General features: G+C 43.6%; 2 protein-coding genes across 2 annotated transcripts; one reads left to right on the top strand and one right to left on the bottom strand.

The window, feature by feature from the left end:
- Window positions 1–14682: 14682 nt before the first annotated feature.
- On the bottom strand, window positions 14683–203002 carry LOC117347455 (potassium voltage-gated channel subfamily H member 4-like). Its single transcript, XM_033918434.1, has 16 exons — window positions 202915–203002; window positions 101405–101638; window positions 94297–94428; window positions 87068–87195; window positions 81015–81258; window positions 77891–78048; window positions 58396–58603; window positions 50343–50537; window positions 42381–42580; window positions 38699–38948; window positions 35157–35371; window positions 33302–33340; window positions 25792–26159; window positions 22232–22341; window positions 18901–18977; window positions 14683–16236 (listed from the first exon to the last, which is right to left on the bottom strand). Exons 1-16 carry the CDS (start codon window positions 202988–202990, stop codon window positions 15640–15642), a joined length of 3231 nt encoding a protein of 1076 aa, XP_033774325.1. The 5' UTR covers window positions 202991–203002; the 3' UTR covers window positions 14683–15639.
- Window positions 203003–234736: 31734 nt separating this feature from the next.
- On the top strand, window positions 234737–261654 carry LOC117347601 (homeobox protein DLX-3-like). Its single transcript, XM_033918727.1, has 3 exons — window positions 234737–235178; window positions 240243–240433; window positions 258860–261654. Exons 1-3 carry the CDS (start codon window positions 234836–234838, stop codon window positions 259175–259177), a joined length of 852 nt encoding a protein of 283 aa, XP_033774618.1. The 5' UTR covers window positions 234737–234835; the 3' UTR covers window positions 259178–261654.
- Window positions 261655–288358: the final 26704 nt, after the last annotated feature.

Here is a 288358-nt window from a genome sequence, read left to right on the forward strand (position 1 = left end):
ACTGAGGATGCCATCTCTCCCCAATCCCAAGTCCTAAAGTCTAAGACAGTAGCGCAAACTAATGCTGCCAGATTCAGGAAAAAAATTTTTGATTCGATTCAGCCTATTGAATTGGTTTTTCAATTCGATTTTCCTGTCCAGTTGGGTGATTTTTTTTCAAAACTCCTGGTGGGTTTTATAGCTTTTTCACCCCCTTTGGCTTCTCTTAACCACATTGGCGCTGTGATGTAAATAAAATAAAGAAACAAAAAGGACTTTTCCTCTCTCTATTAAATCCTAGCTCACATTTGCAGTCCAACACCAGCTCTGGCAGGATACACATTTCAAATCTGACATATTATAATCACAAAACAGAAAATAAAATTAATTTTTCTACCTTTTGTTGTCTGGTTATATTTCAAATCTTGTTGGTCCAAGGCTCTGGTTTTCTTCTGATAACTTGCTTGCCAGGGTCTCCTTCTTTCTTCTTTCTGCATGCTAACCATCCATCTGCCAACTCTGTCCGCCCTTTCCATTTCCCTTCCTTCCCCAGGAAGTCTAGTATCTTTCCTTTTTTTCATCTCCCTCCACAGATCCACCTTTTCTTAACTACCCTTTCATCTGGCATCTTTCCCTCCTTTCCCACCACCCCAGAGTTCACCATCTCTCCCTTTCTTTTCCCAATTACCCTCCTATCCAGTATCTCTATCCCTCCTCCACACCATCCCTTGTGTCCAATTTCTCTCCCTTTCTGTTTCTTCCCTCCCTAAATCCCATGGTCCATCATCTCACTCCCTCTCCTCTATTTTCAGACCCATTATTTCTTTCCCCCCCACAAAGTTTGGCATATGCACGTCTCTTTGAACACCCCCTTCCCTCCGTGTACTTCTAAACCAGGGACCCCCCAAAGGCCTGTCCCCCCTTAAAGGTCTGCCTGTCCCCCCTTGAAGGCCTGTCCCACCCCCTTGTAGGCCTGTACCCCCCTTGTAGGCCTGTCCCCCCTTGAAGGCCTGCCTGCCTGCCTGTCCCCCCCTTGAAGGCCTGCACCCCCTTGAAGGCCTTGCGATCCTGCTGCGGGCTGCTTCACAGGTGGTGCAGGAAGGTCAGTGGGGTGAGCGGTCCTTCGGGGGTGGGGGGGGGACTGAACGGCAAGGCCCGGAGCACCCCCTCATGGCTGGCACCCGGGGCGGACCTCCCCTCCCGCCCCCCCCTTGGTACGCCACTTGTTGATATCTAAACATGCCTGCGTAAACTGGGCTACGATAATCTAAGCAGATTATCACAAAAGCATGAATACATGAGTGCAAAGCAGAAAATTCCTGAAAAACCATTATGCAAATAGTGACGTTTTCTTAACCAGCGCTGGCTTGGGAGTGCAAAAGTTAAAGCTGACTCCTTAGGTATCTAAAACAACACATTGGTTCACTAAAAAGACCAAAAAGAGATAGCTTAAGATTTGGTGGAGAGAGTAAGCCTCTGATCCTTCAGGCCATGGCTTTGCTTGGGTTCAGCATCAACTTATGATGGGGGATCCAATGTGCTAAACTCTGTAAGCAATACTGCAGTGGCTACAGCTTAATATTTAATGGAGCTGTAGAAAAAAATAATTAAGTACCTGGCAGAATGCCAAAGAATCAATATAGACCCATTGGGCAAATGGATGGTTAGCAAGCAATCAACTCTTAATACAAAATATTGTAATACCTAATTGGAATTAATTGCTACATCACAATACCATACTTAGTGCATATTGTATATAGCTCATTCGTTCAATATTCAAAAGGACTCTCACTCAACAAAATTGAATCTAGGAGGCGGGTATATCTTAAGGCCGGGGTGTCAAAGACCCTTCTCGAGGGCCGCAATCCAGTCTAGTTTTCAAGATTTCCCCAATGAATATGCATGAGATCTATTAGCATACAATGAAAGCAGTGTGTGCAAATAGATCTCATGCATATTCATTGGGAAATCCTGAAAACCCGACTGGATTGCAGCTCTCGAGGAGGGACTTTGAGATCCCTGTTATAAGAGGTCCTGATTTTTAATGGCCTTAAGACAGGGGTGTCAAAGTCCCTCCTCGAGGGCCGCAATCCAGTTGGGTTTTCAGGATTTCCCCAATGAATATGCATGAGATCTATTTGCATGCATTGCTTTCATTGTATGCGAATAGATCTCATGGGGGAAATCCTGAAAACCTGACTGGATTGCGGCCCTCAAGGAGGGACTTTGAGGCACCTGTCTTATAACGTATATGTTATTTTAAGTCCACATACTGGGACCATAGCTTTAATCATGTATGCACACCTCCTTCCCTTCCCTTACATTCACCACAAAATGCTGACAATTGTCAACTATTACAACTGCTCAACAACTACTGATACTTTGTTATCTCAGGGTTTCCGCAGCTGGCATTGTGCTTGTTGTGCAGAAAGACCCGGAAACTCGCAACAAGTACTGATACTTTGTTACATCTTCTCAACACTCAACATAGCATCAATAAATACTGTATATCTTAATCACAGTGTTAGTGTTGTTCTGGAATGCCATAGAATGGCAAGATTCCACGTTTCTGATCCCAGGGCTTCCTTCATGTCTATCTTAATAATAGATTATGGACTTTCCCTCCAGGAACATCTCCAAACCTTTTTTAAACCTAGACATATTAACATCTATTACCACATCTTCCAGCAACAAAAATATTTCCTCCTCTTGATTTTAAAAGTATTACCGTTTAACTTCAATGAATGTCGCCTAGTCTTTGTAATTTTTGAAAGAGCATAAAATTGATTCACCTTTACCCATTCTGCACCACTCAGGATTTTGTAGACCTCTGTCATATCCACCCTTAGCTGTCACTTTTCCAAGCTATAGAGCCCTAACCTCTTCAGCCTTCCCTTATATGAGATGGCATCCATCCCTTTAATATTTTGGATGTTTTCTTTGAACCTTTTCTAATTCTGCTAATGTATATCTTGTTTTTGTTTGTTTGGTTAAGAACATAACAATAGCCATACTGGGTCAGACTAATGGTCCATCTAGTGCAGTAGCCTTTCCGCATGGTGGCCAATCTAAGGTCACTAGTACCTGGCAAAAACCCACAGAGTAGCAACATTCCATGCTATAGATCCAGGACAAGCATTGGCTTCCCAATAACAGACTATGGACTTTTCCTCCAGGAATTTGCCCAAACCTTTCTTAAAACTAGCTAAGCTATCCACTCTTACCACAACCTCTGGAAAACGTGTTCCAGAGCTTAACTATTCTCTGAGTGAAAAAAATAGTTCCTCTTATTGGTTTTAAAAGCATTTCCCTGTAACTTCATCAAGTGTCCCCTAGTCTTTGTAACTTTTGACGGAGTAAAAAAATCAATCCACTTGTACCCAGGTCCGGATGGAATCCATCCAAGGGTTCTGAAGGAACTAAAGGAGGAAATAGCGGAGCTACTACAGCAAATTTGCAACCTATCTCTGAAAACAGGTGTGATCCCGGAGGATTGGAAGATAGCCCACATTACGCCCATCTTTAAAAAGGGATCAAGAGGTGACCCGGGGAACTATAGACCGGTGAGTCTGACCTCGGTTCCGGGGAAAATGGCAGAAGCACTGATAAAAGAAAACATCGATGAACATTTTGAAAAAAACGAACTTCTGATATCCAGCCAACATGGTTTCTGCAGGGGAAGATCATGCCTGACTAACTTATTGCACTTCTTCGAGGGAATTAACAAACAGATGGACAGAGGAGACCCCATAGACATCATATACCTAGATTTCCAGAAAGCCTTTGACAAGGTGCCTCATGAACGTCTACTCCGGAAACTGAAGAACCATGGGGTGGACGGAGACGTGCATAGATGGATCAGAAACTGGTTAGAGGGAAGGAAACAGAGGGTAGGAGTGAAGGGCCATTACTCGGACTGGAGGAAGGTCACGAGTGGTGTTCCGCAGGGCTCGGTGCTCGGGCCGCTGCTTTTTAATATATTCATAAATGATCTAGAAACAGGAACGAAGTGTGAGATAATAAAATTTGCGGACGACACCAAACTATTTAATGCAGCTCGGACGAAGGAGGAATGCGAAGAATTGCAAAGGGACTTGGACAAACTAGGGGATTGGGCTGAGAGATGGCAGATGAAGTTCAATGTTGAGAAGTGTAAGGTATTGCATGTGGGAAACAGAAACCCGAGGCACAATTATACGATGGGAGGGATGTTATTGACTGAGAGTACCCAGGAAAGGGACTTGGGGGTAATGGTGGACATGACAATGAAGCCGACGGCACAGTGTGCAGCGGCTGCTAAGAGAGCGAATAGAATGCTAGATATAATCAAGAAGGGTATTACAACCAGAACGAAAGAAGTTATCCTGCCGCTGTACCGGGCAATGGTGCGTCCGCATCTTGAGTACTGCGTCCAGTATTGGTCGCCATACCTTAAGAAGGATATGGCGTTACTCGAGAGAGTTCAGAGGAGAGCGACACGACTGATTAAGGGGATGGAAAACCTTTCATACGCTGAGAGATTGGAGAACCTGGGTCTCTTTTCCCTGGAGAAGAGGAGACTTAGAGGGGATATGATAGAGACTTACAAGATTATGAAAGGCATAGAGAGAGTAGAGAGGGACAGATTCTTCAAACTTTCAGAAAATAAAAAAACAAGAGGGCATTCGGAAAAGTTGAAAGGGGACAGATTCAAAACGAATGCTAGGAAGTTCTTCTTTACCCAACGTGTGGTCGACACCTGGAACGCGCTTCCAGAGGACGTTATAGGGCAGGGAACAGTTTCGGGGTTTAAGAAAGGATTGGACAATTTCCTGCTGGAAAAGGGGATAGAAGGGTATAGATAGAGGTTTACTACACAGGTCCTGGACCTGTTGGGCCGCCGCGTGAGCGGACTGCTGGGCGCAATGGACCTCAGGTCTGACCCAGCAGAGGCATTGCTTATGTTCTTATGTACCCATTCTACACTGCTCAGGATTTTGTAGAGTATGACTTTGGGTTTCAAAAAGGGACTGAACGAGTTCCTGAAGGAAAAGGGGATCCAGGGGTACAATTAGAGGGTTACTATACAGCACAAAATGCTTTAGAGTACTAGATCACTACAGGTCATTGAACTGGGGGGCCGCCGGCGGAGCGGACTGTTGGAAATGATGGACCTATGGTCTGACTCGGCAGAGGCAATGCTTATGTGCTCCCCTCAGCCATCTCTTTTCCAGGCTAAAGAGTCCTAACCTTTTTAGTCTTTCCTCATACGAGAAGAGTTCCATCCACTTTATCATCTTGGTCACTCTTCTTTGAACCTTTTCTAGTTCCGCTATATTTTTCTTGAGATAAGGTGACCAGAATTTGACGCAATACTCAAGGTGAGGTCGCATCATGGAATGACACAGAGGCATTATAACATTCTTAGGGCCTCTTTTACAAAGCCGTTTAGCGCGGGCCGCTGCAGTAACAGCCCCATAGCCCATAGAGATTTAAAGGGCTTCGGGGCTGTTGCCTTACGGCAGCCACTAGCACAGCTTTGTAAAAAAAGGGGTTAGTTTTATCCATCCCTTTTTAAATAATTCCTAGCATCGTGTTTGCTTTTTGGCCACTGTTGCACATTGTGCAAAAGGTTTCATCAGATTGTCTACAATGACACCCAGATCTTTTCTTGGGCGCTAACCCCCTAGGTGGACCTAGCATCTAGTAACTATGATTTGAGATATTCTTCCCAATGTGCATCACTTTATTTGTCCACATTAAATTTCCAACTGCCACTTGGATGCCCAGTCTTCCAATTTCCTAAGGTCCGCCTGCAATTTTTCAGAATCTGCATGTGTTTTAACAACTTTGAACAGTTTAGTGTCATCTGCAAATTTAATCATCTCATTCGTCGTTCCAATTTCATGACCATTTATAAATAAGTTAAATAGCACCAGTCCCAGTATAGATCCATGTGGCACTCCACTATTTACTCTCCTCTGAGAAAAATGGCCATTTTACCTTACCCTCTGTTTTCTATCCGATAACCAATTCCTAATCCACAACTGAACTTTGCCTCCTATCCCATGACTCTCATGGGGAACTTTGTCAAAAGCTTTCTGGAAATCTTGCTACACTAAATCAACTCACCTTTTTATCCACATCTTTATTACACCTTCAAAGAAGTCAAGCAAATTGGTGAGGCAAGATCTCCCTTGGCTGAACCCATGCTGACTCTGTCCCATTAAATCATGTTTGTCTACATGTTCCACAATTTTATTTTTGTAAATAATTGTTTCCACTCTTTTGCCCGGCACTGAAGTCAGGCTTACTGGTCTGCAATTTCCCAGATCTCCCCTGGAACCCTTTTTAATAATCAGAGTAATATTGACCACCAGTCCACTAACTCATAGAATTCCTAAGAGCATTGAAGCAGCGTCTGAGCATTTAGTGCTCTGGGCTGCGGTAGAAACCTCTACCATGGGTTAGTAAAAGAGGGCCACAACTAGAGACCAAATGCATAAAGTTTGTACCTCGTGGGTTGTTCTTCGGTTGAACTGATGAAAACTGCTTTTGATAGTAGCCAAAATCAATTCAGATTACCTGAACAATGTTATTGTTTAATTTCATATGTATTAAAAAAAAAAAACACCCCAAATAAATAAAGCTCACACCTGAGATATAAAAATAAATCTTTATTTGCATTGCATATTTGCAGCATAACCTTTGTGTTAAAGATCCACATTTTCTTGGAACAATGAGCTGATATTGTGAACAGAGCATGCTGTGGAAGATATGCACAGATGTTATGAGATTATTTCTTTTCATTCAGCAAAGGACACTTGGAAAAAAAAAATCAAAGAAGAAAATTAAGACAGGCAACTTGGAAGAGAGAGAAATATGGCTCAATGGGGCTGAAAATTCTTGTTTGACCCTTATGTCTATTAATGGAATTCTTATACACGATTCATTGTGAGAAAATCAGGATGCAACACTTATTAGTGGACTGGGTATTACAGCAAAATACTGACTGATGCCCTTGGCATGGCTGTCCTTTGTCATAACCTCAATCACATCTAGCTGCATTTCATGATGTCCCACAATTCCTGGGGGTTTGCTTGTGCACTCTGCTCCCTCCACTTTTGCACAGTAAATAGCATGGGACGGTGTTATTACAAAGTGATATCATTTGATGCACACGGATAAAGCAAGAAACACATGAAATTTACAGCCATTGAGATTGATAATTCCACTATAGTGTCAGCTCAGATACGTGTCCCCCTCCCCTTACAAAGCTGCACTAGTGGCTACCACGTGGCAAAAGCCCCAAATCCCTATGGGCTTCGGGGCAGTTACCGCAGTGACAGCCAATAGCGCAGTTTTATAAAAGCGGAGGTTAGAAAATTGATTCAAAAATGACCTTATCTTAGACTGAATAAAAGCATGCTTAGCTACCAGAGTCCCCAGGCACTCATGGTCCAGTAGTGAAACTCTATTTTAATCTGCTTTAGGTTTCACCGATAGCTGACTCCTGCCATCTGCGGCTTGTTTGATGTTTGTGCAAAATCCATGCTATGCTTTGAAGACCAAATTTGAGAAAGGTAGGTTGAGTGCGTAGTTGCCAAGGAATACCAACTGGCTTGATGTCATAAGAAAAACAAAATTTGAAGTCCATGTGTGCAATTGAGTTAAACCAGGAATGGAATTGGATCTTCCTTGTGACATGAAGCCAGGAAGTACTGCAGCCCTTCACAAGGATAGATTAATTTTCTGAAATGCAAACTGCAAAAGAAGTTAGATTTCATTGCACCCAAGAAGCAGGAACAGGGCTCAGGAATTGAGCCTACTACTCCTGCATGGTATGAAGTAGAGAATGACATGGGGACAAATTTTTCCCTGTACCCGCAGGAACTCAATTTCCGCATCCCGGCCTTTCCTGCAAGCTCTTCCTTAACTGCACAAGCCTCGAATACTTATGATTTTAAAGTGTTTGAGGCTTGTGCAGATGAGGACGGAGCTTAGGCATTGGTAGAATGAGACATTATAACATCACAATCGGAAGTCTAGAATGTTGCTACTTATGATTCTAAAGTGTTTGAGGCTTGTGCAGGTGAGGACGGAACTTGCAGGAATGGGGCAGGAAAAGAACTTCCGGGGACGGGACAGGACGGGAAAATGAGTTCCTGTGCGGATGGGAAAAAATTTGTCCCCATGTCATTCTCTAGTATGAAGCCATTAGGTTGACCCCAAAATATGCTCGGCAGAAGTGAAACCAATTGCAAAAAAGCAATATATTAACTCAAGAAACAAACAAGTTTAAAATCATGTTTTGTATATTTATTTGGATTTACTATTAGCCGCTTTTATGGGTGAATCTTTTCATAAAAGCAGTTAAAAATAAATCAAAATAAATATACAAAACATGATTTTAAACTTGTTTGTTTCTTGAGTTAATATATTGCTTTTTTTGGATTTGGTTTCACTTGTGCCGAGCATATTTTTGGGGTCAGCCTAATGACTTCAGAGACAAGAAGACTTCGTTTAAGGAATGGAAAAGGTCAAAAACAGACAAAAACTGGAAAAAGCTGAAACAACATCAAAGCAGGTGTCATAAGGCGGTAAGAGGGGCCAAAAGAGACTATGAGGAAAAAAATAGCCAAGAAGGCAAAAAACTTCAAGTCGTTCTTTTGATATATTAAGGGGAAATGACCCGCAAATGAAGCGGTGGGGCCATTGGATGACCATGGAATAAAGGGAGTGCTAAAGGAGGACAAAGCCATCGTTGACAAACTGAACACATTTTTTGCGTCTGTATTTACCGAAGAGGATATACACAACATGCCGGAAGCCAACAGACTATATGCAGGAAATGAAGACGGGAAACTGACAGGGTTGACGGTCAGTCTGGAAGAGGTATGCAGGCAGATTGGTAGGCTTAAAAACGACAAATCCCCGGGACCGGTTGGCATCATCCAAGGGTAATCAAGGAACTGAAAGGGGTTACATCTGAACTGCTCCAACTAATAGCCAATCTGTCGATCAAATCAGGAAGGATTCCGGAAGACTGGAAAGTGGAGAATGTTACGCCGATCTTCAAGAAAGGTTCGAGGGGAGACCTGGGAAACTATAGACCGGTGAGTCTGACCTCGGTACCAGGAAAGATGGTAGAGGACCACATCATTGATTACCTTGATGGACACAATCTGATGGGGACCAGCCAGCACGGCTTCAGCAAAGGAAGATCTTGCTTGACAAACTTGCTGCACTTCTTCGAGGGAGTAAACAGGCAGATAGACAAGGGTGACCCGGTCGACATTGTATATTTGGATTTTCAGAAGGCGTTCGACAAGGTCCCACATGAACGAATACTTCGACAAATTATGAGCCATGGAACTGAGGGTGAAATACTCATGTGGATTAAAAACTGGTTGGCGGATAGGAAACAGAGAGTGGGGGTAAATAGACAATACTCGGACTGGAAAAGCATCACAAGTGGAGTGCCGCAGGGTTCGGTTCTTGGAGTCGTGCTCTTCAACATATTTATAAACGACCTGGAAATTGGAACGATGAGCAAGGTGATTAAATTTGCAGATAATACAAAGTTATTCAGAGTAGTGAAGACACAGAAGAAGTGCAAAGACCTGCAACGTGACATATACACGCTCGAGAAATGGGCCGTGACATGGCAAATGAGGTTTAACGTGGATAAGTGTAAGGTGATGCATGTTGGTAACAAAAATCTTATACACAAATACAGGATGTCGGAGAGACACCCCCCCCAGGAAAGAGACTTGGGAGTACTGGCCAAGTCAATGAAGCCGTCCGCGCAATGTGTGGTGGTGGCAAAAAGGGCAAACAGAATGCTAGGAATGATTAAGAAGGGGATCACAAACACATCGGAGAAGGTTATCATGCCGCTGTATTGAACCATGGTACGCTCCAACCTGGAATACTGCGTCCAGCACTGGTCGCCATACATGAAGAAGGACACAGTACTACTCGAAAGGGTCCAAAGAAGAGCGACTTAAATGGTTAAGGGGCTGGAGGAGTTGCCGTATAGTGAGAGATTAAAAAAACTGGGCCTCTTCTCCCTTGAAAAGAGGAGACAGAGGGGACATGATCAAAACATTCAAGATAATGAAGGAAATAGACTTAGTAGATAAAGACAGGTTCACCCTCTCCAAGGTAGAGAGAACGATAGGGCACTCTCTAAAGTTAAAAGGGGATAGATTCCATACAAACGTAAGGAAGTTCTTCTTCACCCAGAGAGTGGTAGAAAACTGGAACGCTCTTCCAGAGGCTGTTATAGGGGAATTCAAGATAAAGTTAGACAAGTTCCTGCTGAACCAGAACATACGCAGTTAAGGCTAGACTCAGTTAGGGCACTGGTCTTTGACCTAAGGGCCTCCGCAGGAGCGGACTGCTGGGCATGCCATGCAGAAGAACTAGGCTCAATTCCTGAGCCCTATTTCTGCTTCTTGGGCCCACTAGGGCTGGAGATCCTGCTAAGGCTAAGTTCACAAAGCCTGAGGGGGTGGGCGTCTCAGCCATCACTGAACAATGACACCTAGTGGCCAGACATAAGGTGCGCTTTGCATAGCACCTGAATATCACAATGATTTAGACAGTGCCACCAGCACACCGCGTATTCCGATGTTATTATTCAGAGGCTGCCACTGAATATACAGATTGTTGCTGCTACAGGCTCAATAAGGGGAAGGGGCTATTTATAAAGAATGCTGTAGGAATATTACTGGCGGGAATACAGACTATTTATTGGTTTAATTCATGTGGCTGAGATCCACTCCATTGGAGTCTACCCCTGTAGAAGGGTTATAGGAGTGTATAGGTGGATAGAGTGTACAAGATTTGCTATAGCACCCTTGGGAGTTAGATGCCATGTTGTTTCCTATATTTATGAGGTATAAGTGCTAGAAAGGAATGGATTTTTGACTTGAGTTTTGTAGCTGCAGGAGCTCTTCTCTCATGCTCCATTAAATGTTTTGTTGCAGACGGAAAGTACAAATTTGGCCTGAGTGTAGGGAGTTGGGGGGAAGAGCTCCCTCCCAGATTTCTTAGCCAGTGGCTGCTGCCTGCTACAGCATCACCTTCCCAGGATGCACTATGCATGGCAGAGTGCCACCATTTTGCAGATGACAGCACCAGAGGCAGGCTTGAGTGAACATTGCTCCTGGTTGTTTTGGTACAGGGGGTTGGGTGGGGCTAACAAAAGGGGTTTAGGGGTGGGTGGGTGGATGCCGCTAGACACCAGGGAATGGCTTTTTTATTTTTCAATCGGGGCAGGCAGATCAGGATGGGGGAAAGGAGGAAGCCCAGTAATTTAGAAGATACCTTGCTGCTAGATTACCAATGATGACCTTGATAGGGTTGTCTTGCAAATTATTAGGATACAGTTTATCAGGACCATCTTAAAAAATTAACTCTATTTAAGTGATTTTCTATTTCTATAACAGCATTCACATGCAGAGATCTCTTCAACATGCTAAAATGCTATATCATACACTAGCAATCAACTACAGGGAACTGTTTGAAAGATCTTTGCTGGCCACAACCTTCAGATTGTAAAATCCAGGGATGGTCTCTTCTCCTGCTCTCTCAGTCTCACTAACTGCTGATCCCTCATGCAGGGCGAACGTGGAGAAATAAGAAATACAGAACTATAGATACATGCCCTCAAGCAGACTAATCTTATGACATCAACAGACTCGGTGAGAGCACAGGTGTGTAGCTGTATGAGCTGTTCCACGGGATGGCGCGAGCTGTGAAGGCAGATGCTTAGAGAAGAGAAAGGGACCAAGTAAAACCAAGGGGTGGAGAAATTCATGGACCATGCCTCTCTGTTAGCAGACTGTCGCTATGATAGCTGGGCTGAATGCAAAGAGAATAAAATGAGGAACCCCCCGATTTGCTGTGAATAAAATGCCATTGCGTTGATAGGATAAGTTCAGCTTAACCAGGCAGCCCAAAGGAACGGCACAAAACCACTGGGCAAAAACTAAATTGCTGGCAGGAAACCACTCGGAGGACTGGCCCCCCCTTATGACGCCACTGCCAAAGAGTGTACACTATTTATGATATAGAGGAAATCCCCCAAATTTTGGGGTCTTCCCTGTCATTCCGAGCAAAAAAAAGACATGAAATTAGGGTTACCATATGGCTCCAGAAAATGGAGGATGGATGGAGACATATGGGTTCCTTCAGCTCCATTGAAAGCAATGGAAGTAAAACCCAGCTGTGTTAATCTGTCCTCTTTAACGGAAGTAAAGCCCAATTGTCTCCATCCGTCCTTTTTCTAGAGCCATGTGGTAACCCTTACAAGTTTCACACTGCTTTCATTTCAACCTTTTAGTGCATTAGCAATTATTAAACTTAAATATGGCAAGAATAAACAAAGGGCCTCTTCTATCAAACTGCTCTAGCAGTTTTTAGCGCAGAGAGCCGCGCTGAATGGCCCGCGCTGCTCCCGATGCTCATAGGAAAATTGTCATCCTCTATACTAAAATCCTAAGCGCACATGCACTTAGGACGGTGTGTTCCCTGACAGCATGCTGTCTCTCCGTGCCGAATTCCATTTTCGAACAAGGAGGCAGGAAACACGCTGGCGACTCCTCCCTCCTGCCCTCACTCACTGTAAGGCCTGCTGGGAGAGCACGTGGGCCTCTCTGCTCTCCAGCTCCTCCAGGCATCGTCTTCCACCGAAGCGCCAGACTTCTCCACAGCAATCAGGGAGCACTGTAAAGCCCACTGCCACCGCTGCTGCTCTTCTATTTGCCCTCCTCTTCAGAGCAGCCTGCTGAGGATCGCGGCCGGCTGTAGCGAACCTCACAGGTCGCTCTGCATCTCAGTAGCACGTTCCCTCTGACGCATGGGATCGCATCAGAGGGAACGTGCTACCGACGTGGAGAGCAGCCTGTGAGGTTTGCTACAGCCGGCCGTGATCCTCAGCAGGCTGCTTTGAAGAGGAGGGCAGATGCGAACGACCAGGAAGCCGGATGCTGGACAGGGGGAGCAGGGAAAAGGTGTTGCTGGATAAGGGGGGAGGTAACAGGAAGGGAGGCCTACTGCTGGACAGGGGGAGTAGGGAAGTGATGCTGTTAGACAGGGGGGGGAGGAGGTAAAAAGAAGGGAGAAGGCCTACTGCTGGACAGGGGGAGCATGGAAGAGGGGCTGTTAGATGGGGGGAGGTAAAAGGAAGGGAGAAGGCCTACTGCTGGACAGGGGAAGCAGGGAAAAGGTGCTATTAGACAGGGGGTAGGTCAAAGGAAGGGAAAAGGCCTACTGCTGGACAGGGGGAGCAGGGAAGAGGTGCTGTTAGACGGGGGGGGGGAGTGGAAGTAAAAGGAAGGGAGAAGCCTTATGCTGGACAGAGGGAGGTAAAACAAAGGGAGAAGGGTTGCTGCTGGACAGGGGGAGCAGTGAAAGGGTGCTGCTGGACATGGTGGTGGACAGCCAAGGAAAGAGAGAGACAGACAGAAAGAAAGAAAGACAGACAGACAGAAAGCGGCTGAGGAGAGATAAAGAGAAAGAAAGAAAGACAGACACACATCTATTCTAGCACCCATTAATGTAACAGGCTTAAAGATTAGTTTCTTTAATAAGACATTAACTATTTTTTTCTGAGGCCCTCCAAGTACCTACAAATCCAAAATGCGGCCCTGCAAAGGGTTTGAGTTTGAGACCACTGGTATATATCTTAACTTTTCACCTGCTAAGCATCTGCCTCGGATTTTCAACGTGTTTGCCTTTCAAAAATGCTGCTTGTCCTTCGAATGAGATGTGTGTTGCATGCTGGGAGCCACAGAGAGAGAAACTGCTTTTGTTTCCAGTGTCTGCCCAAGACATTCGCTCTGGGAAATCTACTGACTCATTAAAAGCCTTTTAGTACCATGCAAATGCCTGTTAGGAATCAATGAAATTATTACATCTAGTCTATTGAGTCCAGACATGCTGACTCTCTCCTACAACAGTAAAACCTTCAACCAGGTCACATGAGCCCGTTAGCACCAATAGCGTTTAAGTACATTATTTGTCCAGTATTCAAAACGTTTAAATTGCTTGCCCGAGACTAACCGCTGATATTAACCGGCAGTTAACTGGTTTGCATCACTGAACCATCATGGTTACTACCTACATCGATGCCAGCTAACTTGTGGGTATTCTAGGGCAGAGTAGCCATCTATGCGGTTGAGTGCCCATAACCACAGAAGATAACTGCTTAATATGGGCCGCCTAAATGGCAGGCCTTAGTGGTTCAGCTTACGCAGTCAAGGGCTGAAAATTGTACTTAACCACATACCGTCTAATATTCAGCTGGCCAGGAATGACTCTCGGCCCGCTAACCATTAATATTCAGCAGGAGATAGCCGGCTAGGTCAATGTTCAGCACGGACCAGCTAAGTTTATAGCGGCCACAGATAGGACCTCTGTTTATGTGGTTGCCAAACTTAGTTGCCAGTTATCACGCAATGCAGCAGCTTAACGTTTGCCTGCCGACTGCAAATATTCAGCGGAGATAACGAGTTATCTCACACTGAATATTTGCATTTTACCAGTCAGCGTCATTTCCGGCTGGTTAAATGGCACTGACTCTTGACCAGCAATTGTCCACCTTACATGCCGGTAAAAGTTAATGCCGATTGCTTTTTGATTTGGTGTGGCCCGCAGAATCTGTTGGTTGGCTTTACCTGCAGCTGCCTAGTCTGTAATAAACCAGATAAACCATAACCACACACTATTTACAGCAGGATAGAAAACTAAAGAGATAAATACTTCCTTTAGGAAATCGAATAATACAGGGACCCAGGAAATTCCTCCTCCTCTAGATAGGTGAGCAAAGGATGCAAAGAGTCGGGGAAAATCTCTCATTGCAGGAGAATGTGGAAACCCGGGAGACTCTTCACTACTCATTGTGAAAACAGAGGATACAGAACCCCTGGCAATGAGTCTCCTTCCCAGTTGGAGTGCAGAAGACGCAGGGACCCAGGGGAATCTCTTCCGAGCTTGTCTTTCATTTATTACATTTGGAATTAGCTCATGCCTTTTCTTTGCTACTTTAAGGCAAGTTACATTCAGATTCAGTAAGGGTGTTAGATTTCAGTGAAGCTAAACCAGACCAGACAAAATATTTGGACGGCAGATAAGAAGAAAAAAATGTGGTCACTTCCTTAACTAAAAAATGGATTTAACTTCACTGTGATCTACATAACAGGATGCACCAGGACAGATGCCTTAATAGACACAAGCTTAGTACTGCCAGTTAAGTCTTCAGTAGAGGCCTCATGCTAAGAAATTGATTTGATCACAGTCTTGCAGCCACGGAGTGCAGACACGGCTAGAAAGCCCATATTTGCAGAGTTCTTACATCACGGCAGCGTGCAGCAAGAAAAATGGAAGGAAATGCTCAGAAAGAGTAGAGAGATTGATGCCTTCACGCAAGGCCAAAAGATGGCCAACGCTTCTGCTCCCTCTTCTATTAATTTCCCCTTTCAAAACCGAAATGCATGGAGAACCTTTCTTATGGACCCTCGATCATATCCTTGCTCAACAGACAACTCCAAGTGAGCTTCTGAGAGGAGGGGGGCAAAGGTTATCAGAAGTGTGCTGGAAACTGAAACATTCATACTGTCCGTGTGGATGATAAAGCTTGCTCTGAGTGCAGAAGATGATTCAAGCATTGAGTTAGTGGAAATTTTCAGAATTATATTGGGAATGGAACTGTAAAGGCACGGTATTTTGACCAGAAGGGCAGTGAGGGACGGACTGGAGGGAACCCCTGGACGGTGAGGTGTGAGATGGAGAACACAACACTGTAGACCCTGAGATGGAGCAACTTGAGTTTGAAGGCTGTGCAAGATATTGAGAGGCTTCCGTGCCATGCTGTAAGCATTCCCTCTCTATGTGGTGGCATCTTGGGCTACAGGAAAGGTGATAGCAGTCTCTGACTGAGTTCAAGTTATCTGATTCGTCTGCTCTCGGGCAGGGCATGGGAGAGCTCCCAGTGCTGTGCACTTCAGTGGAAGCAGCGTCACAATTCAAGGACATAGAGCCCCCGGGCGCTAGGTTCTTGGTCTGTGCTCCAACAGCCTCTGGGGCCAAAGGCACGGCACAAGAGCCCCTCAGCTGCTGCTCATTCCTGCTGTTGGTTGCCATAGGAACACCATAGGGGCAGGTTAAGGTGGAAATAAACCGCTGGGCCGTTAAGTGAGTCTGCAGTAAATTCATCATGTACTGAAGTTCCTTGCTGAGCTGAGAAACTTCTCGATTTAGATTATTTATCTGTACGGAACAAGAAACAAAAATAAATTAGAGATAAATACAGAGGAACAAAAGGCTATAATCAGACTAGACTGTCTGGAAAGACCAAATTACCGTTAAAGATTGCAATATGCTCATTTTTCTCCGGAATACGACTTGATTGTATATTTATTTTGTTTAAATATCTAAATTTGAAAAATGTTTCAGCGATCAATTCAATAACAGAATACAAAGCCCACAATTACAAGAAACCCTCTCATTAAACCGTCAACATAGCCCAGTCGATATTCAGCGTTATTAAGCCAGCCAGAAATGAAGTTGACCGGTTAAATAGGGCTTAGCCCGCTAAGGCAAACATTCAGGGCTCCTTTTAAAAAGGAGGAGTGTGTGGCGCGGTGGTTGGCTCTACAGCCTCAGCACTCTGGGTTGTGGGTTCAATCCCCGCACTGGGCAAGTCACTTACTCCTCCATAGCCCCAGGGACGTTAGATAGATTGGGAGGAGTGTGTGGCGCAGTGGTTGAAGCTACAGCCTCAGCACCCTGGGGTTGTGGGTTCAAACCCCGCACTGGGCAAGTCACTTACTCCTCCATAGCCCCAGGGACGTTAGATAGATTGGGAGGAGTGTGTGGCGCAGTGGTTGAAGCTACAGCCTCAGCACCCTGGGGTTGTGGGTTCAAACCCCGCACTGGGCAAGTCACTTAGTCCTCCATAGCCCCAGGGACGTTAGATAGATTGTGAGCCCACCGGGACAGAGAGGGAAAATGCTTGAGTACCTGATTGTAAAAACCGCTTAGAAAACCTTGATAGGCGGTATATAAAATCCTAATAAAACTTGAAACTTGATGTGCCAGATTAGCGCGCGCTGTAACACGTGGTAGCCGAAAATCTACTGCCTGCTCAAGAGGAGGCGGTAGCGGCTAGCACGCGCGGCATTTTAGCCTGCGCTATTCCGTGTGTTAAAGCCCTAACGCACCTTTGTGAAAGGAGCCCTCAGTGCGAGACAACCAGTTACCTCCGCTGAATATTTCCCGGTTAGCGGCTACATGTTAAGTAGCTATATCGCGTAATAACCTGCAATTTTCAGGGCTGACCGTCCAAATGTAGCGGCCAAATCGGGCCGCGCAAGTAGCAGTCTCATTTTGGGCTGCTATAAACGTGAAAACATCCAGCGGCCGATTATTGACTTAGCTGGTTAAGTTTACGTCAATCAAAGAAACAAGACAGATATTCAACAGAAGTCACTGGAAATGGCATGGCATTAAATGTTGAAACTATTCGGGTTTTTGCTACGTGCTAGTGACCTGGATTGGCCACCGTGAAGATGGGGTGCTCGGCTAGACGGGCCATTGGTCGCCCAGTAAGGCGATTCTTATATTCTTATCTGCGGTCACCACCGACCATGGGAGTTAACCACCCTGCCTCCCACAATCTGAATATTGGCCAGATAGTTACCTATATCTCTACAGACTATCCAGGTTGTTATCTGTCTTCATTGTTACTAGGGTGCTCAGTTTCAAAGTATTTGGTCTTATCAAAAGACTGAAATGGACATTTCAGCGTCTGGGGAAGGTAGGTGGAGAGGGAGATCGTGCCACAGGATCCTGCTGGGGCTAGGGCGGAACCTTTGGACCCCTCCCAAAAGAGAAAGCGTTCCACTGCCTGTGAAGTAACTATGATTTGGATTATTCTTCCCAAGTTGCAACACTTTGCATTTGTCCACATTAAATTTCAACCACCATTTAGATGCTCAGTCTTCAAATCTCCTAAGGCAGGGCTGCCCAAGTCCAGTCCTCGAGATCTACTGGCATGCCAGGTTTTCAGGATATTCCCAGTGAATATGCATGAGAGAGATTGGCCTGCACTGCCTTCTTGGTATGCAAATCTCTCTCATGAATGTTCATTAGAGATAGCCTGAAAGCCTGGCCTGCCAGTAGATTTTGAGGACCAGACTTGGGCAGCCCTGTCCTAAGGTCCTCCTGCTGTGTCTCACAGGTCACATGCAATTTAACAACTTTAAATATTCTGATGAGACAAAGCTATTCAATCACCTCACTCATCAATCCAATTCCCAGATATATAGATAGATTCAAAACTACTGATCCCGGTACATATTGTAACATCTGAGCCCGACCCGCTCCTTTCCTGTGTGCTCGTCACCAGCGCACATCTTCAGTAGAGCTGACAACTCCCTTCACTTCCTCTTCAATTATTCCTGGACTGGGACCACTGCCAGCCCTGCCACTAGAGGACAGAATATACAAAGACTCAGGAGTGACAGCAGAGAGCTGTGCGCCTTCTCATCACACTGATAAAGGAGCGTGACAAAAGTGTGCTCCTTTGTGTGGACTTTGGATGAATTGAGGGCCACGGAGTAAAGGTATCCTTTTTCTTTCCTTTATCTTTGTTCTCTTGATATTTGTACATTTTCTGAGGGTTGGTTTTGGGTTTTTTTTTGTATTTATAGAAGACTACAATATGAAAGTGCGAATTAAATCCAAATTGAGAAATAAAATAGTAAATGAGCTCTATGTTTAACACATAAGGCAGTGAAGGGTGACGTACCTTGCAAAGGTTCTCAGTCGGTTCTTTGGGGGGTTAGTTCTTCATTTCTAAGCCATGCATAACCGGCAGCTGAGTGCGGCACGCATGCAGCCCGCTCGCTGCCTGCTGCACTTCCTACCTACCTCTTGGTTTAACCTGCTAATGTTTTGCTTGATTGCTTCTGCCTCTGCAGCTAAGGCTGGCGTCGCCTGTTGAGTTCCTAGAAAGAGAAGCAACAGCATTAGAGGGGAGAGCTTGCAAAGGAAGATTCAATGAATGGCTCAGCTCCAATCTGTTAGGTTCTAGTTCACGCTCGCTGTCTTAACACCAGCTCTGGCAGGATACACATTTCAAATCTGACATATTTGAACACAACACAGAAAATAAAATAATTTTTTCTACCTTTTGTTGTCTGGTCATTTTATTATTCAAATCATGTTGGTCCCGGGCTCTGGTTTCTGTTTGTCTTCTGTTAACTCGCTCACCAGGGTCTCCTGCTCATTTGATGTTTTCTTCTTAGATTCAAATGGTTTTATTGATGCAAACGTTTTCTTCTTACTTAGTGTTCACCATTCATCTTTCATCTCTGTACCTTCCCTGCCACTTCCATAGCCAACATTTCTGTTTCTTTCCCACTGTCTACCATCTCTCTCTGCCTTATTCCCTGGGTCAAACCTCTCTATTGCCCTCTATGCAGTCTCTCTCTCTCTTTCTCTCCTCCATTATCATGTGCAGCATTTCTTTCTCTCTCCCTTTGCACCATCTCTCCCCCCTGTCCTTCACCCTATGTCCAACATTTTTCTCTCTCTCTTCTCCATGCATGCCTCTTTCCCCTCCACCATATGCAAGATTTATCCATCTCACCCCTTCTACCTCTTTGTTGCATCTCTCCCTTCATCTCTTCCACCCCATGTCCAACAATTCTTCCTTTCTCCTTTCTCCCCCATGTGCAGAAGCTTTCCATCCCTCCTATCCCCCTGTACAGCAGCTTTCCATCTTTCCCCCCATCCCCCTGTGTAGTTTTCCATCCCTCCCTCCCATCCCCATATGCAGCAGCCTTTCATCCCTCCTATTCCCTTCTGTAGCACTTACCGATCGACACCCCTTCAATGCGAGACCTCATCTTTCGGGCCTCCCAAAGCAGCAGCAGCAGTTAACAGGCCTGTCCGCCAGGGCTTTCCTCTGCTGCGTCATCAGTGACGCGACAGAGGGAAGACCCCGGCAGGGCAGGCCAGGAGCAGCCTGTTCAGAGTGCTGCCTCTGCCTGCTGGACACTACCAGCCCTCGTGATGTCCCGGCACCGGGAACCAACCAACCCTCCCCCCCAACCCTCTGCAGCAGCGATAATGGCAAGAGGGATGTCTTAAAAATGTGACAGATATTTTGCATGTGTTACACATCTGTGCCATTGAAAAAAAAAAATGACACCCCCCCCCCAGTTACTGGCAGGTCTAGCTAGACTTGTTGTTTTTTTTCCGATCGCTAAAACCCCTAGGTTTTCTTTTTTTTGCATAGCCAAGCGATATTAGTGCATCAATCGATCAATCACTTGGCTACTTTGCATGGGGTTTTAGCTAATTTGCTTGACCGGATCGGAAAATGGGTGATCGAGAGGAAAAACAACAAGGTGAGCCGTTTTGTGAATTGGGTCAGTAAAAGCAATCATCGCTAAAGCTGTCGAAACAGGTTTAGCGACAATTGCTGACTTTAATGCATCTAGCAGAAAGTCTGGAATTGACAGTGGAGGAGAAGGGTACAGCTAAGAGCAGCTGATCTGAGGAACGGAGTTCTCTGGGAGGTGTATAAAGAGAGAGATGAGAGGAGAGACATTGAGGGGCAGCAGAATGAACACACTTGTAGGTCAGCAATAGGAACTTGAACTGTATATAGAAAAAAATAAACTGATGAGAACAAGCCAGCATGGTTTCTGTAAAGGAAGATCATGCTAAATGAACCTACTGCACTTCTTTGAGGGGATAAGCAAACAATTGGACAAGGTGACCCCATAGACATCATATACCTGGACTTCCCAAAAGCCTTCGACAAGGTACCCCATGAGCGCCTACTAAGGAAACTGTGGAGCCATGGGGTAGAAGGGGACGTGCACAGGTGGATCAAAAATTGGCTGGCGGATAGGAAACAGAGGGTAAGAGTAAAGGGACACTACTCTGACTGGAAAGGGGTCACGAGTGGTGTCCCACAGGGGTCAGTGCTGGGACCGCTGCTGCTCAATATATTCATTAATGACCTGGAATCAGGGACGAAATGCGAAGTTATAAAATTCGCGGACGACACAAAACTCTCCAGTAGGGTTAGAACTGTTGAGGAATGTAAAGAACTACAAAGAGACCTGAACAAACTGAGTGAGTGGGCATAAAAATGGCAGATGAGCTTCAATGTAGAGAAATGTAAAGTCTTGCACATAGGGAAAGGGAACCCAATGTATAACTATACGATGGGAGGGATAGTACTGGGGGAAGGCAACCTAGAAAAGGACTTGGGGGTATTGGTGGATAAAACACAATGCGCAGCGGCCTCAAAGAAGGTGAACAGGATGTTGGGCATTATTAAAAAAGGTATCAATACCAGAACGAAGGAAGTTATCCTGCCACTGTATCGGGTGATGGTGCACCTGCATCTGGAGTACTGAATCCAGTACTGGTCACCGTTCCTAAAGAATGATATGGAGATGCTCGAGAGGGTCCAGAAAAGAGCAACAAGGATGATAAAGGGCATGGAAAACCTTTCATATGCTGAAAGGCTAGAGAAGCTGGGGCTCTTTTCCCTAGAAAAGCAGAGACTTAGAGGGGACATGATAGAGACTTATAAGATCATGAAAGGCATAGAGAAGGTGGCGAGGGACAGATTCTTCAGACTAGCGGGGACAACAAAAACAAGAGGGCATTCGGAAAAATTGAAAGGAGACAGATTCAGAATGAATACTAGGAAGTTCTTCTTCACTCAGAGGGTGGTAGACACCTGGAATGCGCTTCCAGAAGGGATGATAGGACAGAGTACGTTATTGGGCTTCAAAAAGGGATTGGATGATTTCCTGAAGGAGAAGGGGATTGAAGGGTATAGATAGAGGGTTATTATACAGGATAATAAATGATTAGGGAATAAGAGGTTTAGGTAAAGGAACACTTATAGGTCTTGGACCTGGGGTGCTGCCGCGGGAGTGGACTGCTGGGCATGATGGACCCCTGGTCTGACCCGGCAGAGGCAATGCTTATGTTCTTATGTATGCGAAGGTGGATAGGGAGCCAGTGAAGTGATTTAAAGAGAGGGGTAACATAAGTGCAGCGAGGTTGGTAGTAGATGAGTTGTACAGCAGGATTTTGCACAGATTATACAGGGGAGAGGTGGCACAGTGAGAGACCAGTTAGAAGTAGACTGCAGTATTCTAAGCATGAGGTTATGAGAGTGTGGACAAATTGCTGCTTTTCTTATGGGGTCAGCATGTAACTTGGTTACCTGAGACTGGAGACTCTCTGATGGGAGCTTTTAGATTCTGAGGATCCACACTGAAATGAAATGTTTGCATTTCCAAAGTGCTCCCATCATCTTCAATACCATCAACGACCCTGTGCATAAAGGAAAGAGGAAATAAACAGATGTGCCTACAAAACAGCCAGGAGAAACCAAACAAAGTTGTTGGTTAGACTGGGTCACATCAACAATGGATTTTTGGTGTCTGCTTTAAGCATTCTTTTCTCCTTTTTTTTTTTTTTTTTTTGCATTAAGCATTATTTTCTAACCTTTTTTTCTCTATAGGAAAACAAAACTAAACATCCAACAATGCTCTGTGACAGCTAGAGTTGCCATTTTTCAGGGCCCAAAAATTCAGACACATGGCTAAGCCCTGTTCTTCCTCCAGCCCTGCCCTATTTAACCTGGCTCCGCCCAGTTCTGTCTTTGGTTCTGCCCTAGCCCCTCCCAGTTCAGCTTCCAGCCCCGCCCCCACAAACGTCCTCTCTCCTTCCCCGACAGGCCGTGTCTGGAGGGCCTGGAGCATGCGCGCTTGTGTGTGATGTCATGTGTGCATGCTCGGATATCCTCCAGATACAGCCGGAGCTTGTTGGTGCTTTACAAAACCTGGACAAACTGCTGGGTTTTGGAAAATCTGTCCAGGACCCCGGACAGTCCTCTAAAAAGAGGACATGTCTGGGTTTTTGTAGACTTCTGGTAACCCTACAGCTAAAAAGATTAGAAATGTCAGTAAGAAGCTAAATGGAAGAGCTGAGAAAGCAGACCAGAAAAAAAAAAAAAAAGCAGAAGATGAAAATACTGGAGGAAAGCCTCACAAAATGCAGAGAATGTGGAGATTGAAAATACCAGAAGAAACTCCCAAAAAGCTTTTGATTAAACTGCACAGAAAGAAGTTACAAACCAAACAGTAGAGATATGATTGTACTGGGCTTTCAAAGAAGGCATAGAGCAGGGCTGCCTAAGTCCGGTCCTCGAGATCTACTGGCAGGCCAGGTTTCCAGGATAGCCACAATGAATATGCATGAGAGAGATTTGCATACCAAGATGGCAGTTGCAGGCAAATCTCTCTCATGCATATTCATTGTGGATATCCTGAAAACCTGGCCTGCCAGTAGATCTCGAGGACCGGACTTGGGCAGCCCTGGCATAGAGGGACCAATATTCAGATTGCGGAAGTTAGCCGGCATCAAACCCGGAAATTCAATGCTGAGCCATATCTGGCAACCAGCATTGAATTTCCAGTCTATTTTTAGCCGCTTTTAACATAGCCGGTTAAGCCGATATTCATCAATTGACTGGCTAAGTTATACTGGCCAAAGATAGACCTGCTATATATGTGGGTCTCTCTGGCCACTCAATTTAGCTGGTCAGTCAATGAATACTGGTGCTAACAAGCTGTGTCGCTTGACATAGCCGGTGACAGGGCTAGCTGCTAAGTCCTAATATTCAGTAGCAATCTCACGCTGAATATTAGCGCTTGGCTGACTAAATGCTATTTAACCAGCTGTGAACCTTTCCTGGCCAGTTAATTAGCACAATCAGGTGGAGAGTGATTGGGGAGAACCCCTAAACATCAATGACCTGCACATTGGATGAATTATTAGAAAACTAATGTTTAAGCCCGTTACATTAATGGGTGCTAGAATATATGTCTGTCTATCTTTCTTTCTTTCGGTGTCTCTCTCTTCTCCTGTCTCTTTCTTCCTTTCTTTTTGTCTCTCTTCCTCCCGCTGTCTCTCTTTCTTTCTATCTCTCTCCCTCCTGCTGTCTGTCTGTCTTTCTTTCTGTCTGTCTCTCTCCCTGGCCCCCTTTCTCTGTCTGTCTTTCTTTCTGTCTGAAGGGGGATGCTAGTGGTAGTAGGTATACCCTGAGTAGTGGCGCTGGCTGGCTGGTGGGGGACGCTATAATGCTGCAATGGAACGGATAGTGTTCAGGACATGTTGGTGGAGTATTTTGTAGATTTTTCTACACATAACACCTGCTTTATGTGTGGTTCTGGGTAAATCTAGTTAGAAGCACATGTGAAACTTAAGGCCACACCCCATAGAAACGTACAAAAAGTTGGTGCATAAATACAAAAATAAAAATCTAAATAGGTCGAAGTCTGGTGGACTCATATCTGGACTGTAGGGAGCATGAGGTAACACCTCCCAGCCGTATTTGCGTAGTTTTCCAATGAAGAGTGGAGAGCTCCATCTTCTCCACAACCAAAAAAATTTCGACGAGCTCAATCAAAAGTCAAAAAAATGATGATCTTTGCTTATGATCATGAAGGTGCAGAAAAATACACAAAACTCGACCACAGTTGCTCTTGGCTGGGCCACTCATTCTTCACAACAATGCTCGCCCGTACATAGGGAATGTCTTCATTGAAAAACTACGCAAATACAACTGGGAGCTGTTACCTCATGCTCCCTACAGTCCAGACATGAGTCCACCAGACTTTGACCTTTTTCCAAAGTTGAAACAATCTATGCGTGGACATCGTTTTGCATCTCTGGAAGAGCTTTCTTCTGCCACTACCCGAGCCATTCGTTAACTGAACAAAAACGGTGTCTTGGATGGAATAACGAAGCTTCCCAGATGTGGATATAGGCTCATGTCAAGGCTTCTAGTAACTTCTGGAATTAGACCCAATTAGAAGCAGGGAGACTATATTGAAGGATTATATTTGAAAAAAAAACAAAACATGTAAATTAAAAAAATTAGTGTCCATTATAGATATATATATTTATATATATATTTTTTTGCATGCCATCCACATTGTGAAATAAGGTTATACTGCAAAAATAAACCTGCAGCTATCAATTCATTTTTAATCCAGATTTTAGTACACAGAGTTTCTCCTCATCTAATTGTTTTGGGGGTTCCTGCACTTACTATCAGAGTTGCAAGGGTTAAAGTCTCCAGGGATATTAGCACAATGCAGCATGTGGGCTATAAATACTGGAGAACGGAGAGTCCTGGAAGGTGAAGAAAAGCGCATGAGAGAGGATTTGGACTCGCCTCTCAGTACAGGACATATTACAGTTGAAATCGGCAACCGACAAATCCGCGCAAGACAATTGCGCGCATGATAATTACACCTCATCAATTGCGCCCCCTGAAATATGAACACCAATCTGAATTTGCCATACGTGGATATGTGGAAGGCCCTGATTTGCTCAGACTCCTCAAGCCCCGCCCCTTGGGAGGGGACCTGAGGAGTCTGAGCAAATCAAGGCCTTCCACATATCCACATATGTAAACGGTTCCCATAATCATCATGTAAACCTTACCCTAACACTAGATAGGAAGTGAATGTTTTAAGTGTAGTGGCGGGGGGGGGGGGGGTTTCCCAGCCGCAAAAAGACAAAATAGTATCCACTGTGGATTGTGATTGGGACAGTATGGAGCACAATTGTCGGGGTGCATTTGATGGGTCACCTCCCATTCAGTGCGTGCATTTGGCGGGCACGCAATTGTCGGGGCACATTTGTCGGGGGTGCAATTGTGCGTGTATTTGATGGTGAAATTTCTCCCTGATGAGGTGGCGGCGGCATTACCTGGGGCTCAAGTCAGGCGGCCCAAATGTGTTCAGCACTGGGATGCAAAGCTTTGAGAGCTTCTGGCCGTTGCCTGAATCAGCATTTGAATTCTTTCCTTCCTTCCTGCTCTGGGGCGAGGGGCTCCTACCCTTGCTGCACCTGGCCGGGGAGCGACATGTGCGCCTCAGAGCCGAGAACTGGCGAAGGTCATCCCCCAATAGGCTGCTGAGAGAGCCACGCCGCACTGGGCTGTTCAAGTTCGGCAGAAGCAGCTTCCTGCGTGTGATGGTGGCAGGCGAGTGGCGAAAGAAATTATCCGCTTCTCCGTCGTCCTCCAAAATGGACGGCAGATTCTTTTCAGGTGTCGGGCAACTCTCTGGGCGAGGCTGCATGGGGAAACAAGAGCCTGTCAGAAAAGCCAACAATCACTAAAATCTTCCTTTTATGATTTAATTTAATTCTTGGTGCCACCTTTCCAATCAAGGCCGTCCAAAGTTATTTAAAGATCAACTATCAGCACATACACGTGGTAATCAATAATAATAAAAGGCTAAGCGCGCATGCGCTTTTCAAAGATCTTGATTCCTGGCGGCGTGAGGTGTGCTTCTGTGTCACACCTCACGGCGCCTGCGCTAGCTGGAGGCGCGTGTTCCAGGGACTCCTCCCTCCCGCTGCCGCTGCTCTTCAAAACGGCCTGCTGAGGGAGAGAGAGGGCGGGTCAGAGGGCGGAGTAACTCAGGGCCCGGGCTGCTGCTACTGGTGCTCCAGTCTCCCTGGTAACCGTCTCCAGGGGCAGTAAGCAGAGTGAGAGAAAGATCCCGGAGTGCTGCTGCTCAGGTACCGGGGAGGGGGCAGAGAGGGGGGGTCGCAATAACCACCGAAGCCCGGGATCAGCTGAACCGGGCAGCTGCAGGGTGCGGTCGGGGCTTGGTCTGTCTCGCTGGCGGAGCTTCAGACCCTTCCCGTTGCAATGTAAGAAACAAAAAAGAAAAAAAAGCAAATCCAGGTAGGCGAAGGCAGGACGGAGGCTGCGATCGGCAGTGGCTGCTGCTACTCTTCCAGCCGCCTAGCTCCTCTCCGCCGGCCCCGGCCAGCAGCCCCCTCCACCCCGTCCTCTCTGCTCTGGTGGCCCGCACAGGAGAAGGAGCGGATGAAGCATGATCACAAGGGAGACCGTGCAAAGGGAAATGCAAGGGGGTTGAAAAAGCGAAAGGTGGGACGGGAAGGGAAAAGGGAGGGGGGAGGAAGCCTAAAATGAAAAAAAAAACAAAAACCCAACTTTATACAGGAAGAGGAGTCTCTAGCACCCGTTAATGTAACGGGCTTAAAGACTAGTATATAATATAACATTCAGATGCAAACACAGAATGAACACTACATACATTAGAAAATGTAAAAACATTAAGATCATTATATATTACCACACCCAAGTCTTGCTCCTCTTTCATGCATACGTTCCCTTAGGTTTTTGCATTTCTGAGCGTCAAATCTTAGCTGCCAAATTTCAGGTCCTTCCTCATGTCATTCACACCATCAGGAGTGTCTACGTTGTTGCAGATTTTGATATCACCCACAAAGAGGCAAATCTTACCTGACAGCATGTTTGCAATATCGCTTACAAAAATGTTAAAAAGAACAGGCCCAAGAACCGAACCTTGAGGCACACCACTGGTAACCACCCTTTCCTCAGAGAGATCTCCATTGACCACTACCCTCTGTCACCTTCCACTCAACCAGTTCCTAACCCAGTCACTTTGAAGCTCAGAGGAACATCAACTTTCCATATACAAAGTAAAATGACCACCCAAAGCACTTTGAAAGTATTTAGTATAGAAACAAAATTTAAGCAAGTGGAGGTCTATGAAGTACCACTATGTTTTTCCATTTGATTTGAAAATGTAGCTTTCACAACTTATCCAAATACTACCCTTGGCCTAGTATTCAAAAATATTAAATTAGGTCTTGCCTGCTAATTTTCTTTCCTTGAGTCCCTCCAGAACAATCCAGATGCTTATCTGCCAGCAAATGGAGACTGAGAACTACTGAATTTTGACATCACTCCTCATAGCAACAGACAACATTTTCTTAACAAAGCAGTAAATCTAACTCTTCATAAACACAAGGAGAAACCCAAGGACAGACATATTCTAAGCATTTGAAGCATGAATTAACAGAACTACAAATGGCGTAATAGGTGACAGAAGTGAACAGGGTCAAAACATCACTTAAGTTTCCAAGTTTTATTTAAAATTTGATTAAACGCTTATACAAGTTTCTAAGCGATTTACAATTAAAACCAGGGTAGAACGCGTAGGACATATAGGACTAAAACAAGACTATCACTGATAGGAACAAAAGAGGGCAATGTTGCAATTGTAATAGGAAAGAAACAATAAAAGGGAAAAAACAAAAGGAAGGATATAATAGCCTAAAAAAGGCTAAGTTGTCACTGTGGAGAAGTTAATTATTTGAGAACAGACCCAATGTTTACCACTAGCTTCAGTTCTCAAACGCATCATTAAACAGGAAACTTTTAAGAGAACCTTTAAATTGATCTAATTGTGATTAAAGAAGGCAGGTTATTCCAGGTTTGTGGTGCAGTTACCGAGAAAATTTCTGTTCTTCTTGTATCGATTATTTTTAGAGAAGCGATTGGCAGAAGTTTCAAGTTTTATTCAAATTTTGATGTATCACAATATCATTAATTCAAAGCAATTTAAAATTAAAAAGAGGGTCTTAATTATTAACTACAACAGACACACACAAACATGACGTACCGATACATAAGGGAAGTAGGGAGAACTACAATAAGAATAGTAAAGGACAAAAGGAGGGTAAAAAATTTTTAAAATACTGATCAAAATTGAAAAGAAAATTAAGAACTTTTTTTTAAAATTCAATTTCTTGGAGCCTAAGACAGAGGACATGTAGAGAATGGGATCAAAAGAGACTCCGATGATTAGGTTTTGATCAGCCGATCTGAGAGATCTTGGAGGTGTATAAGGAATGAGAAGCCTATCTAGGAAGAATGGTGGTTTTGCTTGGCGGATTTTGAACGTTAATAGTGTCAGTTTGAAAGTAATTCTATGCCGTATCGGTAGCCAGTGTGCATTTTTCAGAAGAGGGGAGACATGATCAAATGTTTTTCAGTTCGTGATGATTTTTATTGCTGTCTTTTGTATTATTTTTGCAGCAGATTTATGTAGAGAGCATTACAGTAGTCAAGTTTAGTGATAATCAATGAATGAATCAGTATATTTAAGGCCGGTGGGTCTAGTACCTTAGTTAGAGATCTAATCATTCTTAGCTTGAAAAAGCAGTTTTTTTAACGACTGAACTGATTTGGTCGTGGTACGATAATTTTTGATCCAGTATCACTCCTAAGATTTTGACAGGAGTAATTGATTGAAGAATGATGTTGTTTATCTGGATTGGGGATTTTACTGCAAGACCTTCCTTCCATGGGATCAACATTGTTTTTGTTTTATTAATATTAAGTGCAAGCATACTGTCTCCTAACCAACGGCTAATTTGTCCAAGTTTGAAGTTCAAATCAGAAATCTCATTAGGGTTCTCGGTGTCTAATGGATACAGAATTTGTATGTCGTAAGCATGTTTGTATAATGACAGATCGATGGACTGACCAAGCCTTATCAGAAGAGAGAGAAAAATATTAAACAGGAGTGGGGAGAGTGTTGATCCTTGTGGAATGCCGAAAGTATTTGGCAAGTAGTTTGAAGATGAATTATTAAAGTTCACTTTCGACTTGTGGTCTGTGAAATAAGATTGAAACCAGTTCAAAACCTGATCTGAGACTTCGATTGAAGCAAGTCTTTCAAGTAATAATGAGTGGTCTACTGTATCCAAAGTAGCTGAGATATCTAGGGAAATATGCATGACAGATTTATGATGGTCCAAGAAGTACAGTATATTTGATGTCAAGCCTATCATTGAATGTTCAGTTGAATGATTGGTTCTGAATCCTGTTTGGTTAGGGTGTAATACTTGAGTTTTTTCAATGAAATCTGACATGTGATTAAATACTACCTTTTCCGTTATCTTAGTGAGATTGGCTATGGGCCGGTAATTTGATTTGTCGTTAAGAGGAGCAGCATGATCTTTCACGATTGGATGGATTGTAGGTTTTTTCCATTGTTTTGGAATTGTCCCTGTGGTCAGACTAGTAGTTATTATTTTATGAATTACTGGCCCGAAGACTGATAAAAAACATTTTAGAATTGTTGGGGATAGCAAATCTTGTTGAGAACCTTTGGTATTTACATATATCTGCATAATTATTGACAGATGAGACACTAGGCTGATTCTGAACTGGTCTAGAGGGACCCAAGGAAGGATAATTAGCAGGTATGCTCAAATTTAACCTTTCTTATTGTCCCTCCAGATCAGACCAGATGCTTCAGATATACCAGAGCAGTATTCTTGAAGGTCAGAAACTAATGCCATCTGACAGCAACACAGAGGCTCCAAAAGCAGCATCTTGCCTTACCTGCACATCCAGTCTATAATGTTTGACAAAGGAATGCAATGATGAAGCAGCTGCCTCGCAAATCTCTTGAAATGGAATTAATCTATATTAATCTATATTCTATATAATCACCAATCAAATGAGTCTGAGCATCAAGCAAACTGCTTTGCCTGACATAATGGGTACCGACGCAATCATCTCCTTTGAGACCACTTCACCCTTTCTGGGTCTACCAAAGAGCACAGAAAAGTATACCTGACTTCCTAAATTAGCTGGTTCATGACATATAACAGCAGAGCATCCATCCAACTTATAGTGGCTTAGCGAGGGAGGTTGGCGACAGGGCAATGGCGCCCAGCATAGTCACGCCATGGTTTATGGTTATGGTTTATTAATCTTGTTATACCCCTTGTTCATTTTACTGGTTCAAGTGATTTAGAAAATACAATCAAATATAAAAAATGAAATAAAAATATAATAGAGAACTTCATTGTTAAATAGGATAGACCTAATCCATATAAGCAGCATGCATACAAGAAAACATTCACTCCTAAATAAAATAATAATATCCTTAAGATTTAAGATTTCACAGGACTGCTGACTGAAGATCCAAAACATTTAGAAGATGTGAGTAATATCAGATTGATTCAAATCTTGTCCGAAAACTTCTTTTTTTAAAAAACTGTTTTTAAAAATTTTTAAAGATTTAAAATTTGCCTCTAATCTTAACTCTCCTGGTAAATGATTCCACTGCTTGAGAGCCTCCCGCCCCCTGTGTACCTCTTGAAATGTTCACGAGTGCGAGCGGCGCTTTCCATCTGCTGTTCACGCCGGCCTCAGTTCCCAGTGGAGGCTGGTGTGAGCCGCAAGTGGAAGATGCTGAACATTTAAAGAGGTAAGCAGGAGGTCAGAGAGGAGGAGAGGCACTGGTGCCCCCCTGAAGAAGGCACCCAGGGTGGTCCGCTCCCCCTTAATACGCCACTGCCCACATCTGACTTATGACAACAATCATTCAGGTATGGGGGAGGTGGAAGGGATTAGAAAAGGGGTCGGAAAATTAGACACCAGGGAGGTTTTTTTCACTATAACCAGGGATAGGTGGGTTGGACAACAGGCTCACTAGATCACCAGGGATTTTTATGTTTTGATGTGAGGGGAGGGGAAGGATCAGATCAGGGGTAGGCCAACCACCACCAGGTATTTTTTACATTTTAATATTAGGGACAGGGAGGTTAGGATCTTGTTGAATTGGGTCGTGTGAGGAAGAGAGACTGCTAGGTTACCACGGATAAGGGCCGATATAGAAAGCACTACAGGGCAGGGTGGTCAGGCTGGAATGAGATAGGAGGTGCAGCAAGACACCCACTCTTCTCAAACAACCCTTCTATGCAACACTAGACCTGGTGACAAGTTGTGAACAGGAAATACTTTTTTTTTTAATTTCATGGCTGCAGAATCTATAATGACCATACTGTATTACCATGCATTTTAAATCAATTTGCAGTAAGGGTTTCTGCACAAGATAACACCCACACTGAAACCCTTCCTGCATAACTCAGCCAGCAAAACCCATGATTTCACCACATTAAATCAGCGCCTAAAGATTTTTTTTTTTTTTTTTTTAATGTCTGCCAGTGGGACTCTTACCAAAAGGGCACTGAAGTGCCCTCTTCCAAAACCAGGGAGAGGGATCAAGGCGCAACAGCTCACCCCTCCAGAAAAAAAATGAGTATAGGGAGGGAAGACAAGGGGAGAGACCTGGGAATTCTGGTCCCTATTTATTTATTTTATTGTTTTAAAACATCCTCACAAGTTAAAAAAAAAAAAAAGTTTTATCTCAGCCTGACTGACCAGAAAGTACAGAATCTCTCACTTACCACCTGCTGGAGACTGAAAACATACTGGCAGTTGCTGGGTTACACACAATGCTATGGGACTTATAATAAAATAAAAAAGTGTCTAAAAACTGTCCTACATTGGTACTTTAGACGATCTAAAAAACAAGTCGTCCAAGTGCCGATAATCGAAACGGGTTTAGACGTACCTAAAAACGACTTAGGCCTTTTTAGTGCTGCTGAACGACCACAGCTAAAAGGGGCGTTTTAGGAGAAGTGGTGAGGGTGGGATTTGGGCGGGACGTGGGCTGATCTAAACTTAGTCGTACTGCAAGTATAACCGAAAGTTTAACAAGGCTGCCTGGACGTTGTGACTTAGGCGATTGAAAACTAGGTCTAAGTGGCAAAAAGGTATCCAAAGTGACCACAGAAGCACTGCAAATACAAATACAGACCCCCCCACGCTCTCCCAGTGATCATTGACGCCCCCCCCGGCAATAAAAATCAGAATAAACACTTTACATATCTGCCTCCAGAATATTAGCACCTGGCATTGGAAAGCCTAGTAGAGCTGCAGAGAGGTGGCTTAAGTAGTCTATTGGGGTTGTAGACAGGTGAGTCTAATAGGTTTAGGGGGTATTTGGGGGGGGGGGGCTTACCATGACCTTATAGGAGTTATGGTGAGATGTTTATGAGGCACCCTTTTTGTGAAGTTAGCAGCAGTGCCCTGTAAGGTGCCCCACTACTGTGTTGTCCTGTCTGGGTGTCCAATCCATCACTTTGCTGGCCCTTCCCATGCCCAAAAGTACTTGTTCTAGGTGTTTTTGACTTCGACAAGTTTTTGAACGAGAATGGGGTTTAAAGAGAGATGACTTAGCGTTCTGGACAATCAAAATGGCTGGACATACAGTTAGATGATTCTCAAAAAAAATTTATTTTGGATGTATTTTTTGAGAATGGACTTTACACACTGCCGACTTTGGGCAACTAGCAACTTAGGCGCAAAACGGACTTAGCCGTTTCTTTCGATTATACCCATAATTCAGTAGTTCTCAGTGTCCATCTGCTAACAGGAGGGCATATACCCAGACATCTGGACTGGTCTGGAGGGACAATAAGGAATAACAGATATTCTAATGTGTTTCAGTACCATAATGAATACCTTCCCCTATTCTTTCACGCCAAAGATAAAGATGCTCAGATTTACCTGGGATAATCGTGGAGACCTGGAGAACCTGAACACACCCTGAAATGAAGGAAAATATTGGTTATTTTCTATTATAGCTTTATGTATATTATTTAAATAAATTTATGCCAGCTTATCGTCAACACTCTTAAGCAGTTCACAGTAAAACACACATAACATCAAATAAATCATAAAACATTAAATAAAGGGTAAAGGGGATCGGACTTGATATACCACTTTTTCTGTGTGGTTACAATCAAAGTGGTTTACATATTTTAGAGAGGTACTTATTTTGTACCTGGGGCCATAGGCGGAGAACACTGTTTGGTTTATGGGGGCCCAGGAGCTCCGCCCTAAGCCCAGCAGAATCCTGCGGCAGGGCCGTCACCAGCTCCCGACTCCACCTCCTCCCTCCTCCCAGCGTTGTACTTTAAGGGCTCCTTTTACGAAGGTGCGCTACCGGTTTTAGCGCACGCAGAAGATTAGTGCGCGCTATCCAGAAATCTACCACCTGCTTAAAAGGAGGCGGTAGCAGCTAGCACGTAAGGCAATTTAGCACACGCTATTCCGCGCGTTAAGGCCCTAACGCACCTTCGTAAAAGGAGCCCTAAATCTTCGGGGCAAGCTGCCACGCAGCGTCAACGAGCAGGCCTACCCCTGGAAGTAGAATAAAGGGTTCCAAGGCAGGCCTGCTCGTTGACACTGCCCGAAGATATAAAGTACATCAGGAAATGGGTGGGAGGGCAGGCATCAACCATCAACCGCCAATTTTTGGGGAGGCCATGGCTCCTGTGGCCTCCCCTGTTCCAACGCCTATGCCTGGGGCAATGTACTTGCCCAGAGTCACAAGGAACACTAAGGGGGGGGGGAATTCATCAAAGGATGCTAAGGGCATTAGTGCGCGTAAACCCATTAGCTTGCGCTAACAACTAAAGACGCCCATAGGAATGGGCATCTTCAGAGGTCAGTGTGTGGTAATGCGCTTAGTGCCCTTTGATGAATTCCCCTCTAAATAACAGTGAGAAATCCATGACAAATAAATAAGGCTTCATTAATTTACAAAAACTCAAGAAATCATACCCCCCCACCCCCGACATTCAGAAATATTTAACTGTCTAGGAATGGTTCCTGGCCAGTTAAATAGCATACTGGCACCTAATTATGGATATTCAACCAGCAGCAGTCAGTATTAGGGAAAGGATGAGCGCCATCAACTGAATATTATTCCCTTGCGTTGTACGACCTCTGAGGACAGGAAAATACCTCCTCACCTGAAAGTAGTTTACCTTGAACTGCTACTGGAAGGTCATGAGCTAAATATTAAGGGATATCATCAGTGGCGTAGCGAGGGTGAGAGGCTCCAGGGGCGGAGGTGTTCCTCCCCGCCCTCATCTCCGCTCTCCGCTCCTTCCTCGATCCCCCCTGCCACGCTCGTGACCCCTTTCCCTTCCCCCATAGCTCTAGTCGTTCACCGCCGTAACAACTTCAACAGTTTCCTCGTGACCCCAGAAGCTCTCCCTCTTCCAATGCGTGGCACCCGGAAGTGACTTCAGCGGGAAAGCTGACGCGGTCACGCGGAAAACATTGAAGTTGTTGCTCAGAGCTGAACTAGAGGTACGGGGAAGAGAAGGGGGGAGTGCGCACGTGGAGAGGGGAGGAGAGGGAAGAGGCGGAGGGGGCAGAGAGGAGGAGGGGTCCTGGTGCCCAGGGCAGACCGCCCCCCTCGCCCCCGCACCTTACTACACCACTGAACATTATATTCAAACTGTTCATAACCTTGACTTCCACACATGAGGCTTGGAGGCCTGCAGACATTTTCTCTGTCATGAAATCCAGCCTTTACCATTTCTGGAATAAATATATGAAATATACGCACCTCTGTCTCACTACCCTCCCGAAGGTTAAAGGTCAGATCCCTGTGAATATCAGCAATAAACTTGCTGGAGTATTCTGGGTACAGTTCCAGGACATCAAACAGACCCCGTAGGCTGATGTGCTGCAAATCACAATAGGTCAAGGCCTTTACGTCCGCGTTGGTTTTGATCACCTGATCTTTGTTTGGGAGGTCTGCACCAATCAAATCCCCTTTCCCTGTGAGCACAAAACATAATGTTAGATGGGCAAGGTCCTTGTTGTTTCTTTTGTGGTCTCATGGACTTGGGGAAACCCACTGCTCATTTCTAGGATAAGCAGCATAAAATCGGTTTTACTCTTTTGGGATTTTGCCAGGTACTTGTGACCTGGATCAGCTACTACTGGAAATGGGATACTGGGCTTGATGGACCTTCAGTCTGTCCCACTATAGCAATCACTAGGAGGCGGACCACCGCGGGTGCCAGCACTTCTTCTCCTCTCCGTCCCTTCCCACTCCTCCCCCACCACGCCTTCATTGCCTCCCTCACCATACTTCTGTCTCTTCACTGGCGTGAGCAGCAGCTCTAACCTGCTGCCGGCGCTCCCCTCTGACATTACTTCCAGGTCCCTCAACTAAGAAGTGACATCAGAGGGAGAGCTGATGCCGGCAGGGGCAAGTTGGAGATACTGCTCAAACCAGGGAAACTAAACAGGTACGGGGGAAGGGAAGGGGCATGTGCATAGCAGAGGGGGGGGGAGGAGCGTGGGGGGGGGGGAGAAAAGGGCACGTGGGATCCCTACGAGGGTTAAGATAAGGAAATTGGGTCATTAGGGCATAGACAGGGGGTGGGTAAGCAGAGTGGGCAGACTTGATGGGCTGTAGCCCTTTTCTGCCGTCATCTTCTATGTTTCTATGGGGTGCCATTGCCCCAGGCGCCTCTCACCCTCACTAAGCCAGTGATAGCAACTGATATGTTCTTATGTTTCCTATTGTGATAACCAGTATGGAAATAGCTGCCAGAAACTGATGGATCAAAACCTGCAAAAAAAGGTGTCAAACTCAGATGCCAGGCCATTCTTCAGGAGTGGGGGTAATCACTGAGGGATCCACCCCACAGTAGCCAGGCTAGGGTTACCAGACTTCCGGATCTCCTTTTGAGGACATGTCTGGGGGTCCAGATGGCTTTCCAAAACACGGCACTTTTTCCGGGTTTTGAAAAGCCTCCTCTAAATCGTGTCGGGCATAAGGAAATCCACGCATGCGTGGAGTTCCTCCTGCCTGACGAGAGCAGGCAGCGGGGGGGGGGGGGGGGGGGTTGGGAGTGGACGGGGCTAGGGTGGGATTGGAGGCGGGACTGTGGCGGTAATGGGGCAGGGCTGGGTGGAACTGGGCGGGTGGGTCCAGATTTTACTATAGCGAAATCTGGCAACCCTAAGCCAGTCCCCCTGCAACCAGTGAAAGAATCCACGAAAAGGCAGCATTTGAGCTCTTTTATTCATAGGTGGGGACCATGGGTCATTTTTTTCTTTTATCAAGCAATGGAAAAGGTAAGAACATAAGAAGTTGCCTCCACTGGGTAAGACCGGAGGTCCATTTCGCCCAGCGGCCCGCTTCCGCGGTGGCCCACCAGGTCCTTGACCTGTGAAGTGAATTCTTGACCTTTATAATCTACCTCTACTTCTATAACCTACCTCTGCTGCTATCTGTACCCCTCAATCCCTTTATCCTTTAGGTACCTATCCAAACCTTCCTTAAACCCCATTACTGTGCTCTCGCCTACCACAACCTCCGGAAGAGCATTCCATGTGTCCACCACCCTCTGGGTAAAAAAGAACTTCCTAGCATTGGTTCTAAACCTGTCCCCTTTCAATTTCTCCGAGTGACCCCTGGTGCTTGTGGTTCCTCGCAGTTCGAAGAATCTGTCCTTATCCACTTTCTCTATGCCCTTCAGGATCTTGAAGGTTTCTATCATGTCTCCTCTAAGTCTCCTTTTCTCCAGGGAGAACAGCCCCAGCATTTTCAACCTGTCGGCGTATGTAAAGTTTTCCATACCTCTTATCAGCTTAGTCGCTCTTCTCTGGACTCCTTCGAGTAGTATCTCTGAGTACCCCCTCAGAAAAGGGCCCTGAACAAAACTGACTATAGGGAGAAGGAACCCGATGTTCACTTACAAAATGGGGGGATCAATGCTAGGGGTCAGTAATCTGGAAAGAGACTTGGGAGTGATGGTAGACACGACATTGAAGGCGTCGGCACAATGCGCCACAGCCTCGAGGAAAGCAAACCAAATGTTAGGTATCATTAAGAAGGGTATCTCGACCAGAACGAAGGAAGTCATCCTGCCACTGTACCGGGCTATGGTGCGCCCGCATCTGGAATACTGTGTACAGTACTGGTCACCGTACCTCAAAAAGGACATGGCAATGCTTGAGGGAGTCCAGAGAAGAGCAACTAAACTGATTAAGGGTATGGAAAACCTTACATACACTGACAGATTGAAGAAGCTGGGGCTGTTCTCCCTGGAAAAGCGGAGACTCAGAGGAGATATGATAGAGACCTTCAAGATCCTGAGGGGCATCAAAAAGGTTGAAAAAGACAGATTTTTCAATTTGAAAGAAACCACAAGAACAAGGGGTCACTCGATGAAATTGAAGGGGGACAGGTTTAAAACAAACGCAAGGAAGTTCTTTTTTACACAGAGGGTGGTGGACACATGGAACACCCTTCCGGAGGCCGTGATAAGAAATAGCACAGTACAGGGTTTCAAGGATGACCTGGATAGGTTCCTGGAAGACAAAGGGATTGAGGGGTACAGATAAGAGCAGTGGAAGGTTTAGAGATAAGTGTAGAGGTAGGCATAAAATTAGTCAGGGACCGCTGACCAGGCAATATGCCTGATGGGCCGCTGCGTGAGCGGACCGCTGGGCTGGATGGACCTCTGGTCTGCCCCGGCGGAGGCGACTACTTATGTACTTATGACTATGAAAGGGGTTCAAATGGCTTTGGAGTTTCTAAAGACTATTTTGGCAGCTATTTAGAGCAATTTACGCAGCCAGGAGAGGGTTGGGTTGAAGTGCCTTTTGGAAAGAATAAAAGCTACATTTTGAAAATAAATTGTATTCTTCCAAAGGATTTTGTACAAACCGCAAAAACAAGGCATAACAATAAAAATATAAAAGGTCTGCGTGAGAGATGATACAGCAGCTGCAAGAAATCTAGTTGGCACGGAGTGCACGGAGGTCGTTATGGTGGTTATTTTAGAAGCTCTGTTCTTGTTTTAGATGTCTAAAAGCTGGCATTTACACGTCAATATTGCATGGACACCCAAATATTAATTATCCTCTCCTTTACAAAGCCGCCCTAGCATTTTGGGCGCCAGCCGTGGCGGTAGCAGCTTGGACGCTCTATGAGCTTTGAAGCTGTTACCGCAGCGGCAGGCATTAAAAAATGCTCGCGCTGCTTTGTAAAGGAGGGGGTATATAAAGTCAGAGGCAAAGTGTGTGGGGGGGGTCATCTGGTCTGTTTTGGGAGGGACCAGGGGAGAACCTTGTAGCTCTTCTCACCCAAGATGGCCAGAACCATGTTGTTTTTCAGAACTTCAAGAGAGCCCGAGCACACAAAGTAGTTAGCTTGGAGGGCATCTCCCTGTCGGAGAAGATATTCTCCCGGTGCGCAGAATGAGGTCTTGATATGCAGAGAGAGTGCTCTTAGGCAACCACGACTTGCTGATTCAAACAGCGGCAGCTGCAAGATATTCTTGTTCAGGTGCATTGCGATGTCTGCACGCAGCTCGTCTGGGAAGTCTCTCAGCAGCTGTCAAAGGACAGATGTGACAATTAATAAAACAGGAGGGGCGGCCATCATCTTATTAAAATGGCCATTGAGGTAGGCCCGTTGCATAGGGAGAAAGGAGAGGCCATTTATGTAACAGCTGTTAAGAGACAGATGTTATTAGGATGGCCACTGGATCCCCAGAATACAGGATATTCATTATAAACATTAATGGCTTTAAAAGGCCAACAGTTCTTCACTTTCTCCTCTCCATGGATGTCTGATCAATGGCAGTGATGACAGACTGGCAGCTTAGGAACACAGTATGGGGCCAGGCTGATAACAGCTCCAATACTGGACCAAAAATAGGGAACAGAAACCCCACGTAAAGTCAAGCAACAGAAGAACAAGTGGGGAGTGGAATAGACCACGTCAGCCTTGGGGTAGACAATCTGTACTTGTACAAATCAACTTACAATTATAATACACATAAATTCACATAAGAAAGTTCAAATGTATAGAAAGTCCTGTTTTGGAATATTGTAATCAACGACCCCAGAACATTATTCCAAAAGAGGACTTTATATACATTTGGACTTTATGTGAATTTATGTGTATTATAATTGTAAGTTGATTTGTACATATAAAGATTGTCTACCCCAAGGTTGACATGGTCTATCCCATTCCCCACTTGTTCTTCTGTTGATAACAGCTCCATCTAGCCCCGCCTAGACCTTTACCAAGCTCCCGCCACACCCCAATGGCAGCCCACAGCACCAAAAGTCATTTCCTCTTCCAGTAGTAGCATGAGATATGTTAATAAAATGTCATCGCCTGCTGTGGTGGGACCAGTCTCCCAGTTCTTATTGTGAGACTAGTCCCATGATTAAGGTGTTTCCTGCTGCCACTGGAAGGGAAAGCTGCTCAATGGGAGATCCCGGTTCCTGAGTGGGAGTGCAGGAAATGACCCGCAAAAGTGGGAGTCTGTTGCTTAGGGGTTACCACATTTTTCTCCCGGAAACCCCAGACACATGACCCAGCCCCGTTCTGCTTCCAGCCCCGCTCAGTTCTATCTCTCAAGTTTCAAGTTTATTCGAAATTTGATGAATCGCTTATACATAAAATACTAAGCGATGTACATTAAAATCCAAATTTGGATGTACAATAAAATACAAAATAATGATAACAAATAAAACACTAAGCGAATTACTATAAAATCCAAATTTGAACATACGTTAAGATACAAGGTAATAATAATAACAATAAATCTCTGGCCCCTCACAGTTCTACCTCCAGCCCCACCCAGGTCTGCCCCAAGCCCTGCCCCCACAAAACTTCCTCTCTTCTCCGGGACGAGCTCCAGTCGTGTCTGGAGGGCCTGGAGCACGCGCGGATGTGTGCGACGTCATCCGCGCACGCTCAGAGGCCCTGCAGATGTGGCTAGAGCTCGTCGGGGCTTTCCAAAACCCAGACAAGTGTCAGGTGCAACTCTGGGAAAAACCGAACAGGAAAAGGACCTGGGCGTATTAATCAATAGGACCCTGAAGCTGTTGGCACAATGTGCGGCGGCAGCGAAGAACGCAAATAGAATTCTAGGCATGATAAAGAAGGGAATCACGAGTAGATCAGAGAAAGTAATAATGCCGCTTTATAGAGCGATGGTCAGACCACACTTGGAATACTGTGTCCAACATTGGTCTCCATACCTAAAGAAGGATATAAAAACACTCGAGAGGGTGCAGAGACGAGCAACGAAGCTAATAAAGGGTATGGAGAACTTGGAATACGAGGAATGATTTAAGAGACTGGGATTGTTCTCCCTTGAGAAGAGGAGACTGCGAGGGGATAGGATCGAGACTTTCAAAATACTGAAAGGAATCGACCAAATAGAGCAGGAAAAAAAATGATTTACAATGTCCAATGTGACACGGACAAGAAGATATGGACTGAAGCTAAGGGGGGACAAGTTCAGGACAAATATCAGGAAGTTCTGCTTCACGCAACGAGTGGTGGACACCTGGAATGCTCTCCCAGAAGAGGTAATTGCGGAATCCACCGTTCTAGGATTTAAGGGTAAGTTAGATGTGCATCTCCTTATGAGTGGCATAAAGTGACATGGGTAAGCTTAGAGTGATATGGGGACTAAAACTATGCCAGGGTACACCTGGCGGGGCCTCTGCATGTGCAGATCGCCAGACTTGATGGACCTAGGGTCTGTTTCGGAGATGGCACTTCTTATGTTCTTATGTTGTCCAGAGGATCTTAAAGATCTGTTAGATTCATAAGGTAGAAGATTTTTGTCGAGGAAAGCCAGTTCTTTAGTTTTGAGGGTTTTGAAGCTGTGCCTTAGTACCTACGGAGAGGATCAGGGAAGCAGTGTGGTTCTAGGATCGTCAAGGTAGGACAGAACTTGGAAGGTACATGTTTGATGTATATCCAGAGGGAACTCTAGAACAGTGGTTCCCAACCCTGTCCTGGAGGACCACCAGGCCAATCGGGTTTTCAGGACAGCCCTAATGAATATGCATGGAGCAGATTTGCATGTCTCTCACTTCCATTATATGCAAATCTCTCTCATGCATATTCATTAGGGCTAGCCTAAAAAACCCGATTGGCTGATGGTCCTCCAGGACAGGATTGGGAACCATTGCTCTAGAAGGTGTTGGGCTAAGCTGGGAACCAGTCCTGGAAAGAGAGTGTTAAGTGCTAAGGAAATGCTGTGTTTGGTAGATCATCTGTTTGAAGTGATCTGGGAGGATGGATCATGAATATGGGGAACTCTGCAAGCCCCTGTCGGTGTCATAGGATCCCAATGTTGTCTTTACCCAGCTGATGAAAGCTCCCTTTGCACCACTTGTCACCTGAAGTACCCGACCTAAAAGGCCTTACTTTTGCTGGCAGTCACTTCAGCACACAAAGTGAGTGAACTCCAGGCCTTAGTACCATTAAACAATACTTCAATTTCTTTTCCTTTCGATTGCTGGTTCAATCCTTGATCTTAAGTACCTTAGACTACTGCAATATTATATACTTGGGATCTCTCAAGAAAACCATCAAATCCGTTTTTGGAATGATATATCACCAATGGCCATAGATTTATATTTGTTGCCTACTGCAGCCCTGAAGGCTTCTCTCTGCTGCCTCCTGCCTTGCTGACATCATTTCCTCTTTCCTTCCTGGCTGGATGTGACAGAGAGAAGTGTGCGGAGCCACAGCAGAAAGAAAGACAGACAGCGGGAGGAAAGGAGACAGAAAGAAAAGAAGAAAGACACAGGGGCAGGGAGAGACACAGAAAGACAGACAGACAAAGGGGGCCAGGGAGAGAGACAGACAGAAAGAAAGACAGCGGGAGGGAGAGAGAGACAGAAATAAAGACAGACAGACATATATTCTAGCACCCGTTAATGTAACGGGCTAAAATACTAGTTTTTTAATAAACTTGAAACTTGAGAACTTGAATTGATGGTCTCTTACCTCATTGGCGTCAATGCCATTGTTCACTGACCACGTAGTCTGAAAGTACTCTAACATTCTCTGTTTTAGCTGCTGCGGGAGGCGATGGACACGAATAAAATCCTTCAGGTCCTTCATCCTGGTGTGATACAAGGAACGACGGGAGTACATGCGCTGGATGATAGCTGTCACATTCCCAAATACCACAGCATGCATCAGGGCTGCAAGATCAAGCCAGCAGGGAGATCACACAGTCATATAAACTCATCCCCAGCCCTGCTCTTTGAACAGAAAGTCATAACACAATATTTAGACTATTTTTATTGACAACAGATCTTTGAAAACAGTCCCAGGCCCTACGACAAATGCATTTGCATCCTTGGAAAACACTGATCCCTTACACATCAGCCAAACCCGGAGACCACCACATTTTCTGCAAACCCTCAATTTTAGACTAAGTTTCACCAGCAAATTAACAAGTTCACTATTTTCTTTACTGAAATCTAAACTCAGACTTAGGCCAGCATAGGTGCGCTAGCGTTTTTAGCGCATGCACTGGATTAGCGTGCGTTATAGTGGTTAGTGCGCACGGCATTTTAGTGCACGCTATTCTGCGCATTAAGGCCCTAACGCGCCTTTGTAACAGGAGCTCGTAGTTGTCAGAAGGAAAAGCCAGAAGAGGCATTTCAGACTCAGGTGACACTTTTATTAATATCTAGGCAAGGTCTAATCAATGACCTGTATGGTGATGTTTTTTTTTCTACTGATTATGCCTCTTCTTTCACCTTAGTAACCCTCCATCTTGTCTGGTCATACTGTTTCACTATCTTGAAATTATCTAGATATCTAAAATGGAAAGCTTTGATTCTCTCGTTATTTGCTTTCAGATTTGATCATCGAAACCTCATTTATGCATGCTGATCATGTCCACCTTATAAAAAGGCAAAGACTTTAAAATACGGCAATGATGCTCCTCCGCAAGGCGGGTTGATCTGATCATATAAAGCATTTGCTGGAAATGCACTTCTGGTTGCTGGTAAAACAAAGAATCATTTATAAGGTTGTAATGTTGACATTCAAAGCCTTCGGTTGGGTTTACCAGATTATCGTGCAAGCCTTACAATCCGGTATTTATTTATTTAACTCGTTTTCTATTCTGTCCTCCTCAAAGAGCTCAGGACGGGTTACATAATATATAATTAACAGGTTAAATTTGTCACAGTTACACTACAAGAATTTCCAATACAAGTTTTTGTCCTAATGCAACGCATACCGAGGATCTTGTGTCAATATAATGTAATCTATCGGTCATGGGAGTTAGGTGAAGAGGTCTGTTTTTATTGCTTTCCTGAAGTTGAGGAGTCCTTCAAGGGATCTTAACCGCGAGGGTAGTCAATTCCAGTGGGTTGGTATGAAGTGGGCGTAGGAACGTCATTTGGCGGTTTGCAGTTGAAGGGCACCACCAGGGGTGGGGGGGGGGGGCGTTTTGAGGCATATTTCATCCTGGGAATAGAAAGACCTGCTTGGAATATCCCCTAGTTGGGTTTTACATTCCATAAATGAGAAGCATCTAGTGCTCCCGAGAGCTAAATCAGCGCAACTGGAATCTACTAGCCATAGAGCGTTCTGTTTCTTAGCACCAGGCTCCTGGAACGGTCTCCTATTAGTCATATGTACATAGTAACTTTTCTTTTAAGAATTTCAAAGCTGAAGTAAAGAAATGGCTCTTTACCCAGGCCTACAATAGCTAAACTGAGAACGAATTCACTGTGTCAGCATGCTTCTGCTTCCTAAATCCCCCTTAATTTCCCTGATCTTGCACAATTTTCTCTGTCCTTTTCCCTTTTCTGCAATTGGTACTAAGAGAGCTACATTGTTAAAATACGACTCTAGATTGGAAAAAAACCCCACCCAAAGGCAATCTCTTATAATGCCATGTTACAGATGGGATACTTTTCCATTTGAAATTTCCTTGCAAATGTGTTGTGCATTATCATTCAGACCTTTTATTGGGAACCTTCTCATTTGACTCCATTTCTGCCAGTAAAGGGCCCTTTCAATGATTCTGTTAATGCTGTATAAGATGTAATTGTTTCCTCGCTATTCTTCTGTGGCTTTATTTATCCTTTATATTTGGTTACCTATGGTATATGGGATAATTTTTATATATTGCACCTAAAAATCAGTGCTGAAATAAAGCCACCAAATTGCTGTTCTATAAAGTTTGCATTGGGAGTCAAGTCTAACTTTAGGCCCCATCATTTGCACCAAAGAAAACATGCTTATTCCTAGGATAAGCAGCATAAAATCTGTTGTACTTTTTGGGATCTTGCTAGGTACTTGGCTCCCTCCAGACCTCTTAAACAGGATTATTTTATCCAAAGTACAGCTTGGCCTACCTTAGCTGACTTCTCATGACTTCCATACACACAAACAAGAGGAACCCAACTCCAGGGCTACTTACTTTCTTCCAGAGCCTCTGCCTCAGGCTCTCTCCTAGAAACCTCTTGCCTCAGGCCTCTCTCCAGGAACCCTCTTCCTTCGGGGCCTCCCTAAATGACTCCACTCTAGGGCATATTAGGGTTACCTGATGTCCGGGAAAACCTGGACATGTCCTCTTTCCAAAACCCAGCTTGTAAGCTCTTACCTCTTAATTATTACCATGTACCATCCCGACTTGCTCTTAGTTCAAAGATGGTCGCGGTGTTTAACTAATTGTTTAAATACCCTCTGCAACTGAAACTATAAGATGAGGTCAGCCAATGAGGAGCTCAGATCAGCGATATCCATTCAATCTCCATATTTCATCCCCACTGCGTGACAGTCTTTAACACAAAAATCCAGCGCTAAGCCTTGAAGTTCGATATCTTCTCATGATTACTTTATTTTATTACTTATTACTTTAAAGCAATAAAGTTTTTCAAGATTATTGGACTGAATCTTCATCTATTTGCTTTGTTCTTCACTGCAGGGGGCTGACCTTGACAAAGCTTAATAGCGAAACATGTTGACTAGTCCTTTCCCGGCGCAGACAAGCAATTAAAGAACAGTAAAAGGCCGGCAGTCTAGCGGCTTAAAAGCTAAGGGCTCCTTTAACTAAGGTGCGTTAGGGCCTAATGCGCTAAATTGCCACATGCACTAGACCTTAACGCCAGCATTGAGCGGGGTCTTTGCTAGCGGGGGGGGGGGGGGGGAACGTATCAAAGCGAGTTTCCATTATTTCCTATGGGGAAACTCGCTTTGATAAATGAGCATTTTGGATTATGAGCATGCTCGTAATCCAAGGTACCACTGTACATTATATTCATTGTATGCAAAGTTGTGTTTATGGGAATATTTGTGGGGAAGGGAGTCCAAAGCTTTCATCAGATTCTTAAAGGGGTCCGTGACTCCAAAAAGGTTAAGAATCACTACTTTAGTGTGTAAATGCCACGGTGCATTCATGTAGGATGAAGCGCCCACTTACATGTGTAACTTACAGGCAATACTTTGATTTATGCACTGAGGGCCTGATTCTAAAAACGGTGTCCGATTGTAGACAGCAGTAGGCATCCTACTGCCGTCTAAAAGACCAATTGGGACACATGTTATTCAAAAAAAATCAATGCAGTGAATGATGCCTACAATGTAGGCATCGTTCACGCAAGTATGGAGGTGTCTAGGCCCGCCTATGGTCGTCCAAGGCCGGCGTAGGCGTGACTTACACTGGAAGTGGCCTTAGGCATTCCGTAGGTATGAGTCAGATGCCTTGCCTACATTTAACTAAGGTGCTAGTTGATCTGTCGTTCAATTTCCCCTTTCTTGGCCATTTTTGTGTGAGTTTGCCTACATTTAAGGCATCTGTACTAAAAATAGATGCGATTCTGGACGTAGCACCTACCGGTGATTGGCACAAGGCAGGCACCCATTTTGCAGGCGCCTACCAAAGCGGCCGCCAGTTCCAGAATCAGGCCCTAAGGTGCCACATTTTGGCATGTGCATTTCATGCCTGCTATTGACATGGCATAGTTGGGAGCATCCAAATATAGGCAAACAAATGTAAATTTACACTAACATTCTATAATGGAATCTGGGTGCCCAGATGCTGCTATACAGAATTCTCGTTCTGTGCACTGCATTTAAGGTACCCAACTTTGCTGCCAGTTACAGAATTACCCCTAAATAGAGAAAAGGAAATGGAATTCCATCAAAAAGACAGGAAAGCAAAAAAAACAAACAAAAGAAAACATGACCAGAATAGCCTAGACTCAGTGGCGTAGTAAGGGGGTGGAACGAGGTGGGTGGGCTGCCCTGGGTGCCATCTTCCTAAGGACATGGCACCCCTCCTCCTCTCCACCCCACCCCGTTCCTCTCAATGCCATGCGTGCGTGCCCCTCACCTTCCCTTGTACCTTTTTTACTTCTACGGCGTGAGGTTGCTGCCTGTGTTGGCATTGGCGCTCTCTCTGATGCAGTGGCGTACCTAGCATATGTGACACCTGGGGCCCATCATTTTGTGACACCCCCCCAATCTGTATGAAAAACATGATTTTTAGTAACAAGCGACATGTCACACATGAGTACCTAGTAAAAGGCAGCATCAATACACCCACTGTAAAACTAAACAAGCCACTCTGAACGGTGAGACCTTAACTAGAACTGTTACAGAACGGGACCTGGGAGTTATCATTAGTGAAGATATGAAGGCTGCCAATCAAGTGGAGAAAGCTTCATCCAAGGCTGAGTTGCATCCGGAGAAGTTTCATCAGCCGAAAGCCCGAAGGTCCATGGTGAGACCACATCTGGAATACTGTGTTCAATTTTGGAGGCCACATTATCAAAAGGATGTGCTGAGAATAGAGTCAGTTCAGAGATTGGCCACTAGGATGGTCTCAGGACTCAAGGATCTCCCATATGAAGAACGTCTAGGTAGGTTGCAGCTATACTCTCTCGAGCAACGCAGAGAGAGGGGAGACATGATAGAGACATTCAGATATGTTACTGGCCGTATGGAGATGAAAGAAGACATCTTTTACCTTACAGAACCTACGGCGACAAGAGGGCATCTGCTAAAAATCAGTGGTGGGAGATTTCATGGTGACATTAGAAAGCATTTCTTCACCGAAAGGGTGGTTGATCGTTGGAATGATCTTCCACTTCAGGTAGTAGAGGCCAACAACGTGCTCGATTTTAAGAATAAATGGGATAAACTTGTGGGTTCACTTCGAGGAAGTGCTTAGGGGGGTGGGTTATTCGAGTGGGCAGACTGTTGGGCCGTCGGCCCTTTTCTGCCATCATACTCTATGTTTCTATGACTAGTACAGATCAATCCTACACAGTCAATCCTAACAGAAAATTATGTCTTTCGAACACAGAAAACACCTTCACCTAGTATGGAATATGTAATCACAAACCAACCCCTCCCCCTTTTACAAAACTGTAGTACGGTTTTTAACCAAGTGGTAACAGCTCAGACACTCATAGAATTATGAACATCAGAGCGGTTTCCACCACGGCCAGCACTAAAAAATGCTCTACAGTTTTGTAAAAGGGGAGATAAAATAGAAATACGTAGACAAAGGTTAAGCTGATCTACCAAGAAGCTGGACTCTGCATACAATGCAACACCACAGAAACAGCGATGCATCTCCCCTAAAGCAAAAAATAAAAAAGCGGCTTTTGAGAATTGCACATGAGTGTCTTATATAGAATTGCATCTGTCCTCATGGACAGACGCCTAAGCCCGCCTGATACCACAATTCTCTAACTGGCATCCATGTCACAGGCACCGGTTAGAGAAATGGGTTGCCGCTGAACTGATCATGGCAAGGGAATCTCCCTGCTATGATCAGTTTAGCGGCTGTGGCAGGGATCCTCCCCACCGCGAAGACTACCGGCAGGAGGGATGCCAGTTCCTGCTACTGCTACCCCTGAAGCTACCTCTACCTCCTACTGAACCCCTGAAGCTACCCCTCATAAATGTCCGCGGCAGGAGTGCCCAATTCCTCCTGCCACCAGCCTCCAGTCCCTCCTTTCAGAACCCTCCCTCCAAAAGATCATCGGCAGGAGGTATGTCCAGTCCCTCCTGCCAGAACCCCCCTTCACAAATAACCCCCGGAACCCTCTCCCAAAGAACATCGGCAGGAGGGATGCCCAGTCCCTCCTGCCAGAACCCCGCTCCCCCCAAGCCCACCTGGACCCCAATGGTTGTGCTTCAGATCAAGTAGACATGTCTGATGCACAATCTTGACATCATTGTGACATTATCAATATGCACCTAGATGGCAGACTGTCACTAAAAAATAATAGGAACCCCTGTCTAAACAAAAACTTATGTGGTTTAATGGTTAAAGGCACTGTTTCCATCTTCTACAGGTCATGGGTACAACTCCCCCCCCCTCCCAGTATCTTAACAGCTTCTTTTTGGTCTCATAAGAGAGTATGGATTGTGGACTATGTCGTTTACATTTGCACTCTGCCCTTTTCAGGGTCCAGAGAGAAACTTATTTTTACCCTGAGATGGGCTATGATGTCCTACGATATCATCTCACATGGCAGAAACCCATACCTAAAAGAAAGTGCCTGTGGCTCAGTGGTTAAAGGCACTGTTTCCATCTTCTAAAGGTTATGAGTTCAAATCTCAAGTATGGTCAGTTTCCCTAGCACATATTCCTATTTTTTATTGGCATTTTGCCATCTAGGTGTATAATGATGATGTCACAATAATGTCATGATTGTGCATCAGACACATCCACTTCCTCTGAAGCACAGCCATTGTGAGTAGCGCTTCTCTTTTTCTTTTCTTAACCTTTTGGAAATGAGGTTTAGTATGCAATATATATATATTTTTTCATGTGCTTTGCTTGAGTAATGCATTATTAAACATAAAAAATAGAAGCCCCGTTCACCTATATGAGGACGCCCCAAGCACGTCTAAGTGATGCCAGTGACATGTGAGATAGGGCCTGTATTGATGTGGATGTTGTACATGGTGGGTGATGGGTGAGTTTCAAAAGTGGGGATAAATGGACAAAAATAGAGCTGCTTTTGCAAGCAGTCCTCTTACTAAAAAATAGAGGATTTATATATATTTTTTCATGTACTTTGAGGAACATAGAGGTCAAAAGAGGAATTGGACAAGTGTTGAAGATACATGTTTGATATTTATCCTAGAGAAATGACTGCTTGTAAATCAAGAGGATATAAGCTTGGCTTTGGAATTGACATGCAGTTTACTATCGGAAGTTGTTTGGTGCAATGGTTAAAGCTACAGCCTTAGCATCCTGACATTGTTGGTTTGAATCCCACTCTGCTCCCTGTGACAGAAGCAAAATAATAATAAAAAAGGATTAAAATATAATAGTAGTGCCAGCATTTCGCTCCATACAATTTTAATGAAAAACAGCATAAAATCGCCATTCTAATGATGTCATAATAATGAGACGCGATAACATTATAGACGTTGTGAAGACATCTATGTGACGCCTAAAAGGCGATTCTTTAAAGGACGTCTAACTATTTAGATGCATCTAGACTTGCTGAGCAGTGCTGAGCGCAATTCCCTATAGTAAGTCTATGCATTATAAAATTGCGCTCAGCATTTTCCCGCTGGACATCTACACGACGCCTAGCTTTCAAATGGCTTTTACAGAATTTGGCCCTTAGTGTTGTTTCTTTCAAAACCAAGTCTAAAGTAAGTTTTCTAAAGATGCAGAAACATTCCCTAGCTAGTTTTGGAATTATAATCCAGCGTCCCATGAAGAAGCAGGCACCTGTTGAGCTGGGGAGGGGTGTTGGGGGGGGGGGGAGAGGAGGAAGAAGCTACCAAGTTAAAAAAAAAGAAAAAGAAAAAAGATTGAACCTTAAGGATTGCTTTTCACTGAGAAAACATTACCAGCAAAACTGTCTCCACTGTTCACAGTACAATCAAAAGGTTGCCAGCACTGAATCCTGAAAAAGAATAAATCATTGGTTGTCCATCAATTTCTCAATTTCAGAGACTCACCCCCAATCAGCATCGTACAGATGGAAAAGATCTTCTCAGCATCGGTATTGGCACAGACGTTGCCAAACCCCACGCTGGTAAGGCTGCTAAGGGTGAAGTAGAGCGAGGCAATGTAGGAACTGCGGAGGGAGGGCCCCCCCAGAGAGTTGTTGATGTAAGGGGCTTCCAGTCTTTTCCCCAGCTCATGAAGCCAACCTGGAAAATAATAGAAGCCAACGACAAATTACTTTAAAAGAAAATACTTGCAAAAATAGACACCCCCTCCCCCCCGGAAACAATATTAAAAAAAAAGAAAACAGCATCAGATATAAGGGCAGATAAATGGTTTGCAAAGATTTCCACAAAATTTCAAATAGATAAGGCTGGAACTGTATCTCAGTGGCTATGGATTTTATTATCAAGCTTGGCTTCTGCTCCTCTTGAAGCAAGGCAGATTTCACAGCCTTCGTGGGTGCAACACCTAGAAGTCATGCTCACTGAGCCATTCTCTGTGGTTCCTAGCCAAGGGATGTTGCAGTGATGGCTAATCAAGGCTGGATGAGCTGGGGGAACCAACGGAAACCAAAGAAGAAAACTGAAAAACAGATGTACTTGATGCAGCCACTTTATTCAATCAAACAGTCCATTGCTTAAAAATCATAATATCCCCGTTAGTTCACAAGAAACCGGGACCCAACACGGTCCATGTTTCGATTAAAACATCTTCCTCAGGGGTCCTAATGAGAAATTGAAAATAAGGAGTAGTTGCATGTTGAATGAATGTGGTTACATCGAGCCAGGCGTGCTGTGTGCTGACAGTGACATGAGAGATAAGGCCTGTATTGATGTGGATGTTGTACATGATGGATGATGGGTGAGTTTCAAAAGTGATAAAAGGCGCCAACTAAGGGGCCAGTAATAAGGAATTTAAAAAGAGAAACTTTAGAAAGAGACATAGCGTGATTGGCCAAGATTGACGGCCGAGTGACACAAAATTGCATTAGAAAATGATATTAGTGCACATAAAGAATATATGCAATGTCAGAGGTGATGTGTACTCCAAAGAAGCTGGTGATGGTGTGGCATGCTACATGGTAATACTGGTGTAATAAAACAAATAAAGGGTTACATACCAAGGATACCTTTGCAAGAATGTGGTGGATCAAAACAATATACTAAAAACCTTTGGGGGAAAAAAATCATATGAAAAATGAAATATGTGTACAAGAACCAGATACAGTGTTCAATTCTGGTCTCCTTATCTCAAGCAAAGTTATAATAATGGCGCTAGAGAAGGTTCAAAGAAGAGCAACCAAAATGATAAAGGGATTGGATCTCTTCTCATATGAGGAAAGACTAAAACGGTTAGGGCTCTTCAGCTTGGAAAAGAGACGGCTGAGGGAGAGATATGATGGAAGTCTACAAAATCCTCAGTGGAGTAGAACGGGTACAAGTGGATCGATTTTTCACTCCATCATAAATTACAAAGACTAGGGGACACTCGATAAAGTTACAGGGAAATACTTTTAAAACCAATAGGAAGAAATATTTCTTCATTCAGAGAATAGATAACATAAGAAGTTGCCTCCACTGGGTCAGACCAGAGGTCCATCCCGCCCAGCGGTCCGCTCCTGCGGTGGCTCACCAGGTCCTTTGACCTGTGAAGTGATTTGACCATTTTTATATCCTACCTCTGCTTCTATCTGTACCCCTCAATCCCTTTATCCTTTAGGAACCTATCCAAACCTTCCTTGAACCCCTGTACTGTGGTCTGGCCTATCACAACCTCTGGAAGAGCGTTCCATGCGTCTACCACTCTCTGGGTAAAAAAGAACTTCCTAGCATTTGTTCTAAACCTGTCCCCTTTCAATTTCTCCGAGTGACCCCTAGTGCTTGTGGTTCCCCACAGTTTGAAGAATCTGTCCTTATCCACTTTCTCTATGCCCTTCAGGATTTTGAAGGTTTCTATCATGTCCCCTCTAAGTCTCCTCTTCTCCAGGGAGAACATTTTTAACCTGTCAGCGTATGAAAAATTTTCCATACCTCTTATCAGTTTAGTCGCTCTTCTCTGGACTCCCTTGAGTACTGCCATGTCTTTCTTGAGGTACAGTGACCAGCAGTGTTCCCGCTAAGCTGCGTTGGCCTGCGCTCACGCACAAAATATTACATCGCAGCGCAAAGTTTCTCTTCACAGCGCACACACGCGTCGGTAAGGTAAGGGGACGCATTGGGGGGATTGCACTTCCCCACAATTGCCATGCTTCGGTTCCTCTTCTTCCTTCCTTCCTCCCCCCCCCCCCGCGGGACCCTGCGGCACCATCAACTCTTACTCCCTCTAATGTCGGCCCTGCAGCTCCAGACTTCCTCGCACCTTCTCCCCTCCCCCTTTGGATTGCTATTATTTTAAATGTTATAGCCGCGGAGCTGTATCCATCAGTGGAGATGTCTAACCTCGGCCTGCCCCGGAACTCTTACTGCAGCAGCCGCCCGTCTAGGCAGGAACAGGAAGTCACTGTTGCAGTAAGAGTTCCGGGGCAGGCCGAGGTTAGACATCTCCACTGATGGATACAGCTCCGCGGCTATAACATTTAAAATAATAGCGATCCAAAGGGGGAGGGGAGAAGGTGCGAGGAAGTCTGGAGCTGCAGGGCCGACATTAGAGGGAGTAAGAGTTGATGGTGCCGCAGGGTCCCGCGGGGGGGGGGGGGGGAGGAAGGAAGGAAGAAGAGGAACCGAAGCATGGCAATTGTGGGGAAGTGCAGAGCTGCAGGGAAGAGTGTTGCGGTACCCAGCTGGAGGGAGAAGGAAGATGAGGGAGGGAATTAAAGGAGATGCCAGGGCTTGGAGCGTAGGAGGAAGGTATGCCAGTCTAAGGGAAAAGGAAGGGGGAGATGTGAGAGCATGGAGGGGGAGCGAAAGATGGAAGAAAAGGAAAGGAGAGAGATGCCAGAGAATCAGGGAAGGGGAGATACCAGACTATGAGGAGAGGTGTGGGAGAGGGAAGGCGAGGAGAGAGATGCCAGACCAATGGGGTGAAAGGAGAGATGGAAGGGGGAGGCATACAGTTTCTGGAAGGGGCATAGAAGGAGAGAAGATGCCATATAGGGGAAGAGAGACGGCAGACAGTGGATGGAAGGAAGAGAGTTACAAGAAGATGAGGAAAGGAGAAACCACAGAAGACAAAGGTAGAAAAAAATTTCTATTTATTTATTGCTTTAGGAGACATGTGTCACTGTTTCTGTGAAGCATTGTATGCAGAGTCCAGCTTCTTGCTGGTTCAATTTAACCTTTGTCTATGTATTTTTATTTTATCCCCCCTTTTACAAAACTGTGAAGCGTTTTTAGCACCAGCCTTGGTGGTAGCAGCTCTGATGCTCAGAATTTTATGAGCATCAGAGCTGTTACCTCCGTAGCTAAAATCCACACTACAGTTTTGTAAAAGAGGGAGGGGTTAGTTTGTGATTACATATTCCTTACTAGGCGAAGGTGTTTTCTGTGTTCTGTGTGTTCGAAAGACATGGTTTTCTGTTAGGATTGACGGTGTAGGATTGATCTGTGCTGGTCTGGCTTGTTTAGTTTTACAATGGGTGTATTGATGTACTGCTCACTGCAATATGTAAGATGCTGCCTTTTCCTAGGTACTCATGTGTGACGTGTGGTTTGTTACTAAAAATCATGTTTTTCTTAAAGATGGGGGGGGGGGTGCCAAAAAATGATGGGCCCCGGATGTTACATATGCTAGGTACGCCACTGTATGTAAAGATACCAGAAAGCTGGCGTAGCAAAAACTTCTAAGTTTTGAGTATTTAACCCTCCCACAATCTCACGGGCACTCGTTTCAAGTTTATTGAGATTTTGATTTAAACGCAATATCAAATATTTTCAATGCGTATAACAAAAATAAATTTGGGGAAATAAATAAAACCATTTGAACCAGTGTTCCCGCTAAGCTGCGCTGGCGTGCGCTGGTGCACAAAATATTACATCGCAGCGCACACGTTTCTCGTCACAGCGCATGATCGGAAGAGGCGTACGGCAGATGGCAGGGCGGCGAGAGGAGAATCGGGCGAGTTGGCTCATAACTTGCTGGCGCCCGATATTTTTGGCTCACGGTGAAAAAAGTTTGCTCACAACACCCGCCCGCTTAGAGGGAACACTGGTGACCAGTACTGGACACAGTACTCCAGGTGCAGGCGCACCATTGCACGATACAGCGGCATGATGACTTATTTCGTCCTGGTTGTGATACCCTTTTTGATGATGCCCAGTATTCTGTTTGCTTTCTTTGAGGCTGTCGCACACTGCGCCGATGGTTTCAATGTTGTGTCCACCATCACCTCCAGGTCTCTTTCAAGGTTTCTCACCCCTAGCAATATTCCCCCCATTTTGTAGCTGAACATCGGGTTCTTTTTCCCTACATGCATGACCTTGCATTTATCTATGTTGAAACTCATTTGCCACTTTTTTGCCCACTCCTCTAGTCTCGTCAGGTCCCTCTGCAGGTCTTCACAAACCTCCTTGGTTTTGACCCTGCTACAGAGTTTGGTGTCATCAGCAAATTTAATGACCTCACATTTCGTCCCCGTCTCCAGGTCGTTGATAAATATATTGAACAGGAGTGGTCCCAACACCAATCCCTGAGGAACTCCGCTCGTGACCCATTGCCAGTCTGAGTAATGCCCTTTTACTCCAACCCTCTGTTTTCTGCCCGCCAGCCAGTGTCTGATCCATCGGTGTACATCCCCTTGTACCCCGTGATTCCACAGCTTCTTAAGAACCTTTCGTGAGGTACCTTGTCGAAGGCTTTTTGGAAGTCAAGGTAAATGATGTCTATGGATTCCCCCTTGTCCATCTGGCTGTTTATTCCCTCAAAGAAGTACAGTAAGTTCGTGAGGCACAACCTACCCTTGCAGAAGCCGTGCTGGCTCGCCTTCAGTTGTCCATTTTTTTCTATGTGCTCGCAGATTGTGTCCTTGACCAGTGCTTCCATCATCTTTCTCAGGACCGATGTCAAGCTCACCGGCCTGTAGTTTCCTGGATCTCCCCTTGATCCCTTCTTAAAGATGGGCGTGACATTTGCTATTTTCTAGTCCTCTGGGATCTCCCCAGTTTTCAAGGATAGGGCAGAGGGAAGGAGAATGGCAGCTGCCTAGCCATTGCTCTTTTGAGTTCCTCCCCCTTTTACCAGGTCTATTTGTGCCGAGCATCATCCGATAAGGAAACATCGCACCCACTGCAGAATTTTTTTTACCGTGGTGTTGGAGAGTTGTGCATCGGGGTCTCAGATTTTCATGATCAGGGGTGCACTTTTAGTGAGCTGCCACTAGATGGGAGTACTGGGGCAGATTATGTTAACTGAGGTTGCTAAGGCATGTACCAATGTGACTGACAGTGAAATGCCTGAACAACCTTCTACCCCATTTTTGAGGGGGGAAATGCTGAGTTTAGGACATAACAGCAAACTAACAGCATCAGGAGACAGTAATTTGTTAAATGTTATTGTACCATGTTACACTGACATTTTCCTTTGTCTGAAACCACAGAAATAATGAAGTGACTGGTAATTATCCCCTTGACAGTTAATGTGTGATAAAATGTGCATTGTGTCAATATGATGGGATCGGATAATTATGTATCAGTTGGGGTTAAATGTTTTAGACCTGATGGAAAGATTATTTTGTTAAACAGATTAACTAGTTCCTCTCCTTATGAGAGATTACTAATTGTCAATAGGTCGCTAACCTGTGAAGGACCTGGCCTATCATCAGTCACCGGGGGTGGGGTGGGGGGGAACACATACAAGGAGCTCATTTATTGGCCAAGGTTGTACCAGATCATCTATGCCAATGCTTCCCAGCTCTGACCTTCAACTGAAGAAACAAGGAACTTTCTTGTTTTCCGCTGAGGCCCTGAGATCAAATGTTGACCACTCCCAGCGTTTCACAATACAGTTGAATGCTCTCTGGGACAAGGACCATTCCCCCGGATCCAGAGTCTGGCGGCTGAGATAACTGGCCCGGACATTGTCCACTCCAGCTACATGAGCTGCCATAATGGCCTGCAGAAACAGTAATTGAACCTCCAACTGCAGCAAAGTGTAAGTGTCTCCTTATGAGAGAGAGTGTGTGTGTGTGCAGAGTATTCAGTTCCTTGGTTTCAATCTATAGCTAGTAATGCATTTCTTTTTAAAATGTTCATTACATTACTGTGAGAAATCTCTTTCAGTGGGGGAGAGATATAGAAGGATACCAAAATGTAGGGTTACCAGAAGTCTGGATTTCCCCAGACATGTCCTCTTTTTGATGACATGTCCGGGGGTTTGGACAGCTTTTGAAAACCCAGCACTTTGTCCGGGTTTTTAAAAGCTGTGTCGGACAGGGAGGAAGTCCGTGCATGCGCGGCTGTCACGCGATAATGTTACGTGTGCGCATGACATCATCACGTAGCGTACATGTATGCGCGGACTGCCTCCCTGCCCGATAAGAGCAGGCAGTGTGGGGGAGGGGGGCAAGGGCGGGATGGGCATAACTAGGCGGGCCTGGGGACAGGGCTAGGGGTCCGGATTTTCCAAAAGGAAAATAACCTAACATCGTACTTATAAACCGCATAACCGTAAGTTCAATGCGGTACACAAAAGATTAAAAATAACATAACCTAAGGATGATTTAAATTAGTTCGCTAAATAGTTTGAAAAAAGATGAGTTTTCAATTGAGTTCTAAAGTGTTTGTAAGAGCAAGCACTACGCAACAGTGGCCTAAATTCCCTGTCATCGAAAGCAGCCTGAAATGCTAGTGTATGTTCCAAGGATTTCTTGCTCTTACAACCTTGAGCAGACGGAAAATTAAACAATGCATGCGATTCTCTCCTATGTTTATGAAATGCTATGAGAAATCTATCGGTCATATAGGTTGGAGCAATACCTTACACAACTTTGTAACAAAGACAACCCATCTTAAACAAAACACGCACCTCCACCGGAAGCCAATGCAATTCACGGTAGAAAGGAGTCACATGATCATATTTCTTTAGACCATAAATTAATTTGACCCCCGTATTTTGATTCAGTCTAAGCCTAGCCATCTCTTCCTTGGTACATGTCAAATAGACACTGTTACAATAGTCGAGAAGACTTAGAAGTAACGACTGAACTAAAAGTTTAAAGGCAGGAAACTCAAACTATGATTTTATGGTACGCAGTTTCCACAATATGTAATAACCCTTTTGCACCACAGCATCTACTTGCTTTTTCATGGTCAAGTGTTGATCTATAACAACTACCAATATTTTAATTGTTGAATTGATCTTATAGAGTGTTGAGTCTACAGTAATTGATGGTTCATGTAAAATTCTAGGTGGAAACGCAACAAAGAATTTGGTCTTATCATGATGTAATTTGAATTTAAATTCTTGCATCCATGATTCCATCAGTTTCAGTATAGACTCAATTATTTGGGTAATATGAGATATAGCTATATTAGAAGGAATGATGATCGTAATGTTATTGGCATATTGACACCGTTCTCCAGACTTAGAAGTAATCTAAGCTGTATTTGATTTTCACAATTGAAGGGTGAAAAACCTGGTGGGAGAACACCACTCTCAGGCTCTCACTCTGACATGTGCTTAGCAAATATGGCCACTGCTCTCCTCTGACTGAAGAAAGAGGCGGGCCCATGCTCTATGGAAGCAGCCCAGACTACTGGAAGCAAAACTCTCTGGGTAGTTGAGTCCACAGAACACCCATAACTACTATACATTTAAACAAACATTAACTGAGCAAATGCCTGCATAACATGGGGGCATAACACTCCCCGTCTGGTATTACTAGATACCACTATTACTACTACATATCAATACCACACAGTTTTTTCAAAGTCCATTAATCATTGACTAGAATCATAAAAGCATATTAATCTACAATAAATTTTGCATAAAAATGAGTTTATAACAATTTTCTGGCAAATTAATGCAACTGCAAATCAGGGTTCTAAACATCTCAGGATAAGAGGCCCAACTTGATAGAATGCAATGCTTACGCCTACAGTAGGTGACTGCTCATGCCCAGTAACTCACCAATGTCCCAAGTGACTGGATCATTGCTCTCCATTTCCTTCCGACCAATCACGTACCAGATGCAGGCCATCCAGTGAGCGAGGAGGGCAAACATAGACATGAGCAGGGTAAGCACCATAGCGCTGTACTGGGAATAGCGGTCCAGCTTTTGCAGGAGCCTCAGTAGTCTCAGGAGCCTCACCGTTTTCAGAAGGTGCACGAGAGAAGTCTGGGGAAAAGGAGGAAGAGCTCAATGGAATGCTAAAGTACTGGGCATAGAGATCACTTCAGCGAGCTAGAAATATGGAGGAGCCTCAAGCAGTTTTACCCTTCCGCATGCAGAGATTTTCAGATTTTCTGGATAATATTTGGCACTATATAACCAGCCAAGATGGCTGCTGAATATTAGCGGCTAGCAGTTAGCCGTGAAGTTTAAAGCATTAGCCGGCTAGGTATAGCAGCCAAATCGGGCTGTTCAGATAGTTAGTTTATCTTTTGCTGCTATAATATCAATTTAGTACAGGTATGAGCTTTAACTAGGAGGGTGTTTGTGACACTGAGAACATTAAGATAAATTCATCACAGCTTTGATAGCGAACACTTTCAGCTATTGATTTAATCACTTGTATTGCAACATAGTAACAAATGACGGCAAATAAAGACCCGAACGGTCCATCCAGTCTGCCCATTAGTTATACCCATTAAAAATACATGATTAAATGAACTTGTCTCTTCTTTGATATTTCTGGGTCATAGACTGTAAAGTCCACCTGGTATTGTCCTAGGTTCCAAATGCTGAAATTGCCATCCAAGCCTACTCCAGCCTATCTAGCCATTCTGTTTGCAGGATATCTACCATATAGTCTGGCCAGTAACATCCTCATTTTCCAATTTAGTGGAGTTCCCATTGATGTCCTCCCCTGCCCAATCCTACACCATCACTAATATACCTAAAACAAATGTCTTGTTCCCCCATTTTACCATGGTGGCTATTTTTTTTCTCCAATAACACTACTGGGTAAGATTTAAACAAAAAATGTCCCCAAAGGCCTTAAGCAAACAAAACAAAACAGAGGGACAATGAGCAAAATATCCTTTTTAACCGAGAAGGTGCTCAGAACCAGTAGATGGTAAGAAAATCACAAAACTGGGGACAAACCCCTGTAAGTGTTTTCAAGAGTCTATCATCGCACCATCTTCAATTGGTAGAAAGGTTTAAATAGTGTTTGAATGAATATATTATTTTAAAGTGTCCATTTCTTTATAAAACTGCTAACTCCAATAAATTAAAGTGCAAATGTTTTGAGGAACTTAACTTGACAATAAAGGTGAGGTTGTTAGGAAGTTATCTCACTCCAGCGGGTCCTATTTAAACCTTTCTACCGATTGAAGATGGTGCAATGATACTCTTGAAAACACTGGGTTCTTCCCCAGTTTTGTGATTTTCTTACCATCTACTGGTAATGAGCACCTTCTCAGCTATTTTCTTCTGCCATGTGCATTTTTGCTTTCCTGACTGTGCATTTTTGCTTTCCTGACTAGTCGATCAGCCTCTCTTAACTTTTCCAGATATTTTCACCTATCTTCCTCTTTTAGCGATCTTTTGTAGTTTCTGAAGGCTTTTGCTTTACCTTTTCAGCTACTACTTTTGAGAACCAAAGTGGCCTTCTTTTCCTCTTATTTACTTTCCTTACAAAATGGTTTGTTGCCCTTAACAATAGCTCCTTTCAGTTTTGTCCCTTCCAGATGTTCCCATCCAGGCAACAATTCATTGATGTAAACCCCATCTGAATGTAATCCCCCATCTGAACAAAGTTAGCTTTTTTTTTTTGAAGTCTAGAACCTTTACTTTGGAATGAGCTCTCTCTACACCTGTTTTAATATTAATCCGTACTATGAAGTGATTACAGAATGCCAGATGATCACCTACTAAGTCCACTATAACCCCCTTCCCACATGGGTTCCATTACCAACAGCTGGATCAATTATTGGGGTAGAGAATTCAGGATCTCCCTACTTCTAGAAGAGCCCACTATAGGGACACCCCAATCAACATTTGGCATGTTAAAATCATTTATTAGTAAAACTTCCCCTTTTTTTAAGATATACAGTGTTCCCCCGGTCATTTGCGGTCCTGGTCATTCGTGGTATTTTCTGACCGCGAACCACTGACAAGGAGAGGACAGCGGGAGAGGCAGGAGAGAGCACCGGTGAGTGCAGGAAATCACTCGCTGTATGCTCCGACCGCCTCTTCCTGCACTAAGTCGGGCCTTATCCAATCAGGAGCTGCTTTGACATGCAGCTCTTGATTGGATAAGGCCCGACTATATTTGCCTATTTTTCTATAGTTACTGAGATGACATTGCATATTTTAAAGTCATTTGTCTTGACATCTTTGAAACCCCTCCAAATATAAATGATAATTAACATTTTCTCTGCTTATAGTGTGCTTTGTAGTTTTTAAAAATTTTAAGGTTACCATTATGAATTAATATGAAGATATTATGTGTACATGAAAAATGAATGGAAGAAATTGGGATTGGGGGTGGGGCTAGGGCAGAGTTGGGGCGGGGCTAGGGTGGGATTGGGAGCGGGACTGACAATTAATAGATGTCCCCTTTTGATGAAAAAAATAAATGGTCACGTTAGTCATAAATCTACTAATGGTGTGCTTTGAGGAGTGATACAGAGGTGCCCTCTGCTGTTTGAGTTACAAAAAGTAAAATATGCTTGATCCATCCTCTCTCTTTGTGTGTTGATATTTTATTGAGTCTCTTGAAAAAGAGATTATTTGAGCAACAGAAACAGAACACAGGAAATGAAGGCAGGTAAAAGCTTATACACCTATGAAGTTGGCCCATCCATAACTACTAATAAGCCTATAAATCTCTTCTCCTCCCTTAGTTTTTCTGTGCATGTCCCTCATCTCCACCGCCTCTGCTGTAAGGCCATTACATAGTCACACAAAGTGGAACAGGTTCCTGGAGGGCCAGGCGATTAATAATAAAATTTTAAATAAAATCAGATACACCTAAGGTCTGTGTCAAGAAATACAACGGTCACAAGTAGGCTTTGGTGCTAATGAAACTGGAAACCTGACCCTACATGGGCCGTGTTTCGGCAATGAATTTACTTCCTCAGGGGTCCTGTCTCCTTTAGCACTTATAAATGGTACTGTTGAATTTTCTTGGTGTCATTGTGGGCATGATGTTCTATCACGAATGCCAATATAAATGGAACAAAAAAGGCCATTACATGCAATCTCCACCCTTTCTGTAAAGAATCATTTCCCGATATTAATCCTGGCTCCCACCCCTGTTGCCTTCATTCTAGGCCCCCTGATTCCAGAGCTCCCGTTCAACGGAAAGAGACTTGCCCCCTGTGCATTTATGCCACAGAGGTATTTAAATGTCTCTATTATATCTTTCTTTTCCCATTTATGGTTCTGTCAGGAACAGTGGTGTGGTAAGGGAGGGGGGAGGGTGGTCCGCTCCAGGTGCCATGTTGGTAAAAGCACTGGCACTCCTCCTCCTCTCCACTCTGCCTCTTCCCACTCCTCTTTTCGCCATGCGCGCCCCCTTCCCTTCCCTTCCCCCATACCTCTAGCTGTTCACCGCCATGAGCAACAAGAGCTTTAACGTGCTCCTTGCGACTGCATCATCTCTCTCGCTGATGTCATGCAAAAGAAGTGACATAAGCGGGAAAGATGACGAGGTCACGAGGCGCACGTTGAAGCTCTAGTGGTGAACAGTTAGAGGGGAAGGGAAGGGGGGAATGGGGAAGGAGCGGGTGGCAGAGATGATTGCAGTGGAGGGGCGCCACTGCCCCAGGCGCCTTTCACCCTCGCTACGCCACTGGTCAGGAAACTGCCGAGTTCATCGAATCCTATTACTCCCTTACCCACCACCTCCATGTGCTGAAACAAAAAGCCCACCGAGACCAGGATTTATAAAAGCACTGACACTGCAGGCTGAATATTGGCCCATGCATTTATAGTTGCTAGAAAAAACATCATCACACCACCAAAATCGGACATGCAATGCGACCGCTGGTCGAAAAGTAAGACCTCTGTGAAACAGCAGAAGCACCATCACCTAAGCTACAAAGGGGCATAAACATTGACAAAATGATAAAGGGGATGGAAAAGGTTAAAGCACCCAGGGCTTTTCAGCTTGGAGAAGAGATAGCTCAGGGGAGATCTGATAGAGATCTCTAAAATACTGAGGGCTCCTTTTACAAAGGTACGCTAGCGTATTTAAGTGCACGGGCTATAGCACGCGCTAACCGACAAACTACTGCCTGCTCAAGAGGAGGCGGTAGTGGCTAGTGCGCTTAGCATTTTAGCACGCGCTATTCCGCACCTTTGTAAAAGGAGCCCTGAGTGGAGGGGAAGGAGTAGATGTGAATTGCTTGTTTATGTTTTCCAAAAATACTAGGACTAGAGGCATGCAATAAAGCTAGTAAGTAGTAAATTGAAAAAAACAAACACAAACCAACCAACTTAGAGAAAATATTTTTTCACTCAATGGAATTCATTGCCAGAGAATGTGGTGAAAGCAGTTAGCTTAGCAGGGTTTAAAAAAAGATTTGCATAATTTCCTAAAAGTCCATTATTAAGATGGCTTTGGGAAAATCCACTGCTTATTTCTAGGATAAGCAGCAAAAAAAAAAAAAAAAATCTGTTTTACTCTTTTGGGATCTTGCCAGGTACTTGTGACCTGGATTGGTCTCTATTGGAAGCAGGATACTGGGCTTGATGGACCTTTGGTCTGTCCCAATATGGCAACTCTTATGTTCTTACTGCAAGGCAATTTCATACTGAATGGTATATACTATGCAGCATTGCATTGAAGAGCCCATGCTGCCAATTGCACAGAATTATCCTGGGAGTGGAGAAAAACTTAATACATCAGGATTTGTTTTGCTAATTCCAAAGATTAGCTGGACAGAACTCGTAAATATTGACCTCTAGCGGTCCCATATGCCCGTAGCATTTCAACTCAGAGATGCTGAGATCTGATTTCACCGTTCTGAAATGCTACTTCAACTATTCAACTACTTCAGTTTCTTTGAGTTGCAAAAGGAAGAGTGAAAATAAATGCCGGTCTGCAACGCTGCCCTTTGCGAAGACTAGTCCTGAGTTCATAGCCAGGGCCACAATTTCTGAAGCCTCCACATTCACTGTCAGCTTTGCCAGTATCTTGGTTTAAATTAGAACGTGTGTGGGAGGCTTCTAGCTTCAGCTGTGATTTATCTATTCACTGAGTCAGCCCTCTTTGATAGCTTTGAAGGAACAAAATTGCTTTGCATGAGACGTTTGTGTGGATCACTTCCACATTCAGCTTTTAAGGGCTGCTTGGAGTTATCGACAATGTGCATATGGCAGTGGAATGGGATAGGCCACTAGGCCCATGGCCTAACCGATATTTTGACAAACCTGACATCAATAATTAGAAAGCTCCAGCCAAAAAGGTAGTCCACTGCCCCTGACCTGAAAGAGAAGCTTCCAATGCTTTCGGATGTGGTTCTGGTTTCTCTCCTAGAAAATGAGCCCAGGAGGGATGGAGTTAGATTTTATACTTCCAAGCAATTCCGCAGGACAGACTTTATCCAACCTGCTATAGTGTCAGAAATCCTCTTCAAAACAATGAGATGGAAATGTATGAACTTATGTCCACTATAAACTACAAAGTTTTATTTTATTTTTCTTTCCAGCTTATGATTTATCTTTAATCTTATCTATTGTTTTGCCTTTTGTCTTTGTTTTGTTCTATTTCTATCATTTAAATTTCTCCAGAATTCTACTGTTCAACGGCTCCCCCTTCTGCTTCTATTCCTTTCTCTCCTCTCTTTTACCTTCCAAAGTATTTAGATCAATGCTGTCTTGTTAAAATGTTTATTTTCTTTTTATTTTTCCTCTAACTCTACTTTTCACTTCTCTATTACCCTCCAGGTACTTTAGTTAGATTGTGAGCCTTCGGGACAGTAAGGGAATTTTTCAAGTACCTTTCTTATTTCTAATCTTAATGTATATTTTCTGTAAACCGCTTAGAACCTAACGGATGGAGCGGTATAGAAGAAATAAATTACATTACATTACTACAGTGTATCACCTTTTAGTGAACCCTATTTTCCAAGCCAATCAATTTTTCAGTTTTTCTCCACTCCGGGCTCATTTCATTCATAGTCCTAAGCTTCACATGTCTGTTTTTCACTGGGATGCATCCCGGTGCTTTCTATCCATTCAAAGTTCATATAAAGCGTTAGCAGTTTAGCTTAGTAAAGTACTCAGCTATCGGGATCATTCAGGCCGCCGACATGTTTCGCCGGAGCTTTTTCAAGGCGAGGTCCCAATTAGTTTCCCGCCAGCTTCATAGACCACCTCTGTTCTTATGTCCATGCTTAGATAGCAGAACACTTTTGTTTTGGGTGGCCCAAAAGCTCTGGCCAGACCCGCCCCCATAATAATCATAGTAACATAGTAACTTAGTAGATGACGGCAGATAAAGACCCGGATGGTCCATCCAGTCTGCCCAACCTGATTCAATTTAAATTTTTTTTTTTTTTTTTAATTTTTTCTTCTTAGCTATTTCTGGGCAAGAATCCAAAGCTTTACCCGGTACTGTGCTTGGCTTCCAACTGCCGAAATCTCTGTTAAGACTTACTCCAGCCTTAACAGAGATTTCGGCAGAGATAATCGTACTAACTATAATGCCATTTCTTCCATTCATTTTTCATACACACACAAACACAATATAATCTTATTCATAACGGTAAACCTGAAATTAGACTAGATAAAACATACTTCCCCTCCCCACCTCTGCACAGAATTTCTTCCTCTCTCTCATCCACCCACATGTGCAATATGTCTCCCTCTCTCTCACTACCTCCCTTGTTGCAAAGGGAGTGGGGAACGAGAGAAAGAGAGAGAGATCCAGGGTACATCTCTCCCACCCCCCTCTATTGCCATATCCAACATTTCTCCCTCTCATTCCCCCGACTGTGTACAGCATCTTTTGCCCACCAGCCCCATGCCCAGCTTTTCTCCTATCATCTCTCTTCTGCACCATGCCACATCTCTCCCTTCATTCCCTCCACCACCATGCCACTTCCTCTTGCATCCTTTTCCATCTGTCCCACTGTTCCCTCTCCAGCATCACATCCAACATTTCTTCCTCATCTCTCTCTATTACTCATGCATCTCTACCTCACTCCCTATGCCTAACAATTCTTTTCTTTCTTGCTGTCATGAAGCGGTGCGTGGGGACAACGGGACAGACGGTTTAATAACAGGACGGTCCCGTTCAAAACGGGACGTATGGTCACCTTAACCATGCAGCTCAGAATTGTTGAGAGCGAGTTAGGGTGGGAAAGCAGGAAGCCCATTGTTTGTTCTGCACCTGAAGCCAGGAGAGGGGAAAGAGACGGGGTATATGGGAGGGGAGTATATGGGAGGGAGTATATGAGAGAGAGCAAGAAGTCTTGATGAAAATTTTGGGGAGATGAGAGAGAGACACTGGCTGGGAGGGGATGACACACTGTTGTATTTGTCATTATTTGACAAAGCATATGGTAAAACACAATAGTTCATGTTTGGCCCTCCGAATGTTACAAAATATAAAATGTGGGCCCCGATAGAAAAAGGTTGGACAATCCTGGTGAAAGGCATCTCTACGATTGTGCTGTATGTGGTTTAGAAAACACATGTTGGAAGAACAATTGATTGATTAACCCTTTCAGGACCAAGGGACATATTTGTCCCATAACTTTAAAATCCTATAAATTTTGATTGGGATAGTCTACAGTTCTAAATTTGATATGTACGGATTCCATATGATACTGCCTTTATGTAAACAAACTGGTTCCGACATTCATTCATTAGCGTCGTTGCCAGATTGACGAGAAGATTCACTTGCCACACTGTCCATAAGCCAGAAGTTTGATTTTTAAAAAAATATATAATGATATTTCACAAAAAAAATCAATTTTTTGGCATCTGCAAGCCCTTTTTACCATAAAAATGTCGTCAAAACCACAAAAATTGGCCTACGATCCTTATGGTCCTGAAAGGGTTAAGGAAGAAAGCCAACAACCTCAGGAAGGAACTGTGGCTGCATGCACAGAGCCACCTTCTTGTCGAAAACTTCGTATAAGCTGGTTAAGTCACTAAGGGGTCCTTTTACTAAGCTACAGGAAGCACTAACGCATGCTTACCGCAGCTTAAAATGCCTTGTTGTGGGGCACGCTAAAAAAAAAATAGGAGGAGGAGAGTAGGTAAATTCTGTCTTGAAGAATAATCCAGCTGATTCCCAGAGCAAGGTGTGAAATAAAACCCTTTCTCTCACTCACCTCCTCTGCCCTTCTCCTTTCCCCTTTACTCTCTCTGTCTCAAAGGGTATCATTGTGTAGAAAGGTTCTCCTGCAGGTCAACCTCAATCACTGGGATTTTTAATTCAAGTACTGCAGAGTTTAGAATGTGGGTGAGAGAGAGAGAGACAAGTCAGGTGGACGGTTTATGTCAGCGACTGTCCTAGCGAAGAGCAGAGAGAAAATCTAGGGAAAGGAGGAGAAATAGCTTAAATCAAGAGCTGCAGTGCTGTTGTCTGCCGAGCCCAGCATCCTGTCTACGATATGGGCTCCGCAGTGGCCAGGCCAGATCCCCTGAAGTACCTGCAGACCCCCTTCCCATAGCACTTGCTTCCAGAAAGAAGTGGTAAAGAGGCCTAATGCGTGACCCGCCCATTACACAGAAGTGGAGGCGTGGCCTAGTGGTTAGAGCAGCTGCCTCAGCACTCCTTGGGACTCTGGACAAGTCATTTAACACTTCATTGCTCCAGATACAAAATAAGAACCTGTCAAAAATATGCCAACCTCTTTGATTGTAACCACACAGAAAAGGCATACGCCAATGGGCATGTGCGTACAGAAAAAATAACGCATGGCCAAAACAAAGGAAATTCAGCCTCTTTACTCATGCGGTAGAAATGGCCTTAGCATGTGGGGATGACCCACGGACGCACGCACTGAGGCCACATTTTACCACACTTTGGTAAAAGGGCCCCTAAGGTTTGGAACTTAGTAATTCTGAATGCCAAAGTGACCAACCTTGTAAATAAAACATGGCAGGACAGATAGTTTATCTCCAGGGTTGGCCAAAAGGCAAAACCTTCAGCCATATACACCCTCCCTTTAGTCTAGCATCTCCCATTCCCTTCCCCTCCCACCCCATGTGGTCAGCATCCCATCTTCCCTCTGTACTCTCTCCTCAGGTGGCCAGAATCCTCATTCCCATACCGCCTCCCTTGTAGCTAGCATCCCTCTTCTCATCTCTAATCCCACACACACAAACAAGTTAGCATCACCCCCTCTCCTTAGGTGGCCACAAACCACCTTCTATCCCCCTATTTGCTTTCCCTCCCCCCATCCTAAGTCCATCATCTCTGCTCCCCTTTTCTCTGTCCCTGCAGTCCTACCTCTTTGTGGACCTGGCCCAAAGCTGCAATCAGACTCAAAGTCAGTGCTCGGCTTTTAAACACAGGCCCTCTCTCAAAAACTGCACACACCCTTTCAGTCCCGAGTGGATAAGCAGTCCTGCATCAACCGCCAGTGTCAGGGTGCTCTCTGTATTGTGCCTTGATGAAAACCAATGCCAGTGCTCATCTTCACTCGATGCATGACTCCAATAACCTCTGATGCCAATAGAGAAGCTGAATATTAACAGTAGATGGTCAGTCCCGATGACCGCTACAGGCATTCAGCGCTGAGGGAGGCTGGTGATACCTCGATGCTGATGGACTTACACTTGCCTATGCTAAAGAGCAGGATTGGACATAGATGAACTTGTGATATTGTATTGTGTGTTAATTTATGTTTAAATCATTTTTATTAAGCGTTTCACATGAAACTTCCAGCACAGAACAGTTATTACACTTCACAAGTCAAACTTCTACCACTATGATAACAACAACCAACCCATCCCCCCATCCCACCACCCCACTCACTCTCCCTCCCACCTACCCATCCACCCTCCCAGGGAACAGCAACTGTGATGGGTAAATATGATTCTGAGACTATAGAATTGTGCAATAGCCAAAGGTTCAATACCATATTCTTCCTCTAATATACGCCGTTAACGTGTCACAAAATGGAGCCCAGCAGAGCACAAAGAGGCGTGTGTGTTTATTTATTATTCGCCTTATACAAAGCGAAGTACAATCAACAAACAATAATAAATGTCATTACAGACATAAAACAGTATAAAAATACAATCTAAAAAAAAAACCCATTAGCAGCGATTAAACATCAATGTTCACAACATGTCTTCTCGTAGCCACAAACGTAGTCCCTCATTCTTCAACCATATTTCATTTTGCAAAACAGATGGCGTTTCAGCAATCTTTTAAATGTTTTCAAATTCCCCTGTCGCCATATACTACATTGCGGAAGCCTGTTCTATTCCTCTGGCCCAACACAGAAGAACTCACCCGCCCTTTGTGTTTGCAATTTTAACTCCTTTCTCATCAGGATCTTCAAATCCCAGCGGTAGATGAACGCAACTTAGGGAGTGCAATATAATACGATAAAAACTAACAGCAGCTTATACCTGACACAGAAATACATCTTAAGCCAATATAGCTTGATGTAATAGTCGGATACATGTTCGATTCTTGTTAGTCTAAACCAGGGGTGGGCAAACTTTTTGACTCATGGGCCACAATGGGTTCTTACATTTGACAGAGGGGTGCCGGATGACAGGTAAACGGATTGTTTCCGCTGCGCCCGAGGAAGAGGGGGCGGGGGGGGGGGGGGTCCTTCAAAGAAAATGAAAGGGAAAAAAAAATACCCGGCTGCCTCTGAAGCTGCCTAGTTTTTAAAAATTGAGTTCTCCCCTCCTTGTTTTTCCAAAGGCAATTCAGCTTTGTTCACTCTGGTATGGTCGTCCCTCTCCTCTTAGCCCTCCAGCTCGAGGTTATTTGCCCTTGCAGTTAACACAGCAATGGAAATAATTTGGAATGTTGATTTTTATGGTCCGGCCCATGTGCAAAACGAGCGCTTTGCGGGCCAGATTAAAAAAACTAAACAGGCCGGATATGGCCCGCAGGCCGTAGTTTGCCCATGTCTGGTCTAAACAATGTCCTTATGACAGAATATGCCGGATATACTATTTTAAGAGCTACGGCGGTTTTTGAAAGGCTAAGCTACTCAGCTTTTTCATTTTGCTCCAGCATTATCCACGACCCTGCTGAAGGAACGAAACGCGTCGGTGGGGGATGGTACAGCAACATTCATGGCTTAAGTAGGTCTTTGAGACTGTTGTGACGGCTTCATGCACTGTAATATATGGAGTAGGTCCTGCTTATATATAAAATGTGACAGATATACAATTACTATTTCCCTGCATGTTATATTTACTAAGCTCACAATTATGTCTGTCAATACAGTATATTGCTGGTTCACTTCATGCTTCTGTTTTTTTATGGTGGCCACATAAAAAGTGATAGAAATATCATTTGGGGTACCTTTTCATTTCATTGGGGTACCTTTTCATTCTTTCGAGCAGGGACTGTTTTCATACTCTTTGTGACTGTACAGCGCTGCGTGCGTCTGGTAGCGCTATTGAAATAATTCATAGTAGTGTGAAGAGCTTCAGTCTTTGGGAAGCAGAGCTGAGATTGTGATGCCATAATGCCTCATTCCACCAATAAGAGCAAACCTCATCAGTGATGTCATAATGGCTTGATCGTCCTGTACTCCCCTCTGCCCTCCAACCCAGCCGGCAGATTAACTGTTCCCCTTAATTGTATCCATGACATCCTGTTTGTCTTTGGGAAGCAGAGCTGAGCTTGTGATGTCATAATGCCTCATTCCACCAATAAGAGCCAACCTCATCAGTGATGTCACAATGGCTTGATTGTCCTGTACGCCCCTCTGCCCTGCAACCCAGCCTGCTGATTAACCCTTCCCCTTAACTGTATCCATGACCTCTTTTTTGTCTTGCCTGCTTAGATTGTAAGCTCTTTGTAGGGACTGTTTTCTTACTCTTTGTGACTCTGTACAGCGCTGCGTGCATCTGGTAGCGCTATAGAAATAATTCATTAGTAGTAGTACCAGAACTGAATATCGGCAGGACCCAGATCACTTCTGTTAGTTGATGATGAACAGAATATTTAGTACTGGTATCTGGCCTCAGGCTGCCCATGAATAATGAGTTTAGAAATATCTGCAACCCCCAACTTAAAAAAATAAAATAAAAAATATGCTGACTACTGCAAACTCAATATAGGGTGGAGGGTCAGTTTACAGATTTATTCGACTGGATTTTTTTTTTCCCCCGCTTTCTCTTTTTGCTAGTGAAGCGACACCTTTCTCAAGACACATCTGGTGGGACGATTCTGAACAGCCGAATCGGGAGGGCGGGGGAGAAGGAGCAAGCACAGGAAGAAGGGGGCAGAAGTAGAATTGCAGATTGTTTCTAGAAAGAGCATCGCCTTTGCATCAGTGCTGGGATCGTTGCAGCGGTGGCGAAACATTAATACTGTAACACCTTGAACTATTTCTAATTAATCATCTCAAACAGAAAAATAAGACTCACAATTGCTTCCCTGAGGAAAGAAGTTCCCAAAATATCCCTTTGGCTTAGGTAGGTCTTTGAGACTGTTGTGATAGAAAAAAACAGCATGCACCTAAGGGACAGTTTGATGCACTGTAATATATGGAGTAGGTCCTGCTTATATATAAAATGTGACAGATACACAATTACTATTGCCCTGCATGTTATATTTACTAAGCTCACAATTTTGTCTGTCAATACACTATATTGCTTGTTCACTTCATGCTTCTAGTTTTTTTTTTTATGGTGGCACATAAAAAGTGATAGAAATATCATTTGGGGTACCTTTTCATTTTATTTTCTTGCTTGGTTTGAGATTTATGCCTTCAATCACTCTTTTCTGCTCAGATTTGTATGCAAGCTGATCATACAGAAACATATCAATTGGGGAGAGGAAATGGTTTAGCAGTAAATGCAGAGCAAAGTCTAGAGAACGAAACATAGTAACATGACGGCAGATAAAGAATTGAACTGTTCATCCAGTCTGCCCATTAGTTATTCTCATTCGATATACATGATTAAATTAACTTGTCTCTTCTTTGATATTTCTGGGCCATAGACTAAGGTCCACCTGGTAAAAGCAGGAGCGCCCGAACAGGGACATGAGCCCTGAACCCTCAGATTAAAAAGACCAGTGAGATAGTCTTCAAGAGTTTTTTTTTTTTTTCTGTAAGCAAATTTGGTCCTTCACATTTTATTTATTGGGTTTTATTAACTGCCTTTTTCATGATGAGATTCACCCAAAATAGTTTACATAGCGTTACCATATGGCTAAAAAAAAAAAGTAGGATGGATTGAGACATCCGGGTTATACTTCCATTGCTTTCAAGGAAAGTTAAAACCCAGATGTCTGTACCTGTCCTCCTTACTTCCATTGCTTTCAATGGAAGTAAAACCTGGATGTCTCAATCCGTCCTCCTTTTCTGGAGCCTTATGGTAACACTAGGTTTGCAATACATTGAATAGTAATCAGGTACTCTGTAAGTGTTTTTCCTTATCTGTGCTGGCAGGTTCCCAATCTGTGTTACCTGGGGCAATGGTTAGGTGACTTGCCCAGGGTCATGGGGAGCAGGCTGGTATTGAGCTCACAATCTCAGAGTCCAAACCACTAGGTCACTCCTTCCCATCAAATTACCCCCTCTCCATGTAGGTTACAGCATGTGCAGTGTTTCCCTAGATGCTTAATTTATTCATGGGGAAAGAGGACAGCGTTGGAACAGGAGAAGAGAGGCATTAATGAGGCAGCTGCTGTGTTGAACTGCGAGTAAAAATAAATCAGGTCGTTCCAGAATGACATCAGCCCATTTATTGGAAAAGGTGGCCAACATGAAATCTCCACAAGGACAACTAAAGAGAATATTTCTTCATTATTAAGTGTATGAATATGTTGATTCTATCTATCAGCTAAGAAAAGAAAGGGCCCCTTCTACAAAGCCACAGTAGCAAGTCCAATGCGGCCTACGCGACGCAGCTCGTTCATTTCCTGTGGGCTGTGTCACATTTGCCGCTTCGGGACTCGCTACCTCGATTTTGAAAAAGGGGCTCTTGGTGATTAATATGAGTAGCAGAGGTGTAGCTACCATTCAGTGAGCCTGGTAAAATGCCTAGGGCCACCCCATGGCAGGGGCCACCTGAAATTGGAGCCTTCTCCCCCCACACAACCAAGTCTGGTAGCTCCCCTCCATGTATCTACACCATGTGAGTCCAGCATTTGCCTACCTCCGTTCCTCCCCTCCCAGTTCTCCAAATGCTGCTGGGCTGCGGCAGAGGAAAGACCCTATTGGACAGACAGCAGCCTTTAGCACTACTGCTGTTTCTTGTGACCCACCAGCATTTGAAGGACCTGAGGGGAGGGAATGGATGTAGGCAGATGCCAGATCTGTGTGGGTGCTTGGGAGAGAGTGACACTAGTCCTGGGCATAGGAAAGAGCCTGGGAAGAAGAAAGAGTCTGGATGAAGAGACCTGGAGCAAGGGGGGGGAGGGGAGAAAAAGAAGGGGAAGATGCTGGGCTAGTGAGAGCAGAAGGAAGAGAGAGAGAGAGAGAGGCAGAGATTGAACTGGGGGCAGTGACATGCAGTCAGGGCTTTCAGGGGATTCAGTGAATCCCCAGCTCTACAGCCCTGCTTTTCTTGTTGTTTACATTTTGCTTGATGCATCTGAGGGCCTCTGAGAATGTGAATACGCGATGATCTCACATGAGTGTGTGGAGGACATCCTCCAGATACAACCCTGAGCTCAGACAGAGCCGGGGACTGTCCTGCACCTCCAGCCAGCATCAAACGAGCCTCAAGCAGCTTACAACAGGAGCTGTTGCCCCTGGACCTCCGGTACCCATGGCAGGACGGTGATTGGTACAGCTCCCACCCAAGCTGCCTCCTCATTCCTCCTGGGCCACCCTGAAGGTAAACAAAAAAAATATTGATGGACTCAGAAAGAGTCCATAACCTAGACAAACTGCCGGATTTTAGAAAAAACAACCAGACACCAGGACAGTCTTCTAAAAAGAGAACATGTCCTGGTAAATCGAGACATACGATAACTCTAAACAATGGGCAGAGCGATGGGTAGGGAGGATGGAATGATGAGCAGGATGGGGTTGGACCCTGAATCTCCTGCAGAGTGGGTTGGTCCCTTTGTCAACTCTGGATTTAATTCTAAACCACTGTGCCCGTTTTCTCCTCTTCTCCCTGTATACTTTTGTAGGTATGGGGGTAGGGGTGGGGGTGGGGGGTTGGAACCTCCTAGCAACCAGGGACTAGATTCACTAAGGCCACGGATCTGATCCGATCTGTGAGCGATCCGATCCAATCCGTGGCCGGGGAGGCTGATTCACGAAGCGTCCTCATGCAAATGAGGATGATCAGAGTCACGCCCCCAACAGACCGCAGGGATCACCGAAGAGCGATCCCGACGCATGCGTAGATCATCTTCTTTGCCTGTGGATGGTCTGTGCATGCTTACAGAGCTTGAAACTTATTGTGATAACATGTATACTATTTGTACAAGATTTGCATAGCTTTATACCAGATGTATGACTGCAATGTTGTGTTTTTATTCATGTGCTTGGACCATGTACTTTGCAATTATTTTTATGTTCTGTTATGTATTGTGATTTTTGGAAACTTAATAAAAAAACATTGAACTAAAAAAAAACCACGGACTCGCACTGCGGGGAAGGACAGCGAGTCGGGGCAGAGAGCAGGGCGGCAAAAGGAGAGTCAGGGCAGAGAGCAGGGCAGTCGGAAAGGACCTGAGCGACTGGTCCTCAGCGGTCACTTATTTTTTGATCGGCCAGCGTTCATGAAATCTTTTAGTGAATTGCTGCCTTCCTACATTTGTTTGCCATTCCCAGATGCCATGCACGGATCAGATCGGGAGTAAGGTTAGTGAATCGGGTCGGGACAAAGTGGTAGGGACACGATCGGTGTCCTTGGTGAATCTAGCCCCAGGTAGGTTTTATAAGGGAAAACCAAGGCAAGGTTTCCTTTCAAGATCAGCTTGCAAGTCTGCTGGTACAAAGCATCCTAATTTGAAAGAACCAGCCTGAATGTTTTCTGAGAACGGTGATCTATCCTTTGGGATTTTATGGTGTTGTAATGGATTTGCCTTATATGGTTTGACTATCTCGCTGTTTTTCAGATGTTAAAATACTCTTTGACCTGGTAATCTAGAAGGAGTGGAAGCAAGGAAATGATATTTGAAGAAGAATGTAATAGGTTTACAAGGAAACTGCTCTCTGGAAATGGTTTTCAGGGTCCCTCCCACACTTCCCCTCACCCACCACGTTCTTTGTTTCTCTTATATAGATTTTTCCCTCCACCCCCCAAAAAAAAAAGGTTTCATTTTTGCTGATTCACCCAGTTAAAACAGCTCCTGTGTGTATAAGTCCTTATTAACCTACCTCACTTTACAAGTGTTATTGCTGTTTATTCTCTTCTATTCCCTCCCACTCACTCTGCAGGCAAGAAAATGCTTAACTAGCTTGAAATAAAACAGGAATCTGCTTTTCAGGGATACATTTGTCTCAAGATAATACAGTATAAAACATCCCTCATCCATTGAGCTACTTAGTTTCTGAAATTTACTCCTATGAAGCCTCGATTTCTAATAGATTTAACATAATATTTTATTTGTAGACCGCACAATGCCTTTCGGTTCTAGGCGGTTAGAGAAGGAATACAGTGAAGATAGAAATTAACAATGACAGGATACAGAGCAGAAAGAATTGTTAGCATTAAAATACATATTTCACTAGTCTTTAAGCCCGTTACATTAACGGGTGCTAGAATATATGTTTGTCTGTCTTTCTTTATTTCTGTCTCTCTCTGCCGCTGTCTTTCTTTCTTTCTGTCTCTCTCCCTGCCCCTGTCTCTTTTTTCTTTCCTTTCTGTCTTCCTCCCTCCCACTATCTGTCTTTTTCTCTCCCCACTTCTTTCCAATATCTGCTCCCCCTGTCCCTCAGACTTCCATTCAGCGGCTGTCCCTCCTCTCCCCCACACTTCCATTCAGTGTCTGTCTCCCTCTCTCACCCCTTTTATCTACTGCTCACCCTCTGTTTTGCCCCTTCCATTCACTGCCCTCTCTTCTCTTTCCATCCAGTGTCCGCCCTCTTTCTCTCTCTGTTCCATATGACATCTCCTCCTTCCCTTCCCCCTTCCTTTTCCCTTGGTCTGGCATACCTTCCTCCTTCCCTGCATGCCCTGTCATGTCTTCTTCCCTCCAAGCCATTCTCTCCCCCTCTGCTCCCTTTCTTCCTTGAACTTCATCGGGCAGCAGCAGCATTCACAATTTATTGCTGTTGCCGGCTTCAGGTCTTCCTCTCTGGCGGGTCCTGTCTTCATGAAAACAGGAAGTAGGCAGGACCCACCAGAGAGGAAGGCCTGAAGCTGGCAACAGCAGCGAATTTTAAATGCTGCTGCTGCCCGAAGAAGCCAGGCCTTAACAACAAAGCTCCCTCCAGCGTTGGCAGCCGCGAGAGCGAGGTAGGGATACCGCTGGACCACCAGGTTAAAAAAAACAACAACTTACCAACGATGGCGGCGGTGCTGGGGGGGGGGTTGAAAAGCCATCGGCCGTGAAGTATGCCACCTGCATACTTCATGGCCGACGGCTTTTCAGGACTTTAAAAACTTAGCAACGATGGCGGAAGTGCTGGGGGGGGTTTGAAAAGGTGGCGCGGCTCCTCTGTCGATCTCCGCCTGACATGTCTCACAACAGCAGTTTAAGTCTGGAGAGGGGGTTTGGAACAGGATTTATGGCTTGTTAAAAAATTTCTGATGTTTGGACAATGGAGGCACACGATCGGGAAAGGGAGCCAGAGCCGGCAAGACCGCGGTCTGCGAGAGAGGGAGCGTTAGCCACGGACCTACGGATCACGGATCAGGGATCACGCAGGTATGAGTGTGCATGCGCGGCTAGCGTTTTATTATATTAGATAGCTATTCCTAACTTTACAGATAGGAGTGCAATCTATGTACATGACATCTAAATGAATTATAAGTACAGTCGTACCTCAGAATCCCAAACGCCCCAGAACTGGGACAACTTGGAATCCGAACTATTTTTTAAATTAAATTTTGCACAGAATGGTTTATATGAATTTATTCAGGTACTCAAGCATTTTTCCCTGTTTATTCCAGCAGGATCAGAATCTATCTAATGTACATGGGGGGAATTAGGTTGACTTGGCCAGGGTCACAAGGAGCAGCATGGGTTTGAACCCACAACCTCTGGGTGCCGAGATTGTAGCGTTAACCTCTGTGCCACTCTCTCCCCTTTTTCTGTTTATGAAGTGTGTGTGTTTACAACTTTGAACATTTGGAGGAGGTAGATTAGATTGTGTCTTTGGCATCATACCAAATTGTCTTTTCTAAATTAGAGAATGAGGTAAGTTACAAACAGGTACATTCACTCCTGCATCATTCTATCTATCTGTCCCTCTGTTCTCCACAAAACACACCTACATATTTTCACACACACTTATACCGCCCTTGTCCACATACTCCAATACGCAAGAGCCACATACACCCCCCCTCTTTACCCAACTTCACGTTTAATTAGGGTTATCGTATGTCTGGATTTACCCGAACATGCCCTCTTTTTAGAGGACAGTTTGGATGTCCAGGCGGTTTTTCAAAAAGCTGGCAGTTTGTCCAGGTTTAGGAGCTTGAGGCCGCATCTGGAGGGCATGCACGCATGTATGTGACATCATCAGTCATGTCCGTGCATGCATGTGGTCATCATGTCACATCCACACCTGCTCGGAGGCCCACCAGTCATGGCCCTGAGCTCAGGAAAGAGAGGATAAGAGGTTTGTGTAGGGGCGGGGCTGGGGAAGAACAGGGAGGGGCCGGGGCAGAATGGGGCAGGGCCAAATTACCTTTTTTTTGCAAGTAGTAATATGGCAACCCTATGTATAATACACTCTCTTACAAACCTCACCTACTTCATCACAATGTCCCCCACACATAAATTTGAGAGATTGAGATCATACTCCACGTGCCCTGGCTTAGGAGTGAGATTCATTCCTGTCATGGTATGTGCTAAACTAGGATTTCCCTCGACATGCCCTTCTTTTGAGGACTTGTTCGGGGGTCCGGATGGCTTTTCAAAACCCGGCACTGATGTGTGACATCATCGTGTGGCACATGCGCGGATTTCCTCCTGCCCGACGAGAGCAGGCAGTGGCGGGAGGGGATAGGGTAGGATTGGCAGCGGGACTGGGCGAGCATGGGGGCAGGTTTAGGGATCCAGTAAAATCTGGCAATCCTATGCCAAACTAACCTATTTGGAAAAATTGCCCCGACACAGACCCCAGTTTACAAATCTATGTTGGATAGCATTTCCAACACCAAGCCTCTGCCTACTTTTCCTACTCGTTTGTGAAGGACAAATGAGTCACTTACCACAGTCACATTGAAGGCATAAAGGAGGTCAAAGGGCAAGGCAGCAATCAGATCCACAAAGAACCAGGTGGCCAGATAGTGAAGACAGATGGAGCGAGGATCGTACACCACCTGGCCAGACTGGCTAACATAGGTTGTGCGAAAGTTCAGAATGATATCTGCCAAGAGAAAAGACAAACCTGCATCATTTCTGAGCACTAAACACAACATTTTACTCAAGGAATTTAAGAATGGCAGTTACCAGGGACTACGGGTCTTGCAGGAAAGCAATTGGCAGCACAATTTCAGTTCTACAGCTTAGTTGCAGAATTGCCGTAGCATGACTGAAGCAGAGACAATCATCGAGTCCGGCCTTCGGATTGCAAATCAGCTCTGACCTGTGCATCTGTAGCCAATTCTGCAGAACAAATTCCTTCCTATTTCCAAAATCTGGTGATCAGCTTATGGTTTTGTTTGTTTTTTTAAAAAAAAATCAGTGTAAATCCTTAGAATTTAACACCTTTATATCCACAAATATATTTTTCACAGAAAAAGAATTGGCAGGTTTAGTTTGCTTTGGAAGATATTTAGGGGTTTTCAGCACTCATACAATGTCAGAGGATGGGGGCATTAACTCTGTATTGCAGAGGCCTAGCATTTATTAGCTCATGTCATTTTTTTTTTTTTCTCTTCAGAAGAGTGTGGGACTAGGAACATCCCTCCCCTTTAGAACCACAGAACTCTGGAACAACCTCACATCCCCGCTCAGAATTTCAAGCTCCCTCCAATCCTTCCACAAACGCCTGAAAACTTGGATCTTTTCAAAAATCTAACACCTCCCGCTCTTTGGTTCTTTATCTTCCTAGCTCCTTTCCTATAACCCTTCATTGTAGCTCCTTTTCTACTTAACCCTGTAAACCGTGCCGAGCTCTACGCTTGTGGAGATGGTGCGGTATACAAACCTAAGGTTTAGTTTAGTTTAGAGAGTGGTGAAAGGGTTAAAAGCTACAGCCTCAGCACCCCCGAGGTTGTGGGTTCAAACCCGTATTGCTTCTTGTGACCCTGGGCAAGTCACTTGAGGGCAAATTCTATACGAAGCGCCCAAAAGTTAGGCGCCTAATTAGGCCCTGTTCAGCGCGATTCAGCTATGCTCAAAGCCAGTCCAGCCCAGCCCAGACCAGAAGAGAAAGGATCTCCGACGCACCGCCCAGCCCAGGTCGCGCCAGAAGAGGGAGGATCTTCGGGCACCGGCACTGGTGCCAAGATGGGGTAAAGTTAGTGTCATTGACGTGCTTGGGGTGGGGGAAGTAGGATCATGGTGGAGGGGGGCAAAGCGAGTGGGGGGGGGGGGAGGATGCCGGTTTGCAGGGGGGGAAGCCGGATCACGGGGAGGGGTTTGAAACAGCGTTGGATTCCTCAAGGGGGGGAGAATGGAGCAGCACCGGTAGCCTCGGGGGGGGGGAGGAGGTGGAACCAATCAAAGCAGTTTCCCTTATTTCCTATGGGGAAACTTGCTTTGATATACGAGCAATTTGGTTTACGAGCATGCTTCTGGAACGAATTATGCTCGTAAACCAAGGTTCCACTGTATATGAATGTTGATCCAAAAGGATCAAACATTTACAAGGGTACCTAAGCTGAAATTTAGCACCCAAAGACAGTACGGATTGCCTCAATTGCAGGAACCCTTTGCTTCTATCGTCTCAGATAGTTTTGAAACATCTGGGAACATGGAGATCTTAGAGTCCATAAAGGTCACCTCTTTAAGCCTAAAAAAAACAGCCTAAGAAGCGCCTCTTTATCTTGTTGAAAGACAAAAGTCACCAGAAGTGTTGAGTCGGGGTTGCAGGGTTTTGTCCAGTGAATCGCATCCTTGCCTACTTTGCATGCCGTTGCCCTCATTTGCATGCGCGGATCGGAGGATGGTCGGAAGAGAGGTAAGTGAATCGGGCCGGGGTCGCTAAGGGGTCACAAACCGATTGGTACACGATCGGTTTGCTTCGTGAATCTAGCCCTTAGTTGGTTAATTATCCTAATTTGTGCTGATAATTGGCAATTAACCCCTCACAACTGATGCTAATTAGCACTAATTAGAAGTCCGTGGCTGTTTGCTTAGTGGCTGCATTTTTCAAGGATTTTTCACTGATCCCCTGATGAGCCAATGGGTTGGCGAAACCAGGCCGCTTGTTGGGAGGTTTGAAGAGACGTGACAGCGTTGGAGCTGGATTCACAAACCTGCCCAATTGGGCCCGATCCGGCCCGATCCGACAAATTCTTAGAACTAGAATATGCAGATGGGGGCGATCGGGGGAACACCCCCATCTGCCGGCATGGATCGCTGTTGTGCGATCCCCGCGCATGCGCAGACCATCTGTAGATGGTCTGCGCATGTCTGTCTAGCCGCAACTTTTTTTTTTTTTTTTAACTTTTTCCTTCGCGCTCCTGCTCTCCCCTTCCAGCCAATCTTGCCACCCAGACTCTCCTGCTCTCTGCCGCCTTCCCTGCTTTAAACCCGCGGGCTCGCACTGCAGGGAAGGCGGCAGAGATTAGTCTTGGCGGCGAGAGGAATTTCGCTGTTGTGATCTCTATTTTCCAGGTTCCCTTTTATGGGCTTAGCAGTTTGTTTTTGGACTTCCAGTTCAACTAGAACCAGAGCTGGGATCTGGTACCTTACCTTTCATTTGCTGTTACATCACATCCCAGCTTATTTTGGTCCAGTCATTGCAATAATGGTTCTTTGGCTGCAGGCCGTGCACTGTGGCATCTTTTATTCATGAGCCTCTAGTCCGTCCCCTGCCCTAGGGCTTCTGCGGCCCCTGAAACAGCGAGATTGGGGCAGCAGAGAGCAGGGCGGCGCTGGAGAGTGGGAAAAGAAGATCTGCGACCCCCCCCAAAAATAAAAAAATAAAAAGCAGGGCTCTCGGGCTCGGGATTTTCTGAACCCCCTAAAGGCTCTGACAGTACCGATCTGAATTTGATTGGCTGAGCAGCATCTGCCTGTTGCCTGCTCAACCAATCAAATTCAGAGCAGTGACCTCAGGGCCTTTAGGGGGTGGGGTGAATCCCATGAAGGCCCTGACCGGACACCACTGCACCTGGCCCTGGCTTCCTTTCCTTATGATGGGTGCCATTTCCTGTTCCTTACCCAGAATGAAGAGCATCTCCACTACAATATCGCTGACTATGGTACTCCGTGCAGCTGAGACGCTCTCCTCTTTGTTCGTGAAGCAGACATTATAGGGAACGGTGACAGCCACATAGAAAGTGGCCAGTAGGATCAGCCAGTCCCACAGGGCTTTGGAGACGCTGTAGTGCAGTAGGATGAAACAGGACTTCTGAACGGAAGCAACCTTGTACTCTGGCACTGAGGGCTTATTCTCAAAGACATTCTGCAGGGAGACAAAGGGAAATAGAAACATAAGAAGCAAGTGGTTTTGCCCACCTTATGAAGGAGCATGGCATTGTCAGATTGCAAAGTCTAATACCGGGCAGAAAGATGAGCTTATCTGAAGAAAAAGTTTGCCATAGACAATGGCACAGCCACTGCTGGGCCTGGATAGACTCAGGCCCACCCAGTGGAAGCACACCTATAAAGGTAGCTGGTAGGGATCCCCAAGTCTAGGGTTGCAAGATTTTACTCAGTTTCACCCATCCCCGCCCCGTTATGCCCTAGTCCCACCTCCAATCCCACCCTAGCCCCATCCCCCGCTGCCTGCTCTCATCGGGCAGGAAAAAATCCACGCACGCATGGGTGCCACATGATGACATCATGTGTGTGTGAGACATCATTGCGTGACATCTGCGCATGCGTGGATTTCCTCCTGCCCAATGCGATTTAGAGGAGGCTTTTCAAAACCTGGGAAATCCGGACTTCTGGTAACCCTAGACAGTCCCACCAGCTAAAAAGTCCCCATACCTCTCCTCCTGTGTACCTTTAAAGGGTCAATCTTTGCCAGCAACTAGCAGCCTGAGAGATACACACCGCTTGCTTCCTTCTGATGTACTCTGCCTCTGCAGAAAAAGGAAGTTGCATCAGAACGAAGGTTGTGGGGTCGGCACAAGCAGTGTGTATCAGTCAAGATGCTTTCTAGCAGTGAAGGTTGGCTCTTTGAAAGGTAGGCAGCAGTCAAGGGTGGGGGATGGATGGATTGCCTCACCTCGCTTGGGTAGGAGGGAAAGATGGTGTCTTCTGCCCACCCAACTGGGGTCTAGGCCCACCCACAATTGGGTGTCTGGCTACACTCAACAGAATCAAGTTTCAAGTTTTATTAAAATTTGATATAATCGCTTATTAATGAATTTCTAGGCGAATTGCGAGTATATATAAAATACAGGTAAAAAACAATCCAAATATATCTATTACAGAACAACAAGCACATGAATTGACTTTCCCTGGAGGGAAAACAAACAAGAACATGAAGGAAAAAAGGGAAGAACTACAATAATGATAGAACAGAAAACCAGATACATAAGGTTACCACAATTACTCAATGTAGGACTCCATACTGGGGAGCCTATTCTATAAGGAAAGTAAGTACCTACTTTCCCTTATAGAATACTCAGCATAGGAGGGAACATACACACATATATCTGAGGCACAATGCCAGCCATATACCTGGTATAGATATTCATGGCTACATTATTATAATTTATGCATGATTTGTTTAACATTTTATAATTTATGTGCATAATTGTGCACACTGCCCACCTTCAAACTATGCACCATCACATTTTGATCTCCATTTTCTTAGCATAGGAGGTGCCTTAGGCACCTGGGCCAATCAGGCCCTTAGGCCTCTTTCCCGGGGCATCCTGGGAGTGGCCTTAGATATCTGGCCAATTGGAGTCTTGGGCCACACCCATTGTATCCCAGGAGGCCTAAGGCCCTGATTGGCCCAAGTGCCTAAGGCATCCCTCCTGTCGATTTCGGAGGTATTTGATGGGGGGGAACCCCTGCTGCAGCCGACTCAGCTAATCATGGCAGGGGTATTTTCTCTCCAATCAGTCCAACCAGCAGGACTCTCCGAAGCTGCGGCTTTGGGGAGTCCTGTTGGCTCAGCTGATTGGGGATTCCCTTGTCACGATCAGCTCAACCAGCCGCATCTACTTTTAACATTTGAGGTGCAATTCTATTACTGCTTCTGGTGACATGGGCGCCGGTTGGAGAATTGTGTGTGTGTGGGGGGGGAGATACAGAGTCTGTTTTTTAAGACAGCCACGGCGATTCTGTATAGGACACTGGTACACAATTCTTATCTTAATAGCTGACAAGAACCGGGAGAAGTAGACCCAACATGTTTCGCACAGTATTGGCATATGTGTTACAGGAAGTGGGGTAGCAAGGGTGAGAGGCGCCTGGGGGAGTGGTGCCCCTCTCTTACCCTCTTCTCCACCCCCCCCACCTCCACATGCTCCTTTCCCACCCTCTCCTGCCACTCGTGCACTGCTTCTCTTCCTCCATACCTCTAATGCTCTTGGTGCGAGCAGCAGCCCCCACGGGTCCAGGCATAGGTACAGGAAGTGACATCAGAGGAAGAGCCGAAGTTGGCACAACAGCAGCTTGGTGGTTGCTGTTCATGCCAGCAATGTGACAGAGGTATAGGGGAAGGGAAGCACACACGGTGGGAGGGGGGGTAGAGAGGAGGACAGATGCCTGTACCCTCACCAAGACAGCGCATGGGGCAGACTGCAAAGCTCTTTATGGTTGATGATGGCAAAACAGCGAACTCAAAACTACTGGACTTTTGCCTTTCAATACTTTATAAATCAAACACAGAATCTTGAGCCAATGCATCCTACAGAGGCTCAGACAATATTTCGGGTCGCAGCATATGCAAGTTTACGCCTATTCATTGTGGATATCCTGAAAACCTGGCTGGCAAAGGGTTACTCTGGGACCGAGTTGAGAAACACTGCAGTAGACTACCCTATCGGACAAACTGCTGTAATTCTTCTGATCCTGTTAGCAAGATCCATTGTGACTGATTTACAGCTCATTTATTTTTAATGCGATCAGATTCCTATTAAAGAGCAGACCGCGGCTCATTTTTTTTAATCGTATTCAAGAGGCTGATAACTCGGAGCAGCTGTTCTGTTCCTGCCTTCCCTGGCACGGATAGAGGCTGAACCCAGTGCTGTTCTGATCGGTACAGAATCTCTCTTTGGGATGATTCCTCAGGGCCACTATTTCAAGGGATAAGCTAGCAGGGGTGATGCCCTGAGCAGCCAAGGCACACTGCCCTTTGGAGTCAGTCTGTGTGCCTGCAAGCCCAGTAGGGGGCACCAAAAGCAAACCTTGCTGATGGCACCATTTGGCACAGCAGCTGTCCTGTGATTTTGTCTGCCGGTGCAATCACTACAAGCTGGCAGCCAACGCAACATGCAGCTCAGAACCCATTCTATACCACCATGTTTTAACAAATTCTCCAGTATTCATCTCTAACACTGTGAATCAGGACAATATCCTCATTCAAACGTGCAACAGCTTACATGAAAAGGCAAAGAAACAAAGCAACACATTATGTTAATTATGTTTCAAAGAGAAAAACCTGACCCCACCCCCCCATACGTCAACTAGTGAGAAACAGAGTCCTGGAAAACAAGGGATGAGAAAGATAGAAGTGACCACTCGTAGAAAAATAACACTAATTAATAATATTTTTCTTCTCTCTTCGCACGGGGGGAGGGGCAAGGTGCCCATTCTTCTTTTGGATAAGGGAAAGAACAAATGTTATTTCTCAAAATGAAGCTGGCAGCAGAAACGTTAGTCATAACAATGATGGATGCTGTGAGAATGCAACCGAGCTGTAATCTGAACAGATGCAGCGCCTAACTCGCTGTACAAGAGGGTAAGACCTTGGAGTGTTTTCCTTACAGCTTCTATTCATGCTGATTCATTTTACCAGCGTGCGTCCTTTCTTGACACCATTTCTACACGGTGGAAAAACAGAAGCCAACATGACAATTATCTCTCCTGAGCTCATATAATTGAACAATAGGATTGCCAAAGCACATTAGTTCCACATACACAATAAAAGGATTTTTTTTTTCTTAATTTATCCTATTTGTAGCCCACTTATCAAATATTAGTTGAGAAACATTAAAACAAACAATAAAACACAAATATAAAACAGCGATTCTCAACTTTTTTTAATTCATCCACCTATCTGGACTTCGTAAACATTTCCAGAAATTAAGCATAATTCAAAACACCGCATCAAGGCTGATATTTGATTTGAAACATTCGATCTCATAACCCCTTTCTACGACAAAAATTGAGAATCAGGTATGTTTTAAATTCGACTGTCTCTTCTATAAGGCCCTATATGGTTTATTGCCTGATTACCTCAACAATCATTTCTTATTTTCCAGACCCAGGCGGACCTCTCGACCCCAGTCGAAATGTGAGGTCATTAAATTTGCTGATGACACCAAACTCTGTAGCAGGGTCAAAACCAAGGAGGATTGTGAAGACCTGCAGAGGGACCTGATGAGACTAGAGGAGTGGGCAAAAAAGTGGCAAATGAGTTTCAACATAGATAAATGCAAGGTCATGCATGTAGGGAAAAAGAACCCGATGTTCAGCTACAAAATGGGGGGAATATTGCTAGGGGTGAGAAACCTTGAAAGAGACCTGGGGGTGATGGTGGACACAACATTGAAACCATCGGCGCAGTGTGCAACAGCCTCAAAGAAAGCAAACAGAATGCTGGGCATCATCAAAAAGGGTATCACAACCAGGACGAAAGAAGTCATCATGCCGCTGTATCGTGCAATGGTGCGCCTGCACCTGGAGTACTGTGTCCAGTACTGGTCGCTGTACCTCAAGAAAGACATGGCAGTACTCGAGGGAGTCCAGAGAAGAGCGACTAAACTGATAAGAGGTATGGAAAATTTTTCATACGCTGACAGGTTAAAAATGCTGGGGCTGTTCTCTCCATGAGCGTTGTTCTGACTGCTACTGATGTTTTTTAATGCTAAGCTTTGTTATTGAATATCTTTTTTTGGGGGTTGGGGGTTGATTAGGCTAACACATAACCAGTTACATCAATATACTGCCCCTCATTGCATAAGCCAAACTGATTAAAGGCAGGACTGCTATTTATGCCATCCAATTTAAGTGGTTGACTTGTGCCGGGAGGGACTGAATAACAGCACTTAGCCCAACTCCATCCTGGAATGACCATGAGATAGTTAAGTGACCAGGTAGCCATGAACCATCAATTTAACTGGTTGGCAGCCATTTCTGGCTGGTTAAATCATTTTGAATATCGGCCGGTAAATTCATATGGGATGGGTATGGTGTTGAACCGATCATTCAATTGACCTGCTTGGAAGGCAAGTGTTCTGTTCAGGTATCTTTTGTAACGGCAGGCCTTTAGTGTTGGGTGGTTGAATAGATGGACTCTGCATCATGTAGACTGCTTTGATTGTGTAAACCACTCAGAAAAAAGCAGTATATCAAGTCCCATCCCCTTTACTGCAGCTGATTAAAATATAATTTTCAAAGCCATTATTTCGTAACCCTAAAAGAAGCTTCTTTGCCATTTCTATGTGTCTACAAAGATATGCTCAGCAGGACCAACACGGAGCATGGCTGATGTCCCACGTAACCTTCTAAGCAACAAAGAACTATAAAAAAGGTACTGTAGAGGGAATGTATTTCCAACACGACGTCATTATGAAGAGGTACACCTTTGTATTGGTGGAACAGGGACCCGACACGGTCTGTGTTTCGATTGACAAGTCTTCCTCAGGGGTCCGAAAGAATTCACAAAGGTCCACAATGACGTGCTAGGAAACCGAACTGCTCGTAGGAACGGAAATACCTTGAAGTGCAAGTGGTTCGGTTTCCTAGCACGTCATTGTGAACCTTTGAATTCTTTCGGACCCCTGAGGGGTCCCTGTTCCACCAATACAAAGGTGTACCACTTCACAACGACGTTGTATTGGAAACAAAGACTTGGCATCGTATACAATGCCTCCGCAGGACCTTTTTTTGGTTCCACGTAACCTTCCGGCCAGTATGGATTTTCACAAGGGGAGGCTAGATATGGTAGAGCGGCTTCCTAAACAGATACACAACTCATGGCAGTCAAGGGAAAGTCAGTTATTGCCATGTAGACAAATTAAGGACAAAATTCTAAGCTCAATGACTTCTAGTCAAAAAGTGAGAACATTTAGAAGTACGTAGCTCACACTGTTTATGCTCATCTGACGCTTCCTCTTGCCAGAGACCTGGTTGGTGAGGTGATACAGAACTGTGCGGCTTTGCCTCCGAGCTGGGCTGAAATGGGAGCTCCCAACCTTTTTACTCTTGCGTTTTTCTTAGAATGAAAAAGAAGAGAAATACATGTTAGACGGTGCAAGAAAGCTGTGTTACTGTGTAATATTTTAACAGTGCAAAAAACAAAAGATCCTTTGTCGATTTCAATACACATAGATGTTTTTGAGGTTCTTGCTCTCAATGGCTCAAAGCACCTGGGAGCAGCCATGATCATATTATGTCATACATCAGCTGGAATGGAATGGGACCAGAGGTGGACTGACCATCGGGATAACCGATGGAGCCTGCGGACCAACAACAGTAGGGAGCCTACTCTCCTCTAGCTTCTACTTGGTTTACTATTTTTTTGATAGGTGGTTAAGGATTTATGACCATTATTGCTCAGGGACCAAGATCATTGTCAGTCTGCCCCTGAATGGGACCAATTCATTTGCAACCTGTGTAATGTATCATATATAGTGATCAGGGCCGGATTTAGATGAAAAGAGGCCCTAGGCTATTCCACTTATGAGGCCCTTTCACCTCCCATTTTTAAGTTTGTAAATTACATGAGAGATAATAAAATACATCATTACTGTGATATATATCAATATGTTAAATGAAACATGTTGTTTTTGGTACTAACCTTTATAAAAAATGTGACATGGATAATAAATAAAAAAAAGTCGAGAAAACACTTATTTGGACATTTATTCTCAGCACCATATATAGTACTTGTAACAATAACTAATCAAACATAACACACAACATTGCCCCTTCCTATCTTTATAACCTCTAATTTCTGATTATGTTCTTCCCTCATTTATTGAATTATCTGTAAACCGTGCCGAGCTCTATCTTTATGGAGATGATGCAGTATACAAACTTAAGGTTTAGTTTAGTTTACTCCTCCTCTCTCTTTCTCTCTTTCCCTCTCTCTTTTTTTTCTCTCTCTCTTTTTCTTTTCTCTCTTCCTCTCTCTCTTTTTTCTCTCTCTCTTCTCTCTCTCTCTTCTTTTTTTCTCTCTCTGTGTCTCTTTTTTTCTCTCTCTTCTTCTCTTTTTTTCCTCTCTCTCTCTTTTCTTTTTTTCTCTCTCATTCTCATTAAAAGGTGTCATGTATGCAGGTAAATTAGGGAAATCCCTTTTCTTCAAATTCACCGAGCTTTGGAACAACCTCCCTGCCCTGCTTCGGAACCTAGGCTCATTCCAATTATTCCGAAAGCATCTGAAAACCTGGCTTTTCTCCAAAACGTAAAGCTATCTATTTAAAATGTAAAGCTAGCTATCCTCTTCATAACCTCTAATTTCTGATTATGTTCTTCCCTCATTTATTGAATTACCTGTAAACCGTGCCGAGCTCTATCTTTATGGAGATGATGCGGTATACAAACTTAAGGTTTAGTTTAGATCCAGAAAAGTGATGTGCGACTGCCACTGTCGTGGATGTTTACAGGAATTCCACATTGAAACCTTTTCTTCTATGCTAGCTCAGGAAATAAAAAACTAAAAAAAAAGAATAATTAGTTTTTCATATACTGCTCAGATAAGATCCGAAGGCAAATCCAAAAATTCTTCGACAGAAAACAATTCCAGCTCATGGTCCAATCCCTAGTCCTAGGACTTTTAGACTACTGCAACATCCTCTATCTCCCCTGCCCCGCAGTCTTGATAAAACAACTACAAACAGTACAAACACAGCCCTGAGACTGAAGAAATACGACCATATCACTGCCGCTGCTCCCAATACAAGCAAAAATACTATTCAAATTTTACTGTCTACTATTTAAAGCCTTGAATGGAGACAGCCCAGCCTATATGAACAACCGCCTTATCCGAACTACCTCAACCAGGCAAAGGAGAGCCCAGACACCATTCATGCACTCCCCAATCAAAGACGTCAAACGCAAAAAAATATACGATGGCCTTACTATTTTATGGATTTCCCCTCCCCCCATATCCTTTTGGGTGCAGTTTGTAGCGCGGTGAGCCGTGCTGAATGGCCCATGCTGCTCCCAATGCTCATAAAATTCCTATGAGCATTGGGAGCAGCGTGGGCCATTCAGCGCGGCTCTCTGCGCTTAAAACTGCTAGTGCAGTTTGCTAGAAGAGGCCTTTTGTCTCTAAAATGTTTGTAAAATCTTGTCTGTATAGTTTTATATTATTCGTTTGTAATTCCTTTTTTTACTATTTTACTTTCTGTACACTGCTTAGAAGTATGATAAGCGATAACAAATTTTAAATAAACTGTAACTATAAACCGTAAACTATTATTCTGGCTCTGCTGCTTCTTTATCCCTCTTAGACTGTTTTTACGGAGCACAGCAGATCGTTAGAGAGAAATTCAGCAGAGAGGATCATCTCAAAACTCACCCCCCCCCCATCCTCTAACATCTGCTTTTAGTGCATTCCACTGTAACTTGGAAAGAGCTCTCAGGCAATTAGGAGAAAATTAGATCTGATGGACTTCTGGTCTTCTGTCATCTCAAACCAACTGGTGAGCATTTCTCTGGCTTTACTGAAATGCCATTTTCTAAATAGAAACAGGTCAGCTGCAGAGGAATGAATGAATGAGGAGCAGGAAACATTATGCGATGCTTCTAAGCAGCAAAGGAGACATTAAAAAAAAAAAAAATCACATTTCTTTTCCAATTAATTTACTTATCTTTTACTCCACTCCTGTTTCTCTCTGGCAAGTGTCTCTTTATGTTATGGGAAACCATTGGTGCCTTTCAGAAGTGGCGAAGGTCAATGTTTGCACAGCTAGCTGAAAGCAGAAGTGGGGGGGTAGGTCTGTCAAGTGACCCACAGCTTTCATGAATGATAGCAAAGGTGCTCACAGTGAAGAGAATATGGAAACGGTAACCATTTTTAAGCACACCATAATTACCATCAAATTCTTATATAATTGTGATGTAGATGTTGGGAGGCTAAAGCGGGAGGAAGGGGGGAGTAGGGCAAGGTAGGAGAACTTTACATCCTTGGGGTTAGGACACCTGTGTCAGTGGGGCCACTTGTCAACATAGCAGTGTGTGTGCATGTCTTCCTCTCCCCCCCCCCCCCCAGCATCTCCTCTATCTGTGTATGTTGGCTTCTCCTCTAAACCATGTGGTGTCTCCAGCCAAGCAACATCTTCTCAATGTAGGTATCTCTCTCTCTCCCCCAGCCAAAAAGAATATTACATTACATTACATTACATTAGGGATTTCTATTCCGCCTGTGCCTTGCGGTTCTAGGCGGATTACAATATAGAAAATATCTGGGATATTCCAGTAGAGTTACATTTCAGGGTAAGAGTAAGTTACAGGAACAGTGATGAGTTATGATACTACTTTCTGGGTGCATCTCTCCACCCTCACTAGCCATCCAGGATCTGTATCTATCTCTGTCTCTCCCTCCCAAGTCATCCAGGATCTCCTCTTTCTCCCCCCTCCACTCATCCATTGGTTGATAAGGGGAGGGGAGATGGATAGGTAGCACTAGGGGAATTTTGGTGGGCAAAAAATTTGTTGAAGGGTTGGTAGGACGACGAGGGAGGTCGGGGTCAGGGATCAGCATTTCCTTCCCTTCCTCACTCTGGGTATGAGTCTGGTGTTAAGGGTTTCCAGGTCTTCCTTCAGGAGCAGAATGGGGGACCAGGGTGGGCATTCACAAGGTGCTGGGCCTAGATAAGAGCATTTTCTATCAGAGGTGGTTTGAAGTGTAACCACTCTTACCACATCCTCTGTGGAGGTCAAGGCAGGTCATTGGCCTTATTCTTCTCCTCGCTACAGTAGTGTTGTTGATAGGACAGGAGACAACCTATCAGTCAGGGCCTGTTAGTGCATGGAGCTTAATAAAGTTCAAAAAGCTTCATCGTTTCCATTTTTTGACACATGCATTAAGGCTCAGGCAGCAGCTGAAGAACTGGTGTGGCAAACAAAGGGTAAAGGGTTAAAGGGAATTGTATGGAGAATATTCTCCGAAATTCTGCATATCACATTTTGCCTGGTCTACAAGACAAAGGGAACCCAGAATTACAGAAGGCCTGAATCTTGTGCTTTGATTTTTCCTGTAATTACTTTCGATTTAGTTTCTCTGTGTGTTTCTCATCTATTAAGGACAATGAAAAATTACCTCTGAAGCTTTCTTAGCATAGGTCATTTCCCTTTTGCTCAGGCCTGGTCTTTCCTCTCTACCTGGTATCTGTGTGTTTTTCTCTATCTGTAAAGCAGTAAATAATACCGGGGATGCTTTCTCCCACAAACCCAATTATAGCTGTGTGCTTCCTTCTTCTTGGATAGCAGTAATTTAGGTTATGAGACCTAGACCTCAAAATTATGGACATCCTGCAAAAACCTGGTTTATTTTGTGCATGGTTCCCACTAATTAGAGGCACCCATGATCTCTTAGCCTGGGAAAACTATATATGTGCTAATATCCCCAATAACATCAGAAATACTGTCAGACTTTAACAGGGCAACTGCCACTTGAAAGAAAACTGAGAGACTAATAGGAAAAGTAGTTAATAAAAAGAGAGCCATGGCCCAGGCTCGGGGTGATTTTCTGTTGGCCCATACATGGACTAGTTTCCCTGCAGAGTCTGACAGAAATGCTCTGTGTTCCTGTGTATGAATGGTGAGATTTCTTTTCCTCCGAGTGTGTGAGTCTTAGTCGGAGTCAGGGACTCAGGCCATTTCATCCTTAGGGGGGATTGATTTTAATATACACCGACTTGCACAAAGCTTTGTGCTAGGTTCATTTTTGAGCAAAACCCTTTTCTGCATCATACAGCCATAAAACATGACTCGATTACAGCCTTCAGACAGCTGCACTGGCTACCCATCTCGTCACGAATAACCTTCAAAACTTCATGCATCATTCACCGTATATTTTACGGAAACTCCGCGGCTCCTCTCATCCAGCTCTTCTCCAAGGCATGGTCTACTTCCCGCAGAACCCTCAACAGAATACTTCTAAATATCCCTTCCACAAAAAATCTGCAATACAGATGAGACGTGTTTTCCACTCCTTGCTCACCTTTCTAGGCATAAAAACTTGGAATGACCTTACTGAAATGACCAGGATGGAACCTAACCACACCAAATTCCGGAAGAAACTGAAAACTCATCTGTCTGACACCTAATCACTTGTATCCTCTTCTCCTCCTGTATCTTCCTGCCCTCCATTGTCCCCCCTACCCTCTTCTAACCCCTTCCTCCATAATGTTGCCAAGAGCTTGTATAGGTATGTGCAACGCACAAATGGAAGAAATAAAATAATTGAGTGCAGAGATTGTTCTATCCTTGCGCCAATGTTAATATACTTTTGGTGTAATGGTCCCTGAGTTAGAAATACTTTCTCCTATTTATGGTTTTTAAAATCATGCTTACAAATATCTCTAAACAGGTTCAGAAGCATAGGTCTATTCCTTTCTCCTTTTATAGCAAGTGGGTGTGCCAGGGAATGAAATGGCAAGTATTGCATTTGCTTGCATTCTGTGAAATTAGAGAAGTCTTCCATTATAATGCTTAACGCATATAAGACAGGCCAGTGAAAAGGCTTAGGTTTATGAAAAAGAAGGAGGAGGGGACCAGAAGAAAGGCTTTGTGCAGCACTGTTTGCTCCTCTTTGAAAATCTTTAGAACCCGTTTTTAAAGTTCAGAAGTATATGCACCAGCCTGCAGAGTGGGTTCTTTGTCATAAAATTCATAGGCACAGAGGATTCCAGCTGCTCTTTTTTGTATAATTGCAATTTTCTTGTATCTACATCCAAACTCAGCATTGCTTCATTGTATCTCCAGTACATCAGTGTCTGTGTCGTAAAATAGGAGTTTCACAACTATTGGCCAACACATTTCTAGGAATGGAGGAGCAATTATTCTCATTTGTGTTCTGCAGTGACTAGCCTTAGCATATCATGATTAATTTCCCTGGCCCGGTAATGTAACATTATATTGTACTTGGGCTCATAATAAACACAGTATTATTATACCAGTATGCTATATACACAAAATTTACAGACTTAGTACTGTGGTGAAATATTTGCCTTTTTGGCACAGTGGTTTTGAACACAGACCTTAGGGACCACCTGGCCAGCTGGGTTTTCAGGATATCTGCAGTAAATATGCAAGAGATAGGTTTGCATGCACTGCCTTTGTGATATGCAAACCTATGTATCTCATGCAAATTCATTGTGGATATCCTCAGTGGCGTAGCAAGGGTGAGAGGCGCCCAGGGCAGTGGTGCTCCTCCCCTGCCCTCATCTCTGACCTCCCCTGCTCCTTCCCTATCCTGCTTACCATGCATGCCCCACCCACCCCCGCTCTTGCCCTGATCCCGTCTGCCACACGCATCCCCTCTCCCCTTCCCTCATACCTCTAGTTGAAGTTGTTGCTCGTAGCGGTCAACAACCCCTCACAACCCCGTAGGCTCTCCCTCCGATATCACTTCCTTGTCTTCAACAGCAGATGAATCTAGAGACTAGTGGTTGGTGGACGTAATCCCATAGTTTCTGGATTCATCTGCTGTGACTAAAGGAAAGAAAATTATCAGGTAAGGACATAATTTTACCATCCTTGTCACCAACCACTAGTCTCTGGATTCATCTGCTGTGACTAAAGGAAAGAAAATTATCAGGTAAGGACATAATTTTACCATCCTTGTCACCAACCACTAGTCTCTGGATTCATCTGCTGTGACTAAAGGAAAGAAAATTATCAGGTAAGGACATAATTTTACCATCCTTGTCACCAACCACTAGTCTCTGGATTCATCTGCTGTGACTAAAGGAAAGAAAATTATCAGGTCAGGACATAATTTTACCTTCCTATGCGCGGCACCCGATGGGGTCGCATAGAGCATCTTGACTGCCGCAAACAATTTTAGCTAGAGGTATGGGGAAAGGGAAGGGGGTATGCACATGGCGGGGAGGAATGGGAAGAGATAGGGGGGGGCAGACAGGAGGAGGGGTGTCGGCACCCCCTCCAACATGGCACCCAGGGCAGATCACCCCCTCGACCCCCCCTCCTTACTATGCCACTGGATATCCTGAAATGTGGGCCCTGAGGGCTAAGTTGAAAACCACTGTTGTTGTACCCTGTTATATCAGTGTTTGGATGTGTTCCTGCTCTTGATCATTAGCATAAGTTCCTGCTGCGCCCTTCTCCCTTAAAGATTAATTACCTTCCTTTTTGTCATTCTGCTGGGGTTTCTCTCGGCCCTCTGAAAGATCTTTGAAGGAGAAGAGGAACAGGACAACTTCCCCTTTTTCATTCTTGATCGGTACAATGTCCAGTAGACACCAGAAAGGGGTCCCTGAAAAAGCAGAGGAGGAAAGAGATGTAAAGTAATGATTATTGACATATACTATGATCTTGAGTGAGTCATTTAACCCTTCCTTGTGTCAGGTACAAATTTAGATTATAAGTCCAAGGGGTATGAAAATGCCTGCTGTAGCTGAAAGGCATGAACCAAATCCCTTCCCTTCCCCCACAATCTCCAGAAGATGCCTCACAGCATCTCAGGCAAAGTTCTTCCGTCCTGTTCTGTAGCAGCTCCTACTCTTCTAGTGCTAATTCCCACAAGCTCTGGCTTTCGGTGCCATCATTAAACTCAACCAATACATTTCATTTCTCTTGCAGCATCCCCTCTCCCCCAAATAATTCCACCAATGTATATCATTCATGCACTGTGGGGGAAGTTGTGAGGAGAACGAAACTGGAAGTTCAGCATACAGAGCCCAAAGTCAGGGCCAGATTTAGGCATGAATTTTGAAGACATCAAGCAGCCGGATGAACAAGTAGCCTATTCCCACTTAATTTAAGACTGTATGAACCCCGAAAATGGGGTATAACTTTGGTTGTTTTGGTGGCCTGGACATCCAAGTAGATGGCTTAAAGAAAAAAAAAATACTTTTGGATGGTTAGCAGTTCGGGTTCCGAAAATGGCCTCTTCTATGCCTAGGAATTTGGATGTTTTGTAGGTAATGCTCAAAGTCAGAATTAGACATCCTATCAAAAATGGCCCTCCACAAGTATTAGGTTAGTATAAAATAGGAACGTTAGACTCTTGAGTTGAAGCCTCTGAACTAGGCCTTAGAAAAAATATTAAGTGAACTGCTATAAACATTCCAGACATCTCTGCGAGTAAACAACTAATGCTATATGACAAGAGGAGGCAAGTTTACCGTTCAAATTTATTTAATACACGACAAAATCATATAAGCTGAGCGTTTGAAATTTTTAAACAGGGCAATATAAAAGGAAATTAAGAAATGGAATATAAGAGAAGATGACCTATGTCAGTGGTTCTCAATCCTTTCCTGGAGGACCAGGCCAATCGGGTTTTCAAGCTAGCCCTAATGAATATGCATGAGAGCCATTTGCATATAATGGAAGTGAAAGGCATGGAATCTGCTCCATGCATATTCATTAGGGCTATCCTGAAAACCCGACTGGCCTGGTGGTCCACCAGGACAGGGTTGGGAACCACTGACCTAGATTATAAACATCAATTAAAAGAGATTACGTTAGCATTGATATCCTAATTAACTGTAAGATAATTACAAGAATTACCATACTAGGACAGTCCAAAGGTCCATCAAGCCCAGTATCCCGTTTCCAAAAGTAGCTAACCCAGGCCCCAAGTACCTAGCATAGGGTCAGCAGATGTCTGGCTTTCCCCGGACGGCTTTTTCAAAACCCAGCACTTTGGGTTTTGAAAAGCCTCCTCAAATTGTGTCGGGCAGCGAGGAAGTCCACGAATGCGCATATGCCACGCGCGACATCATTGCATGGCATCTGTGCCTACGCGGACTTCCTCTCTGCCCGACAAGAGTAGGCAGTGTGGGGCGGGATTAGGGCATTACACGGTGGGGATGGGCAGAACTGGGCGGGTCTAGGGGGGGGTCTGGATTTTCCGAATGGATTTTATGCTGCTTATCCTAGGAATAAGCAGTGGATTTCCCCAAGTCATCTCAAAAATGGCCTATGGACTTGTCTTTTAGGAAATTATCCGTACCTTATTAAAACTCTGCTAAGCTAACCAATGTCACCACATTCTCCGGCAATGAATTCCAGAGTGTAATTACATGTTGTGTGAAGAAATATTTTCTCCGGTTTGTTTAAAATCTAGTACTTAGTAGCTTCATCGCATGTCCTCTAGTCCTAGTATTTTTGGAAAGAGTGAACAAGCGATTCACATCTACCCTTTCCACTCCACTCAGTATTTATAGACCTCTATCATATCCCCCCCTGAGCCATCTGTTCTCCGAGCTAAAGAGCCCTAGCCACTTTAGCCTTTCCTCAAAAGGAAGTCATCCCATCCTTTTCCTGTACCTTTTCTAATTCCGCTATATCTTTTTTGAGATAGGTGACCAGAATAGAGTGATACCAGGGCATTATAACATTTTCCTCAACAATGACACCAAAGGAAGGGAGACACTTAGGGGAGGGAGGGATTGGACTATTCATATTTATGTACTGGGCTTGCACAACAACAGCAGATGCTGAGACCCTGACAAGGTTAGGAAACTCTCTGGCCAATATTCAGTGAGAGTTAACCGGCCGGAAATGGCCACCGATCGTGTCTCGGCAGCTAACCAAACATTTTCAGTGGCATTTAACTGGTTATCGCCACTGAAAATGCCCAGTTTAATGCCGAAAAATAAGCCAGTGATGTTGTCATTCTGGAGCATGATATCCAGAACTCAAGTGGCAAGCAAGACTTAGCAGGCAAATAAGGCCACATAAAAGGGAGGGCTATTTCCCCGCTAAGCCACAGCCAGTTAAGTCTCAATATCGCTTTAAGCAGCCATGCACCAACTGGGGATCGAAAACCCAGATAGTCAACGCCAGTCACCCGGAAATGGCCAGACACTGAATATTTGTTTTTTTAACGCCGGCAACAGACAGTAAAAATACTACCCACTGCCGGCTGAATATCGGACGCATAGAGCTCCTTTTACTAAGCTGCGTTAGTGGTTTTAGCGCGTGCTTCATTGCTACGCGCGCTAGACGCTAACGCCACCATAGAACTGGCGTTAGTTTAGCGCGGGGGCAGCGTGTGCTAAAAACGCTAGCGCACTTTAGTAAAAGAGGGGGTTAGTTTCTGAGATCTGGACTAAAAATAAAGTAGCAGCGAGGCAGTGCATCTAATTTCACCTGTCTACAGCTAATGACAAGCAAAGGACATTAGCGCATCTGGACGTGTGTCTAAGCGCTCCTTTTACTAAGCTGTACGATAGCGGTCTTAGCGCGCACTTAGCATGCGCAGAATCGCCGCGCACGCCAGACGCCGACGCCAGCATTGTGCCGGCGTTAGTTCCAGCCGCGTAGCGCAGGCTTAGCCCACGCCAAAATTCTGCGCGCGCTGAAAATGCTACCGCAGCTTAGTAAAAGGAGCCCTAAGTGCTTTGAAAATGAGCCCCACACTCTATATACTAAAGGGTTTTCTGGATACCAGGAGGTGAAGAATGAGATTTCCAGCCTCCAGAAGAGAAAAAGACCCCAGCCAAGACACAACAGAGGGGGTCTCGCTCTGGGCTGTAATGAGAGGCTTCTATTCAGAGAGGGCCGGGAGAGAGACATCGTTATTGGGAATAGATAAGTATAGGTATTAGTGGTACGCGTGGGTTGAACTGAATTCTTTATTGTGGAATTTTTTGATTATTTTCAAGAAATGAAAGTCAGAGAGTGAACTATAGAGTAATTTGTTTCTCTTCTGTGCGTCTGAGTCATGTTGTCTGTGGTAGTCTGGCCTGTCGACTTAATCCCTAAGCCATAAGCGTTCAGTTTAACAGTGCATTAACACTCCTGTGGTGCCCTCACAGAAAATGTCCCCCATTACCTTCTGACCTAGATAGTGAAGTATGTTGAATTTTTCTAGAGTAAAAAGTGTGCGTTTAGCAAACTAGGGCCTCCACAAAGAGGTTCTTCTGACCACTGAACGCCAAGACTGTTCAGGATCATTTTCCTCGCGAGGCTTATCCAGGATACTCTCAGACCCGAATTATATTTCATCTTATGTGGGATTTCATTTCTCTTCAGTTTGGTTGGACTTAATATACTAGGACCCCTGAAGTAGGCTTTTTTTATTACCTGAACTGTATTTTGGAACGAGTTATCATCAATTACAGCCATCTAGTTAGTTTACCATTTCTTATTTTATTAATTAACTCTATTATTTTAAACTTGATTCATTCAGAACATCGACTCAACTTTCTTGCTTTGGTTTTGTGGCTTTTTCCATTTTATCTGTGGGAGTTTTGAGGTTTCCTTCGTTGTTGTTATCAAGGATAATTTTTTTTTTCCATTAAGGAGATCGTGCGCTTTTGTTATCTTATAGATAGATATTTGGACTCAAGATGCAGGCAATACAACTAAAATATGGCGGGTCCAGATGGCTTTTCAAAACCTGGCACTTTGTCCAGGTTTTTAAAAGCTTCCCCCGAAATTGTGTCGGGCAAGAGGGCATCTGCACATGCACAGGGGGGGCGGGATTAGGGTCAGGACTGGGGTGTAACAGGGCGGGGATGGGCAGGTCTAGGAGTCTGGATTTTACGAATGTATAATTTGGCAACCCTGCCTGAAAGGGAGGGAGGGACTGGAGCAGAGCACCCTAGTGCTCTAGAGCAGCGGTTCCCAAACTGTGAGCCGTGACTGACGTACAGGGGAGTAGCAGATGATTCTTATATTCAACATCTTTTAAAACCTTAACTTTACAAGGCACAGTTTTTGCTAAACAAAACACTTGCTATTGTGACCAGGAAGTTCTAATTTTTGACCCATCTGTCTTGAGAACTTTATTCCAGAAGCTCTGTGTGTTATTCAGATGCCCTTTGGCGGGTAGTGATTATCTTAACTCCTCCAAGTGTGCAGTATTTCACTTTATATTTTAACAGGCCTCAGCACCACCACTCCACCACACTAGTAATTTCTCATAGCGGGAAGAATTACATGTAAAATCATCACTGGCCCAGAGTACGGTACTGGAGTTCAAGAAAGGATTAGACAATTTCCTGCTGGAAAAAGGGATAGAGGGGTATAGATACTGCACAGGTCCTGGACCTGTTGGGCCGCCGCGTGAGCGGACTGCTGGGCACAATGGACCTCGGGTCTGACCCAGTGGAGGCATTGCTTATGTTCTTATGTTGGAACCTTTCTCTTTAAACCAGGGGTCTCAAAATCCCTCCTTTAGGGCCGCAATCCAGTCGGGTTTTCAGGATTTCCCCAAAGAATATGCATGAGATCAATTAGCACACAATGAAAGCAGTGCATGCAAATAGATCTCATGCATATTCATTGGGGAAATCCTGAAAACCCGACTGGACTGCGGCCCTCAGGGAGGGACTCTGAGATCCCTGCTTTAAACATACTAATTCATTCCCTAGTGATATCATGTATTGATTATTGTAACTCCCTCCACAAAGGCATAACAAAAAAAAGAACTAAGACGCCTCCAAATTGTGCAAAATACCGCAATAAAAATTATATTTAATGCTACAAAATACGATCATGTTTCCTACTACCATGGCTGGCGCTAAAAAACGCTCCACAGTTTTGTAAAAGGGGGGATAAAATAGAAATACATAGACAAAGGTTAAATTGAACCAGCAAGAAGCTGGACTCTGCAAACAATGCAACACCACAGAAACAGTGACACATGTTTCCTAAAGCAACAAATAAATAGAAAATTTTTGTTCTACCTTTGTCTTCTCTGGTTTCTGCTTTCCTCATCTTCTTGTTACTCTCTTCCTTCCATCCACTGTCTGCCATCTCTCTGCCCCTATATGCCATCTTCTCTCCTTCTATGCCCCTTCCAGAAACTGTATGCCTCCCCCTTCCATCTCTCCTTTCACCCCCATTGGTCTGGCATCTCTCTCCTCTCCTTCCCTCTCTTCTGCAATCCCTTTCTTCCCTCATTTTCCTTTTCAATTTATTTTCTGCATCCATCTAGATTACGTTCTTACTACCCTCTCATCAATTTCTTTTTTACTGTCTACCTACAGCTCACCACTTCTTTCCCTCACCCCCTCCAGTATTTCCTTAACTCAATCCTTTTCCCCCATCATGTGCCCTCCTTTTATTTATCCCCTCCTTCCATCCTCTGCCCTCTTCTCTCTCTCCCTTCTCTTCACTTCCATCATCTGCCCCTTCTCTCTTTCCCCCACTTCCATCATCTGCCCTTTTCTCTCTCCCCCCCTTCTCTCCACTTCCATCATCTGCCCTCTTCTCTCCCCCCCACTTCCATCATCTGTCCTCTTCTCTTGCTCCTTCTCTCCACTTCCATCATCTGCCCCTTCTCTCTCTTTCCCCCACTTCCATCATCTGCCCTCTACTCTCTCCCCCTTCTCTCCACTTCCATCATCTGCTCCTTCTCTCTCTTTCCCTCACTTCCATCATCTGTCCCCTTCTCTCAATCTCTACATCTACCACAGGCCCATCTTTCTCCCTCACCTTTCCAATTTTGGCAACAAGATCGGCAAGGCCCCCCCCTGCGATGGCACTCATCGGCATCGGCGCCCCCCCCTGACCCGCGACAGCACTCAAGTTCAGCCTCCTTCTCCCGACATCAGCAGAACTTCAGATCGGCAACAGGTGCTCAGTCAAAAGCTTCCCCTGACTGAACTGCCTGGGCGGAAACAGGAAGCTAAGTCAGGGGAAGCTTTTGACTGAGCACCTGTTGCCGATCTGAAGTTCTGCTGATGCCGGGAGAAGGAGGCCGAACTTGAGTGCTGTCGCGGGGCAGGGGGGCGCCGATGCCGCTGAGTGCCTTCGCAGCCCAGGAATTTTCCAGTCCTGTCCGGTTGTGCACCCCCCTTAAGGCTGCACCCGGGGCGGACCGTCCCCCCCCCGCCACTAGTTAGGGCGCTGGTTTTTGACCAGAGGGCCGCAGTGTGAGCGGACTGCTGGGCATGATGGACCACAGGTCTGACCCAGCAGCAGCAATTCTTATGTTCTTAAAATCTGTAGGTTTATCAGCTCAGTCTGACCATGCTCATTTTAAAAAAATACTGCATTTGTGGTAGTCCTTAGAAACCAAAAAGAGGTTGGACAGAATTGATTAGCGTCATTCTAATAAATTTTGCAGCTTTCTTTTGGGATGTTTGGAAACTGATTTGGATTTTTTTTTTTTCAATAGGTCTCCGAAGAATCCACATCTCTACTATCAAACTGAAGCCAGGCAGTAATTCACTTTGAACACGTTTGGCCTGAAGCTATTCTTTCATCTGTTGCAGATGCAGAACAAGCCATAGAGGAACCACAAATGGCTTGCAAGGCTTTTGACTCACCGTCCTTTTTGTAAAAGCACACCTCTGCCTGGTACTCCTGCTTCCCATCCAGGACCTTCTCGATGCGTTGTAGGACTGCGTCACTGGTCTCAGCACCATACAAGAACCGACAGGTGCAGTTCTTCTGCATGACCTCTGTCCGTCCAAAGCCCGTAAGGTCGCAGAAGCCATCTGAGCAGTACACGATGGGGAAGCCACGGTGGACTTGGGCATTTGCCAACAGGAAATTGCTATCTAGAAAAATCACAAGAGGAAACAAAAGGCTCATTTTTTGATTTAAAAATTTTCTATAAAGTAAAAGCCAACTGTGTTGAGGATAATTATTTTTGATTTATACTAGCATTTCTCACCCAAATGGGGATCCCAACCAATATATAGGTGGGTTTTTTTTTAAAAAATCTTTATTGATTTTATTAAGCATATAAAAAGTGTAACACATACATTCAAAAATTCAATAAACAGCATTTACATACTTGCAAATTACTGAAATAATTTACCCCTCCCTCCTCCCTTCCTGGATGCACGTGGAACTAAGATCAAATCTGGTAGGTGAATATTAATCATTAAGGTATTTAACAAATGACTCCAATGGACTCCAAATTTCTTTAAAATTCCTGATTTTCCCAGATTGCTCCGCTAACATTCTTTCACAACGGTAATATAAACAAATTGTTTCCCACCAAAAAGTAAAATTCAGTCTATCCCAATTTTTCCAATATCTGGTGATCAGTTTGATTATTTTAAAACCAAATTAGGATTTAGGATTTTATTAGGATTTGATATACCGCTTATCAAGGTTATCTAAGCGGTTTTTACAATCAGGTACTCAAGCATTTTCCCTCTCTGTCCCGGTGGGCTCATAATCTATCTAACGTACCTGGGGCTATGGAGGACTGAGTGACTTGCCCAGGGTCACAAGGAGCAGCACTAGGGCCGCATTTCGAATTCAAATGTAAATCGTGATTGTGCGATTAGAGGTATGTCACTTATTTTTTTTTTCCCCCGCAGCATCTCCTTGTGACTCTTGGCGAGTCACTGTCAAGTGGGAAAAATCTAAGGGCTCCCTTTAGATAGCTATGGTAGCGTTTCTACCATGGGTCAGCGAGGTAAATGCTCTGAAGCTGATAGAATTCCTTTGAGTGTCGGCCCGTTGTAGAACCCTCAACCATAGCTTTGTAAAAGCCAGCATAAATGGAATAACATATCTTTAATCACATGATTACAAATAAGGTTACAAATTATTCAGAATATTGCAATTAAATTAATACATAAGGCAAAAAAATTTGACCATGTTACACCTCTAATGATTGATTCACATTGGCTTCCAATTAGCCATCGAATCACCTTCAAAATACTTCTTCTAGTTTTCAAAGCCCTAACTTATAAGGAACCACAGTTTATTACACGGATGCTTATTCTGTACAACGCAGCTAGAACCCTTCGATCATCCTCCAATAATTTATTAAGTTTCAAGTTTATTTACATTTGATGGATCGCTTATTACAATATCTAAGCGATGTACAAATTAAAAACCAACAGATTTTGGTAATACATTTAATATGGTGGGACAAGACATTAGACAGAGGATTTGGACATACATGAATGAGTAGGTAAGAGGGGAAAAAGTTACAATTGTAATATTTAGTGAAATTACATAAAACGGGAAGCACATTAGGTAAAAATGGAATAGATATGTAAAAAATTTTAGTTGATTATTATAAGAATGCAGGAAATTGGAATATGTTTATCATAAATCAAATGCATCTTGAAATAAATATGTTTTAAAATTTTTTTTAAAAGAAGTGATGTCTTTTTCAAGTTTTATAAAATTTGGAAGGGCATTCCACAAGGAAGGTGCCACTACTGAGAACATATCATTTCGTCTTGTGCCGATAACCCTCAAAGACGGGATTGAAAGCAGATTCAATGAAGACGATCGTAGAGAGCGAGAAGAATTATAAGGGATAATCATTTTTGATATGAATAGAGGCTCATTAAAGATTAATGTTTTATAAACCAAAAATATAACTTTAAAGGTGATTCGATGAGAGATAGGGAGCCAGTGTGATTTAATAAAAAATGGGGTTACATGATCATATTTTTTTGCTTTATGAATTAGTTTGATTGCGGTGTTTTGGATTATTTGAAGCCGTCTCCATTTTTGAAAATAATCAGAACCAGAAGACAGGATATGTTCTCTGTCACAGCACCTCTTCTATGGAACTCCATTCCTCAATTTATTAGAAATGATAAAGACTTTGTCTCTTTTAAAAAATTCCTAAAAACTTATCTCTTCAAAGATGCTTTTAATCTATGATTTTCTTAACCAAAATTTCCTTTTAACTTGCTATTTTAAAGTCCTATTTCCCTTATGTTATTTTCCTTTATATGCTCCTTAACTCTTGAAAAGAAACTGTAACTTCTCCCTTTTTTCCTTCCCTATTCGTATATTGTCTTTTTTTTTGTTTGTTATTTATTTATTATTGTATTACTTGTTATATTTTAAATTTCTATTGTACATCGCTTAGGAAATTAAATAGGCGATTTGTCAAAAATTAATAAAACTTGAAACTTAATAGTGATTACAAATTTTAGTCGAAATGTAGCCCTAAAAAAAATTAAAGGATAAAAAAGTAATGGAAGCATAAAAAAATGCAAAATACAGATTGAAAAATTACAAATTAAAGAATCTAAAACAGCATGCAGAATAGCTATAAACAACCTTACAGTTTTCAAAGTCTACTTCAGAAAAGCAAGCCTAATAAAAATGCCTTTGGAGTAGCTGATCTAGAAGCACGTGTCTTGTACCTAGACTGCAAAGAGGCTATCCAAGGTAAAAACACGCGCGAAGACAAAAACGCTAAGACAAATGCGCGCAGGACGTCAGTGCTCCGGATTAAAGGGTAACTTTAAAGCGCTCTGAGGGTGGTGTGGGGGGGGATCCCCCCAATTTTACTTAGAAGTGTTGGTGCTGCCGTTGGGGAGTTTGGGGGAGGAAACCCCCCATTAGAGAGGAAAGTGTAATTTTTCCCAGTGTTTTAGTGAAAAATTGCAGTTTCCTTTGTAAGTGGGGGAATTCCCCCCACCCCCAACGGCAGCGGCAACATCAAACATCAAATAACAGTGTTGGTGATGGGACTAAAGCACGCCGGACAACCGCGTGCACACAAAAACGCTAATGCGCGCAGGACGTCAGCATGCCGGAATAAAAGGTAACTTTAAAATGCTGCAAGGGGGGTGTGTGTGTGGGGGTGTGTGGGGAAATCCCCCCACTTTACTTAGAAGTGTTGCTGCTGCCATTGGGAATGGGGGTGGAGGTAACCCCCTCCCCCTTACAGGGGAAACTGTAATTTTTCACTAAAACACTGGGAAAAATGACACTTTCCTCTCTAATGGTGGGGTGGGGGTTCCTCCCCCAAACCCCACTAATGGCAGCGCCAACACTTCTAAGTAAAATCAGGGGGGTTCCCCCCACGCCTCCCTTTGGAGCACTTTAAAGTTACCTTTTAATCCTTTAAAGTTATCTTCTAATCCTGTGTGCATTTGTCTTAGCGATTTTATCCTCGTGCGCTTTCATCTATGAACCATTTACATCAGTGTTTTTCAACCTTTTTACACCTATGGACCGGCAGAAATAAAATAATTATTCTGTGGACCGGCATCGGTCCGTGGACCGGCGGTTGAAGAACACGGGGCTAAGTCGTGGGCCAGACCCCGCCCATCTCTACCCAATGTCCACCCCAGATCCCGCCCCCCCTAATAGTACTAATTGCACCTTGCACGTCCCGTGCCTCATCTGAAAGCCTTCCCTCTGACATTGCAACGTCAGAGAGAAGGCTTCCGGTTCAGGCGCAGGACACGCGTAGGAGCCACTGCCCGTGGCTTTGTGCACTGAATCAGTTGAGAAGAGGGAGCTAGCTCGAAGATAGCGCCGCATCGATTGCACCGTGGACCGGCGGTTGAAGAACACTGTTTTGGGCCTGATGCATGTGCTGGCCCTGTGGACCGGCAGGAAATTTATGTGGACCGACACAGGTCCATGGACTGGTGGTTGAAGAACACTGATTTATATTACCACACTGGGTGAACAGAAGTAGGGAAAGACAACGGTTGAGCTGAGATCCTATTGCAAGGTTTCCTGACCTTTGCAATTCTCTATTCTAATTCACACAGTGATAAGTGCTTTTGGTCATTCACAAGTACAGTAGCAGCAAAAGCACTGTCCAGGCAGAATACGGCTGCAAAGGGATGAATCAAAACACATATGAAATATTTCTGTGTGGCATATGAGAGTCTCCTCTGTAATAATCCACGGTATCCTCCCTAAAGGGCAGTGAAAAGCCCTGCTAATATTAGAGATTGCCGTGTTGTCATGGAAACTTAAATTACCAAAATAAAGCAAAGGAACTTAGAGGCTACACAGAGGAGCCTATCTCATGAAGTAATTACTATGGGGAAAAAGCCTTCTTAATACCACAGCTTGAAGAAAACTTAAGGCTCTTTCACTTTGACATAAAAGTTCAGAGCAGCTAAATGAGATTCCAATATAATGAGATTTGTGATTAAGAACAACTAACTTGCTGTTAATACAGGGTGCCCACGAAAACACTCCTTGAATTATTGGAATATTATTTCACCTTTGGGGCTACAGTTACATCAACTCATAAAGTTTCATACAGTATCTGTTGATTCTATATACTCGACGTGCATCCCACCTGTTACTCGGCAAACATCGAGCTCGGATCAGACTCTCCGAAGCCTATCCGGCGAGATCACGTTTATAGGTTCAGTGATGCGTTCCTGCAGATCATCCATAGCTGCGGGTAGTGGAGGTACGTACACTCTGTCTTTCACGTGCCCCCAAAGGAAAAAGACACAGACAGTAATGTCCAGTGATCTCGGGGGGCCACTTGAGGAACGCCTGGCCATTTTGTCACGTTGCATTGTCTGAAGGTTGTAACTTTTGCACCAATTGCAGCTCAAGTTTCAAGTTTCATTATCATTTGATGAATCGCTTATACAAATTTTCTAAGCGATGTACAATTTAAAAGCCACTAGATAGTAGTCTCACATACAATTGGTCATCCAATAACATACAAATTAAATAAATCAACTAACATTTTTGCAGTCATAATACGGACAAACATGATTAAAGAAGGAAAGGGGGGGGAAGTTACATATTCATTCTATATTGGAAATTACATAAAAGGAAGAAAACGATAGGGAGGGAAGGGGGGTTAATGAATTTGATATCCATAACAAAAATGAAAAGGGTCAAGATAAAACATGTTAAACATCAAAAGCGTCTTGAAACAGAAAAGTTTTTAATAATCTTTTAAAAGATGAGAGATCTTTTTCATTTCTAATATAATGAGGGAGTGAATTCCACAATTTAGGAGCCATAACAGAAAACATATCATTTCTTCGTGTACCAATGATTTTCAAAGACGGTATTGTTAGTAAATTTGAAGAAGATGATCGTAAAGAACGCGGGGCATTGTATGGAATAATCATTCTTGTCATAAATTGTGGTTCGTTACAGATTAGTACTTTGAATACTAAAAATAGGATCTTAAAGTTAATTCGGTGGGAAATAGGAAGCCAGTGTGATTTAATCATTAGTGGAGTGACATGATCATATTTTTTCGCTTTATGAATAAGTTTTATTGCCGTATTTTGAATTATCTGAAGCCGTCTTTTTTCTTTCTGTGTTACATTGATTAGAAGAGAGTTGCAGTAATCGATTTTAGATATGATCATTGAATGTATTAATATATTAACAGATTTAGGGTCTAAAAATGTAGAAATTGAGCGAATCAGACGTAATTTATGGAAACAAGATTTAACTATTTGACTGATGTGATTATGGAATGATAAGTCATAAGGGTGAAAGTGCACGCGATTGTGTAAGATTGTTTATTAGGAAGCCATGTTGCTTTATCCTTTGATACTGTTTTGTTTGGAATGTCTATGAGGAGAAAAAGTCAACTATCATCACATAACAACAAACTTTTAATGATAATGACGGGAGTTGCTATTAAGCATATTTTGAATAATTGGAAGAATTATACCAATCTTAATTATACATTTTGGTGGAATTCCTTGTGTCATATTTTTAAGATGGAGAGAGTAATTGCTTTGCAGAAAGGTAATTATAATAATGTTATAAAGATTTGGGGGCCATTGGTTAAATATTGTAATGAATAGGCATTGTTTTCCTTTGATGAAATTTTAGTTATATAAAGGGGGAGGGAGGGTGGTGGGGGTATGTAATGTTTCATGATAAGGTGGGGAGGGGGGAGAGGGGTTATTTATTTATTTATGTATTCATGATATTAATGAAAGATATACAAGTGATGTATGATTGTTCTTATGTTGTATTTTTGTGCACTTGTATATGATTTAAAATGAATAAAAAATGTTTAAAAAAAAAAAAAAAAAGATCTTGCAAACTGTGTTTTTTGGGACTTGTATTTGCTATCATCTTATTTATAAACATATTCCAATAAGTTTTGATTTTGTAACCATTTAAAATCAAGGAGTGTTTTTGGGCACCCTGTATTAGAATATTCTTTATTAGAGAGGTCTTCCATGAGATTCCAGAATTCTAATAATAAAAGGGATTCTAGATATTTGCTTTTTAGCACAAAAGTTCCAACATACTTTCCAATTTAATGTATCAGAAAACATACATGCACTTACTTCTAGGGTGGACAGGATGAAAAGGAGGTTCATAGACAGTAACGCGGAAGACAAAGGCGCGCGCCGACAACTGAGCGCAAGATGGAGGCGCGCGCCGAAGAAAAAGACTGTTTTTAGGGGCTGCGACGGGGGGTTTTGTTGGGGAGCCCCCCACTTTACTTAATACATATCGCGGCGGCGTTGTGGGGGGTTTGGGGGATTGTAACCCCCCACATTTTAGTGAAAACGTAACTTTTTCCCTAAAAACAGGGAAAAAGTTAAGTTTTCAGTAAAATGTGGGGGGTTACAACCCCCCAAACTCCCCACAATGCCCCCACAACGCGGCGCGATCTGTATTAAGTAAAGTGGGGAGTTCCCCCCCACCCCCCCCGTCGTAGCCCCTACAAACAGTCTTTTTCTTTGGCGTGCACCTCCGCACTGCGCTCAGTTGTCTGCTCGTGCCTTTGTCCCGGCGCGCTTTTGACCTGACACCTGAAAAGGATTTGGATGACAAGATGCGGGGTGAATCTGAATATCTTCCAGTGAGTAACAAAGTGAAAATTAGCACGCGCTATTACGTACATTAAACCGCTAACGTAAAGGAGCCCTTAATCTAATCTAATCTATTTTTGCATCACTCATACCTAGGTAGGCTCAAGGCGACTTAAAGAGGGGGGTGAGGAAGGAGAAGGGGGAGGAAGGGTGGCATTTACAGGGGTAGGCTAAAAGAAATGTACCTCCCAAAGAGACTATTTCAGGTCTCATTACAAGAAACAATTTCCTACGTTCCTAAGTCTGTTTAGCTACATCAGGGTATATATCAACTTTTTTTATTGCATTTGTCTTGTTCAAAGACTAACGAAACTAATAGCGTCGTTCTTTCAGATAATTCAGAAAGAAGGGACGGAGTCTGGAGTTGGCAGTGGAAAAGAAGCGTACAGATAAGAGGAGCTTGCCCGATGAGCGGAGATTGGGGAGGGGGGGGAGGATAGGGGGAGATGAGCAAGGAGAGATATCGGGGGGCTTCAGAGCGAATGCATTTGTAGGTCAGCAAGAGGAGTTTAAGCTGTATTCAGAAATGGACGGGGAGCCCATGAAGTGACTTGAGGAGAGGAGTAATGTGAGAATAGCGGCTCTCACGCACAAACATATTGTAATGTAAGCATGACAAATCGGAACTCGCTGACTTTATATTATATATGTTAACCATAACAGATTGTAAACCATTTGACTATATATTATGCATGTTAATTTGTAACCCATTCTGAGCTCACTGGGGATAATGAGAAAGAAAATGAAATAAATATTATCCTGTACTTGGTTCACTTCAAATCATATTTTACCACATACAGTAAACCAGAGGGTAGGAAAAGCCTGAGTAATATACGGGAGTGATATAGAAAAATCACATGATCCGTCGAAACTCCCTATTTCAGTCATTGGCATTAAAAAATAAACCTCTACTCGTTAATTTTAATCTTAATATGTCTCTCAATGTCTACTTAAATCTTTACTTAGAATGCTCCAATATATTTCTTGAAATCTTGCTCAAAACCAACTGGTTTCAAAAACACCGAAGATTCAATTGCAGCATAGAACTTGCATATCAACCCAATTTTAGAAAGGTTCTTCACAATCTCACCCCCCCCCACATAATAAATGTTTTACATTTAGAACGATTCAAAAGATCATGCCTAATGTTATATTCACTCCGTTCCTCCGACGCTACCAGCGTTTCCCTGCGTCAGGGAGAATTAACTTCTCACACAGGATCCCTTGGGAAAAAAACAATGAACATTTGCTACGATATTCAACCCGGCACAAAAGACACCAGTTACAAAATTACTCTCTGTTTTCTTAACTCGAATTAGCACAACCTCATGTGCAATAAAGAGCATGAACCGGTTAACACATTAGAAAATGAGGGATTGTATGTTATTTCTAGAAGAAACGCGGGGTCGATGTGGAAATCATGGCTCGAAACGGTTGCTGCAAAAAGCACAGACTTCTTTTGGCAAAAACATAGCAGATATACACGCTTCTGCCTCCCTCCCAGGAGAAGCTTACTGCAAAACAGATCACACAGTCACTGATAAGTCATCTTAGAACAGCTGTTACCCAGATGTTGATATTTTCAGAATAGCTTGAAAATGTATTAATATTCCAGTGGTGGGTCTTGATAGGTCCCTGAGGTCTTCTCTTCTGCACGTTACAAATTGATTTATAGGTTGTCATCTTCTAAAGGGACCCAGAATGACTTACAACCTAGCAAAAACAATGCACACATCATGTAAATACAGTACATTTTCTTTTCCCTCTTTCCAGATTGACTGATGGTGCCAGGTCCAGCTAAAGGCAATGTGGCACCCTGAGTCAATTTTTGTATCCGCACCCCCATACCGCCACCCAGGATCCAGTAGCTCCCCTTCCATCTCAAGTCTCTCCACACCCCATTACTGGTGCCAAAATCTCGAATCCCAGTCTGGCATCTTTCCCTCTTCACTCACAGAGGGGTGGGAAGATAGAGGGAGAGATGCTGGACTGGGATTTTGGCGCCCTTTATCATCAGTGCCCTGTGCCAGGGCTTCACTTGGTCCATAGTTTGAGCTAGCACTGCATAGTGCCTCTTCCTTACCCTTTAAGTCCTGCAATTGTGCAGTTCTAAAGAAGATGCGTATCAAACACTGTTCTATAAACAGCCCAAATTTGGACGTGAGGATTTACAGCAACTAAAACCTGGTGTAAATCCTCACGTAAATTAGGCCTCTCTTTGCAGAGGGATCCCTTGCCATCAGCTGATCGCAGCAAGGGAATCTCCAATCAGCTCAGCCGAATGAGGGGGGGGGGGAATACCCCTTCTGCAATTAGCTGAGCCAGCGGCGGCAGCAGCAGAGAACCCCCCCCCAACACCCACATCTGCGTGGCAGAAGGAATGCCCACTCCCCCTGACCCACCTGCCCACATCCAATCAGCAGGAGGGTTTCCCACTCCCTCCTGCTGCCAGGCTCCATTGATCCCCCCCAAACCCAGACATGCCTCAACACCACCCAGACACCCCCTTACACATCCAATCTGCAGGAGAGATTCGCTCTCTTCTGCCACTGGGCCCCATTGATCCCCTGAACTCCCAACACTCCCCAGCACCCGCTGATATTCTCCCACACCCCCTGACACTCCCCCAAACTCCCCACACCCTGACTTCTCACCCGACACCCCTTGAACCTTTCCTGTACTTTTAGAAGATAGCTGGCAAGAGGGATGCCCACTCCCTCCTGCCGGCAAGCCCGCTTCTTTCAAAATGGCAGGCTTTTCCCCTTCTCGGTGCATCCTGGGATGCTCCAGGGAGGGACCTAAGGACCTGATTGGTTCCGATACCTAAAGCCCCTCCCATTGGAAGGGCCTTAGGCATGGGCCAATCAGGGCCTTAGGCCTCCTTCCTGGTGCATCCTGGGATGCCCTGGGAGTGACCTAAGACTCTGATTGGTTCAGATACCTAAGGACACTGCTCCTTGTGACCCTGGACAAGTCACTTAAACCCCCATTGCCCCAGGTACATTAAATAGATTTTGAGTCCACTAGGACAGACAGGGAAAAATGCTTGAGCATTTGAATAAATTCATGTAAACTGAGCTCCCCTGGGAGAATGGTATAGGATAAATAAATACAACAGGAGATAGCCAGCTATCTCCCACTGAATATTAGTGGTTAGACAGCTTAGCGCTATTTAGTCGGCCAGAAGCTGTTTTCGGCCGGCTAAATAGTGCCGAGTATCACCAGAATATATTTATTTTTTGACCCGAGACCCAGAAATCTAATGTCTGTGCATTTTCTTTTAGCAAGACTTGAGAGCTGTTATTTTGCTGAGGTAAGAAGTTGTATATATTCCTCTGGGCGCTACAGCGAAAGAAAATTAATAACATAGCATAAAAGGGTAGCAGGAACGACCTACTTCAGAATGCAGGGGGAGTTAGAATAGAAAAGAGGGAAGTGACATCACTGACAGTGTGAAGTATCACTCCAAGCCCCACCATGAGCCAAGGCATCAAATTTGAAGTCAGGAGTAGAGAATGACACGGTGACAAAATTCATCACCGTTCCCGTCCCCGCGGATAACCGCGGGAAATAATCCCATGTCATTTTCTAGTGTCTATTTCAACCTCGGTCCTTCTACACCGGCATTCTTCAAAGCAAAGCTTGCGGATCAGTGGTTGCGCCCAATTATACTCTGATTCTTCCCTCTCTGCTTAAAAAATGACATGAAGATGGTTTCCCGCGGTTATCCGCGGGGACGGGAACGGTGATGAATTTTGTCACCGTGTCATTCTCTAGTCAGGAGCTGCTAAGCATGAAAAACCACTGTCCAAGGGACCCTCCTGCACAGAAATAACAGAAAAAGGATGGGGGACACCAGTGCCTTGAAAATGGGACATAGAGAGGAACTATGGGACATGTAGAAATGCACAAATCAATACATTTGAAGAAGCTGCTAGAGCGTATGAGCCAGAAAGGGATAAGGCAGTGGTATACTTTAAAGACGCACCTAAATTCTTTTCATGGGATTCTTGCCCAGAAATAGCTAAGAAGAAAAAAATTTAAATTGAATCAGGTTGGGCAGACTGGATGGACCATTCGGGTCTTTATCTGCCGTCATCTACTATGTTAATTCTTAGATCAATTAATTAAATCTGGGTTAATCAGGCTGTTAATCCCTGTTCTTTACATGGATTATTGCAGAATATTAAGTGTTGTATCTAAGTTAAAATGTTATTATTTAATGTTACACTTATAAGTTTTAAAAATGAATAAAGATTTAAAAAAAAAAAGTTAAAGTAAAAAGAAAAAATATAGTTTGAGTATAGTCAGTGTAGGGGGAAAAAAGAACCAACGATAGCTCGCAATAGGTAGTTCTGCCAAAGACAAGCTCTTAAAAGTCAAACAGCCGCGAGCACTTGAGGTTTCTGAATCCCCAGCAGAGTCATGATCATGCATAGATGAACAATGCAACGCATGCAATTCATGGTTTATAAATGAAATTTTGCATCAGAGAAAAGTAAATGTGAATTAGAAAATAGAAAAAGAAAAATACGGGGAAAGTACTTCTCTAATTCATCAAATCTTTTTTTTTTTTTTCGTTCAAATCTGTTTATTGGATTTATAGGTCAGTGAGCAACAATAGAAGTTTGAGGGACATACTGTATTCTTCGTACCGGACCACAGCAAGACTACAGCGAAGAACAGGAAAAAGCTACTGGCGTTTCGTCCTAAGCTGAAAGAAATGAACGCTCGCTATGGCAAATCATTTTATATAAGAAAAGTTGCTGTATAGTAGGAGCATATAACTCATTAGTATCTAATATAGTAAAATGCTAGGCCGCGCATGCGCACTCAAAAGTCATGTTCCCTGATCCGTCGCGACGACACGAGTGCGCATGCGCGCCAGACAAGCTTCCCTGTTCTCCACCTCACAATACAGAAGTTTCTTTACACGCTGACGATCGCCTCCACAAGCCGGGACTGGGGTACAAAGAGCGCCTCCTCCCCCTCCCCCGGGACGAACCAAAAAACTGACCCCGCCGCCCGGGACCCGAGTCCTTTGTCACCCCACCCTTCCCTTCCCGCGGACCCGACTACGAACCTTGCGATTCCAGCGTGTGCAGCAGTCTTCACACGCTGCTTCGGGCCCTTCTACTGCCCTGATTTGCTCTGCCGCATCTCTGATGATGTCATCAGGGACTAGGCAGAGTAAATCAGGGCAGTAGAAGGGCTCGAAGCAGCATGTGAAGACTGCTGCACATGCTGCTGGAATCACCAGCTTTGTAGTCGGGACCGCGGGAAGGGAAAGGGGGTAGAGGAAACGCTAATGCTGCTGCACAGGGCACCCATTAATGTAACGGCCTTGCTTTCGGGCGGAGGTAGGGAGTCAGAAGGGGGTCACGCAGAGACAGTCAGACATGGAACAACAGATAAATACAGGTAGGCCAGGGAGAAAGACAGAGAGACATACAGAAAGAAAGACAGGGGGCCAGGGAGAGAGACAGACATAAAGAAAGACAAACAGACAGGGGGCCAGAGAGGCAACAGATAAATACAGGTAGGCAGGAGGGCCTGGGAAAAAGACAGAGAGACATACAGAAAGAAAGACAGGGGGCCAGGGAGACAGATAGGATAAACACAGACAGACAGCAGAGGAAGAGAGAAAGAAACCTCCCCCTCCCCAGACAAACACTAGCCAAGGATAGAGAGAGAGAAAGAATGACAGACAGGGGGCCAGAGAGACAGACAGAAAGAAAGACAGACAGACATCTATTCTAGCACCCGTTAATTTAACGGGCTTAAAGACTAGTTCTAGTATAATCCGAGAGTTAGTGGCATAATTCTATTGATACACACTTCTACTTATGATTTCTATGGCACTACTGGATGCATATATTATCCTCATGCTACAAAAGCGCTAAAAATTGTGCATGCAATTTGGCCTTGTCTCCAAACCGCGCATACAATTTAATTGAATAGCAAGGTAATTATCACTAAAAATCGGCTTCTTAACAAGCAATTAATGATGCTAATTAAAATTAATGACACGTTATGGGCTAGATTCTGCAAATGGCGCCGTGATTGACAGCCACTTTCGAAAGCGGTGCCGGCCGCAACGTTGCCGTTTGCAGAATCGCATCTTACATCTAAACGTAGGTGCCGGGAATGTAGACCAGGGTTTTTAAGGCCTACATTGCAGAGGCGCCAAGGTCGCTTCCGGTCCAAAACCATGTGTACTGGTGTCAGCTTGGACTCTGCCCTTTCAACGGGGAAGCAGATTCGTAAGGTGATCCAGTGCGGTTATGCTCACTTATAAATTTTGCATAGGCTGAAATCGATGCTGTCTCCACATGGTTTTCGATCTGTGGTTGAGGCTTTGGTTGTGTCCCATTTGGATTACTGTACTATGTTGTATATTGGTTTGACTATGATGAAGATTAAATCCTTGCAGCTCTCCATGAATTTTGCAGCAAGATTAATAACGGGTTTCTCAAAAACACGTCCTATCACTCTGATCTTGAAAATCTTTGCACTGGCTCCCGGTCCAACCGAGCATTGCCGCTAAACCCGCGCTACGCGGCTAGAACTCACGCCAGCTCAATGCTGGTGTTAGCATCTAGCACACAGGGCAATTCAGCGAGAGCTAAATGTGCGCTCAAACCGCTATCGCATCTTAGTAAAAGGAGCCGAAAGAGCTTTCTCATGTACGCCAGTATGTTTCCTGAATCTTTAGGTTATTAGCGCAGGGAGCTGCGCTGAATGCTCTGCGTTACTCCCAACGCTCATAGGAACTTTGGGAGCGTCGGGAGCAGCGCGGAGCATTCAGCGCAGCTCCCTGCGCTAAAAAACGCTATCACGGTTTAATAAAAAAGGGGGAGGGGTAAATTTGCAGATTACATAAGTCTATGTTGAAAACTCATTTTTTTTCCAATTTGGCATTTAATTTGAGGTAATTTTTAGATTGTCAGTGAACATGAGAAAACTGCATTTACAAGACCACAACAAAAAGGTTTTTCCTATTGATAATGGCCTTGTTTTCTTTGTTAGCTGATTTTATTGTGTTTTGTAAACTGTATTAATCCGTTGCAAATTGCAGGATGCCAAATTTGAATAAACATAAACTATTCAAAGTAGTTAAAACACATGTGGACTGTGAAAAATTGCAGAAAGGCCTTAGGAAATTGGGAAACTAGGCATCCAAATGACAGATGAACTTTAATACGGAGAAAGGCAAAGAGATGCACATTGGGATGAATAATTCAAATCATAGTTTCTGGACGCTAGACCTTAGGAGTTAGCACCCAAGAAAAAGATGTCGGATCACCGTAGACAATATGTTGAAATCTTCCCTCCAATGTGTGGCGGTGGCCAAAAAAGCAAACAGGATGCCAGGAATTATTAGGAAAGGGGTGGTTAATAAGACAGAGCCTCTGTATATAATAATAATGCCTCTGTATCACTTCACCTTGAATATTGTGTTCAGTTCTGGTGACCATATCTCACAAAAGATGACGCTGAATTAGAAAAGGTTCAAAGAAGAATGCCCCAAATGATAGAGAATGGAACTCCTCTCGTATGAGGAAAGGCTAAAGAAGATAGGGCTCTTCAGCTCGGAAAAAAGATGGCTGAGGGGGGCTAGGATTGAGATCTCCAAATTTAGAATGGGTAAAAGTTAATTACAACGGCAAGCAGACACTCAGTTAAGTTACATGGAAATACCTTTAAAACAAATAGGAGGAAATATTTTTTTTTTTACTGAACGAATAGTTAAGCTCTGGAACTCATCGACAGAGAATGTCATAACAGCGATTAGCCTAGCTAGGTGTAAAAAAATGTTTGGACACATTCCCGGAGAAAAAGTCCATAGTCTACGGATACAGAAAAGGGGAAAGCCACTGCTTGCCCTAGGATTGGTAGCGTGGCATATTGCTCTTATCTGAGTTTCTGCCAGGTACTTGTGACCTGGATGGGCCACGGTTGGAAACAATACAGTATACTGGGCAGATGGATTATTGGTCTGACCCAATATGGCTATTCTTATGTTCGTATGTGTTTTGGAGATGATCCCTCATTTCTGAAAGTATAACATTCTGGCATTTAGACTGAAAGATTCTACACAAAGCCTCACCTCATCCAAGGTGACAATAACATTAACATAGTCACATAGTAACATAGTAGATGACGGCAGATAAAGACCCGAATGGTCCATCCAGTCTGCCCAACCTGATTCAATTTAAATTTTTTATTTTTTTCTTCTTAGCTATTTCTGGGCAAGAATCCAAAGCTTTACCCGGTGCTGTGCTTGGGTTCCAACTGCCGAAATCTCTGTTAAGACTTACTCCAGCCCATCTACACCCTCCCAGCCATTGAAACCCTCCCCAGCCCATCCTCCACCAAACAGCCATACACAGACACAGACCGTGCAAGTCTGCCCAGAACTGGCCTTAGTTCAATTTTTAATCTTATTTTCTGATTCTAGATCCTTTGTGTTCATCCCACGCTTCTTTGAACTCAGTCACAGTTTTACTCTCCACCACCTCTCTCGGGAGCGCATTCCAGGCATCCAACACCCTCTCCGTAAAGTAGAATTTCCTAACATTGCCCCTGAATCTACCACCCCTCAACCTCAAATTATGTCCTCTGGTTTTACCATTTTCCTTTCTCTGGAAAAGATTTTGTTCTACGTTAATACCCTTCAAGCATTTGAACGTCTGAATCATATCTCCCCTGTCTCTCCTTTCCTCTAGGGCATACATATTCAGGGCTTCCAGTCTCTCCTCATACGTCTTCTGGCGCAAGCCTCCTATCATTTTCGTCGCCCTCCTCTGGACCGCCTCAAGTCTTCTTACGTCTTTGCGTCTTTCATTGAACCTGTATATGTCAGTGAGAATCAGTGGTAATGGGTGCATTTTCTAATACACTCTTAAAAGTTTATGATCCCATTCCTGCTGCACTCCAAATCCACCAATTAAAAAAAGCACCGGCTTTCATTCACAAGCTGCATATAAAGTTATTCCAATGCCTCCGAATTTTTAAAAGTTTGCATGTATTTTTTTAGCCAGGGAAAGTAGTCACACATATTATATGTTTGGGTACTTTTCCTGGTGTAATTTTCAAGTGAAATCATGTGCCTGCTTTTAATATGAAAATCATGCAAAGTCTGCAGAGTGAAAAGGACACAAGTGCACCTGCTCCCTGCTGCATAGATTTCCAGGGCTAATGACTCAATAAGCGCATTTTATAAAATCTGTGCATTCGTGTGTCCAACCAACTTTCTCGAGCCATAGCACATTAAAGATAGTGGCTGTGGCTCGAGGCACCTGGAAATGTGCGGATATTGTCGTGATGACAGCAGGCACAGGCGTGACATCATGTCGATGTCCGCATGTGTGTGAAAGCCCCTCCAGGCGGGCCCTGAGACGCCACTGGGGGGGGGGGGGTACCAGAAGGGAAGAGGGCCCGAGGGAAGGATAGGAGCTGGCGCCCTCTTATTGCTTACAGGACGCGCCTCTCGCCATGACAGGCATGTCCTGCAGGCAGTCAGCTGGCACCTCTCCTCCCCAGTGTACCACGGCACACCTGAAATCTCAGGAGGCACCCATCCCCCACCTTGCCCACAGGGCTGGCTCTGCTCTGTCCTGGTAGTTTGCACATATAGCTATAAGCACATAAAAAACAAAGAAATTGACCCAAGTTTCCAAAGAGAAATGGCGATCCAAACAAAACCAAAAGATGTGGAAGCAAACAATGTTCAAAAACTTTGTTTTATTTCTTCAAAGAGAGCTAAAAACACTAACCACATTTGTGTTTCACGGATCCGTGAAACAAATGTGGATAGTGTTTTTAGCTCTCTTTAAAGAAATAAAACAAAGTTTTTGAACATTGTTTCCACAGCTATAAGCACATAACCAGTTCATAATGTTTTATAAGCACTCATTTCTACACATGAAGCATGGTTTCACACGAGTGAAGTGGTTTTAAAAATTGTCCTCCACATACAGCCCCTCCTAACTTGTCATGATCCTTTCATTCATGTAATCTCAAGAGATATACATTTTGGTCCTCCTAACAGACCTCGCTGTTGTCTCTTAACAATCACCTGATTACCCTGTACCTGAAGATGTGCGTTCTCTGGAATTCAGTCCTCCTGGAGCTGTACCTGGAGCCAGGGCCATTGTTAAGGGGAGCAAACAGAGCAGGTGCTCTGGGTCTCACATCTCCCATGAGCTGGAATGTCTTTCCTTTCTCCCCATCCAGTTCTGAATCCCCCGTCATCTGTAAAAATGCAAGGAGGCCACAGGCAGTGTTAGAATCGCTGCCACGCTAGTGACCTCCTTGCATTTTCACGGGCGAGAGGGGTTTTAGAACCAGGTGAGGAGAGGGGAAGGACTTCCTGACTCACAGGAGCCCTCTGGAACAGCTGATTTTAAAATGAAATGAGATTTCGATTGCTCTTTAGCCAAAATAAACTTAGACAACTGTTGGGGTTCATAAAAAACATATCTATTACCACTATATATCAAAACGCACTTATAGGGATATCTTAGAACAATCTAGTACTTGAGTCTTTACTGTCCTTAAGGCAGCTCAGAAAGGTAATGTTCAATGGTAATAAGCCTCCTCTTTAGTTTCCTATATCTATTTTCTTCAATCTAATTTCAGTTATACGCAGCTCCGTCCCAGATTTATAGTGGACAAACCATACTATGTATTAAGTAGATACCTTGTAATAATTTGGAATAGTATTTTTACCTTACATTGTATTTTTTCTTCATTTTGACTTGTATTGAGTGTCAAATGTTAAAATTTATAAATTTAAAAAAAAAAAAAAAAAATGAAAGGAGGGATGCTGGATGGGAGGGAATGTGGAAATTGGGGGAGGGAGCAGGGAGGAGAGGAATTTATTTTTTTGGGGGGCCCTCCCAATAATTTCTGCCCTGGGCCCCAGCATGTCTAACACTGGCCTTGCCTAGAACCCCACTACCTGGCCTTTAAAAGAAAGCAAAGATCTGATTACCTAGACAAGCTTTTACATACAGCATTGTCATCACATCCGATCTCTCTGCTGCATTTACTATAGATTGATCTTACTCAGGAATAAAGATGTTAATGATAAGGGCCCGATTAAAAAGAGTTTGTGAGCATGCCCGGATAAGCTGCCTACATATGTGACATCTTACGGATTTACGGGGAGTGCTAACAGTAAATCTGAGAGACTGAGATCTTATTCCACATGCCCTGGCTTAGGAGTGAGGTTCATTCCTGTCATGGAATGTGCAAAACTAACCCATCTGGAGACGTTGACCCCTGAAATGAACTCTCTCTCGTGCTGAGATTTGATTACTCACACCATTTATTTATTCAGTCGATTTTTTAGACTGTCCTCGCAGAAGAGCCCAGACCGGGTTACGAGTTTATATACATAATAAAAGTTGGTGATGAGAAAGTCGGGAGTGAGTTCTGATAGCGTTACGTAGAAAGAGTTAGTGTAAAGACATCTAATATTGATAACAGAGCGAGCACAGCATTCTTGAAGTGAAAAGAACAATTCCATATACAGAAGGACAAATCTGGCATAGGTGTAAGGATAATTAACAGACTATGACAGTTCGGACAATTACAATTGCTACATAGGTGTTGGGACCATTTACAGCAACAAGGCAGTTTTGGCAAATTTGCAAGTCTGGTCAGCATTGGTTTGATGATAGGAGTGGTCTTTGTGGATAGTACTAGATAAAAAAGTGGGTTTTTACCCCCCTTTCTGAAGTTACTTATTCTTGTTAGTGATCTGATACAGTGTGGGATTCCATTCCATAGTCTGGGTAAAAAGTGAGAGTAAACGCACTTGTGGGCGTTTTCTAGGTTGAGGGTTCTTGCTGGCGGGGTGGAAAGTCTTCTTTCAGCTTGCGATTAGGCCGATTAGGGATATATGCTGATAGTTTTCTTGACATGTAGGTTGGGACCATATTCTCAAAGAATTTGAAGGCTTGTGTCAGGGCTTTAAAGATACAGCAGTTTCGAATGGGCAGCCAGTGTACAGCCACTAGAGTTGGAGTGATGTTCAGATTTTTGAGTCGGCGAACTGCTGCATTTTGGAGCCCTACAAATAATGAGTTGCAATAGTCCATGCGGGATAAGAAGAGGCATGAAGTAGTTGTGTCAATTCTTCTCTGGAGAAGTATATCCAAATTTTCCGAAGTTGGCTTAGGTAGTAGAAAGAGGTTGACACTACCTAGGAGACTTGGCTCGTAAGTGACAGGTCAGAGTCGAGTATAATTTCTTAACTAGCATCTAGGCTTTGGGACCCTAGGCCAGCATATTCTTCTTCTAAATATGCTGGCCTAGAGGCCCAGCGTTTTAACCTTCTTTCTGGATGACCTTGTTCCTTTTGAAGCTGAGCTTACAGCTTTGTGACTGTTTCGGGGGGTTCCAAGGCTGTTCCTCTTATTCTCCAACTCTATTCATTATCTCAAGGATAACTGATTGTTGAGCAATCCTATCACTCCCTTATTTTTTTGTGAATTTGTGGAGGAGTAGCCTAATGATTAGTACAGTGGACTTTGATCCTAGGGAACTGGGTTCAATTCCCACTGCAGCTCCTTGTGACCCTGGGCAGCTCACTTAACCCTCCATTGCTTCACTAGGGACAGAGCAAATCTCTGTATATAATGTGTACAGCACTGCGTAGTATCTGGAAGTAGTAATATCTGGAATTTTACTTCTGACTTGATTTTCTGTGTACACCACTCTGATGTGATCTAATATGTATTTGAAGGGTTATCCACAGGGTTGGGGATGGGACAAATTCTCTAGGTGGGCTATGAATTACAGATTAAATAAAATAGAATAAATAAATAATGCCATCAAAAATTATTGACTTGCCCTGGTCAGTGCTATTTATCCAGAAAGTTGCACCCGCTACCTGAATAAGTAGCTTTGAATATTTGATCCTGTTCCCCCCAAATAAGACCTACCCCCAAAATAAGCCCTAGCATGATTTTTAAAGATGCTCCTACTATAAGCCCTACCCCCAAAATAAGCCCTAGTTAAGATCAACCCCCGAAACTGCCCCCCCCCAATGTCCCCAACACTCCCTGACTCCATCCTTGACACTAGTGCTGCCTGATTCGTTGAAAAAAATGGGACTCGTCGATTCAGCAACCCCCACCCTTGCTGCTTTAGGAGGCCTCGGAGTGGAGATATGTCAGTCTCACGGTGGGAGGGTCGGTGGGGTTCTTCTGCACAGGGGGGATGGGAGGGAGGAATAGAAAGATGCTGAACAAGGGGATGGGTGATGGGATGAAAAATGCTGCACATGGGGGGCGGGGGAAAAAAGAAAGAGGAAGAACTGGGGTGGAGGAGAGGAAGGAAAAGATGATTGTTGGACATGAAAAAAAATAAGACATCCCTCGAAAATAAGCCCTAATGCATCTTTTGGACCCAAAAGTAATATAAGACACTGTCATGTCATTTGCTATAGGTTAATTTGTTTTAAATGGAATCTGTTTGGTGGTATTCAGTGGAAATTTGCGCTATGTAAAGAACTTAAGCTGTATTTAGCAGACCCTCCCTTCCCCTTCCAATCTCTCCTACCCTTAAAGATTCCTGACCCACATCCCTTCTCCTCCCCTTCCCATCTCCCACTTTGGCTGCTCTGAGGATTCTCCCTCTATCACCTCTTCTCTGCAGTTTGCAATCAATCACTACGGCCGTGAATCAAACCGAAAATGCATCACTGCCAATTCATAACGTATCTGCAGTCTCCTGCTGCACATTAGCTCTCTTTCATTCCCTTTTATTCATTCGCTCTGCACCTCTCCAAGATTAACTGCCCAGCTCTGCCAACGTTTGCAAAATTCACAGCAGCAGCTACTTGGCTTCAGTCTGATTCTCAAAGATATCAAATATACCCATGAATGCAAAAAACTGCATTGATGGGCTAGTTACTCTTCAAAAGTAATTAATTACAGTCTCTGGCATCAAGCTGGGGCACCCACCATTACTATGTGGAGAAATGAAATGTTTATTTTGTTCAAATTTGAATATCTGGATGTCCAATGGGGTGGTCCTGGTCTGGGCTCCTGTTTGGGAGCTAGAAGTCCCATAGAGCTAGAAGTTCTCTTTTGAACTTTTGACACTTGAGTGCTGGGGTGAGGGGGGTGTTAGGGTGTTAGGGAGGGGGGGGTGTCTTTTGGTGAGGAGTTTAGATCCCTTACGTCTTCGTGAAGGATTAACACGGAAGACCTTACTGGTTCTGCAAGAGTTTGATCGTTTTGTTGTTGTGGTTTGCATGAAACTCATCGAAAATCTTCATAAAAAATTACACACACACAAAAAAATTACAGTTCCTAGTTACTAATTACATCTCAGCTTGAAGTCATTGGTTACAGCAATGAAATTACTCATTTAAGAAAGTAATCGATTACTGATTACAATTACCTGCTTAGATTAACCAATTGCTTTTCCGTTGCTGATACCATATCCAAGAATACTTATGATAAAAGCCTTATGGAGTGTGAAGAGGCAAAATATCCATCTTATACACAACCTCAATGCGAATATCGCATAACTTCATCTCTTGATGCTTATTTCAAGAGGTTTGCCAACTCATGCCAACTGTGTCCTCTGCCATGTCATGCCACGTTGTGCTAATTACCTTTCAAAAGTAATTAATTACGGTTACTGGGATAGTGACTAAGTTGTTAATTACTTTCTTGCTTATTTATTTATTTTTTTTTAATCTATATACCTTCTATATCTAGACGGTTTCCATATAAAGCATACATAACATAAAATCAGTGGCGTGCGGTGAGGGTTTTCAGGGAATTCAGTGAATCCTCAGTTCTACAGCCCTGCTTTTTAATTTTTTTTTTCGCTTACTTTTTTGCTCAAACAAACTGCATCAAAAGAAAACAACAAGAAAAAAAGGCAGGGCTCTTGGGCTGGGGATCCTCCGAACCACCCTGAAGGCTCTGACAGTACTGATCTGAATTTGACTGGCTGAGCAACATCTGCCTCTAGCCTGCTCAACCAATCAAATTCAGAGCAGTGCCCTCAGGGCCTTTAGGGGGTGATGTGAATCCCCTGAGGGCCCTGATCGCATGCCACTGCATAAAATCAACATTACAAAAAGCTGAGACTTCATGACATTTTTGCTCACTTCCATGTATTACCCGTACAAATAGAAATCTTTCCTTACGTGAAAGCAGATACAAATAGCTGTGTTTTCAATAGTATTTAAAAACCTCAATCTGTCAGCACTTAGGCTTAATTGCCCCATCAATGTGTTCCACATTTTAACACCCTCCACACAAAAAGTAGCTGCTCTAGTCTCAGCATATTGAACTTTAGTCGATGTTTCAAGTAACATGGCATATTCTGAACGCAATGCTCTGCTGGGACAGTCTAACATCAACAGACTTGATTCTTAGGCAAGCTAGGAGAAGGAGAAGAACGGAAAGAGGGACCAGGAGGTGCAGGGGGTAGAAAGAAGTGGTGGGAACATAGTTGGAATTAGAGAATGACACGGTGACAAAATTCATCACCGTTCCCGTCCCCACGGATAACCGCGGGAAACCATCTTCATGTCATTCTTTAAGGAGAGAGGGAAGAATCAGAGTATAATTGGGCACAACCACTGACCCACAAGCTTTGCTTTGAAGAATGCTGGAGTAGAAGGACTGAGGTTGAAATAGACACTAGAAAATGACATGGGATTATTTCCTGCGGTTATCCGCGGGGACGGGAACGGTGATGAATTTTGTCACTGTGTCATTCTCTAGTTGGAATCAAAGTCCTGCCGCAGCTCAGAGGCTCAGCTCTTATATTTCACTTGCTCCTGGTGGCTTTCTCTGTCTGTGTTCCCATGCTAATACCACCACAGCGGGCAATAAAAAAGCCTAATAAGGCTTCATAAAAGGGACCCGGGGGGAGGGGGATAAAAAATGAGCACATTAAGGGCTAAATTATCACCCAAAAAGCGCTATTCTATAAACTATGCTTAAAGTTAGGCACAGTTTTTAGAATAGTGCTTATACCCGGGAACCACAGCTATATATAGGCGTGGCCATTTGCGCCAAGGAAAAAGTGGGTCCAATGCCTATGCCCCCATTTATATATTTTATATATCACTCGCAAGATCTTCAGACGTGCTTCTCATGAGCTACATTCTGTGCAGCATAAAGCTTTGGCACGACAGTCTTTTATTTTAAAGCCACTCAGTGAACTCAAAAAGTCTAAAAAAACAAGTTTTCAAAGTTGTATTTAGCTTTAGAAATCTTGAAAACTGCTGTCGGGTAGGGACATGTTGCTCCAACGTGTTTTTGCACTGCCATCTCGACTCGCGTTAGTGCGTTAACGCTCTGCCGCGAGTCGGGATGGCAGTACAAAAAAAGTAAAGGGGGGGGGGGCGACTTCCTTGATAAAGCTGCGAGGCGAAACATGTTGGAGCAACATGTCCCTTACCCGACAGCAGTTTTCAAGATTTCTAAAGCTACATGAATTTGTCTTCATTTCTGGAACGTTCCCTTGAGGTGATAACCGACAGAACCACTATGTTGCCGACATCGGCTTTGGAAAGTGATAGGGAATATATTCTTCGTTTGTATTTCCGACACATTAACGCTAAGTTTTTGGGCTCTAATGTTAGAATTTTTCCAGATCTGGCTCAGAAAACCCAGAAGCGAAGGAAGGAATTCTTGGCCTTGAGGCCAAGAGTCCTAGCTCTTGGGGCTACTTTTTTTGGTGAAATTTCCAGCAAGATTTCTAAAGCTAAGCACAATTTGAAAACTTTTTTTTAGATTTTTGAGTTCACTGAGTGGGTTTCAAACAAAAGACAAAAAAAAATATATATAAATAGAATGCTTGATCGCACGAAGATTACCACGCCAAACCTTTATGTAGCACAGAATACAGCTCATGAGAAGCACATCTGAAGATCTTGCAAGTGATATAAAGAATATATAAAACGTGGGTGATATGAATAAAACCAACAGCTCTAGCATCTGCTAAAAAAAGGGGGTGGGCTTAGCGCACTGAAACCCACCCCAAGACAGATTTACATGTCTATTTGTTTAGTTTTCATTTAAAATTTTCTTAGAATTCTATTGTCTAACTGTTTCTCTTTCCATTCTATTCATATGCCTTCCTCTACCTTTTCTTTTTTCCTCACTTCTAATGTTTATTTTTCTTTTTACATTTCTATATTTGATTTAATTCTTAAAATTATTTTCTATTTAATTAGTTTCTTTCCATTACATTATTATTTTGGAATGTACGTTTGGTTTAACAGTATGGTATCGAGAGTTCAATGTATTCTTGTTAGGATGCTTCATATCTCATTTTTTCCTCTATCTTTATTTTCCTCTCTATTATTTTGCTAATTTGTTTGTTCTTTGGTACTTTAGTTAGATTGTCAGCCTTCGGGACAGTAAGGGAATTTCAAAGTACCTATTCTTTATTTATTTATCTTATTTTTATTGTCTATTTTCTGCAAACCGCTTAGAATCCTAACGGAGTTTAGCGGTATATAAGAAATAAATTAAATTAAATATTGCAAATTTGAATGACTATCATTAAGAAGTGATTGGTGATACACTTGTATGCCCAAATTTAGGCACTGATATGATGCCCTTATTCTATAATTATATGAATAACTTAAAGTAACATCCCATACCAGTCCATGAACCACCTGTTTCTACGTCTGTTTTCACTTGTGCGTAAAATTTAGGTGCGAATCCCACATGTAAATTTGCATGCATAACTTGTAATTGATTTTAATTAGCACCAATAATTGCTTGCTAAAAAGCTAATTATTGGAGTTAATTAGCTTATTGTTCAATTAAATGACGCATGCAATTTCGGTACGTGACCAAAACTGCACAAACAATTTTTAGCGCTTTTTATAGCATGTTGGGGTAACTGTGGTAGCAACAAGTTAAATGCCCACCTCTAAAACATAAATATGTATGCTATTTACATATAACCCCGCCTTTTAAAAAACCATAGCACAGTTTTTAGCGCCAGTCGTGCTGGTAACAGCTCTTACGCTCACAGAATTTCTATGAGCGTCAGAGCTGTTACTGCTGCAGCCGGCGCTAAAAACCACACTACAGTTTTGTAAAAGGGGGGAGGATATTTATTTATTTTATTTTAATTATTTATTTATTGATAGTGATATGTGGGTAACTTTATTCTTTATTTGTATGTATATTAGGATATATTATGATATTATTATATGCAGGAAAATGAAATTATTGAATGATATTTATGTTACCTGTATAGATAATAGTGTAATATGTGGAATATCTTTTGTTCTTTCATTTGTATGACACTGTTTTTGATTAAAAACCAATAAAAAAATTTTAAAAAAATTATTCTGCATAAATCCTATCGCCGATTACAATAAAAAACCAAAAATGTAACCATTTTTTAAAAAAGCCAATACAATAGCTCCATATCCTTAATTATGATATTATTATATGCAGGAAAATGAAATTATTGAATGATATTTATGTTACCTGTATAGATAATAGTGTAATATGTGGAATATCTTTTGTTCTTTCATTTGTACGACACTGTTTTTGATTAAAAACCAATAAAAAATTTAAAAAAAAAAAAAAATTATTCTGCATAAATCCTATCGCCGATTACAATAAAAAACCAAAAATGTAACCATTTTTTAAAAAAAGCCAATACAATAGCTCCATATCCTTAACACAGCGCAATAACCCCCTTCTCCATGTGCCTTCCTACTAAGCTGGAATTGAAGGAAGCCAAGGTGCGCTAGGTAGAATTTGCTAAGGTCGATCCCCATTGTGGCTAATTGAGATCCAAACGCATCCAGCACAGAACTGCTGTTATGACTCCAGGGCTTTTAGGGACACACAGAAAATAATGTTCAGCAGAAACTTGCTTCTTTGCCAGAAGACTATTTCATTTATCTCTCTCACAGAACTTCTGTAAATGGAAAAATTGAGGTCAGTCAGAGCCCTGGCTACGCTGTGGCTCTCTGCTGAGTTCATTTCCTGAGATGGAAGCACCTCAGGGCAACCTGTAATGAGGCTTGGGAACAATCTCATCCTGGTAAAACAGAGCACAGTATGGCCTTGAAATCTCCTTTCAGACAGTGATATACATGCTACTTTTCCTCTCTGTGGTACCTCTCCTTTCAGAGCAGGCTGTGTGATTTTCCTACTTATCAGGAACACATATCCTTGAACAAAGAACCAACATTAGAAGTTAGAGACACAGAGACAGACAAGAAAGTTTCCTTAAGGCTCCAGCTAATTGTTCTCTTGCAACCCAAACTGTCTGTAGCCCTCTAGAACATAAGAATAGCCGCTGCTGGGTCAGACCAGTGGTCCATCATGCCCAGCAGTCCACTCCCGTGGCGGCCCTTAGGTCAAAGACCAGTGCCCTAACTGAGTCTAGCCTTACCTGCGTGCGTTCTGGTTCAGCAGAACTTGACTAACTTCGTCTTGAATCCCTGGAGGGTGTTTTCCCCTATAACAGCCTCTAGAAGAGCGTTCCAGTTTTCTACCACTCTCTGGGTGAAGAAGAACTTCCTTACGTTTGTACGGAATCTATCCCCTTTTAACTTTAGAGAGTGCCCTATCGTTCTCTCTACCTTAGATAGGGTGAACAACCTGCCTTTATCTACTAAGTCTATTTGCTTCATTATCTTGAATGTTTCAATCATGTCCCCTCTCAGTCTCCTCTTTTCAAGGGAGAAGAGGCCCAGTTTCTCTAATCTCTCACTGTACGGCAACTCCTCCAACCCCTTAACCATTTTAGTCGCTCTTCTCTGGACCCTTTCAAGTAGTACCATGTCCTTCTTCATGTACGGCGACCAGTGCTGGACGCAGTATTCTGGGTGGGGGCGTACCATGGTTCGGTACAGCAGCATGATAACCTTCTTAATCATTCCTAGCATTCTGTTTGCCTTTTTCGCTGTCGCTGCGCATTGCGTGGACAGCTTCATTGACTTGTCTACCATTACTCACATGTTCTTGCAGATTCTTGATTAATAGCAACATATCGGGGGGTCACGTGATGGTAGCGAGCTGACCGGACGTCTCCGGCTCGGGCTCCGCTCTCCCTCCGTATAACTGCTAAAAACCGTGCTAGTAGTCAGCGTTTACCCCCCGGCGATTTCGCTGCTCGTTGCTAGGGAACGCTGTGGCATCGCGTCGGGAGCTCCGGAACAGGCAGATCGGTTCCGTTCGGCAGGGATGCCGATCAAGACCACGAGGCCCGGCAAAGAAAAATCTGCAAAGCCTCCCAACATGGCCGCCACTAGCCCGATCTCTCCAGGGCCGCCCCCGCATGATGCGGACATGCAGGTCTCCGTCTGCCATCTCTCCAAGCTCCTGGATGAGAAACTGTCCAAACTGCACACCGTAATGGAGGAGGTAAAAGACAGCATAGCTGGCCATGCTGCGCGGCTGCAGCAGGCGGAGGAGCGCATTTCGGCGCACGAGGAGCAGGCAGAGGCGGCGGAGGTTCGTATTGGTGCCCTGGAGGGACAAGTTAAGCTGCTGGAAGAACGGGCGGAGGAGGCGGAGAACCGCAGCCGTCGCAATAACTTGCGGCTAATTGGGGTGCCGGAGGCTGTCCGAGATTCTGAACTGGGCGAATTGGTGGCCACGTGGCTTCCCCACAACCTGGGACTTCCAGCTTCCTTGGGCCCAGTACAAGTGGAGAGGGTTCACCGCATCGGGGCCCCGCGAGCTGAGGGAGCGCGGCCGCGCCCGGTCATAGCCCGTTTTCTAAATTATGCCATTAAAGCTCGCATACTGGAGGCTTACCGGCGCACCCGTTCCCTGGACTACCATGGCACCAAGCTCCTGCTTTTCCAGGATTTCTCCATCAAGCTGTCGGAACGCCGGCGGGCTCTGGCACCATATTGCACCCAGCTCCATGCCAGGGGAGTTAAATTCTCCCTCCAGTATCCAGCTAAAGTCCGCATCTCTCATAACAACCGTGTGGTCACCATGGATACCCCAGCGGAGCTTCGCTCATATCTGGAGGGGCTGCCGGCCACTTGAGGGGCTGAAGATGGCGGAGTCCTTGTTTGAGTTTCGGCCCTGCGACCCTGGATAGGGGATGGAGTTCTCTTTGTTTCCTGGGCAGGGGGACCTGCTTATTTCTGTTTCCACCTTCGAGACTACGCCGGGGGGAGGGATCTTGCCTCCTCTCCCTGAGTGTTTCCCTGCCCGTGGCTGCATTCTTGGACCCTGTCTCGGTTGATGATTGATCGGCGGGGCTTGGGTCTGTGTCCCGGCTGCTGGGGGCAGCATCTCTTGGACAGTCACCTGATGCGGAGACCTTGATGGGCATTTTTCCTTTGCCCGCTCTGGCGGGAGCTAGACTGTTGGCCTTGGTCCTGTTGCACTTATGCTGACTACTTGAATATCTTGCAGACCTTTGTTTAGTGGAGGGAGGGGGGGTTCGGGATATTGGTTACGTTTATGGTTTTCAGGAAGGGTTGTCTGTTGGGTGGTTGGATTGTTCCTGGGGAGGGGGTTGGGATGGGAGGGGGTGGGGGGGGAGTGTGTCGGGTAGGGTATGCATGGGGAAGTGTGATTGGAGTCTCGAGAGTGCGAGAGTCTTCCCTATCACAGCGGGGTGAGTCCCGAGGGGGTCGGTGGGAGGTGGGCCTGGCTGGGGGGCCCCCTTCCCTGTATTTTTCTCTTGCCCGTTTTACTCTTGTAGTTTCAAGCGGGGCAAACAATGGTTAATTTGAAACTTTCCACACTCAATGTGGATGGGATCCACTCCCCGATCAAAAGGAAGAAAATACTTTCTTGGTTTCGTAGGGAACGTATAGACATTGCTTTCCTGCAAGAGACTCACCTCACGCCAGTAGAACATGAGAAACTCAGGAGGGACTGGGTGGGGGAGGTGTACTATTCCTCATATAGCGCCCGTCAACGGGGGGTAGCTATTTTGATTCACAAACAACTCCCCTTTCAATTGCATAAGGTTATACAAGATAAAGAGGGTCGATTTGTTATGGTGTTGGGCGAGCTTTGGGGCCGGAGGTACCTACTCGGCAATGTATATGCCCCTAATATCTATAATCACAGTTTCTTTTCAGGGGTGATGTCGCGGCTGACACAGTACCCGGGATACCAAGTTATTTTGGGGGGAGATTTTAACATCACTGCGGACCCTGCTCAGGACTGCGCCCCCGCGAAGCGCATCCCTCGAGACCATATGGGTAAGGGGGTTAACTTTCTGGCCACACAGCTTGGGCTCCTGGATATCTGGCGCTTATTTCACCCTTCGGAACGTACTTATACGTTTTACTCTAATCCTCATAATCTTTACACCCGTCTTGACTATTTCTTGCTCTCTCCCTCGCTGTTGGCCCTCGTTCATGCTGCTGACATTGTGGAGGTCCCGCTCTCTGACCACTCTCCTGTGGTCCTCTCTTTCCAAATCACTGCTGATACCTCTGATCGGACTTGGCGTTTCCCGGGATACCTGTTTAAAGATCTTGCTTTTCGTAGATTTCTGCGGGAAAAGTGGCTAGATTATTATAGTACCAACTATGACCCTGATCTTGACCCGGGTCTTTTCTGGGAGGCTTCCAAAGCGGTGTTGCGTGGATTCGTGATAGCATACGTTGCTGGAAAGAAAAAGAAATTGGAAGCGGATATGTTGCAGTTATCGGGCGAACTGCAGCAGTTACGGAGGCGTCACCAGCGGACTCTGCAGGATGCTGATCGTATCCGCATACGTACTCTTCGACAACAAATTGATGTGATCCTCACCCAGCGAGCGGAGAGAGATCTGTATTTTCGTCGTTACAATTTACATCGGTGGGGGGGACGGGCGGGCCGGTTGATGGCCCGTCTGGTCCGTCCCTATCGAAAGCGTCAAATCATTACGGCCATTACCGACCCAAAGGGTCAAACCTACACGACGGAAGCACACATCCAGCAACAATTTGTGAAGTACTATAAGGATTTGTATGCTTGTCGGCCGTTCGCGGATGCGGACCGGGACCACTTCTTTAAGGATATTCTTTTACCGACACTTCAACCGTCCCAGGTTCAAGCCTTGAATGCCCCGATTGATCGCCTTGAGGTGGAGTTGGGTATTAAGGCACTTAAATTAACTAAATCTCCGGGGCCGGATGGATATGGACCAGAATATTATAAGATTTTGTCTGACGTTCTCTCCCCTTCTTTGGCAGCTGCTTTTAATTCTTTGCATTCCCAGAAGGGTGTGGACCGCTATAATATGGCGCACGTTATCTTGCTACCTAAGCCGGGCAAGGACCCGTCTCAGGTGGGTTCTTACAGACCCATATCACTTCTCAACCAAGACGCCAAACTGCTGGCCGCCTTGCTTGCTCGACGTTTGAACTCTTATCTTCACCTTCTTATTCATGAAGATCAGGCAGGATTCGTACCTGGCAGATATGCCTCCATGAATCTTACGAGAGCTTTGATGGCCATCTATTCTCGTCGGGGGGGAGACAATAGGGCGGCTATAGTGGGCCTTGATATGGAGAAGGCGTTCGATAGCATCTCTTGGTCCTACCTTTTTTGGGTTATGGGTCACTATGGGTTGGAGGGCGCATTTCTGGACTGGGTGCGCAGTCTTTATTTTTTGCCCCAGGCTCGACTGCTGGTTAACGGACAACTCACTTCGCCATTTCCGTTGGAACGCGGTACTAGGCAGGGGTGCCCTCTGTCCCCGCTTCTTTTCCTTCTGGCTATTGAGCCATTGGCGGTTAAGATTCGTTCCAATTCACGCCTGCTTGGTATTCACGTGGGAGCCAAAGAGAGTCGCATTAATCTATTTGCGGACGATATTTTGTTATACTTGGAGAATGCACCTTTACACCTCCCGGTGGCTCTCTCACTTGTCCGAGATTTTGGGACCATATCGGGCCTCCGAGTTAATTGTACGAAGTCAGAACTCTTGCCTCTGGCTTCCCATAGACATGAGCTGTGGCATGACAATCTTCCCATTCCTCCCGTTCGGAAACCCATGCGCTATCTAGGAGTCTATTTGAGCACCCAATATCATCTCCTCTATAAGTATAATGTTCTTCATCACATTGAGGCTATACGTCACCTTTGTGAGAAGTGGAAAGATTTGCCTCTTTCTTTATGGGGTAGAGCGGCATTGTTTAAGATGGTTCTTTTGCCAAAACTTTTATATCCGCTTCAAACGATCCCGCTTTGGATCCTGAATAAAGATGTCCAGGCCTTTCGGTCTCTCCTTCTTTCTTTTCTGTGGCGTAACAAAAGGGCTCGAATTAGTTTTGCTACCTTATCCTTGGACACCAGGCAAGGCGGACTGAATCTGCCGGATATTCGCCTATATAATGTTGCTTCCTTGATGCGTTCCGTTCATGAGGGCATCTCGGGACAGTTTAGGTATTCTCCCCCGGGGTGGATAATGGCTTGGTGTGCTCCTCACTCCTTTATCTCTCTATTGCATTTGCATCCTCGGTCTTCCCCGGGAGGGGACTTCCGATTTCATCTTCTGAAACCTTTTCGTCAGGCCTGGTGGTGGTGGCGGAGGTTGCAGCGGCGGGCTCCGCAGGCCTCTCCGTTCTTGCCCCTGGTAGGTAATATTGATTTTCTTCCGGGAATGGGTCCATCGGGGTTTCACCTGTGGGAGTCCCGGGGCTGTGTCAGCGTGCGACATCTCCTTGCTGAGGGTGAGGGGACATTCCTTTCTTTTCAACAACTGCAGAACCGGTGGGACCTTCCGGCTTCACATTTTTGGGCTTACTTGCAGGCCAGACATTACTATTTCTCCTTAACACGTAAATGGGGCGAGCAGTGGCCTTTAGGCAAATTGGACGCCTGTTTGGCCCTCCTTCCTTCTCACCTTAACACCCTAGCCACTTGGTACAGGCTCTTAAAGACTGCTCTTCCCACCTCTTATCTGCCTAGGGTTTCGGCCCAGTGGGCTCGTGATCTGGCCCTTGACTATAATGAGTCCAACTTTTTGGCCCTCTTTACTAATCTTATCCAATTCACGAGCTCTATGGAACTCCGGGAGATGCAATTTAGGATCTTGCACCGGGCTTATATTTCTAGGGCTAGAGGACAGGCTATGGGCTTGTGGGCCGACGCTACCTGCTCTCATTGTCGGAGGGCATCGGGCACACTAGTACATATGTTTTTGGAGTGTCCCCATTCAGCTCTGTGGCTCCAGGTCCTCCCTTTTCTTGATGGCCTTCTGGGCAGGAAGGTACCCAGGTCTTATGGCCTCTTGCTCCTGGGAGACCTGGGAGAGGTGTCTGCTGCGGGTTTTTCCCCACCCTCCCAGAAGTTCTTATATACGGCAATCCTGGTGGCAAAAAAGATTTTGCTTCTACATTGGGTGGTGGAGACGCGAGCTTCTTTTAGTCAGTGGCTCAACAAAATGCGGGAACTAGCTGCCTTCGAAATCCAGACCTATGCAGCTCCTATTAGTAATGACAAAAAACTGTATGTTTCTTTATGGAGGGCGTTTCTGGTTGCAGCTGACTCTGCAGTCTCTGCTCCCTTGCCATAATCTGGAATCTGGACCCCGTTAGACTTGGGGACCCGCCTTCAAGGGACTTCGCCCTACAGGACTGGTCGGTGCCTCTCGAGCTCGGGTGTTTGTTGTTTGCTTGAGGGGTGTTTGGTGTATGTTTGGTGCGGATTGTGTGGATTGATTGAGAGGGATGATTTTGTCTGTTGGATGAGTGAGGGCTGGTTGCGTGGGGGTTTTCTATTTTTGAAAAATGATTTTGCAGTCTATGATATCTTTAGGAGAGTCTTTTGATGCACGTCTCTGAGCCCGAATTGGACGGGTTCCCCTTTTTATTATATTTTAACTTGCGGATTTTGGATTCATCCCAAGCGATTGTTTTGTATGCAACTCTCCTGTTGTACGGTTTTGAATTTACTAGAGATTTACTCTTCCTTTGTACTAGTACTTTGGTCCTTCGTTTGGGCCTTGTTGTTTGTTCTTTTTGACTGCTTTCTCAATAAAAATTATTACAAAAAAAAAAAAAAAAAAAGCAACATATCAAATAATGGCAGACAAAGACATGAACAGTCCATCTGGTCTGCCCAACAGTTACACTACTTATTTCATGATTAAATTGTCTCTCTTTGCCGTTTCTGGGACATAGACCCTAGGGGCCATATTCTATAAATGGCGTCCCGATTGTAGGTGGTGGTAGGCATTCTACTGCTGTTTAACCAGCCAATCAGGATGCACGTTTTCTAAAAAAAAACAAAAAAAAACCCATCAACAACCCAAAGCAGGCCGCCTCAGGGTTTTGTGGACCTAGGTGGAATCTCCCCTCAGCCATCTCTTTTCCGGGCTGGGAAGCCCTAGCCTCTTTGGCCTCTCTCATATGTCATTTTGGTTGCTCTTCTTTGAACCTTTTCTAATTCTGCTATATCTTGCAGGCTGACCTTCGGAAATTGGAAGACTGGGTATTCAAACGGCAAATGAAATTTAACGTGGACTAATGCAAAGTGATGTACATTGAGATATCATAGTCACCAGATGTTAGGGTCCGCCTTGGGTGTCATCATAGAAAGTATGATGAAATCTTTTCCCAATGTGCAGTAGTGGCCAAAAAAGCAAACAAGATGCTAGGAATTATTAGAAAAGGAATGGTAAATAAGACTTAAGAATATTATGATGCCTCTGTATTGCTCCACTGTGCAACCTCACCTTAAGTATTATGTTCAGTTCTGGTCGCCATACCTCAAAAAAGATATAGCGGAATTAGAAAGGGTTCAGAGAAGAGCGATCAGGATGATGGGGAGACGGAATTCCTCTCATGTGGGGAAGTACTAGGGAGGTTGGGGCTCTTCAGTTTGGAGGGGAGACGGGTGGGGGAGATGTGATTGGAGTCTACAGAATCCTGAATGGTATAGAGCGGGTACAAGTGAATTGATTTTTTTACGCCCAGCGTGGTTTGCACATCAAGGGCCTAATGATGTATGAGGCAGTGCTCATTTAGACTTCAGTCTGATGCTGGTCATCTATGAGTTATGGCCTGAGCTCAATACTTCTCGTTGATACCCCAAGAGCTCATACTGAGGCCTATACAAATTTATTAATTACAGATTGTGTTATTATTATACATATCTTTTCAGTTAAGCCAATTATTGATTTATTTATATTTGGGACTTATTGGCTACTGTCAAGTCCTAAGGGTTAGTTGTTTTTGTGCTTTAGGATGACCACATTTTAGACAAGAACCTACAGAAACAATTGCTCTCTGTGCTCGCCAAGACTGACTGGTTCAGAGTTTCGATCATTGACCCTAATATCCTCCTCCTCCTAGTGCTCAAAACTTTCTCTGTCTTTTATATTATTTTTCTTATTTCTTTAATTCGTAATAGTAGAAGAAAAGTAACTTAATGCTCTAACGCGAGTCGGGATGGCAGTACAAAAACATGTTGGCGCAACATGTCCCAACCCAACAGCATTTTTCAAGATTTCTAAAGCTAAGTACAATTTGAAACTCTGAACCAGTCAGTCTTGGCATATGGTAAATTTACAGAGATCCAAGCCAGTTTCTGAGACCTTCAATTCTCTTTTCCCACTTTGGATACCTTAACGTGGGAATTTTTTGTAGATTTGTGGATTGGTTCCAGCTGAGCAGCATCGGAGCATTTAGTACTCCAGGCCATGGTAGAAACATCTGCCGCAGCTCAGTAAAAAGGGAGGAGGGTGAATAAATGAGTTAATGAGCTATCAAGTAAAAATTAATGGGCCTTAACAATCAATGATTGAACTTAATAGTCACTAATTTGGATTTACCCATGCATCTGCTTACATGCAATTCTAGAACCCTGAGCCCCTAAATACCATAGCGTGCAACTCAAAAAGGGGCACAGCTGGGGGAAGGGCATGGGTGGGTCCAGGGCATTCTGAAATTTCACACGCAGCATTTACGTACCTAAATGCCATGAGTTGAGCGCCCTATCTCATGAATCACTTGTAATGGTCCAAATATTTAAATGGATGATAAATACAGGAAATTTGGTGAAACCAGTAATAGCTTTGCAACTGTACTCTACTGTAGGTGGCGTGCAATGATGTATTAGGACCCTAAGATATCATTGCGCCCAAAAACCCCACTAAGCGCTATTCTATAAACAGCGCTTAAAGTTAGGCATGGTTTAAAGAATAGCGCTTGCGCCAAGGAACCACACCTAATTTTGAGTGCATCCATTTACACCAACTGAAATGAGGTGCCAATCTTCACACCTAAATTAGGTGTAGATCTCACTTATTCTGTTAATTATGGGGATCATTTTCCAAAAAGATAGATGTGGATGGGTAGACTGGATGAGCCCTTTGACCTTTACCTGCCATAATATTTCTATGAAGCTTGCCATAGATTCTACTGGTGACCCCTCCAGTTCTGCTCACGGGTGTACAGCACATTCTCTATCCATGGTTCGGTGTCTGTTCCTCCCCCCCCCCCCCCCGCTCTACTTTAAAAGTGGTCTTCTGTTGATTCCCGGCAGTGGTAGTGTTACACATATTCTGCCTGCAACCTAAACTAAACTAAACTAAACCTTAGGTTTATATACCGCATCTTCTCCACGGTCGTAGAGCTCGGCACGGTTTACAGGACTAAGATAAAATGGAACTCCAAAGGATGGTTGTGGGTTGAGAGTAACGGAGAAAAAGAGGGGTTTTGGGTAACAGAGAGGGGGGAGGTGTTACATTTTTGAGAAAAGCCAAGTTTTCAGATGTTTTCGGAAAAATTGTAAGGAGCTCGAATTTCGGAGAGGGGATGTAAGGTTGTTCCAGAGCTTGGTGATTCTAAAGGGGAGGGATGTCCCTAGTTTTCCAGCATGGGATATATCTTTTGTCGAAGGGAAGGATAGTTTTAATTTTGGGGAGGATCTGGTGGAATTAGGATTAGAGGAATTCCAAGATAGTGGAATAACAGGAGGAATAATGCCATGAAGGATCTTGAAAGTTAGGCAGGCACATTTGAAGTGGACCCTGGAGATTATTGGAAGCCAGTGAAGCTTGGAAAGAAGTGGTGAGACGTGATCAAATTTACTTTTTGCAAAAATAAGCTTAGCCACAGCATTCTGAATCCGCTGGAGTCTGAGGAGGCTTTTCTTAGTTAGGCTTAAGTAAATAGAGTTGCAATGGTCTAATCTGGAGAGGATGATAGATTGTACAAGGACGGCAAAGTGTTTTTGATGGAAACAGGATCTCACTTTCCTCAGCATATGAAGGCTAAAGAAGCATTTTTTTTTACCAGGGAGTGGAGGTGGTCATTGAAGGATAGTGAGGAATCCACAATGATGCCCAGAATTTTGCTTGAGAACTCAAGCTGTAGTGAGGGGCCGGAGGACAGTGGAATGGAGGTGGGTAAATGGTCTAATATTGGACCGAGCCAAAGTAGTTTTGTTTTGGACTCGTTTAATTTTATTTGAACAGTGAGGGCCCAGGTTTGGAGGTTCAAAATACATGAGGATATGTTCTCGGAGAGGTTAGTGAGGTTAGAGTCGGTCTCGAGGAGGACAAGGATGTCATCAGCATAAGTGTAAAGTGTTTCAAGGGGGGGATAGATGGAGGAGTTTTAGAGAGGACATATAGATATTGAAAAAAATAGGAGATAGAGGTGAACCTTGTGGGACTCCACATGTCGGTTTCCAAGGGGAGGATGAGGTGTCGAGTTATTTCCTGCACTCGCCGGCGCTCCGGCTGCTCTCTCCTGCCTCTCCCGCTGCCCTCTCCTTGTCGGTGGTTCGCAGTCGGAAAATACCGCGAATGACCGGGACCGTGAATGACCGGGGGAACACTGTATTGGTGGAATAAAAGAAACTAATGTAATGCAATGTAATTAATTGTTGAGTTAACTGTGATTAACTAATATTATGATATTATTATGTTATTTGATAGATTAAAAGATAAGTCATATTTCTTACCTATTCTTAAAAATACAAGTAAAAAAATAAAGAATGAGGAAGTTACAAATATACAGTATCCTGAAGATAAGTAAGCTAAGTCATGAGCTACTGAGAGTCTGATCGTGTGAAACGAATCACCATTGAGAGTAAAAACGCAATGTGCATTATGTATGTCCATTACACAGCATGTCAGATCTTTGTTATAAGTGGTAGGACATTGGTGTAGTGATGAGTTGAGTACAGCATTTATACCAGAGGTATAGCTAGAGATAGATATATTTTGCATGGTGTGAATAAGTTATGGTCAATAGGCTATTGATTCATTGGAACGAATAAACCATTATGAAAAATTGCATGAAACACAATTCAGAACAAAGACTTGCATTGTCTAGGTCTGTACCTCTCCTGAAGTACAAGCATTTTAGTTCATACATTATCCTGCAGGGATAATTTTAATCTGGCTACCATGGAACACATTTGAACATACAGATATGTATGTTTAACTGCATGTTGGCCTGAGTCCCATCATTAGCTCAACTGAGAAAGTGGAGTTGGGGGGGAGGGGGATATATTGCATGTATCTAGCCCACACCAGCATAATACCCCCCCCCCAAAAAAAAAAATCAAAAACCAAACAAACAAGCAGAAAATAAATAGCATTCTCCAGGAGGTTCTAATTGCTATATCAGTCCCATTGATTTTGCTTTTCCCTCTTTTCTCAGGAAAAGCTAAAAGGAATTATAGGTTATTGTATGGTAACTACTAAAAAATTCAAAAAATGACATCCCCTTGTAAAAGGAACCATAAGAACATAAGAATTGCCATACTGGGACAGACATGCCCAGTATCCTGTTTTCAACAGTGGCCAATCCAGCTCACAAGTACATGGTAAGATCCCACAACTGTAAAACAGATTTTATGCTGCTTATCCTAGAAATATTAGAAATATTTCCCAAGTCAATCTTAATAAAGACTTATGGACCTTTTTTAGAGAATTATGCAAACTTTTTTTTTTAAAACCCCGCTAAGCTAAGTGCTTTTACCACTTTAAACATAGAAGGCAGAAAAATGGCCCATTTAATCTGCCCATCCACTATTTCTTACTCTCCCTAAGAGATCCTATGTGCCTGTCCCACGCTTTCTTGAATTCAGACAGTTTTTGTCTCCGCCACCTCTACCGGGAGACTATTTCATGCATCTAGTATTTTAGGGAAAGATTAAACACATCTACCCATTCCATGTTACTTAGAATTTTATAAACCTCTATCATATCGTACAAAATACTGCAATAAAACTTATCTATAAAAAAGGCAATATTGAACACGTCACCCCTCTTCTCAAAGAGGCTCATTGGCTCCCTATTACTCACCGCATAATTTATAAAACTATCTTGCTCTCTTTCAAAATCAAGCTCTCTCACTTACCTTTATTTCTTGACAAATTACTGATACCTCAAAGCTCGCCTCGTTCTTTAAGATCCACTGACCAAAAACTTCTTTTCATTCCATCCTTAAAAGACTCCTATTATACCAGAAAAACTAATTATGCTATAGTAGCTCCCACTTTATGGAATTCTCTCCCTCAATACATCCGTGATGAACTTCATCTACCCAAATTCAAGATCCATCTTAAAACTTATCTATTTCAAGATGCCTTCGACAAATCTTAATTTATCAGTTACCTTAAGAAACCAACTTTATTCAGTATCCATCACTTTTTCTATGCACCCTTATCCTTCATGTTTTTTCACCATTCCCCTATCTCATTTTCCTCTAACAATTATGTAACTTTTCTACTCCTCCCAACTTACCCTCACTGTCTAGTCTGTCTGTAAGTGTCATATATGTTTACCCTAATTATTCATACACACCCCCACTATTTCTTTCAAATCTATATTAAAATTTTTATTGTTAACCGGTCAGATATTTGTTTTATGATCGGGATATTAAAAACTAATAAACTTGGAAACATATCTTCCCATCAAAAGTCCTAAGTGAAAGATTCCAATTATAGAATGACAAGAGTTGAAACTGGATGAGGAAACTGGTGGATAGATGGCAAATTATGTTGAAGTTAGTGGAGAAAACCACAGAGTGGCAGCAGGGCAAGGGAAGATACATGCCTGCAAATTTCTGAGCACAAATACTCATACCAATACTCTGTCAGAATTACTAAACTAAAACTTAGGGCTCCTTTAATGAAGGTGCACTAGTGTTTTTAGCGCACGCACCGGATTAGCGCACGCTAGCCAAAAAAACTACCGCCTGCTCAAGAGGAGGCGGTAGCGGCTAGCATGCGCGGCATTTTAACGGGCGCTATTTTGCGCGTTAAGGCCCTAGCGCGCCTTCGTAAAAGAAGCTCCTTTGTATACCGGGTTTTCAGCCAGAAAGAAGCTCGACTCGGTTAACAGTAACTAAAAAAATACTTAAAAAAGTAACAATCAGAAAATACTAATATGACTAGTTTCCAAAGTGTTTGGCAAATAAAATAGTTTTAAAAGATTTACAAAAAAGTTGAAAAAGACCAGGACCCCTTAAAATAAGAGGAAATTCATTCCATAGTTGAGAAAATTTGAAAACCAAGGATTGACTGAAATTCTTGACTCCTTTGATTCCTTTCACTAATGGATGGGAGAGTTTGAATTGTTGGGTGCCTCTTGCAAAGGAGAATCTATAAGCATTCCATAATAAAGGGACAAGACGGATGAAGATACCATATAAAATTTTAAAAGTAATACATGCACATTTAAAAGTGAATCCTGAGATAGACCGGAAGCCAATGAAGGTTTAAAAGCAAAGGAGACACAGGGTCAAATTTACTTTTTCCAAAAATTAATTTTGCAGTGGTGTTTTGTATCAGTTGGAGTCTTTGAAGGCAGGTCTTTGTTATGCCGAGATAGATAGCATTACAGTAATCTAGCTGGGATAATAAGATAGATTGGACTAGAACAGAGAAGTGTTGTTGGTGGAAAAGGTTTCTGACCTTCCTCAATTACAGACTGGAAAGTTCTGCTGGTCAAGGTGGCTCTAGATCAGTGGTCTCAAACTCATACCCTTTGCAGGGCCACATTTTGGATTTGTAGGTACTTGGAGGGCCTCAGAAAAAAAATAGTTAATGTCTTATTAAAGAAATGACAATTTTGCATGAGGTAAAACTCTTTATAGTTTATAAATCTTTCGTTTTGGCTAAGTCTTAATAATAATATTGTCATTTATAGCTAAAGAGACATATGATCAGGAAACTGTTTTATTTTTCTTTTGTGATTATGATAAACATACCGAGGGCCTCAAAATAGTACCTGGCGGGCCGCGAGTTTGAGACCACTGCTCTAGATATTGTTGCTACCATGGAGACCTGGTTGAGTCTCAGGAATAGGAAATAGCATTACCAGGCTATAATCCATTCAAGAGGGATAGGCAAGGCAGAAAAGAGGAAGAAATAGCTTTTAATGTGTACAGAGTATATGAAATCAACTGAAATACAGAAGAAAATACATGGAGAAAGAATAAACTAGTTGTTACCTAATTTTCTTTCCTTGAGTCCCCTATAGACAAGTCCAGATGCTTGGGCTTGTGTTCTACTGTCAGAACATAAAGACATATCTTCTGAGCTCTGATGAAGAACACTGTGTAACTCCCTGGTCAGCCAATATTTATCATAATAAAGCAGAAAAGCAAAGGCAATTAAAAGGGATAAAAGTCCCCTAGGAACTAATAAACTGCTTAAACAGAGAATCACTAATGAAGGACTAAGCCTCCAGACTAAAGATCCAACAGGGCCAAAATCAAAGTCTTCATGCTTCTAGAAGTAGAAAACAAGCTGATGTTAAGAACCACTGGTGGATTCTGGACTGATCTGGAGGAACTCATGGGGGGTAATATGTAGCCCGCTGCAATAAATGGCTTGCAAGCTACTTCCAGCCATGGGCTGACCTAACCTTGGCTATTCAATGGTGGGGCATGTGTGACATTGACTATCGGGGTAGTGGCATCCCCAGCTCCTTCTACTCCTCTGTTCCTTCCCCTCCCCCATGCCACACTCACGCCTTCCCATCCCCTGTACCTCTTTAAATCTTTGCCAGCACGAGGAGTTTCTCCGGCTTGCTGCTTGCACTGGCATTTCCTCTGACATCACTTGCTGGCCCCGTGACCAGGAAGTGATTTCAGAGGGGAGCCAGGCCAGTGCGAGTAGCAGGCCAGAGAAGTTGCTTGCGCTGGCAAAGATTTAAAGAGGTACGGTGGGTGGAAGGGAGGACACATGTGTGGCTTGAGAGGCAGAGAGATGCTGGCGCCCCCCACTAAGATGGCACCTGGAGCGGTCCGCCCCCTTTACTATGTCAATGGTTGGTATTGCTCAGGGTTAGGGGCAAGAGGTACTTTTCTAGAGCCTAGACTTTTTTGGGGTATTTATATACCACTTATTACCTAAGTGGTTTACATTCAGGTACTCAAGTATTTTTCCCTATCTCACACTCTATCTAATGCACCTGGGGAATGGGGGATTAAGTGACTTGCTCAGGGTCACAAGGAGCAGCATGGGATTTGAACCCACCACCTCAGGGTGCTGCAGCTGTAGCTCTAACCACTGTGCCACACACTCTCATCTTGGAGAACAGGTACAAATATTTTTGGACGTAGTTGAGCATTCCCTTCTGAAATAAAGAACGCATGCTTAATTTTTCACCCCTCCCTAGTCCCGTCTCAGACATGCTCAGACCAAATCCCCTTTTGAGTTTTGAATTTTAGACGTGTATATCCGAGCTTTTTAAAATTGGGATTTAGACAGGTGAGCAATATACTACACATCTAAATGCTGGGTTACGTCCCTCTAAAATGCATAGGACTTCTTTAAAAAAGCATCTTTATCTCCAGACCCTGCTGACATAGGACTGCTCCAAACCTACTCAGAGGGCAGTTTCACACCTCCTATGCTTGAAGCAGCCCAGTTGGTGTGTATTCTAGACCCCTGCAGGACAAAGGACTAGAGGTCTGCACGGGAACGGGGATCGTGGGAATCCTGGGGGTCCCGTGGGAATCCCCCCTAACCCACGGGACTCCCACGGGGACCCCCCTCTGGCCCACGGGACTCCCACGGAGACCCCCCTCTGGCCAACGGGACTCCCACGGGGATGGAAGGCTTTGGAAGTAGGGTTCATCCATATAATATAATGGGCACGTCAGCCTTAGTAAAAGAGGGGGTTTATAAGTTAATTACCTGAACAGAAAACAAAAAAAGGGTTCCACCAAAGAGATTCAACAAGGAAAACAGCAGCGCAAACACAAAAGAAACTGGAATTGATGATCCTGTCAGAAGTAATTGCTGCTTTTTTATGGGGATGGGCGGGATGGAGATAATTCCTTGCAGGGATGGGTGGGGACGGAGAGGATCCTGGCGGGGACGGGTGGGATTTCTGTCCCCGCGCAACTCTCTGCAAAGGACCAGATCCACAGGCTTTGTGCTGCACCGTTGTAGGGCGTGAGCCGTATGAAAATAAAGCGCCAACATAAGCTATAAATAAGACACATGCATCTGTATCCCACCACCCTTATTTCTGCCAGGAAGTGTCAGATGTAGGTTGTCTTGCGATTGGAAGAGCTGGTGATAAGGCTTTACTTTGTTGCTGTGGAGCCTGGCAAGCGCAGTCTGTTCCCGACACCTTCCTAGTTCCACTGCGACTAGCACAAACTGGCGTTACAAAAATATAGCCGCGTGTGTTGCTTAAACATTTCTCCAGCGCCACTCAGGACCACATTGGATAATTCTGTGACGTGATCTGGGGTTGCAACCCACAGTTTGAAAACTGCTGCTCTCAACCCCTGCCCAGGTCAGACTGTTTTTCTTACCAAAACAGCACAAGTCCAGTTGGTTTTCCAAATTGACATAGTGCGTTCTTTCAAGCCCAGTGTCCTATATTTGCAGGAAGTTTTGTGTAGTGTCTATCTTTAGTCTTTCTTTATGTGCTGAAAGCAATTTTAATGCTGCCTCTGTCATTCCAGTGATTGATAAATTTAATATAACCACAGTCATTGTAACTGCTGCGTTGGGCTTTCATGTCTTATCTTCTTGATCCCGACCATTCGATGCTCCCTAGAGATTTGGCTCTGTCTTTCTGTCTATCAGACTTTGTAAAGATGTGACCGTAGAGAATTCACTAGTTGTTATCAGAACAGTGCCCCTTTGACATTCGTTCTGATCTGATACTACAGAAAAGCTTTTGTCCGATCTCAAGCTATGAAGTGACATTAGATGTTTCTCTTGCTCTCTCAAATCTGCGGTAATTCCCAGTTCTTTCTCTGCTACTTGCTTCCTCTCCCATTTTATCCAAAGCCCTTTAACTCTGTACGTGCATACGTGCTGGCTGACTTGAGTCTATACTAAGAAAAAACATACTGGTATCGTCAGGAGAGATGTGGAGAGAGGGGGATGAAGGAGCAAGGGAAGCCAATAAGGGCAGGTTGCCTTCTGTGGCGGGGATAATTTTCCATATGGGAAGAAGAGTGTGATGGAAGAAAAACTGTAGGAGAAGAAAACGGAGCCTTTGGGAAGAGAGAGGCACAGAAACAGGCCTGTTGTAGAAGGAGAGAACAAGTTGCTGAAAAAAGACATGAGGGAATCTTTTACATTATTGGTGCAGCCATTGGTTCTATCTATATTGGACTACTGCAATATAGTTTATTTGGGTGTACCTAAAAAAAACTTTGAGAAAATTGAGAATAGTACAGAACACGGCTGTCCATCTGATATTTGGGCTGAAGAAAAGCGATCATGTTAGTCCCTACTATAGACTGCTGCACTGGCTGCCGATGGAGGTACGAGTAATATTTAAGTTCTCTTGCATTTGTTTCAAGTTGGTGTGGGGATTATCCCTACCTATCTTTTGTCTCAGTTCGTGCTATACAGCCCTATAAGAATAACCAGAAATTGTAATTTATTTGCCTATCCAAAGATTACCGATTGTAGAACAGATCCTTTTTGGATAGGACTTTTATGTTTCAAGCAAGTAAACAGCAGTCCCGGTTAGGTAATTACATCAATGGAGCCAGGTTGACCTATGGCACATTTCGGAAAGAAATCATGACTGTATTGTTTGATAGATTCATTTCCTAAAGAGAAGTTATACTAATTACAATAATTTTACTCTGTCTGTTCTTAAGAAATATGTTGTACCTTTGCTATTTGTATTTCGCTGATTGTCCAGCTCTCTTCGGTGTAAACCACCTAGAAATCGTCTGATTGTGGCGGTATAGAAGAATAAAGTTATGTTATGTTATAAATCCCAGATTGGATTAGATCATTATGCCTTTGAATACAAGGGTCTAAGGCAGGGGTCTCAAAGTCCCTCCTTGAGGGCCGCAATCCAGTCGGGTTTTCAGGATTTCCCCAATGAATATGCATGAGATCTACCTGCATGCACTGCTTTCAATGCATATTCATTGGGGAAATCCTGAAAACCCGACTGGATTGCAGCCCTCAAGGGGGGACTTTGAGATCCCTGGTCTAAGGCTATGGTAGTTTTGAATGAAGTATTTTGCTTCTGATATGTATTTTTCATTTTATTTATTGGTTTTGTTTTTTTTTAATTTTGGGGGTTTATTTTATTATATTGTACATATTTTCAGCTATGCATCTAGCAACCATGCGGAACCTGAACTCCCTCCAACTATTTCGAAAACAACTGAAAACCTGGCTTTTCTCTAGCATATAATAATCTCTTCTCCTGATTACATCCCCTCTTTTTATGCTTTGTAAACTCTTTCTCTTCTCTCTTCCCATATTTTTTAAACTCTGTAAACCGTGTCGAGCTCCACTTCAGTGGAGAAGATGCGGTATATAAACCTAAGGCTTAGTTTAGTTTAGTTTACAGAGTAATAGAACTAAATTCATACTACAAAGTAAAAGAACTCTAATAACAAAAAAAGGAAATACGGTAAATCAGCTTGAATCTACTCAATTCCAAGGACTAAATCAAAGAGAACAAAAAAGAATTAAAACAACAAACAGAAAAAGGTATATTATTGTTTCTGCTCAACGCTCAGCTACATTCGATGAGGATTCTATAGGCATCTCTTAATGGAAAGAGCAGATATCTCAAGAGTCATTCTCTTTGCAGTCACAAAAGAGGCCAATACACAGGAGTCCAGGAAGTGACGTCAGAAGAAGAGACGATGCTGGCACGAGCAGCAGGTTGAGGTTGCATTTTTTTAGCATTAAAACTTAGTTTCCAATTGCCTGACCATTCTTCAAGCTTTGCATTAACTGGCAACAAGTTGGATTTGCACGCCTATCTTGCTACTCGCTATTCTATCAAGATCCACATGCAAATCTTTAAGCACGCAACTCAAACAGGGTATGAAAGGGTCAGGAGTGTTCACTAAAGGGACTACCAGGGATCTGTGCCTAAATTATGTGCTGGGATTCAGTTGATGTAAATCCTTGGTGCAGAAATTGACTCTATGCATTATGTTAAAAAAACGGCAGCCAACTCAGTACACCACTTATAGCATAGCAGCCCATGCAATTTTTTCTACGCCAAAGCTTGAGCTCTCTTTATTGAACCTAGTCCTCTGTTGGGCTAAGAACACATAGATGAATGTATGGAAGCCCTATTTACTATTACTAATCATTTCTACTAGGCATAAGCAGCATTGTACATCAAAACATAGGAGAGACTGTCCCTGCTCAAAAGAGCTTACAATCTAGTCAAGACAGACAAACTGGACAAGAACTTGCATCAGTGCTCAGGTGGGGGATCCATATACAGCTGGGAGATCCATATACAGGTGGGGGATCCATATACTGGTGATCCATATACAGGTGGGGGATCCATATACAGCTGATCCATATACAGGTAGGGAATCCATATACAGGTGATCTATATACAGCTGGGGGATCCATATGCAGGTGATCCATATACAGGTGGGGATCCATATACAGGTGATCCATATACAGGTGGGGATCCATATACAGGTGATCCATATACAGCTGATCCATATACAGGTGATCTATATACAGCTGGGGGATCCATATACAGGTGGGGATCCATATACAGGTGATCCATATACAGGTGATCCATATACAGGTGATCCATATACAGCTGGGGGATCCATATACAGGTGGAGATCCAAATACAGCTGCATTATGATGTCATCAAGAATTCTGGGGATGACCCCGATGCATTGTGATGTCACTGAGCATTCAGACAGGTTCTACTACTACTAATCATTTTTATAGCACTACTAGACATAAGCAGCATTGTCCATCAAAACACAGAAGAGACTGTCCCTGGGGGGAGGGGGAGGGGCGTCCCTGCCCCCACCCCGGTTGCCTCTCACCCTCACTATGCCACTGCTTCTATGATTGTTCTAAAAAAAAGAAGCACTTTCCTTAAGTTAGAGTGTTTCCAAATTTGGCATTTGACTAAAGAAATATATAAAAAAAGGAAAGAATCCTTCTGATTAGAGCAGCTGTATTGCTGTTCGGAGCCCTTTTTCCCCCCTAAAGTTTCCTTGTAAATGAAACCCAGTTAAACATATCTTCTTCGAGCTGTCGCAATTATCTGCTTTTGTCAGCAGCAAGAAAGTCGTTCCCGGCTCCCTGGTTAGGTCAGCTGCTAGTGAACCGCAGCAATGTTTAAATCTGAAGTGACTTGTGATGCTAATCTTGCATCGTCTAATGTTTTCCTTCGCTATGCCTTTCGATTTCTACTTGATCTCCTTTCCACTGTTAAAAAAATGGTTTATTTACCTGCAATATTTAGCCCCTCAGTAGAGGTTTCTATCGCGGCCCGAGCATTTAGTGCACCGGGCTGCGGTAGAAATCTCTACCATGACTTAGTCAAAGGGGTGGGGGGTAAGTTAAATATTTCTGACTTTTTGAATATATAAGAACATAAGAACAGCCTTACCGGGTCAGACCAAAGGTCCATCAAGCCCAGTAGCCCATTCTCACGGTGGCTAGCCCAGGTCCCCGGTACCTGGCCAAAACCCAAGAAGCAGCAACATTCCATGCCACTTATCCAGAGCAAGCAGCGGCCTCCCCCATGTCTGTCTCAACAGCAGAATATGGACTTTTCCTCCAAGAACTTGTCCAAACCCTTCTTAAAACCAGCTACGTCATCTGCTCCCATCACAACCTCTGGCAATGAGTTCCAGAGCTCAACTATTCTCTGGGTAAAAAAAACAAAATTTCTCCTATTGGTTTTACAAAAGCATTTCCCCGTAACTTATATATTATTTCCGTATTTCTGAATAGGCGATAATCCTTGGTTGCAAATTTGAAAATTTCAATAAATAACAAGTAAAAAAAAAAAAAATATCTTAATTCTTGCTCATTATGGAATGGGCAACCGATGAAAATCTTATGATGAGTTTAACATTTATTAATAGCCTATCTGTGGAATGACTTTTATGGGGAGCTCATTCTTCAAGACTTTTGAGTGTAAGCTTTTCATACAGGTAGATAAAATCGGCATTTCTGTCCTACACTTACCCCAAAGAGTTCTGTGTAGTTTACAGACAAGAATCTAGGCATTCCTAGGAAAATACATCATCAAATGAAATGCTACTTATCAACTAGTATTAAGTAATTTACCAAAATATTAGTGCTTGGTGACACTAATATTCATTGGCTGACTGGCCAGCCAGTATAATCTGCTTTGTTTTTAGTGGCCAAAAAACACCCCCCCCACCGAAATTTCAATGCCAGTGACCGAACATGGTTCACCATTGACCACTGGAGATACCAAGCTGTCTCTCATGGCATCAGTATCGGAACCAAAATATTTCGATGTAAATTGTGACCTCGGTTGCACACAAAGGAGTGCACAAAGGAGCACAGCTTGCTCCTTTTGCATGCTCCATCAATGCACGCTTTCTGGCATGTGCCACAATAGTTGCGTGAACTTGAACAGTGCGTTGTCATATGTCATTTAGAAACACAGAAACATGATGGCAGATAAAGGCCAAATGGCCCACCCACAGCGTCCACTATCTCCTCCTCTCCCTATTGGCTAAGGCTCTTAACATTTGCATCTCCTCTTCCTATAGGCTAGGGCTCTTTACACCTGCATTGTGAGGTCATAGAGCTTTATGGTTATAGAAACATGATGGCAGATAAGGGCCAAATGGCCCATCTGCAGCGTCCACTATCTCCTCCTCTCCCTATTGGCTAAGGCTCTTAACATTTGCATCTCCTATTCCTATAGGCTAGGGCTCTTTACACCTGCATTATGATGTCATAGAGCTTTATGATTATAGAAACATAGTAAATAAATGCCAGCTGAATATCCAATTTATTAAATTACAACACCTAAATTATATTCATTCATTTAAACCAACACTGTGGGTAAAAATAGATAAAGGTCCCTATAGGTTACGGAGAAAAGACCTCAGTTCTTCCAAGAGTCTTAGGCATATAACCTATCATATGAAAAAACATCCTTGGTCTGCAAAAACTCTGTTTTTATTAATTCAAGTTAGTCCAATATCAAAACATCAATAAATATGTTTAAAGTATAGGAGACCAGCACTTATCTTTTAAAGTTTTCTTTCCACTGGTGTCGGTACAAAAAGCATTTGTAGAATCGCAATCTCCCGAAGTTATAACATACGAAGCATTCGGAAGAAATAATTAAATCCAGAAATGGGAATTCTGGATTTAATTATTTCTTCCGAATTTTGAGTGTGTTCTGCCAATTTTGTAGTGGAGGAAGTCAGTGGATGAGCTTGCACTGACACTGCCCATGCTGCAACAAGTTTTATCTTTCTTTTTTTGTTTCAGCTTTTTCTAAAGTAGTGTTAAATCAGAAGCCTACAACAGCGTCAATGAGATCATGCCAGCTTCCGCCGATGCCTTTAAATGCGAACATGGGAGCGCACCGTTGTATTCCCGCTGAGTCGGACGCCCAGCACAGCATTTATGGAAAGTGGCCTTTGGATCCAGAAGGCCTTAGCCCAGGGGTGCACAATAGGTCGATCGCGATCGACGGGTAGCTCGCCAAGGCAAAGTGAGTCGATCACCCAGGACTCACTTTGCCTAGGCGATCTAACAAGCCGATCAGTCTTCCTCTCCCCGAAGTCAATTCTGCCATCGGAGAGGAAGTTCGGGCCAGCCAATCGCTGTCTGGCTGGGCAGAACTTCCACTCCGACGGCAGAATTGACGTCGGGGAGAGGAATGCTGGTCGGCCCGAAGCAGGGAGAGCATGGGGTGGTGGCGGCGGCGGCTTTGGGGCCTGTTATCCATTGGTGGAGGTTTGGGTCCTGTTCCCCGATGGCAGCGGCAGTGGCAGTGGCTTAGGGAAGGGCAGAGAGAAAGAAAGAAAGGGAGCAGGCAGGGAGACAGAAGGAAAGAAGAGAAACAGAAAAAAAGAAAGGGGACATGAAGAGAGAAAGAAAGAAAGGTCAGGAAGAGAGGAAGAAAAAGTTGGGGGAGGGAATGAGGTGTGGAGGAGAGGAAGCATACAGGCTGAAAGAAAGATTGGAAGCACAGTCAGAAGAAGAAAGTGCAACCAGAGACTCATGAAATCACCAGACAAGGTAGGAAAAATGATTTTATTTTTAATTTAGTGATCAAAATGTGTCTGAATTTATATCTGCTGTCTATATTTTACAATATGGTCCCCTTTTACTAAACCGCAATAGTGGTTTTTAGCGCAGGGAGCCTATGAGCGTCGAGAGCAGCGCTGGGCATTCAGCGCAGCTCCCTGCGCTAAAAACTGCTATTGTGGTTTAGTAAAAAGGGAGGGGGTGGGTATTTGTCTATTTTTGTATGGTTGTTACTGAAGTGCATAGTGCATAGAGTCATCTGCTTTGACCTCTTTGAAAAAACCCCGGAATAGGAATGATAATTAACAATTCTATGCGTACAGTGTGCGTTGTGGTTTTTTTAAATTTTATTGTTGGTAGATCATTTTGACTTGGTCATTTTAAAAGTAGCTCGCGAGTCAAAAAAGTGTGGGCACCCCTGCCTTAGCCCATACATTTAACATCAAATCCTTTCAAACCTTTGATTTTCTTTAGAGACTCATTTATCATTGTACTCCCAAGCTCTTGATGTGGAAATCGCTCTGTTGGTAGGACAAGGGGAAATCTATGATCTATGCTGGAGTTTTCCAGCACTAACAGCCTCCAGCTGGGAGTGTGTTTAAAGCAGATACTGTGAGCCTCACAGTATTTATGCCCACGGAGCGCCGTGAACTTGAACATGATCTTAAGTTGAAGTTAAATGGACTTAAGACCAAATTTTTGAAATTGGGCACTTCTTACAAACCAGTTATATGCAATATCTTTGCTGTAGAATCTAATCTTAAAATATTGGGTGTTATCCTGGAGAATTATCTTTTATTTGAGCCGCAGATTTCATCAGTTTCAGCTAAACGCCTCCACTTATTATGGAAACTGCGAAGGATTGGGGTTAAATTTGCCTGGGCTTCTTTATATCTCGCCTACAAAATTGGCACCAACTAGTGTGGCATCAACAGCAATTCTGTAATGTTATATGCAGCTTGTAGAATCACACTTAGCACTGTTTATGCATCAGATCTTTTAGGTGTATCCATTTTGGCCAAGGAATAACCGGCCTGCATCTAAGCTGTGTGTGTACATCGGCACATAAGCCAAAAACGTCCATACCACTTAAAAGAAACCCCATACCCCTAACCATGTCCCTTTTCACTTTTGCACACTCAATAAGAACAGATGAATAGCCTTACTGGGTCAGACCAACGGTCCACCTAGCTCAGTATCTCGTCTTCACGGAGGCCAGTCCAAATCACAAGTACCTGGCAAAAGCCCAAACAGTAGCAACGTTCCAGAGCTGAGATTGTGACATCATAATGCCTCATTCCACCAAGGCCTAAGAGCCAACTTCATCAGTGATGTCACAATGGCTTGATTGTCCTATGCTTAAGAACATAAAAATAGCCTTACTGGGTCAGACCAATGGTTCACCTAGCTCAGTATCTCGTCTTCACGGAGGCCAGTCCAAATCACAAGTACCTGGCAAAAGCCCAAACAGTAGCAACGTTCCAGAGCTGAGATTGTGACATCATAATGCCTCATTCCACCAAGGCCTAAGAGCCAACTTCATCAGTGATGTCACAATGGCTTGATTGTCCTATGCTTAAGAACATAAAAATAGCCTTACTGGGTCAGACCAATGGTTCACCTAGCTCAGTATCTCGTCTTCACGGAGGCCAATCCAAATCACAAGTACCTGGCAAAAACCCAATTAGTCAAACAACACAAATGGATCGCCTTCTAAGTTATCCAACCCACATATAAATCTCATCAATTACGAAGAAGAGGGTATAAAGGATAATTTAAACGATACCTGCTTTAGACAGTTTTTTTTACACATCACTGTTTCACTTCTTTTTAATGATAAAAATACCACTTCTATCATCCCACTATTTTTTATCATTCACATGACACCCTATTTTGATAACAAAAAACTTATCCCCAAGCAAATATATTGGGAGGTTGAAGTATCATAAAAATACACAGTTCTCGGTAAAGAGACCTCTTATAACATTATTTCAAGTCTTCATCTTGAATGCATGTGATGTAATAATTTACTTTAAAACGTCCTTCCTAACCATAACCTCAATTATTTATTTAATATATAAACTACTAACTGACCATGGGTTCGACTCTATCAATTGTTTTAAAATGTTCTTTCTTTAATTTAATTGTGGTGTCAAAGCCTAAAATCAATTCATCACTATGTATAATTTGAAGAAGAACATCAACACTTATCTTAATGGCTTTTCAGCCAAAACCAACGTTGGAGACACTCAATTTGCTTTAGAGCGTTTCAGCTATCAATCAGCCTTCATCGGGGAACAGTATTGCTGATATACCACTTCCAAAATAACCGACCTAGTGGGTTGATAGAAGTGGTATATCTATCATTAAAAAGAAGTGAAACAACGATGTGTAATAAAACTGTCTAAAGCAGGTATCGTTTAAATTATCCTTTATACCCCCTTCTTCATAATTGATAAAAACCCAAATAGTAGCAACATTCCAGGCCAATGATCCAGGGCAAGCAGTGGCTTCTCCCATATCTATCTCAACAGCAGTTTATAAACTTTTCCTCCAGGAACTTGTCCAAGCCTTTTTAAAAAAACAGCCACATTAACCGCTCTCACCACATCCTCTGGCAATGCGTTCCAGAGCTTAACTATTCTCCAAGTGAAAAAATATTTCTTCTTATTGGTTTTAAAAGTATTATTCTGTAGCATCATCGAATGTCCCCTAGTTTTTGTAAATCTCGATGCAGTAAAGAAAAAAAACAACAAACAAAAACGATCCACTTGAACCATCACTGAAACATAACATTTTCAGCAGTTCATCTACCTACTTGTGCATGTAATTATCAATTAACTCCAATTAGTATCAATTATGAGGTATTAATTACCAATCAGCACTAATTAAGCCTATTAATCAATTAAGCTGGGGTGTAAATTGGATATGTGCACAACTTTAGGAACCATATATGGAATTTCGGGGGGGAGGGGGGTGTTCTGTGATGATTCTAGCATTAGACATATAATTTAGATCCAAATTGTAGGTGAATTAATAGCAGGCCTATTTACAGTAGACACCAATTTTCAGCCAAACTTTGGCTTCTAACTTATCTGCTGAAAACATATATCTATCTTAGAGACCTAAGCTTTTTTGATTAATGGTCTCTTTGCCATTAGCTGGGAAGTATGGCCCAATTCATCCTGCCAAACCCACTAGGCAACTCTGCCCCCTGCCCCCTCCCCCAAGTTATACCTGAGTATACCAAAATGTGCCACTGTTCCATGCTGATTGACCGTTCCCTTTCTTTCTGTGACCTTGGATTTTACATCCTACTAAATTAAAATTTCTTGAATGATAATACAAACATTAGCCTTGCTATATGCACAGCTGTTCTGCTGTAACTTTGTTTCCTGAGCAGATGTGACCTTGGGACATGAAGCCTCAGGCAGCTGGGAAAGGAGAAAGAAGTTCTGTCCATGGTCCTGAAAAATACAATACCATCTGGATGTGGGGGAGAGGAGAGGCATTAAAGTAATTTCCCATAACAATACAATATCTTTGTGGCTATACTGTATAGAGAAGGCTTTTTTTTTTTTATTTGTCTTGAGATGTTAGCAGTTCTGCTACCATGCTCAGTACCCAAAACATGTACATAGGACTTTCTGCTATTGCTTTTCCTCCTTAAATTTGTTGTCCTGAATATCTGCTGTATGTGAAGTTGTAACCTTGTTGCTAAACCTCTACTGTGTATATAAACTTGTAACACGTTCTGGGCTCTTCTGGGAGGATGGGCTAGAAATTCGACTAAATAATTTGAATGCAATATGCTTATATATCTTACTAGTTTTTTAGCCCATTACATTAACGGGTGCTAGAATAGATGTATAGACTTAGGCATTTCTTTCTTTCTCTTTCTTTCTTTCTGCCCACTGTCTGTCTGTCTGTCTTTCTTTCTTTGTCTCCCCCCTGTCCAGCAGCACCCCTTCCCTGATCCACCTGTTCAGCAGTAGCCCTTCTCCCTTCCTTTTACCTTCCCCCTGTCCAGCAGCACCCCTTTCATGCTCCCCCCTGTGCTGCAGTAGCCCTTCTCCCTTCCTTTTACCTCCCCCCTGTCCAGCAGCACCCCTTTCATGCTCCCCCCTGTGCTGCAGTAGCCCTTCTCCCTTCCTTTTACCTCCCACCTGTCCAGCAGCACCTTTTCCCTGCTCTTATCTGATAAGTCTTACTTTTTTTCTGTAAAAAATTTTGCCAGGACCCGCTGCAGGCTCTTTGTAGGGATAGGGAAACTGCCGCAGGCTCGTTATTAAGCTGGCTCCTTTTTCAGCTTTGGAAACCGCTGCAAGCGTCGCAAACTGCCACTGCTGCTGGGGAAACCGGCACACGCGTCACGAATTGTCACAGGCTCCTACTGTGCACGGGGACATGGCACCACGGCGACTGAAGTGCGCATGCACGCTACGGGAATTATTATAGCGGATGCTTATATGATATGAGATGGAATGTCTTTCCAGGGTCACAGTCTGTCGGCCTTCATTTAGTCTTTTCTTTCTCAAGAAGCAGAAGGTTCTTACTGACAATCACAGGAGATCTACCCTCTGGTTCATGCACAATTACTGAATCTTATTTGAGTAAAAGGATATGGATTTAGTTCACGCCTTTCTTAGCAGTTCAAGGTGAGTTACATTTCTTAGGGCACCGGCAACTCCTTCCCCTGCTGCACGCACATCTCTTCTCTTTCCCCTGGACCATGTTAACTTCAGTGCAAGCAGCCACCAACTTACTGCCCGCGTCGATTTTGATGATCTCTCCGATGTTACTTCTCGGACCTGCGCTTAGAAAGTGACGTCAGAGAGAGCGCTGAAGCCGATGCAGACAGTAAGTTGGTGGCTGCTGGTACTGAAGTTAAAAAGGTACGGGGGAAGGGCATGTGGGGGCAGGGGTGGGGCACCACCACCCTGGTCACTGCCACTGGTAACATGCTCAAAGCAACTAGCTCCAGCTGTCATGCAAGCAGCTGCATTGTACACCACTTGTAAGACACTAAGGTGAAATTGTGGAAGCTGGTTTTGAGAAAGGTTTGGACAAGTTCCTGGAGGAAAAGTCCATAGTCTGTTATTGAGAGACACGGGGGAAGCCACTGCTTGCCCTGTATCGGTAGCATGGAATATAGCTATACCTTGGGTTTTGGCCAGGAACTAGTGACCTGGATTGGCCACCATGAGAACGGGCTACTGGGCTTGATGGACCATTGGTCTGACCCAGTAAGACTAGTCTTATGTTAAAATTGAGTCACTTTAGATGCCTGAGATTGCATAGACAATTGTGCGGCCAACACCACTCCCAAATTCACTATATAAATGGCACCTAAAACATAGGTGCCAAACAATGCAGGGCATACCATCTGTCAAACTTGAGTTAGGTGTTGTTTATAGAGTTGCCCCTAGTGATGCCTAAATTGGACTTGAGTGCCTCCTATATACGCCAGGGTTTTCTTGGCCTATATACTAGTGCCTAAGTCCAATTTATGTACCTAGATGCAAAATACACTCAATATCTGTAAAGTTTAAGTTCGCCTGCATCTGCTTCAAAGTACTATATGGTCTAGCCCCTAAATACATAACAGACCTTTTCACCTTCTCCACCAACAAACACAAGAGAATCTCACACCTGAACTTCGTTTCCCCCCCCAGTCAGAGGTTGCAAATTAAAAAAACACTACGAACACCTTCTCTCACATCAAGCAGCATTATGGGGCAAAGACCTAAAACAATTGCTCTCGCCCTCCACTTACGAGGAATTCAGGAAGCGCCTAAAAACATACCTATTCCTGAAGTACCTGGACAACTGACCCGCACTGCACTCTCAACAACGGTTTTCTTGACCTATTTCTCACTCTCTTCAGGTCACTCATTTTGTACCTCTTGTAATCTTTTGTAAACCGCATAGAACTTCACGGTATTGCGGTATATATCCAAGTTTCCAAGTTTATTAAATATTTTGATTTATCGCCTATTCAAAATTCAAGGTGATGTACAAGTAAATAAAAGTTTTTGGTAATGTACATACAATAATTAAATTAAAAAAATAATAAACTTATGTATACAAATTACAATACATTTTAGAGGGAATTTCTACAAACTATAATGAAACAAAAGGAAAATTATTTAATGGTTACAATCGCTATTAAAAACATTAAATTCAAGGGAAAAACATTAGGAAGGGGAAACGAAGACATTTGGCCTAATAATTAAATTAAGAATATGAAGGATTTAATCGTTAAAAGCATCTATAAATAGAAAACTTTTTAGTTCAGACTTAAATTTTGACAGGTTTTTTTCTTGTCTTAGGTATAGTGGGAGGTTGTTCCAGGTTTGAGGGGCTGTTATTGAAAAGATTGTGCTACGTCTTGTGTTAATAACTTTTAGTGATGGAATTGCTAATAGGTGTTGGTCTTGCGATCTAAGAGATCTAGAGGTTATTATTATTATTATTATCTGTCCATAACGATGCCTACTTTCTGATAGGCATCTCAATCCAGGTGCCTAGTTAGAAGTTGTAGACACCTACCAGATTAGGTATCTACCATCTGATTAATTGCTTCTTATTCGCTATTTCATTGACATTTTCAATCAACGGCGCCAAATAAGCCTAACTGAATAATTAAGTTTGGTGGACATAGCCAATCCAGGTACCCATCATGGAACCTAACTTTAGGCATCTTTTATGGAATCAAGAATGGCCAAAGTCACTCCCAAAAACTGAATTGGCTCATGATCTTGAGATTTTGGCAATTTCCCCAACAATCATCACCTCAGTCTTCGCCAAGCTCCGTAATAATTTGTTTCCCCATCATTCACTCCTGAATTCTCACCCAAACAAAATCAGGCTACTACTTAACTCCAGATAAATAAGCAGCATAAAATCTGTTTTACTCTTTTGGGATTATGCCAAAAGATCATGACCTGGATTGGCCACTGTTAGAAAAAGGAAACTAGACTTGATGGACCTTTGGTCCATCCCAGTATGACAATACATATGTTCGTACTTATACACATTGAACCAGATCTACCCACTGTTATGAGTAAAACGATTATAGCCAGGATTCACTAACCTGTTCGATTGGGCCCAATCCAGGCAGGTCTGACGAATTCTACAAACTCTAACATGCAGATGAGGGCGATCGGAGGAACGCCCCCATCTGCAGGCACGGATCACGCTATAGCGATCCCCGCGTATGCGCAGATCATCTGTAGATGGTCTGAGCATGCGCGGGTCCGCCAAGGTTTGTTTTTTGTTTTTCTATTTTTTAACCCTGAGCGCAGCAAAAGTGCTGCCTGCCTGCCCCAATTCTCCCACCCGTCCCCGCACTGCAAGGCGATCGAGGAACTTTTGGGAGCCCGTGGTTTTAAACTTGTTTAATGCAGCTACCTCTCAGTTCTGTGCGGTTTACTGAGTAAAGATACTGGACATTCACAGTGAATTACAATCCATTAGTTAAAAAATTTACCAAATAAGGACGTTTTTAACAATTTTCTAAATGCCAGATAGGTGTTGGAACTTAATATAAAATTACCATGATGTTTACTCATATACCGGCCTTGTATAATAGAATTCTGTCAAAGAATTGTTTGTAAACACATCCCTTAATAGATGGAAAGTCAAATATCCACAAACCCTGTGTAGGGCATTTTCTATTAACAAATTCAAAGTGGTCAACTAGGCAAAAGACCATGTAAAGACTTAAAACATATGCAACCAAACTTAAACAATATTCTCACCTCAGTAGGCAGCCAGTGCAATTTTGGGTAATATTTTGTCACATGATCGAATTTACTCAGACTGAATATCGAATGAACAGCAGTATTTTGAACAACTTGCAACCTCTTGATATTTTTTCTTACAGATTGACAAATGAAGGATGTTACAGTAATCTAAAGTGCTTAGAATAAGTGACTATACCAATAGCCTTAAGGAGGAAAGGTCAAAATATGGCCTAATTGTTTGAAGCATCCAAATGATAAATTTTGATCAAAGTGGATTCCCTAAATTTTAATAACTGGTAGAATGGAATATGTTATCCCGTTAAAATTTATGGAATCCTCCTTGATCTTATTTGAAGGAGAAGCCAGGAAAAATTTTGTTTTGTCCAGATTAAGTTTCAGTGAGGATTCAGGGCTTGAGTGGGATTGTACGTGAGAACTCAGGGTCAGAAAAGGGTGAAAGACTAGGTGATTAGATGCTGGGATAGCAAGAGACTAATAAATTGAGCAAGGATAAGAACAAGAACTAGGTGACCAAAGGTGTGAAATTGCCGTGAAACTGCAGAAAGATGGGGAGAGAAAATAATTGTACTACAGGGATTGGTTTTTGGGCTGGCTTTCTAAAACTTTTTTTGTGAGCGATTATTGTGGAAGGTAGTTGCCTTTTTGCAGATGATACCAAACACTGTAATGCAACAGACACTCCTGATGGGGAAGATAGTATGTCTTCTCCTCTCCCTAAGAAATCCCAAGTGGTATGAAATACTAACTGTGAATGAAAAAAATCCCGAACTTAGGGTTGGTTATATCTTATAACCTTAAGGGGGCCAAACAGGTAGGAAAGGCAATGGCAAAAGTCAAAAGGATGCTTGAGTACATAGGGAGAAGAATGGCCAGCAGAAAAAAGGAAGTAATAATGCCTCTGTATAAGTCTCTGATGAGACTCCATTTAGGTACAGTGTGTAATACATAAGAATAGCCTTACTGGGTCAGACCAATGATCCATCAATCCCAGTAGCCCGTTCTCAATGTGGCCAATGCACGTCACTAGTACCTGGCCAGAATCCAAGGTGTAGCAATATTCCATGCTACCAATACATGGCAATTCTGGAGACTTTACCCCCACACCTTCACAAAGATATAAAGAAAATGGAGTTAGTCCACAGAGCAGCTACTAAAATGATCAGTGGTCTTGATACATTCTTGATTCTATGTACTGTAACGCTCCTGGAAATGTCCAGTCTTCTAACTTGTAATCCGCTTAGAACCGCAAGGCACAAGCGGAATAGAAATCACTAATGTAATGTAATGTAATAAAGCATAGGGAGAAAGACTTAAAGATCTCAATATGTATACTTTGACAGAAACTCTCATCTAATGGCTTTTTAAAGATAAGTTAAGCTCTGGAACACATTGCCAGAGATTGCAGTAAGAGCAGATAGTGTAGCTGGTTTTAAGAAAGGTTTGGACAAGTTCCTGGAGGAAAAGTCCATATTCTGTTATTGAGAAAGACATGGGGGAAGCCACTGCTTGCACTGGAATAGTATCATGGAATATTGCTATTCCTTGGGTTTTGGCCAAGTACTTGTGACCTGGATTGGCCACTGTGAGAACGGACTACAGGACTTGATGGACCATTGGTTTGACCCAGTAAGGCTATTCTTATGTTCTTATGTAAGTGAAACAATCATGTAGTTCAAATTTCAATATACTTAACTTCTAACATTCATTTCAATTCATGTTCTTTCTCCATCAAAATTCATACTAATACTAATAAGCGGTAGATTTGATGAGATTGTCTAAAGTGATGAAAACTGTAGAAATTATATGCATTGCTGTTGGTATGACATGCTTTTTGTATGAGAATTATGTAACCCGCTTGGAACTTTGGACATGCAGGATATAAATGGTTTAAATAAATAAGAATGAAAAAAGAAATTATATAAGTTAAACTAGAACAGCAGGAACCAAACTCTAGATTGTAAATCCAAATGGGATATGAGTGAATTCCAATGAAATATTTTAGGTTAAGGTACCATATCCCCCCTTTTACTAAGCCACAATAGTGCTTATTAGTGCAGGGAGTCGCACTGAATGCTGAGCTGCTCCTGATGCTCATTGGAACTCTATGGGCGTTGGGAGCAGCACGGAGTATTCAGCGCAGCTCCCTGTGCTAATAACCACTATCATGGTTTAATAAAAGGGGGGATAGTTAGGGGGTTTAGCTTAGCAAGTAAGCCGAGCAGACGCATGAAGTGACTGCTCTGCCAAAAACAGCCTTTACAACAAAGAAAATTGGACCTTTCACAGGAACTTTTCTCAAAACTTGATCACTCATAAGGCTATTCTTATGTTCTTCCTACAACACAGATGCCATCCTCGAAAAATAGTAAGGCTGACTCTTCAATCACCCCCATTCCAAGTGGCAAATGGCCCCAAACATGATCCAATGGCACCAAAAAATATGGACTCACAATTAGAAATGTTAATCATTGAAATGTGATCCTTTAAAAGCATTATAATGGAGCAAGTTGAATAATCTAAGCTTATTAGATCAGAAATTGAAAATCTAAATACTCAATTCACTGACGCATGCCACTGAATCAATACCCTTGAAGAACAAACTTGAGGATATTCTTCCAAATTTGCTATCCTTGACAAACATGAGCAAGATATTCTTCACTTACAAAGAAATCCAGAAGAACTGTCAAACCACAGTCACAGAAATAACATTAGAATCATCGGAATTCCAGAAGGCTCAAAAGGAACTGAAATCATCTCATTTCTAAGTTACTACCTAAAATGCTGGGTTTTAACTTCCCCCCTCTCGGATCCCAGTCAACCAAAAATCTCCCAGACCGATTTTTACCAAAATTCTATGATTTCAAAATGATATCAACAGCAAAATCACAGGAAATTCGTAGAAGTCATCAAAATGCTATTTACATTCACTTAGGGCTCCTTTTACTAAGGTGCGCTAGCGTTTTTAGCGCACGCACAAAATTACCATGTGGTAAGCTTCTAGAATAATGCCAGCTCAATGCTGGCGTTAAGGTCTACACGCGTGGAAATTTAGCGTATGCTATTCTGCGTGTTAAGGCCCTAACGCATCTTTGTAAAAGGAGCCCTTACTCTCTTCTATTCATTGCAAATTCATTGGGACAGATCTCTTTTTCCACCCAGGTAGGGCACCATCATACATATGATGAACCAGTCATCTGGTAAGAGCACTCATCTCCTCAGTGATTTCCTGATTTGTTATTCTAGGTAAACCCTATTAACTGTATTCTTCTCTACACCAGCATATCTCTGACTACTGCAGAGATTTGTGATTTTTTGGGGGGGCTTTTCAGGAATAATTCCAAATAACTATATCAAGTATCCTCAAACCATATTGCTTATATTAACTGTTGATATCATCGCTGGTCTCATTCTTTATATAATGTTATATTTTCCACACAATTTCTTACTTAACTATTTTCAAAATGACTGACCTGCATATTATTTTATTTAATGTGAATGGGTTAAATCACTATATCAAAGGAAAAAGATTTCTAACTACTTGAAATCTTTTCACCCTGACATTATGGGGTCCTTTTATCAAGCTGCGGTAGGGGTTTAACGCATGTAATACCGCGTGTTAAACTGCCTGCAGCGCTAGCCGCTAATGCCTGCATTGAGCAGGCGTTAGTTTTTTAGCAGGCCGCAGGGGATAGTGCGTGATGAAATGTCCGACGCGCTAACCCCGCTAGCATGGCTTGATAAAGGGACCCCTATATATTTACAGGAGACCCATCTTCCTTGTGCACAGTGCTCCAAAACCTCTTTCAAAGGATACTCTAATCAAGTTTCAAGTTTATTTTGGTTTGATATACCGCTTAAAATAATCCTAAGACGTTAACATTAAAAAAAATTAATCTAAAACCTGGGTAGATAACATGAGCTATTACAATAACAAGTGAGACAACATAGGATACAAAACGGAAGATGGCAAGGGTTACATACCTATGTAATATAAATGAGCTTGAGTCGAGTCTCTTTCATTTAAAAGGAAACTGCAATGAGAGGACATAGGATGAAGTTAAGAGGTGATAGATGCATGGAACAGTCTTCTGGAAGAGGTGGTGGAAACAGACTGTCTGAATTCAAGAGGGCCTGGGATAGGCATGTGGGATCTCTCGGAGAGAGAAAGAGATAATGGTTACTGTGAATGGGCAGATTTAGATAGGTCATTTGGCCTTCATCTGCTGTCATGTTTCTATCATCTCATAAAATAAAAAAAAAGAATGGGATAGGGAAAAAACAAAGAGAAGGGTGAATAAGCTGAAATCAGAATTCATATTTATCATTTCTATTCACCCGCTACACAGAAAAAGAATGGCATATTCATTTTTATTAAATCCACCTTACCAACTCAAATCATCTCACATAAATTTGCTTACAGTAGTACATGTTAAAATTAAAGCATAAGATTTTATATTACTAAATATATATTCTCCTGTTAATGACTCACCGGAATTTTTTTTAGAAACTTACAAATGTTATTACTAAATTATGCAAATATTCTACTCTTTATAGACGGTGGCTTTAACCAGTCCCAAGATCTAATTTTAGATAGCACTTTATTGTGCAGACTAAATCTAACACTCTCTCAAGTGAAAACATCTGATTAACAACTTCAATTTAATAGAGCCTTGGAGAATACTTCATCCCAAGGAAAGAGATTTCACTCATTTTCCCCTCTGCATAATACATACGCTAGATCATTTTCTTACATCTTCCTCTTTACCATCCAAATTAGAAAACGCCACCATTCATCCAATTCTTATGTCTGATCATGCTCCTGTATCACTACACCTAAAAGTTATGGGCACAACTAATTCTGCTTCTTCTTGAAGTCTAAATAATCTTATTTTGAGTGATAGGATTATTATTATTTTTTTTTTTTTAATCTCCTTTTTCACTACTGAATTCCGCCAAAACAATACTAAAGATCCTGATATTTCATCTGCCACTACAAGGGGCTGCAGAAAAATTCTCAGCTCAACCAACAAAGTTGGAACAACTCCATCGAGGGTTATACACTCAGGGCTCCTTTTTACGAAGGTGCGCTAGCGGTTTTAGCGCAAGCACCAAATTAGCGCACGCTAGCAAAATTATTACCGCCCGCTTAAAAGGAGGCGGTAGCGGCTAGCTCACGCGGCAATTTAGCGCACGCTATTCCGCGCGTTAAGGCCCTAGCGCACCTCTGTAAAAGGAGCCCTTAGTCCAGTGATTTTCCACTTTTTTCGCTCTGTTGGAAAAATACAGAATGAAAAAAGTGGAAAGTCCCTGGGCTCCTTTTACTAAGCTGCGATTGTTCCGTTAACCTCAAAACGGGCACTCAGCCCTCCGTGTCCAACCTTGCTTCATTCCTATGAAATAACACTCCCATAGCCGTTCTTGGACAAGAAGTGGATTTATTAGTGTGCAACCAAACTTGAAGCATTAAAACAATAAACACAAACTTTCCAAACCATCATAATGAGCATTTTCCCCTTCTATGATAACTCAATATAGCTGAACGTTGAACATTCTCTTAAACAGTTAACCCCGTGCGCAGTTCACAGGATGTCTGGGGAGCCGTTCAAGCTTCCCCCTTTCCCCCCTCTCCCGTGTAAGGATGGGGTCCGCTCACTGATGTAGATGCCCCATGGCCTCCCCGCCATGCAAGGAGACATGCCTCTTCTGCTGTTCCCAGCCTTGCTTCAGTAATGTTATATGTTATTGCTTTCTTTGCTACTTTTTCCTATCTGGTTGCTATGTTCCTCACCTCCCCCCCCCCCTTTGTGATAAAAGCCTGCTGCACCTATATTTGTGATAGTTTAAGAGGGGAGGGAGGGAAAGCCTCACTGCTCTCTCCCTCAGGTTGGTATGCCGGACTACCGAGCCTGCTCCCGGCGCTCCCCCCCCCCAGGCCTCCTTCCTCCCCGCCCTCCCCGATTCCTGCCCCTCCTGATTGGCCTACCTTTCCCACTCTACTTTATCCCTGTGCTAGCCCATTCTTATTCTACGAGCCCCCTTCCCTCCCCCCTGCCCCTTCCTTTCTTGTTCATTCAGCCTTGGCCCATTTGTGGTCACTCTCTCCCCTGAAAAGGAGGTAAAGCTTATCCTATTTTGTATTGTTAAAAAAGTTCTAATAAAACAAATTGAACTGAAAAAAGGGTACCATAGCTAGACTGTGAGACCGCTGAAACAGATAGGGAAAATGCTTAGAGTACCTGATTAGATAGTAAACTGCTTAGATGCCTGTGTTGATGCAAAATGCAAAATAAATTTGGGAATGTGTCTGGGGGGGGGGTTTCCTGTGGTAATGCTAATTAGTTAGTGCAGCTCCATTACCACATGTTAACTGGTTAGGTACAGGATGGCATGTGAGCCTTTACCACCTACAAAGTAGAAAGTGCAAACACATTCATTTTTTTTCTTTTTTAATGACCAAGTGCTAAAGGCATGCATTTGGAATATTGCAATAGTCTTTATTCACAATTACAATCAAACCAACAGAACCTGCAGACTCTCCAAAATATGGCAGCTAAATTAATCTTCCATTTGAAGAAATTTGCTAGAGCTACTCTATTTCTTAAGTCAATTGCATTGGTTACCTATACCATGTACTGCACTTTTCAAACTGCCATGCCTGGGTTTCAAAATCGTTGATGGATCTTCTCCAGAATATCTCGTAAACCTATTTTCTTTCTCAAATGGTAATCCATCCTCTCAAGTAGGGTGTTCTCTTAATTTATTAGCCCTCTTTCCAAGGTGTTCATTATAAAAGATTACTTCTGCTTTTTATTTGATATCGATCAGTGCAGTTTTGGAACTCTTAAAAATCATCCATTCTTGCGAGGAAGTTCTCAGCCCAACGACGTGGATATGATTCAATCAATGATCTGAAACAATGTCAAAACATAGAATATTGTTTCTACAAACTGGCACTTAATGAAATAAGAAAACACTCTTTTCAGCTAGTTAGTTAGGTGCCATTGACTCGTGTTTGAGTCCTAGCGACTTGATGAATTACAGATCTATAAAGAAATCATTTTTTTGCTAGTCTGGTAAGGTCCTCCAACATCATCCCCATAATTGTTTTCAACGTGTCCAACCATGTGGTTGCAGATCACCCTCTTCGCATGGTTCCTTCGATCTTCCTAAACATAATGTCCTTCTCTAATGATCTTTCTCTTCTGACAGTGTGCAAAATAAGACTGTCATAACTTCATCATTTGGGCTTCAAGTGATATAGCTGGTTTTGAACTTCATCATCAGTTTCCAGATCAATTTCCCCAATGTTATCCTCTTTGCCTTTTTTGTATAAATTTTCTGTACATTCTTTCCATCTCCTTTTAATGCTTTCTGGATCATTCAATATCATTCCATTGGTGTCTTCAAGCACTCCAAATCAAGGCTGGAACTTCTGCTGTAATCTCTTAACCTCCTGATACACTAATATGGTTTTTCCGTTTACATGTTCCAATTCAATTTTCTGACAAATATCCCTTAGATATCATTTTTTGTGTTGCCACGTTGAAACACTCAGTAAATTTGTGGTACTTTTTTTTCTATCACTGGAAAGTTTTGCTTGTCTTGTTTGTTCTGCTACTTTTCTGATTTCTTCTGAGATTCATGACAATTTCTTGGCTTTCTTTCTCTTCTGATTTTTTTTAAGCTTCATTACTAATTACAGTTTTGATATCGTTCTATAACTTTTTGGGCTCTCTATCTCCTGTGTCAAGACAGGCAAATCTGTTGCCTAGTTTTATCCAATAGTCTGATGGAATATTTTCAGTGTCGTTTTTTTTCTTTTTTGGGGGGGGTCTTTAATTATCTTCTTGTGAAGCTTTACTTTGACCTTGCATGTCAAAAGCTCATAGTCACTTCCACAATCAGCTCCTGATTTAGTCCTTTCAGATTTCCATCTCTATCCTATGCAGATGTAGTCAGTTTGATTTCAATATATGACATTTGGAGAGGTTCATGTGTACAGGCAATGTTTTGTAGTGTTGGAAATGCATATTCATGATTCACAGTTGGTTTATTTTGCAAAATTGTATTAAGTTATCATCAGCTTCATTTCTTTTTCCTATGCCGTGCTTTCCAACCACTGCATATTCAGGTGTGCTTCCTACTTTCACATTGAAGTCTCCCATAACGATCAGAAGATCTTGTTTCAGCATTTGATCAATTTCATTTTGAAGTTGTCCATAGAACAATTCTGCATCCTCGTCTTCCGTGTCTGTTGTTGGAGCATATACTTGGATCAAGATGACATTGATTGGCTTTCCCTCTAGATCAGTGGTTTCAAACTCAAACCCTTTGCAGGGCCACATTTTGGATCTGTAGGTACTTGGAGGGCCGCAGAAAAAATAGTTAAAGACTATTAAAGACTATTAAAGACATCCAATTTTCCTTTATTCATACATCTTACGTTCCATGTTCCTATGTTGAGAATATCTTTTCAGACTAGCAACATCAGCATCAGGATGTCAATAGCAGCTTTGATCATCAGCTTCACAAACACTGGGCATTTTGGTCTATGTTCTATTTATAACATATGGATTTTCTTTATCTTTCCATTCCTTTCCTTAAATATGGGCTGACTCCTGACTCAGTGCAATACCTGTATGTCAGTTGAGTATAAGCCTCACTTGGTATTCAACTTCAACTACTATTGCTCTGTCAGTTGAGTATAAGCTGCCGAACCCACAGTACTAAGACTCCCAAACAGAACCTGAAGTTCAAACAACAGTTAAAAAAAACAAAAAACAACCCACATACATACTCACAAGTTTGTTCTTAGGGCCGGTTGAAGCCAGTAAGAGCTGGTTGTGCAGCACTAACAGGGCAGAATGTAGCAACTGTGGTCTCCCCTTTTTTTTTTTTCAACAGAGAAGGGAAAGAAGAAAAAAAATCGAAACCCAGTCAGACCCTCTAGCAATGGAGGGAGGGTGAGGCAGGAATCTGGGGGGGCCCAGGTGTAACCCCTAAAGCACCGTTCAGCCGGACACCCCTGTCTCACTGAAGAGAAACCTCAACAGGAGAAAATAATTTTCCAGTCACAGCCAGAATTCAGGAGCTAGTTGAATAGCGACCATCACCTGCTGGGAGATAGAGCATACTGGAGATACAGGAGGAGTGCCAGCCAATAGGACCACCTGTTAATCAGTTTCTCTATCTCTGCCTGCTGGTAGATGTGTGCTATCCCATTGGTCTCTGGATTCATCTGCTGCTGTTGCTAAGGAATGTCCTTGACAAGGTATACCTTCCTCCTTCCCTCCAAGCCATTCTCTCCCCCTCTGCTGCCTTTCCTCCTTGAAATTCATCGGGCAGCAGCATTCACAATTCATTGCTGTTGCCGGCTTCAGTCTTCCTCTCTGGCAGGTCCTGTCTTCATGAAAACAGCAAGTAGGCAGGACCCGCCAGAGAGGAAGGCCTGAAGCCGGCAACAGCAGCGAATTGTAAACACTGCTGCTGCCTGAAGCACCCGAGGCAGACCGCTTCTCTCCCTTCCCAGCCCAACCCCCACTGACTCTCCTATCTCTCCCTCCCATGCGACCCTCCCAGCGAGATGACCTTAACAACAAACCTCCGTCCAGCGTTGGCAGCCGCAGCATGCTAAACAGGCTGTTGCGGCTGCCAACGCTGGAGGGAGGTTTGTGCCGGTATGTGCAGGAGAAGCGGTATGTCCCTTCCCCTCCAGTCCCTGTGCATGCCTTGGCGCGGCGCCTCCTGCCATGATCCCCGTCTGCATGCGGCTCATTCAACAGGTGTGGCTGTGAGTTCGGGCATGCACTGCGAGTCGGCTACAGCGCTCGAGTGCTGGTGAGGCTCTTGAGAGGAGCTGCCGCCGCTCTTAATAAATTCAACAGGTGCGGCTCCCGAGTTCGGGCGTGCAGTGTAAAAGAGTCGGCCACAGCGTTCGAGTGTGGGCCCATTGTAAGCGCGCATGCACTCTCCTGCCTGCCACGGACCTACAGATCACGGAACACGCAGGTAGGAGTGCGTATGCGCGCTTAGCCTTTTATTATGGTAGATACCGCCAAAGCCATAATAGTTTGGTTTACAACAAGAGGTGCTGGACAATCAGAGAAATAGTCACAATATAGAGTCGTCAGATACATGCATACAGAATAGAAGAAGTAAAAACTATAGAATTTTTAGGTTATAAATCGATTGAACAATTTCATTTTTACTGATTTTCTAAAACTAAAATAGGATGAGGAATGCATGATAATGTTACCCAGCCAATCGTTCCATTTACCTGCCTGGAAAGTGAGAGTTCTGTCAGGAATCTTTTATAACGGCAGGTCTTTATTGTTGGATAGGTGAACATTTGAATTCTACGTGTGGACCTCATAGAGCTATCCAAATTAAATTGAGAGACCAATTACCGTATTTTCACGCAAATAACGCGCACCCGTATAAAACGCGCACACGGGTATAGCGCCCAGAAATCACGATGATATGTACAAAAACTTTGGTATACCGCGCTCACGGGTATACCGCGCATGCTGCCCGATGCTCCTTTCGCCCGCCCTGACTTTCCGTGCGCTGTCCCGACTCTCCGTTCACCCCCCCTGACTTCCGTGCACTGTCCCCCCTTGAAGGTCTGTCCCCATCCTGAAAGCCTGATGCCCCCCCCACCGATGTCCGATACATCCCTCCCCCCGAAGGACCGCCGACTCCCCAACAATATCGGGCCAGGAGGGAGCCCAAATCCTCCTGGCCACGGCGACCCCCTAACCCCACCCCGCACTACATTACGGGCAGGAGGGATCCCAGGCCCTCCTGCCCTCGGCGCAAACCCCCCTCCCCCCAACGACCGCCCCCCCCCAAGAACCTCCGACCGTCCCCCCAGCCGACCCGCGACCCCCCTGGCGACCCCCACGACCCCCCCACCCCCCTTCCCCGTACCTTTGGTAGTTGGGCCAGAAGGGAGCCAAACCCTCCTGGCCACGGCGACCCCCTAACCCCACCCCGCACTACATTACGGGCAGGAGGGATCCCAGGCCCTCCTGCCCTCGACGCAAACCCCCCTCCCCCCCAACGACCGCCCCCCCCAAGAACCTCCGACCGCCCCCCCAGCCGACCCGCGACCCCCCTGGCGACCCCCACGACCCCCCCACCCCCCTTCCCCGTACCTTTGGTAGTTGGCCGGACAGACGGGAGCCAAACCCGCCTGTCCGGCAGGCAGCCAACGAAGGAATGAGGCCGGATTGGCCCATCCATCCTAAAGCTCCGCCTACTGGTGGGGCCTAAGGCGCGTGGGCCAATCAGAATAGGCCCTGGAGCCTTAGGTCCCACCTGGGGGCGCGGCCTGAGGCACATGGGCCCAACCCGACCATGTGCCTCAGGCCGCGCCCCCAGGTGGGACCTAAGGCTCCAGGGCCTATTCTGATTGGCCCACGCGCCTTAGGCCCCACCAGTAGGCGGAGCTTTAGGATGGATGGGCCAATCCGGCCTCATTCCTTCGTTGGCTGCCTGCCGGACAGGCGGGTTTGGCTCCCGTCTGTCCGGCCAACTACCAAAGGTACGGGGAAGGGGGGTGGGGGGGTCGTGGGGGTCGCCAGGGGGGTCGCGGGTCGGCTGGGGGGGCGGTCGGAGGTTCTTGGGGGGGGGCAGTCGTTGGGGGGGGGGGGGGGTTTGCGTCGAGGGCAGGAGGGCCTGGGATCCCTCCTGCCCGTAATGTGGTGCGGGGTGGGGTTAGGGGGTCGCCGTGGCCAGGAGGGTTTGGCTCCCTTCTGGCCCAACTACCAAAGGTACGGGGAAGGGGGGTGGGGGGGTCGTGGGGGTCGCCAGGGGGGTCGCGGGTCGGCTGGGGGGGCGGTCGGAGGTTCTTGGGGGGGGGGCGGTCGTTGGGGGGAGGGGGGTTTGCGCCGAGGGCAGGAGGGCCTGGGATCCCTCCTGCCCGTAATGTAGTGCGGGGTGGGGTTAGGGGGTCGCCGAGGGTTTGGGCTCCCTTCTGGCCCGATATTGTCGGGAAGTCGGCGGTCCTGCCGGGGGGGGGGGGGATGTATCGGACGTCGGGGAGTCGACCGGGCAAGAGGGCTTGGGCTCCCTCTTGCTCCGATCATGGATGCGGGTGCGGGTGGGATCGCGTGCGAGCGGTCGTTCGGGGTGGGGGTGCGAGCGGTCCTGCTGGGGGGTGAATCGGGCGTCGGGCGGGGTGGGAACTATGTTTTAAAACTTTTGTATACCGCGCTCACGCATATAACGCACGAGGGGTATGCGCGGTAGTTAAAAACGCGTATAACGCGCGCGTTATATGCGTGAAAATACGGTACATAGGGGCCAGACCAAATATTGATTTATTGTCAAGTTTATTAGGTTTTTATATACCGCCTATCAAGGGTATCTAAGCGGTTTTTACAATCAGTATCGTTCCGCTTATTGGTTCAATCTTCCATTTTAAGCATGCATGACTATTGTAACATCATTTATTTGGGAACCTTCGAAGACTCCGAGTTATTCAAAATTCAGCAGATCGACTGATTTTTGGTTTTAAAAAAATGGGAACACATAAGTCCCTATTATCAAAAACTTCACTGGCTGCCCCTGGAAGCAAGAGTTTTGTTCAAATTTTTCTGTCTTGTGTAAAGTGGTAGAGTAGCCGTATTAATCCACCTTTAAAGGCAATAAATGGAAATAAAGCAAAACAAAGAAAAGGAAACATGACTAAATACATTTTGTGATGAGCTCTTGAAGCCATGGCATAGCCACAGGTGGGTCTGGGTGGGCTCAGACCCATCTAATTTGAGCTCAGGCCCACCCAGTTGCTGAACACCTATGATGTGGATCAGTGGTCTCAAACTCGCGGCCCGGGGGCCACATGCAGCCCGCCAGGTACTATTTTGCGGCCCGCGGTCTGTACTAGTGCTGCTCGCTCTTTGCAGCGTCCTCCAGCTTCCCCCCTGGCCTTCAGCTCTTACCTTCAGATAATTACAGTAGCATGCAGAGAGGATTGCTAGTGCTGTAGCGATCCTCAGCATCGTGTTCCCTCTGCTGCGATGCCCCTGACGTTAGAGGAGGAGCAGGACCGCGGCAGAGGGAACATGCGGAGGCCGATGGCAGCCTGCAAGGAATGTTACAACACTGGCGATCCTCTGTGCAGGCATGGTAATTAGCTGAAACTAAGACCGGGAGGCCAGGGGAGAAGCTGGAGGACGCTGCAAAGAAGGGGGGAACACGCAGGCCTTTGGGGGGGGGGGGAGATTTATAAACTATAAAGAGTTTTACCTCATGCAAAATTGTAATTTCTTTAATAAGACATTAACTTTTTTTCCTGCGGCCCTCCAAGTACCTACAGATCCAAAATGTGGCCCCGCAAAGGGTTTGAGTTTGAGACCATTGATGTGGATGGTAGGGTTACCAAAGCCCTGTCAGCTGATAACTCCCTGTATCCCTTCCCTCATGTACCTTTTAAACAGCACTTTGCTAGCAGTAAGCAGTGATCGATGCAAGTTGCTCAGTGCCGGCTTATTGCCTTCCCTCTGACATAATTTTCTGTTTCTGCTTAGGGGGAGAGTGTGGCGCAATGGTTAAAGCTACAGCCTTGAGGTTGTGGGCTCAAACCCATGCTGCTCCTTGTGACCCTGGACAATTTACCTAATTCCCCCATTGTCCCAGGTACAATATATAGACTGTGAGCCCATAGGAACAGACAGGGGAAAATGCTTAAGTACCTGAATAAATTCATGTAAACCATTCTGACCTCCTTGGGGAGAACAGTATAGAAAACTGAATGAATAAATAGTGTGAAAAGTTTCAGCCTCTGATAACCACAGCTGGTATTGTGACATCATAATGGCTCATTCCACCAATGCCTAAGAGCCAGCCTCATAAGTGATGTCACAATGGCTTGACTGTACTTTAATTGGCTCACTTTTACTAGATTTTGATTTCTAGAGTGGAGTGGTTAAAGCTACAGTCTCAGCACCCTGAGGTTGTGGGCTCAAACCTACACTGCTTCTTGTGACCCTGGGCAAGTCACTTCATCCCCCATAGCCCCAGGTACATTAGAGTGTGAGCCCACCAGGACAGATGGGGAAAAATGCTTGAGTACCTGAATAAATTAACATAAACCGTTGGGAGAACGGTATAGAAAATTAAATAAATAAATGTTAGAGGGAAGACTTGAGTCACTGCTGGTGAAGTGGCATTTAAAAGGCACACAGAGAGCCGAGAACCTGGTTTGCCTGCAAGAGGGGCAGGGGGTGGGAGCTGAGATTCGGATCACCTGGGGGCAGATGTTGAGCATCTGGATCACTAGCAGGGGTGTAGGCAGATGAAATCCCAGATTTGCCAGGTTACTTGAAGGGCACAAAGCATGGAGGGAAATATGCCAGGTAGAGAGCGGCGGGTGGAGTGCCTTTGCCCACCCACCTTGGGTCAAGGCCCACCCTACACTGGGTGTCTGCCTACACCCCTCTTTTGAAATAACCCTTCTTCAGATCAGAAATTATGAAATACGCAAATGAGGACCTATATCAGAACATATAAGTAAAACATAAAAGTATTCTAATGATGATTTCATGGGAATAGGAAGGAGAAGGGGGCAGGCTTAGAAACAGGGAACGATGTATGGGCGTTCAGACGGTGACAAAGCAGTATAATTTTATGATTTATAATGCGATAGGAAAGCCAGATCTTTGCTAAGTCCTGTCTTGTGATTGTCAAAATATTGCTTCATTTTAACTTCAAAGGTTTTGCGTTCCTGGATGCTTTTGAAATTTCCTTTTAGCATTCTCATCGTAAAGTCATTAATGCAGTACTCTGTTCTGGAAAAATGCTGTTCTATAGAGGTGTCACCCTGGTTAGTATTCTAGTTTCTGATGTGTTGTCTGTGTAGATTTAATTTGGTGTTAAGCATTTGGCTTGTCTCTCCAAAATAGCATTCTTCACATTTTTTTTCCATTGAATAATATACAGTGGTGCCTCACACAACGAACTTAATTGGTTCCAGGAGCAAGTTTGTTATGCGAAAAGTTCGTTATGTGAAACGCGTTTTCCCATAACAATACATGTTAAAAAAAATAATTCATTCTGTAGCATAAAATATGCTAAAATGACATAAAAAAAGATAAATTTTTTGTTATTATGTTTATTTAGATACATCTAAAAACATAATTGTTTTTTAAAACAACACACATTTTTTAAATTTAAAGACAGACTAAGTAGAGTCTAATTTTACAGTGAGAGAGGGCAGAGTCTCAGCGGCAAAAACTGGGACTTAACTGTTCATTTTTTAAATGCCTGCATGGTTGAAAATGTTGTCCATTTCCTTGGGCAGATCATTCTGTCTATAATACTAGTTTATACTTATTACAAAATGGTCTTAATGGATAAGCTTTTTTTTTCCTGTTTCTTTCAATATGTAAACAGATTGCCAATGGTGAGAGAGAACAAAGCTGTTATTTTTCTAGCATCGGGGAAGCGGCGAGAGTAGCTCCGCCCCCCCAACGCATCAGCAGTAGGCGCCGGGCCCCTGCGAGCCGACGGTCCGCCACTGCACAGGGAGCCAGGCGGAGAGAGGGCAGTTAAGCGCAGTGCCTGCGCGGAAGGATGCAGCTCGGGCGACTTCGTTGTGTGAAACGAAGTTCGTTGTGGGAAGCAAGACCTGAAGTTCGTTGTGCGCAGCGTTCGCTGTGCGAGGCATCCGTTATGCGAGGCACCACTGTACATTACATTTGAAGATGAGCACTTCTAGGATCCCCATATTTTTCTATGTGAGTGACTGTGATATGTGTTGGCACAATTTGCAGACTGATATATTACAGGGATGTGCGTCATTCTTTTTTTTTCTTCCAGTTTTTACCGGGAGCTTTGTTTTCACTCATCTTTGTTTCCGATTAGGTGGTCTTTCCTGCTTCGGTTGTCTAGATATTTGTGTTGGTCCAGTCATTCTTTTGTACTTCCTTTTATCTATTTTCCTAACTCTTTTTCCTGAATATACCATCCATTTGTCATTTCTTTTCTCTTTCTCCTCTTGCACTGATCATTCCCTTTCAGATCTTTCCTCCATTTCTCTTTTCTGCTTATCCACTCAAATTGCACCGTAGAAAATGACACGGGGACAAATTTTTTCCCCTCCCCACGGGAACTCATTTTCTCGTCCCTGCCCCATTCCTCCTAGCTCCATCCTCATCTGCAGAAGCCTCAAACACTTTAAAATCCTAAGTAACAACATTCTAGAGCTCCGATTGTGATGTCATAATGCCTCATTCCACCAATGCCTAAGCTCCGTCCTCATCTGCACAAGCCTCAAACCCTTTAAAATCCTAACTAGCAACATTCTAAAGCTCCGATTGTGATGTCATAATGCCTCATTCCACCAATGCCTAAGCTCCGTCCTCATCTGCACAAGCCTCAAACCCTTTAAAATCCTAAGTAGCAACATTCTAAAGCTCCGATTGTGATGTCATAATGCCTCATTCCACCAATGCCTAAGCTCCGTCCTCATCTGCACAAGCCTCAAACCCTTTAAAATCCTAAGTAGCAACATTCTAGAGCTCCGATTGTGATGTCATAATGCCTCATTCCACCAATGCCTAAGCTCCGTCCTCATCTGCACAAGCCTCAAACCCTTTAAAATCCTAAGTAGCAACATTCTAAAGCTCCAATTGTGATATCATAATGCCTCATTCCACCAATGCCTAAGCTCCGTCCTCATCTGCACAAGCCTCAAACACTTTAAAATCCTAAGTAACAACATTCTAGAGCTCCGATTGTGATGTCATAATGCCTCATTCCACCATTGCCTAAGCTCCGTCCTCATCTGCACAAGCCTCAAACACTTTAAAATCCTAAGTAACAACATTCTAGAGCTCCGATTGTGATGTCATAATGCCTCATTCCACCAATGCCTAAGCTCCGTCCTCATCTGCACAAGCCTCAAACACTTTAAAATCATAAGTGTTCGAGGCTTGTACGGTTAAGGCAGAGCTTACAAGAATGGGGCAGGGACAGTTAGGGTTACCAAATGTCCGGATTTCCTCGGACAGCTTTTCAAAACCTGGCACCTTCACGGTTTTGTAAAGGGGAGGGGGGGGGGTTAAGTTAGGTGTCTAGCTAGGCACCTCATAGAATTTCCCCCTTTGTGACTAATCAAACCCCTTGTGAGATTAATTAGAAATATATATTACATCTATGAATTATAAGTGTAAGGGTATTAGCACTGTAAATGAAATAGCAATGGCATAGAATCCACAGTATGAAAACCAGGGACCTCAGATCCTGCAAACCTAATAGGAGGTGCTACATGACCTATACCTCATATGTATCCATGAATAGATAAGTTTATCCTATGTTAAGCTATGAATTATTATGCATAAAGTTGTTCGTGCATGGTAGAAGAAAAAGTTTTGATTTTTAAAAATGTTCTTAACAAAACAAAATGTATGAATATAAGAACATAAAAGTTGTCATACTGGGACAAACCAAAGGTCCATCAAGTCCAGTATCCTAATCCTGTTTCTAACAGTGACCAACCTGATCACAGGTACCTGGCTAATAGTTTTTCCATAGCTAAGCACAAATGCAGTAGAAAAACTCATGCTCTCTTTCAATTTCTCTTCTGTAACAGGTTGTAAAAGCAAGAAATTCCTAAATCACTCTTTAGCATCTCAGGCAGCTTCTCATGAAAAAGAATTCCGATCATTGTTGCTCAAAGCTGTTTCTTACAGACATTTTAGAAAATAGCTAAAAACCTATATTTTCTCCAAATACCTGACTAGATGACTCATTCAAATATACGATTATAATCTTTTGTAAACTGTGTAGAACTTTTTGGTAACGCGGTCTATAAGTATAATGTTATGTTATCATAGGAATAAGCAGTGGCTTATGGACTTCTCTTTTAGGAAACACATTTGAAAATCCAGGAGAAAAATTTAAAAATTATGAAACCATTTTTAATTGTGCACATCTCTAACAGCGAAACATATGCAGGACAGATGACAGTGTGTATGAAAAGCAGCTTGCGGTGAAAACAGGTGATGTCGAGGATGTGGTAGCTATCAATCTTTTTACACTATCTGAAAGACTAGCTCTTGCTCCATCTGTCTTCAATTTGCTAGTAAAAAAGAGAAGCTCAGCACATTTAGGCAGGAATTGGATGCAATTAAAGCAGCTTCCATCACTATACAGAATCATGCCAATTTACCACCACTGCCTCAAAGAATAAAACAACCTAGGAATATATGGGTCATAGTAGGCTCAGACAGATTATGACATATGGCTCTCACAATTCTTTCCCCTTGAGCATTGTGATGCTCAAGATATAAGAACTGAGGTGGAGCCAGTACCAATAAAGGCAGCTCAAGAGAAAAGGCAACCCCAAAGTACTGATAAAGAATCTCAAACCAGAAAATTGTTGCTGCTAGGGACTCCATTTTCAGAGGCATTAACTTTTGGAACAGTTGAAGGGGCTCAGCAAAGTAAAATGCTTTCCATGATCCTCGGCTACCAGGAGTACCAAGAAGATACTGATTATAATCAGAAAAGAGACTACAGAGACACTGATGTTATCCACCTGGGAACAAATGACTTAGGCACTAATACTCACTTGTAGTGCACAGAGCTTTCCAGGAGCTGGGGGAGGGATCAAAACTGGTGCTTCAGACTGCAGCTTTGTCTGAAGTACTATCTACTTATGGAAAGGGAAATGAAAGATTACAAAATACAGAGAATGTCAATAGATGGCTCAAAGTAGCTGCTCAGTGGAGGCAGCAAGCCCAACTAAACAACCTGCATGATGGCAGGACAATGAACTGTGTGAACTGGAAGCACTGGCTTTTATTTTCTATTTTAATATTTCTTCATCTGTTGCCCAGGTCCCAGCAGCTGTTATTACAAATACAAGTACAAAATGGTCTTATAGTCTGCATATACCGGAATATTCAATGCAGGTAACAAAATAGAAGAAAACCGATCAGACATTGTGAAAAATAATACCACACCAATAAACAACTAAAAGAATTATACATCATAACTTAGATATTTCTTTAGAAAGATAGACCTTTTAAAGATTTTGAAAAAGGTTATATATAGAAATAAATCAAAACATAAATGGAATAAGGTGATACTTTTTATTGAACTAACGTAATGCATTTTTATGATTAGTTTTTGACAGTAACCCTTCTTCTTCAGATCAGAAATAAGTAAATGTTGACAAATATCAGAATATACAGTATAAGCAAAACATAAAAGCATTACATTAAGACAGGTCGGTTGAGTAGTCAGGATAGCAAACATGCAAATGGAAGAGAAAATAGCTGATACAGAAAAACAGGAGGACAAGACTTTTTTTAGGTCGTGATAGGAGGAAGTGCAAAAGTGACGTTGTGAGACTCGAAGATGGAGGAATATGTAGAAGCTGAAAAAGATAAGGCTGAATTGCTTAACAAATATTTCTGTTCTGTATTCACAGCTGAAGCGCTGGGAGAAGGACCACAGAAGTCAAACACAAATAGGGCTGGAGGTGTGGTAGACCCTGATCAATTTTTAGACTGGTCGTGAGGAGTTAGCTAAACCTAAGGTGGACAAAACGATGGGAATGGATGGTGTACATCTGAGGGTACTGGTAAGTTCTGATGGCTCCTCTGGCTGACCTTTTCAATGCTTCTCTAGAGTTGGGAGAGGTACCAGAGGAATGAAGAAGGGTGCCTTTGTTTCAATAAACCGAGAAAAATTTCAGAAGCTTCTCTAATTACATAAAGGTGGGCAACTATCTAATAGGCCAATATGATGAACTCTATTCCAATTTTGTCTCATCCACAAGGTCAACTATCACCAGGGCTGCTTAACATGTCATGTTTCTTAAATTGTCCATAATCCACAGGTTGTGTATTCAAATTAATTTGAACTCTAAGACCCCGTGATCTATAAATGGCACCGAAAGTTAGTCGCCTATCTTAATTGCATTAATTGGTTTTAATCAGTTTGGTAATTGACACCACCATTTAAAACTGATTAAAAACTAATTTTTAAAAAGTTGGCACCGGAATCGTGCCTGCAACATGGCGCCTAGCAGCACCTAAGGTCAAAGTAGGTGTGGTTAAGGGTGGAGATGACCCATAAGCGTGATTCTCCATAAAACCTATGTGCCGGATAGGTAGGCCTTTAAAACCACGGCCTACATTACTGACGCCAGTAGCCACGATTCTGTTGACGGCACCTAAGCGTGATTGAAAGCGTAACTGGTGCCATTTTTGTAGGTGTTGGCCGATTTAGGCGCCATTTACAGAATTCGGCCCTAATTGTATGAACCTTGTTCTGAACAAAAAGGAACAAGATTGTCCACTGAAGGTAAAGAAAAGCTATTCGATGGATTTAAAGCTGAAATTTCGTTAAAGCGATATACTCATTTGAAATGCTTCACTTCTGGTGTCCAGCTTTTGCTGGAGATTTGATTATACAGTGGTGCCTCACACAACGAACTTAATTGGTTCCAGGAGCAAGTTTGTTATGCGAAAAGTTCGTTATGTGAAACGCGTTTTCCCATAACAATACATGTTAAAAAAAATAATTCGTTCTATAGCATAAAATATGCTAAGATGACATAAAAAAAGATAAATTTTTTGTTATTATTTTTATTTAGATACATCTAAAAACATAATTGTTTTTTAAAACAACACACATTTTTTAAATTTAAAGACAGACTAAGTAGAGTCTAATTTTACAGTAAGAGAGGGCAGAGTCTCAGCGGCAAAAACTGGGACTTAACTGTTCATTTTTTTTTTTTTCTAGCATCGGGGAAGCGGCGAGAGTAGCTCCGCCCCCCCCAACGCATCAGCAGTAGGCGCCGGGTCCCTGCGAGCCGACGGTCCGCCACTGCACAGGGAGCCAGGCGGAGAGAGGGCAGTTAAGCGCAGTGCCTGCGCGGAAGGATGCAGCTCGGGCGACTTCGTTGTGTGAAACGAAGTTCGTTGTAGGAAGCAAGACATGAAGTTCGTTGTGCGCAGCGTTCGCTGTGCGAGGCGTTCGTTATGCGAGGCACCACTGTATTTTAACACACTCGATGGGGGTCCCTGGTTGCCATATTGTCACATAGGCCTAGATCTGGTGATTTCCTAGTCCTTTATAATCATGAGTCCTTATTGCGATGGTCCTTTACTGTGGTTTCCTTTCAGCAGTAACAGCAAGGAGTTCATTTATTTATATAGAGAATGTGGTTGAGACATGACAGCAAAGTACACATAGGGTTGTCATGAAGAAACTTCACACAGGCTTTCCTGCCGTACACGTGGCTACAAAGTGCTCGCTGACCTGCTGTAACCGACATTTTGAAAAAAGAAACTGGCCGGCAGGCCCATGGATGCAGAATCCTTCTGCTCCTGGATTTTGTTATTTGACTGAAGGCTTTAATAGTGAAATTCCTTCTAAACCCATAAATAAGTTCAATATAGCAAGATCATTTACTGTAACACAGGACATATTTTTTGCAGTTAATGCATGCCTATATCATGAAAATTCAGTGGCAAAAGTGTAAACTAGAAAAAAGAGCATGAGCACTAATTTACAGCTCAAGAAATACACAGGGCCACCTTAGCCTATGGACCAGGTGAGGCTCCGGCCCAGGGCGCCGCACACCCAGGGCGTGTTACCAGTTAAGCTAACCTGCGGCTTCCCTCCTCCCTATTCTGATGCTGCCTACTTGCCTCAGTAGGGTGCAGCCACGGTGCGCCCTCACCTGGAGTACTGCGTCCAGCACTGGTCGCCGTACATGAATAAGGACACGGTACTTCTCGAAAGGGTCCAGAAAAGAGCGACTAAGATGGTTAAGGGGCTGGAGGAGTTGCTGTACAGTGAGAGATTGGAGAAACTGGGCCTCTTCTCTCTTGAAAAGAGGAGACTGAGAGGGGTCATGATCGAAACATTCAAGATAATGAAGGGAATAGACTTAGTAGATAAAGACAGGTTGTTCACCCTCGCCAAGGTAGGGAGAACGAGAGGGCACTCTCTAAAGTTGAAAGGGGATAGATTCCGTACAAACGTAAGGAAGTTCTTCTTCACCCAGAGAGTGGTAGAAAACTGGAACGCTCTTCCGGAGGCTGTTATAGGGGAAAACACCCTCCAGGGATTCAAGACAAAGTTGGACAGGTTCCTGCTAAACTGGAACGTACGCAGGTGAGGCTGGACTAATTTAGAGCACTTGTCTTTGACCTAAGGGCTGCCACGTGAGCGACTGCTGGGCAGGATGGACCACTGGTTTGACCCAGCAGCGGCAATTCTTATATTCTTATATACCACTTATATCCTAAGTGGTTTACATTCAGGTTCTTTATCATATTTCCCTATCTGTCCCGATGGGCTCAAACTATCTAGTATATCTTGTGTACCTGGGGCAATGAGGGTATTAAGTGACTTGGCCAGGGTTACAAAGAGCAGTGAGGGATTTGAACCCACAACCTCAGGCTGCTGAGGCTGTAGTTCTAACCACTGCACCACACACTCCCCAGCTTCTTAGTCCAGCTGCCACAAGGAAAGAGGACCAGCATCAGTTAAGGGAAGTGCAGTACTTTCCTCTTCCCTCCTATGATGCTACTGCTTGACCCTGATGCTGGCTTATGAAGCCACATCCCGCCAGGACCAGGCAGTAGCAGGAGGAAGCAGGAAAGCGGCTGAGGGGTAGGGAATGGAACAGAGCAGGGCGGAGCATGGACCGAGGGGTGGGGCACAGTAATCTCTTGAGCCAATCCTGGAAACAGGTTTGGAAAATGTACCGCCGTATAGAAGATGCAGTGTGTGCCGGTAATTACAGACCCATCGTCTGTAATAGTTTCGAAACAATATGCTGCAAGTCCTGAAAACACACATTCAAACAGAGTTTCAAATTTTTTTGCAGAGCATTATAGAGGCAAGGCAGTTGTCCTTGTTGTACTCTTGAGGAAGGCGAGTCTACTGCTGACTCGCAAGTATTTTTCTGCAGCTGTCGCTCTCTGCATAGTCAGCTTCTAATGAGCCTGAAGCAAGTTTTCCAGCAGATCTAGCCCAGTTTCTACATCCCCAGTGCTTTTCTGTAGCAAGAAAAGGTGCCAGCACTGGTATGCAGCACCCTCTCTAAGGGGTAGGGTGAGCCCCTGCAATTGGTCACAGAGTCTATGAAAAGGCAGCTCTGCAAATATTAGACCAGAACATAAACACACCTCTTTGTTCAAAAACAGCAAAACAGAGTTACACAGAAACTACCCTGTTTCCCCGAAAATAAGCCGTATCCTGAAAATAAGCCCTAGCATGATTTTTAAAGATGCTTCTAATATAAGCCCTACCCCAAACATAAGCCCTAATTAAGACTGACCCCCGAACCCCCCTGAATGTCCCCGACACTCCACGACTCCATCCTTGACACTAGTGCTGCCTGATTTGCTGAAAAAAATCGGACTCGTCGATTCAGCAACCCCCACCCTTGCTGCTGTAGGAGGCCTCAGAGCAGAGGAATGCCAGTCTCAGGTGGGAGGGTCAGTGGGGTTCTGTTGCACAGGGGGATGGGAGGGAGGGAGGGAGGGATAGAACGATGCTGCATAAGGGGTAGGGTAGAAAGGAAAGAGGAAGAATTGGGGTGGAGGAGAGGAAGGGAGAGATGATTGTTGTACATGAAAAAGATAAGACATCCCCCAAAGTAAGCCCTAGTGCGTTTTTTGGACCCCAAATTAATAGGACACTGTCTTATTTTGGGGGGAAACACGGTACTTGCCCACAAAATGCCTAACCCTGATCATACTGTATATGCAGATAGGGAAGGAGCTACAGAAAAAATGGTCACTTATTAGAAATAGAATATGCAATCCAAAAAATGAACTGGAAGTCCCAAGAAACTGAACTCTGCCTATACTGTATAAAGTGTAACTCCAGAGAACTAGAACCAAAAATGCATTTCCTTTTTTACCCTGACTGCCCCCCCTGCGTTTACAAAGCTGCGTTAGGCTTTTGGAATTAGCTCCAATGCTCATAGAATTCCTATGTGTCAGAGCTAATGCTGGCAATAAAAAAGCCTAACGCGGCTTCATAAAAGGGGGGTGGAGGTGGGGGGTTTAATGTACAAGCTACAAAAATATCAGAGATGCACATTCAGCTTCCCAAAGCTGACATATACAAATCACTAAACCAAAATAAGACTGTTTTTCTACCTTTTATTATCTAGACCAGTGGTCCCCAACCCTGTCCTGGAGGACCACCAGGCCAATCAGGTTTTCAGGCTCGCCCTAATGAATATGCATGGAGCGGATTTGCATGCCTGTCACTTCCATTATATGCAAATCTCTCTCATGCATATTCATTAGGGCGAGCCTGAAAACCCGATTGGCCTGGTGGTCCTCCAGGACAGGGTTGGGGACCACTGATCTAGACAGTTCAGCCTCTTTAGCTTGTGACTCCCCCTCCCTCTCTCCCTCCCCCCCCCCTCATTTTGCTGAAACTGAACTGTATGTTAGGTGGCTACCGCTTGCATCACCACATTCTCCCATGGCTGAAGCACTGCTTCTCTTGGGGGGGTGCAGGGGTGCTCTATATTTATGTTGGTTTAAGATTTGATCTACCTGCATTTTACTGACCTAAGCAGTTTACAAAGTATCAAACTACAATGAAATTAGGTACTTGAGAAAAACGACCCTATCGTCCCGAATGCTCACAATTTAGCTAAAGTACCTGATAAACTAAAAATATGTAATAACATTTCCAAGATCAAAAATCAAAGAAATAGAAAGAATGAAAGAAGATAAAAAATTTAAAATAAAACAAATTTAAGAGATAGAAAAGTCTTTGAAGCGGCCTGATAGCAAATAGTCATATTTTAGGGCAGGTCTTAATACAACTCCCGGCACAGATCCGTCACTGGCAGAGCTTGAGAGCATCAATGAAATGAACATTTCTAAAACATATCCACTAAAACTGTTACATGAAATAAATCCAAATCAACACGAATCAGTACAAATGAATACAAATTAAAGCAGATGGCGGTCCCCATTCTATTATCCAATTCGGGAGAGCCATTTGAAAAAAATGTGCTTTTAAATGTCTCTTAAAATACGGAGATCGGGTCTTTCTTGTGGAGTTTGTGATAGACATTATTTTTTTCAATCAATGTGAGGATTTACCAATTTCGGTATCTTTGCTGCATAAATGGTGGTGGAATCTTCTCCCGAATCGCACATCCTTGTCACCTTCCATTCTGGGAGGGAGGGGGGAAGGGGAGGGGGGGATTAGGTTTCATTATATAAAATATTTGGAGGAATGAGTGTATTTAATAGAATATGTGAATTGAATTTTCAAAATGTTATGAAATCATTTTTAATGAATATCTATATGCAGTGGCGTAACAAGGGGGGGGGGGGTTCACGGTCCACCCTGGGTGCACACTCCAAGGGGGTGCACAGCTGGCCGGGTCTGGAACCTCCCACGCTGATATAAATGGCACCTCAGCGCGGCTGCCGTACTTATTCCAGAGCAGAGTCGGCAGCCGTGCAGGAAGGTCCCGCGATGACTGCATCTATCACCTCTGCTCCGGAAGAGGAACGTGACGTCAGAGGGGGGGGGTAGACCAGCAGCCGCAGTCATCACGGAACCTTGCTGCAACTCCCTGCGTCTGCTGGCCCACCCCTTCCGATGTCACTTACCTCTTCCGGAGCAGAGGCAGCAGAAGTAGTCATTGCGGGACCTTGCTGATTTGGATGGAGATAAAAAGGAGCATAGCAGGGTGGTGGAAGGAGAAAAAAGGGTCAAGGTGGTATGGAAAAGTATGGAGGGTGAGAAAGGGGGTCAGGGTGGTATGGAAGCGTGGTGGAGGTAGAGAAAGGGGGCAGAAGCTGATGGTATTGGTGTGCAGGGAAAGGGGAAAGAGACATAAGGGGGAAGGATACTGCATGGAATTGGGTTGGAGGGAAAGAAAGGGGGCAGATGCTGATGAAAGTGGGGGGAAGGGAGAGGAGAGAGTGAAATGCCAGACCATGGAGTTGTGGGAGAGAGATGAAAGTTGGGTGAAAGGAGAGGAGAGAGATGCCAGACCATTGGAGGAGGGAAGGGAAGAAGATGGATGCCAGAACAAATGGGAGTGAAGGGAGAGATGGAAGGGGGAGGCATAAAGTTTCTGGAAGGGGAATAGAAGGAGAGAAGATGCCATATAGAAGGGGCAGAGAGAGAATAGACAGTGGATGAAGGGAGTGACAAGATGAGGAAAGCAGAAACCAGCGAAAACAAGGTAGAAAATGTATTTATTTATTTTTTGCTTTAGGGGAGCTGCATTGCTGTTTCTGTGGTGTTGCACTGTATGCAGAGTCCAGCTTCTTGGTGCTTCAAGTTTAACCTTTGTCCACATATTTTTTTCTATCTCCCCATTTACAAAACTGTAGAGCATTTTTTAGCCATGGTGGTAACAGCTCTGATGCTCAGAATTCTTTGAGCATCTGAGAGCTGTTACCACCGTGGCTAAAAACCACATTACAGTTTTGTAAAGGGGGAGGGGTTAGTTTGTGATTACATATTCCATACTAGGCGAAGGTGTTTTCTGTGTGTTTGAAAGACATGGTTTTCTGTTAGGATTGACTGTGTAGGATTGATCTGTACTAGTCTGGCTTGTTTAGTTTTACAATGGGTGTATTGACGTACTGCTCACTGCAGTATGTAAGATGCTGCCTTTCCTAGGTACTCATGTGTGACATGTGGCTTGTTACTAAAAATCATGTTTTTCATACAGATTGGGGGGGGGGTCAAAAAATGATGGGCCCCAGGTGTCAAATATGCTAGGTACACTACTGTCTATATGTATTACATAAATGTTTATTTACTTTATTCCTTCAATAAAAATGTTAAAATATTTTTTAAAAAAATTTTAAGAGACATTTATATCTGCATAGCTTGGGCTCTTTCATTACTATTGAGGATTACGGTTCAATTTTAGCAAGCAATAGAAAAGATGTCGGTACTCGGCACCAACTTGTCCCACAAAAACAGCCCTGGTGATCTCTATTCAGCAGTGAATGAAGTTTGCACACAGGCTGCAAGCTCCCTTTCTGTGAGTTTTCCCAAGTTCATTCTGAACATAAGCAGTTTGAGTTGCACGGCGGTTTCGCTTCAATGTCATCTTTTCCCCCAGAGAATGATTATTATAACCAGAGGGCTCTTTGCTCCTAACAGGAGCTGCACTTCATTAAAATGCACCAGGAGAGAATGGGAAGCCAGTGAGTGCTCATTATATCAAGGAGCCTGGTGGATTATAATAAGCGTGTATCATAATTTGAGAGGGGAGTCTTGAATGGATGTGTTTCGGAACCCTGCCTTCTCATTCTCAGCACAAATATGACATAATTCCCAACTGGGCCCTGAAAGTTAGACAACCATGATAGAAAATGTCTGAGGGGTCTCCAAGCCACGAAAAAAGCATCTGTTCAGCTTCCTGCCTGTTACAAAAACCGCTGTCACCTGGGAAGGTGAATTTTATCACACATGGCTTTCACTCTGCTGTGGGAATCGTTCTCAGACAGGAAGTCCTCCTGATATAGGGTTACCCTATGGCTACAGAAAAAGGAGAGGACGGATTGAGACATCCGGGCTTAACTTCCTAGGAAAAAGGTAGAAGTAAAACCTGGATGCCTCAATCCATCCTCCTTTTTCCGGAGCCATAGGGTAACCCTATCCTAATACATATTGTCACTTTTGCTAGAAGAGAACGACGCTGACCTTTTATTCCTGGAATGTTAGAGATTGCCAATTGTCACTAGTCGGGACCGCCAACAGGTGGCAGCATGAACCCTGGCGTCCCCAAAGTCCCTCCTTAAGGGCCGAATCCAGTCTGGTTTTCAAGATTTCCCCAATGAATATGCATTGAAGACAGTGCATGCACATAGATCTCATGCATATTCATTGGGGAAATCCTGAAAACCCGACTGGATTCAGCCCTCAAGGAGGGACTTTGGGGACCCTTGCCCTACATGGTAATACAGTGCTCTGGTGTAATAATAAGAAACCAAAAGGCTTTCAGACCATTGCAGTAAGTTTAATCCACAAAAAAAAGGAAACAAAACTATTTTACTGGCTTTCACTCAACAAGCAAACAGTTCATAGTAGTCAGTTTGTAGTCCAACAAGCAAAACTCAAGCTCTGCCCCAGGTAAGTAGCCTCAAGTTCATAATCATGTCCTGGGCAGCTCCATACTGCTCCAAACAAAAAACAAACAAAAAAAATACCCAACAACAATTCCACTCCACGCTATGGAGACCTGGGCTTTAGGTTATCACAGTCCTGCTCTTCACACTTGCAGTTTAAACAACAAAAAAAAACTTCAGAGCAATGCAATTCAAAACTTTGCCTCACTAGGCCATAGCAACTCTCCAGTCCCTGGGAATTGGGAACAGAATTGCTGGGTTCGCTTTTAACAAGCACCCACAAAATTCCCTACCCGAGGTCTTCTGTGATCCCTCCCCCAAGTCTTAAAGTCACTGTCTTGCAATGCAGCAAACAGAAAAAAACACACCAGCTTCCTAGGAGCTCAGTCCCAGCTCAATTAGTGCTGTGCACAATTCCAGCACTGCTTCCAGCCCAGCCCCCACTGCTGTGCAACAAAAAATAAAACCAAACAACCCTTCTCAAACACAGTTCCTTGGTAGCTACTTCATTTGTCCATTGTCCCAACAAAAATATCCAAAAAAGAGCAAATTAAATCACTGGCAGGAAATTGCCAAACTCACTTCCATCGGTTCCAGGGACTCAGCTCCAGGCATTGCAAACTCTGCTATCTCCATACATTCCTCTGGGACTTCCAGCTCTGGAGTATTCAAAGCTTCAGGGCACTGCCACTCCACGGGTTCCTGGCCTGTGCCTTGCCTTTGCCTGGCCAGGAGAGTCCTGTCTGCCAGGTCTTCCTAAGCTGCCTGCTTCAGACTCTGAGAGCTGTTTTAAGTTAAAGCCACTCCCTAGCTTAGGTGGCTGGGGCACAGGTTTGACTGCTCTCTGGCTCCCTCTCAGTTCACTGGGGATATTACAGTTTGGGAACTGACTGAACTTTCTAAGGGAGCTTGCTTTCCTGACAGGCTCTGGTTCTAGAATAGGTTCTGGGTCAAAGTCAAGCTCATTCCCTTCAGGATAGGCAGCCCTGTCCTCTACAGCCTCTGAGACTCTACCTTCAACTGGTTTCCTGACTCTGGGAACTGGTTTAGCACCTGACTTAACCCTGACAGGTTCATCCCTAGGGATGGAAATGTCACACAATGCAGTAACTCATGTGCAGGGCTTCTTTAACCCTAGTGTAGACAAGATGCCTTCAAACCTCAACAACAAAAATACCTATGTACCTCTCCCTCTCTATATATAACCTCTGTACATACCCATGCAGATCTCCCTTATATATACCCTTGTATTTATGTCATAACATTTTTATTGAAGGAAGAAAGTAAATATACATTTATATAATACAAATATATATTCATTACAAATGATTTCACACATTTTGAAAATGCTAATCCATATATTCTATTAAATACTATCATTCCTCCAAATATTTTTATATGACAAACCCTAGTCCCCCCCCCCCTTCCATTTCCTCCCTCCTTCCTTCCCATTCCCCCCTCCCCCCCAGGATGGAAGGTGACAAAGACATCCAGGTTTTGGGATACAATGAAGGCATCAAAAGCTTCAATGTAATTCATTAAGAATCAAACTTCGTGCTCTAGGTAAAAGATTTTCCATTCCAGTTTCCTTCTGCCCCCCATGCAATGCAGTATCTCTTTACCACCCCCCCCCCCATACACACACAGAATACACATGATCCTGTGGGCTGCCGGCAGTGTTAGAAAGGAAAAGAGCTGCTTTGGTCAGCCCCAGAATTGTTCTCTCTTTCAGTGTTCTGCTTAGATGGACACAGGAAACTATGTCTCATGAGGCAGGAGATAAAGCCGAAACAGCTTGTTTTCAGTGCTGATGCTGCTGGCGGCCCATGAGAATGTTACAGGTGGGGGGGGGGGGCGGGGGGAACTGGACCCAAGCAAGAGGCAAGGCAAGAATGCAGAACCATGTTGGGAGGCAAGTGAGAAAGAAGGGAGACATGCATTTCCAGACCAGGGGAAGGGAGAAAAGCAGGGAAAGGAGTGGTCTGACAGAAAGGGCGGAACACTAGATGGAGGAGCTCAGATGAAGGGGTAAGGGATAGAGGATGGATGGAGAGTTGGAGTGCTGGAAAGAGGGGGGGGGGTTAAAAATAAGTCTATTAAGCAATTTAGTCATTCTTTCCCCTTCATATTGACGGAGCTCTGGAATAACTTGCCGTTCTCGTTAAAAAGCTTAGGCCCCTTATTTTCATTCAGGAAGGCTTTGAAGACAATTCCGTTCGCCAAGCACTTTGGAAATTACTTCTACCTCCCTTGTTTTAGTTCTTCTGTATTTTTCCTTTTCTTAATGTAACCGAGGCGAGCTCCAAACTAAGTTTTAGTTTAGTTCAGTTGAGTTTAGATGCTGGCCCTTGGGTAGGGTGGGGAGAGGGTGAAAGTGAGCAATTTATAACAGAAATTGAAGCGGGTGAATCGATGCTGTGAGTTGAGCTGCAGTGGAATATATGTTTTCCTGTCCTTTTAGAGTTTTTTTTAAGCTCTGTTTTTGTGTTTTTTTTCCAGCAAATCCCTGAAGAAGCGCACCAGCGAAACAGGGAACCCTGTTGGATTATGCTAGTGGTGATATTTAGTAGCTGCTATGCTCTGAGTTTGTCTCCTATGGAGTGATTTTCTCCTCCTTCCAAGCTCCAGGATCAAGTTCTTGTGTTTGCAATTTGATTGAGAAGACAACAATTTTCAGATAAGTGTTTTTTTGAAAATTTTTTGAGACTTAGAATTAAGACTGTTGAAATTCACTGTGAAATTGTGTCCTCAACTTTTTGGGAGTTTTTGACCGAGGATGTGTCTGCTGGCTGCAAGTGATATTTGCAACTAGCCTGTCTATATGGGTTGCTTTGATTTTCCCTATTAGACACTGAGGTCTTTTCTCCCTTAAGAGTAACACTTGGACTTGTTATCCTATACTCTTGAGGTTGTGCTATGTGGATATAGATTTATTTAACAGCCTCTCTTGGTTCTATTTATTTTTTGTAAAAATCAATAAAGACAGACGGGGGAAATAGGCAGAGACAAATTAACAAAACTGGACACAAGTAGGTAGACAGTGGCAGGAAGGGTTTACAATATCATAGGGAAAAACCAAACAGGAAAAAAAACAAAAAGAGAGTGAAATTTAAAAAAAAAAAAAAAAAAAAGGAAGAATGAAGAAAAAGAAAAGTCAACTATCAGGAACAAGTTTCAGACGCCATTTTACGTTTTAACATTTTTATTGAAGGAGTAAAGTAAATAAACATTTATGTAATACATATAGACATTCATTACAAATGATTTCATACATTTTGAAAATTCAATCCACAAATTCTATTTAAATGCAATCATTCTTCCAAATATTTTTTATGACAAACCTCAGCCCCCCCCCCCTTTCCCCATCTCCCCTCCCTCCTTCCCATTCCCCCCTCCCTCCCAGTTTGAAAGGTGACAAAGACAGCCAGGTCTAGGATACCATAAAGGCAATAAAAGCTTCAATGCAATTCATTAAGAATCAATCTTCGTGCTCTGAGTGAAAGTTTATGAATATAGGGGTCCCAAATTTTCATAAAGAGATGAGTTCGTCTAGGATAACGACGAACCTCCCAAACTTCAATTAAAAGTACACGATGTAATTGGTTCCTCCAATGCCAAAAACTAGGAGGTTCCGATCGCAACCAATATTGCAGAATTTATTTGTGACCCACCATACAAGCTTTCTGAAATAAAAGGCATCTTCCTTGACCATATACCCCACAGGCAGCTGCCTTACCAAATAGCACCCCCCTTGGAGATCCCACCACAGGACTATCCCAAATAAGATAGGATGGCAGACCAGAAAGACTTAATTAAAGGACATTGCCAAAAGGCATGAGATAACGTATTGAGATCTTTATCACATTTAAAACATTTTGGAGAATTTTCTAATCCCACATGAAAAGCTTGTATTCGTGAGAAATAGGCCCTATGTATCACTCTATATGTACATTCCTTCCATACAAAACCTGTAATAATTTTAGGTAAACGAAGAATTGCTTGACTAAAATCAATAAGTGATATCTGAATCCCTAACTCCTCACTCCAATTTTGTAATAGTTTTCAAACGCCACTTTAAAATAAGTTTTCAGTTGAGATTTAAATGGTTGAAGAGATTTTTCGGATCGCAAATATAACAGGAGAGCGTTCCAAAGTGTTGGGACCCATAACAGAGAAACTAGAGTTTCTGCTGATATCCAGAAACATCTGCCTGGACAGTAAATGCTGGTGAGAAGAATGAAGTTCCCTCTTGGATGAGGATGGAATTAAATGAGTAGACAGGAAGAAAGGAAGACCAGCAGACCGAATCCCTGGTATAGAATTTCCCTCATGATTTAAAACAGTCTCTCTCAAAAGGTATGCCACAGCACAGTGGTGTGCCACAAGAGATTCCAGAATATTACTTTTATTTTAAAAAATTCCCTTCATAAGTATGTATACTAGATTACATGACACATACGCAAGAGTCTGTCAATGTTATGAGTGTCTGTGTGTGTAAGGATAAAACCGCTCAAGACGAGCAGAATTCTTTGACGTGATTGGCCCTTGGAATTCAACAAACTTTTTTCTAACTTTTTCCATCCATCTAATCTAACCAATTTCTGTTTTTTTCCTACGGTTTTTACTTGTTATGTTTCATTTTTTAACGTACTGTAAACCGAGTCGAGCTCCTTAGGGAGTAGATTCGGTATATAAAATGAAGATTAGACTAGCTTAGATTAATGGCAAGTAATTTTATTTTTTATGCAATAGTTATGCTAACTTGAGCAACAAAGCAATCGAGGCTTTTTTTTTTTTTACCATTTGAATCTTCTTATCTTTGCGAACTTGGATTTTCAGCTCTGACAGAAATTAAATTGAAAAAGAGAGAACTGCAGATGGTGGATGACAAAATGCGTGTTTGTTTGTCAACTATCGAGCTGCATTTTGAATTAATTTGCACTCAAAAACAAGCACATCTATCACATTGATTATCAATTCTATTCTATCTACTTTAGTTTCCCATTGTTACAATTAGCCATACATAGCTTAAAGGATGTTAAATAAATAACTCTTGAATTTAAGTTTTTATTGGTTTTGCAATTTTATCATTTCAATTATAATGTGCCATGAAAAATATTTGCTCCGTTTAGTGTGCCAGAGCTAAAACAAAGTTTGAGCGACACTGATTTAGAAGGACATGGGGGTGAGGCACCACTGTAGCAATATACCCTCATTCGTGGTGCCCTGTGCAGCCACAAAGATCACACATTGCAAAAGTCAGCCTTGAGCTGAGTCAGGAGTTGAGCAGTAGAGCAGTACTAGGAGCGAGAAAGCAAGCCAGGGCTCAGTTAGCTGAGCCAAGAGAGAAATCAGACCAAGAAACACATATCTTTCCTGTCACCTCTTCTGGTTCCTGCTATGCTATTTCTTTGCCAATGCAGCATAATGAGCTCACTTGATCCATCCCTACTGTCTCCCATGGGATGTAACGGGGAAGGGGGAGGGAGGGGGTGAATGTTTCCACTTTTGTGAAAATTGGAAATGATATTCCTCTCCGCTTCTCTTTCAATTTGTCATTTGATTATCGGTCCTCTCCATTACAGAGTTGCCGGAGGAACAGGTTTGTAAAGAGATTTTTCAGATCTTGACATCACATAAGCCACAATTCCCTCCTGTTCCCTCATGTGTCCAGTAAAATAGCATGTTAATCCTGGAGACCTTAGAGCTGAAGGAGAAGGGTAAATACTATCCACTCCCCATCCCTGATACAGCCTCATTAGCACAGAAATCTTTGCTAAACTTAAACAATTTTTTAACTATTGTGTCTACAGTTTTTTGTCCTTGATCTCTGCTTTTTCTTGGTTGTTTCTTTATGTTTCTTCTGTGCCTTCATGTTTTTTATTTTCTGTGAATTCTTTTCCAGGTCTTCCTCTCATTTCTCTTTACTTAAACTTTTTGTCTCTCTTCAGGGGAAGATTCTCAAAACTTTAACATGGTTGCTAAACCGGTTCCAGACGGTTTAGTGTCCTTGTATTTTAGCGGTGGATTATCAAAATGGCTTACAATGGTCTTTTCCGAGCTTCCTAGAAGTCTCTGACTCTGACATGCAAATGTATTACAATGAGGTCATTAATATTTAAAGAAGCACTCCAGGCAATTCTCTATTATCGCCAGGTGATTTTCTATCCTTGCTGTCCTACATATGTGAGTAAAATTTTCCGGCAGGTCTGAGCTGTTGTAGCCTATCTGGTCAGTGCCTGAGCCCTGATTGGCTTAGGCATTGACAGGAAAGTAAGGCTTTACAGATCAGACCTGCCTAAAAATTTTGCTGCCACTAAGCAACCCCCTCCCCCCCCCCCCCACACATACATCCACCAACAGCAGGAGAGATGGCCACTCTGTCCCACTGCCATACAACCGCTGACACCCTTGCAGCAGTGGGAGAGATGCCCACTCCCTCCCACTACCATACAACAACCCCTGACACCCCCCTGGCAGTGGGAGAGATGACCACTCCCTCCCGCCCCTGCCATTGTACCCCCAATGACCCCCCCTATGCTTCCGACGATTCCTCCTGCCCCCACTACCTTGTTTACAAAGGCTGGATGGAGGGATGCCTATTCCCTCTGGCTAGCAGGCTCATCTCTTCAAAATAGTGGGCCTTACCTCCCTGGTGCATTCTGGGATGTGTCAGGGAGAGGCCTAAGGCTCTGATTGGCCCAAGTTGCTTAAGGCCTCTCCTATGGGAGGCTTCATATTAGCTTGATTTATTTGGACATAAGATTAATATTGCAGTGTTTGGGCTTTTTTTTGTGTACCAATATATGAAGTGTCATTCTCCAAAAAACAGAATATATCAACAGTTTGACTCTTGAAAAAGGCACTAAGGTGGCAAAACACAGGTTGCGTTGAGTCTGATGTTTGTTTTAGTGCCCTGAAGTCCCAGTTGAAGCATCTCTACTTTTGTTGATTGAATGTGATATTTTGTAGAGGTGTTTCTCCGTTTTTGTTTTTTAATTCAGTTGTTAAATACAGATGCAATATTTAGTTCTGCACCATCTTCAGTGGGCTATTGGAAGGTTGATCTTTCTCTACCAGTCTTTCTTATTTATCTACTCTTTTGCTAGTTCGCCCAATGTTTGTTTTACCGATTCAACTTAAAAAAACATGTTTGGTTTTCTTGTTCGGGCGCAGCTCTCACAAGATGAGTTCGTGGCACTCACAGTTTCATTCATTCACCCAACATTGTGCTTTATCTTCTCTATGGAGAAGTATGGTTTCCTTTAGTGGTACGCTTTTTATACCTTGATGAGATTGTTTTCATAATTCCGGTTATGTGCCCTTTTGTGAGCGATCTCCTGCACATCGTATAATTTTCCTTGTAGGTGGTCCACAATTTGTTTCGTTTTGCACATAGGTAATGCATATTTGCATAGATAATGCATATTTATGTACTTTGTTTGCAGTTCATAAATTTAATGGTCACATGTAAGGGAAAGGGATCGGGACTCGTAGACCATGCAACCGCATTCAAAGCAATTTACAACTATACAAGTACTTTTGTACTTGGGGCAGCTTCCAGCTCCTGCCTTTTGGTGTCAGGTGTGGCTCACTGGTTGAGCTGCTGCAGAGGTTGTGAGATCAAATCCCACTTCTGCTCCTTGTGATCCTGAGCAAGCCCCTTAATCTTTCAGTACCCACCGCTTTGAATGTCAGGTTTGAATGCCAAAGCCATCAAAAGGTGGTATACAAGTCCCCATTCCCCGCCCCTTCCCTTCCCCATTATAAAGTACTATATGTGATATAGAACCTGTTCTCTATCCTGCTATGCATCTCTACCAGATCCCACTCAGCAGAAATACACAGAGTACTTGAGTGGAGACTCTGTATCACTTTGCTGTACATTGTAATGCTGACACTGGAAGAAAGGATCTGGGAAAGGAGGGACTGCTGATAGGGGGTCATGACAAGAGATGGACCATGGAGACATGGACCACATAAATGCAAGGCAATATAGTACCATTAAGGTGCCTCTGTCCCTATTTCTTTTTTTCTTTTTTTTTAAATTCTTTATTCATTTTACATCTTACAACAAGTGTATCAGACAATATCATTTAAACTTATACAATATCACTTGATTAACTTTCATATACAACTTAAGTTATAATATTTAAACCCACCCCTCCATCCCCACTATTTCAAATGTGATTACATATATCTCATAACATATTATATAATCTTTTCCGTTTGCCTAAACGTTTAATAACAGATCTGAAATCCCTCCCCCCCTCACTTTACAATTGTACCAATATAGGGAAAAATGATATTCACTCATCAGAAAATTCTATTAATGGACCCCAAACCTCCTGAAATTTATTAAAATTTCCTTTTTGTGTAGCTAAAGTTCTTTCCATTTTAAATATATGACACAGAGAGGTCCACCAGAAACTGTAATTAAGTCTGCTCCAATTTTTCCAATTAAATGTAATTTGTTGAATGGCTACTCCTGTCATAATAAGTAATAACTTATTATTATTTGAAGAAATTTGACTTTTTTCCCTCATTGACATTCCAAATAATATAGTATCATATGATAAAGCCACAAGATTTTCTAGTAAACAGTTTATTTGGCTCCATATCGATTTCCACAAAGCCAAAATGAATGGACAATAGAATAATAAATGATCTAGAGCAGTGTTCTTCAACCACCGGTCCATGGACCAGTGCCGGTCCACAGAAATTTCCTACCGGTCCACAGGGCCAACACGTGCATCAGGCCCAAAACAGTGTTCTTCAACCGCCGGTCCACAGTGCAATCGATGCGGCGTTATCTTTGAGCCAGCTCCCTCTTCCTAACTGATTCAGTGCACAAAGCCATGGGCAGTAGCTCCTACGGGCATCCTGCGCCTGACGTTGCAACGTCAGAGGGAAGGCTTCCAGATGAGGCACGGGACATGCAAGGTGCAATTAGTACTATTATGGGGGCGGGGTCTGGGGTGGAGATTGGGTAGAGATGGGCGGGGTCTGGCCCACAACTTAGTCCAATGTTCTTCAATCGCCGGTCCACAGACCGATGCCGGTCCACAGAACAATTCTTTTATTTCTGCCGGTCCATAGGTGTAAAAAGGTTGAAAAACACTGATCTAGAGTCCCCGCCTCGAGATGACAATGCCAACATCATGGGTTGAACTTAAAATTGTTGATCAGGATAATAGTAGATCTGTATGGAGATTTGATAATACATTGCTTGCAGAACCAAAATTTTGTGAAGATTTTCAATTAAAAATGAACAAATATTTTCAATTTAATGATATAGAGGAAATCTCTATGGTCAAATTGTCCCCATTTCAAAAACCAGAGACAGAAGGTTGCAAACAAGAAGGAGCCAGGGACAGGAGTTTGAAATCGGGAATATCCGGTAAACGTACTCTTTCCCCGTCAGCCTCTCTTTCCCTTATAGCTCTTTACTGTCACCTCCAGCACTTCACAACAGCATTGGTCTGACCCGGCAGCGGCAATTCTTATGTTCTTCTTCTACCATTCCCTCATTCTCTTCTTTCAGTCTCCTTCACCCTTTCTCAACCCATCTATTGCTCTCCTCACAGCTGTCCCCATCCCCCAGCCTCTCTACCCCTTACATCTCCTTTCTGCCTCTTCCAGATCTTCACGAAATAATTTTTCCTCCTTCTAGTAACTCCTTTCAGTTCCCATCACCCCTTTCTAGTCTCATCTAATCTTCTCTCAGTACTTCTATCGCTTTTTTTCTTTTTTTTTTAACCTGTTAAATTTATTACTTTGGTAAAATATATAAAATATTAATAAAGTTATGTGAATTAGTGTTCTTTCCATTTCTCAGTGTCTCTCTGCTGTTCTCCTCCCCACTGGAAACTGTGGCTACAGCAGTTCCCTCCTCTCCCTGCAGCTCTTCAGCCAGACATAGGCGGCCAATAGGCTGAACAAGCTCCTCCTTCTTCCTGCAGCCCTCTGGTCAAAGCCAGCCAGCCAATCAGCTTCAAGAGGAGGCAGGAGCTTTAACTGGGATACAAAAGCGCTTCCTTTCTGCCTTTCCATACTAGTCTGCAGCATGGAGCATACTGCTCTAAATTTCAATGCAGTACAGCATAGAATATTTGGGGGAGGGGGGGAGCAGCACCCAGCACCCACAGAGCTGGTATCTATATCTGCATACATTACATCCTATGAACTTAGAAGGAAGCTATCTTTGGCACAATACAATTATTGAAAAGAGCACCAGCAGTTAATCTGACTCATGGCATGTGCAAAACGAACCCATTTGGAGAAATTACTCCATGAAAGTATCTTCAGTACAAATGCATGCCAAATCATTTAATAACAGGGGATAGCAGTAATGTCACAGCACCCAGGTAGCACAGCCACAGATGAAAGAGTATGGTTTGGACAGAATCTGTGGCCTTGCGACAATACCAGAGCCAGACATACCAGAGACGACTCAGAGTTCCCTAGGCAACCATTGTATTTTCGATTTGCTCAAAGCTCCACAACCTCTTTGCTGTTCCTGGCAACCCAACATCAAGAACGGAGGGCTACGTTGCCATGTGGCGACTGAGCCATAATTTATGAATCACCGGGTATCAACCCAGGAAGAAGGAGAGAAGGATGTACTTTGAAGAGGATATCTATGTAAATAATTACTTTCAATTAGGCTATGGTACAAGGCTTATCTTAATTAATTTATTTGTGGGTTGCAGGTGAAGATGACTGTAATTATGTGACCTTCCTGGCCGGTGAACCTTCAATTCACGAAGCTTTCTGGGCCAGGGCTTGAAGTTACATGAAAATACTTTAAAAATAACTAGGAGAAAATATTTGTTTTCATTCAACAAATAATTGTTGAATGTGGCCACTTTTCTTTTAGCAAGACAGTGGGAAGTACCGGCTTAGTCCGTAGCGTGCTAAACAAAATAAAATTTAGCAAAGCTTCAGTTTCAAGTGCTGCGTAACATTTGCTGTTCTGAAGAAGCCCTCAGTTAATCTACAGGGCGAAACGGAGATCTTCCTTCGAATCGGGTGTGGGCGCTAGTCGGCTCTCGATTTTGAGCTAAGTACCACACGTTCATAGCAGTACCAGTAGAAAAAATAACTGAATATTACTGTAAAGAGAGTACTTGAATCAAAGCACATTTACCACAAAACAAAACATAATGAAATAAGTGAGTAAATAAAATAAAATAAAAATCCAGGCTCACAGAGAAAATAAGATTATACTCGATGATGGCCCTGATAGTGTTTTAACAACTACGACTAGCTCTGGTAGTTAAACGTGAGCTCTTGAGAATTCTAGTCTTCGTCTCTGATAGTGAGCCGATAAGATTTCTTAGTTCTATTGTTGGCCTAGCACGGCGTTTGAGTAAGGTCACTATTATTTTAAATTGAGAGAGTATATTCAAGAAGGCAATACATACAAATCTATGTCCTGCCTATTCATGGTGGATATCCTGAAAACCTGACTGGTTGGAAGCCTCCAGGATAAGTTTGGGAACCACTGGTATAAGACCTTTTTTGCTTACGTGTGCCAAATGGTCCATCCAGTCTGCCCATCTGCAGCATCCACTATCTCCTTCTCTCCGTATTGGCTACGGCTCTTAACATTTGCATCTCCTCTTCCTATTGGCTAAGGCTCTTTACACCTGCATTGTGAGGTCATAGAGCTTTATGGTTATAGAAACATGATGGCAGATAAAAGCCAAATGATCCATCCAGTCTGCCCATCTGCAGCATCCACTATCTCCTTCTCTCCCTATTGGCTAAGGCTCTTAACATTTGTATCTCCTCTTCCTATTGGCTAAGGCTCTTTACACCTGCATTGTGAGGTCATAGAGCTTTATGGTTATAGAAACATGATGGCAGATAAAGGCCAAATGGTCCATCCAGTCTGCCCATCTGCAGCATCCACTATCTCTTCTCCCTAAGAGATCCCATGTGCTTATCCTACAATTTCTTGAACTCACAGTCTCTTTCTCTACCACCTCTACCGGGAAACTGTTCCAATCTACCACCCTTTCTGTAAAAAAGTATTTCCTTGGATCAATCCTGAGCCTATCACCTCTTAACTTCATCCTATGCCCTCTCATTCTAGAGCTTCCTTTCGCATGAAAGGGACTCGACGCATATGCATTTACGCCACGTAGGTATTTTAACATCTCTATCATATCTCCCCTCTCCCACCTTTCCTCCAAAGTATACAGATTGAGATCTTTAAGTCTGTCTCGATATGCTTTATCACAAAGACCACACACCATTTTAGAAGCCTTCCTCTAGACCGAGTCCATCCTGTTTATATCTTTTTGAAGGTACGGCCTTCAGAACTGTACACAATATTCTAAATGAGGTTTCACCAGTCTTATACAGGGGCATCAATACCTCCTTTCCCCTGTTGGCCATACCTCTCCCTATGCATTCTAGCATCCTTCTAGCTTTTGCCGTCCTTTTCAACCTGTTTGGCCAGCCATATGTACATGCATTTTGAATATGTAAATGAAGAGTTTACTATCACTTTCACAAGTAACTATGTATTATTCTGTAAGGGGGGGGGGGGGTGTAAGCAGCATTGGGATAGATCAGGGGTAGGCAAACTTTTTGATTAGTGGGCCACAATGGGTTCTTAAATTTGATAGAGAGGCTGGACCTTTTTAAATCCCTCCTCAGTATCTTTTTAAAACACCCCCTGCCTCATTGAACGTTTTAAAAACACCCCACCCACCCCCGCCCTGTTGTACCTTTTTAAATCCCCCTTATAGCCTGGTGATCCAACGTGTATCCTTCCCTCCCTCATGCAGCAGAACCCTTGCCTAACTTCCATCCTTCCTTCCCTCCCTTCCTCCCTCCCAGCCCTTGTGCAGCAGAACCCTTGAGCACCCACCCCTCCCACGCAGCTGAACCCCCACTGACCCTCCATCCTTCCCTCCCATTTGAACCCCGCTGACCGCGAGCCCTCCAGAGCAGCGTTGTGCCGGCAGCTAAACAGGCTGCTTTGCAGCCTTTTCTCATTGGGGCCTTCCGTGTGCCGCATTACTGATGACATCATCAGTGATGCAGCAGAGGGAATTCCCCAATGAGAGAAGGACGCGACTTATTGGTAACAAAGTTCAGTCATTTTTTTCCGATCGCTAAAACCCCTAGGTTTTTTTTTTGCATAGCCAAGCGTTGTTAGTGTATCAATCATTTGGCTACTTTGCATGGGGTTTTAGCTAATTTGTATGGCCAGATCGGAAAATGGGCGATCGAGGAGAAAAACACAAGGCGAGCCGTTTTGTGAGTCGGGTTGGTAAAGCAATCGTTACTACAGCTGTGAAAACAGGTTTAGCGACAATCGCTGACATTAGTGCATCTTCTAGCCCTAATGAATATGCATGGGGTAGATTTGCATGTCTGTCACCTCCATTATATGCAAATCTCTCTTAAGCATATTCATTAGGGCTATCCCAAAAACCCGACTGGCTGGTGGTCCTCCAGGACAGGGTTGTGAACCACTGTTCTAGCCCTTAGTGTGTAAATTGCCAGGGAGGGGTGGGGGGAGGGCATTCACATGGCTGGAGCAAGGACAGAGCTGCTGCATGTATGTGTTGCTTACAGAAAATACTGTGATTTACATGCATTCTGCCACATTTACTGCCCACAAGTGTTTCATGGTTTCTCCAGCTTTGTCAAACCATTGCAGTGCATGTGCATCTAAATATGAATGCTGACCTTTGATCTGTCCTACCGCCATATGTATATATGGTGCAGGCTCGGTAGGTCTTACATTTGCCCTATGCTAACCATTATCCATGCCTGGCCTCCAGTAATCCTTTTTTCAGACATTTACAGGGAAATTCAATAAAGGGTGCCTAAAATTAGGCACCAAAATTAATTGGCAAAATACCCTTAATAGGCTGAACAATTGGAAGACTAAAAGTGGCATTTTTAGTCTCAGCATAGGGAGGGAGAAGTATTAGGGTCCGTCAGAGCTAAAGTGTCTTGGAGGTCTGTCAGAGCCATGACCTATGCTGAGTCTAAAAGTGGCAAAACTGTACTAGGTCACAAGCTGCTAAAGTAGCCTAGAGGTTAGGGCAATTGTCTTGGGCCCTGTCAATCTGGGTTCAAGACCGGCTTGAACCAAACCAAGATATATTTTCTTGCCGCAGCTCTGGGGTAAAACGCAGCCCTCCCTTAGCTAAAGTGTTTCCTCAAATTAATTATTATTAATAAAAGACTGTCGGCACAGATCCGTGGGGGTCAGAAACAGCAACAGATGCAGCGGTGGCATAAGGGGCTAAAACGCGGACCTGCACACATGAACTATGAAACCTCAGCTGTCAATAAATTCAGGTTTTTAAGGACCTGCGGTTGAGATCCGCGTTTTACCCCTTCCCTACATTGACTAGTAATCAGGTCCTCTTCAGTTTTTTTTCTCTATCTGCCCCAGCAGGTTCACAATTTGATATCTGCAGAGGAAAGACGGCATATCACATAAAAATGGCCGTAAAGCACCTGAGATCTGAGCATTGACCCATCAAATTACATTCCTTTGAGTCTTGTAGCAAAACATTAAAAAAAAAAAAAAAAAACCCAACCCAGAAGGAAAAAGGTTTCCAAAAGTGGAGGAAACATTTCCGGAGAGGTTCTGCACCCAAGGGGGATTTCCTGTTTTCCAGACCAGTGCTGGAAACAAAACAGCAGAGAATACATAACCTAGCCCATCTATCTACCCTCTTTGTGTTCTGACTGAAGACCTCAGTTGATACCTGGTTTTCTCTTTACTTCTTTTCAGCTAAGTCTGCAAGGCTTTCTATTAGAGCTACAGCCTCGGCACCCTGAGGTTATGGGTTCAAATCCTGCACTGTTCCTTGTGACGTTGCCCCAGGTACCTTAGATAGAGTGAGAACACACCGGGACAGTTAGGGAAAACTACTCAAGTACCTGAATAATTTGTAATCCGCATAGAATTGTAGAATATGCGGAATATAAAGGATAAATTAAACGAAGAGAGTAATATTCCTGCATCGGAAGGCCATTTCATAAATCCACCAGCCCTCCCGTGAAGAAATGCCGTATTTTCTGATATTCTCCTGAGTCTGTTCCTCTTTCACGCTCATATTATGCCCGCTTGCTCTGGACAGCATTTCCAGTGAGACCGGCTTGTTTCTTGTGTCTCTGAGGGGGTTTGAGTGTCTTAGCAAAATGCTTCTCGCACAGCGATCGCGCCAAGCAAAGCCCGTCCATGACCTTGGCTGACCTCGCCGCGCGTCTCGGCTCCCTTCTCCCTTGCGCTCCATGTTTAAAAAAAGAGGTGCGAAAACTCTTTAGCAGAGCCCGCTCGGTGCAAAGGCAAGAAAAGCAGCCTAGCACAGTTGAACCAGCTGCAAATCCCCCCCCGGGGGCTCTTGACAACAGTATAATGAATCCCAGGATGAAAGCAGAGCCCCGAACAAAACAAGCAGCTCTCCCTTTGCATCGGAGTGGTGAAAGGCAGGCAGGAAGGAAACGCCGGCAACTTTTACCATTAAAAATATTCCACACCAATGCAAAGAGTCACTATATATTATCGACATAATGTAATATAGCAGGCAGACCCGTGCCTATCCAGGTTTCTTGCCTTGTACTTTATATACTAAACTCAATAAAAAAAAATTATGAACTAAAACCAAAAAATCTTCCAAATGCTTTTTGTCCTTTTTCTGCAGCACAAAAGTTGTCTTCCCCCCGATCGGTCACTTGCAAGTGCCAGGGACAGCAATTAAAACGTGCAAAAGACGTTTTTCTTCCTCTTATTTTTGGCCAGGTGCCATCTGTCATCCTAGAACTTGACAAATTACAGGCAGAACCCACCCCCATAACCCCCTTAAATCCCCCATGATGTCTCTTTTCATAAACCAAACCCAAGATATAGGCTCTGTTTTTAAAAAGGGCTGGAGAGGGGGGTTGAATGCAATTGAAAGTGGTCCCTAGAGTTAAATACTTACGTGTCCCATCGAATCTGGTGGCAATGGTGTCGAGGAAGGTGTTCTGAGGTGCCAGCAGCCCTTTCATCACAGGCATGGTGCATCCACTTCAAGGAGGCTCTGTCCTGAGCAACTAAACCATTAGGGCATCAAAATATCCCCGGAGGAGGTGGGACCGGACTATAGGCAGCTGGGGGGCCGACATGCCAGGCTTTTCCGTGCTGCTCAGGCGGGATTTCTTCCCACTGCTCCGGGCTTCTTTCCACTTAATGAATGCAAACAGAGGAGAGCTTTTGTATTTTCTGCTCAGCGTGTGCATGCTGCTTCTCTCAGGGCTCCTTTCTATTGATGGTAACTATGTGATCAGGTGCATCTTTGCTACCTCTCAACTGTGTCTCCCAGACCCTTCTCCCTCCCTCTTTCCTTTTTGGGATCGCTCCGATGATATGTCTGCAGCCTCCTCCTGCTTCCTCTCTTGTTCTTTCTCTCACTTTTTCCCCCTCTTCTCTCGTTCCCTCCCACCCCCTGCCTGCATGCCTACTGTGATCTCTGGCGATGCTCCTTTCCAGTGCCTGATCCCGCCCTCTTTCTCTTTCCCTCCCCTCCACATGTCTCTCTCTCCCTCCCTCTCCCTCACCTGTTCTATCCTATTGCTCTCCATCAGCTGCGATCTGCATTTTGCTTATGATGAAAAAGGCTCCTCAAGTAACGACTAAGATATAACAGGAGTTTATTTCCTTCACATGCTCACCCCACAAATTTTGAGCAAGCTGAGTCATTACAGTATAATTTTCCCTATTTTGTTGCTTTGCTCTTTAAATTCATTTTGAGTCTTTTGCAATTTTATTTATTGAAGTGTTTTTTCTTACTTTACATGCATTACACTTCTCCCTCCGCATTCGCTGTGATAGGGGATTAACAGACCCGCGAATACAGAAAAACCGCAAATAACTTTTTCATATGTTTTTTGCCGTTTTCGATTACAAACCATCGCGAATAGGGTGAAACCGCGAATAACGTGGTGGGAGACCTGGCCTGTTCCTGAAGGAGAGGCCAAACACGGTGAAGAAAATGCTGAGAATCGGCGATTTCTCTATGCAAGCTGATGTAATGCAAGCTAAAAACCATGAATAATCGAAACCGTGATTGCTGAAACCACCAGGGAGGGAGAAGTGTATTTGCTATTAATGTGCAGTGTGTGCTATTTTTATAGTATTTCATATACAGTGTTCCCCCGGTCGTTCGCGGTCGGCGGTTCGCGGTCCCGGTCATTCGCGGTATTTTCCAACCATGAACCACCGACAAGGAGAGGACAGCGGGAGAGGCAGGAGAAAGCGGCCGGAGCGCTGCGAGTGCAGGAAATCACTCGAAGTACGCTCAGACAGCCTCTTCCTGCGCTAAGTCGGACGTTATCCAATCAGGAGCTGCTTTGACACACAGCTCCTGATTGGATAAGGCCCGACTTAGTGCAGGAAGAGGTGGTCGGAGCGTACCGTGAGTGATTTCCTGCACTCACGGCGCTCTGGCTGCTCTCCTGCTGCCCTCTCCCGCTGCCCTCTTCAGGCTTCCCCATGAAAAATCATATTCGTTGTTTTTCGAGATTCACGGGGGTTCCTGGAATGGAACCCCCTGCGAATATCGGGGGAGTACTGTACTGCTCTTCTTCTTCAGCTAGATTTTAGTAGTGCCTTTGATCTAGTACATCATGAAATATAATTGAGTTGTTTAGACACAGTAGGACTTTCAGGAAGGGTCTGGAACTGGTTTCAAGGTTTCTTGAAGAAAAGATCTTATCAAGTGATTTGTGACGGTAACTATTCTCATTCATAGAGCAACCCATCTGGTGTGCCCCAAGGTTTTCCACTATGGCCTACCTTATTCAACATCTACATTTCCCCTTTAGGACATTTATTACAGAGTTTAAATGTAAAATTTTATATATACGCAGAGGACATTTCTATTTTAATTCCTCTAAATAATTTTACCACTGAAATTTTAAACCAGATATCTTTTATTATGACTCAGATAGAATAGTGGACAATTAATTTCAATCCGAAACTCAATACGGAAAAGACCAAACTTTTCTTGGCTAGTCCCAATGACAAAATAACAAACTCATGGCTTCATCTTAATGGTCATGACTGCTCGATTATTAAATCTATCAAAATTCTGGGAGTCACACTAGACCAACATTTAACACTAGTAGAACACACAAACTTATTGGTACAAAAATGCTTTTTTACATTATGGAAATTAAGAACCATAAAAAATATTTTGATCCTTTATCGTTCAGACCATTGGTGCAGGCATTAGTTTTATCTATTTTAGACTATTGTAACATCATCTATTTAGGAGCACCCAAAAAAATTCTAAGGAAATTAAAGATAATTCAGAATACAGCTGCTCGATTGATTTTTGGTTTAAAAAAGAACGACCATATTAGTCCATATTATTGTTTATTTCATTGGCTGCCTTAGGAGGCAAGAGTATTATTCAAATTTTCCTGTATCTGCTTTAAGCTGATATCGGGATTGTCTCCAGCTTACCTTTCTCCTCATTTTGTGTTGCATAGACCTTCCAGAGAAACTAGAAACTTCTACTTATTTGTTTATCCAAAAATTAATGGGTGTAGATATAACACTTTCTTAGATAGAACCCTAGCATTTCAAGCTAGTAGGCAACAGTCTTGGTTAGGTAAATGCATTCAGCAAGCTATGTTATCCTATTGCAGTTTTCAGAAATTAATTAAGACCTTCTTCTTCTGACTGTGCATTCAATATTTCTTTACTTTCTTTCCAATATTAGAATTGATGTTGGGTGGGGGAGGTTGGTTGGCCCGGTGCTTCAGTGTCCTCTTTATGGCGGCGGCCTGTTCCCCGATGACGGCGGCAGTGGCGGCTTGTTCCCTGATGGTGGCGGTGGCTTATGGGAGACAGAAAGACAGACAGGGAGACAGACAGAAAGGGGGCATGGAGAGAGAAAGACAGGGAGACAGAAAGAAAGAAAGGAGGCCTGGAGAGAGAAAGAAAGACAGACAGAAAGAAAGAAGGGGGCAGGGAGACAGAAAGGGGAGGGGGCAGGGAGAGGAAGAAAATGTTAGGGGAGGGAATGAGGTCTGGAGGAGAGGAAGCATACAGGAGGCTGAAAGAAGTGAAGAAATATTGAATGCACAGTCAGAAGAAGAAAGTGCAACCAGAGACTCATGAAATCACCAGACAACAAAGATAGGAAAAATGATTTTATTTTCAATTTAGTGATCAAAATGTATCCATTTTGAGAATTTATATCTGCTGTCTATATTTTACACTTTGGCCCCCTTTTACTAAACCACAATAGCGGTTTTTAGCGCAGGGAGCCTATGAGCATCGAGAGCAGTGCAGGGCATTCAGTGCAGCTCCCTGCGCTAAAAACCGCTATCGCGGTTTAGTAAAATGGGAGGGGGTATATTTGTCTATTTTTGAATAGTTGTTACTGAGGTGACATTGCATAAAGTCAGCTGCCTTGACCTCTTTGAAAAACCGTGGAATATAAATGATAATTAACATTATCTCTGCGTACAGTGTGCTTTGTGTTTTTTTGTAAATTTTATTGTTGGTAGATCATTTTGACTTGGTCATTTTAAAAGTAGCTCACAAGCCCCAAAAGTGTGGACACCCCTGGTCTAGAACTTTTGGTTATGGCGGTATAAAAGAATAGTTATTATTATTATTATACAATCAGAAGAGTTTATGTAATAATCCAGAGTTACAAAGCATAACATTCAAACACACAAATCAATATCATTAAAACTTCAAAACAGTATCAAAATAAAATGACACTAACAACAGAACAATATCCTAAAATAATACCCATATACTACATACCTGATAATAACCTTCTTAGAGCCATTTGGAAATTATGGGTCCCTTTGGTAGTGATTCTTCCATGGCAAATGTACCAAAGCCCATATGAATTGAATGGACTTCGGTGCATTTGCCGGAGAGGGATCGCTACCACGGGCTTTGTAAAAGAAGCCCTATGGGTGCTAAAAACAAAATGAAATAAAACAAATTTTGTTGTATTTCATTTTAAAATTACAAATCACTTGTTCACGCTTTCCAAAAATACTAGGACTAGGGGGCATGCGATGAAGCTACTAAGTAATAGATTTAAGACAAACCGGAGAAAATATTTCTTCACACAATGTGTAATTAAACTCTGGAATTCGTTCCTGAGAGAATGTGGTGAAATCAGTTAGCATAGCAGGGTTTAAAAAAGGTATAGATAATTTCCTAAAAGGGAAGTCCTTAGGCCATTATTGAGATAAGCAACATAAAATCAGTTTTATTACTTGGGATCTAGCTAGGTACTTGGGACCTGGGTTGGCCACTGCTGGAAACAGGACACTGGGCTTGATGGACCTTTGGTCTGTCCCAGTATAGCAATTCTTATGTTCTTATGTGAGCCAAGAATAGGATAATGAAGCCATTATGACATCACTGATGAGTTTGGCTCTTAGGCGCTGGTGGAATGAGGCATTATGACATCACAATCTCAGCTCTGGAATGTTGCTACTATTTGGGTTTCTGCCAGGTACTTGGGACCTGGGTTGGCCACTGCTGGAAATAGGACACTGGGCTTGATGGACCTTTGGTCTGTCCCAGTATAGCAATTCTTATGTTCTTATGTGAGCCAAGAATAGGATAATGAAGCCATTATGACATCACTGGTGAGGTTGGCTCTTAGGCGCTGGTGGAATGAGGCATTATGACATCACAATCTCAGCTCTGGAATATTGCTACTATTTGGGTTTCTGCCAGGTACTTGGGACCTGGGTTGGCCACTGCTGGAAACAATATGACAATTCTTGTTTTTATGTAAATCTATTTGTTGTGTTCTTCATTGTATTTCAGAATGAATGCACATCTCTATCATGGAGTGTAAGGGCAACGCATTTGATATCCAGCCTTTAAACTACTAGACTCCCTCAAGCACCTTCTCTCTCAGGACCGCCTTAAGAGGACTAGCTCCAGAGTGGTCAACAGGAAGGGGGTGGTTCAGCCAGGTGAGTGAAAAACCTAGAGCAGAGATAAACCAGGGAGGTCCAGCCCTCCCAAGTGTCTCTTCACTTTATAATCATAGCACAACACAGCACTGTTAAAGATTGTAACTTGTAATCTTTATGCAATTGCAGCAAGACAAAAATATGTTAGGAACGATATACGAGGGGCCACTGAAAAGTTCTCAGCCTAACCAATAAGAGAATGATGCGGAACCATGAAACTTAAGCTATTCCACACTTTTCTTGACACTTTGCATTTCATTTCATATTACTGAAACAAAAAGTGTCAAGAAAAGTGTGGAATAAGAACCTAAGAATAGCCTCACTGGGTCAGACCAATGGTCCATCAAGCCCAGTAGCCCGTTCTCACAGTGGCCAATCCAGGTCCCTAGTACCTGGCCAAAACCCAAAGAATAGCAATATTCCAGCATCTCAAAGAATAGCAAGATTCCGGAACCCCAATGACAGCAACATTCCAGAGCTGAGATTGTGATGTCATAATGCCTCATTCCACAGTGCTTCAGAGCCAACCTCATCAGTGATGTCATAGTAGCTTGATTGTCCTATACTTGGCACACATAAGAACCTAAGAATAGCCTTACTGGGTCAGCCCAATGGTCCATCAAGTCCAGTAGCCCGTTCTCACAGTGGCCAATCCAGGTCACTAGTACCTGGCCCAAACCCAAGAAGTAGCAACATTCTACCTCCAGCCCCGCCCTGTCCACCTCCAGCCCCGCCCTGTTCCACCTCCAGCCCCGCCCTGTCCACCTCCAGCCCCGCCCTGTTCCACCTCCAGCCCCGCCCTGTTCCACCTCCAGCCCCGCCCTGTCCACCTCCAGCCCCGCCCTGTTCCACCTCCAGCCCCGCCCTGTCCACCTCCAGCCCTGCCTGGTTCCGTCTCTGGCCCCACCCAATTCTGCCCCCAGCAAAGCCTCCTCTCTTCTGCGATCAGCTCCGATTGCATCTATAGGGCCTGAAGCATGCGCAGAGGTGTGTGGGCAGACTGGATGGACCGTTCGGGTCTTTATCTGCCGTCATTTACTATGTTACTATGGGCGCCTTTTACAAAGCTGCGCTAGCGGTTTAACGCCGTAATAGCATGCACTAAACCACCAGCCGCGCTAGCCACTACCGCCTCCTCTTGAGCAGGCGGTAGTTTGTCACCCAGCGCGGGGGTTAGCGCTTGATGAAAAGTCGCGCGCATTAAACCCGGTAGCGTGGCTTTGTAAAAGGAGCTCTGTGTGTATTTTTTTTCCAGTTACTTTTATCAGCATTCATAAAAACTATCTATCACAATTATTCAAAAAGTATCTTCCATATTCTATAAATTCCATATGTTTTACATAAATCATAATGAATTCCAAAGACATCACAAAATAAGCTGAATAAAAAGTTGAACTCTTTATGTAATTTAATATTCTTATGTTAAAAAATAATCCACAAAAAAACCAACAGATGAACTATCTAATCCGAGTCTGAGTCTAAAGTAAATGTCACATCATAATAGCAGGTCGAGCAAAAATATCCTGAGATGACTGCATAATTACCTGGGAAAACCTGAGAGATTCCAGCAGGTCCAGTGTTCCTCCTCTTCAAGGGAGGGAGAAAATATATTCTAGCCACATGCAGGATAGACTGAGATGGCACATTCAAAACCTCTCTCTAATATTTCCTAAACAAATCTATCTGAAGGACCAGAGGAAAATTAGTCAAATGCAAATGACATCTTCTAAACTGCATTTTCTTTTTTATTTTATCATTTTCAAATGACAAATCAAGTATCCACTTGTACAGAACGATAAAGTATTCATTCCAAGATCTCAAACATCAAAATAAGGAGGAAACTCAATACAGCTTAACTTCAGCTCAAGTCCACAATTAGGATCCAAGGTATACATAGCGAAAAATTAAAAGAAATTTAACAAACTAAGTTTCTATGTGAAGGAAAAACAGGCCCTTTAGACTGAGACAGGATAACAAATAATCAACATAGCCCTCATAATTCCCCTTAAGCCTGAGGCGCTGTAGACAAGAATGTTGTCAGCTGGCTTGGATCAAAGAAAACATATTTTTTCATACCATATTGTATCACACATTTACAAGGATGTCGGAGAAAAAAGGTCGCCCCCCCCCCCCCCAAAGCTATAACTCCTGGTTTTAAAAGAAGAAATTCACATCTCCTTTTTTGCGTATCTCTATCTAGGCACATTATCTCATGTTTTTTTGGTTATGTCCTTTAATCATGTCATTCTGGTCTGCCATCCTATTATATTTCTTTATGGGGTAGTCCTGTTGTGGGTTCTCCAAGGGGGAGTAATTTTTGGTAAGGCAGCAGCTTGTGGGGTATTTGGTCAAAGGAAATGTCTTTTACTTCAGAAGGCATGTATGATCGGGCATAAATGTATGATGCAATTTTGGTTACAGAAAAAAATCTCTAAGTTTCTGGCATTGGAGGAACCAGTTGCATCGTTTACTTTTGTTTGAGATTTGGGAGGTTAGGCGTTCGCCTAGAAGAACTCGTCTTTTTATGGAAGTTTGGGATCCGTCTATTCAAAACCTTTCACCTAGAGCAAGATGTTTAATTCTCAATGATTTACGTTGAAGCTAAGGTTCTTTAAATTACATTCCAGATCTTTATTTTTGTCAGCGTTCATCCGGGGAGGGGTAATAGATTATGGGATGGAAGGGAGGAATGGATAGGGGAGGATTTTGGTTTATTATATAAAATGTTTGAAGGAATGATAGAATTTTATATAATATATGGATTAAAATGTTAACATTTGTGAATGATTTATTATTTGTAAAGAATATCTTTCTGTATAATTTATATGTATTTTTACTCTATTCCTTTAATAAAATGTTTGAACATAAATGGATGCTAATGAGGTCAGACGGCAGGTCTGCAATGCTGGTTTTATTTTCTTTTGGAAGCGGAAGGAAGCCCAGTGAGACACAAACACGTGTGCAAGTCCAAACGTAACTGACATTGATAGCTCTCATTGGTGCCTTCTTTTTTGTGTGCTTAAATATGAAACTTTCCAAAATTTAAGTTGAAACCATTTTCGAAAAGCTCATATTTAAAGGCACAGAAGATCAGTGCCAATGTGTGCTTGCACGTTGGATTTTCTCTGGAGGCATGCTCAAAAGTCTTGCTTACTGTAAAACTTTTCTGCACATGTGCCAGGCCCGTTTCTTCCATGGATTATCCATGCATAACATTTGAATGTTATTTGCTTTGAGCATTGATTAGTTATTTTTCTGTGTTGTTGTGGGTTTTAACGCCTAGGCTTTGAACATCAGCCGCTGGTTGCCTGAAAATTGACTCAAACCAAATTTCCTTAAATCTAAAGAGATGAGGATAACTGCTTGGCTGGTTACTTCCACTTTTGCCCCTTCATTGCTTCCTTGTTACTTCCCTTAGAATTCTGGGAGTTATTTGGGATGGTCATCATCTTACACTTACAGCCTACAGGTATCATCTATGGTCTGCTCTTGTTTTTATGCGCAGCGATCGATCAGCTGTGGTTTGTTTTGGTTTTCTCTCTTTTCAATTAACCATTTGGACTACAGTAGCATTTTATGTAATGGTCTTTCGGGTTTTCAACATCTTTGTCTTCAGCTTGTGGTTTAAACTCATGGGGGCCGATATCGAGACTTTGGGAGGGAGGCTGTCCAACTCCCACAGTTGGCATTGAGCCAGATAGTCAGCACTGGGCAGTTTCTGGTGACTGTCATTGAATTTCTATGACAGTCTCAAATTTGGCCTGCTCAAATTTAGCAAAGTCAATTTTAAGCGCTGGCCGGTTAAGTTATAGCAGCCAAAGACAGACCAGCTATTTGGGTGGCCCAATTTGGCCAGTCAGCATTTAAAATCACAGCTTCTAGCATGTTATAACCAGCTAAGTTGTAATTGCTAGCTGATGGATTCTCTAAACGGCGCCGATGCTGTTTAGAGAATTGTGCCTCCAGGAAAGATAGGTGCCAAAAATGTAGGCCAGGTTTTTCAAGGCCTACATTTCTGGAACCTAACACCTCTTCTGTGGCATTAAGCACCAGTAGGTACATCTGGAGACATGAGTCCAGCACCTTTTGTTTCGGCACCGGTAGGCGCTTTGATTTAGAGTTCATTGGCCTTTCAAACGGTGTTTCTGGTAGGCTGCCTACTGGCACCTAAGTTAAGAAACCATTTATAGAATTTCCCCTTCAGTGTTAATATTTATTGAAGATAGCTGGCAATCTCCTGTTGAATATTAGTGTTTAGCTGGCCAAATGTTATTTCACCAACTAGAAGCCAGGTGCTAGTAGATGGCTATAAATTAGAACATAAGAGTAGCTTTACTGGGTCAGACCATCAAGCCCAGAAGCCCCTTCTCACGGTGGCCAATCCAGGTCCCTAGTACCTGGCCAAAACTTAAGGAGTAGCAAAATTCCATGCTACCAATGCAGGGCAAGCAGAGGCTTCCCCTGTGTCTCTCTCAATAACAGACTATGGACTTTTCCTCCAGAAACTTGTCCAAACCTTTTTTTAAACCAGCTACGCTATCCACTCTTACCACAATCTCTGGCAACATGTTCCAGAGCTTAACTATTCTCTGAGTGAAAAAAAATATTTCCTTCCATTGGTTTTAAAAGTATTTCCCTGTAACTTCATCGAGTGTCCCTTAATCTTTGAAATTTTTGACTAATCTTGGTGACCCTGTTCCTCAGATATGCCCACTGGTTGCCGATCTCATTCTGCCTTAAGTTTACCGTCTTAATCTTGGCTCATGCAGCATATTATTGAGGTTTCTCATTGAATTTCTTTAACCTGGAAGGGTGATTTTGTATCACCCTTCCAGGACCTTAAGTCCTTAGATTCTGAACTGGCTAGTTCTTCCTTCCCCTTTTTCTGCAAGTCTTAAAACTATGGCCCCCATCTTTTAGTATTCGATATTTCCTCTTTGAAATGCTTTTCCTATTTGTTAAAGACTTGAATCTTACTTTTTTGACTTGGCTTTTGCAGAGTGGTTGTGAGGTATTTAGTAGTGTTGCCAGATTTTACAATTGTAAAATCTGAACACCCTAGACCCATCCCCAGGCCCACCCTAGCTCCACCCCCCGCTGCTTGCTTTGGTCGGGTAGGAGGCAATCCACGCATGGGAAAGGAGGAATTTCAAAACCTGGAGAAAATGCCGGTTAATGAAAAGCCGTCCTGGGAAATCCGGACATCTGGTAACCCTAGTATTTAGGTTGTTAAGCCACAGAGTAAGAGTCTCTTTTCTTTTCTTTTTTTTCACACCAAGGGCCTGATTTACTTAGGGTTACCAGATGTCCGGGTTTACCTGGGCATATCCTCTTTTTAGATGACTGTACGAGTGTCCAGAAGGATTTCCAAAAACCCAGTACTTTGACCAGGTTTTGGACGCCCCAGCTCTTCCACAGCTTGGGGCTGCATCTAGAGGGCCTCCAAGGATGTGTGGTTGTGAAGTGGTGATGTCACATCTGTGTAGGGTTACCAGACGTCTGGATTTCCCTGGATATGTCCAGGGGTCCGGATGGATTTTCAAAACCCGGCACTCCTCAAATCACGATGGGCAGGGAGGAATTCTGCGCATGCACGGATGCCACACAATGATGTCACGTGCATGAGCGCCTACGCGTAATATCATTGCGTGGCATCCGCGCATGTGTGGACTTCCTCCCTGCCCGACAAGAGCAGGCAGCGGGGGGTAGGGCTAGGGCAGGACTGGGGGGCAGGATTAGGACATTACAGGGTGGGGATGGGCAGAACTGGGTGGGACTGGGGGCGGGTCTAGGAATCCAGATTTTCCGATTGGAAAATCTGGCAACCGTACATCTGTGCATGCTTTGAGGCCTTCCAGATGTGGCCCCGAGCTCCAGGAAGAAGAGGAGATGAGGTTGTGTGGGGGTGTGGCTGGGTAGAATGGGGCGGGGCTGGGATGAGGCGGGGCCACATGTCCTCTTTTTTTCTGTACAAAATATGGTAACCCTAGCTGTACTAAAAAGTGTCCTGTGCTCTTAAGGCATGAGCTTCCCGTGGACATCTGAAACACAGTTCTTTTTGGAAGTGCGAGTTTCCAAAGACTTTCAGGAGATTGAAATTAAGGTCGAATGAGCACAGGAGTGTGATTAACAGAAATAATATGCCGGCTTCAATAGTGAGACGCTGCGTTTCAGCTGTGCATGAATTTACAGATCTATGTTGCTTCATCAAAGATCATATTCCTCCTGGTATTCGAGGAGTCAATCGGAGATTGATTCTGCAAAAGGGGGGGCACGCAATTTTGGATTTTCCAGTTGAACACAGTTCAGCCCATTGGGTTAAATTTAGCCATAGATTGTTTTTATTTTTATTAAAATACCTCTTTTTTTCAGTTCAAAAATTTTTTATTGGTTTTGTGATAAAGCAAAAGATATACAACAAGATCAAGGGATGCATATACAAGCAGAATGATTGTACATATTATTACACAGGTACATTCAAAGATCAAAAACAGAAAAATAAGGAAAAGGGGAAAGGGAATAAATTCGTGCAAAAAGTTAATCATGGCTCATCAAATTACACATAATCTATGGCTACAATTACAACACTCATTAAAATCTGCACTTAAAAATAAATCCTTCACATCTGCAACCCCTGATATTCTTCAAGTTGTTTCCACTATATCGCTACATCGTAAAGCGGCATCGCAGTGGTACAGATGGATAAGATCAAAGAAAGTCCAGCAATTAACAGAACTTAAAATACCTCTTTAAGGAGTTCTACAGGTTGCCATAGATTGCCAGTTCTACACCCAGTCAGAGATTGGTGTGGGTGGAGCTAAAAACGCTGAGGCGCCATGTTTGTTTCACTGAATACTAAGAAGAGGCACTACACAGTTTTTTATTTATGGTTATGGGGGTAAGCCAACGTGTTTGGGTGGGTGGATGGGTGCGCGGGGGATGCCAAATCATGGCGGGGGGGGGGGGGGTGATGTGAGCGGGGGCGGGGAGGATGCTGGATCGCGGGGGGGGGGATGTGGAGCAGCGCCGGTGGCCTCGGGGGGGGGGGGAGGGGTTAAGGCCTTCTAGTCTAGCATTCTAGTCTGAATGCTAAGAAGAGGCGCTACACATCGTTGGGGGGGACTATGAAGCTTATTGGACTATTTTTTATGCATTAGCATTCACTTGTTTGCATTTCACATTAAGAATGCAGGGTTTGTTTGCCCGTGATGTGATATAAATGGTAGAGCACATTAGACTTGCTCACCGTAGTACTGAGGACTTTCAGTTTTGCTGCATTATTCAGCAGAAGGAGAGCGGTGCTGTTATTTGAATCGATAAATAAATCACATTGGTTAAATGTCAAGTCAGCTAATCATTAAGGGAGCTATAATCAAATATGTTTGACATGAATAAATGCATGTACGGTCCTAAGGAGAGGGTATGATGTAGTGTTTAGAGCCTATCAATCTGCCTGCAAACCTCTTCTAGGTTGACCGTCAACCCGTCTTCATTTCCTGTGTACTGTATAGCCTGTTGGCTTCTGGTATATTGGATATCGCCTGTTCAGTAAATACAGACGCAAAAAAATGTGTTCAGTTTGTCGGCGATGGCTTTGTCCTCCTTTAGCACTCCCTTTATTCCATGGTCATCTCACGGCCCCACTGCTTCCTTTGTGGGTCGTTTCCCCTTAATATATCGATAGAACGGCTTACAATTTTTTTCCTCTTAAACCCTGTGCTGCTCCCTGTGACTTTGGGCAAGGCACTTAATTTTCCCTGGTACATTAGATAGATTGTGATCCCACTGGGACAGACAGGGAAAATGCTTGAAGTACCTGTATGTAAACTGCTTTGAGTGTGGTTGCAAAACTACATAAAGGTGGTATACAAGTCCCAGCCCCTTTCCCTGATGTCATAATGCCTCATTCCACCAATGCCTAAGAGCCAACCTCATTGGTGATGTCACAAAGGCTTCATTGTTCTATACTTGGCTCACTTCTGCTATTGCATTGGAGGAGAATGTGGTGCAGAAGTTAGAGCTGCAAGCCTCAGTAACCTGAGTTTGTGGGTTCAAACCCTGTGCTGCTTCCTCTGACCCTGGGCAAATCGCTTAATACTCCACTGCGCCAGATACATTAGATAGATTATGAGCCCACTGGGACAGATAGGGAAAATGCCTGAAATACCTGTATGTAAACTGCTTTGAGGGTGGTTGCAAAACTACATAAAGGCGGTATACAAGTCCCAGCCCCTTTCCCTGATGTCATAATGCCTCATTCCACCAATGCCTAAGAGCCAACCGCATTGGTGATGTCACAACGGCTTCATTGTTCTATACTTGGCTCACTTCTGATATTGTACTGGAGGAGAGTGTGGTGCAGTGGTTAGAGCTACAGCCTCAGCACCCTGAGGTTGTGGGTTCAAACCCCACGCTGCTCCATGTGTCCCTGGGCCAAGTTACTTTCCTCCACTGCCCCAAGTATATGTAGACAGATTCTAAGCCCACCCAGACAGGGAAAATGCTTTTGATGTACCTGTATGTAAACCATGCTGAATATAGTTGTAAAACTACTAGCCCCAGTCCTTTTCCTACTGTATGATTGCTTTCTGAGAGCACGCACTAGTTCTCCCAGCAATACCACTAGTGTACAGAAGATGGCAATGTCTACCCTCTTTTTATATTCCTTAATTAGCGAAAGCTAATGAAGAACGGGGTTGTGTCAGAATGTTAAAAACTGGGGAAAAAAGTTTTTTGTTGGAACCTAAAGCCTTCCATATAACATTAGTAAAACAAAAAAGCCTGCTTGGTTTTTTAATATGTGCTATGTAAAAAATGCTGTTGGGTTTACAGGCTAGCGTCTATCTGACATTCTGTGCTTATGGCATAGATCAGTGGTTCCTAACCCTGTCCTGGAGGACCACCAGGCCAATCGGATTTTCAGGCTAGCCCTAATGAATATGCATGGAGCAGATTTGCATGCCTATCACTTCCATTATATGCAAATCTCTCTCATGCATATTCATTAGGGCTAGCCTGAAAACCCGATTGGCCTGGTGGTCCTCCAGGACAGGGATAGGAGCCACTGGCATAGATGTTCTGCATAATTTTACAGAGAGAAGCAAGTTCATCAAATGTATTACTTAAAAGAGAATCCCAAAGGCCAATCTGTCTCTCGATTGATAAAGTAGCAACGTCATTTGAAAAAGCCTAGAAAAAAAGTGAAAGAAAAAAAAAAATCTGTTGAACGTCATTTTCTTCTCCACTCGCCTGACTGGTGTAGGGGAGGTAGAAAGAGAACAGAAATAAAAAGTAAAAAGAGCTAAAAAAGATCATTCAATGAAGATTAAAAATTACCAAAGATGAGGATAGAGAAACATCTGATACAACTGAATTGAAAGTATGTACTGCAGAGTGAGTAGGCCAACTCACAACCTGAGAGAAATTCAAATCTGTAACATATTTAGGAAAATGAAAGGAACATGGTAAAGTAGAGATATCAACATGAATATTAAAATCCCCAAGAACTAAACAAATCTAATCTGGTATTTCTGAGTGGCGTCAGGCCTAAACAGGTTCAAAGTGACTTACAGAATGAATATACTACTTTGTAGTAGTTTGGGGAGGACAGAATTTTGAATCGGGTAATAGAGATAAGAAAATGGAGGAGGGTCTTTGATTGTACTGGTATAGCACTTGAGTAGAGGGTGGCATTTAGTGATATTAAATATTTCGACTTAGTTGTCTATGGTGCGTTATTAATATTTTTTCAGATTCTATTATAGAATGTTTCCATTCTGATGTCAGTTGGGAGGATGTTCCAGGTCTTGGTGGCAAGATATGTGAAGAGCGAGTCGAATATGTGTTTATATTTAACCCCTATGGGAGATGGGAGTAGTGGTTGAATCAATTTCAGTTTTCTGGTTGACGTAGACCAGGAATTGACAAATAAGTTTATGAACGACTAGATTAGAAAACTTAGTGGTAACCAAAATCTCAGCCTGACATCTATCCCTCTGGAAGTTTTGAAGGTAGACCACGCTGGAATTTTGGTGCACTTTATCACCGGTGCCCTGGGCCAGGGCCTCACCTGGTCTAGAGGTTGAGCTGGCCCTGGTTACACTAACTGAAACCAACTGTAAATTCCAGTTTGCAAGTTGGGAGCAGATACGCACTAGTCAATAACACTGCATGCTCTGAAAGGTTAAAGTGGCTGGGGCTCTTCAGCTTGGAGAAGAGACGGCTCAGGGGTGATATGATAGAGATCTATAAAATACTGAGTGGAGTGGAAAGGATAAATGTGAATTGCTTGTTTACTCTTTCTAAAAATACTAGAACTAGAGGGCATGTGATGACACTACTAAATAGTAGATTTAAAACAGACCGGAGAAAATATTTCTTCACACAACGTGTAATTAAAGCCTGCAACTCAATGCTGGAGAATGTGGTGAAATCAGTTAGCTCAGCAGGGTTTCAAAACGGTTTGGATAATTTCATAAAAGAGAAGTCCATAGGCCATTATTGAGATGGGGGAATCCACTGCTTATTCCTAGGATAAAATCTGTTTTACTACTTGGGATCTAGCTAGGCACTTGTGACCTAGGTTGACCACTGTTGGAAACAGGATACCAGGCAAGATGGACCTTTGGTCTTACCCAGTATGGCTATTCTTATGTGAGCCAAGTATAGGACAATCAAGCCATTGTGACATCACTGATGAGTTTGGCTCTTAAGCATTGGTGGAATGAGGCATTATGACATCACAATTTCAGTTCTGGAATGTTGCTACTCTTCAGGTTTCTGTCAGGTACTTGGGACCTGGGTTGGCCACTGTTAGAAACACGGTACTCGGCTTGATGGACCTTGGATTTGTCCCAGTATGGCAATTCTTATGTTCTTATCTTAAGAGAATACCTTGATCTGCTCATGTCCCAAAGCATCTTTGCTGATCCATATGGAAACACTTTGATGCTATTCTGTAAAAGAGCGCAAAAGTATGTTTTGCATGGATCTGCCATGTCTGTTCCGTTTCAGCACCTTGCATCCATGAGAACACTTTTCTGCTTAAAAGATCTGGTGCAGAAGTAGCACCTTGTGTTAGATGCCACATATAGAATACCTCCATAAGGATCCAAATTCCTGGCCCAACTACGTCCTCAGGAATGCAGCCGTACATGAAAGGAGAAAGTAAACATGGGGTGGCGATACAGGCATATTTTGCTCACATATACTCAAGTCACATTTTTAAATGAGCTATTTTCACACATTAAGCACACTTTTATGCATGTAAAAGGTTATTGAAATTAGTTCTTTGGGGTCATTTTTGTTGTGTGTTTTCTAAGGGACTTGATCAGGTACAACTTGCTCAAGAAGGAGCTCATAAAATTGTTTGGGAGTTTATGTGTGAAACATTTTTTTTGCTCTCCAGGTCAACTGTTGTACTGGCCTGCCACTTATGACTTTTGCAGTACCTCAGAATCACCACAAGGTGGAAATATGGCCCTTTGTATGTCACCACAGTCCAAAGACTGAATAAATTAATCAGGTTGCCATGTTAATCCACGTGGATACTGGAATTGAAGGCCAACAAACAAGTTGTAGGTCACACCTTTTTGTAAGGCTGACCTAGTACGTTTGTGACTGGCTGTCAAAAAAATGTATGAAGTCCAACCTTTCAAATGTGTTAAAAGTGAATAACACAATAACTGAGGAAGTGATAGATCTCAAAATGTACTTGTATAGATCATCTACGTAGAAAATGAGGTGTCCAGGACAAGACCAGCACAATTTGCAGAGTGTTTGTTTTATAAAAAGCTCACTGGGCACAGAGCCTTTAGTAAAATGTATCATGAAAGTCGAGAAATTTGTGTGTAAGTGTTGGTACAGATAGCAAATGCATCTATTTTAGTTAAGAAATAATGTTCAGAATAATGCAACATTATGTGGGACTTTGAACATGTAAATGCCACCATCGACATATGTAAACACCAATTTTACAATAGATATATCTAAGAGCCAGCAGATAGATGCATAAGTTTCTGCTTTTCCAAAACTTGTAGAACCAACAAAGGAGGTCAAGAACAATCTCCGTTTTCTTTCTTTTAAATTTGTACTGGTTTTAAACTGAGAGGCAAGTGTAATTGCCACATCAATCATTCGTGCAAACCCCAGATGCAAATGAGCAATAACACTTGCGTCTGCCTCAGAGAACATGTAAATTCCACATGTAGTTTATTTCTTTGGACGTATGCTTGTGTTGCAACACTGGAAATACACCCATACTTTTCTGGTCCACCCAAAACACACTTACGCCTCCGACACTGTGAGTGCTAGGGATCTATGAGGGGGGGGGTGCCGAAAAGTTCCCAGCCCAACAAGACGAGAATGACGTGGATATGGTTCAATCAATAATCTGAAACAACGTCAAAACAGAGAATTTCATTTCTGCAATTAAGGCAACGCTCTTCAACTACAGTGGCAAAATAACACTCAGAAAGTTGGTTGGTTGGGCTGAGAACTTTTCAGCATCTCCTCGTATTATGTCATGAGAAAGATGGTCAAAATATAAGGCACATACTATCTTATGTGTTTTCCTCTGTGAATGTGTAATTCATAGATCTTCCCTTGATATCTTGGCCCTCCTTAATGCACTGTATCAGATATCCTCTTTCTTGAAATCTAATGGAAGTTTCTTTGAATTGTGCCCTCATATCGTGTGGCTCTGAGCAGACCCTTTTCACTCTTAAGAACTGACTGAATGGAAGATTTTTCTTTAAAGTCCTTACCGTGGCAGTGTCCATAGTGCAATAACGTGTTCACATATGTGGGTTCTCGATATATATGGGGGTGCTGAAAAGTTCTCAGGCCGACCAAGAAGGGAATGACGTGAATGTGGTTCAATCAATGATCTGAAACAATGTCGGAACCTAGAATTTTGTTTGTGCAAATTGGCCCTTAATGAAATAAGATGACATTCTTTTCGGCTTACGGTGGCAAAATAACACTCGGAATTTAGGAAGTGGGTTGGTTGGTGCTGACAACTTTTCAGTGCCCCCTTGTAAATGTTGAAGAGTGGCTTTCTTGAATAGTTATTTGTACAATTAAATCATATTCACATGAAAATGCCGCTCTGTATAAATGTCAACACTTCACAAGCCTTCCAAGACAGGGGTGTCAAAGTCCCTCCTCGAGGGCCGCAATCCAGTCGGCTTTTCAGGATTTCCCCAATGAATAGGCATGAGATCTATTAGCATACCATGAAAGCAGTGCATGCAAACAGATCTCATGCATATTCATGGGGGAAATCCTGAAAACCCGACTTCACTGCGGCCCTCGAGGAGGGACTTTGATACCCCTGTTCAATGGTGCTGAGCGTAATTCTACAAGGTGCGTACACCTTTAATAGAATCGTGCTTAGCGCCTGTGTGTGATGAATACCTTAAGTGCAAGCATATAGGCCAGAAAAATTATTATTTACTCAATTTTCTTTACTGTTCTAGGGAAGCTCCGAATGGTTTACATTAATTTATTCAGGTACTCAAGCATTTTTCCCTGTCTGTCCTGTTGGACTCGCAATCTATCTAATGCACCTGGGGTAATGGTGGGATTAAGTGACTTGACCAGGGTCACAAGGAGCAGCGTGAGTTTGAACCCACAACCTCACGGTGCCGAGGCTGTAGCTTTAACAACTATGCCACACTCTCCAAAGGCCTAAACGGCTGTGTAAGTGATGTGTGTTTCTGGTGAATTCTATAGCAATGCTTTAATTTTGGGGTACACCCCCGATCCGACCTTGATCCTCCCCTGGCCATGCCCCCTTTTCCAGTTCGAGTACTGCAACTAACGCGTACATTTTACAGAATCGCGCTTTCTGAGTTGTGCATGCAATTTTTAATTGGTCCCAATTGGTGTCAATTACGAGGTGTTGACGGCCACTTATCAGCGCTGAGTAGGCCAATTGATCAATTAAATTGTACGCGTACATTGACTGCACGCACCAACGTATATGCACGAGTTTAGGCACCATGTACATTATTTTTTTTTTGGGGGGGGGGGAGTGTGTAATGAGCCTTCTCTCTATCTCAGTGGTCTCAAACTCGCAGCCTGAGGGCCAGGTACTATTTTGAGGCCCTCGATATGTTTATCATAATCACAAAAGTAAAATAAAACAGTTTCTTGATCATATGTCGCTTTAGCTATAAATGACAATATTATTCTTAAGACTTAGCCAAATGGAAAGATTTATAAACTATAAAGAGTTTTACCTCATGCAAAGTTGTCATTTCTTTAATAAGACATTAACTCTTTTTTTCTGAGGCCCTCCAAGTACCGTCAAATCCCACATGTGGCCCTGCAAAGGTTTTGAGTTGGAGACCACTGGCTTAACTGTAACCATTGACATCCTGTTTGCCTTTGGGAAGCAGAGCTGAGATTGTGATGTCATAATGCCTCATTCCACCAATAAGAGCCAACCTCATCAGTGAGGTCACAATGGCTTGATTGTCCTCACTGCCCTCCAACTCAGTGGCCTCAAACTCAAGGCCCGCCAGGTCCTATTTTGAGGCCTTCGGTAGGTTTATCATAATCACAAAAGTAAAATAAAACAGTTTCTTGATCATATGTCGCTTTAGCTATAAATGACAATATTATTCTTAAGACTTAGCCAAATGGAAAGATTTATAAACTATAAAGAGTTTTACCTCATGCAAAATTGTCATTTCTTTAATAAGACATTAACTATTTTTTTCTGAGGCCCTCCAAGTACCAACAAATTCAAAATGTGGCCCTGCAAAGGGTTTGAGTTTGAGATCACTGCCTTAAATATATCCATTAGAACTATGGCACTAGTTTCAGTAGTCCTTATTCCAGTATAAGTCCTGAACTATTATTAAAAAGTGTATACTGGATAAGAATCTTAACCTTGCAGACTCATGAGTGGATAAATGAAAAAGCCTCAGCCCCACCACTCCACCGCTGTAATATCTTGTTACTGCGAGGAGAAATTACGTGGTGCAATCATCACTGGCTATTTCATTCATTTATAAGTGCTTTTTGTTTAAATAGTAGGTTTAAATAAATAATTTATTAGGTAATAGTAAGAAATACTGAGGTTCAGTGTAATTATCTTATGCCAGCTAAACCCTGGGAACATAACCTGATATGTTTCGCACCGTCTGTGCTGTATCAAGGGTCCCCCGGGTTGGTTATGTCATCCGACTCTGTCTTGCTCTTTTACAAACATAATGGAAAACTGACTATAAAGTAAAGTAATTACCAGTGAGGAGGAAGCGAAAGACTCATTAGCTGTACGCTCAGAGAAGTGAAACTCTGAAGAGGGGGTGGAAACCTCCTCTTAGGGTAAGAGTTTACCGTCCAGTCATTGCATATACTTCATGAATAATCACTCTCTGAACACTGGTAAAACATTATGTTAATGGTTAAATTCTCTTGCAAGGTTGGCGTGAATTTCTCAAATTTCTTATGCCAAAACTCACTGGAGTGCTGGTTTGAAACACTTATCTTGTAAGTATGACTCTTGGGGGTCTCAACGTGGCCCCGTTTCGTGTTCTGCTTCAGGAGACCCAGAAACACTCATTTAAACGATATGCTCATTTAGACTCTGTACAGCAGTGGTAACTTTCCATGAGAAAATCTAGAATACAAAAACTTATGTCAAAACCACACAACGTAGAGAAATATACTTAAATAGACTACACGGTGGAAAGACTTAACATCTTACTGGCGAATAGAGCGGGAAGCACAAAAAAGTACATACCATTTACAAGCTTCAAAGGTTTCAAGCAACGGAGAGCCCTGCCCGCCTCACCCGATTTAAACCAAAGGAGAGGGGGGGAGGGGAACTCCGTATGAAAACGTGATGACGAAATGACGTAAAAAATTGCTACTGCAGAAGAACAACTGTCACTATGAATAAAGACAGTTGAAAAATGAAAAAATGAAAAAATCTGCGAAAAAATCCCAAGCTTGGGATTTTTTCACAGATTTTTTCATTTTTTCATTTTTCAACTGTCTTTATTCATATTATTTTGGTAATACAGTGGAACCTTGGTTTACAAGCATAATTCTTTCCAGAAGCATGCTCGTAAACCAAATTGCTCGTATATCAAAGTGAGTCTCCCCATAGGAAATAAGGGAAACTCGCTTGATACGTTCCATCTACTCCTCCCCCCCCCCCCGAGGCTACCGGCGCTGCTCCATCACCCCCCTCCCCCCCCCCCCGCTCAAACCAGCATCGCACCCACACCAGGAAAGCCCCCCCCCCCCCGAGAACCGCATCACATCCCCGTGTTGGAAGCAGCATCTGCCCGTCCGCCCTCCCAAACAAGCTCCTTACCCCATCTACTACTTGCCGGTGCCAGTTAAGGAAAAATCCCGCATCTTGCCTGGGCTGGGCCTTGAGCATCTGTATATTTATTGAAAGCTACTAATATATACAGTACAAGTAAAATGTAAAAGAAATAAGGTGATACCTTTTTTCATTGGACTAAAATGCATTTTTTATTAGCTTCTTTTTTTGGAGACCACACCTTCAAAAAGATATAGATAGATTGAAGCCGGTCCAGAGGGCTGATACATAATTGGTTAGTGGCTTTTGTCATAAATCGTATGAGGACAGATTTAGGGACCTTAATATGTATACTCTGGAAGAAAAATGGAAGCGAGGAGATATGAGAGAGACGTTTAAATATCTCGGTGGCGTTAATATACAGGAGGTGATTCTTTGTCAAATGAAGGAAAACTCTGGAAGTAGAAGGCATAGGATGAAGTTAAGAGGCGACAGGCTCAGGAGTAATGCAAGAAAACACTTCTTTACAGAAAGGGTGGTAGATGCGTGGAATAGTCTCCCGGTGGAGGTGGTGGAGATGAAGGCTGTATTTGAATTCAAGATAGCTTGGCACAAGCAAAAATTGACCCTTTTTTTTTTTTCTCCAGCTATTAAGGATTTCTCAGTCGCACAGAGTTTTCTTCCAGGATCGGTTTACTCCCATATTTGACCGCTTTAGGTCTTAGAATATAATGTACGAGTTTTTGTATTAGGACTTTCAGGGACCCCTGAGGAAGACAGGGTTGTCGAAACATGAACCATGTTGGGTCCATAGTCCCCATCATGTAGATTGACTGACTGTATTTTCAATAAAGCCTGCATCTTGGACATTGTTTTCTACACAGTGTTTTTGTTTTTGTTCAAGATAACTTGGGACAGGCATAAGGGATCTCTTAGGGAAAAGAGGATATAGTGGATGGTGGGAAGGGTGGACTGGATGGACCTTTGGTCTTTATCTGCCATCATGTTTCTATGTTTCTTCAGATCAGAAAAATATATAATACTAGTCTTTAAGCCCGTTACATTAACGGGACTAGAATAGATGTGTGTGTGTCTTTCTTTCTGTCTCTCTCTTTCGTCGGCTGTACACCACTACCCCTTGCCTATTTCCCCTGTCCAGCAGAAGCCCTTCTCCCTTTCTTTTACCTCCCCCCTGTCCAGCAGCACCCTTTCCCTGCTCTCCCTGTCCAGCAGTAGCCCTTTTCCCTTCCTTTTACCTTTCCCCTGTCCAGCAGCACCTCTTCTCCCTTCTTTTACCTCCCCCTGTCCAGCAGTTCCTTCCCTGCTTCCCCTGCCAAGCAGCAGCCCTTCTCCCTTTCTTTTACCTTCCCCCTGTCTAGCTGCACCTCTTCTCCCTTCTTTTACCTCCCCCTGTCCAGCAGCAACTTCCCTGCTCCCTCTGTCCAGCAGTAGCCCTTCTCCCTTCTTTTACCTCGCCCGTGTCCAGCAGCATCCTTTCCCTGCTCCCCGTGTCCAGCAATAGCCCTTCTCTCTTCCTTTTACCTCCCCCCTGTCCAGCAGCACCTCTTCTTCCTTCCTTTTACCTCCCCCCTGTCCAACAGCACCTCTTCTCCCTTCCTTTTACCTCCCCCCTGTCCAGCAGTAGCCCTTCTACCTTCCTTTTACCTCCCCCCCTGTCCAGCAGTACCCCTTCCCTGCTCCCCCCATCCAGCAGTAGCCCTTCTCCCTTCCTTTTACCTCCCCCCATTCAGCAGCACCTCTTCCCTGCTCCCCCTGTCCTGCAGTAGCCCTTCTCCCTTTATTTTACCTTATACCCAGTTTTCGTGGTGGTCTGCAGTGGTTTCGGGATCGCAGCGTCGTGGAAGAAAGGCAATGTTTAAACTGCCGCAGGCTCTTACTGATGGGGAAACTGCCGCACGCTCTACAGCGCATGTGGAAACCGCGGAACAAAACAGTCACACTCTCCTTCTGCCACACGCGCCACAAGCCGCCTCACGCGCCTCAAATCGAAGTTGGCACGGAGGCAGACATCACGGCAGCAGGGATCGCACCGTTTCAACAGCGCATGCGCGGGTAAGGGTTTTATTAGATTAGATATTATTTTGTAAACCACATGGTTTACTGAGACCTAGTAAAAACAAAACAAAGCAAAAAAAACCCCAAACTTGTAAGGATATGGGCAGGAAAGATTATTTTTTAAAGAAAAAGCGACTCCTTAGCTGCTCGTTCTCCCTCCCTCATTGCAGTGTCACGCCAGCAGGCGCAGTCTGACGCATTTCTACTGAAGAGCCGAAAATTCTTTGCCAGATTTAAAACTGGTCTTAGAACCCGGTTCGTCAAATCGTCTTTCTCCCGGCATCGAGAAGCTTTCCTGTGACGTTTCAGCAGGGTTTTTCCTGTTAAGATTTGGGGGCTGTTAAGGGTGCTTTCCCCATGCTTTTGCAATTCTGTTTCGCTCTGTCTTGGATAGTCACGTTGTGCGTTCACCCTCCCTGTCCTATTGTTTCCAATTTGCTTGTTCTTTGATGTTCCGCTTGTGTTTGACTTGGACTTCACACCGCTTTGATGTTTGTGCACTTTGTGACAACTTTATAGCAAACATAGAGTGTAAATTGATCAATAAATAATCCCCAGAGGAAGACATAAGAAAACTTAATGGGACAGGTGATGTCTTTGGAGTCCACAAAGTTAAAAGTTAAAATAATTCATCGGCGGAGCTATAGCACAGTAGTAGATTGGATTTCCCGGGTTAACTGAACTAAAACTGTCCCCTTCCTCACGAGGACCCTCCCTCACTAGGACTCCCCTCCCCTTAAACGCCTTTTTCTTCCTCTCAAGAAGCTCCTCACCTATCCAGATTTCCTCTACTCATAGAACTCCTACTCATATGTAAGCTCTAAAGTATTCAGGTATTCATTACCCATAGAACTCCAATTAGCACGGTAGTTTCCCATTAGACTATTATATTGTATTAGACACATTGCATGGTATTGTATCTAGTCTTATTTTATTGTATTGTATGTAGACTTATTGTTTTGTATTAAGATCTTTTGTTATTCGCTGAATGTCCAGCCTTCTTACAATGTAAACCGCCTAGAAGTCGCCTGACTATGGCGGTATAGAAAAATAAAGTTATTATTATTATTATTATTATTATAGATCCACTCTGGTTGTTAACTGAAGATGGAACTAACCTTATGTTAACTTAAAATGACCTAATTGTATGCAAAACTTGACTCTGCATATCTAACATTACTGCACAAATGTAAATTCATAATTTGTCTGTGCTTTACAATGAGGTCTACCGTTTTTTCTGTCAGCGCTCCATCTCTTTGGAATAATACACTTACGGGAAGAATCAAATCACCATTTTAAAACGAAATTAAAAATCTTTTTCTGGATGCTTTCGAGACCTAAATGCCCTTTTTAGGGCTACGTAGTTTTATTCTATTTTTAGATACCCTCCCTTTTGTTTTTTCCCTACATGTTCTCTTTCTTACTTCATAAATTGTAGTTCTATCCTTCGTCCCTTTTTTTTGCTCCTGTTTGTTTTGGTATTGCTTTTAAATGTTTTAAATAATGATTATTGTTTTAAAGGATGCATAGTTACCCCGTATATGTTTTTTTAACATAATGTTCTCCGTCTAGAAGGCCGATTGGGCGGTTTAAAAAAATTTTGGAATAAACTTGAAACTTTACGTACGTCAACCTTGTTACCCATTTGAGCTCGTTGGAGAGGACGGGATATACAACTAACCAAATAAATTTTCTGTTAAGGAAACAGACGTTGTGGCCTGCCGTACAGGACCAAAATGACGAGGGAACAAAGTAGGCCTGAGATTGTTATTCCTCTTTTACTAAGGTGCGCTAATGCTTCCATAGACTAACGTGTGCATTAGCGTTTAGCACACGCTAAATCGATTAGCGCACCTTAGTAAAAAAGGGCCAAAGTCTCTCTGCAAATATTAACATGCAAAAAGACATGTTATCCCCCCTCCCCCCCCACTCTCTTTGGCATGTACTTTAAAATAAAGATTAAGAAGTTAGTCTACCATAGTCCCCTCACCCTTACTCTCAGTCAAGTCTGTATGAAAATTAACTGTTTTTAGGTAGTTTCAGAGCCATGTTCCCACCACAGAAACATGTACCATAACATGGAAGGGCATGCATACCCCTTGCGGAGAGGTATATGACGGAAAGGAAGTGCAAGGCCACAAGGGGGCTGATTTTAGAGGGGACTCCAATGTGCTCTTAGAAATTAGGCAAACAGAATCGAACTGATATAAACGCGTGCATCTATTTTACATGGACATTCATATATATATATATAAAATCGGAGGTATGTATGTATGTATGTATGTATGTATGTATGTATGTGTGTATGTATGTGCCGCGATCACGCAAAAATGGCTTGACCGATTTGAACGAAACTTGGTATGCAGATCCCTCACTACCTGTGGTGATATGTTCTGGGGGTCTCGCGGCCCACCTGCACACGTGGGCAGAGCTACAAACAGAAAATCACATTTCACCCATTCATGTCAATGGAAAAAAATGTAAAAAGCTGCCATTCTCACAGTAATTCAAAAACGGCTTGACCGATTTGAACGAAACTTGGTATGCTGATCCCTCACTACCTGGGGTGATACGTTCTGGGGGTCTCGCGGCCCACCTGCACACGTGGGCGGAGCTACAAACAGAAAATCAGATTTCACCCATTCATGTCAATGGAAAAAAATGTAAAAAGCTGCCATTCTCACAGTAATTCAAAAACGGCTTGACCGATTTGAACGAAACTTGGTATGCTGATCCCTCACTACCTGGGGTGATATGTTCTGGGGGTCTCGCGGCCCACCTGCACACGTGGGCGGAGCTACAAACAGAAAATCAGATTTCGCCCATTCATGTCAATGGAAAAAAATGTAAAAAGCTGCCATTCTCACAGTAATTCAAAAACAGCTTGACCGATTTGAACGAAACTTGGTATGCAGATCCCTCACTACCTGGGGTGATATGTTCTGGGGGTCTCGCGGCCCACCTGCACACGTGGGCGGAGCTAAAAACAGAAAATCACATTTCACCCATTCATGTCAATGGAAAAAATGTAAAAAGCTGCCATTCTCACAATAATTCAAAAACGGCTTGACCGATTTGAACGAAACTTGGTATGCAGATCCCTCACTACCTGGGGTGATATGTTCTGGGGGTCTCTCGGCCCACAACTCTATGTTGCTTGCTCAAGGGTGGGTTCACCCAAGAATTTATATGTTCTTGCTCCTGGAGGTGAAACTAAAAATGTTGTTTATAATCAAGTTTTGCGTTAGTTGTATTGTATTCATTTTGTCAAATATTTCACATTATAATTTGAATATATGTGTGTGTGTGTATGTATGTATGTTCCAGCATAACTCTTCAATGCATGGACAGATTTCAACCACACTTGACATACACATTACTTACTATCTGAGGACAAACACTGTGGGGGTGGGAAGGGGGGGATATGTAAAAATGATTGAAAATGACAGATTTTAGTATCTACCCCATAGTGTTTTCGGGCTCACAGATGAATACTCAGCATAACTCTGAAACGCATGGAGAGATTTCAACCAAACTTGGTACACATATGACTTACTATCTGGGGAAAAATATTGTGCAGGTGGGACGGGGTAAAATACTGTGGGGGTGAGAAGGGGGTGATATGTTAAAATTATCAAAAGCGACAGATATTAATGTCCAACCCATACTTTTCGGGCTCGCAGAGATGAATACCGACACTCCCGATGCCGTTTAAGTCTAAGTTCAGCCCCATAGAGAGGGACATTCCTTTGGGACATGTGGAGGGTAGGGGGTTGGGACATGGGGGTGGGGCATATGGGACATGTGGGGGGGGGTAACGTGGGGGGTGGGACATGTGGGACATAGGGGGGTGGGACATTTTGGGATAAATAAATATCCGGGCAACGCCGGGTAATCAGCTAGTATTTTTATAAAATAGCATAGAAACATAGAATATGGCGGCAGAAAAGGGCCATCGGCCCAACAAGTCTGCCCACTCGAAGAACCCTCCCCCCTAAGCACTTCCTCGAAGTGAACCCACATGCTATTCCCATTTTTTCTTAAAATCGAGCACGTTGCTGGCCTCAATTACCTGAAGTGGAAGATCATTCCAACGATCAACCACCCTTTTGGTGAAGAAATACTTCCTAGTGTCACCATGAAATCTCCCACCCTTGATTTTTAACGGATACCCTCTTGTTGCCGTAGGTCCTGTAAGGAAAAAGATGTCTTCTTCTACCTCAATATGGCCAGTAACATATTTGAACGTCTCTATCATGTCTCCCCTCTCTCTGCGTTCCTCGAGAGAGTATAACTGCAATTTACCTAGACGTTCTTCAAATACATATGTTCAGCTCTCCCAGACTCTGGGGAAAGGGGGAGGAGCTTGTATACCATCTTTTTGTAGCTTTACAAGCACACTCAAAGTGGTTTACATACAGGGACTTCAAACTTTTTTCCCTATCTGTTCCTAGTGGGCTCACAATCTATCTAATACACCTGGGAGTAGTGGAGGATTAGGTGACTTGCCCAGGGTCACAGGGAGCAACATGGGATTTGAACCCACAACCTCAGGATACTGAAGCATAGCTCCAATCACTATGCCACATTCTACTCCATTCTGCCCTGGGATCATGGTAAAGTAGACGTGCTCTTTCTGTGTAGCTGATTGTAACACGTGCATTTGGTGACAATTTTATTAAAGCCTTTTCACATGCAAAACAGGCTTAACACGCGGAAAAAGCTTTAAAGAATGATCCACTCCCCTAATGGGACATTCATCACGGGAAGAGGAAGGAAGGGACTGAAGAGCCTTTACTAGGAGTGCTTCATAGGAGTTTCTATTCATGCTTTTCAAACTGGTATACCCTTTGCCCTCCGCATTCGCGGTTTCAATTATTCACAGTTTTTAGCTTGCTGGCTCCTCTCCCCCCCCCCCCCCAATTACATCAGCTTGCATAGAGAAATCGCTGATTCCAAGTGTTTACAGAGAAAAATCGCTGATTCCCAGCACTTTCTTCACCGTGTTTTGCCTCTCCTTCAGGAACAGGCCAGGTCTCCCACCATGTTATTTGCAGTTTCACCATATTTACGATGGTTTTTAATAGAAAACAACGAATAACATAAAAAAGTTATTCACGATTTTTCTGTATTCGAGGGTCTGTTAATCCCCTATCACAGCGAATATGGAGGGAGAAGTGTATTTACATAAAGCTCACTGGATACCAGTAGAACACAGAATCACTTACAAAATTCTTTTAACCCAAACCAGACAAAATAACCAACCCGAATTCATTAATAATCTTCTTATCCCTTATAATCCATCTAAGACTCTAAGATCGACTGCCCAAAACCTTCTTTCTATTCCGTCACTGAAGTACATAAACACAATGAGGTCCACCATTTTCTCTGTTAGCGCTCCCTCTCTTTGGAATAATATCCCGACCTACTTACGTGAAGAATCAATTCTTAATAATTTCAAGACGAAGTTAAAGACATTCCTCTTTCAAGGGCTACCTCGCTTAATTTTATCTCCAACAGCCCCTCCTATTGTTTTTCCCGAAATGTTTTCTTTCACCTTGATTATTGCAGTTTTACCTTTTGTTCCCGTTTCTCTTTGTTTTAAATTGTCTCCGAATGTCATTGTTATTCCTGGCGATGCTCCATCATCTTAAATTTGTATTTTAGCCAAAGTATGTTTTTACGATTTTGTACACCGCCTAGAAGCCTGATTGGGCGGTATAAGAAATTTTAAATAAACTTGAAACTTTGTGTGCAGTGAATGTATTCCATGTATATTTTTATTTCAGTCATTTATATGCTGCCTAATAATTGTCTAAGTATTTAGATCATTTCAAGATAATAGATTAGTTTTAACTGCAGTACAGAGGACTAAATGGGAATTTACAAGATCTAAAGCTTTTTAAAAATTATTATTGAGCAGCAAGTCTGGGAATCAATTACCTAGTTATATTTGTTTGGAGGTGAATTTTAAAGCTTTTAAAGTTTTGTTAAAAACTTTTTTTTTTTTTTCCAATTAGCTTTTTTGGAACGGAGTCTCCAATTACTGAATATATTTATTCATTTTCTTTTTTATTGTTTGCATTATACTGTTTGTGTTAAGTGTGATTGTGGGCTTTAGGTCTGGCGTTCTTCTCTTTTTCTTTGGATTTTAATAGAAACTGCTGAGAACTGTCGTAAGCTTCGGTGGGATATCATATTTTAATAGACATAAGAACATAAGAAGTTGCCCCCGCTGAGTCAGACCAGAGGTCCATTTTGCCCAGCGGTCCACTCCCGCGGCGGCCCATCAGGCCTAGTGCCTGAACAGTGATCCCTGATTAATTTTATAACTTACCTCTAATCCCATCCCTATAATCTACCTCTACTCTTATCTGTACCCCTCAATCCCTTTGTCTTCCAAGTACCTATCCAAAGCTTCTTTGAACCCCTGTAGCGTGCTCCTGTTTATCACATACTCTGGTAGCGCGTTCCATGTATCCACCACCCTCTGTGTGAAAAAGAACTTCCTGGCGTTTGTTCTAAACCTCTCCCCTTTCAATTTCTCAGAGTGTCCCCTTGTACTTATTGATCCCCTTAATTTGAAAAATCTGGCCCTGTCTATTTTTTCTATGCCCTTCATGATCTTGAAGGTTTCTATCATGTCTCCTCTAAGTCATAAGTTTACATTCAAGTACTCGGTCATTTGGCCCTATCTGTCCTGGTGGGCTTGCAATCTATCTAATGTACTTGGGGCCCAGGGTCACAAGGAGCAGTGCAGGGCTTGAACCCTCAACCTCAGGGTGCTGAGATTGTAGCTCTCCCCACTAGGCCACTCCCTCCCTGGAGATATATGAGACATATATCATTGTATGGGTACATGTTTTTGTATGTACTGTAGATTTTGGAGAAATTTAGGTTCTGGACACAGAAGACATCGTATAACATCTAATAATTGTATTCATGGGATCGTCCCACTTTGCTGGGGGTGTCTCTCATTAACTTTTGCCACCAGTATCTACAAATCAATTCAATATGAAAAATATTGTATTCTAGTCAGTAGCATCAATGTAGTTAGGTGTTTGTTTTTGCCCCGTGGGTTCCTCAGACTATGGGCTCCTTTTACAAAGGTGTACTAGCCGCCACCACCTCCTTTTAAGCAGGTGGTAATTTTTCAGCGAGCGCGTGCTATAGCAGGCGCTAATCTTGTATGTGCACTAAAAACGCTAGTGCACCTTTGTAAAAGGAGCCCTATGTTGGGCTTCCAGCTGAAGTCAAAGTGATCTCTGTTGGGCTAAGGCCTCTAGGGGTGCTAAGAGGGGGGGGGGCCCTTTGGAGCCTAAAATATAGAGAAAAGTAGGCAACTATTTTCCTTTGTAGAATACTAGCGGAACAGATCAAATTTTCGCTATAGTTTAAGGACCTCAGCCATAGGGTACCTTACTTGTAGTAGTCTACAATTCTGCCCACTTGTATGTGCCCACTTGTATGTGCCATGCTATTCTATAGAACAGTGCCCGAAGAGCCCCCTTCTCCCCTCCCCCACCCACTTACTTAGCTCTTATCCTAAGGCCACGACCAAGGCTGTCTTCTTCTTCATTATTCTGCCGCAGTGGTTGCTAAGTCCAGCTCTTAGTGTGCAGTGGCTAGGACTCCATCTCTGGAGCCTGCACAACATGCCGAGGCCAGGCAGGGACCCAGAAATCAGACCCCCCCCCCCCCATGTCCTCTGCGTGGCTGCACTGCACCTACCACTGAGCCACCGGGACACCCACTACCGAATAATTTGCACATGCTGTCGACTCCTACAGAGGTCACATTGAACGAGAACATTTTTTTTTTGTGCTATTATTTCATCTGATGCGCCTTGTGTTAAGATTATTTTCTGAGAAAAAAAAAACAAACCTTTCCTAGTTAGTCAAAACAATAGTGGCGTTCTGTAATATTTTCTCCAACCCTCAGATATTTGCTTCCCGTGATTTGGGGGGATCCCTTGATGTCCTTGAAGCGCTAAAGCTGTATCATTTCTGTATCTTAAGCCTTTTCATTTAATCCACATTAGAGTGAAACCTTGGGATAAGTAACAGAAGTGATCACCTTTTTCTGAGTCTTTTTCCGGTTAATAATTTCAATGTTTATGGCTCGTACGACTTAGGGATTTAAAGTAGGCTGGTCTCCTACCAAGAATAGCATGCACACACTTTAAAACATTCAGAAACATGAAAAGTCGTACAGGGAGAATCCCCTGACATTTTTTCCTTTTTTCCAGCAGAGAGGAGACTGATCCTTAAAAAGAGAGTGGGTGATTGAAGAAGAAAAAAAAAAAAACAACCTTTGTTTTGCCTTCTGGCCAATATTTCTAGAGCCAACCGGAATTCAGCATCCACCCTTCCCTACACCATAATTAGGGGTTTAACTAGGTTGCCTTCTCCTGCCTTCTTACATTTTGCTTGGAGCAACAGTTAAGGGACTGTCACACAGGGGAAGGAGAAAGAAACAGCAGGAATGTGTGTTTAATTTTTACAGGGACAGAGAAATTTTTTTGGGTGCCCTTTTCCATGTTTACCATGAGCGGGTCCTTTGACAAGAAGATTCCCACCATCCTTACGGACATTTCCAGCTCCCTGAGCTGCCACCCAACATCCAAGGAATCTCCGACTCTCCCTGAGTCCTCGGTAACTGATCTGGGCTATTATAGTGCACCGGCAGTTCATAGCCAGCACGACTACTACCAAAATCAGCCCTATTCTCAGCCCATCAACCCCTATGCGTACCACCAGTTCAACCTGAATGGAATAGGAGGGCCTGGGACCTACTCCCCCAAGCCAGAGTATTCGTATAACAGCAATTACAGGCCATATGGACATTTCAGGGAACAGCAGGTTCCAGCACAAGAAGCAGGTAAGAAGCAGGTTCAGGGGCCGGGGGTCATCCTACGCGGGGACATTTCGATGACTTTAAAAGTGCAAAGAAATAACAGCTAAGTGTGGCTTTGACTCCAAAGCGGATTGGCGTTGCCAGGAGGGTGTTGAAGTGGATAGAGGGATATTTCGGAATCAACGGATGCTATTCTCCAAAAGGCTAAAAAGAAGTGTCAAAATTAGCACAACCGCATGCTAAGACTTGAGCAGACCTGGTTTCGAATATTTGATCCCAGTTCGGCGCCTGGACCAGGTCTTTGCCAGGTGTTTGGGGAGGTACGCCAATTCGAGCAGGGGTTCGGCAGCTGCTGTGGTCAGAGCACATTCTTGGTGATAGATTTGTTTCTCCTGCTTGATTTTGCGATATCTGGGAGTCTGGAAAGAAGGGGATATCTTTTTCTTTTTTTGTGTGTGGGTACCCTGAGCCCGAAACTGAATTTAGACAGATACAAAGCAAGCAAATCAGACCTTTAACCTGGATTTCATGCAGAGAGATCTCTCAGGCATTTGGTTTAGAAATCCTGTAATAAAGCTTGAACAAACTGAGCATAGCAAAAAAAAAAAAAAAAAAAAAATCAGTCTTAAAGTGTCTCCTGCACACTGGCTAGGGAGTTGTAAAATCTTGTTGCCCCTTTACAGATTATTTGACCTCAGCAGCTTATGATATATCCATTCTTAATGACTTTAACTATTACTACTGCTACTGTGAATTATTTCTAGAGCGCTACCAGACGTACACAGGGCTGTACAGAGTCACAAAGGAGACAGTCCCTGCTCAAAAGAGCTTACAATCTAAACAGACAAGACAGACAAACAGGATGCTGGGTGAGGGATAGAGTTAGGTGGAATGGTTAATCCGCTGGCTAGAGTGGTGAACAGTGGGCAGAGGGGAATAAGATGATGGATTGAAGGCTAAATCAAAAAGGTGGGTTTTCAGTCTGCGTTTAAACAAGGTAAGGGGCGTGACGGACAAACTCAGGTAGCTTTTTCCAGGCATATAGAGCGGCTAGATGAACTGAGTGTGTGCAGCAAGAACATCCAGGGACAGATTTAACAAACACACACATACTGAAATTTCTATAGCACTATTAGACACATGCACAACGCTGTACAAATTATATGTAAGTACTCTCTCCGTCTCTTGTGGGCTCACAATCTAAGTTTTGTACCTAGGGCATACGAGGGTTAAGTGACTTGGCCAAGGTCACAGGGAGCCGCAGTAGGAAGTGAATCCAGTTCACCGGATCAAAGCCCTTTGCACTAACCATTAGGCTAATCCTCCATGCCATGCAAACTCGACCTGGGTTCTGCACATAAGAAAGTAACCTTTGGGATCTGTTGGAAACAGGATGCCGGGCTTGATGGATCTGCGGTCTGTGCCATTACGGCAGCTCTTATGTTCTTATAACCTTTGCAGGACATTTATCCTGTCTTGAAATATTGTTTACACTACCGCTCTCCAGCAGCTAAGCAGACCTCAAACCCGAGGCCGATTAGTTTCTTGTGAAGTTTGGAAGCAGTGTGAGGTTCCTCTAAGATTCAGCAATAGACAAAATGTTGTGAATGAGCCATTATTACGTATTTATAAAATAAAAGCAATCTTAAAACTGGAGAAAAATGTGTTCAATTAAAGATACCCATGGGAAGGATCATTTTCCAAATGCATTTTTTCTGGGTAAATACATATTTTTACCCTCCCAGAGTGGAGGCATTGCCAGGAATGTGTTGAGGTTGTTGGATGAAGATAGCACACAGTCTATTTTTAAACCTATGTGTGTTATTTTCTATGGAAAAAGAAACCACAGAAACGCAGGGACAAACGTCTAGAGGCAATTTTCTCCAAGGCAACAATGGAAAAGGCTGAAAGCTCTTTCCTTTGTAGAGCGGGCGAGAAGACCGTGGTGAAAAAGTACCTGTGGATTCTGCATCAGTACGGGCAGTTTGAACGTTGTCCCCGTGGAGGGTGATTTCTAGGATTAGTCAAGCTTTAACCACATAACTTTGAGAATTACATGAATATGTAGAGAGGTCTAACTCGAAATTTGCCCCCCACTTACCAGGTAAAAAAAATACACACACTTATCAAAGCATTCGTAGATATATACTGCATATATTCACATATAAAACCGATGTTCTTGGAGTAATGTTGAACTATGTTTGTATTTTGAATATTCAGATATAAACATGTATTTCCCTCATCTATTATTTCTTTATTAGGAGTAGCCTAATGGTTCGTACAGTAGGCTGGGGAACGGGGTTCAATTCCCACTTCAGCTCCTTATGACCCTGGGCAAAGTCACTCAACCCTCTATCGCTCCAGGTCCAAAAATAAAGCTTAGATCGTGAGCCCACTAGGGAACAGAGAAGCTACCTGCAAATAATAAATGTAAACCAATGTGGTTGTGTCACAAAAAGGTGTCATATCAAATCCACAACCCCTTTTACCCGCTTTTTTTTTAAAGAATTTACTCGAGGTGGTGTACACCGAGCTGTAATTCTAACCTCATAGGCATGAGGCCCACAGCACAGTTGTCTTGCATTCTGATCGCCAATAAAGAGATTTACAAAATTCCCAGGGAAACCACCTAGGTCACGTATTGGTCTCTTCCATGCACCTTAAGGCTTCATGCAGACAGAAGTCTTCTCATAGGAAAGTGTGCAGAATTCAGATTGGTTTAAGTTTGCACAGATCCAGCAGGGAAAGCCCACTGGGATGCCTCCACACCATCTAATATGGATTCCCAGAAGTCTAGGCTGACGTTCCTCAGCGTTTGGTGGATTTGGCAAATTGATTGGCGTTGCGAGGCATCTTTTGAGATATTTGCATGTCTTTATCAGGAGAGATACTTGCTTAGTAGTGTGTAGGAGGCTGCCCTGGGCACGCTCTCATAGTGATGGCAAAAGGAGTTCTACCTCATAAATAGTGTTTATAAACAGCTGCGAAGAACACCGGGTGAACAGATTGATAACGAAAGCAAGGCAAGTAGGAGTACCACGGTACATCACCAGGTCAGTGCAGAGAGACTGATGAAGTCTTGGCTTTACCCCATTGCATGCTTGGAGTTGTCATTCTGATTTCTCCTAAGAACAGCCATACTTTTTCTCCACGCATGCAATTGAACAGAGGTAGGACTGAATCAAAGCTGGCTTCACTTTAAGGCAGACTAGGCCTTCGCCTAGAGTGGCAGCTTCTGGGAGCAGCTGCAGTCAAGGCAAAACAATTCATCCTGATGGTCACACAAACTCAACTCTCAGTGCATCCTTTTATAGAGAGGGAGGGTGATTTTGGGAGACCATGTACTGTATCTGGGCTATTAGCCTTTGAACGTTGTCCTCAATCTTAGGTGCCAATCTGGGGGTGCTATGGATACTTGGGCATCCCCAAAACTGAGCAAACTCCTTGACTGTGTCCAAGGAGAAATGACTTCCATTGGGTTTAGCATCCCAAATCATTTTGAAAAGTTATCTCCTACGGGCGTGTGTGTATAAAGTATTGTTTTGAGAGGGGTGGTGTGGGGGGAGATCATATTCTCAGTTGGGAGGGACAGAAGATGTAAGGCTGAAAGTTGGCCTACTGGTCCTCAACTGGATCACCTTCCTTGAGTTGACCTGAATCAGGCGATGCTCTTAAAGATAATTAAGCAACAGGGTGTAATTGAATCCAGCACCACAGAGAGACAGTTGGAAAGCAGGAGACAGACACTTTAAAAAAGAGCTTTTGACAGCATAAGTCTTAATAATAAATCACTAAGTTTCTTTTTATGAGATCGTTCTTTTTTAGATATAAATTAAGCTGTTCAGAGCTGAAGATGGAAATGTTGGTATTGAGTGAAGCTCAATAGATTCAAGTAAAGTGACACTTCAGAAGACAGAGGGTCTGTAAAGTCCCCCAAATCATTTCTAGTGGGCCATCATTGACAGGTCATGAAAAATTGGGAAATGGCCCAATGTCCCAGGCAAGCAACAGCTTCACGAACATCCTCATGGCCATTCAACACAGGACCCACAGAACCTGGCAAACATCACCCTTTCCTTTCATCAAAGTTCACCTTTAAATTTTTGTGGCAGAAATATCTGTGGGAAAAGGGCTTCTCTGGTAATGTTTTTTAATACCAAATGAGGCAAATTGCTTTAGTTCATGTTTGCTGTGGCAATATTTTACACTCGTCTGGCAGCAAAACGTTCTCCCTCGGAAAAAAGAATGAGACAGACAGATAAAATCCCTCTCCCCTTCAAAGAAGAAGGAGGATAGACAGGCAGACAAGCAGATAATCATACTTGCCAAGAACGAGGCAGACGAAACCCTATTTACCCCCTCATAGAAAGAAGCATACAGAAGGAAACTGAACTTTTCTCCTCAAAGAGAGTAAGAGAGAATATCAGAGGAAGGATGAATTAAAAATCTGTGTTAAGACAGAGAGACAAGCGGTACCTCTGTTAATTTTTATTCAGTAATAATTCCTTCTCTTTCTTGCACTGCTTTTAAAACTTTTCTGTTCCATTGTCGGATCCCATAGGAAAAGGTAGGCAACGGCCTTAAAAGAAAGCTATTGGTTATACAAGTGTGGTTTGAAACATTCAGTAAGAAAAGCAAATTAATTTTTTAAAAAATTTGACAAAACATATTTTTCCGATGGAATGGTGAAACTGGACACTCGCTGAACTAAGTCCACAGGCCACAATGTTGAGAAATAGAAACATAGAAATAGACGGCAGATAAGGGCCTCGGCCCATCTAGTCTGCCCACCCCAATGACCCTCCCCTACCTTTCTCTGTGAATATAACTGGTTTTTAAAAAAACAACATTTGTTTAACTTGTTGTTTTTTTTACCGAACTTTTCAAACCACCCTCGTATTTAATGGACGTTTATGGCTTTGACATGAAACATATCCTGTCTTATAAACACTGCTTGTGAGTGTGGAGGAGGAAAGTCATGCTATTTATTCAAAACATGATTTTATTATTTAAGTGTAAATATTCATACACATCCAATGTCAACCGATGCTCCGGTGGCACATTCTCAGCTGTGCATTTCTTTTGAAGTTTCAGTAAAGGAAGAGCCAGAACCCGAAGTGAGGATGGTGAACGGGAAACCTAAAAAGATTCGAAAACCCAGAACCATCTACTCCAGTTACCAGCTGACAGCCCTGCAGAGGAGGTTTCAGAAAGCGCAGTACCTGGCACTGCCAGAGAGGGCAGAGCTTGCTGCCCAGCTGGGACTTACCCAAACCCAGGTAAATTACTTGCATCGCCCGGAAACACCCAAAGCTTACCTCATGTTTTGCAACAAATAGGGCAATTTCTGAACAGGGGGAGGGACTACCAGAATCGATGAGTGCTCCTGGGCTGCCAGACTTCCTGGTGGCCAAGGTCTAAAGTCTATGTTCAGGGCCTTCATGATGTTTATTCAGTAAAGGGCCTCACTCATTTCACATGTAGTAGCCAAGGCTTCAGCCCTCTAGATCAGGGGTGTCAAATGTCGGTCCTCGAGGGCCGCAATCCAGTCGGGTTTTCAGGATATCCCCAATGAATACACATGAGATCTATTTGCATGCACGGCTTTCATTGTATGCTAATAGATCTCATGCATATTCATTGGGGAAATCCTGAAAACCTGACTGGATTGCGGCCCTCAAGGACAGACATTTGACACCCCTGCTCTAGATTATAACGTGGAGTTGAATCCAGCTTGTTCTCTGGAAACCTAAACAAGCTTGACCGGTATTTCAGAGCCAGGGAGGAGAAAAGCATTGTGTTTGAGCTTCCCAAAAGGTTTAGCCCAGCCAAACGGGTTGCTGGGCTGAACGGTGTTTAGGAAGATGGGAAATATACTGGGACTGAAAGAGTATCTAATAAATCTCATCAGATAAAATGCAGCAGCTGGCTAAATTGTTTTTGTATCAACTGGGAGTATCGGGGTCTAGTCCTGATTCTTAATATCCTTCTTGTGTAACCTGTCTCTTGAGTGCTTAAACATATCTTAAGATATGAATCAATATCCCAGGTCCCAATTATTAGACTATCAATAATGGCAGAGGGCAGAGAAGGATTAGCTTGTCAACTTTTGGGTTATTAAATGCAATTAAGCTCTCAAATCATTTACAGTAGGGGTGTCCAACCTTTTGGCTTCCCTGGGCCGCATTGGCCCAAGAAAATGTTTCTGGGGCCGCACAAATGCTGCAGAAAGACCGAGGAAGGAGCCGGCAAGATGGTAAACACCCCGGGGGCAGCAGAGGAAAACACCGCATCGCCCTCGACCGGGGCCGCACAAAATACTTCACGGGGCCGCAGGTTGGACACCCCTGATTTACAGTGAGTGCAATGAAAATCACCATTTGAGCCACAAAGGCTCTGATTCCTTTTACTGTGACCAAGGCACCGATCGTTGGCAATTAGCAAGTAATAATTGGTACTAATTAGAAGTGATACGCACAACTTTCCAAAGCGTATTCTATAACGTGGGGCATAAATTCTAGTGCGCGGATCTCAAAAGGGAGCGTGGACAGGGGAGGAGCCTAGGCGGCTCGTCGGCATTCCTAAAAGTTACACGCACTGTTATAGAATACGCCCGATCCACGCACAACTTAGGCGCAGGTATTTGTTTGGTTTAGCTCCCAAATATATAATTGAGCTTTTCTCTTATGCAACCAACAGACACAAGAGAAACTCACATTTGAATTTTGTTTTTCCGTCTGTTAGAGGATGTAAACTTAAAAAAACATCATCCAAATCTTTTTCCATATCAAGCGGCGTTATGGGGTAAGGATTTAGAACAATTGCTTATGCTTACTGACACTTATGGGGAATTTAGGAGACATCGAAAAACATATCTGTTTACGAAGTATTTAGGCAGCTAATTTGTAAAAATTTTATTATGAACTATTATATCATTATGGTGTCTCTAATTATTGGCTTTTTACTTTTTAATTCTAGTCAACTTTTTTTATTGTAATTTTTTAACTATTGTAAACCGCATAGAACTTTACGGCCTTGCGGTATATAAATGCATTCTTATTATTATTAGATCTGGTTTTCATTGGTCTAAATCAGGGGTAGGGAACTCCGGTCCTCGAGAGCGTATTCCAGTCGGGTTTTCAGGATTTCCTCAATGAATATGCATGAGATCTATTTGCATGCACTGCTTTCAATGCATATTCATTGGGGAAATCCTGAAAACCCGACTGGAATACGGCTCTCGAGGACCGGAGTTCCCTACCCCTGGCCTAAATGTTAGTCATGCGTTAGTCAACCCTAGAGCTCCCTTTGAATATTGATCCCATAAGTGCCCAGCCAGAACCCAGGGAATCTCTTCGCATACACCAGGTTAAAGTAAGCATCATGCCTATACATATACCATGTAAAAGTGATTTTATAAACTGCGCATAACTTCAGAAGCTCTGTATAGAATCAAGCTATGCGCCATCCTTTTCAATGCTGATTTTTTTAGGCATCTTAAATAGAATATGGCTCACGATAAGTTTTGGATGAAATGGTAGAAGTACGCTTGCGGACCCAGAAGAGACATGTTCTTACCTGCGCAGTTGGGGAGGCAGCCTCAGGACAGGGTGAGGGTGAGGGAAGAACACGCACAAGCAGTTGTGACTAATCAAAACTAGTGGGCCAATTTTTTAAAGGAGCTGTGCATTGGCCTCTGGCAGTGGCGTAATAAGAGGGGTACAGGGGGTGGCCCACCCCAGGCGCAGTCTTCCTAAGGGCACACCCCCCCTCCTCCTCTCTACCCCCTGCTCCTCTCCTTGCCGCACCCCTTGCTTTTCCTGTGCCTTTTTTACTTCCCCAGCGTAAGGTTGCTGTCCGCGTCGGCATCGGCGCTCTCTCTGACGTCACTTCTGGGACCCGCACCTAGGAAGTGATGTCAAAGAGCGAGCCAACACCGACGTGGGCATGCTGATCACGTCGGAGAAGTTTAAAAAGGTTCAGGGAGAGGGAGAGGGGGCAGGAGGAAGGGGCCGTGCATGCGGCATGGAAGAGAGCAGGAAGGGGTGGGGTGAGGCGTCAATTCACCGGGCGCTGTTCACCCTTACTACGCCACTGGCCACTGGGTAGCCAGCATGTAACTCCTTTAGCCGTACAAGTTCAAAAATTATACAGATAATGTCAGGCTGTTTATTATTCATTTACTTATTTTAGGGTTAAAAAAATTATAGGCCACATAATCCTTCAATCTGCGTGGACTACAATATACAGGTACAAGATCCTTTATCCGAAATTCTAAAAACTGAAAAGCTCCAAAAACATTACTAACGTGAACAAAAAAAGCTTACTTTTAGCATCAAAAGTGAAACCTGGCCCCAAAGTCACTTTAAAGACTTCACTCTACGCTGACAGTAGTTCAGTTTTGTCATCTTACCTTTGAGGTGTTGTCGGTGGCCAAAGCAATTCATATTTGTTGCCTGCTGTGGCCCTACACACTTCTCTCTGTTGCATGTAACCGGAAAGGAAAGAGGAAGTGATGTCAGCAAGGCAGGATGCAGCAAAGAGAAGCCTGCAGGGCTGCAGCAGGTGACAAATATAAATCGCTATGGCCACTGGTGAGACGTAGAGGGGGGGCGGTCTGCCACGGGTGCAATGTCGGTGGGGTCACTGGCACACCTCCTCTCTCCCCCCATCTCTTCCCATTCATCCCCTCCACGTGTGTGTCCCCTTCCCTTCCCCCATACCTCTAGCTGAAGTTGTTATTCGTGGCGGTCAACAGCGTGCTTTTTGCGACCCCCATGGGCTCACCCACCGATGTCACTTCCGGGTGCCTGCATAGGAAGTGACATCAGAAGGGGGCATGTTGTTGACCGCCCGCGAGCAACGACTTCAGCTATAAGTGCAGGGGAAGGGAAGGGGGGGCGCATGCGCGCGGCAGGCAGGATCAGGGAAGGAGCGGAGGCGGAGACGAGGGCAGGGGAGGGGCACCTCCACCCCAGGTGCCTCTCGCCCTCGCTGTGCCACCGGACGCCTCATTCCAAAAACCGAAAAAAAAATTCTAAAATCCGAAATGCCTCTGATCCGGAGCATTTCGGATAAAGGATTGTGAACCTTTAATTGTAGGATGACAACGGCTCTAAAAATGATCCAGATTGTGGCAACAGCAGGCTTAAACTAAGGGGTCCTTTTATCAAGCTGCGGTAGGGGGGGGGGTTTAACGCGCGTAATACCGCGCATTAAACCGCCTGCCGCGCTAGCCGCTAACGCCTGCATTGAGCAGGCGTTAGTTTTTTAGCCGGCCGCGAGGGTTAGCGCATGATGATATGTCGGACGCGCTAACCTCGCTAGCGTGGCTTGATAAAAGGACCCCTAAATGGACTGTACCAGCGCCATCTCTGATCCATCTATTCAGTGCTTCTAAACTTAGACGTAGCGGACGTCACCATTTAACTTACCCCTGTGACTTTGCAGCTAGATGCTGTGTGGGGGTGCTTTTGCCTTAAAATGGTATTTCGCATGAAAAACAGGCACAACTTTTCTTTGGTTATTGTGATGACGTGTAAATAAAATAAAATAAATCTACTTTTGGAGCTTGCTGCGGTGTAGTTTTTAATCTATTCACCGGCCAGGCTGATCTTTGCAAAAAGTTCATTTGGATCACGTTTCTCCGCTTTTGCTAAAACTTCACTGGCTTCCAATTATTTTCGAGTCGACGTCGAATGTGCCTGCTTTGCATTTAAGATCTCGCGTGGCATCTTTCCTTCCTTCCTCTATTTCGGAATTCTACGAGATCTGCGATTGCCAGACCTACTCGAAAACTTAAGGACTCCTTTTACGAAGGTGCGCTAAGCGTTTTAGCGCGCGCTAGCTGAAAAATCTACTGCCTGCTCAAAAGGAGGCTAGGCCCTAGCGCGGCTTTGTAAAAGGAGCCCTAAATGATCCTTTCCTACGCTGAAAGGCGTCATCCACACTGGAAAACTGGGGACGACTCTTTTCAAAATTCCCGAGCGCTGGAATAATTTTCCTGTCCAGTTGCGTGACCTGGGCTCTCTCCAATCATTCCGTAAACATCTGAAAAGTTGGCTTTTCTCAAAAATGTGATCTTCGCTTCCCTCTATATTATCTCTATCCTGTTGTATTTTTTTCTTGAATTCTGTAAACTGTGCCGAGCTCTACTTTTATAGAGAAGATGCGGTATATAAGCTTAAGGTTTACTTTAGGGGTTTTTTGTTCATTAGCAAAGAACAAATTCTGCCTCTGACCCTGTATTGTTTGACTCGAAATATATACTCCCAGCCCTAGGGAAATTCTAGTGACACTGCTTTGCTGTCCTAGAAGCCACCTCTAGAATCTGGGCTTGGCAGGTTCACCCTTGGCGTGGCAGGTCTTTCTTCCAACGTAGAAAAATAAGCACCAGTCAGACAAGGTTTCACTTCAAAGAGCGGCCACATTAATGCAGCTTATGAAACCCTTTCTGTACGAAGACGCTGTCTGTCTTTGATTTGGCTCTTAATGATTATTTTGCGTGCCAGTCTGTATCAAGACATGTAGACACTGTACCGGTTGTAATCGTGTGCTTTCTCATCACTCTGTTTCCCAGATGCGATTTGCACTAGACGTGAGGAGTAAATGCTCAGAATAACTGTGGATTCACCTGTAGCTTTCGTGTCAAGTTACAGAGAATAGTATTATTTTGTAGCTATAATTCTGACACTGTCATTAATCCATATCGCACATTTATCTAGACCAGGGGTCCCCAAAGTCCCTCCTTGAGGGCCGAATCCAGTCGGGTTTTCAGGATTTCCCCAATGAATATGAGGGTCAGGTCAAAACCGCGGGAGACAAAGGTGCGCGCGGACAACTGAGCGCAGGGTGGAGGTGCGCGCCGAAGAAAATAACTGTTTTTAGGGACTCCGGCGGGGGTCTGTGTGGGGGGGGAACCCTCCCACTTTACTTTATACAGATCGCACTGTGTTGTGGGGGTTTGGGGGGTTGTAACCCCCCACTTTTTACTGAAAACTTCACTTTTTCCCCCAAACAGGGAAAAAGTTAAGTTTACAGTATAATGAGGGGGGTTACAACCCCCCAAACCACCCACAACACCGCCGCAATCTGTATTAAGTAAAGTGGGGGGCTCCCCAACAAAAGACCCCCGTCGGAGCCCCTAAAAACTGTCATTTTCTTTGGCGCGCGCCTCCATCTTGCGCTCAGTTGTCGGCGCGCGCCTTTGTCTTCCACGGTTTTGTCTATGAACCTGAATATGCATTGAAAGCAGTGCATGCACATAGATCTCATGCAGATTCATTGGGGAAATCCTGAAAACCCGACTGGATTGCGGCCCTCGAGGAGGGACTTTGGGGACCCCTGATCTGGACAGTATCACATGTAATTTTCATATAACATTTACTTTTGTATTTCAAATTCTCAAACTCTCATAGAAATACTACAACTTTCTTGTATAATGAGGAAAGTTTTAGGGCTCCTTTTACGAAGGCGGGCTACGCGTTTTAGCGCACGCACCGGATTAACGCACGCTATAGAACGCCCTAGTCAAAAATCTACCGCCTGCTCAAAAGGAGGCGGTAGCGGCTAGCACACGTAGCATTTAACGCACGCTATTCTGCGTGTAAAGGCCCTAGCGTGGCTTTGTAAAAGGAGCCCTTAGTATTTATACATGAGTTTGAGAATTTGAATTTGCACGGAGCACTTTATATAAAAAAGAATGTGGATCTGATGACGAGGCCAGTGTCGAACAAGTACTTAGCCATTGAAAGCACTTGTCTATTACTGGCACCTCTGAAGTTCCTGATGAAAATGCAAAAAAATATGAAATACAAAATTCAATGTTATATGAAAATTAAATGTAATACTGTCTAGATAAATGTGTGAAGTTATAGAGAATGACACAGGGACAGATTTTCCCCCATCCCTGTGGGATCTCTCTGTCCCTGCCCCATCCCTGCAAACTCCGTCCTCATCTGCACAAGCCTCAAACACTTTAAAATCCTAAGTAGCAACATTCTAGAGCTCAGATTGTGATGTCATAATGCCTCATTCCACCAATGCCTAAGCTCCGTCCTCATCTGCACAAGCCTCAAACCCTTTAAAATCCTAAGTAGCAACATTCTAGAGCTCCGCTTGTGATGTCATAATGCCTCATTCCACCAATGCCTAAGCTCCGTCCTCATCTGCACAAGCCTCAAACCCTTTAAAATCCTAAGTAGCAACATTCTAGAGCTCCGCTTGTGATGTCATAATGCCTCATTCCACCAATGCCTAAGCTCCGTCCTCATCTGCACAAGCCTCAAACACTTTAAAATCCTAAGCATTCGAGGCTTGTGCGGTTAAGGCAGAGCTTGCAGGAATGGGACAGAAACAGAATTAGCGGGGACATTGAGATCCCTCGGGGATGGGGACAAATTCATCCCCGTGTCATTCTGTACACAGCTTCTGCACTTTCACATTCAAATCAAAGGTCGGGCATATTTTACTGTAGATTTTAATCACTGTTGTAGAGATCAGTTTTTCAGGGGCCTGCTGTCATAGTCCACAAGGACTGCAAGCGCCTTTTCAAAGAAAGAACTCCTAGCTGAGCCTCCCTTTGAAAATCCATGAGCACAGACACCACATACTCTCTCGAGGAACGTAGGGAGAGGGGAGATATGACAGAGACGTTTAAGTACATCACTGGTCGAATAGAGGTGGAAGACGACATTTTCCTTCTAAAAGGACCCTCGTCCACAAGGGGACATCCGTTGAAAATCAGGGGGGGTGGGGGGAAATTTCATGGGGATACCAGGAAGTACTTCTTCACTGAAAGAGTGGTGGACCATTGGAACGAGCTCCCGGAGCAGGTGATCATGGCCAGCAGCATACAAGATTTTAAGAATAAATGGGATGCCCACGTCGGATCCCTACGAGGGTAGCATAGAGGAGGGCAGCTTGGGGACGAGTGATAGAGTGTAAATTAGGGGAGGGTTGTTGGAGTGGGTAGACTTGATGGGCTATGGCCCTTTTCTGCCATCATTTTCTATGTTTCTATGTTTCTATCATAAAACTCACTTCTATACCGCTAAGTTCTATGCGGTTCACAAAAGGTTCTGAGTACAAAAGATGAGAAGAAAGGCAGAGCATGCCTAATTTTCAAAGTATTCAGTAAAAAGATACGTTTTTAAGACACGTCAAACTTGTAGATAAGAGTCACTTATGTACGTACATCGAGTGTCCCTTTGAAATCCCCTTGGTAGTGACATACAATCCAGAGCTGGAAAAACTAAAAAAAAAAAATTATAGCAAATCTAAAACCACTTCTCCAGGAAGATGAATTACTGAAAGAAATATTCCCAGCTCCACCTGTGCTGGCCTTCCATCAGCCACCTAATTTGAAACAAACATTGTTTCAAAAGCAAGCTCCCCACACGACCCCATGAAGAAGAGAATGGCACACATCCTTGTGGTGTGACAAACCGCAAGCTGTACAAACACATCTCAAAGGATCCCACGGTCTCTCATATGGGAAAAGCATTCAGCATAAAGGGATCCTTCACATGTTCATCTTCTAATGTGGTATACTCTACATCATTCAGTACAAAAAGTGCAAAGAGGCATATTACATCGGCGAATTAAGCCGAATGCTAAAGACCAGAATCGACCTACATAGATATCAGATTAAGAATTGCAAGACCAACCAGGATGTCACCTCTGTCGGACAACACTTTGGAAAAACTGACCAATGATTTTACGGTGAGAATACTAAAAGGGAACTTTAAAACAATCCAAGACCGTAAAACCTTTGAAATCAAAATGATAAGGTATTTTGACACCTACTAGACAGGACTTAGAGATCTGGGTTTTCTTTCCCACTATAAAGACATTAAAAACTGCTCTGCCACCTTTCTGTCTCCTGCCCAACCACTCAGCCCTCCCTCTTCCTATCCCCAAAATGCTTTCATGTTTTCCTCATATATATTGACGTTTGTCTGCACTTGCTTTTTGCTGATCTGAAGAAGAAGCGTTACCTTCGAAAGCTCGTCATAAAAGGCATTGAGTTAAGCCAATAAAAAAGGTATCGCCTTATTTCCTTCATTGTATTTCTTTATATTACCTTGGAAAGTGGACTAACACGGCCACCACACCATTTCACCCTTTGGAAAATCCAATGGTATATACCACAGGTACATAGTATCTGCAGCAGGTAGAAATTACAGCCCAAAAAGTACGAATAATGTAAGAAGAATGGCTTGGCAATAAAACCCACCATGAGTGTCCTCTCACCTGACTTATCCCAGCACCTTCTTCCTCAGGGGTTAGAGTTCACGCATTGTGGACTAGCACTTACTCTCTTACCCACGCTGAGGGGGTAATTGTCAGAAGTCGCTTTTACATGGATAAATGTGTTTCTCCATGTAAATACTTTGAAAATGGTCTTATCCGTCCTCCATCCGAGTAGTAATGAAAGTGTTTACGAGACGTCGGGCTCCTTTTGCGAAGGCGCGTTGGGGCCTTGACGGGCGGGATAGCGTGCCCTGAAATGCCGCACGAGCTAGCCGCTGTCACCTCCTCTTGAGCAGGCGGTAGTTTTTCGACTAGCGCGAGCTAATCCGGCGCTTGCGTTAAAATCTCTAGCGCACCTTCGTAAACGGAGGCTTTATCTTTGTAAAAAAAAAAAAAAAAAATCTATCATTATGCGAGAAACTATGGAGCCGGCCGGTTGGTGTAATGATGCTCACGTTCCTGTAAATTTTCAGGCTGAATATTTTTGGATATCTGGTCCCTTCAACAGCTCAGTTTTCCAGAAGGAGGCTGGATTTTATAAAAAGAGCAAATTAAGCAATATAGTAGAATTGATTGCTATTCTGTTTAGGTAGTTCTGAGCTCAGTTTACCCAATTTACCGAAAAGATGTGCTGAGACTAGAGTCGGTCCAGAGAATGGCCACCCGGATGATCGCGGGTCTCAAGGATCTCCCGTACGAGGAAAGGCTGGATAAGTTACAGCTCTACTCACTCGAGGAACGCAGAGAGAGGGGAGACATGATCGAGACGTTCAAGTATCTCACGGGTCACATCGAAGTGGAAGAAGATATCTTCCTTCTCAAGGGTCCCACGGCAACCAGGGGGCACCTGTGGAAAATCAGGGGAGGGAAACTGCACAGTGACACCAGGAAATTCTTTTTCACTGAAAGAGTGGTTGACCGCTGGAACAATCTTCCACTTCAGGTCACTGAGGCCAGCAGCGTGCCTGATTTTAAGGCCAAATGGGATAGGCACGTGGGATCTATTCACTGAGTTAGGTGAGGAAGGGTCATTGCGGTGGGCAGATTAGATGGGCCGTGGCCCTTATCTGCCGTCTATTTCTATGTTTCTATGTAATTTGCCTGAAGGGTTCAATATGGGGGGGTGGCAATCAGTTTTTGGCAGACATCACATGTTCTTAAAAAGATATTCAGTAGAAGATGTGAACTATTTGTGGAGCACCTCAAAAAAAAAAATACACAACAGGAAGGATGAGTGACCGCCAAAGACGCCCCACCTCCAGCTGGCCTGCTTGGAGTGATTCATCTAAATTTAGACGTGGCAGGTATCAGGGATGAATCTCTCTCTTGGCTCGGGCAGGAATAACTCCGGCTAAGCCAGTCACCCCTGTCACTCAAATAACCATTTCAAAGGGAGCTTTACTGGGTGGGGGCAGGCCGTTTCTCTTCTTGTTTCTCCTTAGGCAGTTCCTCCTGGAACCCCATCCTTTTCGTTAGCTGCTTCTTTTTTCTCCCCCTTATCTCCTTTGTCCCTGTCCCTTTGTTTCCCTCTCCCTGCCCCCCCCCAACTGGTCCCTGGAGCTTTTATGTAAAGTTTCAAGTTTATTCATGGCTTGATATACCGACCACCACATGTATCCGGGCGGTTTACAATATTAAAAATTAGAAAGGTCTAATAAAATTTTTGGTTTGGGTGAGATGAAATAAAAAGAGGGTAAACCTAAAACGATGACGAATTAAGACTGATTAGAAACGAGAGGTTTTAGGGGATAGGGAAGTTTTAATTACAATGATAAATAAAAATGAAAGGAAGGGTAGAGGGATGAGGAGTAACGAGAGGGAAATGGGGATGTAGCTTCTTAAAAGCTTTTTTTTTTTTTTTCACTTATTGGTAGGCATCTTTAAAAAGAAATGTTTTGAGATTTCTCCTGTAGAAAGTTATTTTTTTTTCTCTCCACTTCTGCAACTTGCTGTCTGTCTTTTCAACTGGAGGGTGTGAAGGCCAAAATTATTTATTCATTCAGTTTTCTATACCGTTCTCCCAAGGGAGCTCAGAACGGTACACACACATTTTCCCTGCCTGTCCCGGTGGACTCACAAGTTTCAAGTTTTTATATACCGCCTATCAAGGTTATCTAAGCGGTTTTTACAATCAGGTACTCAAGCATTTTCCCTATCTGTCCCGGTGGGCTCACAATCTATCTAACGTACCTGGGGCTATGGAGGACTGAGTGACTTGCCCAGGGTCACAAGGAGCAGCATGGGGTTTGAACCCACAACCCAGAGTGCTGAGGCTGTAGAGCCAACCACTGCGCCACACACTCCTCCCTCGCCACACCCTCCTCCCAATCTATCTAATGTACCTCCTCGTCTGTCTGCAGCATGTGATTCTCGTTCTGCCCGCTCTTCTTTCTCTCTAGTAGATCATGTCTCCTATTCCCAGAAACCTTTCCCCATACAGCCCATCCTAAGCTCCCCGAGTCGTCTTCACAACTTCGGTCTCTCCTCCCTTTAAAGCTCTTTTCTGCCTGTTCCAGCATTTTAAAGCAGTATTATCTCTCTCCCAGCCAGTGATCCCTTTCCAGAACCTTCTCTTATTTTGTTTAGTTTCCCACGTTGTATATTTGTTTGCTTTTATATATATATTTTTTTTGTTTTTCATTTTAGGGCAATGTTGTCAAAAGTATAGACTATTTCGATCGTCAGCACCGCATCTCAACAGTCAGCAATATTTTTGCAACAGTGTCCACTATTTTGCAATCTTGAGTCCTATTTGCCAATGCCGCTTTTGCAAAACAGTGCTCGAAATTGCAAAATACCGCACCTTTTGCTCAAATAGTGCCCGCTATTGATAACACAGGAAAGAAACAGAAGTGATGGCATTTTTCCAGTCGATTTAGGTTCAGAATGACTTGAAATAATATAGGACGAGTCATTTCAAATTAATGAAGGAGACAAGATGGCGTGAGAACCAAAACAGGCAAACAAATTGCGAGGTTCAGTCAAATCAAGCAGCTCTTTATTATGGAAATATGGACTCAACACAAGCTGTGTTTCGGCAGAGTGCCTTCATCAGGCGTTCATTATATAAGGGGCTGCTGAAAAGTTCTCAGTCCAAGACGAGAAGGATGTGGAGCCATGAAACTTACTCCAGACTTTTCATGACACTTTTTGTCTCATTTCATATCATTGGAACGAAAAGTGTCAAGAAAAGTGTGGAACAACTTGTAAGTCTCGTGGCTCCACATCCTTCTCGTCTTGGTTGGACTGAGAATTTTTCAGTGGCTCCTCGTAATTCGTTTACGTTCTATGACGTGCACAAATGCGTTTGCAGTCTTTCAGTCCTGTTGCCGCATACACGTTTGTGTGCTTCGAAGAATGTAACAGAATTATAATTGGGGGGGGGGGTACGGTGTGGGAGGTGGGTGTCTTCCCCGGGCATGCTGGCACCCCTCCTGCTCTCCGCTCCCACTTCCCACTTCTCCCCATACCACGTGCGCCCCTTCCCTTTCCCCCGCACCTTTTTTAAAAACTTTGGCACGAGCTCGCGTCAGCTTCGGCGCTCTCTCTGACATCACTTCTGGGACCCGTGCCTACGAAGTGTCATCCGAGAGAGCGACGAAGCCGATGTGAGCAGCAACTTTGTGGCTGCTTGCACCAGAGAGAAAAAGGTACGGGGAAGGGGGCATTTGCATGCGTGACAGAGGGGGGCGCCACCGATCCCCACTATGCCACTAATTATAATGAACTCCTGATGAAGGCATTCTGCCGAAACACAGCTTGTGTTGAGTCCACCAAACGTAATTCCATAATAAAGAGCTGCTTGATTTGACTGAACCTCGCTATTTGTTTGCCTGTTTTGGTTCCCACTTCATCTTGTCTGCTTGCTTGGTTTTCCGTGGGACATCTTCTTGGTTGCTTGAGGATTTCAATTAAAGGTGCATCCCTACTTTCATCTTCTTCACGGATTCATTATCTGATATGTTTCCTCGGCTTCCTTCTCATAAGTAGCACTTCCTATCTTTCATGCCTTGTGTCCACTCACCAGTGTTACTCCTTTTTTTTTTTTCCTGTCTCAGCTTCTACTCGTACCCTTTTCATTTCAGTCATTTTCACATGCTCTCTTCTTCCTTGCTTCTCGTCCTGGTCTTCCTTTATAACACCACTCTGCACGTTGCTTCCCTCCGTGCCACTTCTATTCGGATGCACGCCGCTAACAGGGATCCACTGGGGATCTATGGAACTGCAGGCATGCAAAGCAGAGAACAAAGAGTGGAGGCTAGAAACCGAGGGATGAGCAATGTGAAAATTTGTCTGAACCCTCCAAATAAGGCAAAGCGTATATACAGTGGCGTAGCAAGGGTGAGAGGCGCCTGGGGCAGTGGCGCCTCTCCCCTGCCTTCGTCTCCATGCTCCTACTCCTTCCCCCATATCTCTAGTTGAAGTTGTTGCTCATGGCGGTCAACAACGTGTTCCTCGCGACCCCATCGGCCCTCCCTATGATGCCGCTTCCTATGAGCGGCACTCAGAAGTGACATTAGCGGGAAAGCTGACGGGGTCACGAAGAGCATGTTGTTCACCGCCACGAACAGAAGTATGGGGCAAGGGGGGTGTGCACTTGGAGGGAACGAATGGGAAGAGGCAGGGGGGCAGAGAGGAGGAGGGGTGCCAACATGGTGTTGGATCCCGATGCTGGATAATCCAATACAAAAACGGAATTTAAAAAATAAAAACATCGCTCAAATTAAAAATACATTGGTACCTCGGAATACGAACGCCCCAGAACTCGAACAACTTGGAATCCAAATTTTTTTTTTTTTATTACATTTTGCCCCGGAATCCGAACGCTGCTTTGGAATCCGAACATACGGGAACTGCAAGCGTTGCTCAGCCCACGGCTTCCCCTCTGACGCAGCTTCCTGTTTCTGCCTGGGAGGGAAGCTTTGGGCTGAGCACCGCTTGCAGTTGCTGTTGCCGATCCTGCTGCCTATGCCGCTGGGGGGGGGGGAGGGGCCCGATCTTGCTGTTTCTGCCACGTGGGCCCGATCTTGCTGCCGCTGCCAGGGGGACCCGATCTAGCTGCCTCTGTTAAATTTATTTGAAAATCTGAGTTTGTGGGATCAAGGAACGGATTAATCCAGTTTTGGAACTCGAACAGGATTCTGGAACGGATTAAGTTCGGATTCCAAGGTACCACTGTATTGAAAATAGCTCAACATGGCCATGTTTCCGTGCAAAGCTTGCCTAAAGGTTCATATAAAATCCAAACGAGCAAAACATACATTAAACAAAACCCCACAAAAATAGATAAACCTTGTAGATAACCTGGCATCTTTTATCAGTAAGCAACTTGAGTAATGAGAAACAAGGCAACTGCTTCGGCTTAAAAGGGGATGATGGCAGTAGAAAGAGCTACCGTCTGCATTCCCTGCTCTTGCTGAAATTTGCAGTCTCCCTTTCACCAAGCCAGACCAGCGGACATTATGTTCTTGCTTTTCTCAGAGAGGATCTTGGGGTGACCTAAAGCAACGGAGTGTGTGGAACGGTACTGTGCCCACTCGCGTGGACGCTTATAAAACTGCCCTAATTCAATACAGAGCGCTGAAAATCATAGAAACACGTGCCCAATTTGCATGCGTAATTTTATAGATTAACACGTTAAAATACTGCCAATAACTGGCGTTTTAACGAGCGATTATTGACGCTAATTAGAATGAATTACAGCTTATGAGCATAAATTTAGGTACGAGACCTGCGTTTAAATTTTTAGACGCGAGTCAAAAAAGAAAGCGTGGAAATGGCTGGGTCCTAGGCAGATTAGTTACATGTGAAATCATAGAATAAGGGCCTAAATATAGATGCAATGTTAGGAGCTGGTCCCCCTTCGGCCACCTCTTAATTACCTTGTATTGAAATATTAATCTTCAGGCCATCAGAAATGCCACCAGATGTTCAACAAGATTTCATAACAACTGGCTTTATGCATTCAGTCTTCACCGGGTCACTTTTAACTTTTAACACTATTAACTATACTTGGATTTGAATGTATTAAACCTTCAACTTTGCAAGTTAATATGGTATGACTACTATTTTAATACTTAACTAAGGTGGTGAGTGGTAAGGGACAAGTACGCCGACATGTTTCACCCTTAGCGGGTCTTGATAACAGTTACTGGGTGGCCGTCGCGTAAAACAATCCCTAGCTGAGGGATTGTAGCCCTGAGGAAACCCCCCTAAGGGTGAAACATATTGGCGTACTTGTCCCTTACCACTCACCACCTAAGTTAAGTATTAAAATAGTAGTCATACCATATTAACTTGCAAAGTTGAAGGTTTAATACATTCAAATCCAAGTATAGTTAATAGTGTTAAAAGTTAAAAGTGACCCGGTGAAGACTGAATGCATAAAGCCAGTTGTTATGAAATCTTGTTGAACATCTGGTGGCATTTCTGAGGGCCTGAAGATTAATATTTCAATAGAAGGTAATTAAGAGGTGGCCGAAGGGGGACCAGCTCCTAACATTGGTTTCATATATACCTTCTACTAAATTTTGAAACGTATGATACTAAATATAGATGCAGGCATTTATACCACCTTTTCGTTCCCAGGCATAAGCACTATTCTGTAAACTGTGTCTAATTTTAAGCGTGGCTTATAGAATAGCACTAGTTTTGGTGCTAAGCTCTTTGGCACCATATATAGAATTTCCCCCTATATCTAGATCAAGCCAATCTAACTGTGGGACCCTGTGGCAATAAATGACTTGCCCAGGGTCACAAGGAATGGCATTGGGATCAAACCTGCAACCTCAGGGTGCTGAGGCAGAAGTTCTAACCACTAGGCCACGCCGCCACTCCCACTCTGAAGCATTTATATATTTTTGCTCAAATAGTGCAACTAAGTGGTGCGCATTCCGATACTGAAGCATTTTTCCCTTTCTGAGCTGGCAGGCTCACACTCTTATCTAATGTACCTGGGGCAATGGGGGGATTAAGTGACTTGCCCGGGGCCACAAGGAGCAGTGTGGGTTTGAACCCACAACCTCAGGGTGCTGAGGCTGTAGCTTTAAGATATTTTGTATAATCGCTTAGTATTACGATAAGCGATATTTCAAATTATCATTAAATCTTGAAACTAACCACTGTTCTACTCTAGAAATGAAGTGAGCCAAGTATAGGACAATTCAGCCATTATGACATCACTGATGAGGCTGGCTCTCAGGTATTGGTGGAATGAGGCATTATGATGTCACAATACCAGCTCTGGTTATCAGAGGCTGAAACTTTTCACACTATTTATTCAGTTTTCTATACTGTTCTCCCAGGGGAACTCAGAACGGTTTACATGAGTTTATTCAGGTACTCAAGCATTTTTCCCTGTCTGTCTTGGCAGGCTCACACTCTAATGTACCTGGTGCAACTGGGGGGAGATTAAGTGACTTGCCCAGGGTCACAAGGAGCAGCATGGGATATGAACCCACAACCTCAGGGTGCTGAGGCTGTAGCCTTAACCACTGTGCCACACACTTCCCCTCTATCCAGCTGGCAGCTGTGAGCGTTTTGTTGACTGCTGCAGGCGTTATTTCTGGACAGTCAATGCTGGGCCATTTCTAGGATATAGCATTGGACATCCAGTTTGCGTGGCTAACACATAGCCAGTTACGTCAATGTTCAGAACTTAAGCAGCCACGGACTGCCGCCAATACTCCCTCTAAGGATTGGCTGGGTGCATGTAATTTTTTTTCGTTTGAGTGACAAGTTCTAATAGATTTTTTCCAGGTGAGCAACTACTTCTCAAACCCAGATTTTCAATTGTTCTTGTGAGCGACTCTCCTGGAATGAATGAGCAATTGCTCATATGCTCTGCGTAGAGGGAACATAGCTTGCCACATAAGGATAGGACTGTGTTTTACATGGCCCCATTTATGTGGTTACCCTGGCTAATTAAGTTCTGAATGTCTGCACTTAAGCCCCCAAATAGCCAGCTTTCACTTAGGCGCAAAGGGCCAAATTCTCCAAACAGCATCCCAAAGTTTGGCAGTGGTAGGTGGCAGAATATATATATATTTTTTTTAAATGCAGGCGCCGTTCTTAGGTGCCTGTCTCACGTCTATGGAGGTGCATAGGAACGCCTAAGGCCAGTGTGGGCATGGTTTGCGCTGCAAGTGCTTTCTATTAGAAGGATGCTAGGTTGCATAGGGAGAGGTATGGTCAGTAAGACAAAGGAGGTCTTGATGCCCCTGTATAAGACTCTGGTGAGACCTCATTTAGAATATTGTGTACAATTCTGGAGGCTGCACCTTCAAAAAGATATAAAAAGGATGGAGTCGGTCCAGAGGATGGCTACTAAAATGGTGTGTGGTCTTCATCATAAGAGGTATGTCTAAGTCAGGGGTAGGGAACTCCGGGCCTTGAGAGCCATATTCCAGTCGGGTTTTCAGGATTTCTCCAATGAATATGCATTGAAAGCAGTGCATGCAAATAGATCTCATGCATATTCATTGGGGAAATCCTGAAAACCCGACTGGAATATGGCTCTCAAGGCCCGGAGTTCCCTACAATCGGGGTGCAGCTGGAGGTAGTCACCATGACCAAGTTCTTCAATCCCCCCAAAGTGTCCAGTGAAAGCAAATCAAACCACAAAAATAATCCCCCAGAAACCCCCAATCCAAAGGCAGTAAATCAGCTATCTTCCTCATATACCCCTTGGAATACCTACCAAATACCAAGCAAAAGTAGGCACTGTGACAGCTGTATTTAGCATACACAGTTTAAGGACCCAAAGTGGGCATAGAAGGCTGAACCCTACCTCAATGGCCCCTTGGATATACCTCTGATCCTTACAGGTAAATGAATATGCACAAACTCTACCGAAATATAAGCTGGTCATTTTTAAAGCAAGTCATTCCCATAGACCAGTGATTCCCAACCCTGTCCTGGAGGAACACCAGGCCAATCGGGTTTTCAGGCTAGCCCTAATGAATATGCATGAGAGAGATTTGCATATGATGGAAGTGATAGGCATGCAAATTTGCTTCATGCATATTCATTAGGGCTAGCCTGAAAACCCAATTGGCCTGGTGTTCCTCCAGGACAGGGTTGGGAACCACTGCCATAGACTGAATTACCAGCAGTAGTTACTTACTTCGTAACATAGAAATGAGAAAAATATAGTGTTCCCACAGTTTTGGAATGAAATGTACATGCTTACAAATGGCCGCCGATATTACAGAGACAATTTAGAGAAGAACATTCTAGAACTGTTCTTTATTTTCCGTGTTTAACGGAGTGGGGGGGGACACATGGTTTTCTTTTTCTCACTTTATATTGCACTGCTAGAGTTGATACAATCCAACGTTTGATAAAATGCTTGTTTCGAAAAGTCTTAGCTGGGCTGAAGAGTCTTCAGTTCCACCTTGTGAATGCATTGTCAGTATATCTGATTCCCCCCATTCCTTCCTCTTTCTACCCAGGTGAAGATTTGGTTCCAGAACCGAAGATCCAAGTTTAAGAAGCTGTACAAGAACGGTGAAGTTCCACTGGAACACAGTCCAAACAACAGCGACTCCATGGCCTGTAATTCCCCGCCTTCTCCTGCCATCTGGGACAGCAGCACTCACAGTAATCCTTCCAGCAGGACCCAGCAGCAGCCTCAACTCTCCCACAATGCTTCCCCCAGCTATCTAGAGGACTACAATCCTTGGTACCCTCACCCTAACTTATCAGGATCTCTCCTGCAGCCCCCGAGTACCATGCACCATCCTCCTTCCAGCACGGGGGCAGTGTACTGACTTGCAGGCATCAACAGGGCAAACAGAGACTCAGCAAATCGACCCTGCTGTGACAGCCATGATGCAACAAAGAAAATGTTTTCCTTTCCATCGAGGAACACCAAGCCTTTGGCGTGTTTCAGAAATGGTACCACCACAAGGTTTTGTAAATCTCACAGTCCTGTGTCGTTTATTTTTTGGGACACCGCTGGCTGATTTGCTTTTCAACTCTCTCTCTCACCAGAATCTCTCACCAGAATCTCTGTTTTCAGAGACTGGGGCTAATGCTATGGAGGCCACGATCGCTAAATGTAAACACTTTGTGAACTGTTACTTTCCCAGACAACCTTTCGAGAAGCCTGAGCAAGGTCCAGTCTGGAAGAGCCATGGAACTAAGTGCCGCTGGAAAGAGCTTTCCTAATCAGAGCAAAAAAAAGCAGCGAAGGCCACAACATGGCAGATTGTGACTAAATACCATGGAGGAAGTGCAAGATACTATGGGGGGGGGGGTCGCTATTCAGCATGCTGTATCTACGTGAACAGTATCAACTTTCGTTGCCTAAATCTACCCAGTTCAAAGATCCATCACCTCGTGCCACTTTGCCCAATTCAAATCTGTCGCTGCAAAATTGCTGTGTTCACAAAACTAGTCTGACCAAAGTCGGGCAGGGCTGGAGCATGCCCAGGGTGGAGTTTAAATGTAGCCCGATCAGCTAAATCCATCTTCCTGTGATCCCCTGAGCAAGTGGCTGGCAAATCTGACCACACACGTTTTGTGCAGCTAGTTGAACTGGATAATGTCCCGGAACTTTAGCTGTAGCCGAATGATGGACAAAAAGAAATGGTTAACTCCAGTATATGATTGCCTAGAACACAAGTTTTCAAGCTGGTCCATTAGCCCATCTGGATTTTTAAGATCTCTGCAATGAATATGCATGAAATATATTTGCATATAGTAGAGGCACTGCGGGCAGATAGCATGGATTTACCAAAAATAGATCAGTTGGATGAGGCAAAGAAACAGACTGGCTTTAGATCTTTGCTCAAAAAGATCTCCAAGCTGTGGGGGGAAAGAAACCAAATTTAAATACTATTTTTTTTCTTTACCATAAGTAATTTGTGTTTGGGAATTACATGGCAGTACAGGAAACTGAAACAGACGTGGAAAGCACTACCAGCCCAGGAATCCATCCAGATTAAAAGCAAGAAAAGCGCCACAAACCTAAAGTTCTCTCCTTATTTTAATATTTAAACGAGACTAAACTTCAGGCACGGTTTAAGTTATTTTATATGTTGTTGTTTTGATTGTTTTAATTGTAGCTGTTCTGTCTGGAGGGACAAGTGGCAAACTTAAAGCAGCGGAAAGCTCAAAGGGAACAGTTCTATAACTGGGCACTAACATTTTGCTCCCTGGCGACATGTGGTGAGAGCCTGTTCGGTGGTGGCATATGGGCACCTGGATTCCATTATAGAATTCTAGCATAACCTGGCATCCACCGCATCTTGCGTTCATGGTTTTATCAGCCATCGAGCGTGTCAGTGGCGTGCGGTGAGGGCTTTCAGGGGATTTATTGAGTCCCCAGCTCTAAAGCCCTGCTTTTTCATTTTTTTTTGTATACTCTTTGCTCGATGCAGTTTGATTTGTTGAATAAGTAGCCTGCCCATACAGTCAAACTGCATCAAACAAAAAGTAGTCTCCCTCCAAAAAAGCGGGGCTCTTGGGTTGGGGATTCTCTGAACCCCCTGAAGGCCCTGAAAGGACAGATCTGAATTTGATTGGCTGAGCAGCATCTGTCTGTTGCCTGCTTGGCCAATCAAATTCAGAGCAGTGCTCTCTGGGCCTTCAGGGGGTGGGGTGAATCCCCTGAAGGCCCTGACCGTACACCACTGGAGCATGTATATCTGCAGTCATGTCAGTGTGGCAGGGGGTGCATAACATCTGTCAGCTATGTCCAGAAGTACAGCCCTATCTATGCTCCTTCCATGTTTACACCTCTCTGCATTTACACACTATGGAGGGAATTCAATAAATGGCACTAAATTCAGCACTAAGCACTGATCTATAAAGGGCACATCGTGCCTTATATAGGATAGCGTTTAGAGCGGATCTTGCACCTAACTGTTGGTGCCAGGCCTAGGCCTGCTGAAATGTGGTAAATGCCGGCGCCCAAGTTAAGCGTGCTTTGGCAGTATTCTGGAATTCTGTGTGTAGCATTGTGGAACGCCCCCGACACGCTTCCTTTTGAGACACGCACTGTGGAAGTTGGGTGCTGGGCCATATAGAATAGCACACATCCAGATGCACAAACAAAATTTTAATGAATGCTAATTAAAATCAATAAATGATTGATAGTGCCCAATCGCTGATGGTTTGGAATAGAAAATGACACGGGGACATATTTTTCCCCATCCCCTGCTGGAACTTGTTTTCCCGTCCTGTCCCAAAGAGTTCTTTTTCTGTCCCTGCCCCATTCCTGCAAGCTCCGTCCCCATCTGCACAAGCCTCAAACGCTTTAAAATCACAAGTAGCAACATTCTAGAGCTCCGATTGTGATGTCATAATGCCTCATTCCACCAATGCCTAAGCTCCGTCCTCATCTGCACAAGTCTCAAACCCTTTAAAATCCTAAGTAGCAACATTCTAGAGCTCAGATTGTGATGTCATAATGCCTCATTCCACCAATGCCTAAGCTCCGTCCTCATCTGTACAAGCTTCAAACTCTTTAAAATCCTAAATGTTCGAGGCTTGTGTGGTTAAGGCAGAGCTTACAGGAATGGGGCAGGGACAGGGACAAAACTCACGGGGACAGGATGGGGAAATTGAGTTCCTGCGGGCACGGGGACAAATCTGTCCCCATGTCATTCTCTAGTTCGGAGCTCATTATCCAATTTATTTGTACATGCGTCTCGGAACTGTGCCCAAAGTTGAATTGGTGGCATAAAATTTTGCTGCTCTTTGGGTTTCTGCTGGTTATTGGTGACCTGGATTGGCCACTATGGAAACAAGATACCGGACTAGATGGACCATTGGTCCGACCCTGTATGACTCTTCTTATGTTCACAATATATAGAATCCGGTTGGAGGGGGAGGGGATATGCCACTTATGCACACCCTTACAAAATAATGCCTAGACACTCTGCTGCCACTTCAGCACTAGGGTATAAGTAATGCATTCAAGAAATAAATTATAAAATTATAATAATAATAAACTTACCCAAGAAAGCTCTAGTATTCTGTAACCTTCCGCATGTAAGGGCCATGTATATGTTGTTCCCAGTTATAGAATTGCCCTTCACGTGGTTCTCCCCCATTTTGCTTCGTTGGGAGATAGAGCTAGACTACGTGACCCACTGTTTATCTTGAGTATTTAAAAATATTTTTGAAAACGTGAACTATGTAATATTCCAATGTGTTTCTATTTATGTCATGCTGTTCATAAGGAGCTTTAAGGAAGGGATTTATTTCCTGGTACAAAAGTTGTGCATCTATTTTGAGCTACTACTGAAAAAAGAAAGTGAGTGCTAGATCCAAGCACATAAAGCAAACAAGTAACTCTGTTTTTCGGAAGTGACCGAGAGAGGTTTGTCAAGAGCCACATGATCCTAGGTATCTCTTTGTGCCGTATGGGGGAGCTTTGAACATTCTGCTGTCTCCTTTGGAAAGAGGCTTTCAGAAATTTAAATAAAGGTTGGCATTTGTAACTCCTGATCTGTGTCTGTCAAAGAGCTTGTTGAGTACAATTGGAAAATGGTTGAGATTTGCTTCTGTTGTTGGCTTTTTGGACTTGGTTGATTTCCCGCAGTTCCTCCAGAACCAGAGTTGAGATTCGATCCCCTGAGTTTCCTTTGCAGCCACCCTAGACTCTTCCCCTATCATCTTACTTTAGGTGAGGTCAGCGTGGTGTCCGTCTTCCTCCAAGAGCTATGTGCCCAGGGCCCCTTATGGACCCCACTAATCCTGGGCCTTAAATCCAGACTCTGGTTGTAGCCATTTCATGATGACTACGACCTTTGCCCCTCGGGGGCTGAAAAAGTTGCCGCTCCATCATCCACGGTCTCGGCCAACCTGGAAATTTGAACGCAGATTAATCCGCATGACGGTACATAGCACTGTTATCAGCCACCTGGCCAAGCCCAACAGTGATTATATTAGGATAACAAGGACGTTTAGAACGGAGACATTAAATTAATTTAGAACGATCTTTCACCTCCTGCTATCTGGTGCGTGTGTGTGTATCTTGAAAACCCGTTTGGCTGTGGCATCCTGGTGTGGAAGTGATGTGGTGGAAAGTGAAAGGAGGTGATGGGTAGTAGAACAGTCCTGATTTTTCCCTCTTGTATACATGGACTCACAATCCTGCGACGAGAGCCCCAAATTCACGCATACAACGGGGCGCAACAAGTTTGTATTGGTCCACCCTGAAGCTGCTGGTGACTCATGGCATAGGAACATTATGAAAGCTCGTTACACCAAAGCCCTGAATGCAGCCAGGAATGGTTTTCTTAACACTGTGAAATCGCATCTGCAGTCTACAGCACAGGTGGGAATTTCTACCAACGAGGGATTGGGCTTATGCGCTTGGTTCCCAAACACACTTTAACAGTTCATACAGTTTTATAAAATGCAGCCCATCACCACCACCAGAACTTTTATGCTAGACTTGCCCTTAAGCGGGTCTCTCTGTTTTCCCTGCCTTTCGGTTTTTCCATTTTTGTTCTTTATCCAAATTTTGTAGCTCCTCCCCTTCTCCTCTCGTACCAATCAGTCATTGCTTCTATGAAATGCTTCATGTTTGTCTGTTGTACGTTTTGTTATACTACTCATTTTTATGTTTCCCCTCGTATTTTAAACTTTGTAAAACCGCCTTGAATACTGATAAGGTGGTTCAGTACTCCCCTGAAAGTCACAGGGGTTCCATTCCAGGACCCCCCCGTGAATTTTGAAACGCCGCAAATGCGGTTATTAGGCAGGGGAGACAGGAGAGGGCAGCTGGAGCGCTGGCGGGTGAAGGAATTCACTCGCGATCTGCTCCGACCACCTCTTCCTGTAGTAAAGTCGGGCTAGACCAATCAGGAGCTGCTTTGACACGCAGCTCCTGATTGGTGTAGCCCGACGTTACTACAGGAAGAGGCGGTCGGAGCAGACCGCGAATGACCGGGTCCGTGATTTACGAACCGCGAATTCGCGGGGGGGAAAACTATATATCAAATTTTAATAAACTTGAAACTTTAATGGAGAGTTGGCCAGTTTTCTGGAGGATCATGGCACTGGCCCAGGCAGATGACAATGTTGGAACATGGGACTTATTCTTCTACTCCGAGACATGTTCTGCTCTGGTGCTGTCTCTCCTTCTGTCTCCAATGGGAAAGGGAAGATACAGTGGCCTTCACTGGTTTTCTTGGCTTCCCCAGGCTACGACATATGCAACAATGAAGACGATACCGGAGTTGATACTCTAGTGTCTATAAGAATACAGGGGGCATTATGTTATCTCTATCCCCTTCCTTAGCTTGTATTTATTTATTTTTAAAAATTTATGAATCGCTTAAGTCTAAGCGATGTCCAAAAACATTTACATCCGCAATTTCAAACGCAAACAAACATTGTAAATAAGTCAGTCCCCCCCCCCCCACACACACAAAATTTCCTTAATACAGAATTATTAAAATCTAAAACAAATAATAACCACAGAGTTAGAGAATGGGGGCCACAAATAATTGTGTTTTTAATGATTTCTTGAAAGACATATGATCTTTTCTGTCCCTTTGCATGTCTTATCTGATCCTACCTCACAATAATACTGTTGCACCACTCTGTATGTTTAACTAAAATGCAGACGCTAATTATGTCTTAGGAAGAACCATGGTTTAGGAAGATCCATTTTCTGGGAGGACTTAGATAATGCAGAAATGCAACAGGAATGAAAATAAAATGTTGGATGTCCACTGCCCCAACAATTGGAAACTAATATTAGAGAGTTCGAACCACAAATTCCTCAGAATACCAAACAAAATAGTACTCTCTGGTGATTCAAATGCACAATAAAACCCACAGAAAAAAAGATCTCAAAACACCCCTGGAGTCCAATCAGAAATGCAACAGGAATTAAAATAAAATGTTGGATGTCTGTACCACGCCTGCCTCTCCCCCCGCCCCACCACCAACATCCTATGGGGCTATCTATAAGAATCCATAAAAGGTAGAATTCCCTATGGATTATGCAGCACTGGTCAGTCTTGCCTACTAATTTGAATATATGGCAATATATACAGCAGTAGAGGGAATTACTGTAGTCAAGGTAGGGGAGGAGGACCGCTTGGGCCACCATCCTGAAGTTTGTTGAGCTCAGGGCTAATCTAATAGTTCTGAGCTGTCTTAGACGGAAGAAGAACTTCTTCACCAGTGAGCTGACCTGGTCTCTCATGGTTAGGTCCGAGTCGAGGATGACTCCAAGAACTTTAGGTGCAAAGTCCTCAGCTTACAACATAACATAATGAATGATGGCTAATACAGACCCAAATGGATCATTGGTCTACTCAGTTGAGATCTGTACACTTGAGTAGAGATGCACATAAGTTTCAACACCAACTTTTCCCATATCTTTCACTGAATGTTCAGATATAAAGTAAATTCTGTGGTCACTATGTGAACTCAACATAATGTTTAAATTTTGACCTATCCCACCACTCAATATCCTCCTCGGCATCCAAAATCAATTTCAGTAATGGCTTCCACAACCATAGAAATGGGCATTTTAGGCCTTGCTATTGTCAATTTTGTTACATACAAGATCAATGCTTAATTCAACACTCAGGATCCCTTCCGACCTTGCCTAACTCATTGTGGTTTTAACCACGTCCAGGTACGGTTCCTCCTCTCTTGATCTTGACATGGCTTGAGCTGGGGTACAGAGTTATGAAGATCCTGATGACTCATCTTGGATGGTCCTAAATGGTGTTCAAATGATCAAACATTCCCATGGTTCTTATGAGTTGTGCACTTGCAACTAAGTAGAAGGTGCTGTCTTTGAAATACATGCGTATTGTGTCTTAACTGATGTTAGCTGTTTACCCTTGCCATTTCTGTTGCCAAAACATAGCACATGAAGACAAAAAGGCTGGTTGGTCCATTCCGTCTGTTTGGTTATTCCTGGGTTTATAGGCATGCATGATTTATGGTTGGTAAGTGTAAACTATGCCCTTATAATGTTAGATATTCATACACCCAGCCCTGTTTTGGTAATTGTCATTCATGCCCATGCTTGTACCCACACATGCCAATGACTACATGATGTACATTCCTCTTCAACTACCTTTGGTTCATGCTGATTCATGACCTTTACCTTCACCAAGTCAGTAATCATGAATGTGTGTATGCTGAACTGTAGGCAAAAGGCCTCATAGTCAAACTCAGGAAGGGAAACAGGGCAACTATGGAGTGTGTCAGCCATCAGAGCAAGCTACCAAGACCTTCTTCCTCACTACTCTGGCCACCAGTTGGAATCAATGCAGCCATTACAAAATTCAGCAGCTAGGCTTCTATTCAAGGCTAAAGTATATATGATCATGTCACTCCTGTGTTGATCCAAGTGTCCAGGCTTATTTCAATTTTCTATCCCGCACCAAGGGTCGTAGCCTTCTGGGCAGCTTACAGTCTAAAAAGCCAAATAATTGAATTTACATACAATAAATCAGTATACAAATAAAAGTAAATAAAACAATCTAAATTAAAATTAGTTTAAAAATTACATAAATCAATAGTCAAATATCTAAATTTCTAATGTCTCCAACGTTCTCTCCATATTGAACTGCTGTTAATCATTCCTATATACATCAGAGGAAAGACATGTTTTTAAATCTGATTTAAATTTATCTAGATTTTCCAACCATCTGATTGTTGATGGTAGGCCATTCCAGAGTTGGGGACCCTTCAGGGAAAAAGTTGCAGCTCTTATATGTTCTTGATAAGTTTACACTGGCTGCCTGTACATTATAGATCTAAATTTAAATTTTTTTTGTCAGACTTTTAAAGCTCTACATTATGCAGCTCCATAATTCTTGGCTGCTGTAACCATCCCATATACCCCAACACATATATTACGGTTGGTTGACTCTCAGAGACTGGCACTTCCTTCACCCAAAATGGTTCATTACAAATCAACTCGTAATTCTGCTTTTTTCTTTTTATCTCCATTCTTATGGAACGACCTTCCACAAGTTATTCAAAGTGAACTTTCATCTCCAAAATTTAAGTCTATGTTGAAAACTCATTTTTTTTTCAATTTGGCATTTCATTTGAGGTCATTTTCGGATTGACAGTGGACATGAAACCACAACATAAAGGCCTTCTTTTTTTTCTCCCTAATATTTAGATTAGATCCTTCCTATTGATAATGGCGTTTTTTTTCTTGTTTTAACTGATTTTCTTGTGTTTTGTAAGACACATTGATCTATTGCAAATTGTGGGATACCAAGTTTTCATAAACATAAACACGTTACAGTTTTACTCCAAATATTTCAATCACCCCCCCCAAATTTAAACATCAAGTTGAGTTCACATAGGAGGGGGGGGTCTTTTACTAAGGCGTGCTAGCCGAGCGTCCATTACTTAATGCACACTAAATCAGTTAGCGTGCCTTAGTAAAAGACCCAGATGGTAACCACAGGAAGTTCTTTTTCACACAAAGAGTGGTGGGCGCTTGGAATGCTCTCCCGGAGGAGGTGGTGGCAGAAAATACTGTGCTGGGTTTGAAACGCAAGTTGGATGCACACCTTCTTGCAGATCATATTGAGGGATACGGGAAATCCGGGTCTCCAAAAAGGAGCACCTAAATGGGCCTCCGCGTGTGCGGATCGCCGGACTAGATGGACCTTGGTCTGATCCGGTGAAGGCGTTTCTTATGTTCTTATGTTTAATTTATATCTGAACATTCAGGGCAAGATCACTGGGAATTATGCAGGTACCAGTGCTGAATATTGAGAACATCCACTTTGACTCCATCCTCAAACCACCCTGGCCTTAACTACATGGTGGCAGAGCAGTCCGTGAAGATTTTCAGCGGCATTAGCTGGATGATAAGATAAAGGGCGATGCTTTTATTATCCTACCTTTCTAGTGACGATGGTGTGGATGTCCCAGTGAGTGGCAGTGGTCCAAATAGGATCTCTCCTGATCAAATAAATGTCACAGTTTGTAAACAATAAATTTGATTTTAGCCTTGAAAATACTATTTGGGTTATTTATTAGTGGAGATGACGGCATATGCACAATGCATTCGGACCATCTACCAGCAGAGATTGGTGGTAGCATGGAAGTTAGATCAGGCCTCGGTGGCAACAGCTCTGATGCTCGTAGAATTCCTATGAGCGTTGAGCCGTTACCTCCGTGGCTGGCGCTATAAACCACGCTACAGTTTTACAAAGGGAGGGGGAGGTAAGGCAGAAGCAGGGAGGAAGAATATATTGTGGTGGACTGTGAATGGAGGGGGTGAAATGCAGTCCTCACTGGGATGAGTTGAGGGCACAGATATCCTTAAAGAGGAGGACAGTGGTCGATTGAAGGGAACTGGAAGAATGAGAGTGAAGTGATATGAGAGGATGATGGGAGAGGTGAGCTATTAGTACACAAGTAAAGAGGATATGAGTGAAGGGAAGAAGTATGAAAGTGCAGTATGTATGATCTAATCTAATCTAATCTAATCTTTGGTTTTATGTAGCGATTCATCCCTACAAGAGGGCTCGACTCAGTCAACAAAATGGTAGTAAAAAATACAAAGGATTAGAACAAAACTTTATCTTCTATAGTCATTAGCTTGAAGAAGAGGAGTCAATAATAAATTTCTGAAATAAGTATGTCCTCAGTACTTTACGGAAAGTTGATAAGTGATGGAGAAGTTTGACCATAGAAGGAAGGCCATTCCAAATTTTTATGAACAAAAAGGGAAAGGATCGACAGAAATTGGCCACAGTTTTTATTCTCTTAACAGTGGGAAAGCCAAATTTAAATTTCTGAGAACTCCTACGATTACACGAAACAGGGACCAAAGAGAAAAAAAAAATCCCCTATAGGATTTTAAAAATTGCAGTTGCACATTTAAACAGGAAGCCAGTGAAAGGATCTCAATAAAGGTGTAACACGATCATATTTGTGTTTACCATATATCAATCCGTCCTCCTTTTTCTGGAGCCATATGGTAACCCTATGTCTTGAGGTGATGATGCATACTTGGCTGGTGGTCCCGCACAGGAGCAGAGTTTGGGAGGACTGTGAGTGGGGCACACAAGTGAGCAAGGAGGCAAGAAAGCAAGAACTCGCCTCGAGAAATAAACAGGCAAACAAACAGAAAGAGGCAAGTGAGATATCTTATCCAACTTCGTATCGTTACATTTATTTAGTTCATGAAACATCCAACATAAAGAGACAATCTCGTCTGTTAAAGTCCCAACTAGGACCCCCAGCCTTCCTCAGGGCCATTACGCTGGCACGGCTAAAATGTCTCTTGAGATTTTATAGTCAATACCTTAGTGGTCCGCTGGGAATCCTAGTTGGGATCCTAGTGGTTGCCGAAACTGGGATCCTAGTTGGGACTTTAACAGAAGAGATTGTCTCTTTATGTTGGACTGTTTCATGGACCAAATAAATGTAACGATACCAGGTTGGATTAGACAAGTGCACGTGTAAATGATAGAATACTGCTATTTACATGTGTTCTAGGTCATAGGTGCTAGAGAATGACGCGGGGCCACATTTGTCCCTGCCCCCGCAGGATCTCAATATCCCTGTCCCTTCCCCGTAAGCTCTGCCTTAACCATACAAGCCTCGAGCAAGTATGAATTTAAAGTGTCCAAGGCTTGCGCAGCTGAGGACAGAGCTTGTAGGAATGGGGCAGGGACAGAGCTCACGGGGAGGGACAGGGATAGAGAGATCCCACAGGGATCTCTATGTCATTCTCGAGTGCATTTGCATCAGCTAATGGGGCCCCGAACAGTATAAGAGCTAAGATAAGTGCTTTTCGCTATATAACAGAAGATGTTGATGAGTATTGAATATGACCGATGAGACTTGCTACGTGGAACTCGAACTATAATGAAATAAGTTTGAGTGTAGCTGCTCAGGTCATTTTTGAATTTTCGCCATGCTTGCGCCCTCTTTTTCCCGCTCCCGTACCTCTTTGAATCTTTGCCAATGAGAGCAACTACTCTGGCCTGCTGCCTGTGCCAGCCTGGCTCCCTCTGAAATCACTTCTGGGCCACCGGACCGGGAAGAAGTCCAAAGTGGTCCTGACACCTACACACATGTGTGAGCAGGAGTGGAAAGAAGGTTCTGTCATCTCCTTAGCTCTCTTTTCTGCTCAGCATTAATGCAATTTCCAGAACTCATTCAGGCTTCGCATTCGCAAGCTTGGAGAAGCTTTTCTCCCATAATATGGTCAGAGAAAGAATTTAGCGGACAGGACAGCTGGGGCCTCGAAATGGCCTTTCATATCAGTACTCTGCCATGCTAAGGCACATGCACAGACCCTTGTACTTTTTACTCCATTCGGTCTTTCAAATTCAGCTTTGTGCAACCCCTTCTCCCCCCCGGCTTATCTGTTTGGCACTTAGAGCGCTAAACCAGAATACATTCTCTGCACTTCCAAACACCGCCAAAATGCTTGAGGTAAATCTCTGACAAAATAATTTATCCTTTAACCCTTTCATTGCTTGCTGAGACAGGGATGTAAAATAATTATAGTAAACACAGAAGGGCTGTCAGTGTAAATCAGGTCACCTATGACGGGTTGTCAAGCATGGATACATGTTACTAGAGACCAGTGTTCCCAACAAAGATTGTGTTATTATTGGTGTGATTTGTTGTGAAATGCAACGGGCCCGAGTTGATTAATGGTGCAGATCTTCCCTCAAACTTCTGAGTTTTAGGTTGCTGCAGATGGACCATGCAAAGCCCTTCAGAGCGACTCTGAGCCACCATTTATGGATGCACATGAACTGGGTTCTCGATAAAGCCGCACAAGAAGGTTATTGGAGATGGGCAAAGACCCCTGGGCAACTGTGAATGAAAAGTGGTGGTGACATAGCCCAGTACAAGCCAGTTATGAACTGGGAGCTCCAAGGAGCAGGAGAAATGTGCAAGGCCGAGCATGCAGTAGAAGCAAAGAATTTATATTTGGGGTGGTTTGGTGGATCTTGGAGGTCAAGGCTGCAATTTGGAAGAACTAATTCTATTTCTCCTCTTTTCAGCCCAATTTTCTTAACCTCCTACTATCATGATATTGCGCAATTATGTTCTGCTTTATTTTGGTTTGATTTGCAAGAAGAGCTGTAAACAAACATGAACATGTTTGACATATGGACTATGTAAGGCACATGTTTAATAAGAAATCCTGAGCAGCGCTGACACATTCGTGTGTGAACACGTTCACTCAAGAGCCAGAACTACCAGCATCATCTTGACGGTGTCTCAAGAGATGGTGTTGGAAAAAAATTGCTTAAATGCCACAGAGGGACTTCAGTTAGTCCCTTCAGCATTTCTAGTGACCCAAAAGACAAATCAATGTGTGTCTTACGGGGGAATGGTTCGTTCCATTCAGATCTGCTTCCTGAACTTGCAAATCAAGATGTTCTGAGCTTTACAGGGTTAAGAAATGTTGCGTGCTGTGCAGGAGGGAGTTTCCAGAACACGCCTTGCTGCTTCAGTTCTCGATTTCTATTTTTACATCCTTAGCAATAAGTCCTATATTGCAATTATGCCACATTAAGACGCTGTTTGCTACAGGGACGCTCTGTTTTGCTCTGAGCGCGAGACCTTATTTAGCCCCGGTTTGCGAGATGTTTTTTGTCACCTGTGGCCAAAGTTGATGGGTTCTTTTATCACAACCAGAATCACCGAACATATCCTGTCTTCATGTACATAGACCACAGGGGTAGCTGGATACTCTTACCCACAATCCCATCCTCAAGTCAACAAATTTTCCCAGTAATGAGGCTCCAAGGAGCATTATGGGTAAGACTCTTCAGAGGAAAGCACTCATTTATTTTTTTTTTTTTAGTCCATCCTCCCAAAGGAGCTCAGAATGAGTTACAAATCAGGTAGTCAAGCATTTTCCCTATCTGTCCCAGCGGGCTCACAGTCTTTCTAATGTACCTGAGGCAGCAGAGGATTAAATGACTTGCCAAAGGAGCATAAGAATAGCCTTACTGGGTCAGACCAATGGTCCATTTAGCCCATTGGTCTCAAACTCGCGGCCCGGGGGCCACACGCAGCCCGCCAGGTACTATTTTGAGGCCCTCGGTATGTTTATCATAATCACAAAACTAAAATAAAACAGTTTCCTGATCATATGTCTCTTTAGCTATAAATGACAATATTATTATTAAGACTTAGCCAAAAGGAAAGATTTATAAAGTATAAAGAGTTTTTCCTCATGCAAAGTTGTCATTTCTTTAATAAGATATTAACTATTTTTTTCTGAGGCCCTCCAAGTACCTACAAATCCCAAATGTGGCCCTGCAAAGGGTTTGAGTTTGAGACCACTGATCTAGCCCATCTTCACGGAGGCAAAACCCCAAATAGTCTGCCCACTCACTGGGGTCTTTTTTTCCTTCTAGAATACAAAAGAGTCTAATGGGTTTCACTTTGTTGATGGATATTTGACGATATATTTAAGTATGGACCTTTGTTTCTCATTTGAGGTTTTATAGTTGCTCTAATACTCAGTATGAATAAGCAGGTCAAGATGATTTACAAAATTAGTAGTATGTGTAAGCTTGAAATGTTATGCTGGCCCCCCGGAGCTTTTTTGTATTCATCCTGTGGCCCTTTACATTGAAAAGGTTGGAGACCACTGCTCCAAAGTGCTTGTGGGAAATTATTCCTGGGGGTCTGGACAAATCCTATAAACACACACTAGATGTTATCCTAGTCTTAGCAGCTATAATGACAATAGCCCACTGTGTACCAGCAACACAGAAAAAATGCAACCTAACCAACCAGTTAGTGGATGCCCTTTTTCTGTATTGCCTGTACGCAACTCGTTTGCTAATACACATGTCCGGGGGTCTAGACAGCTTTTCAAAACCCGGCATTTTGTCTGGATTTTGAAAAGCTTCTATGAAACCGCTGTCGGGCAGGAGGGCATCTGTGCCCGACGAGAGAGGGCAGCGGGGGCAAGGTTAGGGCAGGATTGGGGGTGGGACTGGGGTATGATGGGGTAAGGGTGGGTGGAACTGGATGGGCCTGGCGGCAGGTCTATGGGTCCAAATGGAAAATCTAGTAATTCTATATATTCCTATGATACCAGCTTCCATCCATATTTCAGACTCCTGAGGCAGACCTGGCAGCCAAAACGCGAATCATCATGAGATGGCCTTTTGCATTAAAAAATCCATTGATTGAAATGCCATAGATTCCTCTTCTGTTTTTTGGTTAGTTTGACACTAGGCTATATTTGGTACATTTCATGGGTGACACTCCAATAAGATAAGAACCTAAGAATAGCCTTACTGGGTCAGACTAATGGACCATCAAGCCCAGTAGCCCGTTCTCAAGGTGTTCAATCCAGGTCACTAGTACCTGGCCAAAATCCAAGGTATAACAATATTCCATGCTACCAATCCAGGGCAAGCAGTGGCTTCGCCCGTGTCTCTCTCAATAACAGACTATGGACTTTTCCTCCAGGAACTTGTCCAAACCTTTCTTAAAACCATCTATGCTATCCACTCTTACCACATCCTCTGCAAACGTTTTCCAGAGCTTAACTATTTTCTGAGTGAAAAAAAACAAATTTCCTCCGATTGGTTTTAAAAGTATTTGCCTGTAACTTCATCGAGTGTCCCCTAGTCTTTGTAATTTTTGACGGAGTAAAAAATCAATCCACTTGTACCCGTTCTACTCCACTCAGGATTTTGTAGACTTCAATCATATCTCCCCCTTAGTTGTCTCTTTTCCAAGCTGAAGAGCCCTAACCGTTTTAGTCTTTCCTCATACGAGAGGAGTTCCATGCACTTTACCATCTTGGTCGCTCTTCTTTGAACCTTTTCTAGCGCCACTATATCTTTCTTGAGATAAGGAGACCAGAATTGAACGCAATACTCCAGATGAGATCGTACCATGGAGCGATACAGGGGCATTATGACGTTATCCATCCCTTTTTAAATATTTCCTAGCATCCTATTTTCTTTTTTGGCCGCCGCCACACATTGGGCAGAAGATTTCATCATATTGTCTATGATAACACCCAGATCCTTTTCTTGAGCGCTAATCCCAAAGGTGGACCCTAGCATCCGGTAACTGTGATTCAGGTTATTCTTCCCAAAGTGCATCATTTTGCATTTGTCCACATTAAATTTCATCTGCACGCCCAGTCTTCCAATTTTCTAAGGTCCGCCTGCAATTTTTCACAATCCGCATGCGTTTTTAACAACTTTGAACAGTTTAATGCCATCTGCAAATTTAATCACCTCGCTCGTCGTTCCAATTTCCAGAGCATTTATAAAGAAGTTAAATAGCACCGGTCCCAGTACAGACCCCTGCGGCACTCCACTGTTTACTCTCCTCCATTGAGAAAAATGACCATTTAACCCTACCCTCTGTTTTCTATCTGATAACCAATTCCTAATCCACAAACAAGATGCTTCATTTTGTTTTGTTGTAATATTGTCTATATGGGGTGGGGGGAAGGAGAGAAGGAAGTGAGTGGGATCCCTCAGGGTAGGAGGAAAAAGGGGTATTGTTAAGATCAAAATAAAAGCATTTGTTCATAATATTCTGTTGTTGAGATTTTGCAACTTTTTTCTTTTCACTATTTTATGGTACATGAGAACTGAGCTGTTTTCATTTTCCTTTTCTGACTGAGTTGCTTAATAAATATTATATTGAAAAAGTCTGAATATTCAGTGTCGTTATCTGGCTAGTGGCCGGCGCTGAATATCTCAATAAGATCAGTGCTGGTGAAATTCAGATAAATGATCAAAAAGATGTTCTCTGTTATCTTACGTGTTCCAAAATATCTGGATAAGTTATCCAAATAACAGACTGAATATCGCTGCTCTCCAAGTAAGTTTCAGGCCTCTCCTGCCTCCACCTAAGCTCCATCCTGCAACGGCAGTCTGTAAGGATATTCGGAGGTAAGAAAACAAGATGGCAGCCGGTTCACTAGATCCACTGTATGGCAAACTAAGGTCTCCTTTTACGAAGGTGCATTAGCGGTTTAACACGTGTAATAGCGCGCGTTAAACCACCGGCCGCGCTAGCTGCTACTGCCTCCTCTTCAGCGGGCGGTAGTTTTCCGGCTAGCGCGGGGGTTGGCGCGTGGTGAAAAGTCGCGGTGCGATAAAGCCGCTAATGCGGCATTCGTAAAGGAGCCCTAAAAAGCAGACCAAACCGTAACCTGGAAGAAAAATACCGGGGCAACGAGGGGAACTGGGTGTTCTTTTAAAGTCGGTCACACAGAGAGGTAGGACTGGACTGCAAGTAGAAAGGCGATAAAAATGACCAGGGAAAGAATTTCACTGTCCTCCCATCCTCTTAGGATCCAGGCCACACACAGGAAGGGTGGTTCAAAGCACTGGCAGGAGCCTATTATGCAAGAAGGATATCTCGTTCTAGTACAGGTGAATTATAAGTGTGCAGAGAACTCTTTAAACAAATTCAAGCCCTTTGCAAGCTACTAGGGGACACCCAGGTAGTTTATCTTCAGACTTAGCATGACAGCATCGCGTTCACATAATGAGGTCTCTATGGAAACAGGTGCATTTCTGACATGACACAGCCACCCTTAACCTTTTTGCGTTACAGACCCTTTTAAAAGTCTTGAGTTTCAAGTTTAATGATTTTTGGATTAATCGCTTAATCATAATTCAAAGCAATGTACAATTTAAAATACATTCAGTGGGAAACAATACAATACAAACTTTAAATAATGACATAATTTTAAAAATGGTTCAACATATTCGTAACATAAGGTAAAAAGGGGATGCGAAATACAATTCATGATAGAAAAGTAAACAAAAAAGGAAAAAAAACATTGGGAAGGCATGTAACATAGTAACATACATAGTAACATAGTAGATGACGACAGATAAAGACCCCGAATGGTCCATCCAGTCTGCCCAAACTGATTCAATTTAAAATTTTTTTTTTTTTTTCTTCTTAGCTATTTTTGGGCAAGAATCCAAGCTTTACCCGGTACTGTGCTTGAACAGTAGAGTACAATATTTAAAACAACAGTCTAAAAATTAATAGATCAAATGCCAAAGGCATCTTTAAAAAGAAATGTTTTCAGATTACTTTTAAATTTTCCCAGATCATGCTCATTTCGTAGAAAGATTGGGAGGGCGTTCCAGATCTGCGGAGCAGTTACTGAAAAGATAAATTGGCGTCTTGTATTGATGATCTTAAGTGAGGGAATGGTTAGTAGATTTTGCTCATTAGACCTTAATGTTCTACTTGGATTGTATGGGATTAATAATTTATATATAAAAGCTGGAGTTTTATTGAGTAAAGACTTAAAAGTGAGCAGACAGAGTTTATATGTTATTCGATGAGTGACTGGGAGCCAATGTGCTTCTATGAAAAGAGGAGTAACATGCGGGTGAATCTTTATAGACTAGCAGGTAGCAGATGCTTGTGCAAATCCAAATTGCTCTCCGAGAGAAGACCCAGGACTGGCCAAAAGCTGCACGCTGTTGCTACCAGCAAGTAAAGTCATGTTTTGAGGGAGGGAGCAATGCCTGAGTAGGGGCTAGAGACAGAAGGGGGGAGAAAGCTTTGCACCATGTGAAGCACTGGTGGTGAGCTCAGAGGCTGGCGGTTTTGGTGCCCTGTATCTTCAGCGCCCTGGGCCAGAGCCTCACCTGGTCCAGTGGTTGAGCCAGCCCTGATTGGAATCCTATGTTCATTGTTGCATGAAAAGGCAAATTTCAGTTACAGGTTAGTGAATATAATGTTATGATTTTTTGTTCCATCCAAATTCACAGACCCCCCTGAAATCTATAGTATCATTGTGAATTTCAGGTTAAGAACCCCTTTTGATGGTCTGCTTCTCTACAGATACTCTTAAAAGGAATTCCTGGTTATATTTTTGTCCATTGATACTTAGTTTCTGGAAGTCAATTTGGGGACAAATAAATCTTATTCTTGAATCATCTATCCCCTTGTCTTATGAGGCGATAATATGTGGTACACTACTTCATGTCAAACCTACTTTAGATAAATTTAAAAGTTGCCTTTTCATGATATTGACAGGAATAGGGGTTCAGCTGATTTACCCATTATTTGGAAAATCACGATAGGATTAATTTTACTTTTTGATGGGTAGCTGTGTGTACCACGTACAAGTATGAAAAGATGATGGCAGAACATTTTGGGAACAATAAGTCTTTTAAAGATGTATGGAGTCCATTGACTAATTTTATTGTATTATAATTAAGGTCGTGTTTCTTTGTTTTTGCTTTACATTCTTTGTACATCCAGGGAGGGTGGGTGGGTGGGGGGTGGGAAATATATTATGAAAAGTTTATTTATTTCATTATAATATTAAAATTATTTTATTTGTATTATTGTTCAAATAATAAGTTCAGGAGTGGAGAAATAAGAACATAAGAACATAAGAAATGCCATCTCCGGATCAGACCTTCGGTCCATCAAGTCCGGCGATCCGCACACGCGGAGGCCCTGCCAGGTGTACACCTGTCGTAATTTATAGTCCACCATATCCTTACATGCCTCTCTTAAGGAGATATGCATCTAGTTTGCTCTTGAAGCCTAGGACGGTCGATTCCGCAATAATCTCATCTGGGAGGGCATTCCAGGTGTCAACCACTCTCTGAGTGAAGCAGAACTTCCTGACATTAGTCCTGAACCTGTCCCCCCTTAGCTTCATTACATGTCCTCTAGTCCGTGTCAAATTGGACAATGTAAATAATCTTCTCTGCTCTATTTTGTCGATTCCTTTCAGTATTTTGAAGGTCTCGATCATATCCCCACGCAGTCTCCTTTTCTCAAGGGAGAATAATCCTAGTGTTATAAGTCTGTCCTCGTATTCCAGTTTCTCCATACTCTTCACCAGTTTTGTTGCTCGTCTCTGCACCCTCTCCAGCAGTTTTATATCCTTCTTTAGGTAGGGAGACCAATGTTGGACGCAGTATTCCAAGTGTGGTCTGACCATGATTGTTAATATAATAATATATAGTTAATGGTGTGTTTTTGTGCAGTTTTTCCTGATATGTCAATTGTATTGCACTATTGAAGTTTAAAAATCAATAAAGATTTACAAAAAAAAAAAAAAAAAAGGAATTCCTGAAAGTTGAGAGGGTCTCATTTTAATGGGTAGTTGCTCAAAGATGTGGAAAGAACACCAACCTCCCCTATTTCTCCGAAACTGCGCTAGCAGTTTCTAGCGTGGGGAGCCGCGCTGAATGGCTCCCCGCTGCTCATTAGGAACTCTATGAGCGTCGGAAGAAGCGCGGGTCATTCAGCGTGGCTCCCCGCGCTAAAAACTGCTAGCGCAGTTTCATTGAAGAGGGGGGCAAGTCATCTGGCACTCCAGCACCTTTAAGGAGTGGCGTAGTGGTGAGAGTAACAGCCTCAGCACCCTGAGGTTGTGGGTTCAAATCCCATGCTGCTCCTTGTGACCCTGGGCAAGTCACTCAATCCTCCATTGCCCCAGGTATGTTAGATAGATTGTAAGCCCACCAGGACAGATCGGGAAAATGCTCTGAGTACCTGATTGTAAACCGATTTTGAAAGGTAGCATGTAAATACCCTAAAATAAATAATATAATACTAAGCATTGTTATTATACACATAAAATTGATAATCTACAGAAACATTATCAATATTAAAAGTTATTACTGGTTACCAATAATGCAGAGTATTAATTTAAGGACTTACAATTGGCACATACTGCACACTATCATTGTCAGCCATCTTATCTGTGTTCTTTAGTGCTTCCTTAAATTCCAAGTAGGGCTCTAACGTCCTCACTGGCCCATAGAATGCTTTTGCCTCACCAAACTAGATCCTTAGGGGAATGGACTCATAAAAGGGATTTTTAAATTTAGCATCATATTGTGGAATGACCTCCCTAGAATGTATGGCTCCAGATCTGGATATGACCTCTAAGACCTCCAATGTGGCCCTCAGACAGCTGAAATGTTCTTCAAGTCCTGAAAATTCATTAAGCTCAATCTTGCTCATTTGAATAATGCATTAAATGTCTGAAAAAAGGATTGCCGTAGGCCATGTGTGGACAAAGGTTGCTTAGGGCAGATGTAGGAACCTACTAAGCCTGTGACATATGTACATATGGCCATAGGACTGGTCAAAGATCAGCATTCCTATTTAGATCTTCCTTCTAGAATGGATAACCTGGTCACCCTACCTTACACATTTAAGCCTATACTTCAGGGGTATCAAAGTCCTTCCTCGAGGGCCAGAATCCAGTCGGATTTTCAGGATTTCCCCAATGAATATATATGAGATCTATTAGCATACCATGAAAGCAGTGCATGCAAATAGATCTCATGCATATTCATTGGGGAAATCCTGAAAACCCGACTGGATTGCGGGCCTCAAGGAGGGACTTTGAGATCCCTGATCTAGGGTTACCAGACGTCCGGATTTGGCTGGACATGTCCTCCTTTTAGAAGACATGTCCAGGCGTCCAGCCAGCTTTTCAAAATCTGGCACTTTGTCCGGGTTTTAAAATGCGTCCAGTGATGTCGCGTTCACGCATGTGATGCCATCGCATCACGCCAGCACATGCGCAGATGCCCTCCTCACAAGTGAACAGGTTGAGGGGGCGTGGCTTGGGGCAGAATGAGGCATGACTCAGGTGGAACTGGGTGGGGCCGTGAGTCCGTATTTTAGTTTTCTTCTCTATCATCATCATGCTGTCCAGTTACAAAGAAAGCTTTCACAAAGTTGGAATCATTGTCAGGGCAGGATTAACCAATAGGCCAAGTAGGCACGTGCCTAGGGCCTAAAATGATCGAGGGGGGCCCAATGAAGGAGGGCATCAACATTGTTTTTTCCAAACGGCAATGGACCCTTCCAGCATCAATCGGCAACGTGGGGCCCCACCCCGATCGGCAAACGCGCCCCCCACCATCGACGGAAAGTAAGACAAGCAAGCAACGCGGGTAAGAAAGGCAACGGGAACTGTAATTGTGCAGGCGGTGCTACTTGCCCAAAGCTTCCCTCTGACGCAGCTTCCTGTTTCCGCCTGGGCGCATGATGGGGTGGGGCGAGGCAGGGGTCCTAGTGTACTTGTGTACCTTGGGGCCCTCAACAAATTTATCCTGCCCTGATCATTGTCTATTGTTCAAACAATTTTTTGTCTGATGGCAAACTTTCTTTGAATATCTTTGAGGACTGATGCAAGAACATCAAATGTGTGGGAATCCTTCAGCCTTAAGGACTAACAAGTAGAGTTCCTCTCTAAAGACAGCTATCAATGTAAAATTTTCCATGGGAGGGCCAGCAGTCTGTTATGATAGAGATATATACAGTACTGTATGTCTTCTTCGCCAAGAATTGCTATCAGCTTCAGTTTCCATCTCCACTTCAAAGGAACCAAACTCATCACTGTTCTGTTTGGCTGGAGGCCAGTAACCAGTTCAACAAACACAGGTAACTTTACTGTTATTATAGGCTATATCAGGGGTAGGCAATTCCAGTCCTCAAGAGCTGGAGCCAGGTCAGGTTTTCATGGATATCCACAATAAATATGCACGAGATAGATTTGCATCTCAAGGAGGCAGTGCATGCAAATCCATCTCATACATATTCATGGTCGATATCCTGAAAACCTGACCTGGCTCCGGCTCTCGAGGACCGGAATTGCCTACCCCTGGGCGATATTCTTCACTGAACAGTCTGAAAATTTGGGATTGAGATAATCTACCTGGGTGACGGGGTTTGCAATAGCAAAACTCTGCTCCCGGGTTTGCTGTTTCGTTTGGTTTACTGAGGAATTGTCCCCTTTCCACTTCTGCTTTACATTTCCATGTTTTACTTTTAGCTGCAAGCATCAGATGTAACTGAGTATAAAATAGTAAAAATTGGCAAAAATGATAAGTAACAAATGTTATCCAGGCTTTCTCTGTTCAGTTGGATGGCTCCGGTATGGTTCGGATTTACTAGCGCTGTTGCCAGTAATTTTTTAATTTTATTCTTAATTTCACTTAGGGCTCCTTTTACGAAGGAGCCCTAATTTTATTCTTAATTTACACTCTTAGGGCCTTAACGAAAATAGCCGCATGCGCTAGCCGCTACCACCTCCTCTTGAGCAGGCGGTAGTTTTTCGGTTAGCGCCACGCTAATCCAGTGCGCGCGCTATAAAACGCTAGCGTACCCTTCGTTAAAAGGAGCCCTTAATTTCTTTTTGCTGTTGTTTGTTTTTGAAAAATAGTTAATTTTATTGTATATTTTATAAATTGTGCAACCCGCTCTGTTATTGTATAAGGAAGGGCAGTATATTTAATTAAAATAAACCATAAACATCTTTACTAGTAAAAGTAACAAAGCTTTTACTCAAATCCAGTACTAGTTACATTGACCCCCCTTTTTACAAAAGCGTAGCACAGTTTTTAACGCCGGCCGTGGCGGTAACAACTCCAATGCTCAAAGGAATTCTATGAGCATTGGCGCTGTTACCGCCGCAGCCAGTGCTAAAAACCGTTGCTACGCTTTTGTAAAAGGTGGGGGAGGGAGGGGGTTAGTTAGTTACCACACAACACTGGCTGAATATTTGCACAGACTATCATGAGATTATCCGGGTACTAAAAAACAAAGAAAAAAACCAACAAAAAAAAGCTGCCAGTTGAAAATGAATCGCAAAACGTAAAGCAAAAGAGCTGCAGACGAAATGTACAGATGCAGGCTATGTTTATTATATCAAATATCAATGCGGTTAAATATTACCACCCTTCTAAAACAAACCTAAGGACCCGACACGGTCCGTGTTTCGGTAAACAGGCCTTTTTCAGGGGTCCAGGGTTGTTACGGTTTGACTTAAACCGCAAATATAAAAATAATAGTAAATATAAGCCTGTAAAAACTCTGGAATGAATACGCACCGATAAACTCGGCAAAAAACTTTCTCCGGGTAGTGCCATGGAAGTCCAGGGCCGGAGCAAAAGCTGAGCCGAGAGCTCTCCAGACGTCACCAATAGTCAGCACCATATTTTGGCCTAAAGAGCAGTCCTGGATAGTTATCCTGGTAATGGCATTGAAAATCAATGGTATCGAGGTAATTTCTGGTGGCCGGCAAAAACCCAGATATTCGGCATCAGCCTCCAGCGACAGCTCAGCGCTGAATAGCTGGGCTTAGATCAGCATTTAGATAAACGCTGACGAATGCAGGTTGACTAGCCAGATACTAGCCACAGTACATAAGCCTACACGTCTGTGTTCATTACCCACGTAGATGGTTTGTAGCAGGGGTATATAATCATTGTATATTTTTAAAAAATGCTTTCATTCTCAGAGAAAGGGAGACTGATTTATTTTATGCCCACTTAAGAAACTTAGGACTTGCCCAAGTGTTTATTCTGCTTAATTGTCTTAGATTTCAATTCCAAACTCCAACCCACCTGCTAAGCACCAACATCTGTCTTATCATTCCCTCTGTGATTCCCCCACCTGAGCATACTGTATTGATGCACCTTCTTGTCCAGTTTGTCTGTCTTGACTAGATTAGAAGCTCTTTTGAGCAGGGACTGTCTCTTCTGTGTTTTGATCTACAGCGCTGTGTATGTCTAATAGCGCTATAGAAATGATTAATAGTAGTAGAAGCTCTCTGAATACTCAGTGACATCACAATGCATCTGAGTCATACCCAGAATTCTTGATGATATCATAATGCAGCTGTATATGGTTCCCCTATCTGAGCACCGTGTATTGATGCACCTTCTTGTCCAGTATGTCTGTCTTGACTAGATTGTAAGCTCTTTTGAGCAGGAACTATCTCTTCTATGTTTTGATGTACAGCCTACTGTGGCTCATTGGTCTAGGGGTATGATTCTTGCTTATGGTGTGAGAGGACCCATTTGGAGAATTGGGGGCTCTGGGGAAAGGTAGTCACCAGAAATGTCAGGCCAGGCTTTTAAAGGCCTACATTTCTGAGTGCCTACCTTCCATGAGAAGTGCACCTGCATGAGGCACCTAACGTTACCTAAGGCCACTTCCGCATTAACCACGGTGTGTCCATAGGCGCCCTTAGGCACCACCTTAGTCAGGGCAAAGGCGCCGTTTTTGAGGCCGCTAAGGGCACCTTCATTTTTTAATGACTTTTTAGTTGTTTATTTTTAATTCAAATGATTAAGTCAGGCAGCAGTACAGCACCTACTGCCACATAACTAACAACCATATTTGAGCCATATTTGAGCCATTAAGAGAATTTGCTCCTTAGTGTGTAGTAACACCATTAAAGTGCTTTTTAGTATATAGGGTACCCAGGATTCAAAGGGTTTGCAGATCTGCTGACTCCAAATCACTGGTCATTGAGGCCAACACCTTAGTGGCAGTCTTCTTTTATGGTTTCTAGTGTTCCGATAGGGGTGGGAGTATCCCTATTTCGGAGCCATGACCTAACAGACTCTGAGTTGAAAATCTCAAATTCATTTTCTTAAAGTTCCCTAGGACAGAAGACAGGCCAAGGAACTCCAGAACTCCAAGAGTGTCTTCTGGGGCCTGTTTTGCCCAGACTTGAGATAATTTACACTCCTTATTTTTATATTTTCAAAGACTAGGGGTAATAGTGGCTACAGTACACCTGCGGAGTACATCATACGAAGATGGAGAACAGTTGGTATAATGTGGGAAAGCATCCTTCATCTTGGCAACTTCAGCAGCAGAGAGCAATCTCTGTAGACCCTTAAGAAGAACATCTCCTCAGAGACAACAGAAGCAGAATTTCTTCAGGAAATGCTCTTAGTTAGCAAAGGTTTACACTGAATTACGGAAATGCTGACTTCTATGCCTCCATACAGTTTTCCATTTCATACTAATGTTTGTAGTGACTTGAAGGTCTAGCATTTTGAAAAGCCTTAGCAGGAGTCCAACTACTGAAGGATGCCATGGGGAGAAGATTCCATCCAGGGAATCAGTGCTTCATAACTCCCAATAATATGCTTTGAAGGCAAGTGAAGGCATGTTATCCTTAGGGAAGAAGTAAATTTCTCTCGTGTATTCCTTGTCTTAATCCCATCTTTTTTTTTAATATTCTCTACAGGTAAAGGCTTGAAAAGTATGATGCTGGAGCCTGAGGGTATTATAGCATGGATGAAACCTGCCCTCCATTGGATGTAAGTCTTTGACTGAAGCTATTTAAATAAGCAGCTCAAGTCTGTTGGCAAAATAGAGAAGAAGAGAAAAGCTGTTACTTGTAAAGTGGATGGAGCTGTGCATTGTTTTAGATGTTGCTTGCTTGAGGATGATGCTCTATGAAAAATGTTTACAGAGAGTCCTACGGTAGGAGTATAATGCCAGCCCACCTGTAATTGATGAATTAATATAAACTATAAAGGAGGAAAGATGATGCTAGGGCTTTGTGAGGTTTTCTGAGAACATATGACCAGGGCATGAGATATGAAATGTCAGGCTCCTCAAAGAATGGTAGAATGAAGAATATAAGTGAGACTCATAAGAGAGTTGTGTGTGGGGATCTTATGTTTACTGAGAGCTTCTACACTGCTACTAATGACTGGGGAGTCAATTTGGAGCAGTTTACATGAGCTTCTGTAAAGGTGTTACAATACAGAGTTTTTAATACCGGCATATTTATGCCATGATCAATCATCCTACTTATATGCACACATTTATATCATAATCAATAGCCAGAACAGTTCAATGATGTTCTCACAGTGGCATTATGTGAGTGTGGTGGCTTCAAAGATCATAAGAGAAATGCAATACGGTTGTATATGAAGTTGAAAAGTCTTGTCATCTTCCTTAATTCATTGACTTCTATGCCTGAACCATGAGAGGAAAAGTAATGAGTTTCTAGTGTAATCAAAGTTATTTATTAATTTATTTTGCACTTACTGTATAGTTTTTAACTATTGTGAGAGCGCAAAATGGTACATAATCTCTAAACTCAAGATATCGGAAAAGAACTACAAATTAGGATAGGATAGAATCAACCTTAACAAGTCCAGTACATGCTCAGTCGATTTACAACTCTACAAGGGTAAGAGGACATAGAGAAGATGTTAGGGAGGGCAGCAAGAACAACTGTTAGATCCCGAGAAGCCCAACCATTATTCATTGAAGGCTTGTCCAAACAAGTGATTTTGAACCTTTTCAATATGGTCATGAATTCCAAACTGCAGGAGCCGTGACGACAAAAGCACCGTGTCTAGCGGATTCTAGATGAACAGAGCGAGGAGCAGGCAAGGCTAGCGGTGATCATTAATAGACCAAAGTGTGCGGAGTGGAGTATAAGGAATAGTTAATCAATGAAGATACTTGGATAAGTCGTATCGGTTAATTGCTTTTGTCTTCATACTTCTCCTCCGTGGTAGCACTAGCATCTGATGAGTCTAGAAATTTGCGCCATTTCTGTTATTGCAGATAAGAAGTCATCTTCAGTGAAATTTCACTAGAAAGAGACGGGAGAGAATAATTAAGTTATTAATATACCCCCCCTTTTTTTTTTTTTTTACAAGTTGTAATAGCAGCTGCAGCACAGCAAACACTTTGACGCCCATTGAATCCCTTTGAGCGTTGTTAGATAGATTACCGCAGCAGCAGCCGCTACTGTGGTTTTGTATAAGGAGCCCATAGTCTACATTTAAGATCAGTCTATACCAGGGGTGTCCAACTTGCGGCCCAGTGAAGTATTTTGTGCGGCCCCTGTCGAGGGCGATTCAGTGTTTTCCTCTGCTGCCCCTGGGTGTTTACCGTCTTGCCGGCTCCCACCTCTGTCTTGCTGCAGCATTTGTGCGTTTGTGCGCCCCAGAAACATTTTTTTTTCGGTCAATGCGGCCCAGGGAAGCCAAAAGGTTGGACATCCCTGGGTCTATTACTATTACATTCCATATTAATCCAGTTTATCTAGTTCACTTATAATTTCCTTATCAGACACAAATATGATTTTCTGGCTGGTCTCTAGAGATACTTGAAAAGAAATTTGTGAATTAATTTGATAAAACCTCAAGGACTACAGGATAAATTAGTTTGATGGCCTTTGCTGTTAGAAATCCAGTGCAATTTTCTATGAATTGGCCCATACGTGTTGAGTACGATTTCAACAAATCCCTCTTCCCCCAGTCCATCAAGGTAAAAATTTTGACAAATTTCCTCATCCAATCCAAAAATTCCATTAACCTTGTATTGTCTAATATCATTACTGATGGCCCTGGATATCCACATGAGTGATTTTGTTTAGCCTACCTACAAATTTAGCAATATACACAAAAAAACTGGATCCCTTCTAGCTTGCTACACCGAATGCCTGGAACAAACTGCCTGACTCGATATGTCAAGCTCCGTCTCATGCTGTATTCAAATCCAGACTCAAAAGCCTACTTCTTTGAAGCTGCTTTCAGTTCCAAACTCCAACCCAGGAATGGGGCAGGGACAGGAAAAGAACTCGCCAGGATGGGATGGGAAAATGAGTTCCCATCGGGTCGGAGAAAAATATGTCCCTGTGTCAATCTCTAGCACCAATATCTGTCTTATCATTCCCTCTGTAATTCCCCCACCTGAGCATAGTGTATTGATGCACCTTCTTGTCCAGTTTGTCTGTCTTGACTAGATTATAAGCTCTTTTGAGCAGGGACTGACCACTCAGTGACATCACAAAGCATCTGGGTCATACCCAGAATTCTTGATGACATCATAATGCAGCTGTTCCTCAACCTGAGCACAGTGAATTGATGCACCTTGCCAGTTTGTATGTCTTGACTAGATTGTAAGCTCTTTAGAGCAGGGACTGTCTAAGAACATAAGAATTTCCGCTGATGGGTCAGCCCAGTGGCCCCATCGTGCCCAGCAGTCCGTTCACGCGGCGGCCCTTAGGTCAAAGACCAGTGCTCTAAATGAGTCCAGCTTCACCTGCATACGTTCCAGTTTAGCAGGAACTTGTCCAACTTTGTCTTGAATCCCTGGAGGTGTTTTCCCCTATAACTGACTCCGGAAGAGCGTTCCATTATTCCATCACTCTCTGGGTGAAGAAGAACTTCCTTACGTTTGTACGGAATCTATCCCCTTTAAACTTTAGAGAGTGCCCTCTCGTTCTCTCCACCTTGGAGAGGGTGAACAGTCTCTCTCTCTCTCTACTAAGTCAATTCCCTTCAATATCTTGAATGTTTTGATCATGTCCCCTCTCAGTCTTCTCTTCTCCAGGGAGAAGAGGCCCAGTTTCTCTAGCCTCTCGTTGTAAGGCAACTCCCCCAGTCCCTTAACCATTTTTGTCGCTCTTCTCTGGACCCTTTCCAGTAGTACTATGTCCTTTTTCATGTACGGCGAACAGTGTTGGACGCAGTATTCCAGGTGGGGGCGTACAATGGTCCGATATAAAAGCATGATAACTTTTTTTAATTCATTCTAGAGTATTTGTGCATACAGAAGTGAGTGGACAGATCTTTTTTTTCCTGTAAATTCATTGTAATTAGTCAAAATTACCCCTGTAACAGCAATGGGGACAACTGCGGAAGAACGGGTTGCAGAAAGCAGCATCAAACTTTGACAGAGTTCTGTCAAGAATGTCCGTCTCTGCTTTGGTGGGCTGAACTGCCTATGTCTGCATCGTACAGAGAACTTACCATCACTGCCACTTAAAGACACAGAGGGATAAATGGAATTTCGCAATCAAGTTTGGTTTCAGGAGAGAGCCAAATCAGCATGGTTCATGTTTTTGGATCCGTGCGAAGTGCTTATTAGTGAAAACTTTCAAAAAAAAAGAGTAATATGTCTCTTCAGTCTGAAAAACAGAAGACTAGTTGAATATTTTTGATGGGGGAAGGGGAGTTTGGATTTCTGATGCTCCTTTGGACTTCCACCTTAATTTGAAACAATTTTTATTATTAATATTACCAAACAGGATAAAAACATCAAAACAACCCTCCTTCAAATACAACAGTGAAAGCACTAGAAAAACAGTACAATCAAAACTATATTCCCCCTCCTCCACTTGCACCCCAAAAGTCCAAGAGCTGCATACCTCTTATAGCCCACTGACAATATAGCAATTCCAC

The sequence above is a fragment of the Geotrypetes seraphini genome, chromosome 13 (assembly GCF_902459505.1).
Source record: "Geotrypetes seraphini chromosome 13, aGeoSer1.1, whole genome shotgun sequence".
NCBI classification, from domain to species: Eukaryota; Metazoa; Chordata; class Amphibia; order Gymnophiona; family Dermophiidae; genus Geotrypetes; species Geotrypetes seraphini.

What these genes read in the sequence shown, in the direction of transcription:
- LOC117347455 (XM_033918434.1), bottom strand. Translation starts at nt 202,990, where the DNA reads ATGCCTGTGATGAAAGGGCTGCTGGCACCTCAGAACACCTTCCTCGAC. An exon ending in ATGCCTTCAATGTGACTGTG is followed by an intron (nt 58,604 to 77,890) that starts GTAAGTGACTCA and finishes CCTTTTCCCCAG; the next exon opens with ACTTCTCTCGTGCACCTTCT. An exon ending in ATGGCATTGACGCCAATGAG is followed by an intron (nt 38,949 to 42,380) that starts GTAAGAGACCAT and finishes GTCCTTTGACAG; the next exon opens with CTGCTGAGAGACTTCCCAGA.
- LOC117347601 (XM_033918727.1), top strand. Translation starts at nt 234,836, where the DNA reads ATGTTTACCATGAGCGGGTCCTTTGACAAGAAGATTCCCACCATCCTT. An exon ending in GGTTCCAGCACAAGAAGCAG is followed by an intron (nt 235,179 to 240,242) that starts GTAAGAAGCAGG and finishes TTTCTTTTGAAG; the next exon opens with TTTCAGTAAAGGAAGAGCCA. An exon ending in TGGGACTTACCCAAACCCAG is followed by an intron (nt 240,434 to 258,859) that starts GTAAATTACTTG and finishes CTTTCTACCCAG; the next exon opens with GTGAAGATTTGGTTCCAGAA.